General features: G+C 42.7%; 3 protein-coding genes and 1 long non-coding RNA gene across 16 annotated transcripts in view; 2 read left to right on the top strand and 2 right to left on the bottom strand.

Moving 5' to 3' along the window:
* Positions 1–94,462, top strand: part of IKZF1 (IKAROS family zinc finger 1) — a 116,315-nt gene extending 21,853 nt beyond the window's left edge. For 2 of the 7 annotated variants that reach the window (XM_069958528.1, XM_069958527.1), the window contains exons 3-9: positions 21,755–21,874; positions 63,160–63,219; positions 66,594–66,854; positions 78,017–78,184; positions 79,201–79,326; positions 81,440–81,574; positions 88,573–94,462. In XM_069958528.1, the coding sequence (XP_069814629.1) occupies positions 21,755–21,874; positions 63,160–63,219; positions 66,594–66,854; positions 78,017–78,184; positions 79,201–79,326; positions 81,440–81,574; positions 88,573–89,276 (1,574 nt within the window). In that variant the 3' untranslated portion in view covers positions 89,277–94,462. Of the gene's footprint in view, positions 1–21,754; positions 21,875–51,168; positions 51,406–63,159; positions 63,220–66,593; positions 66,855–78,016; positions 78,185–79,200; positions 79,327–81,439; positions 81,575–88,572 lie in introns of those variants that run through there. The other 5 variants (XM_069958530.1, XM_069958531.1, XM_069958529.1 and 2 more) reach the window with 5 other exon arrangements.
* Positions 94,463–145,443: 50,981 nt separating this feature from the next.
* FIGNL1 (fidgetin like 1) lies at positions 145,444–157,421 on the bottom strand. 3 transcript variants are annotated; one of them, XM_069958522.1, is made up of 2 exons: positions 157,064–157,421; positions 145,444–147,747 (listed from the first exon to the last, which is right to left on the bottom strand). In XM_069958522.1, the coding sequence occupies exon 2, from the start codon at positions 147,737–147,739 to the stop codon at positions 145,754–145,756; it is 1,986 nt and encodes a 661-aa protein (XP_069814623.1). In that variant the 5' UTR covers positions 147,740–147,747; positions 157,064–157,421; the 3' UTR covers positions 145,444–145,753. The 3 variants fall into 3 exon arrangements, with proteins under 3 accessions (XP_069814623.1, XP_069814622.1, XP_069814621.1); XM_069958521.1 differs by having other exon boundaries at positions 157,205–157,421; XM_069958520.1 differs by lacking the exon at positions 157,064–157,421 and adding an exon at positions 156,748–157,010.
* On the top strand, positions 157,297–186,835 carry LOC138783614 (uncharacterized). Of its 2 annotated transcripts, none has more exons than XR_011361723.1 (3): positions 157,297–157,574; positions 184,967–185,133; positions 186,617–186,835. It is a non-coding gene; the product is annotated as an uncharacterized lncRNA (long non-coding RNA). The 2 variants fall into 2 exon arrangements; XR_011361722.1 differs by lacking the exon at positions 157,297–157,574 and adding an exon at positions 172,203–172,324.
* On the bottom strand, positions 184,253–285,788 carry DDC (dopa decarboxylase). 4 transcript variants are annotated; one of them, XM_069958524.1, is made up of 15 exons: positions 285,721–285,788; positions 267,360–267,594; positions 265,030–265,143; positions 264,152–264,271; positions 254,139–254,273; positions 243,294–243,437; positions 240,454–240,520; positions 236,832–236,926; positions 234,646–234,713; positions 232,954–233,030; positions 213,446–213,465; positions 210,911–211,009; positions 200,331–200,432; positions 186,592–186,809; positions 184,253–184,400 (listed from the first exon to the last, which is right to left on the bottom strand). In XM_069958524.1, exons 2-14 carry the CDS (start codon positions 267,558–267,560, stop codon positions 186,603–186,605), a joined length of 1,449 nt encoding a protein of 482 aa, XP_069814625.1. In that variant the 5' UTR covers positions 267,561–267,594; positions 285,721–285,788; the 3' UTR covers positions 184,253–184,400; positions 186,592–186,602. The 4 variants fall into 4 exon arrangements, with proteins under 4 accessions (XP_069814625.1, XP_069814624.1, XP_069814626.1 ...); XM_069958523.1 differs by lacking the exon at positions 285,721–285,788 and adding an exon at positions 276,765–276,869; XM_069958525.1 differs by lacking the exons at positions 200,331–200,432; positions 285,721–285,788 and adding an exon at positions 276,765–276,869.
* Positions 285,789–288,358: the final 2,570 nt, after the last annotated feature.

The following is a 288,358-nucleotide window of genomic DNA, read 5'->3' as shown; positions in this document are numbered from 1 at the left end:
TTAGATTAAAGTTTCTCATTTTCAAAAGGAACATGAGAAAAAAAGCATGCCAAAATTTATAACGAAGGTTCTCCTGAATACAACGGTACCCCATATGTGGGCGTAAACCACTGTATGGGCACACAGCTGGGCTCAGAAGGGAAGGAGCGCCAATTAGCTTTTTTAATGCAGATTTTGCTGAAGAAGTTTCTGAGCGCCAGGTGCGTTTGCAGAGCCCCTGTAGTGTCCGGAGAATAGAATCAACCCCATTTTCAAAAGTACACCCCTCAAAGAATTCATCTTTGGGTAGGATGAGCATTTTGACCCCACATGCATTAGAGGAAAGTATTCAAAATTAGACAGTAAAAATGAAAAACACGAATTTTTCCAAAAATATGTTTGTTTAGTTTGAAATTTCTCAATTTCACGAGGAACAAGAGAAAAAAGTACCGCTAAATTTGTAATGCAGGTTCTCCTAAATACAACGGTACCCCATATGTGGGCATAAACCACTGTATAGGCACACAGCCGGGCTCAGAAGGAAAGGAGCGCCAATTAGCTTTTTCAATGCAGATTTTGCTGAAGAAGTTTCTGAGCGCCAGGTGCGTTTGCAGCGCCCCTGTAGTGTCCGCAGAAGAGAAACCCCCATAAAGTCACCCCATTTTGGAAAGTACACCCCTCAAAGAATTCATCTTGGGGTATGGTGACCATTTTGACCCCACAGGCATTAGAGGAAAGTATTTAAAATTAGACAGTAAAAATGAAAAACTAGAATTTTTCCAATGTTTGTTTTAGTTCTCAATTTCACAAGGAACATGAGAGAATCCGCACGCAAAATTTGTAACGCAGGTTCTCCTGAGTACAACGGTACCCCATATGTGGGCATAAACCACTGTATGGCCACACAGGAGGGCTCAGAAGGAAGGGAGCGCCAATTAGCATTTTCAGTGCAGATTTTTCCGAAGAAGTTTCTGAGCGCCAGGTGTGTTTGCAGCGCCAATGTAGTGTCAGCAGAATAGAACCCCACCAAAAGTCACCCCATTTAGGAAAGTACACCCCTCAAAGAACTCATCTTGGGGTGCAGTGAGCAGTTTTACCCCACAGGTATTAAAGGAAAGTATTCAAAATAAGACAGTAAAAATGAAAAACTCGAATTTTTCCAATAATATGTTCGTTTAGTTTAAAATTTCTTAATTTCACGAGGAAAAGGAGAAAAAAAGTACCCCAAAATCTGTAACGCAGGTTCTCCTGAGTACAACGGTACCCCATATGTGGGCATAAACCACTGTATGGGTACACAGCAGGGCTCAGAAGGAAGGGAGCGCCAATTTGCTGGAGCAAAACCGCAGCTAGTAATAGTTATTAGAATAGCGCAGTTACTAAAATACAATAAAAAATGAGATTACAGGTAATGTGGGGTGGTCACGGGCAACCTGGGGTGGTCACGGGCAACCTGGTGTGGTTATGGGCAACCTGCGGTGGTTACAGACAATCTGGGGTGGTTACGGGCAACGTGGGGTGGTTACGGGCAACGTGGGGTGGTAACGGGCAACGTGGGGTGGTTACGGATAAACTGAAGTGCTTATAGGTAATCTGGGATGGGTACCTGTAATTTGGGGTCGTTACAGGCAATCTGGAGTGGTTACGGGCAATCTGGAGAGGGTCACTGGCAAGTTGGGGTGGTCAGAGGCAACGTGCGGTGGTCAGAGGCAACGTGCGGTGGTCAGAGGCAACGTGCGGTGGTCAGAGGCAACGTGCGGTGGTTACATGCAATCTGGGGGGTTACGGGCAATCGGGGCTGATTACGCACCATCTGGAGGGGGTCACTGGCAATTCGGGGTGGTTACGGTCAACATGTGGTGGTTACAGGCAACGTGCGGTGGTTATGGGCAACGTGCGGTGGTTATGGGTAATGTGTGGTGGTTATAGGCAATGTGCGGTGGTTATGGGCAACGTGCGGTGGTTATGGGCAACGCGCGGTGGTTATGGGCAACGTGCGGTGGTTAGAGGCAACGTGCGGTGGTCAGAGGCAACGTACGGTGGTCAGAGGCAACGTGCGAGGTTTACGTGCAATCTGGGGGGTTACGGGCAATCGGGGCTGATTACGCACCATCTGGAGGGGGTCACTGGCAATTCGGGGTGGTTACGGTCAACATGTGGTGGTTACAGGCAACGTGCGGTGGTTATGGGCAACGTGCGGTGGTTATGGGTAATGTGTGGTGGTTATAGGCAATGTGCGGTGGTTATGGGCAACGTGCGGTGGTTATGGGCAACGCGCGGTGGTTATGGGCAACGTGCGGTGGTTAGAGGCAACGTGCGGTGGTCAGAGGCAACGTACGGTGGTCAGAGGCAACGTGCGAGGTTTACGTGCAATCTGGGGGGTTACGGGCAATCGGGGCTGATTACGCACCATCTGGTGGGGGTCACTGACAATTCGGGGTGGTTACGGTCAACATGTGGTGGTTACAGGCAACGTGCGGTGGTTATGGGCAACGGCGGTGGTTATGGGTAATGTGCGGTGGTTATGGCCAACGTGCGGTGGTTATGGGCAACGTGCGGTGGTTATGGGCAACGTGCGGTGGTTAGAGGCAACGTGCGGTGGTTAGGGGCAACGTGCGGTGGTTAGGGGCAACGTGCGGTGGTTATGGGCAAAGTGCGGTGGTTAGAGGCAACGTGCGGTGGTTAGGGGCAACGTGCGGTGGTTAGGGGCAACATGCGGTGTTAGGGGCAACGTGCGGTTGTTATGGGCAAAGTGCGGTGGTTATGGGCAACGTGCAGTGATTACGTGCAATCTGGTGTGATTACGGGCAACCTGGGGCAGATACGGGCAACCTGGGGCAGATATGGGCAACCTGCGGTGGTTACGGGTAATCTGGGGGGGTTAGGGGTAATTTGGGAGTAAACTGCAATTATTACTAAAGTGTGTGTTTTTTGTTTTTTTTTTGTATGTTTTTCACTTTTTGTACTTTTACACATTCATTTTCACTGTATTACTATGATTACTGTGATATTTTCTATCACAGTAATCATAGTTCAGTGACAGAGACCAAACTGGTCTCTGTCACTTAAAATTTTCAGAGCTGGCTGGTTGTGGAGCGCATGCGCACTTTACAACCAGCCAGGACGCCGAGGAGGAAGGAGCTCCAGGATCAGGTAACGTATATGGGGAGAGGGGGTGACTGGGGGACGGGGGTGACAGGGGGGGTGGGGGGCGACTTGGGGGGCGACACACTGACACTTTTTATCCCCTGTCACCAATGATTTATGGTGACAGGGGATAAAAAGTGCTTCTTTGCACTGGGAACAGGCGATCAGCGGTATATAGTATATACCGCTGATCGCCTGTACCAGGACCACACGGGGGGGTCCCCGATTACTGCCACATGCTCACCGCTACCACCGGTGGCGGAGAGCATGGGGCTTTGATCATTTATTAACTTCCATCCCTGCGAACAAACATCGTTTGTTCGCAGGGATGGGGGCGGCCATCTTGGATGTGATGGCCGCCCGGGGAGGGAAGAGGGTTAGTGATCGGCCACTAGGGGGGCTGATCTGGGGTCTGAATTATACATTTTCATCTCCCCCCACTGTGGATTCACGGTGGGGGGAGATGAAAGCTGACGGCACCGGTAATACCCGATACGTTCTGCAGCCTCCTCCCGCCGCCCGATCGGCGGGAGGACACAAATCTCCCCCATAGACGCTGCGGTCGCATTGACCGCAGAGTTTATGGGGTTATTTGCCCGCGGGAAGCGCGGCTCCCCTCCGGGCAGAGGCAGCGGGAGGATGCTGTGTGACATAGCCTCCTCCCGCTGCCCGATCACCGTTAGGGACAGCGGGGGGAGGCAGGGAAAGCATGACGTTTGGGGAACGTCATGTTGCGGGAACTACTTGTTTTACATGATGTTCCCCAAACGTCATTTTGCGGCAATGGGTTAAAAGTTTTTTTCCTACATTCTAAAATCACAGACAGGTATATAAAGGTGCCATGTGTTTCCCTGATCTAACAGTGTCAGCAGTTTGGAATGTGAAGTGCAGCCGATTTACTTTAAATCACTATTAGGCTATGTTCACATATTTAAAAACACAGTTTTTGCCGCAATTTAATTGACTGCAATGGCAATGCATTGAAATCAAGGGGAAGACGGACGTCCAATGCACACAATGCATTGAATTACGGACGTTTTTACCGCGGACGTCAAAATAATGAACATGATCATTATTTTCAGATGTCTTTTTGCAAACAGGGGACGTTTTTTATTAGTTGTTCACACACAGATTTTCTTTTGTCACCGTTCTTTCTCAGCTTTTACTATTAAATTCAATAGACTTTTCAATTAAAGGGCAATTAGTAATCCCAAACTAAAATAATTTGCAAACACCAGTCATTGCTGTAAGGGGAAGCCTGACAGCTAAATGACGTCCGTTATTTTAGACTCAAAATAACGGACGTCATTTTAAACGGAGCTGAAAAAACGTTATGCAGCAGATTTAATGGCGCGGATTTGAAGCTGCAGATTCAAAGCAAATCAATTCTGGGCCATCAAATCTGCTGCGGATCTGCTGCAGATCCTGTACTTGTGAACGCACCCTAAAGGGAATCAGACAATGTTGTTTAAATCAAGTTTTTATGTAAAAATGTTGGCGATTTGTTTTCTAATTTTCCATTTAACTATATTATAAAAGTAATTTAATCTTGCAGTTTTTATTCTCGAAACTAGGCTAAAAACTAAGGCTTCCTGTTCTGCTTGTGATGATAAGTACTGGGCTGCTGGAAAGTGATCTGAACAGAATTACAGCAAAAGGTGTACAGCAGTAGATTGCAAAGACAATACCTAATGTTAGCTAAGTCTCCCCCTGACTGTTAAATAACCTTTTTACAGGTCAAAGAGGTTAAATAGCATGCTTACAGGATTGTCCCTAAAAAGAATAGGTAACATGGCTGGCCCCATAATATTGTACTATAAATATACTGTCATTTAAAAAAAAAAAAAAAAAAAAAAGATACAGTCAGAAAGTAGAAGCATAAGAAAAAATGAACATGTAACCAGTAAAACAAATCTAGGCAATGCATTCCCTTTAAATTCTGTTGGGGCAATAGTCAGATAAAGTTGATGGACGCATGCTACTGTAATATAATATGTTTATAATATGTTCATTATATTATATTATTTTTTTTTATAAAATGGGAAAGGGCAGTGATTTCGACTTTTCTAGGGGTGTTATTATTATTGGTAAATTACAGGAGCAGTCCCTGCGACTTACACTTAAACGCGCAATCGCTGCATTTAGTTGGTCAATGGCGGTTGGCTGCGTGATCGCGTCGGCCTGTCATTGACGTTGAGGACCCCACTGCTGATAGCAGCCAGTTCTCACTTGGTATGTATAAAGCGAGCTTAATTCCTAAGCTTGTTTTATATCACAGTACCCTGGCTGGGTGTACATTTACATTTACGGGAAAACCCAGCCTGCAGGGTCATTAAGGGGTTAATGTGTGATTGAAGGGATTGTTGGGCATAATAGCTTTTATGTGCCTTGGCTTGGGCTTGGTTAAAAATAAGAAAATGTATACTCACCCGATCTCCTGCAGCATCTATTTCAGCCAATCACTGGCCATAGCAGTAAGCTGTTTTGGCCAGCGATTGGCTGCTTCCTACACATTTTATTTTCCCAGACAGACCCTTTATCTCAGATATCTATGTGATAGACAAGATTTTTTTTAACGAGATCTGCCAACAATTTCATGACTGTAAGTAAGAACTTTAAGTAGTTGTCCCAAGAGGCGCGCTTATCACCTATCCATGAAATAGATTATGTTTTACAAGTGACACTTGCACCTGTGGAGATCCTGCCATTCATGAGAAATGGTGTCCCCTGTGCTTTCCCAATTAAATCGAGCAACAGTCAAGCATCCACTATATTCAGAATTGTGGGACTGATGAAGATTGCTGAATGCTGTACTTAGCTATCTCTTTTAGTTGCATAGACATTAAGTTAAGTGGCAGTCTGCATGCTTAGTCACCACTGCACTGAATCCGGGGATTTTGGCTGCTAAAGCAATGCTAAGAGAATACTACACTACATATTGGGGTTCCTGAACTTGATGAATATGTGTTTTCATTCAAGCACTGTGTAACTGTAATATGTGGGCTCACTGACTTACACCGACTGTGATTAGCACTCCCCATGGTGAGGCAGTGTGGCTGGAACTTTATATAGCCAGGACTATAGCCGGAAACATTCATACTGCCATTGTAAGCAGTGGGGCAAATTTATTATGCCAGAAATAACCTCCTTTTGCGCCAAGCATGGTTAAAAAAAATTTAAACTGTTAGTGGTTATTGCTTATTTGACTTTTCAACTTCCAAGTGTTGGAGTTTCTGTCGCCAATGTTTCATGCTGTTTCATGCATAGTGATGCATATAGGCACAGCGAGGTACATGTTGTGAAATGCCACGTTTATAAGAAAGCACACGCCAGATTGTTAAATCATATACAACAGCTTGTCAATAGAGAGGCAGGTGCAGACAAAACCACTTATCATAAATCTGCCCCAATGTTCTAGTCTGCAAAGTACAAGCGGAATAGTAAGGTGCGAAATTTGACAAACTAAAAATGTACTAAAAATAATTAAGGAGAAATTGGTTAACACTGGCGTTCCCTACTGTAATTAATAATTAGGGACTCTTAATGACTTCCTTATGACTTTTGGAAGAATGTTATTATGTATGTTGTTTGCTTAGCAGAGGCAGAATTTTGTTTTGCTCTGAGAAACATGAGCTACAATAGGCTGAGCAAAACTCTAATGGTATAACCAGTGCATAAAGAGAAACATGGTTACCTGTCCACAGCAGTGGAGTCATGTTAAATCGACTCTGTACCCACAATCTGACCCCCCAAACCGCTTGTACCTTCAGATAGCTGCTTTTAATCCAAGATCTGTCCTGGGGTCCGTTCGGCAGGTGATGCAGTTATTGTGCTAAAAATTTACTTTTAATCCTACAGCGCTGTGTCTAATGGCCGGGGCTTACATTTGTATATGCATTAGGCTGGCACACCCTCTCTGTCCTTCCTACCCACCCTCCTCATCATTAGGAATGCTCCAGGCAGATTGCTTCCTATTCCCCATCTGTGTGCATAATGAACATGGGCTGGATCGTTAAGACACCTGTGCAAAGCTCAAACAGCAGTAAATGTTCCTGGATCATTCTTAATGATGAGGAGGGCGGGTAGGAAGGTCGGAGAGGTGGTGCCAGCCTAATGCATATACAAATGTAAGCCCCGGCCGTTAGACACAGCGCTGCCGGATTAAAAGTTGTTTTTAGGAGAAAAACTGCATCACCTGCTGAACAGACCCCAGGACAGATCTTGGATTTAAAGCAGCTATCTGATGGTACAAGTGGTTTGGGGGGGACAGATTGTGGGCACAGAGTCGCTTTAAGTATAAACTTGTTTATGGTGAGCGAGAAAAGGACCTGGGAAGTAACAGGAAGTAACTACATAAAGAAACTAAGCTAGTATAGGTGATTCAGTTTAATAATGTGAAACATTAGCTGCATAAATTAATATAGAGGTTATCCAGGTAACAAAAACAATATGCTAAACAATGCCCCTTCCCAATACCACCCTCCGCATACTATACCATGTATAACCTATCGTGCGCCTTTCCCTGTTTTTTTCTCATACTTACCTGCTCCGGGCATCTAAAATCTTCTTCACTGTGTCCTCTCCAAAAACACGCTGCTACCTCCTCCCCCTTGCCTTCATAGACGCAGGACTCGTGATCTCCTCTCTGGGGGCCGGGTTAGCTGTCTGTTGACTTGGTAACCTTGCCTGGCCCTAGCTTGGTCTCGGGGAAGGCACAATACCTCCTCTGAAGCTTCTTGCTAAAATATGCCATCACTTTATACACAGTTGGAGTCCAATCTGTGGGACCCTCTCTGACACTGAGAAAGGAGAGACTGCAGCATTATGCCAGCATTGAGGCCACCCAGCTGTGCATGGAAAGGCTGCCAGTCCCATTCACCGCTACTATACATTTCTTCCGGGCTCTCAGCTTCAGCCTCCCTCCCCCGGGCTTACACCCACATCCTCCTCCACTCATTCCAGCAACCCCACAGGCTCACTCCCGCTCCCGCTCTGCTCACTCCTGCTCCCCCTCTGCTCAGCTCACTACTGCATCTTCCCCCCCCCCCCCCCTCATTCCTGCATCCCCCACACACACACATCCAGGCCCCTGATTACTCCTACACACCACCGGGCTCACTCCCACACCCCCTCTCAACTCACTCCCAGCTCTGCTACATCATGCGCACATTGGCTCTGTTAAATCATGCGCGCATCAGTTCTGCTGCATCATCAGCTAGTATAGAATAGGTACTGGGGTCATGTGATAACAAAATCAGTGAAAAAACAGCCCTGTGTTTACTGTGCAAAAGTAATTAAAGCAGTGGGCAGGAAAGAAAGCTAAGCGAGCAGATATGCAAATGGACCAGTCAGAGAGAAGCACTTCATGATGGGAAATGTAGTTTCCTGGCAGACGCTATCTTGGATATTGACTAGCTTTTAGAAAAAAGTGTCACTTGGGAACCGCAGCAGCTACAAACACCGGGACAGCTCATAATACTCATGACTTACAGGTAGAGTAAGACTAGCTAGGTTTGGCAGCATTTTTTAGCTCTTAGGTGGATAACCTCTATAATTTACATAACTACACAAAACATTCTTATATATCTTATTAGATAGCAGTAACCATCATATTTTACTTTCAAAAGTTCTATCTAGTGTAAAGATATGCTCATATGTACGGCATACACTGCAGGAAGATTTTATGTTTTAAGCAGTCATTCAGATTGATTTACACATCATAAAATCTGCACCATATAAACATACTGTGTAAATGTACTCTAAAACATATGCAAGTTCTTACTCAGATAGAGGGGGCAGTGGGGTAGAGACATTCACATCAGAGAGAAAGACGGTCTATTCAACCTGCATTTAAAGGGTCATACTTTATTAACTGCTGTCGGATGAATATTTTTTCAGTCTTCAGCTATCTCTCCAGTTTACCCCATACAAAAAAAACACTTGGCAATTTCTGTGCTCTGAATGGAAGAAGGGACATAAGCCACTACCAGACTCCTCTGGTGCTGATCTTCTAACATAGCAAAGAGGCAGTTGAAACAAACATGGCTGAACCTCCTCCCCTGACATCATTGTCATTTGGTCCTAACAAAATAATTATTTACGCCAACTTTTCTCTAATTTGCATGGGATCCTTTAGTTAGAAAATGTATATTTACAGACTGTCTTAAAGGAGAAAATTATTAAAACTACAGAAAATAGGGGAGTGGTTGCCTGTAGAAACCAATCAGATCCCTGCTGCTTCTCATTTGCTTTTACACTATCATGAGATATCTCTGAGCCTAGGATTTACACCAATTTGTAATAAAGTTCCTGCTCATGACTCAACAGATAGTAAAACCCCTATCTCAGGAACCATGGGGCGTAGGAAGAAAGTCCACTGCGGATCCTGGTAGTGTGAAGCTAAATGGGTCACATACACGCAACTGAATTTTTATTCCGCTGCCTGTATGTGACCTGGCCCAATTCATAAATATCATTTTAGTAAGCTGTAGAATCCTGGCAACTCCTGCCAGTGAGATGTTTTCCAGAGCTGTGGCATTAGTATGGGGGGGGGGGGGGGGGTCACACCAATTTTTTACTGATCACCTATTTTGAAAATAGGTCATCAATACATTTTGCTTGGAAAACCCCTGCAAAATCAGGGAAGTAATATTGTTAATGTTCTCCTCTAATTTTAGGTGACAGTGGTTTGTTGTTTTTCATCCCAGCCTTCCAGGAGCCATACTTTTTCATTTTTCCTTCAACATAACCATATAAGGGGTTGTTTTCCATAGGAGTTACAATTAGGTAGTTACAATTAATGTACCATACATTGTCTTGTTATACCCCCCCAAAAATTTGTCTGATGGAATGGAAAAAAAAATAATAATAATTGCGCAAATGTTTTTAGGGTTTCATTTCTGTAGAGTTTAATGTGCAGTATGACATGTTAAATGCGTTATTCGATTAGGTAATATTTGTTGAAGCATCCCCCCTCCTGGAAACTAACAATTCATTCTGTACATGTCATTATCTTTTCGGTCTCCTACCTCTAGTTCTGAGCATGCTGCTTTCTGTTAAAGATGCAGAAAACAGTGTGTGAGCTTTTCTCTCCCTCTCCCCCTTCTCCTCACTCCCTTCCGAGACGGCTGGTGTTAAAGGACAACTCAGCACTCGGGAGACCCTGATGTATGTATGTCCCGGTCCGTGTGTGGCCAAGGGAGGGAAGGGATAATTACAGGGTGTTGTATTGAGGTTAGTGGGACCTATCTACATCCTACAAGTCCGTTCCCTCACTCACCCTGCCCTAGGCAGAGTGATCGCACTAAAAAGTGCGGCCCCGCGCAGGAACCTATCCTTAGCTCCTATTCATACCCTGCGATAAAGAGGGGGAGCTAACTGTCTCACTAAAAGAGGCCCTGTCTAATTGTTTGTACTAGTGAGGCACGGGTCCTACACTAAATATATACACAGTTAAAGAATTATAGATTGGTATACAACAATTGTCATGTAAAGAGCCATTAAGTGAGACACGCAAAAAATAAAAAGCTCAATAGTACATGTCCATCCCCCCTAAGGTGCATAGGGATAGCCCAGGGTCATGGATATCAGACCCTGCGCCAGTATGTTATATGGTGCTTGTAGTGGTGTATATAACAGTGTGTCAATAGACACTATGACACAGCCCTCAATACAGTTAAATCTGCAACTGGTTATTATAAATATAGTTATATATAGAGATGTCTCGAAAGATGATGGATACAATCACCAGGTGCCGATAAGTTGATAATACCTAAAGTAACTATGTGTGCTGCGGTGAACAATTTTAAGCAGCAGATGTCAAAGATATCCAATCAACTACAACGCAGCCCAAAGTATCATACTGCACTTGTTTCAGCCAGATAATCAGGGGTTAATGCACTCAGCTCAATTTTTTAAAACATGGTCACAAAGCAGCCCGCAACATTGTTGTGACTACTCACTACACGGGGGTATGTAGTGTAACCGTTCCTGCGTAGTCGGCACTCGTCCGATATGGACACTACTATGTGTGCCTGTATACACAAAACACCAGCAATATAGGCTAAAGAACTTTAAGAGGGACAGATATAACAAAGATGTATACTCATCTGTCCCCCCACAAGAGTGGTCTCAACGCGTTTCATTTTCTTAATTCGTCAGGAGACCTGATGTAGGAAAGATAACTGCTGTCTATAGTCCTCATAGACGCTGTACCGCTATGGTGAATGCGGCTGGTATCGCCATGATGTCCATACCTTCTGAAATGTCCGCGCTGATTATTTAACCCGGATATTCATCCCCATGGGCTGGTCTCATTGGAGGAGAGTGCCCATGTGATTATGTCAGAGGGACGGCTCCTGACTTAGGGCAATAACCCCGTAGTCTAAGACACATGTCTGGCCTCTGAGGTAATCACCCGTATATACCACCAGAAAGATGGCGTCCTGCTTATCAGCGACCGGATCGGCGGCAGTCTGCTATTACCACGCATACAGCGCTGGGCTGGTCTCGTCCGCGAGACCTTCCACCCACCAAAAACATGGCGTCGCCTATATCGACGACTCAGTCAGGACATATCAACCAGTAAAAGATGGCGCACGTATTAAAGGAGCCTATACAAGATTGAGCAACAGAACATACTGTGATCCGTATGATATAGGTATGTACAGATAACTACACTATTAGGGTTCTTGCTGCAATTATGACAGTTATAGTGGACTGATATCCTCTGGGAATGATTCCAATGCAGCCATGCTCGGAGTGGGCCAATTTGATATATCCTAAATACTGCATACCCCCTCTGGATGATATAGCTGCACTGGGTAGGTATGGATCTCGGATCGTATGTACATCCTAGATCATAGTAAAGTGGAAGGGTTAAATAGATTCCCTAATATAAATATACAAAGATATGGGAAGGCGGGGTATGCATGCACACAGCATGCATATTCCCTAGATAAAATGAGTTACGCACATTCTCGTGCTGATAGCTCTTGCAGGACCAGGGGACTATAGATTACAGTCAACAATAGTAAATGATAGATCTATAAAACACCAGAGAAACCTCCTCAAATAAAACACGTAAACGAGAGGGCTTCATTTAGACCATCCGGTGCAGTACATTTACACCTAAAGATCCACTGGGTCTCCTTTTGTAGTAACTTCTTATTAAAATCCCCTTTTCTAATGGAGGGTCTAATCACTTCCAAAACCGCTGGTGTGTGGACCTTTCATCCCTGGCAATTTGGGGTTTTTTTTGTCTGTAAATATCCTGACGATAATTTTGGTATTTTTCTATATGTTTGTGTGTATTTGCCTAGACAAGGTATTTTAGACATTATCTAATAAAAGTTATATTTTAGTTTTATTCTGTGATTCCTTTATGGTATAAACTAGACTAGTATCATTTTCAGTGATTACATGTTAAAGGACAACTCCCATGAAAAACTTTTTTCCAGTAATTGAAGCACATTACAAAGTTATATAACACTGTAATATACTTCAATCACTTGTCTGTCATCCTTCCCTATCTTTTCCCCCCTCAACCCCCCACCAGGAAGGGTAAGAAACGCCTTCATACCTAATTACTGTCGTCACCAGGCTCCTCTATCAACTCCTTCTAGTGACGATGTGTTATCAGCAGGAGGGCTGGGCTAGCTCCTATTACACCATCCTCCCTCTCCCCTGCCTGGTCAGGTGACTCAGCTTGCTCAGCTCCCATTGGTTGAGCAACTGTAAGCCATCTGACATTCTGCAACTCAATAATGACTCCTGACTGACTCCCAGCACATAACCAGCTACAGGACCCCCTCCCCCATACTCCCTCCTGCTGCCGAGTGGACTCAGTGAGTGAGTGAGTCATGTCACTTGCTTATCTTTCTCCTCATTCCCAGCATGTCAGCTACACAGACCCCGTCTTATCTCTCCCCTGCTGCCCTGACCTAATCCTGCAGAATGTACACTACAGTGAAGTGAAAGTATGTGTGTGCAGCTTCAGTGTGTGTATATAGCAGCCTGACTGAAGAGAGCGAGAGAGGGGGTCATGTTTAGTGTATGATGGGAGTTGTAGTGAATGGAGGGGCAGGCACTTGCAGTGCCACAGCAGGGGGCTGGCTTGTCACAGCAGCCAAAGTGAAAGTGCATCATGGGAAGCTGAAACCAGGAAGCAAGGAAGAAATGAAGAACAAGACTAGAAATCAGAAGGTACACAGACAGTGGGAAATTCAAACAGTGACAGCTCAGGAGGGATGATAAGTATAAAAGCTATGTTTCTGATTGGTTTTTGTTTTTTTTCCTTAGCGCGGGAGTTGTCCTTTAACAAGTCCCTGGCAGGCTTTATCTGCAACTTTGTAGTAATTTTGGGAGGGTTAATCTGAAGTCCCATTGTCATGCAGCAGAGAATAGAACATACTGTATGTTGTAGATGTGTGTATACAGATATACTGTATATTTTGCGACACACGGTATTAAAGGCATCGAAAGGAGTATTGCAAGAAAGCTGAGTCACTTGCGCAGAAGTCAGAAGGAGAGCAAAGTCTGGGGTATGAGCTCTATGGAGCAAAGCTATCTCAAACTAGGAATTTCTCTGCTTAAAGGCTAAAGGAAAGAAGCCTAGCAACTTCTCGTAGCAGGCCAACAATATGTAGCATATTAGCCTTTCTATATATTAAAGCAAATGTACTACCAAGGTTAATTAATTATTATTTTTTTTTATATCACCTGGTTGGCTCTGGTGCGGAGTTCACGTGTCAAATCGTCGCCTGGTTTCCATCTGCGCCGGTATCTTTATATGCAAATAGTGCCGCTCTATGCACTGGAGACTGGTCCAGCGCCCCCTAGTAAAATGAAATTTGCTCCCCTTGGTGATGCAACCAGACTTTATTCTGAAGAAGGTGATATTCACCGAGGGGAGAGGATATCGGGCTCACCTCCAGTGTGAAAAAGCAGCCCTTTTTGCATAAGAAGATACTAGCGGAATGGCGGAAATGGGGAGGCGATTCGAAAAATGGACCGTGCCACCGCCACCTTAGTGGTACATTAGCTTTAATCTGAATATATATATATATATATATATATATATATATATATATATATATATTATATGTTTTTCACAGAGTTTCTACACTTCTTTTCATACATGTATGTGCATAAACATAGATGTTATCTGCTGCTGCAAGTAAATGATCATAGCTACAAGCCTATGCATATAGTTTCACCACTTTTGGGAAGGCGCGTACAAGCGACAATAAAGCAGCTCAGCCCACATTAACCTCATTTAGCTCACACATCTCTGCCTGTTATGAAACTAATATCTGATGGTAACTGTTAAAGTTGTGAAATGAAAAGAACAAAGTGAGATATATTTAACGGAACAATATCCGGCACTTCCAGGGAACCAGAGGCAGAGATGTTATCTGCAGTAACTAGTAGGCTTTTGCCTGCACTAAGCCTCAGCTTATTTGAGTTTTCACCAGATGTTTGTCTGAAAGAAAACATGTATGTTTGAAGTAAATTATGTCAAGAAATATATAAGTATATTACTGTAATCAATTTTACTCTTTCTCTCTATTTTTTTGCTTAGTTTGTATTGCTCTGTGTATACAATTCTTTGACTTTGTTACACTCATCTTCATCTAAGTACTTTACCATAGAGGTTCTATAAAGGGGAATCCTACTGCTAGGTGCCCCATTATTATCCTTTATTGGAAAACAGCTGGTATGTAACGTTTGTCACTTCAGTAAAAGGAAATTAAACAAAAAAATGAAACATTATACAGTTTTTATAGCGTTTATTGAAAATATATTCATATATTTCACAAACTTGGTATAATATAATTATTCAGGCTCCCACGGTGCATATCTTCTCCACCACCCAGCTACTGTTGTTTAGGACCAGTGATGTCACTGTGTGGAGGGTTGATTGACCAGTTAGCACATTTGGACGTGAGGTTAATCATAGCTTGAACTTGACATCCAATGCTGTCAGCGTTCCCCCCTCGCTGCCTGTTTTATTATGCGCACAGACGGTGGGAGGGAATACCCGTGTAACGCCTGGAGTAGTGGATCCACTGGACCGGCACTAGCGATGGCGCTAACCTCACCAGGGAGCGGAGTCTAAGGGGCCGCTGGTTTTCACCAGAGCCCGCCGCAAGGCGGGATGGACTTGCTGCAGCAGGCGACCCCCAGGTCGCTACCCCTGGCTTGGTTGCTAGTGACGGCAGGCGAGGCATGGCAGGAGCAGTAGGCAGGAGATGGTGCTGGCAGAGGTCTGTAGGCGTAACCGCAGGTGACAGGCTGAACACAGGAGCAATAGTGTAACAGAGGAGCAGGGACCAGGAACGGGGACTACATGGACCCCGGCAGCTGCATGGAGAGGTCGCAGCGGCAGTCCGGAGAACGGGACGCCGACGCGGCCGTGACAGTACCCCCCCCCCCCTTTGGCCTCCTCCTCTTTCTTGCCTGAAGATGGAGGCAAATCAGTGATGAAGTCCATCCCTATGTGGCGAGGGGATGTGGATTTGCGGATGAAACCCTTCTGTAAGTTCTCCCGGATGTAAGAGGACATGGCCTCAGTCTTGGGCACTGAGAGAGGGTACACCCGACCTTGTGGAGGAGAAGTTCCAGGAAGGAGGTCTATGGGATAATTGTACGCCCGATGAGGTGGTAGAGAGTCCGCCTCCGTGGCAGAGAAGGCATCAGGCAAGTCTTGGTATTCCGCCGGTAGGCTGGATAGAGGCTTGGCTGGGTCGGGTGACAACATAGAGTACTTGGGCTGAGGTGACCTCAGACACTGGTTGGAACAGTCCTGACCCCAACTAAGAATCTTCACGGTTCTCCAGTCCAGCTTAGGGGCATGTAATCGCAGCCAAGGGAGTCCCAGGAGGATGGTGGAAGAAGAATGGGGCAGGACGTAGAAGGAGATTTTTTCCTGATGTGAAGTGCCTACCTGGAGGACTAGAGGTGCGGTCTGGTAATGCACATGGTCGGTAAGAATCTCGCCCTTGACCGAGGAGATAGTCAGGGGTCTGGCTAGTTGGGTCACGGGTAGCTGCCATCTTTGGACCAATGTAGCTGCAATAAAACTGCCTGCTGAACCAGAATCGAGAAAGACAGTAGTCTGGTGAGTTTGTCCTGAGGGTGTCTGGATGGAGACTGGCACAGAAAACCTTGGAGAGGTGGCATTCACACTTAGGGAGACCTTTCCCACCGGACCTAGGTGCTGGCGTTTCCCGGACGCTTGAGGACGTTGGGGACATCTCAGCCGAAAGTGATCCGAACCACCGCAGTAGAGGCAGAGATTCAGCTCCAGACGACGGATTCTTTCATCAGGCGTCAGGTGAGCCCGTTCCACCTGCATAGGAATCTCAGGAGTCGACTGGGACACCGGAACGTCAGGATTCTGGAAGACCGGCGCCAGCTGGTGATGGCGACGGGACAGGCTTAGTCGCCGTTCATGCCAGACCTCCTCCTCTCTCTCAGAAAAATGGGTATCGACCCTGGAAGCCAGTAGGATGAGTTCGTTCAGGGAGGTAGGTAGGTCTCGGGAGGAAAGCACGTCTCTCACCCGACTGGACAGGCCCTTCTTGAAGGTGGCTATTAGAGCGGCCTCATTCCAGTCTAATTCTGCCGCCAGGGTGCGGAACTGGATGGCGTAGTCACCAACAGAGGAGCTCCCTTGAGAGAGGTTGAGGAGAGCAGTCTCAGCTGAAGAGGCACGGGCAGGTTCCTGAACTCTCTACCTGCTAATTCTGCATCCATGAGACTGCCTGGATATTTTACCTCTGGACTATGTCTGACCTCTGGCCAACCATGTATTGTTTACTTGTTTTGGTCTAAGATTGCCATTGAGCATCAGACCCCTAGTTCATTACACTGGTCAATTAACATACTGTATACCCTTTTAAATATGGATCAAATGCATGCTTTGGCAGACCAAATGCAGAAACTGACAGAGCTGGTCGAGGATATGGTAGATTGTCAAGAAATTATGCAGTATAAGACTATAGTTGTGGCTCCAGAGACACTTTCCATTCCAGCAGAAACAAAGTTGTAATTTCCTGATTTAGCACAATTTAGGAATTAGGGACACCAATCTTAAATTGGTCAATGTACTTGGCAACAGTCCCAACACTACAAAAAACCTTTCTAGTGAGGTCTATTCAGGGGAATCAGATTCTATGAAAATGCCCAGGTCTGATGGTTTCCTTAAAAAAAGGAAATCACAATTTGCTGTCCCAAAGAATGCTTCTAAAGAATTGGGCCTAAGCCAAAAATACAGTGGAACAATCTATAAGAACAGCTAAAGGACCTCCTGGTGAATTACTCACAACTAGCTTCATTAGAGGAGGCTAGGACTCCAGCTATTCATCTGAGTTCAGGAGACATTATAGAGAACACTCCACTACTCCCACTTTCCAATATAGCCCTGAGATGTCCACTGACCATCTTGAAGAGCTCTGCAACTAGGGTCTGTACTGGCTTCTCTAGGTATAAGGAATCTGTGCAGACACAAGGGTCTATGCTACTACTGCATGTAGGGGAAACCATGGCACTCTTTCACCAATTTCCACTGAGCACCTACTGTGGATAAGGTGTGCGGTTACAAATCATCCTTTCTACTATGCTACTACTGCAGTGCAGCTGACCGCATCTTAGAGAATTTCCCAAGACATCCCTTTCTGAATAGATTTCAATTCCCAGGTTTTTCAGGAAGACCAACTGGGTGGGCAGGTACAGTATTTCCCAAGTTTTCTCTGTTACCTGTTCCTATACCAAATCCATTTCTGATTATGCCTTTGTAGGCTGTGGTTCTGCTGCCACTTACTTTCATCATCAATTGATGCTATTGATTTTAATGTTGTGAAAATTTTATTAATCCTGTGTTAGTTACCAATAATCCAGGGAGTGTTACTATGGTAAAGAATAATTCTGTGTTTCAAGGGCAGATAAAATGTATCATTCTGGCAGTCAACCTGTTAGTTGGTTCCATTCAACCTTATCTTACTTTGTGATGGTAAAATAACCTACTGAAATAATTTACGGAATCCCATGGCTTCAGCGGAATTGGGTAAATGGGCGGCCTCAGTGATAAACTCTTCATTTATCCTAACTTTAGCTGGCCCTTTTCCATATTATAGTCTTCCTGATTATATTCAGCAAAAAGTTCAGAAAGGGCATATTAGACCTTTTGTTTCCCTCATGCAAAACGTTGGGGTCTAATTTCCCATTTCCTTTGGCTTCAATCTGCAGACCAATGATCAGATAGAAAGCTTTAATTATACACTAGGATAATATTTAAAGTGCTATGTGGTCGTTATCCAGACTGGTTTCCTCATCTACTGTTAGCTGAGTTTGTCAGAAATATTGACTATTATAGTTACATTGTTATCTTGGCCTTCTTTGGTAACTTTGGTTTTCATCCTCACTTTGGTTCTTTTCCTTCTTCTCTTCGGATGGAAATTTTAAAATACTCAAAAGAAAGACAATTCATTACGCCTTTGTTTTCTGTTGGGAAGAGGGTATAGTCACTAAAAACTTACATTTAAAGGTTCCTTTTGGCAACTTGGCTCTCAAATGTATTAGTACCTATAAGATAAGTGAGATAACCCAGTCACATTCTGCTTACCGCTTTCTCAGTATTTCAAAATGTATAAGGTCCTTCAAAGGTCACTTCTAAAGAAATATTTACCATCCAATGTCCCTCCCAGGAAATCTTTCTCCACTTCAAGTTGAGGGTGAATTAGGGTTTGAGGTTCAAAAGATTGTGGATTACATAGAGGGTCTGCAGATTTCTCCAATATTTAGTTTACGGGAAAGAATAAGATCCTTAGGGTCCAGTTGCCACTCTTAGAAAGGGTAGTACTGTAAAAGACGTATCCATCCGACCCCTTCACTGCCAGTCATTGTGATCTATACTGTCAGCCAACGTTCCAGTGTTTTTTTTTGTATTCCACCTTTTCATGTGGATGGCAGGTTGGCCAATCAAGGCATTGGGACATCAAGCTATGCAAAACATCCAATGCTGGCTTAGTTCAGGATATTCAAAACGGGATCCTGGGAATGTGAACAGAATTTTAAAAAGCTAAGTCTGGGTTCACACTGCTTTTTTGCGGTCCATTTAATCATTCGTTTTATGCAAAAAATTTATTTCTGTGCATCTATTTTATCTGTTTTTCATTGATTTCCATGATCAAAAACAGATCAAAACAAATTGATTTTTTTAGCATACACAAAAAAGTGGTCAACCAAAAGAAAATTATGCGTTTTTGGATTTTTTTTTATAAATTTTTTATGTTTTGCTAAAACAGATGAAAAATGGACTGCAAGAATGCAGTGTGAACCCAGCCTAAGCTTAAAAAAAGGAGGTGCATCCCCTGGATCACAGAGGTGTGCAGGCGTTCCTTCCCTGAGGAGAGAAGTCTAAGGAGCTTCCAGTTTTCACCAGTGCCCGCTGTAAGTGGGAAGCTCTCAGGTCGCTACCCTCAGAGAAGGACCTCGGTGACCACCGACTGAAGAACTGAAGAAGTTCTGGAGTCCCTTGCCTTGGAAGGAATGCCTTGGTAATGGGGTTAGCCGAGAACCAAGTTTGCATTCTGGCTGAGCTTAAAATCCTGTGTGCAGATGGGAGAAACATCCAGAAGGCCAGTCAGCACGACAGCATTTCACCAATCTGTCAGAGAGGCAAGAAAGAAGCCTATACTCAATAAAAGAGTTTGCAGTTAAAGGAATCTCAGACTGTGAAAAAAAGATTCTCTATTTTGAAACTTTGACCTACAGCACACTTAAAGACATTTTGCCTTGTTGACAGACTTTCAGAGTGGCGTATTATTGGACTATAAGAAGCAGGATAGTTGTTTCCATTATTTTTTTACTAATCAGAACCAGATACGGAAACACTTGGTTTCAATAAAAACTGCAAGCTTTCAGGATTATTTGATAATATAGACAGTAACATGGAAATTTAGAAAAAGAAATTGTTAAAAAATATTTTTAAAAATTTCTTTTAGGTCATTTTTTGATGACACATTCCCTTAAATTAACCTCTTAACGCCCCAGGGAGTACCTGTACATCCTGGGGCAGGTAGGGGAGTTCAGAGGGGGGGGGGTCGCTCCTTGATCCCGCTCTGAACTGCGCAGCTCCTGGCTGACCGGGTTTTAGCCAATTGCCATGCCCGGCTAATTATCCATTTAAATGCAGCTGTCAAAGCTGACAGCTAAACTTAAATGGCTCTTTTTCCCCCTATCGGTGGTGGTATAGTAAACATATCCCCCCTATATGATCACGGAGGGGTGATCTATGCTAGTTAACGGGCCAGGGTTCTGCGCTGTAATGCAGCCCAAAGCAATAGATCACTGATCTCATGGATCTATGCAGTACATATACTGTATACTGCATAGATCTCTATGAGAGACCAGTGTAGTTGAATTAGAAGTCCTCCAGGGAGACCTCAAATTCCAGTGTAATTTAAAAATAATTAATAATTCATTAATAAATGAAAAAAAAATAAGAGCTAATAAAAGTTCAAATCACCCTTATTTGATATTGCTGTGTCCGTAATTGCAAAAAGTATTAAATTATAACATTTGTGGAATTTCCAAAAAAAGGAAAAAATACACAATCCTGAAGAATTGAAATAAAAAGTGATCAAAAAGTTGCATATTAGCAGGCAAGGTACCAATAGAAAGTACAGATCATGGCGGAAAAAAATAACACCTCACACAGCCCCATAAACCAAAGGATAAAAGCGCTATGAGGAAGGTAATAAAGTAATTTTAGCAACATTTCGTTTTTAAAAAAAAGGTTTTAATTTTTTTTTTAAAGCTGTCAAATAAAATAAAAGTTATAGAACTTGCATATCATTGTAATCATACTGACTTGAGGAACATATATAATATGTCAGTTTTACCATAGGGCAAATGGCGTAAACATTTTTTTTACTTTCATTTACACCATGCAAATAATTTGTTTCTGGTTTTGCAGCATATTTTATGGAAGAATTGTACAATTGGTGTTGCAAAAAAATGCAAGCGCTATAGCCTTTCGAACATGAGAGAGAAAAAAACAAACGTGCAAAGATGAACATTGGCCTGGTCATCAAAGGGTTAATCTATTGTCCTTTCTGTGTACTGGAGTCACCTGTCATTGTAATTCTGTAATTCACATCACTCTTTTTTAGCAGCGCCTTATCACCAAAGACAGAAAAGGAAGGCTCAGTTTAGTTTTAGGTCTACTTACCAGATTTAAAACTGCAGGATTCCAGGATTAGTAATTTATATTAAAAAACACACCAGATTCTTTAAAAATATGTTTAACATAAAAGATTGATTTAAACAATAGGTCATTTTATGATGACACATTCCCTGATGATTTTTAGGATGGGAGAGATACTGCAAGAAGCCTGGTAAGTGGAGAAAGAGGTGCTTTCCTCTAATAAGGGTTGCAATGTTTATTAGATTCGATTCAATCATTAAATATGCAGTTTGTTGTCCTTGTATGAGCTGTTTATGTAGAGTGGGGTGTCGGGTGTCCCATCCTATGAGATCAGAAAAGCTTTTTCTAAAGTGCTCTGAAAGAATTGTATCTAATCCTGCGTCCGAAGTCTGATTTTCCTTGATTTTTGTTGTTTAGGAAATCAAAGTCCTACAGTAAGTGATGGTTTGGAAGACAATGATGAACCCATGCCTATGCCTGAGGATCTTTCCACCAATGCAGCGTCGCAACAGGCTGCCAAGACTGAAAAATCTATTGGTAATATATTAAATATATATGACTTTACTGTGATCATAAGTTAACTATGTCTTCAGGCTATAAACATGATTCACACTATTCTAAATATTATCCTTGTACAAGCGTCAACAAAGACATTTGCTTAATATGTCACCGTAGTTATTACTTTCAAAATTTAAATCAACAGTAGATGTGATAAAAAAAGTTTGCAATTTACATTCATTTTTTTGGTGAAACAAAGCTGAACCAAAAATCCAGGTCCAGTCTCCTGAAGGCAGCTTTCCTGACTTTTCCTATTTGAAAAAAACGGACTAAACACAGGAATTTCCGGCCAGTACAGAGAGTCACAGCTCAATATGTCCGTCATTCACATAACTGCTTTTTCTCTGTGAGTACTCAAGACACAATACAATACACAAGACTTCCTGTGTTTAGACTCTTTGGGAAAAAAATGAAAATAGTGCCGTGTTTTCCATAATAACTGAAAATAATGAATGTAAATTGCAAACTTGTTTTATATCACATCTACTGTTGATTTAGATTTTGAAAGTTATAATGACAGTGACACTTTGGGCGACATGTATCATCCGGCGTACGGATGATTTTCGGCGGAAAGTGGCGATTTGCGTATTTTTTTATTCGCAAATGGCCGATTTTTGACGAGTGCGCCGGGGGGCGGGGAGGGGGTGTGAAGGGGGTGGAACGGAGGGCGCAGACTCAGAGTCCGCGCGATTCACCATCCGTTCCGCCAAAAGATACGCGGAAAACCTACTCCAATCCTCAGCTGGTGTAGGTTTTCGGCTGTGCGCACCGACACGCACGGGATTTATGTAGAGGCAGGCCGCCTCTACATAAATCCCCGTAGCGCCGGAGATGCGGGGACATTTATAAGTCCGGCGTAAAAAACGCCGGACTTAATAAATGTCCCCTTAGAGTTTATAAAACTAAATGGGGCTATGTTCACACTACGTAAGTTTAGTAATATTCATAACCATTGTAACAACGGCAGTGATTACTACGGAACTTATGTAGTGCTGCCTTCTAAGGAATCCCGGCTGGAGTATATACACATGGTATACACTCCGGCCGGGATCCCTAGTGGCACCGCAAGAAACTGACATGTCAGCGCAACCTGTCAGTGAACATAATGGAGTGTGCGGCTCCGGCCTAATGCGCCCGCATCTGAATTCAGCAACAGTGAAGATCATCCGGCTGGTACTGCAGTACCGACTGGGATGATCTTCTCTGACACCGGCCGTTCCATGACCCCATGACTGCAGGACATTACTACATGGAGTTTATTTGCTGTTGCCTAAAGGAAATTTGGAGTCTTCATTGTTTACATTTGGTAGGCATTTGTTTTTTTTTTAAATCAGTACTTATACTGTAGCTAAGTTGCTTTATTTTCCTTTTATATGCATTGGGAGAATAACTAATTTTTTAGTAGGTGAACATAGCATTTAAAGTGATATTGTCACCGCACAAACTTCTGCACTTTCGATATAAAACTTTTTCTGCTCTAAAATTGCTTCATTTCATCAGTGGACAGTGTTACCTGGGGGGACTTTACAGCATTTGGGCCCAACTGCCATAAAGCCCTGTCTAGGTAACACTGTGTACCACACAGAACCGCAAACAGAGTGTGTGTGTGTGTGTGTGTGGAGGGGGGGGTATCACTTTAGAGGTCAGGTTTAGTTGCAGTTACAGTAGTTTCCTAATATATACTATATCCATTTACTAAATTGCTCCCTTTACAAGTGGAAGTGAGTTCACTAAGATTATGTGGAATTTAGTGTCCCTGTCGTTATAACTTTCAAAATCTAAATCAAAAGTAGATGTGGAATAAGGCATTTTTTTTTTTTTGTTTTTATCATGCTGTAACAAAGCTGAACTTACCAGAAATCCAGGTCCAGTCTCCAAAAGGCAGATTTTATGACTTGTGCTGGTTGAAAAGGAGAGACTAAACACAGGAATTCTGGCCAGTACAGAAAATCACAACTCTCTGTGAGAGCTCAGATGGCCCGGGATAGCACAGGACTTCCTGTTTTCTAACTGTTTCCTGTTTTTGAGAAAAAAAAAAGTCAGAAAACAGGAAGTGCCGTGTTTTGCTTTATATCACATCTATTGTTAACTTTTGAAAGTTATTACGACAGTGGCAGTTAAACAATTTTACATCTGTTTTGTTTGTAAATATTAAATGGGTACTCTGATATTATCTATATTAAAAACCTCACTAAAATAAACTACAGAATACTCACCTTACCTGGTCCAGCGCTTAGGTCATCTCCAGTCCACCCCAATCTCTGAGGCTGCAGTGGGATGGGAATGTCATCAGCAGAGCAGGGAGAGTAGGTCATCGGGGTACTGAGGGGTGTTGTTTGTTATTTTATAGCCTAGAAGGCTGAAGTGAGGTTTTTAAATGAATCATTAGTACCTCTTTAAGGCAGTAGTCTTATTCTCTTTAGTATTTTCCATTTGTGTTTCCTGGAATCACAAAAACAAGCTAGTACTGGATTTTCTCACATTTGCAATGTTTAAACATTTCACTCATTATAATCAGGTAGAAATCCCGTCCAACTAATAAGCCATGCCCACTTTCACTTTACAGTTACAGATTGGCATGCATGGTGCAATAGTTCTAAATTAATACCTGACACATCAGAGACTATGTTTAAGGAAAATTGATAAAAGGTGGGTCATACTGTCTGCATGTGCTGCTTTGACAAGCCCTATCCATACACTAAACAATTAAAACCAGGGTAAATTACATTAATTGATTTCCTAACTGCAGTATCTATTTCAGGGTATTATATAATAGGCAACAAGTAAACAATCAGTCCTAAGGAGGTTTTACGGGCAAAACGACACCCAGCACCTATACTGCTTAGTGAATGGAGTTCTTTCTCTGTTCACTGTGCAGTGGTGGTGACCTGTAGCTGCAGATTAGCTCCCGTTCAAGTGAATAGTCTATTTGTTTATTTTGCTTATTGTTAGCAAAGTAACAAAGCAAAATATATCGTAAAAAAGGGATAAAAATATTACCTGATCTGATAAAGTCTACTTATCTGATAATGTCTACTTTAAAGTCTAACTGCCTGCACAAACATTGTACAAGTAAGCAGCTCAGATGGCTGTTTGTCTATTCTTCACGTTTTCTCTTATCCATATTATGTCCATCTTTTTTGACGACCGTCATTGTGAAGCTAACACGAAATACAAATGTAAATTTGTAATATGGCCCAAAAAAAAAATTGTGTGAACAAAGCCTAGGATAAGAAAAACTGTCATATGTCAATACACTAGGGAGGTAGTGTCAGTACACTAGTGTGAACTTTCAAACAGTATCGGAGCTCCCAACATTATAATTAATCATGATGCTGGGAGCTCCCAGGTGTACTCTACAGGACACCGTCCATACACGGACAGGTTTTTGCGCATGTATGCATTAGCCCTTAGCCTCATTCAGCATAAAACCAGTAAGAAAACATTAGTTGATGTGCAAAAATGTGCAACTTTTGTAGGCTATAATGCATGAATACATGCGTTAATAAATGTCCCCCTACGTGCCAATGTCTTAGCCAGTCAAGGAGAAACACAGATTTAGATTGTAATAAATTTACTGGTGACCTAGCATCTTCATTTGCACAAGGCCAATTTTTGATTATTCTGCTACTGTATTTATAACCAGTGAATGGAAATGTGTAAATCCATGTTGACATGTTAAACTGATGACTGCTAGGGTTATGAGATTCCGCTCACCCTGTGTATTGTTTTTCTATTTATTGATAGTGGCATGCACTAACTTGTGAGACCATTGTGCATTTAATGAATTTTTACAAGCTATCTTTAACATTATTAAGAAATTATTGTTCATTCAATTCCTGTGTGTAAAAGAAAATACATGATTCACATGTGTATAATGTTTTATGTAACCCCTTCTTTTACTTTAAGGATGGCTTTCTCTGGTTACTTACAAGGGAGTTAGCTAGGCAAGTGTCCTTGGCTGCTTCAATAATTTTTATAGAAGTGAATAGAGAAAGATGAGGTAATTTGTGCAATTATATTCCCCACATTTTTTGATCCAGCCATTGATCTACTATTGGAGCGAATAGTGTGGTAGGCTCTATATGTGAGCGCTAATCTTCTTGATCAGCACTCACAGCAGCAGTCTGCTTTTGTAATACCCCCTAAGGCAGTGTGATCACAGGTGTGCCTGAAACCACACCTCATTTCTTCAGCAATATTCTGGCAACCTGGTAATCCTGGCAACATTACATGACCATTGGTGAAGACATATTTACATGGTCTCTGCCTAAGGCCTCCTCAGCCATTGATGGATGACCTCTGGTGATAGAAAAAGCTCTGTGAGCCCTGTGTGTTGTGAGACTGTACTCCATACACCATAGTTCATCTCTCCATTTTGTGACTGCATTAAACTAGTGTCATAACAGAATTGGGAGGAGCTCTGGTGGCAAATGGATTAAAATAATTTGATTAGTCACCCATTGCTTATGGCCAGATGGTAGACCTTAGCAAGTGAGAAATGATTTACAGGATGTCCTGGAGATGTGGTTTTCTACAGAAACAATGCTAGGAATGCTGTTTTTCTTAATAATACACGCCATACAATCGCTGCAAAAAATGCTTTAAACTTGCTCTATTCTTTTGGGGATTTTGAATTCACATATAATAAGAGACATTTATTAGCCCAATTCATATGTTTTTGAACAAACAACATGATAACTGCACAGTCCGAATGCAGAAAATGTGTCTCTATAGCATACATTATTTTTTATCCTCAGGATAGGCCATAAGTTCATGTCAATGGTAGCTGCACTACAGTAAGATGGTGCCACCAATACAATCAGCTATTGATGACATATAGATTTCAGCTGGAGGACTAACCCTTTAAATAAAGTTGTTTCTCTGTGCTTTTCAAAAAAAAAAGTTACCAGTGGCCAATTTTGTTTAACTGTAATAAAAAGTTACAGTCGTTTTAAGACTAAGAAATGTTTCTGATTATTACTGTGTAATGTAAATGTATTTCTTTACTGTGAAGTAATATTGAGCCATGCTGATTCAGCTAGTACAATAAAATAATAGAGAACATTCATTTGCAGGCTAATGCCACCCTATAAAATTGATTCTTTTCTAAAAAAAAAAACTTATATTCCTGTTACAAATGTTACTGGTTACCCTGAAGAGATCGGATGAGAAGTTCTTATATAGGGCCTTTAGACAATTCATATGGGGTTTTGATTGGGGTAACCTGATTAGTCTCTTTATATTGCAACAATTAAAATTTTAGGAGGGGTCAGTCTCCCGAATCATTGTGTTTATAGGATAAGTTGAAAACATGTATCAGCTCACCACCATGTATGATTGAGTATATCCAGGTGAAGTGAGGGTAGAAGCATAGAGAAGGAATATTGCCTGGATGCTAGAAGATAAAAAAAAATGATAGCAAAAAGATCTTCTCTATCTCCCAGAACTGAATAAAACTTAACTTTTATATTTAAAAAATTTGATGTGCTACCAAAATTAAAACAAAACTCTAACATGTCTCATTTGTATAGATCTTAATCATGGCACAACAATACAGCATTAGGAAAGAGGGGCAGTTTATATGGGAGAAGAACACTTGTCTTACTGCTTACATGAAGTTTCATAGACTGGAAGAGGCAGGAGAAAACACTAGACAGTGATAAACTACAGAGGAAGCTAATACTGTATATAGCAATACAATAATGTGTGTGTAACAAAGTGTTCATAACAATAAATGCAATATGCTAATGTAACATAGTAACATCGGTAATAAGGTTGAAAGAAGACAAGAGTTCATCAGGTTCAACCTAGAGAAACCCTACTTTGTAGATCCAGGGGAAGGCAAAACCCCCTATGAAGCAGTTGACAATTGCCCCATTACAGGGAGAAATTTCCTGGATCAACGTATCACCAGATATCTAATGCCCATAACTTGTAATATTATATTATATGAACTTATTTATTGAACCAGCCATGACAACATCATGTGACAGAGCGTTCGATAGTCTCACTTGCTCTTATAGTAAATAATCCACATCTGTGCTGATGGTAAAACCATCTTTCCTCTAGATGTACAAAGTTAAAAACATGACTTGATAAAAGTGAAGTTTTATTCCGTTTTGGGGGATGAAGAAGATCCTCTTGCACATTTCCTTGTGGAAATAATGTGACATGTCTATGACTGAATTGGTTATCGATGTCATTTTACCAAGACGCTTATTGACCAAGAATGTAACACTGCTTTGCATTTGGTAACCCTTTTACAGTTACAAGCCCAGGATATTCCACAAACATGTAAGAGTTGGCCTACTATTGGCTATCGGCTGCAGCGAGAGGGTGAATACAGGTTCATGTCGGCTGATATTTGTCGATAATCCGGCCAATAATCGCTCCGTGTAATAGGGCCTTTAGACTCCTATATAATAGTGTTAAGAGGAAATCCCCAGCTCCTAAAATGTAAACCACCCAAGATCTATAGAACCCTGGAGGCAGGTGGTTGTAAATTTGTCATTTAACCTTTCTCTGAATCAGTTCACACCACTCCCACATAAAGAAGCCTCCATCAAGTTTTCTTTACTAGCTGGAAATACAGGGTGAGTCAAAAGTCTCAGGGCACACTTTTATTTAAGAAACAAAAGGGAAAATGACATACCCCAGCAACCAGAAATGATTCAAAGTAAACTTGTTATCTCTTATCTAATGGACAGGGAAAGACAAGCTCAGATGGGTATAAACCTTTAAGTGTTTATACTAGCAGTCAATTTCTTTGACAATGCTGAAATTGGGCAATTTTGAAGTGTAACTAGTATTATAATCTGTCTTTTTGTATTTGTTCTAAATTCAATTAACTGATGGTTTGAAAAATGTTTTTAAAAGCATCGACCCAAGGGCAGAATATGGTGCAGTACAGGGGAACCCTTGAACAGTGCATGGAGGGCCTATGAGTCAATAATGTGGAACCGTAACAACTCTGTGTCCTGCTGTACCGGCTTCATGCACTTGGCTGAAGCAGTAGTAGTGTGCTTAGGACCTGCACCTATGTTGTACCAAAAAAGATGTTATAGTTAGAAATATATTTCTAATTATAACATAATATCAATAATATAATGTCTAGGCAAATTGTTTCCAATGCTTGGTAAATATTATGTTGCCTTTATCCCGGCAGTGCTTTATTTATCACATTTTTCATGGTAATATGTGTTGTATAGATTTGGAATGTTAGAACACTACAAAGCTTATCCTCTTACAAAGCATGAAATTTGCTTGTGATTCAGTCTTGTGTTTCCCTGAATTGTGCAGTCAAGGTATTCCAAACACAGAATTATCATGTTTTTTTTTTCCATTCAGTTCTTCCAGGAACATAGCTACCATGCTAGACCCGACACCATCTGAGGGATGAATGCCTTTAAATTATGCTAACTTCATGCTTCATCTCTAGAAGGATGATCTATGTAGCTAGAATTGAACCTCTGTCTCTCACTTTTGTCGTGTATATAATAGATGCTTTTTTAATGATATTGCTATACATATATATATATATATATATAAGCATTGAAACATTTTGAAGCATTTATATGTCAGTAACTCTCTATCAATAACAGTACTCAAATATAAAATATAAACAACAGTACATATAGAATGACATATTTGTGTATATAGTTATAAACTGCTGTATGCACCTAAAGAATAAAGTAAAATAGGGTAAAATAAATGTAAAGGAAAAAATGTAGAAGGAAATGATTTTTTATCATGTATTTATATCATGCTGGAAATTGGCAGTAGTAGACTTATGTGGGTTTTTGGTATGGACAGTGACTGTTAAAGGAAGTCATCCTTATCTGCTGGCAGCATCTTTTTTGGTGATAAACTCCAGAGTTTATCTAGAGTAATCTTGCTGTGACTGACAAACAAGAAGCATGCTAAGGAGAAGCATTTAGCTTGGAAAAGAATATAAACATACTAAAATCTCTTTATTCCTTTAAGAGATTAGCTCAGTTTGTTAAGTTACAGTGTGTCAAAGGTGCAACTATTATTGGTTGGTCAGAGCACAGGGGAATGGATATCCATACTAGTGATGAGCAAACATCCCGATGTTCAGTTTGCATCCCGAACACTAACATTTAAAAAAAAATTATTGTGATTGGTTCATGTTCGTGTTTGCAGAACATTCACTAGCAAATAACATACAGTAGAAGCGTACGTTTTGGTCTACACACATGCCTACAGATGATCAGGTGCAAAGTGTAAATTACGCAGTGGCACATGTTCACAAGTTCCAATATGTTCGAAAATGATCGCTATAACCATTCCGATCATCGAACTAATTGTTTGTGATTGGCGAAAGCGAACAATTAGCGACATGTTTGTATGAACATTTACGAACATGTTCGCTCATCACTAATCCATAGGAGAGTACATTATAGAAAACCTTACCTGGTTTAAGAAGAACACCAGTGTGATAATTTAAAAGAGCGTTCCAGAAAAAAAAATTCAAATCAGCAGCTGCAAATTTGCAGATTTGTAAATGACTTCTTTATTAAAATATAAAGTTTTTCAGTACTTATCAGCTGCTGTATGTCCTGCAGAAAGTTGTTCTCTACTTCCACCTCTGTCTGTGCCAGGAACTGTCTAGAGCAGGTGAAGTTTTCTAAGGGGATTTGCTTCTGCTCTAGACAGTTCCTGTCATGGACAGAGGTGGCAGCAGAGAGCACTGTGTCAGACTGGAAAAAATACACAACGTCACCCAGGACATACCCCTTTTAAGGTGTTCATACAAATTAAAGTAGATAAAGAAGTTTTAACCAAAACAAATTTTATTTGTTGGTTAAAATATAATAATGGACAGCCTTTTTTTTTTTTAACCGATGAAAGACCCTCCTCATCTGGGAAAAACTCAGCTGTCAAATTTTTAGGTAATATATGGATCCGGGATATTTACATAACATTCCCAGAAAGGTTTGTTCACCACCCTTTGTCACTGATCATACAGTATATGGCCAGTTTTAGGAACTAATATAACACCTACACTTCCAAAGGGAACATATATTTTTTACCAGTCATTATCAGTTGGTACAGATGATATTCTACCATAAACTCTTACACCTATAAGGAATACCTAGTACCCCAAAAAATCAATGAAAATTTGAAGATCTTTACTATACACCATCACAAAATAAAACATTAAAAACAAGACTTGGGGATGCAGAAGACCATGCTACTGGGACTTATCCTGTCAATATAAAGTGGTCGTGCATCAAAACAAGTAAAGCAAATTACTCCTATTGCATAATTGCATGTCATAAAGTGCTAATGCAACAAACCAACATGCTACTTGGGTGCGGAACAGGGTTCTATGATATACTATTACATGGATGTATAATAGCTAGTAACTGCAGGAGCACTTTGTATTAACAGGTAGCATAGCCTCCCGTCCTCCCCAAGTCTTGCTTTTAATGTTGAAATTTGAAATGGTGCATAGTAAAGATGTTCATACCTTCTAATTGTCATTATATTGATTGATTTTTGGGGGTATTACATTGGGGGTGTAACAATAAGTATAGAACTGTAATGGCCAATATGGTGCACATATACCGTAAAGTAAACCCACCAAATGTTTCAGCAGCTGTTTAAGGTGTATGTCAGCCTCCTAACTCTCTACGAAGAGATGAAGCTATTAAAAAACAAAGGGACTGGCACATTGGATTTTTAGCACCTGACCCTTTTGTTCTGGCAAAGACAAGCTGTTGCCAGTGGTTTCTTGTTCCAGCCTACCATAGAGCAAACAATAACATTTAATTATGAGGAATTTATGTGTATGGAGAAGCCAGGAGATATAATTGTCAGCAGACTTAAAGTTTCTGACACTGCTTTGCAGTAGACACCTACAGTTGGAATGTGACAAGACCATAGATATAAGTGCAAATTCACGTCATGTTTTGTGTCCCTACTACTAGTATATATAGAAATACTGTCAAAAAGTTATTCTGACCTACAGATGTGTCCTTCTTTACTTTCCTCCCAAAATGTTTGTCACAAGATGACTAGCTGATCCAAAAAACATGATTTTGCAATATTCTGTCAGAAGTTGTTAATGCTATAAATGCAGCCCTGGTCGTGATGTAATCTGCAGCTGGCTAGTATGTTAGGAGAATGTATTTCATTTGTATCATGAGAAATTCTTAATTAAATTAAAATAAAAGTCAGAATGAACGCATGTAAACTGCTGTGCAAGGGCTACATGGCAAAGCACTGGGACAGCGATTGTCAATGTTTACATATTGGGACACTACTGCCTGTGAAATCACAGTTGCCTGAAATCCGAAACTGATGGATTTTTGGTTGCAGGTCAGAAATTACACTCAACTATGGTAGCATTGACCCCAATGCAAGTTGTGCGTGAATGTGACCTGCTTGCCACTTCTTTTTGATTTAGCTATTTTTTTATCAGCCACATCTGTTATAAAGTGGTGCCGCGGCAAGTTGTATAAATATTTTAGTTATGGGAATTAGATTCTATTTGCTGTCAAATAAGTAAAGTTACTGTGTAGCCCTAGTTGTAGACTATAGGAGGCGCTTATGAAGCCAGTATGCCAGTTACAGGCATTAAAATGTGCTTACAAATGTGTGGCTTATTTTAACTATACGCTGCACTTACCAAGTTGGAGGGTTTAAAGTAAAGTTAAATGTAAAAGGGCATGACCTTCCAATGCCATATTTTAGACCAGTTTATGCTACAGAGCTAGTGAAATTGTAGCTGATATCTACATTGGCTCTGAGCTAGTGTGTATTTCAAGGTGACACCAAGTTGATGATAGTCCCTTCAGCATGGTTATACTACTTTATGACATTGAAATACCACTGACACTGCTGTACAGTTAGGACCCAACATTTGGTTTCCTCATTAAGAAAAGCATACAGCATCACTAAACGACACAATTCAGTGTACATTGCACTAATATGACATTGTAATATAAAAAGTCATTTTTTTTAATTTTTGGAAGATATGGAAAAGTAGCAAATGTTTAATGTTTGTCATTTAGAAAGTTACGCTTTCAGAGTTTTTTTTTAATTATTTTAACCCTTTCTGGACCGGGCTAATTTAGTTTTTTCCTCCTTGTACCTAAAAGGCCTTAGCACTTGCATTTTTTTCACCTACAGACCCACATGAGACCTTATTTTTTGCGTCACTAATTGTACTTTGCAATGACAGGATGAATTTTTGCATAACATATGCTGCGAAACTGAATATGCGGTGAAATTGAAAAAAAAAACGCAATTCTTTTTGCGAGGGATTTGTTTTTACGCCGTGTGTCCTAAGAAAAAACTGACATGTTATATATGTTCCTCAAGTCGGTAAGATTAAAACGATATGTAACATGTATTACTTTTATATTATGTTATGGCTTGTAAAAAATTCAAACCATTGTTAACAAATATATGTTCCTTAAAATCGCTCTATTCCCACTCTTATAGCGCTTTTATCCTTTGGTCTATGGGGCTGTTTGAGGTGTAATTTTTTTGCGCCATGATGTGTTCTTTCTATCGGTACCTTGATTGCGCATATTCAACTTTTTGATCGCTTTTTATTAAAATTTTTCTGGATTTGATGCGACCAAAAATGCGCAATTTTGCACTTTAGTATTTTTTTGCGCTTACGCCGCTTACCGTGCGAGATCAGGAATATGATAAATTAATAGTTCGGGCGGTTACGCATGTGGCGATAACAAACAAGTTTTTTTATTTATTTATTTATTTTTATTTATAACATGGGAAAAGGGGGGTGATTCAAACTTTTATTAGGAGAGGGGGCTTTTTACTAATAATAACACTTTCACACGTTCATCCCTCCCCCTTCCCTGTATCCATCCCCTCCTTGGTTGAACTTGATCGACATGTGTCTTTTTTCAACCGTATTAACTACTATTAACTATTAACAGTTTTTGTATATTTTTTTCCTGCATAGAATGCTTAAATGGAATATATAAACAGCAGAACGAAAATTTGTATTAGCTTTATGCAAAACCCATGCATATAAGCAGAGGAAAGCCTTTATTTGCCGTCTTTCCTTCATTCTCCAATCTCTAATGAATGTTTTTAGCATAAAGCTATTATATTTTTGTTCTAATTTTTGTATAATACATCCCTTGGATGTATAAAAAAAATATATACAAAAATTGAAAGTGAAAAAAAAATCACCAGCTGTGCAGGTATAAAGTCAGAAGCCGACAAAAATTATTTTATAGAGCATTATACTGTAAACTGTGCAATAGTGATATACAGTATTTTATGCTGCTAGAAATCTTATTATCTTGAGCTTTAGAACTGTAGGATTGTCACTATTACACAGTTTACAGTATAGGGCCAGGTTCAGACTATGTAAGTGTGCGGCTGTATTTGCGGCTGTAATTGTGCGGCAGTATTTTTGGTGGTTCATGCGTACGCTGGAAAGTATACGATATACGGCTGCACAGTGCACACTATGTATGAATCTACGGCCCTATCGTAAACGGACCCGTAGAAAATTAACAAGACCATTGTTTGCGGCTGGAAACGCGGCCGTGGATTGACAGGCGGTCCGTACGGAGTACTTCAAAAATAGCCGGCAATGATGCCGAATGCCGATGCCTCTAATAGTTAATATATTAAATTAATAAAACACATTTTCTTTGTAATAAAGTCCCTTTAAATCCCAATTAAATATACTGTTAAAATAAATATATATATAAATAAATGTATATTTATATATATATTTATTTTTTGACAGTATATTTAATTGCACAATGATGGATTCGTTAGAATTAAATTATTGAATAACGAAACTAAATTTATTTCAACGAAAATGTGTTTTATTCATTAAATATTAATTAGTACAGGAAGCTCCATAAGCCGTTAATTCATATTGCCGGCAATAGAGCTTTCTGTACTAATCATCACTTTACTTTACTAAAAACATCAAATGTTTCTTCTAATTATGTTATCACAATAGCATTATTAGAAGAAACATTTAGAATTATATGTGCGCTCAGCTGATTGGCTGATCGGCTGAGCGCACATATAATTAGCGGGTCAGCAGCACAGTGACTTCATTGTGCTGCGGACCAGCGAAGAGGACACATCGGGGTGAGTATAGAGCTCTCCCCACCCCCTCCCCAGCACTGCACCCCTCCCAACAAGGAAGGGGGGTCACTTAACCCCTTCCTTGCTGGGATGGGTGCAGTCTGACATCAGTCTGGCCCCCAAGGGGTTAAGGGGGATGCAATACATCCTCCCTTAACCCCTTGGGGGCCAGACTGTAAGCAGCGATCTGTAAAGATGCTGCATACTGTAAGGTGCACAACACCGCTCACAATGATGGGTGTTGTGCTCCTTTTTGTGTGTTTCTCCCTTTTTGTTTTTCAGATATCGGTATCCTGGGGATTACGTCAGATTCCGTGGACTACGTCGATGACCAGCGTTTTATTTTTATTTATTTTTTTTTAATAAAATGGTCAATGAGGGGTGTGGGGGTGTTTTTATTTGAATAAAAATTTTTTTTAACTTGTGTCTTCTCTTTCTTTCTTTACTTTATAGACTTAGTAGTGGAAGCCGTCTAATAGACGGAATCCATTACTAAGTTGGGGCCTAGTGTTAGCCGGTATAAAATGGCTAACACTAACCCCCCATTATTACCCCAGTACCCAATGCCACCAGGGGTACTGGGAAGAGCCGGGTGCCAGTGGTCCCGGAGCGTCAAAATTGGCGCTCCTGGACCGGGCGGCAGCAGGCTGGTAAGATTTAGGCTGGGGAGGGCCTAAACCAATGGCTCTTCCCACCCTGGTGTTACCAGGCTGCTGTCGTTTGGTTTTTAACCCGTCTGGTTATAAAAATAGGGGGGACCCTATGCGTTTTTTTTTAAAATAAATAATTTAAAAAAACCGCATAGGGTCCCCCCTATTTTTATAACCAGCCGGGTTAAAAACCAAACGACAGCAGCCTGGTAACACCAGGGTGGGAAGAGCCATTGGTTTAGGCCCTCCCCAGCCTAAATCTTACCAGCCTGCTGCCGCCCGGTCCAGGAGCGCCAATTTTGACGCTCCGGGACCACTGGCACCCGGCTCTTCCCAGTACCCCTGGTGGCATTGGGTACTGGGGTAATAATAGGGGGTTAGTGTTAGCCATTTTATACCGGCTAACACTAGGCCCCAACTTAGTAATGGATTCCGTCTATTAGACGGCTTCCACTACTAAGTCTATAAAGTAAAGAAATAAAGAGAAGACACAAGTTAAAAAAATTTTTTATTCAAATAAAAACACCCCCACACCCCTCATTGACCATTTTATTCAAAAAAAAAAAAAAAAAAACGCTGGTCATCGACGTAGTCCACGGAATCCGACGTAATCCCCAGGATACCGATATCTGAAAAACAAAAAGGGAGAAACACACAAAAAACACACAAACAGGAGCACAACACCCATCATTGTGAGCGGTGTTGTGCTCCTTACAGTATGCAGCATCTTTACAAATTGCTGCTTACAGTCTGGCCCCCAAGGGGTTAAGGGAGGATGTATTGCATCCCCCTTAACCCCTTGGGGGCCAGACTGATGTCAGACTGCACCCATCCCAGCAAGGAAGGGGTTAAGTGACCCCCCTTCCTTGCTGGGAGGGGTGCAGTGCTGGGGAGGGGGTGGGGAGAGCTCTATACTCACCCTGATGTTGTCTCTTCGCTGGTCCGCAGCACAATGAAGTCACTGTGCTGCGGACCCGCTAATTATATGTGCGCTCAGCCGATCAGCCAATCAGCTGAGCGCACATATAATTCTAAATGTTTCTTCTAATAATGCTATTGTGATAACATAATTAGAAGAAAGATTTGATGTTTTCATTAAAGTAAAGTGATGATTTGTACAGAATGCTCTTTTGCCGGCAATATGAATTAACGGCTTATGGAGCTTCCTGTACTAATTAATATTTAATTAATAGAACACATTTTCGTTTAAATAAATTCAGTTTCGTTATTCAATAATTTAATTCTAACGAATCCATCATTGTGCAATTAAATATACTGTCAAAAAATAATTATATATATAAATATATATTTATTTATATATATATTTATTTTAACAGTATATTTAATTGCAAAATGATAAATTAGTTTAAATTTAATTATTGAACAACGAAAGGGACTTTATTACAACGAAAATGTGTTTTATTATTTTAATATATTAACCATGAGAGACATCGGCATTACTGCAGAGGATCGCAAACCCCGGTAATAGCAATTCATGTAAACTGTTTCCCTGCTTTCCCAGATGCATTACAGAGGTGTTTGCATCACTTTCTTAAGATTTTATTTGTTATTTTTAGTTGAACCAGATTTCCAAGTAAATGACCGTATGTTTTGAGCCGCATGTCTATTTTTTCCCACGGCCGTAGTTTCATCCGCACATTTACAGCCGCATAAAAAATACAGCCGCACAGTTACATAGTGTGAACCTAGCCTAATACTGACTGATCCTTATTGTCGGCTCTTGGATGCTGCTGTGGTGTCAGAAGCTTCCAAGTCGGCAATAACAAGTTGATACATTCCTATCATCTGCAATAGTATCTATGCTTCTGTTGTAATAATTATTGTAAAAGCGAAGAAATAATTATTATTGTAGATAATGGTAATATATCACCTTGTTAATGTCCCCCCAGATGCCTCTGACAGGGATAGGAGCAGCAGTGAAAAGCCGGCAATGTCAATTAGCATTATACTGTGACCTTTTCCCTATCCCCCTCTCCCATGTAACACCCTCCCTAGCACTTTAGAAGCCCCCTCCCCATGTGCACACCTGATCCTCCCCCCAGTACAATATAAAGTCGCTGCCCAGAATTCCCTAAGGAGAAGGCAGTGCAGGTAACAACCTAAACACATGAATATATGAATACATGTCATAAAAGTTTTTGTTCAGGGCCAGGCAGAATGTAATGGAAAGGCTCAGTGAATACTTTTGGAGCAATATTAACGTTTTTTTTGTGAAAAGATGTACCCATATTCAGCTGATCATTGCAATTTCCAACCACTGAAATGATCCCCTGATAATGGGTACATCTGTTCACAAAAAACATCCTTAATTTTACTCCAAAAGTGTTCCCTGAGCCCTTCCATTACATTCTGTCTGGCACTGAACAAAAATAAAAATTGCAAACATTTTATACTTACTGCTGTTCCCTTCTCCTATGCGATCCTATGGCCCTGCTGTTACTTCCTATGCCGTTCTCTTTGCGATCCATTCAGTTCAGTAACTCTTAATTGCTTTATTCATACTTTTACAAACCACATATTACACATCAATTTACTGTGTTGATATTGATCATTAATTATGTTAATGATGATTGACAGTCAGGCTACACACAATAATGCCCTAATATCCACGAACTACCCTCTCATTCACTAATAAATGTCTTCTTTTCTATGAATGAACAATATTTATGTTTTTTCAATCTTTTTACTATAGTATAAACAAACAAATTTACTATAGAATAAACACACCAATTAAGTGGTAATTGAACTCCAGCTCTCACACATCATGAGCAATAGCATTACCACTACACTACAGGGCCATTCACAAATCCTCCCTGCATACAGTCATGGTATCCCTGCCTCTATACACAGAATGCCCATAGCAATTACCGCAAAGGGAAATAGCCAGTAACTTTATGAATGGAAATGTATCATTTTGTAGCAGATAGTGAACACAATGTAGCAGATATAATCTCTTGCTTATACTAAAACAGCTGCATTATTTGGGTCAGACTGTGGCCATTGGGATCTTCTGTTAGTCGCTTAGAACAATACAGATATATTATAGATGTAAACTGTAGCTTATTTGTAATAAATAGCTGTGAGATTTTAATTTACCAGTGATTTGTGAATAAAACAGCAACAAATAATGTACATGATAAAAAGTAGCAACAGAGTATATTACAACAAAATATACCACAGAGCCCTTGTGGCAGAATGAACTGTATGTTGATATCCACTATAAAATATAGCATCCAAATTAAGTCACTTAAAATCAATCAGTAATATAAAAGTAACATAATAAGTAACATAATATAAAAGTAATTACAAAGTAATATAAAATAGTGCAAACAGTCACTGGGAGCATTAATGCACAGAGACTATCGAGTCTTTTGTCCCAATCGATCAGATAGACTCCAGTGAGCAGCCAGGTTGTGTTGGTCAAAGGTACTGCCAAGTCTCAAAACAAGTAATGTACAGTAGCAGAGCTGGAATAGCCCTGATGTAGCAGAGCTGGGACAGCTTTATACTTTGTGGCAGTGTAGGCTGTAAAATCAACACAGCAAGAATGTAGCAATACAGTGGAGTAGTTTAGAGTATAATGGCAGAAGTTACAAAAATTAGGGAGGTGCAGCTCACAATGAAGAGGATCGCTCCTGGAGTCATTATCTAACTTGGAGTCATCTGGAGTCTAACTTGGCCATAATTCCTAAGACTCTACCACATGCAAGTGTGTGTCCACTGCCTGATTATTTTGTTACTAATAGACTGAATTTAAGGGACTTAGTTTGGATGTTATATTTTATAGTGGATATCCACATACAGTACAGTTTATTCTGCCACAAGGGCTCTGTGGTATATTTTGTTGTAATATACTCTGTTATGAATTTTCTACTTTTTATAATTATATTTGTTGCTGTTTTATTCCCAAATCACTGCTAAATTAAAAGTTCACAGCTATTTATTACAAATAAGCTACAGTTTGCATCTATGCATCTGTGGATGTTGCGTTTTGCAGGGAGCTGCACATCTCCATCGCTGTCGGAAAACCCTGTAGAAATTTCTGGCTGTCTCTTCAGCAGAGTTTGAGACCGAGGGATCAGTTCTTTCTGTTTTGTCATCTGACTCCTTATTTTCCGATTTTCCGAGTTTCTCACAGTCTTCCATTTTTATTACCACACAATCTTCATAGCCTTCATAGGTTTTGCAGGTTGGGGAGCTTTCAAATTTTCCTTCCTCGAATATGGTCTCAGCGGGAGAATTCTACAGTGCAGCCAGCCCCTCATAGCCACTATCTACAGAAGTGGCAGATTCAGAGTTCACCTTTTGCCTCCCCTGGATCTTTCTTGACCCAATACATTCTTCCTTCTGTTCCTTCTCTCCTCCACTGGTCGTACTGACATCTGCTCTTCATCATCTCAACCAGGGATATAAAAAGATCGGCTGCCAGAAAGTGCTTATTTTCTTTCTCCAAGCTCACACTTAATTCAAAGAGGTTTTCTCCAGAATTGTGCAGGGGCTTGAGGTCCCAGGTATTTTAAATAGATTTGCATAGGACCTTGATTGCAAATCTAAGGGCCCATGAAGTTATCTTAGTTACCAGCAACTTGAGTCTCCGTACACGGCTTTGAGTCCGGTGAGCGTTAAGGTTACGCCCCAGGATACGTTACTGCCTGTAATCTACCAGTTCAGCCAGCATCCCTACCGCTCAGCTCATGCGAATCTGCCTAACCAAGTTTCTGTGTTTTTTATTTATTTATTTATTTTTCCTTTTTTTTTTTTTGTGTTTACATTCTTGTAGAATTGAACGAAAAAATGTGATGGGTTTATTCAAGACACAATAAAAGTCAGCGGCTGGGAGAAGCAACCCCGTGCTGGCAGTAGCTTCTATGTGCTATATCAGGATAGTGAAGTGTACAATTGTTCCATGCGCCACCTGGTGGTGAAAGGTAGAAACTACATGTTAAAAAGCTATTTTACTCTGAACGAGTCAAGAGATATTTGACACGTTAAAGTTACCATGACGGGCTGACGCGTCAACCCGATCATGGTGACGATGGCTACATCTGTAGATGATAGATAGTCACAGTACTTGTACTACTCTAGTGTCCCATAGTACCTGCAAGCAAAACACAATGCAAAACAAGCGGAAATTCCTTGTGGAGTTCACGCCACTAACTCCGTTTGGAATCCCGCCTGCCTCACTGACTCAGTGTGATGTCTCACGTGCCTCCACTCAAAGAATTGACTTGTCAATTCTTTTAGCGGAGAGCAGAGCTGCGCAAGACATCACACAGCCGAGGCGCGTGAGTCATTGAGGAAGGCGGAATTCCAAGCGGAGGTCAGCCTGTTGTGTTTTCCTGGTTCTTCATTGGTGGGCCCCAAGGATGATTTTCTCTGGTGGGCCCCAGGTACCCCAGTCCGACACTGTTGTAGAGAGATGTAAAACTTTTCATCATTGGGATCTGTCTTTCTCTGTTGTCAACTGAAGATGGGCTCATAGAAAATAAGTGTGCCTTCAGCTAACAAGGAGAGAGAGTGCTCAACTGAGTGCACCTGCACCTGAACCCCCCTCTTATCAAAGCTTCTGACCATCTTAAACTATGCTAAACGTTTTCTAAAAATGCAGTTACACTTGCTCAACATTAGTTAAAAGCTTCTAAAAATATGGCATTCAAAGTAATATGATATTCAGCATAACTGCCTTTTTGTTATCTGAAAGTGTCTGTAAACACAAATATTTATTCATTTTACAAACTTCTGGCTATGGAAGTACTTTAAATTTCACATGAACCAGCTACACTTTTGTGCAATTTGAAGTGGAACAGACATAGAGGAAGTTGCTCCAGTGCCTCTGTGGCAGCTGCCTTCTTCTGGCCCCATAAAGCAGGAGATAAGGCTAGTTTCTCAAGGTTCTAACAGGAACTGAGTTTCATAAAAGACCACAGAATATGAGTATTATTCTCTCAGCCTATGTACACTTAAGGATTTCTTGGATGGCAGATGTTTCCAGCTAAAAGGATATAACACCAAGCATAGTCCCTACTTGATTAAAAAAAAAAAAAAGTGTTGAGTACTCTATAGAAGAAGATAATGGGGACATTTATCAAGGGATTTGCGCCTATTTTAGGTGAGTAATTGGATTTTTGGACCATTTTTGGTCTAAGTTCTATTTAAGAACCAGTAATAAACAGACAAATATTTTTTAGATTGATAAGAAAAGTATAAATAAGTAAATATGACCAATCCTCTAAGGTACGTAACTAAATGGATATAATTTAATAAAACACAAATAATTAAAATACATACAACACTATAGAGTATATATGGATGTATATACCATAGGGCCCAAATGGTAACTGAAAATGTTAAAAATATTAAAAATAGTTCATAGAACAGCTGCAAATGCGCTCACTAGTTCACAGTTATCTTGAAGATGTTATTGCAACGTCTTTTATCAATATTTCAATGTTTAAAATCTGTGAATAGCATAGTCTCGTTGTTTAAAAAATAATCATAATAAGCGGGATAAAGAAGCAAAAGAAGGTTTGTCTAATACACCTCTCACCAGACCTCGTAGTAGCCGTTGATGTTTGAATGGCGTTCAGTAGTCGAGGATACGCCGTAGAATAATCCTTGAATTCGGATATGTTGTCACTCTGAAAGCGACAATTGCTCTAAGCCAGCCCTCCGCGGCTCATGATACGTACCGTACGTACACGGTCTCCGGTGTAATTGCTGTGAAACAATGCCGCTTGTTGTAAATCAGAGTATGGAGTGGTCTGTACTCTTGCTGCTAGTGTTGTGATACCGGACTCAGGTCATGGAGCTCCAACGGCGAGCTTCATGCGCGGGATCTCTGCTGTCAATCAACACAGCACGGCAGTCCTTCTAAAGTATGATTCGGCCAAAATCTGAAAGTGGCTCGGGTCTGGGGGGGGGTGTACTATCAGTACCAGGTATCGGTGTGTATAGCTATACGCATTTCAAAGCAACCAGGGCTTCTTCGTCAGTAGCTTATGCAGACTCTGCGGTTATGTTCCGCTTTATGTCGTTGCAGGAGAGAGAGAAGGAGAATTAGAGTTCTAGGTAATCTCCAAACTAAGGAGTGTCCAATATGGGATAGGTACTTTGGTATGGACTCATCTGGTTTTGAAGCAGGGAAGGATACAAAGCGCATCTAAAACGTGTCATGTGTACAGACACCTAACCTAAATGTGTAATGTGTAACAAAACTTATTAAACCACAGAAACTGATACATAGAAAATAAATATCAATATAAATAATAATAAAAGAATAATAAAAGAAACACTGAAAATATATATGCAAGTCAATACACCAGTTTATCTCTTATTGCAATTGAAACCCATATCTGTATATAGGGTAAACATACAAATAAATGCATGAAATACATTTGTTGCCACTAATATGCCTGATTGAATATAAAAAGAAAGAAATGAAGAAAGAAAGAAAATAAAGAAAGAAAAATAAATAAATAAAAATAAAAATAAAGAAATAAAGAAAAAGAAAAATAAAAAATAGAAATAGAGATAAAAATAATAATGAATAATGAAAATGAAGGTAAAAATTAGAGAAAAAAATAAAAATGAAGATGAACATGAAAATAAATATAAAATAAAAATAAAAATATAAATATGGAAATATAAAGGGGAGGGAAGGCATGCACCCCAAGGTTCGTGGTCAGGCTGGTAATTAAACAGCCCGCTGGCCACCCCGTGGGGAACAGGTCCCCCCACCCTTGAAAAAGTATGATGGTGTCTCATATCTAGAGAAAGCCAAATATCTCTAGTTCGGAATTAAGTCCCTTGGGTTGTATAGATTCGAATTCATAAATTTTACGCGACTCAGCTCTGGACATTTGGGTGATGAAGTCCCCACCCCTCCAATTTTTCTTTACACTTAAAAGGGCCGTAAATGTTAGTTGTGTTGGATCTCCGGAATGATGTTCTGAAAAGTGTGCAGACAGAGGATGCGTCATATTGCGTTTACGGATGTTATACAGATGTTCAGCAATTCTGGTCTTCATTTGACGTTTGGTTCTACCTATATATTGTTTCTTACAACTGCATTCTATCAGGTAGATAACTCCCTTTGTAGCACACGTCAAGAGTTCTGTGATTTCCCATTTGAAATTATTTACTGTTGATGTTACAGCATGTGTCTTACCTCTTGAACGGGTGGTTTTACAGTTATTGCATGTACCACACCTATGAAAACCTTTTATGTTTAACCAATTGTTTGTGGATGTGTTCTTTTGGGGATTTCTGATTGTTGGGGCTATCTGTATACCTAAATTTGGGGCTCTCGTGTAAACTATTGGGGGCTTCATGGGTATAAGATGTCCTATGAGTTTATCTTCCTGAATGAGATGCCAATTTTTAGAAAAGATGGTTTCCACCTTCTTGTGTTCCTTGTTATAGGGTATGATGATTTTGGATACATTGGTGGTAGAGGTGTCCTTCACTGGAGGTTGAAAGAATTGCGTTCTATCCAACCGGCGTACCGTGTCCAAGGATTTGGACAGTAGGCCAGCTGGATAGTCCTTCTCCAGAAATTTGTTGGTTAATGTACGAGCTTCAACTTCAAATTGCTCTGAATGTGTGCAATTCCTCTGGAGAAGGACTATCCAGCTGGCCTACTGTCCAAATCCTTGGACACGGTACGCCAGTTGGATAGAACGCAATTCTTTCAACCTCCAGTGAAGGACACCTCTACCACCAATGTATCCAAAATCATTATACCCTATAACAAGGAACACAAGAAGGTAGAAACCATCTTTTCTAAAAATTGGCATCTCATTCAGGAAGATAAACTCATAGGACATCTTATACCCATGAAGCCCCCAATAGTTTACACGAGAGCCCCAAATTTAGGTATACAGATAGCCCCAACAATCAGAAATCCCCAAAAGAACACATCCACAAACAATTGGTTAAACATAAAAGGTTTTCATAGGTGTGGTACATGCAATAACTGTAAAACCACCCGTTCAAGAGGTAAGACACATGCTGTAACATCAACAGTAAATAATTTCAAATGGGAAATCACAGAACTCTTGACGTGTGCTACAAAGGGAGTTATCTACCTGATAGAATGCAGTTGTAAGAAACAATATATAGGTAGAACCAAACGTCAAATGAAGACCAGAATTGCTGAACATCTGTATAACATCCGTAAACGCAATATGACGCATCCTCTGTCTGCACACTTTTCAGAACATCATTCCGGAGATCCAACACAACTAACATTTACGGCCCTTTTAAGTGTAAAGAAAAATTGGAGGGGTGGGGACTTCATCACCCAAATGTCCAGAGCTGAGTCGCGTAAAATTTATGAATTCGAATCTATACAACCCAAGGGACTTAATTCCGAACTAGAGATATTTGGCTTTCTCTAGATATGAGACACCATCATACTTTTTCAAGGGTGGGGGGACCTGTTCCCCACGGGGTGGCCAGCGGGCTGTTTAATTACCAGCCTGACCACGAACCTTGGGGTGCATGCCTTCCCTCCCCTTTATATTTCCATATTTATATTTTTATTTTATATTTATTTTCATGTTCATCTTCATTTTTATTTTTTTCTCTAATTTTTACCTTCATTTTCATTATTCATTATTATTTTTATCTCTATTTCTATTTTTTATTTTTATTTTTATTCTATTTTTATTTTTATTTATTTCTTTATTTTTATTTTTATTTATTTATTTTTATTTATTTATTTTTCTTTCTTTATTTTCTTTCTTTCTTCATTTCTTTCTTTTTATATTCAATCAGGCATATTAGTGGCAACAAATGTATTTCATGCATCTATTTGTATGTTTACCCTATATACAGATATAGGTTTTAATTGCAATAAGAGATAAACTGGTGTATTGACTTGCATATATATTTTCAGTGTTTCTTTTATTATTCTTTTATTATTATTTATATTGATATTTATTTTCTATGTATCAGTTTCTGTGGTTTAATAAGTTTTGTTACACATTACACATTTAGGTTAGGTGTCTGTACACATGACACGTTTTAGATGCGCTTTGTATCCTTCCCTGCTTCAAAACCAGATGAGTCCATACCAAAGTACCTATCCCATATTGGACACTCCTTAGTTTGGAGATTACCTAGAACTCTAATTCTCCTTCTCTCTCTCCTGCAACGACATAAAGCGGAACATAACCGCAGAGTCTGCATAAGCTACTGACGAAGAAGCCCTGGTTGCTTTGAAACGCGTATAGCTATACACACCGATACCTGGTACTGATAGTACACCCCCCCCAGACCCGAGCCACTTTCAGATTTTGGCCGAATCATACTTTAGAAGGACTGCCGTGCTGTGTTGATTGACAGCAGAGATCCCGCGCATGAAGCTCGGCGTTGGAGCTCCATGACCTGAGTCCGGTATCACAACACGAGCAGCAAGAGTACGGACCACTCCATACTCTGATTTACAACAAGCGGCATTGTTTCACAGCAATTACACCGGAGACCGACCGTGTACGTACGGTACGTACCATGAGCCGCGGAGGGCTGGCTTAGAGCAATTGCCGCTTTCAGAGTGACAACATATCCGAATTCAAGGATTATTCTACGGCGTATCCTCGACTACTGAACGCCATTCAAACATCAACGGCTACTACGAGGTCTGGTGAGAGGTGTATTACACAAACCTTCTTTTGCTTCTTTATCCCGCTTATTATGATTATTTTTTAAACAACGAGACTATGCTATTCACAGATTTTAAACATTGAAATATTGATAAAAGACGTTGCAATAACATCTTCAAGATAACTGTGAACTAGTGAGCACATTTGCAGCTGTTCTATTTTTAACATTTTCAGTTACCATTTGGGCCCTATGGTATATACATCCATATATACTCTATTGTGTTGTATGTATTTTAATTATTTGTGTTTTATTAAATTATATCCATTTAGTTACGTACCTTAGAGGATTGGTCATATTTACTTATTTATACTTTTCTTATACTCCTCTACCCTAGGTACTGGGTTGACCATTGACCTCAGGTACTGTATTGTATAGTGAGCTCCACTACCTTTGTCCTTTTTTAGATTCATTTTTTAGATTGAACTTTCATTAATCTGCCAGTTTTGAGTATTCACCTAAAAATTTGCATAATCAGGGATTAGCACAAAATTTATCATTTGTGACTTTTTAAAAAGTCGCACAAACTGGTGCAGGCCTACATCTGGTCAGTAACAGGTACACATGTTTGTGCAATTTTTGAAAATATTCTATTCACAAATTTATGAATAGTGTGTTAAAGCAACTCTGTACCCATAATCTGAACCCCCAAACCGCTTGTACCTTTGGATAGCTGCTTTTAATCCAAGATCTGTCCTGAGCTCCGTTGATGCAGTTAGTGCCCTAAAAAACAACTTTTAAAATTGCAGCCCCGTGCCCAATGGCCGGGGCTTAGAATGTCTATGCATTAGGCTGGCACAACCTCTCTGTCCCTCCTCCCCCCCTCCTCATCATTAGGAATGCTCCAGGCAGATTGTCTCCTATTCATCAGCTGTGAGCTGTGTGCATACTGAACATGGGCTGGATCGTTAAGGCACCTGTGCCTTCGGATAGCTGCTTTTAATCCAAGGTCTGTCCTGGGGTCCGTTCAGCAGGCGATGCAGTTATTGTCTTAAAAAACAACTTTTAAACTGGCAGCCCCGTGCCCAATGGGCGTGGCCTAGATTGTGTATGCATTAGGTTGACACAACCTAATTTAACATTTGCTTCTCTTGTACTGCTTCTCTCTTATGCCTATATGTGTTAGTATTCAACCAATTTATCTAATCTTTTAGTGAACTGGTTGTATGTATTTGCTGAAAAGGGTTACCCAGGCTTAGAAAACATGGCTGCTTTTTCATCAACAGCATCACTTGAAGTAAGTAAGCCTAATTACAAAATCCCACCCAAACTAGAGACAAGAGTTGTACTGTTTCGGGAAGAAAGTAAAAGACAATGTTTTTTCTTATCCTGGATGCAATGTGTGGCCTACAGCTGATGATTGTAGCTTATAATTATAAAGTATTAACTTACCTTACTACGTTCCTTGGTTCTTGGGCCTTCCCCGGTGTCCTCTGGGGCCTTCCCTGGTCTCTGCAGCTCTGCCTTCTGCCTCTATCTGTTCCGGACTCTACACTGACAGGCCGCCACCGCTCAGTCAATCACTGTGAGCGGCTGAGCAGCTGGCGGCCTGTCAGTGTAGAGACCAGAACAGAGTTGAAAGCACACTGAGCGAATGAGTCAGAATATGAGGAGAAATCTCAATCCTTCTTTTATGACCTGTTCCCTGTTTATAGTCTGTTCCTGGCTTTGGCTTCAAAAATCTGTCAGATATCTGTGTGTGTAACGAGGGCCTTACCTTAGCTCTAAATTTGTGATTGTTTTCTAACTTTTGTATGCAGCATTCCTACCTTTGGACTAATCACTAGAGATAAGCAAACTTCAAACATGCTCGAGTCCATCCAAACCTGATCGTTCGGCATTTGATTAGCGGTTGCTGCTGAAGTTGGATAAAGCTCCAAGGTTGTCTGGAAAACATGGATACAGCCAATGACTATATCCATTTTCTACATAGCCTTAGGGCTTTATCCAACTTCAGCAGCCACCGCTAATCAAATGCCGAACGATCGGGTTTGGATGGATTGGAGCATGCTCGCGGTTTGCTCATCTCTACTAATCACCCATGTTAAGACTTTGCTCACGCACGTCCTGACTAGAGATGAGTGGAACTTTCGGACTTTCGTTCCAGTGCGATGCCTTCGATCCCGGGTGCATAGTTGCGCTCCCGGGAATCTGCGGCCGGGATCTTCCAGGGAATTCAAGATACATTCCCTGGAAATACAGACGCCCCATCTTCACTCACCAATTAGCATCATGATTTTCTAGTTTCTGAACATCATATTGATGCCATACCAGACCTGAAAAATTCCACCAAACTGTGACTGTATAACACCGCCATTGCAGATCTGACCAATACCGCCATAACATTTCCCCCCCTTTGAAAAGACACCAGATTTACTGGCAAGTCTGAATGGGAGGTGGGAGACTAAAAAAATAAAAAACAAAAAAAAAGTTGTTTCCTTCCCCCTGCTCCCTGGTGCTGCCCCAGGCACGGAACCACGGGTGCCTAGTGGTAAATATGGCCCTGTCTGTCATAATAAAAAAAAAATAAATTAAAAGCACACCATATAATGATGTAAAAAAGTTTGTGTTGCATAGATCTATGTTATTTAGCCAGAAACTGACCCATATGTGTGGTCCTCATTCTTCTGGCTGCATGTTCTGAGTGTGGTTACTGGCGGCTACTGTATCTGAGTGTCCTGGCAGCTCTATCTCTGCTGACCTCCTTTCCCTCTCTTTTAGGGTCATTTCAAACTGAGGAACCAGCGCTGACTCCTCACTGAAAATTCTGCCTGAAAATATAGTGCAGAGCCAAATTCAATGGAATCTGCGGTCTGCAGTTCACACAGCCGAATTTCCACGTTCATTTTCTGCTGCGGATCCGCTTTCCACCAGAAGAATTGACATGTCAATATTTCTGGCTGAGCCTGCTGGCAGAATCCCATTGAAATGAATAGAGCAGTGAGTTTCTGCTCTGAAACTTTTCAGCACAGATTCAGCGCGGATTCTGCATGGATTTTGCTCGGAATGCTCACGGAAATTCATTGTGGAATTGAAAAGAATGAATTTGATTAAATAAAATATGAATTTGTGCGGAATTCCACCAGAAGTGATTCTAGGCAGCAAACTTTCCTCGTGGATTTCGTGCAGAATTCCATGAGAATTCCGTGCATAATTCAGCAAGAACAATTTCCACCCAGAAGACTTTCCCCGCTGATTCAGCGCTGATTTTTCAGTGTGAACTGGCCCTTAGCCTGCATTGTTCGCATTCCTTGTTCAATAGGATCCCAACCTCAGTCAGAAAACCCTTCTCTCTGTTATTGCTTCCTACAGAAATTGGAGTACAAAGGTAGCCCAAATGTCTTCAAACACCTTATACTTTAGTCAGCCATACCCACTGCTCGCTGTTCATCAGTATATGGTGTATGGAGCTCTCACGAGAGGGATTGTGATGGAAAAGCACCTCCACACCCCTTTGTTCTTGGAGAGATAGGCAGTAGTCAGAGTTTTCTGGCTGCTGCTTAACTTTCCCATTCTCATAGAGAACACAGAACTACTCGTCCGTGCCAAAATATTCTGTATAATGGGAGGATGGGGGCCAGACGAGAGAGATAACTGATGGCTGAACGAGCTGTCAGTTATTGAAGGTGTATGGCCACCTTCAAATGAGCATAAGTTTGTAAAATAAATGTGATCATCACTTTCTTTATTTTTTTATTGTTAGGCAACCCTGGTTTCACAAAGGATTTGTTCTCTTTATTGGGGGAGTACACCAGATTTTACTAAATTTATTACATTTACATGTGCTCATGAGCTGAACAGTAGTTATTACTACTTTTATAAGTGCTTATTACACTTACACTGTTACAGAAAGCTGCAGTTGTTGTCATTCCTTACAGCAGCAACTATATATTTTCAAGCTGGTCACTAAGCACCGCCATATCTTTCCGCTATGTGTACACTTTAATAGTCAAACTCATTTGTTGGTATACACAATGAGCACACAATGATCAGGCCACTCCTGCACTATGGTAGAAACATTTAGTGGGATAAAAATAGTGTGCCATATCATATGGTAAGGCACTGCAGTTTTGGCAGAATAGTTGGAAATACAGTTAACAATGAACATCTATTCAGGTTTAGAGTCCATATTTTAATGCAAAATATTATTCAGTATCCTAAGTTCTCTTCCCCATTTTATGGTAGTGATAACAGTACTGTTTGTCAAAATTGAAGTAAAACAGTAATTTTAACTATGGAGAAGTAGTATTTTGCTGAACAGGATCTAATGGTAAGGAAGCGTTATTTTTGGATAGTTGAAGAAGTAATGAGATAATTAAGAAATTTATAAAAGTAGCCAGACCGTAATTGTTCATCTCTTCATAACGCTATGGATGATAAAACCAGCTGCAACATTATAAACGTTATAAATATAAAAATTTAGCACAAATTCTTCATAAATGGGTCTAACAAGTCAAAGACAGAAAAAATAGTGCAAAACAGGTGCAAAGAAGCTTTGTACATTCCCCATCAATTTTATCTTATAAGTTTGGATGGTAATAACACAATACGTGTCATTTACAAAAGAAAATAAGCTGCAGTTCTGTCATAAATTATGTATCTGTACACTAAGGGGACGATTTGTCAAACATGGTGTAAAGTGACACTGGCTTAGTTGCCCCTAGCAACCAGAGTCCACCTTTTATTCCTCAAAAATTCTTTTAAAAATGAAAGGTGGAATCTGATTGGTTGCTAAGGGCAACTGAGCCAGTTTCACTTTACACTATGTTTGATAAATCTCCCCCCCTTTAGCCCTACTTCTGTGTCCCATACCATATTTTTGAGAGGCTGCTGTGGAGCTGTGCTGCAGTTCCTGTGCACATTTATTGGCTGTCGCTAGGGCACAGGTACAGGGCAACTGCAGTACAGCTCTATGGAAGTGAATTAGGAAAACAGAGGTGTAAATAAGAACATGGCAAGATAGGGTCTGTCATCATGATTGTGGGGATACCCTTTTACCTCCATATTATCTGCACTGGTTATATCGGCACTGAAAAGGACAATGGAAATAAAAAAAAGGTATGCTCTGAATCCTAATGAAAAGCCTTATCTAGCTATCAGCTTATTTACATCCTTGTTTTATTGCTGACAAGTCTGCTTTTTATTTTTTAATGTTGGTGTCTAGGACTTTTCAACTCTAAAACATAGACTCAAAAAGACTAGGAAGAACAGAAAATTTTCACTTCATGAAGCCTACATTCTCAATGTCATATTTTCACTGTATGGCTTCATTTTGGGTAACAAAGGTTCAAGTATACTAAGATATATTTCCAAAGTTTGTGGATGTTCATGTGATATAATGCTGATTACTCATTGTTTAGTCTGTTGTCATGTAGTACCCTTTGGAAGGCTTGGATGGAAAAACTTCAGCTTTTTGTGTAAATTTGTTTCTGAATGCCTGGTATCTGTTATGCAAAAGGTGAGTTAGAAACTAAAATCCTTAATGACTGTCAGAATTTGCACAAAAGCCACATCCCAATACTTTCAAAGCCTATGCTTGCTATATTTCATATGGCATGGCTTATCTAATGCAAGTTTGAAATCCATATCAAACAAATGGTGCAGGTCACCTTCTGATGCAGATTGTACATAAAAAAAAAAGACCCAGGAAGCCACTTATAAGTTTAATTCATTGGTCAGTGACCAAATCTTCACCATAGCAAACTGCAGACAAAATCCAAAAATATGCATCTGATTTCTGCCCTGGAATCCTCAAAGGTCAGGAAATCCCATCAGTACCATCAGTAGTTAGATCCAAAGTCAATTAGTTCATTTGGTGCACTTGGTGTTCCTTGCCCCCTCCGGCTTGCAAATCCTCTGCTATTTATGCATATTCCTATTTGTATAAGTGGCCACGTCTCCCTCCTTGGAGAGAATAGATAGGGACATATAAGCCAGCGTGTGGGACAGTGCACTGAGGGGCTGGCGAAAGCCTCCAGTTCACTAAATGAAACTAATTTACAAATTGGCTTTGGATCTAACTGCTCAAAAACAGTACAATGGAGGGAAATAAGATTTGAGCTGGAATTAGCAGCTTTGCCCCTACAGCTACATAGCGGCAGGTTCATAGATACAAACATGCTTATATGGTGGGCATCATTCTTTTTTCCATTAACCATTAAGGCCGGACAGCAGAACGTTGCAAGCTGCATTCTGCCATCTGGTGTCTCAATTAAAGCACAGCATGCTTTGAACTGTCCCATTCAAATGAATGGGATCAGTTCAAAGATTTGTAGCCGCTGGAATCACGAATATATGTAAAGCATAGTTTCCCTGCATCTTGGTATATGACAAATTTGCTACCTGATTGCATCGCAGAAGGTATTAAAATGGTTTGCTTTTAATCTGAAGAATGTTTATTACTGAATTGCCATTCATTGTAATTCAATGAGTTAGATGAGTTCTTCCTCATGCCGGACTAATATTTATAGGAAAGAGAAACAGGCATGAAAAACTATTTTCATATTATATATAACATATGTATATTAGTTGTGAATATGATTATTACATACAGTACAGTTTTTGCCCATGGTTTTTCTGTTCAGCTATATTGATACAGATTAAGAACATATCTTTATAACAGAAAGCTCAAATGAAGAAAAAAAATGAAAGCAGACATGCTATAGAAAGCCACCAGAGCTATTCCTTGTGTGTGCTTCCTTTTATGTCACTTCTCCATAGCTCTGCATTTCAGTTAGACAGCCCAAGTGACTTTAGCTTCCTCTTTTTCCCATATCCTATATTTCATTATTTGTGCTTGTTCCTCTTCATCTGTTTATACAATAGGCCAGTGATGTGGAAACCCAGTTACAGGACAACATGCAAACCACAGCGTTCAAAAGTTTCTTTTTTTCTTGGCAGGGGAAGGGAAGCAATGCATGCTATGAGAGATAGGACTCTCATCTTTATTCCCAGTTGTGTGTGTGTGTGTTTTTCAGGTCATAATTTGTTTAACTGAATAAGAATGGATATTTGTTTGTTTCAATGTTGTTCAAGGAGATGTATCTGCTATATTTATCCAGTATGATCCAGTATATATTTCTAATTCAGAAAATAGAGTGCCCTATTTATTGTATGACACTTTAATGTGTATCTGTACTTACTAAATAGTTCCCTTGAATTCTTATTTCAATAAGATAGTGTCACTCAGTGTTTCTAAGGCTAGGTTTATACCATGTTTGGCTGTGTGCTGCAGGTATCTGTTGGGATACTATCAAAAAGATATACCAGTGTATCAGTGTATAATTTCACATTCCAACCACAGGTCCAATGACCACTGTTTGATCTATTTTCCAAACACGACATGCAGTTTACTATTCATGTGGTTAAGCGTACATTGTCGGGAAATATAGTGGATATAGTCAGCCTACCCTTTAGCCACTATCCAAGCTTATATCAGCAGCATACCGTATATCCAAAACATGCTTTGGATCCAGCCTAAGCTAAGCAGCACATAAATAAATTATGTCAAAGTATGCACATGACTATTATCAACCACTCTAATGCACATGAATAGCACAGTATAAGGACAATGTAAGTATCCTCTAGAGACATGAAGTATACACCCATTGGCAGGAGATTAACTTTATTGTCTTATATGTGAGCCATTAACAAAAGACCAGGTTGTCATATGGATAGAAGCAAATGGAAGACATTGCAGGTGTCACAGAAACAGTTTGTTAGGGACTGTTAAGTATGGCATTCAACTTTGCACCTTTACAACCATCAACCATATGAAAACCAGTAACCCATTTATCGCTGGTAGACAAATGTTTTTGACAAAGCCAGTTATATGTTTTAGGCTAAAGATAAATAGTAATAAATAAAAGTAATGGCAGAGGATGGTGCCAACTGCTTTAGGGCAATCAACCCCTTATAGTACTTAGGTATCATGCAGAGAGGCCTGAGAAGGATAAAGCAGCAACAGAGTAAATGTTCCCCATTCCCTGCATTTAACCAGAAACACATACTTCTCTTTTACAGTTCTTGTTCAGACAAAACTATTGTGAAAATAGGAATATCTTAGGACAGTGTGAGGAAGTGGAAACTATACAAACAAGGAGACTGCTGGATTTTGCAAGAATTGAGTAACTATGTATCATGCAAGTGCCCTTAGCTGCTGCTTATTTTCTCTGTGTATATCTAAATGATTGTTAATGCGGAATGATGTATTTAAATGCTACAAACTATCAAGGCAAATTAGTCTGTGTGTCTGTGTCGGTTCATGCAATGTGCTATGTTTTTCTGTTTTTGGAGGGAAAATAACTTGGGTACTCTGTAGAGGAAATATAATATTGTTACTTCGGGTCTGAGCGAATTAGAAACTCCTCACTAATGTTGTTGGTGAAAAAAAAAAAACACTTTAAAGGTACCTATACACATTAGATGTTCTCCAAATGTTTATTCAGCAAGCTGCTATCTCACCTAGTCCCTCCATACATGTGAATGTTTGGCTTGGCCAAGAGGAGAGGAGGGGCCAGCTGCTGACAGACTACCAGTGGCTTATCTGTCTGTGAGCAAAAGGATTAGACAGCAGACATCCAACTGGTCCAGTCTTTCTCTCCCCCAATGTTATCTGTCAGAAAAGAGTAGGGAAGTCCCCATACACGTTATTGCTAGTACAAGTGAAACATAAGGTTATTACATCAATTTTTCACCTGGATAATTTAGGTGGTAGATAACGTACTTCCTTAAATAAGTGCAGTCATATTATTATGTGCCTATTAATATTATTTGCGCCTATTTTTTGGTAAATAATTAGATTTTTTACTCATTTTTTAGATGCAACTTTTTTCTTAATCTGCCTGTTTTGATTATTCACCCAAAAGTTCGCATAATCCAGGATAGGCACCCAATTTATCATTTGCGACTTTTTAAAAAGTCGCACAGACAGGTGCTGGGTTACGTCTGGTCAGTACCAGGTGAATATGCTTGCACAATTTTTGCAATTTTTCGACTTTTTGTGTGACTTTTTACTAAGATACATGGCAATGCTTCCTTTTAATAAATGAGTCACAAGCTATTAGAACTATTAGAATTATTATTATTATTATTAGAAGCTATTAGACTGAACTGACCAAGAATCTTGGACTTCCAAATAAGCTTTAATTTACAAGTCCCTTTTATTGCCCTGGCTTATTTATGTGATTTATATACCCCCTCACCCCCCCTCCCTCCCCAATTCACAGAGGTCTCTCCCTTCTTGTTTGTAACATCCCTAAAATGTTGTGCTGTTTCTGTAAGTCATTCATTTGTGAACTTGTCTGACGAAGGGATCTTTTGAATCCCGAAAGCTCACAGCTCTAACAATTTTTTGTTGGCCAATAAAGGTATCACTCCTAAAATACTTTGATCACAAGTATTTACCACGATAAAGCTATTAGAACAAAATACACACCAATCCTCATTAGAATAGTTGCACACAATAAACTCCTTAGTAAATGTCACCCATTGTGTCAAACAAGTAGAAGTCGTTTATTGTGACTCAGTGTGACAAGTTTTCTACTTTTCTGACCGCACTAATGTTCTGTGGCATGATGAATTAATTTCTGGTCATGTTCCACATTTTGTTTGTAATCTCAGAATAACTGTCAAGTCTTTAGTTACACAAGTTTCATGTTTTTCAAGGAAATCTTGTTTCATCAGCTATCTGGGTGCGGTCATGGTGAATGTTTGTCCCATGGGAGATAGCTTATCATAACCCTACTTCGGTTCCCTGCCCAGCTAGGATCTTGCAGGATAAAAGTGTGGAAGGATCATCAATTTTCTATATCAGTCAGGGCAGTGCTCTGAAAACACAAGTTAAAGAATTTTTATTTTCTAGGGACATGATGCCTCAAAAGACTAGATAACGTGCATGAAAATAAATGATATGGACACCTTTGAGTATATATCTTTTTTTTGTGCACTGTATTGTAGTGTAAAAATGTATCATTTAGGATAGGAGAAGTGAGGGGGTGGAGACTGAGCTGACAGGCAACCCTGGTGATAGATATCACCCTAAACAGGACATAACCACATGCATTGTAAATGAAAACTGAGTATTTTGGGTTATATTTTATTAGACTTTTTATTACCTTCACAAGGGACTTATCAGGGACATAATACATTATAGTGATGCACGATGCACCAAAATATCGGTACTACTATTGATATTTCGGGCAAAAAAACGATTTGATACCAGGATTTCCTGGTATCGATAGTTTATGTTAAGTTGCGTAATAGAGCAGCTTAACATAAAGTATAGTGCAGAGAACACGTCCGGCGGCTACCTGATCGCCAGCCATGTTCTCTGTGCTGTCCCCTGCCCCCTAGTGTCACCACCTCGGCCCCGGGCACTGTCTAGTGTCTAGTGAATGCTAGTGCCAGCTATTTTACAGGGTAAATGCCGCTGTCACAGCTGACAGCGGCATTTAACCACTCCTGAGCCGCTCCATATGCAGCAGGAGTCCGCTGCATATGGAGCGGCCCCACTGTTAAAGACTGTAGCCTGCGATCCAGCGGGCGGCAGGTCATTTAACAATTGCTCCCCCATCCCAAGCCCCTCTGCCCCCAGGACCCGCCAGCACAGCAGTCCTCCAGCGTAAGCCCCCCTCCTCCTGGCGCAGCGGTCCTCCATCACAGCGGTCCTCCATCGCAGCGATCCTCCACCCCCCCCCTCTCCCGGGACCCACAGATGCTGCAGTCCTTCAAGTCTGCTGGTACAGTGGCAGTGGATCAGGTCTGGCACTTGGGGCCGGGGGTTGGTTCTGCAACTGCCAGTATATCTCCTTTTGCACTACAGCTCCCAGCATAACCTCTTGTGCTTAAGGAGGTATGCTGGGAGTTGTAGTGCAGAAGGAGGTAATCTGGGACTTGTAGTGCAGAAGGAGGTATGCTGGGAGTTGCTGTTGTGCAACAACAGCGTTCAAATAGAACTTACAGCATACCTTATTGTGCACTACAACTCCCAACATACCTTCTTGTGTACAAGGGGGTATGCTGGGAGTTGTAGTGCATACTTCCTCCATCTCCCCCCTTCCTCCATCTCCCCCCTTCACCTCCTCTCTTAAAAATTAAAAATAAAATGATCATGGTAATAAAGTGAAGCGGGAAGCTGGGGCCCTAGAATTTAAAAATAACCACATATATTGTGAACTACACCTCCCAGCATGCCCTGACAGCTATAGACCTTCAGGAACTGCTGGGAATTGTAGTTCTCCCTAGAAAAAAAAAATGTATTTTGTAGGGAGAACTATAACTCCCAGCAGTTCCTGAAGGTCTATAGCTGTCAGGGCATGCTGGGAGTTGTAGTTCACAATATATGTTGTTGGGTGTTACATTTACCGAACTATGTAACACTACAACTACAACTCCCATCATGCCCTGATAGCTATAGACCTTCAGGAACTGCTGGGAGTTATAGTTCTCCCAACATAATATATTTTTATTAAGATAACATGGATACCCCAGAATTATCTATTTTGTTTGGAGAACTACAACTCCCAGCAGTTCCTGAAGGTCTATAGCTGTCAGGGCATGATGGGAGTTGTAGTTCCCAAATCTATGGGGTTGGGTGTTACATAGTTCTGAGGTATTCATTTTACATGAATAAAAAATGTAACACCCACCCCATAGATTGTGAACTACAACTCCCAGCATGCCCTGACAGCTATAGACCTTCAGGAACTGATGGGAGTTGTAGTTCTCCCTACAAAATATATTTTTTAAATTAATGTAAAATGAATACCCCAGAATTATGTAATACCTAACACAATCAATCATGGACTACAACTCCCAGCATGCCCTGACAGCTATAGACCTTCAGGAACTGCTGAGAATTGTAGTTCCCAGTATGGTCAACAAGATTATATGGTATATAGTGTCTGTGCTGCAGTTACATTTTATCATATAATTTCCCCTGTACGGTAAGTGGGCCTGTGTGTGTTGAAATGCCAGGGACGATTTTCAGTCCCAGTCCAGCCCTGTGCTCAGCCAATCACTATCTGCAGGGCTGTGCTGCCTCAGTCAGTGATTGTCTGAGCAGCCTGAGTAGGGCTAAAAAAGTGGAAAGGGCGCCATAGGGTGATAACGTAAACAACAGATTATAGGTCGAACAAGCTGATAATAAAACTGCTCACCTGATGGTGTTGTGCTAAGAACACAACACCTGTATGCACTATCAGTGAAGAGAGAGGTAGTAGCCGTAACAGCCAGGCTCCAAGGGTAGATGCTGAGATCCCAAGCCAGGAGATCAGGGAATGGAGAATGGTAGATGAAGTGTCGGATCCTCGGGGTAGGCGGGGACCACAGGAGCCAGAATGACGGCGCTTCACGGCTTCAGGTTTAATGAAGTAAAACGATGAATTTTAATGGTCTCATAAACAACGCGTTTCGAGGCATAAATTGCCCCTTTGTCAAGTAGGAGAGACATCAACGATGTCAACGATCGATGTCTCTCCTACTTGACAAAGGGGGCAATTTATGCCTTGAAACGCGTTGTTTATGAGACCATTAAAATTCATCGTTTTACTTCATTAAACCTGAAGCCGTGAAGCGCCGTCATTCTGGCTCCTGTGGTCCCCGCCTACCCCGAGGATCCGACACTTCATCTACCTGTCTGAGCAGCCTGTCACTGAAGAGACAGAGACAGAAGTGTCAGTGGCAGCTGCTGTGAGTGGGCAACATGGGGAAAAGTCAGCAGGACACTGGGGGAGCATGGGTAAGTATATATCTTCATTATTTTCTATGTAAAACCAAGGACTGCACAGACTTTACAGACAATGATAAATGATTGCAAACGAGCACTTTTGGTAAAGATCTGAAATCATTTATATTAATTCATATTACGTGGAACAATAGTCATTAGTTACGATCGTTAATCAGGATGATTAGTATACTCTATAGGAACATTGGTTATTACGAACAAGCGATGGGTACATACACCAAAAGATTTGTAAACGATTGTATGGGCAGCTCAAAAGGTATGATCAACGATATACAATCAAATTTTCGTTAGTTGTTTGATCCTTACCTGTATACACACAGAAAGATTATTGCTTAAATTTGAACAATAAAATGATTTTTTGCACAATAATCTTTCTGTGTAATAGGGCCCCTACAGTGCTGTGTAGCTTCCTCATCCAACCTATTACCTGCCCTCCTTAATGTGCTTATCTCAGAACATATCACAACACCTCAGTGTAAGGTAATAGGGGAGACATAAGGAGCCATGCTAAGAAGAGTTATTACTGCAGACATAGGGTCCTATTATACGGCCCAATCATAAATTACACAGGCCGACTATCGGGCAGCAAGGGCTGCACGGACATGGTTAGCAATGTCCGTGCATCGCTTGCCTTTAGTGTAAAAAAATAAAGCATTTGCTTACCTTACCACGTTTCCCGCTGTCCTTGGGCCTTCCCCGGTCTCTGCAGCTCTGTCTTCTGTCCTCCCAATCATCAGCCATCATCCGCACATCACTATTACACGTAGCGATTCACACCCAACACCGATTGTGTTATCGGCTGATCATTCTCTCTATTATACAGAACGATTATCAGCCAAATTGCCCTGATTTGTCCGATTATCGCTCTGTGTAATAGAGCTCATTCTGGGAGTAAAGCCCCTATTACACGTGGCGACTAGAGGAGCAAACAAGTGCTGTCAGCCCTCGTTTGCTCCTTTTTCCCCGCTCCCTGCTGCTGCCACTACTACACGTGGCGGCAGCGAGCCAGTAAGTGCAGGGGTGGAGCTGGAAGGTGTGTGGGGGGGGGGCTGCCCGGGTGATCGCTAGATCGTCCGAGCAGCTCATAAAGCTCTGGTAAAGGATAGCAGCGGTCTGCCACTGCCGTTCCTATTCCACAGATCGACGGCAGCAGATCGCTGCTATAACAGTCGTTTGTCTTTGAACATGTTAAGAGAGAAACAACAGCAACCATCAGCCGACATCATTCATGTCGGCTAATCATTGCCTTCTATTACATGGGACGATTATCGCCTGTAACAGCCAAATACGGCCGATAATCGTTCTGTGTAATAGGGCCTTAAGCTGTTAGTGGGAGCAGTAAGCTGAGAGCAGGTGGCAAGGCCTCTCAAGTACACTCTATATAGTGCCGAGGTCACATGCAGGAGAAAGAGGCAGCCATAGCGGCCAGTGGCACAGTCTTCTCTTCCTTACTTGCCCTGCACATAAAAAGTGTTTTATGCTAGACTTCAGCAATTTATCCAGTATATCAGACAGCAACAAACCACACATGAGGAGCCTGCAAGCCACAAACCCTGCAAACTTTATGTGGCATGTGAGCTATGTTTTAGGGACCCTAGACGTAAATCATATAGAATAAACCTCTGTTATACCTAATATTTTATTACAGTAATGTCTCATAGTTGGCCATTGTACAGATGACTGCAAAGGGCTTCAGATGGTGACTGCTCATAGATCATTATAGATCCTTTGCAGATTTCATGGTGTTTAGACTGATATGCACATGCTATATTTGTATTATCTAAACTGAGAAATCAGTAAGCGTCATACAGGAGTTTATGCAGAATGTTATAAGGAGAAGTTATAAGAAGAAGAACAAACTGGAAACTCTAGTGTGACACTTCTCTACTAGAAATTAGAATGTTGAAGACAAGTAAACATAGGGAAGTATGTGGAAGATGTAAGTATGCCAGATCAAATGTAATTCTGGATTGTTCATGAAACAAACAGCTGTCTAGTACACTTTTATATAGCATAAAAGCCTAAAATTTGCACTTTTATTCCTAGGACAATACAACATATACATCTGAAACTATAGAGGCTCATAAATAGCATAGAATTGTACTTTCCTAATACAGTGAAATCCACTGATAGACTACCTCTTTGGATACCACTCCCTCATCGTCTAGATAACCTTTCAATCCCAGATATCTTATGTATTTAATCCTTCTTCTTCTACACAGCAGTTCTAAGTGATAATTTTGAAGAGGTTTTACTATATACTTTTATTATGCATAAAAGGAGTGATTTCTTGCTAAGGAGAATTAGGTAGAACTTCATAAACTATGAGCCCATATGTACATCAAAACTGTTATATACGTAAATGGGGTGAACTTAAAGGGAACCTGTCACCCCCCGTGCCGGGGTGACAGGCTCCCGACCCCCCGTTAGAGACCCCTATACTTACCTAATCCCGCCGGGTCCCGCTTCTGAAGATGGTCGGGTCCCGGAGATCTCAGCCGCCGCAGCCCGGTGCGCGCGCTGAGAGATGAGTCCAACGCTCATAGAGAATGACGGAGCGCTGGACTCTCCTGTCATTCTCTATGGGTGTTGGACTCATCTCTCAGCGCGCGCACCGGGCTGCGGCGGCTGAGATCTCCGGGACCCGACCATCTTCAGAAGCGGGACCCGGCGGGATTAGGTAAGTATAGGGGTCTCTAACGGGGGGTCGGGAGCCTGTCACCCCGGCACGGGGGGTGACAGGTTCCCTTTAAGATGATTTAGTTATAAATTAAAGTGGTTATCCAGGCTTAGAAGACCATTGCAACCTTCTACCAGAAACAGCACCTCTCTTGTCCTCAGTTTGGGGTTTGATCCTGCAGAACATTAAAGAAAATGGAGATACATTATAATACCAGAACAAAAGGACCCAGGGCCTAGAATGAAAACCCTGTTAACCCCTTATGAAGTTAAGACATTACTTTTAATCAATGCTTTAAAAACTGAAATTTATAGACATTTTGGACACATGATTAGAAAGTCATCAAACCCTGTTACCTGATGATACCCTGGGAGGGGTGAAACTAGTTGGTGGGGTAAAGCCAGTGCTTTTATAATTTATCCATGTACCACTGTTAGGTAGGCTGCAGCTACCAGAGATCCGGAACTTCAACTCATAAATTATTTTTTTTATTATAAGTACTTTTATTATAAGTACTTTACAATATCCTGCTAGACAGGGCACAACTTCTATACCATCCCATATATGCGGGTGCTGGATGCGGTTTTAATCATTTTCAAATCATGTGTTCACTTTTTCTTTACTTTCCTTCTTTTAAAGGATTGGTTAAAAGCCATGTCTTAACTTCATAAAAGGTTAATAGCAGTTTCATTCTGTGCTCTTGGCCCTTTGTGTTCTGCAATATATTCAATTAACCCCTTTCTCTTTATCCTTGATGTCTGTTAGTTTAAAAAGTGTAATACCGCACACAACCTGGGGACAGGGGTGGCACTGTTTGAAGCTGCACATTCTCTATTCCTGGATAACTCTGATAATATATATATATATATATATATATATATATATATATATATATATGATATGTGTGTTAAATGACTATCTTTATTATTGTTGCTTCATTGTATACATTCTTTCTTTGTGCATTCGTGTTAGTGCTTCTTTAGTATCGTTCTGCTATGTTGAATCTTCATAACAAGTCAACATCCTCTTAAAAATGTAGGAAAAATACAATTATGTGGCAATAAACAAAGGGTTCAACAAAGTTCCCTGTGTTTTAGGTGAAAGATAAAAAAGTGAGATGCATTTTTCCATGTTGTGACAAAAGACTGATGATATGTGTTTCCCTGGTTACCTAGCTGAGCTTTGTACCAATGGAAACGCATTGTAATTACTAATTCATGCTGTGATAACATACATATGCTAAATATCATGATATATTAGAAAAGACTTATGTCTCGCAAACCTCGATTTGAGGGCATTCTAACTGTGACAAACAGTATCACCACTTCAATGAAGTATTGCCGATGGCGTGTTCAACCCAGCATCCTGTTTGCCTTCTTTATTGCAGCTGTACGTGAGGCTGAGCGGTTTAGGGATTTACACGCTATCATTTTCAAAACATTTTCCCGTAAGTATCTTTTTCTTGTACCACGGCATGGTTAACGTTCTGTAAGCATGTAGCATTTCCTGCACAGTAAGTCTTTGTGGCACTTTGTGGTAGGGGTTTGCTTGCTCTGCCATACATTTGTCTCTTTTCAGTATAGCCTGGTGTGCATCTTTGTTACTATTCATGCATTACCATTTTCACTATGCTTTTTAGCCATTGCATCTGTCTCTTGCATGTAGTATATCTATTATACAAAGAAACCATTGTTTTCATGCTACTATAATCCAGAAAGCAATATTGTTGTCTCTCAGTGTAACAGCATCCATAGTAATGCCACATCTATGACTAGTGAAACAGATGCATACTATAGAACTCCACTTCCTGATAAAATGCTAGCCACAAAGATAACAAAAGGATTCAAACCCCATAGATGTATGTTTTATCAGTATGTACATGACCATGTCACATCAAGTATATTAGTGTTTTAGCTTTTGGGGTAATTTTCTTGCTACAAAAAAAAAACTAAAAACTTTTCTAAATAGAAGTCCACTCTATTCACTTATGTCCCCTACCTTTACAAATCTTTCAGGGACTGCTAAAGAGAAGTACTTCCATAGCTTGAAGTGGTATTCCGAGTTGTATGATTATTCTAAAATGTGCTCAACCTAGTGCACAGCAACTATACTTACCTTTCTTGCTCCCGCCATTGTCATTGTTCTTAGAGCTGGACCTTCCACAGCACTTATTCTGTTTTCAGTTTGTGTGCACTATCCAGTCAGCCAGTCAGCAGCTCAGACGAGAACAGCAGCAGTGTTGGAGCAAGAAAGGTCAGTATAGTTGTTATGCACCAGGCTGAGCATATTTTGAGAATAATAATACAACTCGGAATACCCTCCCTAATGCAGGGTGTACTTACACAAAAATTTTGGCTGGTACTTTTCAATATTCTCGTCCTACCTTATTTGTGTTTTGTTTTTTTGTTTTTACTATCATGACCCTCTATTGTTGCATGTGCATATTGAAGTATTTTACTTTGATGATTCCTTATCTAGGGAAATGCCCCCATGTACAACCTCATATAAAATGATGTGTTATTAAATACTTTTGTTACTGGTATTGAAACAAGGTTGTGTGTCATTTGCATTGTGTGCTCCTGCATTGTGTCTTGCAACACCCTTTTGGCTAAATCCTTTCATCGGGATATTCATTACACTAAACTACAATACCAAATACATTTAAAAAAAAATGTAACAACTGTATTATTAAGATGACAATATTGATTCATGGGAATTAGTTTTAAAGGGAACCAATCAGCACCAATCAGATTGTGCTGATATGGTTCCCATCAGCACAGTTTAGAGCTACTGTGCAACTCACAGAGTATACCAGTGGTGGATGCAGCAGTAGCTTTATAATGGTTAAAATGAAGTTATATTACGCTGCGTAAGGCTGGGAGAGACGTGGCGACTAGTCATCTGGGCGGGGAGCCACCCGTGACTGTCAGCACACAGTGCGGGGAGGATTGACAGGCAAAGAGGCAACTAAAAGGTCTCTCTGCCTGTCAATCATCCCCGCACTGTGCGCTGACAGCCATCACTAACTAGAATCCTACTCCACACTGATGAGGCACCCCCCCCCCCCAAAACAGCTGTCTGTTGATGGATACCTTGTTTGAGTGGTTTCCTTGACTGGAGGTATTCCTCAGTTTGGTCTTTCCTTCCCGGAGGAAGGTCTGGCTAGCTCACTGACATTGAAACATGTGATGGTGTCTCTGCAGTGTTTTATGCATATTTGACAGCCATGACTAGTCACAGGCGGCTCCCTGCCCAAATGACTATTTGCCACCCCTCTGCCTGCCTTGCATGGCATAATAAAAGATCTTTTTCCCCTTTGTAAAGCTCCTGCTGCAGCTGTGGCTGGTATGCTCCGCGAGCTGCACAGTAGCTCTATACTGTGCTGCAGGAAACCATATCAGCACAATTGTGCTGATTGGTTCTCTTTATTGTGAAGTCTGTGTTTCGTGTAGTTAAGTTAATTGATAAAAGAAATTAAGAATAGTAATGCTGCCATTACACGTAACGATAATGGTGCGTTTACACAGGCAGATTTATCTGACTGATTTTTTAAGCCAAAGCCAGGAACAGACTATAAACAGGGAACGGTCCGAAAGTAAAGACTGAGTTTTCCCCTCTTTTCAAATCCATTCCAGGCTTTGGCTTCCAAAATCTGTCAGATAAATCTGCCTGTGTAAACGCACCATTATTGGTCGAATTTTAGCGATAACGATTGCATTTGAGAGATAATCGGCTCATGTAAACACAGCGAACGATCAAGCGACGAGTGAGAAATCGTTCATTTTGATCTTTTAATATGTTCTTAAATCGTCGTTGGTCGTTTGCTAAAAATTGTCAGATAGATTCATGTAAACAGTCTTTCACTGATTTACCCTATGTGTAAGATAGGCTTAAGCGATCTTAAAACGATCGCAGTAACGATTCTTCCAAACGATATATTGTTCCGTCTAAACGCTGATCGTAATAAAAAACACATCATTACTTCGAAATCGTTAATCGTTTGATTGGTTGCATTATCGCTCCCTGTAAATGTAGCATTAATGTGAATGTTAAATTGGAAAGTGCTTCAGTTGCATTAAAAGGAACCAATCACTATATATATAGATATATAGACATATATATCTATATAGATATAATAGAGCAGCTTAAGCGTTGTCATACTATACTTAGTGTGCCGTCCTCCTAAGGGGGTGAATTGAAAAAAGCACTGTTTTATTCTGGCGCGTGATGCAGGGGGTGAGGCTGTAACTAGTCATCTGGGCGGTACCACCGCTCTCTGTCAGACAAAAAGGCTGTTAGAAGGATTTAACCTGCTGGTATGTCCCTATAGCGCACAGGGCACTGAGGATGAAGGTTAGTTTCTTACATTTCATCTGCAGCGCTGTTTTTGAGTATTTTGTAGTTTAATCCATATGCTAACAAGGCGGTTTAGTTCCCTTGGGGCTATCACCCTCAGTGCACCGATGCGGCATACCTCTCCTAAAGGATATTAATCCAGTGTTCTGCGTCACTGAGCATCAGAATGACATTAGTGCAGAGCTCCATCCCAGTATTCATTTTACGGGGCAGGCCGGCCTTGGGCAGATCGGTGCACAGGTGGCAAAGGTCGGCAGTCCTGTCCCAGTGTACCAAACCACCTTATTAGCATATGTATTAAAGTACACAACGAAACTAACCTTCATCCTTTAGAGCCTTGTGCATTTTAGGGACATATCGGAAGGTTGGATGCTTCTCTTGAGATGTTTTTCTTAAGCTGTTTCCCTTTAGATCATAGCCATTCTGTGGTACTGAGATTTTTGCACCCTTTTTTGTCTCTTTTAGCTGGCAATATAAAGGTAGAGACCCACAGTGATGAGGAGACTGGTCGTGCCTGTGACATGAATGGAGACGAGTGTGCAGAAGATTTACGAATGATTGATGCTGCTGGGGAGAAAATGAATGGCTCACTGAACGGACAAGGCACCAAAGCCTTAACAGGAGTTGGAGGTATTCGACTTCCTAACGGAAAACTAAAATGTGATATCTGTGGGATAATATGCATCGGCCCCAATGTGCTCATGGTACACAAAAGAAGCCACACTGGTAAGGCCTGGCATAATTCTTTCTTTAAAGGCCGAAAAAACGAATCCATCATAGCATGCTACAAGTGTAGTGAACATGTGGCTTCATAAAAGACATTTGGCCACTAACTCAATGTAAACTTTACATTCCCAAAACAGCTGTGACATCAGCACTGACAAGATATACACATATAGTAAAAGGAATTTTTTTGGTCTGTGAAATATTATAACAGAATTCCTACCTAATATTTACTGTGTATTTGCATTTTATGGAATGCTTATATTACCAAAACCCTTCATATAAAGCACACTTTAAAAAACAGGCACACCATGTGTCATAAAGCTACTGCAATTAGCATTAAGCCTTGTTTCAGCTTACCCGAGCTATCTTTAACTGGCATGGAATGGCTTGAGCCTATTAAAATAACATTTTCATTTTTGGTGATATGGCATATCTGGTGAAAAAAGAATAGATTAGATTAACCTCATAAGTCTTGCCTTACTTGCATCACTCCTGTGGCTCTCTCATGAAGCTGCCCATGGATCTTGGGAATTATGGTTTTAAAGTGAATGTACCACCAGTTCCATCTCTATGGGTTTTTTACATTTACAGAGTGGTGCTGGTGCAAGGATGCCGGTGGTGCACAGTTCCCGCGCATGGCGATGGTCTATTCCCAAGCACCGAGGACGGGCCCGTCAAACCCCACTATGTCGATCTCCCTTCTGTGAACCAGCTCCATTAATTCTAATGAGCTGCGTCAAAGGGAAGGTTTTGTCATACGGGAGGGTGGCGGGCCCGCCCCCAGTGCTTAATGCTGGGCCGGTGCTCAGGAATAGACCAACGCTGTTCTGTTCATGTAAAAAACCCATAGCTATGTACCTGGTGGTAGATTCAATTTAATAATATCTTTTAATGGGTATTATATCCAATAACAATTATTACTTGTCCTCACAATCAGTGAAAAATATTACGTTTGTGGGGGGTCTGATCGCTGAGGCCTCCCACCTGGAGAGTGGTATGATGTAGTGACCAAATATGACAACTTCCATGCTTTACAACTCTTCTGCTCTGGAAGGATTGGAAACAATTAATAACATTACTTATAATGTTAAAAATAACTACATTTAAAATAATTAGCATTATACAAAAAAAAAGCATTGATTTCCTTTGACACATTCCTTGGTAACACTGTCCATGCCACTGCTGTTTTGGAAATAAGTATACATTGTGTATCCATTGTTGGGCCTTACATATATTTCAGCACATACAAAATCACATTCATATGTAATAATCTCAACTCTGTTTTGTATTACTTTGGGAATAGCTGTGTAAATGATGCTCAGGGGGGTGCCTGTAATCCAGTAGAACAACTTGTTCAGATAGTATTTCATAATAAATTAAATGAATTAGTTAAACAACTGCCCATAGTTGGAGGACAAAGTAATAAAAATTATGTGTTCACCTGCTGCCGATTCGCTAATTTTGTTCCGTTAGTGGAACCCCCTTGGTTCTGAGCGTCCTGTCCTCACTCCCAACACTCCAATCACTGGCTAGTAGTAGTCACTAACTGGCTAAGGGGTCACTTCCTGCATGTTGGGATGGGGAACAGGAAGGCCCAAGCAATAGTAACAGCACCTTTGGAAGGGCATCAGTGGGGAAGCGGCAAGTGAGTGTGCTTTTTTTTTTTTTTTTTTTTAGTTAAAAAAAAAAAATAGTTTCAAAAAAGAAAAATTCATTAAGAGGGGGCAGGGGGTGGAGGGAAAAGTAGTACATACGAGTAATCCATATGAAATTAATAGTTATATTAAGTTAGTTCAGCAGTTCTGTGGAGGTCATGATGCTGTAGAGTTTTTGCATCAGGTTGTGTCTTAAAGTGTTTTGTTCTCCAATTGGAAAAAAGGGTTGCATTACAACAGGAAGGTCCTATTAGTCTGTATAATTAGTGGATTACCTGCCATCAACTGTTTAATATTACAGTTGTGTTTAACCCTTTGCCCTTTGTTTTTGACACATTTGTAATTCCTTAACTTTGTAAACTTGGTAAAGATATCCTTCATTTTACCTTAAAGTGAACCAGGCAGCACAATTTAGTATTATAAGTTAAAATATGTCCCAATAAAGGTTATGTATTTCTCCCTATATATTGTGAGTAGAGATGAGCAAATGTACAGTAGAAACAAAATGAAGCACTTCATTCCTACTGGCATTCTGCTCATCTGTCTGCGGGGCTTTGAAGTGTACTCCACAACGTGCTGCTCCTCCGCAGGTGCTGGCAAAAGAAGGATCCCGTCCTGGGAAACTTCTTCCAACTTCTCCCAGTTTCCCAGGACTGGATCCATCTTTTTTCCAGCACCTGCAGAGGAGCTGCATGGAGCGGAGCACACTTCAAAGCCCCGCAGCCCGATGAGCAGAATACACATAGGAACGAAGCACACTGCTTTGTTCCTACTGTAAAGTCGCTTATCCCTAATTGTGAGCATTTCCCGTTTCCGCCTTCTGCCCAAAAAGGCATGGTCTGTAATCACCCCTCTCTGGGATGTCAGCAGGTCTCTCAAGGATTCAGCAGGCTCCTAGACTGTCAGAGTTTTACTATAAGGCTAGGTTCACACTGAGCTGTAATTGGTTGCTGTGTGCAAAACCAGTTTTGGCTTTCAGTTTTTATTTATTTATTTTTTTAACATACTCATGGGAAATGGACAAAAGGCACTCAGATACCATGGATAGGATGGATAGGGCACGTAGTGTGCTGCAGTGTATAAACAAGATTCTTATGCTGCCAAAAAGCAAAAGGTTATTAGTTGAAGATTATATGAGCACTCCTCTAAAAAAACACTTAGGCTATGTTCACACTACGTATATTTTCATAAAACTATGGCCGAGTGCAACAACGGCCGCAGTTATTACTAAAATAAACGTAATATTGCCCCTATGGGATCCCGTCCGGAGTGTATACACATAGGGGGGCATTTATTAAGTCCGGCGTTTTCTGCGCCGGACTTAAAAATCTCTCACAACTCTGCCGGTACGGAGATTTATGTAGAGGCGGACAGCACGGCAGGAAACCTATGCCAGCTGTGGGCTGGAGTAGGTTTCCTGCGTATTTTTTAGCGAAACTAATGCTGAATAGAGCGGACTCTGAGTCAGCACCCCTCGTTCCGCCCCCTCCTCCCCGCCCTCCTGGCGTACCCGGTGGAAAGTGCCGATTTGCAAATATTTTATTCGCAAAACGGCCAATTGCAAATAAAATTATTCGCCAATCGCACTTTCCGCCGAAAAAACTGATTTCGCTGCTTGATACATGTCCCCCATAGTATACACTCCAATTGGGATCTCTCACGGCGCCGATTGCCGATTTGCTACCACGGCCATGATTACTACGGTACTTACGTAGTGCTGCCTTCTAAGGAATCCCGGCCGGAGTGTATACACATAGTATACTTTCCGGCCGGGATCCCTCCGACTGCATTCTGTCCAGCGGTAAATTCAGATCTGAGCACACACTGATGCGCCCGAATTCAGCGGCAGCAAAGATCATCCAGTCAGTACTGCAGTACCAGCCAGGATGATCTTCTCTGACACCGGCCCGGTCACGGAACGGTTAGTGTCTTACTACGTGTAAAAATAGCCTTAGTTGGCGTAATCTTCGGCTGGGAGCACTGTTAGGATAATCAATGGAGCGGGTGGGCCTGATGACGCTCTGGGGCGGGGGCAGTGCTGCTAACAGTGCTCCCACCTAAAGATTATGCCGACTAACAGCGCAGAACTGGCGCAGAGGAGGAAGGTAAGACACATACCTTCCACCTCAACGTCCCAGGTGCTATAGGGAGCTATCAGCAGGTTAGATTCGCCTAATCTGCGAATACTTCCCCTTTAAGTATTTCCTTATGTTAATTTATTGCACATATGATTAATGGTAGGACAGTACATCTGTTCATGAGCTTTTGAGAACCAAAGCTCCTATGTGACCCTAGCCTAAACAATAAAAAAAAAAACTTTTTTTCCAGTTTTAGGCTATGTTCACAAGCTGTCAAAATGACAGCTGCTCCTATTGGACATCTGTCATTTAATGACAATTATTATTTGTCATTAAATGACGGCCTTCTAATAAAATCACTTGTTAATTTCTGTTTTGAAAGCTAGGAAAAAGCTCCATGTATCTTGACATGGTTTTGTAGTTATTATAAGCACCCTCTTTTGTTCATGTGTCTTTTTGCTGCTTTTCAAAACAAAACTTATGAAAAGCACTGTGTGAAGGCAGCCCTCTGCAGGGAAAATATCGAGAAATCTTCTCCAGGAAATGGTGCATGTTTACACATAAACTCATCTGCATCCGTGTTGCATGCTTCTCTTTGTAGTATGGTTCTTGCTTTGTGTGAATATTTCTGTTTGCATGGTTGTAAACAAACTGTATACTGAATATCTGGTCAGTATAGCACTCATTATTCTAATCTATTTAATTATAGGAATGTATGCTTTCCTGATGTGTGACACTCTTTCTGGTTGAACTTTAGATACCAGTTCATTCTGCTGGCTACATGGATGTAGAAGGAAGAGCAGGACTAATTATGTCACTGCAAAATCTAATACTGATGGTTCCTTTACCTATTTGATTTGTTTTTATACATGGATCACAAGATTTTGTGTTTACCTCAAGCAATAAAAATTTAAATCACCTCCTTTCCCATTTTACAAATAAGAATATGTACAAAAATACATAAATAAACATATTTGGTATTGTAGCATGCGGACTTAAAATATTAAACGTAAAATATAAAAAAATTTGTTCCCAGGTGAACAACATAAATAAAAGAAAATGAAATGAGAGAGGGGGAAAAAACACCAGCATTTACACCAATATGGTACCAATAAAAATGATGGTTCTTAGAATGCCCTTATGACTCTTAGAATGTGAGGTGGAACACTGCTCTAGCTAAAATTAAGATGCATCACATCACACCATTGGTCTCTGGTGTATACCCCTTGGCACCATCATCATTCAGTTTCTGAGTGCTGCATTTGCTTTTCTAAATCTAAAATGAAGATGTAGAGAGATATTGGGGGGGATTTAGGAAGCGTACGCCAGGGAAAGGTTGCAGATTCGACTCTTCTCACTGGCGTACACCCCGCTTGCCCGATAGGCGGGCTGGCCGAGCCTGTGGGGGCGTGATGAGGCAGGGAGGAGGCGTGGCCTCCTCCTGCGCTTCATTTATCATGATTTACGCCTGTAGATTTTGAACGCTGGGCGCAGGTTTGGAACCTTGCAGTAATATTTAAATTAACAAGCCCTTCAAGTTTACATACATTATTTGAGATGGGAAGACCCCTTTAAGCCAGTTTTTAATCCATTTGTGAATGATATAGCTGAGAGGAAGTGGTGTGGAAGACGGCACTCCTGGACGTAGATACTAAAATTTAACTTTTATTCGTGCATATTAAAATATTTTGGTGAGCATAGCAGGACCTACGCGTTTCGCGCTACTGCGCTTAATCATGATTAAGCGCAGTAGCGCGAAACGCGTAGGTCCTGCTATGCTCACCAAAATATTTTAATATGCACGAATAAAAGTTAAATTTTAGTATCTACGTCCAGGAGTGCCGTCTTCCACACCACTTCCTCTCAGCTATACCTTGCATGCGGCGTCTGGCCAACGCCTTGAAGATCGAGCACCCTCCTTTGCTAAATCCTGCCTGCTGTCATCCCACCTGCTTCATGGTGAGCTGTATCTCCTCTTTTTATATTTTTCATGTTTGCTGCATTTGTGAATGAAACTTTCAAAATGCATAGACTTTAACCCCTTAGTTACGCCCATACGTATTTTCATGGCGGTCACTAAGGGGCCTTATTCCAATACATGCGCCTTTTCACAGCGGATGTATCAGAATGCTCTGCCGCCCCCCCCTGTGGCAGCAGAGCGGGAGATCAGCTGTCAGTGTGACAGCTGATCCCCCCCTATTTAACCCGTTAAATGCCGCAAATCATGACACCAGCATCTAACAGGTTTTGGTGGTTCCCGATCAGCACTGTCCGTTCCCCCGATGTCTCCATGGTAATCCCGGGGGCCTAATGAAGACCTCCGGGCTTACCATGGATATGCCATCCTGCTGACAGGCATGGCTGTGCCAATTGCCTGTCAGCAGGATGGTCACATAATACAATACACTGCACTACTGTAGTAGTGCAGTATATTGCATAAGTGATCAAAGTATTACACTAGTGTACAGTAATGTACACTAGTGTAAAAGTAAAAAAAAAAAGTGCACCAAAACACAATGCCCCAAAAATGCATTACATTCCCCATTTACAATAAACCGTTACATAAAACTGATCAAAAACACAAATAATATACATGTTTGATATAGCCACATCCGTAACGACCCAATCTAAAAAACTATATCAATTACTATATCACACGACACACGATGTAAAAAAAAATAAAAAAAAACAGCACCAGACATGCTGTATTTTATCAACCTGCTTTAGAAAATACGCCATAAAAAAGATCAAAAAGTCATATACATGTATAACTTGGTATCAATAGAAACTACAGATCTTCCCGCAAAAAATCAAATCCAAAACCAGCTATGGAGCTTGCAATGTGGCGACAGTTTTTTACAGATTTTTGCTAGGAAGTTTCTATTGCGCCAAAGTGGTAGTTAAAAAAAAAACTGACACAAATTTGGTATCGCCGTAACCGTAGTGACCCAGAGAATACAAGTATTATGTTATTAGTGATCGCCGATATGGATTTTTACGTTGGTCACTAATGGGCTCTATTCTGCTGCCATGAGCTCTTTATGGTGATGGCACGGAAAAGTGCAGCAGCGCCGGCAAGGCCCGCAGCCGAGGGGTTGGGGCAGAGTGGGGGGGGGTCAGTTCCGGCCGGTCCCCACACTGGCAATCGCTGTTATTAACTGTATAATGGCAGCCGCCGGAAAAGGGCATTGTCGGCACCGCTGCACGCTTTCATCTCCTCTCACCGGGAATCCACAGTGGGAGGAGATGAATACATGTCCCCCCCGGATTAACCCTAGTGTTCACAGTGATGGATTCTTAAAAAAAAAAAAGAGCAAAGCCCCATTCTCTCCTCCACTAGAGGTGGCGGAGAGCATGGGGAAATGATTGGGGACTACCTGATATGGTCGTGGTACAAGTGATCAGCGGTATATACTATATACCACTAATCACTTGTTCCAAATGTTGCCGGCACTTTTAATCCCCTGTCACCATAAATGATTGGTGACGGGATAAAAAGTCAATTGCCCCAGATTACCTGCAACCACCCCACATTACCTGTAACCACCCCACATTACCTGTAACCACCCCAGATTACCTGTAACCCCCCCGCATTACCTGTAACCACCCCTGATTACCTGTAATCATCCCAGTTTACCTGTAATGCGTCAGATTACTCGTAACCACTCCAGATTGCCACAGACTGCCCGTAACACTCCCCCCCCCGATTGTCCATCATCACCCCAGATAGCCAGTTAACACCTCCAGATTGCCTGTAACCACCCCAGATAGCCAGTAAACACCCCCAGATTGCCTGTAACCACCCCAGATTGCCACAGGCTGCCCATAACCACCCCAGATTGCCACAGACTGCCTGTGACCACCCCAAATTGGCGGTAACCAACCCAGATAGCTTGTAACCACCCCAAATTGCCACAGACTGCGCATAACCACCCCAGATTTCCACATAATAACCTACATTGCCTGTAAACACCCCAGATTGCCTGTCACTTCTCCCCCAGATTGCCCATCACCACACCAGATTGCCTGTGACCCCCCCTAGATTGCCCGTGACCACTCCAGATAGCTAGTAAACACCTCCAGATTGTCTATTACCACCCCAGATAGCCAGTAAACACACCCAGATTGCCATTAAACACTCCTAGATAGCCAGTAAACACCCCCAGATTGCCTGTAACCACCTCAGATAGCCAGTAAACACCCCAGATAGCCACAGAATGCTTTTACCACCCCAGATTTCCCGTCACCACCTCAGATAGCAAGTAAACACCCCCAGATTGCCAATCACCACCCCAGATTAACTGTAATCTCATTTTTTAAAAATTTTTTAGCAACTGTGCTATTCTAATAACTGATAATAGCTGCGGTTTTGCTCCAGCAAAATTACACTCCTTCCCTTCTAAGCCCTGCTGTTTGCCCATACAGTGGTTTATGCCCACATATATACTGTCTAATTTTGAATACTTTCCTCTAGGACCTGTAGGGTCAAATGCTCACCACAGCCCAAGATCTATTATTTGAGGGGTTTAATTTCCAAAATGGAAGGACTTTTGGGGGGGTTTCACTCCGCTGGCACTACAGGGGCGCTGCAAACGCCCCTGGCACCTGAAAACCTCTACAGCAAAATCTGCACTGGAAATGCTAAATAGCACTCCTTCCCTTCTGAGCCCTGCTGTGTGCCCATACTGTGGTTTACGCCCACATATGGAATACCGTTCTACTCAGGAGAACCTGTGTTACAAATTTTGAGGTGTTTTTTCTATCCTGTTGCTTGTGAAAATGAGATACTTAAATCTAAACAAATATATTAATTGAAAATTTTTATTTTCCATTTTTTATGGCCTAATGGTGAATACTTTCCTCAAGCACCTGTAGGGTTAAAATGCTCATTATACCCCTAGATTATTTCTTTAAGGTGTCTAGTTTCCAAAATGGGGTCACTTATGAAGGTTTCAAGTATACAAGCGTCCTAAACCCACTTTAAAAAAAGAACTGGTCCCTAAGAAAATCAGTTTTGGAAATTTCAAGAAATTTGATAATTTGCTGATACATTTCTAAGTCCCCTAACACCCTAAAAAAGTTAAATATGTTTATGAAATGAAGCCAGAATAAAGAGGACATATTGTTAATGTGACTTAGAAACTAATTTATGTGATATGACTTTCTTTTGTAGAAGCAGAGAATTTCAAAGTTCGTAAAATGCAGATTTTTTAAATTTTTCATATTTTCATGTTTTTCACAAAAAACACACAAGATAGTGACCAAATTTTGCCACTTACACAAAGTACCATATGTTATGAAAAAACTATCTCAGAATCGCTAGCATCATCAAGGTATAAGCGCATAAAGTGAGAGAGGTCAGAAAATGAGCCTGATCATTAAGGCCCAAATAGGCTTGGTCACTAAGGGGTTAATTTACGCATCGGGCATCTATGAGGGACAGTGTCAAATATTTCTGCAAGGTCCAGATACACTGAATATTATTTATCCATTCACACAAGTTGGGGCCCTTCTCACAAGATCTTAAAATCTGTGAGGAAATCGGAGTGGTACAAAAGATAAAGTTTTTGTGAGCCTAAATATCTTTTATAAATAGGGTAGCATGATCTAGTCACCCAGCGAGTGCCTATGTGTGTAGAGATATAAAGTCCATGTGAATGCACAGAAAATGGAGAATACTGATGAATAAAGGGTAGGGACAGTGAACGGAAGGGTGACTGATTAGGAAATGTGACAGGCCTGCCTAAAAAGATGTGTTTTTAGGGCAATGTCTGGGCATGTGATAGTTTTATCTTGGGGTAGCATGTTCATTCTTGCAGTGGGAGTGTGGGAGGTTTAGATTTTAAAGAAGTTTATAACCACGCAATATGTTAATACTGTATTTGAAAAAAGATGTCCATCAAGTTCAGTAGTGGGAAGGGAGGGGGTGTGAATAAAGAAAAAGGTCTGGGGTAAATACTAGAAATATGTGTTGCCCTAATGATCCAGGGGAAGACAAACTAAATTCTTTCTAATCCCCCTAGAGGCCAGCAGACTGGACCAATGTTCAAACAGAAATACTTTATGGCTTATCAGATTTTGTTCCAGGAAGTCATTCATGCTTTTTGGACACCATGGACTGTTTCTAGAAAAAAAAACTCCTGGGGTAACTATTCTACAGGTTTTTGGGGGTTTTTTTGCACTTTTCCTCCATATGAGTAAAGTTGAATTTTTTGTGCAAACTAAGTAGACCCCCTCTGCACCACTCAAAACATTTGTTTTATTGCAGTTTCAAAAGTTAAACCTCACTTCTTGTTGCACTGTGGGCAGTTCTAAAGCAAATACAGTAACATAATAATGAATTAGACCAGAAAAGGGATACATTTTTATAGTCAGCTCTCCAGTTTTCAGACCTTTTTTGGAAGGCTGTAAACTAAGACCAAGGAATGTACCTGAAGTTTTACAGTACACTGGAAGCTTACAATAAAGGAACTTGCGTCAGGAATGCAGTACTAGTGCTAATTCACTGCTGATGCTCCTTGGGAAGACTTTCACATTTCTAAACATACAGTCATGGGCTATGAGTTTTTTGAGCTCTTGAGACTATTAATTCAAAACCCCATGATAATATCCTGCAAGGATAATGGATAATGTCCCTCAGCGCAGTGTTGCCTGCTCATTTTTATTTCACCCTCTCATTCTCCTCCCTGATTTGGCCGCTTAGGGACAGACAGGTAATGGAGAAGAAATTGAAAGGGAAAATACATGGGAAAATGTAAATGAAAAGAAGTTATTATAACTGCTATAATGAAGTGCCTTTCATTTAAATATAAGAATGTAACGCTGAAATGAACTTGTGATCCTGAAATGCATTTTTAATGAGTTCCCTTTTTATTTTTGCTGCTTCAGTAGCATATTTTAAAGACCCTTTGAAAAAAAAAGCTACATTAAAAAAAAAAACTAAAAAAAAACACCAAATGCCACAACATACAAAATTGGATATTGGTTTATTCCAAAACTGCTGATCAGGAAGAGTGGCTCTTCAACACAAAAATGTTGCAGTCACTTTATTTAAATGAGGTTGAATTTGCATTGTGATGTGCCATTCTGATTTAGAAAAAAAAATTAGATTTTCAGATCAAATTGACCCAGCCAGTGAAGCGTTAAGGAACTGGCAGGTCTAGTCGAAAAGCCTCATGTTCTATCAAACCTGCAGACGACGGAAGTCATACAGTGCTAGTGAGAAAACAACTTTCTTGCTGAAATCTTCTTCTTGTAACTGTGTTACGTTTTTGTTCTCACATAAGTACATACAGTACATGATAGAAAGATAGATAGATATTGTAGATCTTCCTCTGTATTCTACTTATATGCAGAGTTTTTTTATCACTGTATAATTTTTCACTATATAATTTTAATTGTTGGGTTTTTTGCTCTTTTTTAATCCCAGGAGAGCGACCTTTTCAATGCAACCAATGTGGTGCCTCATTTACCCAGAAAGGCAATCTCCTCCGCCACATTAAATTACACTCTGGTGAAAAGCCCTTTAAGTGTCACTTGTGTAACTATGCATGCAGACGCAGAGATGCACTCACTGGTCATCTCAGGACACATTCTGGTAAGTGAGACTGTTGTTCAGAGGAGGGAGGAGACAACTGATGGCCATGTTTGTGTAGTTTTATCATGTTTGATGACCAGAAGACTCTGTTCCAAACTAAAATCTCAAGTATGTCTTACATGACGTGAAAAAGGTGTCCTGCGCATCCAGAAATACACTGGGGAGAATTTATTAACAGAACTGCTACAGTTTTCTGTGTTTGGCCCAAAAAATAGTGTTGTTTTTTTTTTTTTTTAAACTTTTTACAGTGAGCTAAAGACTTTAAGACTATTTGAACCAATGTTTTTTGAGGCAGAAATACAGCCATATTTTGCTAATTACGGGCATAATTAAAGAGCATGATCATTATTTACATCCATAAATGGTTAAAAAAAGGTGTGTAAACATAGCCTTAAACGAAAGTAGCCTGGGCTTAGAGAAAAGCCAATGTGGCCCCATAGCCACCACATTTACAAACACTCATGCTTGTGGCACAAGGGCAGCCCAGATGCAACAAAAGGTAGGTGCGTCTGTGGCATGAAAATGCCAGTCTTTAGTAAATTTCCCCATTGTCCTTGAGATTGTTGCTTTGTGCTCTAATAAATATCTTTGATATACCTAGTTACAGTAATATGTTATCAGAGAAGAGACGATGGGAGTTTTATAAATGTAGTTTTGGACTACGCAGACTGCAATGATAGAAGGAAAATGTTACCTGTAGTACTATGCACAGCCAAATGCTTAGTCTTGAATCTCAATCTTGAATGCCAAAATACATTACTTTAATATCATTAGCAATATGATCAGAATGGAGACAGGAAAATGAGATACATGACACACAAAAGTCATAAATGACAAGTTATTGCTTAGAATTATATTATATTATTTTTAAACTTTTAATCAGGTATCATCAAGATCTAAAATGGGCCAAACTATCAAACATTCTGATTTCTGATTTGTTGGGTTTTTAGAGTTTTTTATTAGAGGACTCTTAAACTGAATACAATATTTCACCTTGTTTTATGCTTTGTTTGCAGTAGGTAAGCCACATAAGTGTGGCTATTGTGGTCGCAGCTACAAGCAACGCAGCTCTTTGGAAGAACATAAAGAAAGATGTCATAACTACTTGCAAAGTATGGGCCTGCAGAATACCATTTACTCAGGTAATTTATTTAGAGAATGGACAGTTGCAGCAAATAAAGATAAATGGTTGATTTCATTACTGTACTAAGAAATGCTACAATGCTGTTCTTAAGACTCGGGACAAAACTATCAATATGTCACAGCTATAAAGCATGGTTTTGTGCAGTTTTGGGGGTATATACCTGTAAATACTGCTTTTGTATATTAAAAATGTGTAGAAAGGTTATTAAGGGGCCTATTGTTTGCCAAAAGAGTGCCTTTTTGGTTTGTATTAGGACTGTATTTTGTTTTTTTCTCACTGCACTGAAAAGTATGGTCAAAGCATTTCTAATAAAAGGGAATCCATTAATTAATACATTAATATTTGCGCAAGAATTTGGAAACCACAAATACCGTAGTAAAAAACAGCATGGGCTACCTGTATAATAAAACTACAGACTACTGTTAAGTATGTAGTATGTGACAACTTCCGGAATTATCGGCATAATCATGTTAGAGTGAATGATGATGAATTAACACAGGCTGCATTCTCATGTACCAAATAGCACTGGGGATGAGTGTGCAAATGTGGCCATTAGGCTTGTACAGTTCCTGCATGTCAACTCTCATCTGTACAAAACAGCTAGTTTGCTACTTAGTGATGCTTAATGTCAAGACTAACATTACCTGCCTGTAAATAATATTATGACCTTGCCAAATATATAAGAAGTGAACATGCTTCTACATTATTCAGCAATTGCCCATATACTATATAATTTCTTACAAAAGAACCATAGATGTCCTCAAATTGTGGATAAACAGAGCTACTAAACTATGCATGTCTCTTGCTGCCTATGCTTTGCTTGCTTTCTTGCATATTCCAATCTTCTTCAACCGAACAGAATTCAGCTAGGCTCATGTTTTGCCATGTCAGCAGTGGCCTTACACACAATTGTAATATGAGGTCACAGCATATGTGTATGTTTTCAGCTTAAAGGGGTACTCCAGAGCTGGGCAATTTCGCTAAAATATAAAGCTAATACAAAGTTATATAGTTTTGTAGTAACATTCTATTAGCTTTCTGGCTAATTGAATGATTTAGGCAAGGACTATAGGAATGAATGAGGGGAGGGGATTTGTAGTATCCGCGGTGAGATGGGCGAGTCTGTCAGAGAGCAGAACGGCACTAGGCATTACGGGAGGGGGAGGAAGTGGATAGCAAGATGACAGCTAGGTCTGCTGTCTGTGAAAAAGCACAATTTCGGCATGGGGATTATATGTGGGGGCCAGTAAGAGCATACAGAGATACTTTTTGTGCATTTTGTTTTGGTTCACTAGTGTCAGATAACCCCTTTAACAGTGTCATACAATTTACACTTCTGCTAGTATATGTAAAGACAATTCAAGGAAATACACTGTAGTTTATTACAGTTCATCAGCATTAATACAAGTGATAGGATCACATGACTATTTTTTTACACCCTCTAAGTACAAGTGAAGTGAATTCCACTGGAACTTGGCAGGACAGTTCAAGTGTGCAAATGCAGGTCTTAAAGTATCAGAGACTATTATATGTTATTTGAGTTATCCAGTTTCAGTGTTAGTATTTTACCTACTTTGAATAGTGTGGGTCTGAGTTCTCCAAATTTTTGTTCCTTTTAAGTAACACACAGCTTTAAGTAACGGCCAGGAGCCACAATAAACAGAAATAAAAAAGATAAAAGTTAAAAGTAAGGAAACAATAATTTATGAATTTGCAAACATTGGCTGATTGATATATGACACTAGGAATATACCATCCAAACTGTAATTGTTTGATGGAGGAGGCTGTGAGCTATTGCTTGGGGACTAAAGGAATAGATAATAAACCCTGGCATTTAATTTTAATATATGCTTCTAAAACACAGTCAAGTCTGTTTTGCTTCCATGTTTTCCATCACGTTTTCCAGTGAGTACTTTTGATGAAAAATGGAAAAGTGTGATCAAAGTTGCAACGCATTATGTCAATGCTGATAGTGTTTTTCAGATTATTGATAGATATAACCAGTCTCCAACTATTATTATGCAGCTCATTAAATATTTCACATGTCAATGACTTGTGTTCTACAAAAGAGCTGTCATCTTTACAACCTTTTTATTTTGTATTTATTATAGCAATAAAAGAAGAGACCAATCACACTGAAATGGCAGAAGACCTATCTAAGCTTGGGTCTGAAAGATCCCTTGTTTTGGACAGACTTGCAAGTAACGTTGCCAAACGTAAGAGCTGTATGCCTCAGAAATTTGTTGGTAAGAGTTTGTAGCCTTAATTTACCTCCGAGTTATAACCAAATGATTTGAAATATGGAAATGGTAAAAATCTCTAAATACTTAACTTAAACTTAAAAATAATAAGTAGATCACTAGCATGAGTCTTTGGTTTGATCCCCCAAAACGTTTTCTTAGGTTGAGTATCCAAACCTTCCCATGGTTAGATCACCAATACAACTTTGCACAGTGCTGCTTAAGCTCCTATTTAACCATTTGCAGAGAACAAATATAAATACAAAATACACTAAAAGGGATTGTCCAGTGAACATCTTTTTCTTTCAAATCAGCTGGTTTCAGAGAGTTATATAGATTTGTAATTTACTTCTATTTAAAAATCTCAAGTCTTCCCATACTTATCAGCTTCTCTATGTCCTGCAGGAAATGTTGTTTTCTTTTCAGGCTGACACAGCGCTCTCTGCTGTCACCTATGTCCATGTCAGGAACTGTCCAGAGCAGTTGCTAATCCGCATAGAAAACCTCTGCTGCTCTGGACAGTTCCTGTCTCGGCCAGAGGTGTCAGCAGAGAGCACTGTGTCAGACTAAAAAGAAAACATTTCCTGCAGGACATACAGCAGCTGATAAGTATGGGAAGACTTGAGATTTTTAAATAGAAGTAAATTACAAATCTATATAACTTTCTGAAACCAGTTGATTTGAAAGAAAAAGATTTTCCCTGGATAATCCCTTTAAAGTCTCCTTAACAGGTCCGCAAATTTTTTCTGTAATTGGGGATCCGCAGTTACGGACAAATTTATAGTCCATTGGTTTTTACGTGCCTATTCACAACAATACTGTAGATGCCCTACAGAGAATTTTTTTGCAAATTGCAGACAGAAAATTGTGGACACAAAATATGGTCCACAAAAATATAGTGACGTTTGAATGAGGCCTACATTCACTCATTCACTAGTTTCTCAGGACTGTATATTACATCCACAATTGTCATCAGCCATCCGCTAAAAATCCGTAATCCGTATTTTTTACAGATGTTTAGGTGAAGGTTAAATTAAGGTGATCCATATTTTTTGTGGACATTTTGCATGTTTCTTCCGTAAAATTTACAGCTCTGCAAAAAATATGGACATTCCCACAGGTAAATCTGTGGCGCAATCACAGCCTGTATTACAACATGTCTTGATTTTTGCTGCACAGATTGCAGATCTGTAAAACTAGAGACAATATGAATAGCCCAGTAGAAATCTATGTACCCTAAATTTGTCCGTAATTGTGAGAAATGCACACACCGTATAGAGTAACGGCTGTAATTGATTACGACTGTCCAAATAATGAACATGAGTATATATAATCAGTTACAGCCGTTACTCTATATGGTGTGTGCACTGCCGGCTAATTTCTTACAACCTGCTTCAGCGAAATACCATTTGAGTATGATAATAATAATCATGTCGTAATAATGTTAATTATGTCGTAATCTATTACAGCCCTTATTCTAATTGGTGTGTGCACTGCCAGCTAATTTCTACAACCTGCTTTTGCCAAATGCAATGTGTTATCTCAACTAATGTCTATGTGCTTTACTTTATAGAGCTTAGTCTATAGATACATATTAAGTATAAAAGACCAGATCAGATCCAGTCCTGTGAGATCAGTAAGGGCTTTCCAAAAGCCTTGTTTCGAAAAAGTCTTTTCTGATTTGTTGTCATTTCCTTTTAAAGCCACTGGGCAACCTTTGAAAATTAAAGGGGTTTGGGGGGCAAAAATTATTGATGGATGGATATATGAAAGGTACCGTGGATCTAAAAGTGTCAGCAGTTTGTAACTTAAATATCAGCTGACAGATTCCCTTTAAATCCAAAGCCCACAGTCAAGCTGCGGCCAGTAGGCACACAGTTTTGCCAGTTGACCAGTTTCCCCTGCATTGAGTTTAGTTTCGGTTACACGCTGCCAGCCACTTGTATGATTTCATTATGAGTCTTTAGAGTATTTAGAGCCAATGAAATCCTTTCCTGATCTAACAGCGCAGGATTTAATCCCATCCTTTCCTGTACTGGCTAGTGAATTAGTTAAAGGCGAGCAAGGCGTTTCCACACTGTACTGGCATCTTCTTCAGGCTCAAGTAACATGCATATATCCTTGGTTTAAATAGCATGATTAGATACGCAAGATTTGATATAATCAAAAACCAGGCATTGACTTACATGATTTCAAGTCCATGCCGGGTTTTTGATTATATCAGACCTTGTGTATCTAGTCTTGCTCTTAATTGCAGAGCTGTTTCTTGGATCCTGCGCCAAGGCCAAGTGAGTGATTGTTTTTCTGGTGGGTTGGAATCTATTGCTTCGAGCTATCGCAGTGTGACAAGGGCCGAGTGCTGGATCTCAGGCCAGGCTGCAGATATGTTACTCATGAAACTCTATGTACATAAAGCCTCACACAGCATTTTGTGGCAGCTTTTTTTTAGCTATTTGAGCCAAAGCAAGAAGTGGCTTCAAAAGTAAAAAAACTAAACAAAAACTTTTTATATCTCCTGCTGCTGGGTCCCTTTCCATTTCTTGCTCAATAGCCCTTAATAGATAGATGCTTTTGTAGGGGTACAGCACGTTTTTAAATGTGAAAAATAACACTTTTTTGACTGCCAACAAGGACACTTTCCTAGAAAAATGTATGCATGTGCTTTAAAAGAAAAAAGCCAAAACCAGAGAAGTGAAGAATTTACACAAACATACGTAAAGCAACTCCCAGCATTTGTAGCTCTGCTCAGTTAGCGGTTTATATTCAGCCTTGGTAACCACATAACCAGCCCAGTATTTTCCAGTACACAAGAACCCAAGAGTTTCCTGTCTTGTCTAATTTTACTGGTCTGGTTATATGCAGTTTAGCTCCTTCAGCTAACAAGCACATTTTAGGAAGCCACAAAAGTAATGAAGTGCAATGCATTTAAACACTTATATGTGTCATACTCACACTTCTGACACATTGGCTTTAATTTTATAGCACAAACTGGAAAAAAAACTATATTATGTGTTCTTATAATAGAACATGTAGCTAAGATGGGTGGCTCCCCACACTGGCGCTGTTGCAGTGGTGGTTTTTGCATGGGGTTGCGCCACTTTTAGTTGGGGACCAACATGTATCAGAAACCTTAAAGGGGTAGTGCGGCGGTAAACAATTATTCACAGAATAACACACATTACAAAGTTATACAACTTTGTAATGTATGTTATGTCTGTGAATGGCCCCCTTCCCCGTGTCCCACCTACCCCACCCGTGTACCCGGAAGTGTGGTGCGCTATACATACCTGTCACGTGCCGACTCGTCTTCGATCTTCAGTCAGCGATGTCGTCTTCAGCCGAATCCCTCGGAGCGTCCTGAGTGCCAGCCGCCCTCTGCCGCGTCATCAGCTGCTCAGCCGTGATTGGCTGAGCATAACTGTGCTCAGCCAATCGCGGCTGAGCAGCCGATGACGCGGCCGTGTCATCAGCTGCTCAGCCGCGATTGGCTGAGCATAACTGTGCTCAGCCAATTGCGGCTGAGCAGCCGATGACGCGGCCGCGTCATCAGCTGCTCAGTCGCGATTGGCTGAGCCAAACTGTGCTCAGCCAATCGCGGCTGAGCATCTGATGACGCTGAAGAGGGCGGCCGGCACTCAGGACGCTTGGAGGGATTCGACCGGGCCGTCCGAAGACGACATCGCAGACTGAAGATCGGAGACAAGTCGGCACGTGACAGGTATGTATAGTGCACCACACTTCCGGGTACACGGGTGGGGGTGGTGGGACACGGGGAAGGGGGCCATTCACAGACATAACATACATTACAAAGTTGTATAACCTTGTAATGTGTGTTATTCTGTGAATAATTGTTTACCGCCGCACTACCCCTTTAACATAGTGTGTGGGCTTTTGCACTTTGATCAAAATGTAGCTAACTCCTGATGTTAATAGTATATAGTGCTGAGAAGCAGAGTGATCAGTGATTAGTTTATGGATGTGCTGCCATGTCTGGCTAATATAATTAAAGTAAAATATGTTAAAGCGACTCTGTATCCACCACCCACCCCACTAAACCGCTAGTACCATCTGTTTGATGAGAGTAAATCCTTACCGGTCATGTCTTTTAAAATGTGCCTGATGCCTGGTTTGAGCAAAAAATGAACTTTTAACCAGTGCTGTTTACTGGCGTGGCCTAGAGTGTCTGTGCCTCAGGTCTGCGACGCCTCTCCTTCCTCTCTCCCCAACCTCCTCATCATTAGAAACACTCCCAGGCAGGATTTCTATTTATCGCCCATCTAAACTGCAATTGTATCGCTACAGCCCAGGTGCTGTTTAGACAAGTAATGAATAGGGTGTTCCTAATGATGAGGTAGGGGAGGAAGAAAGGAGAGGGGTTGCAGACCTATAAAAATGGGTGTTAAAGGCCTACATCAAGCTGCCAGAAGCTTCACTTTAAAAAAAGCTGCCGACAAGTTCCCCTTGAAGTCCTGGTTTACAAAAGATATCCAGCTTATATACAAAATACTGCTCTGCTGTATGTGAATCTGGCCTACTTTTTGTATGATTATCACACTTCCTAAAAATCACAGGCCTCAGTCTAAAAATGTTACTAGAAAGATCTCTGTGCTGTCCGCTTTTATATTTTTACATTGTGATTAGGTTGTACCCAAGTTGTCTTTTTCTTCTAAGTTTAATAACTAGAAGCTTGATAATCTGTCTGGCTACCTATTCCCTTATTAGCTAGGTTGCCCTGTTACACCCACTCCAGTTCAGTCATGTTCTCCTTATACACAGATACCCAAAACTGTACACAATATTCCACGTGTGATCTGACTACTAATTTGTATAAAAGCAACAATGAGTCCTGAGTATTAATGCCTCTTTTCATGCATCCTATGATTTTAATGATCTTTGTAACTGCTGCCTGGCACGGGTCACAAAGGTTGAGGTTACTGGCCACCTTTTCGGTAGCAGTTCTACCCAGTGTTTTACTATTTAGCATTTAATTGTACATTTGTTTCCATGGCCAAAGTGCATAATCTCACATGCTACATTCCACAGAAACCGCTCTTACTAAGGTGTCATCTGATCTCCTGACAGCTAAACCTCAAGACAGCTATTCTATGCTAATCCTCTTGGATTTTTTTGCAGCAGTTGACACTATAGATCACAGCTCTCCTCAATAGGCTTACCTCTATTGGCATCTAGGATTCTGATCTTTCCTAGTTTTCTTAATGCCCACTGCTTCAGTGCATCATTTGTGAACTATACTTTTTCTCCGCTTCCTCTTACTGTTGGGATCAGTCCTGGTCTTCTCCTGTTCTTTTTACACAGACCCTATTGGGGTTTTCATTACCATATCTACACTGATGACACCCAGCTATATACATCTTTTGTGACATTACCCCTGCACCCCTACAAAACACTAGTGACTGTTCACTGTCTCAAACATCATGTCTTCTTTAAATCTAAAATGGAATCTCTCTAAAATTGAACTCCTTGTGTGTCCACCATCTACTAACTGACCTAAACCTGACATTTCTACCTATGTTTGCGGCACTACCATAACCCCTTAGCAGCACACTCACCGTCTTGGGGTTATACTAGACGCAGAACTTCTCCAAAATCTGTTCTTTCCCTAATGACGAAACTAAAACTCATCATAGCTCTGATTTATTCTCATCTTGACTTATGCATCTCTTTAATAATTGGTCTCATCTTCTCTAAGCTCTCCCCTCTCCAGTCCATCCTAAAGGCAGCAGCCAGGTTCATCTTCCTCTACAGTCATTACACTGATGCTCCTTCCCTGTACCAGTCACTACACTGTTTATCCATCTAATTCAGGATGCAATACAACATTCTCATACTCACCCACAAAGCTCTCCTCAGTGCTGCACCTCCATACATCTCCTCCCTCATCACTGTCTACCATCCCACATGGCCTCAATGTTCTAGTGATCTAAAACTGCTTGCACTGCCCCAGTTCTCTGGAATGCCATACCCAACATGTAGACTCATTAATAACACCCACAGTTTAGGTGTGCCCTCATCTCTTTAGGCAGGCTTATAACATTTCCTAAATGGCCACCTGGTAACTCAGATGTGGGACAAAATGTGCAATTAGATGGTAGGGACACCCTAAGCAGTAGATCTGTAATGCATTCAAAAACTCAATGGTAAAGCCATGTGCCTGGAGGAAACCCAAAGGTGTCTGCATGTCTGGGACTGGGCATATACTAAACAAGATAAGATGAAACCCTTTATTCCTCTTTTTTACAGCCTGGCCCCTGATAGAAGTAAGAGGGAACCTTACTTGTGCCCAATTCTTGGACAACAATACAAATGAGACAAAAGGGGCCAAGACAACAACTTGCTGTGGAGGTCACAGCAAAAGGACTATCCTCTTAGTGATATCTAAGGAGAGACATTGGTCAAGGAAAGGATACATTTTGGGTTGATGACTTGTGCCAAAGGAGGGCCCAAGTTGTTTGTCGTGGGTTTAGTCTGTGGGCAGATTGAAGATACACCAGATATTTGTGGTCAGTGTAATTGGTTACTTGAAACTTGGCAACCTCCATGAGATGATACCACTCCTCTGAGGCAAGCTTCACTGTCAGATCACTAGTTTATAAATTAATTTTAATAGACTAGAGAGAATTCTTTTGAGAAGAAACTGCATGCTAGCCACAAGCCTTGCAACAAGAAAAGGCCTGAATGCAGATGTTGGCTACAGTCTTGGGTATTCATTCCCTTCCAGTTTGGAGCTGTGTGAGGTGGCACAACATGAGAGTAATTCTAGAAAAACTGTCAGTGGTAGCTTGACTTTATATATAAAATTCTGATATCACTGTTAATTAAACATTTTTTTTTACAGAAATCATACGTATGAGTTGGACGTATGTGAAAAAGACAACTAAAACTTGTATTGCACATTAAGTACAGACACCTTTTAATATTAGAAATTCTGTACGATCACACTAAATAATATACATACATAATTAATTCTGTCTTGTTTTTCTTAGGTGATAAACGTCTGTCAGACCTGCCATATGATGCAAACAGTAATTTTGAAAAAGAGAATGAAATGATGCAGACACATGTAATGGATCAGGCCATCAATAATGCAATTACATATTTAGGAGCAGAATCCTTGCGCCCACTTGTTCAGACACCACCAGGTGGCCCTGAAGTGGTTCCAGCTATTAACACAATGTATGCGTTACATAAACCCCATCCTGAAGTGGCATCTCACACCAACCAGGCAGCCCATGAAAGTGCAGTGGAAAATTTACTCTTACTTTCCCAGGTTAAATCCATTTCTTCAGAGAAAGAAGTTTCCCCTAGTAACAGCTGTCAAGATTCCACAGACACTGAAAGCAACAATGAAGAAAGGGGAGGACTTATATATCTGACCAGTCACATAGCACCGCACACCAGAAATGGGCTGTCTGTAAAAGAAAATAAGCCATTTGATGTGTATAGAGCTGCCAATGACAATTCTCAAGATGCTTTCAAAGTTATCAGTGGTAATGGGGAAGCAGTAAAAGTCCACAAGTGTGAGCACTGTCGAGTTCTCTTCCTGGATCATGTAATGTATACCATCCACATGGGCTGTCATGGTTTTCGTGATCCATTTGAGTGCAACATGTGTGGTTACCAGAGCCAAGATAGATATGAGTTTTCATCACATATTACCCGAGGTGAACACCGCTTCAACATGGGTTGAGATAATATCAGATGATTTTCATGTTCCACACAAAAAGCACAATCGTTTTGCAAGAGGAACATTTTCAAGAAACATCTATGAATCCGACAAGGCATACAAAGGCTTACCACTTACTACAGAAAACAATTTAACTACTTTTTCATTAAGACAGCATGCATTTTTTACAAGATTTTTATTGTTACTGTAACATGGTGCCTCATTTTTGAGAACCATGTTTTTGAAGATCTTTTGCAAAGCCTTTGTATTAGGAAATGTAGAACTTACATCATTGTTTATAGCTAGCACATGTCCATTGTACGCTTCTATAATAATATATATGGAACTGGGCATTCCCAAGAAGAATAAAGAGTTCTTATTAATATTTTTGGCAAATATTAGTCTCACATGAATCCTTGAAGTTTGTAATTCATGTCTAGCTTCATGCTATAGCATACAGGCAGAGAAATTGTTAATGGGAATGGTTCATGTGTTGATTTTTAGTTAATTGTTACAGAACATAAAAAAATATTTAAGGTAAATACAATACAGTGTATAATCACCATAAATGTAATGTTAGTGATAAATGCATTTCTTTATAAAACTGACAGTAGCATACTACATAATTGTATAATATGGGCTTATTTATAGGTTCCGGTGTAAACATTTCGAAAGGCTTTGTTGCTGTTCTGTATGCTTCTAAAATTCTGACTACCAGCAGTAGAGTGATTTAGTTACATTCTTGTACATACTCACCAACATTCCTAACAATGTATAGAGGCAAACAAGGGGATGTCATGTATATATTTCACCATTTTTCAAACTTACTCAGATAAAAGTTCATGAATAAGCACAGTAGCTTAGGTTTGAAATTGAAGACAATTAATTAAATAAACTCTGTTATTCATACATATTATTTATTTATGCATCATGGTTTCCATTATAAATAGAAAAATTACAGACACCAGCAGCACCCAACCAGCCCCACTGTATTATAATAGGATCTGACAATTTGGATAAACTACTGAACATAGCCCATCTGTGAAATTAGTATTGTCACACACTTACGTAGATCTTACTGTTTAATAAGTGTCCTGATGAACTTCTTTGTGCTGAATTGGGATGCGATCCCAAATAACCATAGCACACAGTGAGAAGTGCGTCCAGAGCCGCACTTTCCATTGTGTGCACTGACAGTTCTGTGCGGCCGCCATTCAATGATTAGTGGAGGCACAAAACTGACATATCAGTTTTTCCTGCGTCTGCTGGGGATCCCGGCTGGAGTGTATACTATGTGTATACACCCTGGCCGGGATTCCATTGACTGCAGTGCAACGTACTGTAAATTTCCTATTAATCACAGTCATTGTTGCAAATAAGCAACAATCGCCGTGATTAATATAAGATTTACGTTGTGTGAAGTTTGGAATCACATATTTAGACTCGAGGACGTGATATTTTATCCTGTGGGTTTAGAGAAGCCTGTCTTAATCTTACAGGATCCCATCCTATTTTTTCCACTAAATATGTAATTCCTGAACATGCTTGTTTGTTACACAGGCCTTAATGAAGAATCCAGTCATTACAGTATTTTACATTGGTAAAACCAACCGCCATAGAAAACACGTAATGATTAAACTTCCTAGGTTGACCAAAAAAAAACAGCAAGCTAATACAATGTACAAAAAAAAATACAACAGCAATCATAACAGTTAACACAGCACCTTGACAAACCACAAATGTTAAAAAGGTAACTAACCATTTTTTATGTAGAGGGGTACTTTCAGACATTGAAAAAAAGGAAAAATCTCAGGCTTTTCTTTTACCTGATCTCTGTTTATAGACTATTCCTGGCTTTGGCTTCAAATCTTTGGCAGATAATCTGTCAAATAACCTTTCTGTGTAAATGGACCCTGAGTTTAGAAATGAATGCACTTTACTTTTGGGACAGGTAAGACAGAATGCAGCCTGAACTGATGTTAAGATGCTGCATTCTCAAGAGCTGTGACTAATTATGGGGATGGGCAGCTCCAGAGAACTAGTCAGTGTCATGGCTGTAATCGCGTCTATTGAGGGGTGATTAACAGTTCATCTATGGAATGTCATCCACTGTCTTCCCAGCAACTTTTAGCATGGGAAATGAATGACGTTTTCTTGTCAGGTGCTGCGCAATAGGCATGATTACATCTACGACACTGTACTAGTTCTCCAGAGCTAGCTGCCCTTATCATTAGTATTAGTATTAGTATATTAGTATATAGCACACGCTTAAGAGTTGATTTCTTTACATATCAGGATCAGGCTGTGATCACACCACACAGTAGGGATTACATTATTATTACATTATTAGAGGGATTACACACATTATTAGAGGTGTTCCTCTAAGTAACTTTTATTAGCAAAAAAGGCAACTCACTGTTTAGAAAATCCTATACTAGCCTGATAAGACCTCGTCAATGATGGGGCGCATGAACTATCTTTTATATAGACATTAAAATAATTCAACTGCTAACACAGAAGACGTTTGAACAAATGATCATTGAAACCCCTCAAAATCGTAGAAAAGTAAAGATTAAAGCAAAGAAACATGGTTAACATGGTTAACAGGACACATAGTTAAAGCGACTCTGTACCCACAATCTGACCCCCCCCCCAAACCACTTGTACCTTCAGATAGCTGCTTTTAATCCAAGATCTGTCCTGCGGTCCGTTTGACAGGTGATGCAGTTATCGTCCTAAAAAACAACTTTTAAGCTGGCAGCCCTGTACCCAACGGGAGTGGCCTGGATTGTGTATGCATTAGGCTGGCACAACGGCTCCATCCCTCCACCCTGCCCCCTTCATCATTAGGAATGCTCCAGGCAGAGCAGCTGTGTCAGCCCGGCACATGGGCTGGATCATTAGGACACCTGTGCAAATGTTCAGCATGGAGAAAATGTTCCATTGGCATTCCTAATGATAAAGAGGGTGGGGAGGAGGGATGGAGGGGTAGTGCAAAGTTAGGGCACAGATACTCCCGTAGGGCACGGGGTTGTAAGTTTAAAAGTTGTTTTTTAGGACAATAACTGCATCACCTGCCAAATGGACCACAGGACAGATCTTGGATTAAAAGCAGCTATCCGAAGTGGTTTGGGGGGGTCAGATTGTGGGTACAGAGTCGCTTTAATGTTTTATTACACTTGATACACACCACATTACACCAATGTTCAGCCAGCAAGGTGAGCATCCAGTAGCCCAGGTTACCATTATGATTCCACATGGTAAACTTTTTAAGAGACTGTCAATGGCAAATATATGTGTATAAGCACTGGTCCTTTATTTTGTATAGTTGACAGGCACAGTGTGTTTCTGTTAAATTCTTACTTTATTACTGTTCCAAAAGGTTATGATTTTTAGTGTGCCACAGGTAATGAATGCTTGTTATACATTTGTTCTGTAGTCTATCCACTGAGACTACAGTATGACAGTGAGCTGTTAATGCTGTGCCACACAGTACTCTGCTGCAGAAAGTAACAATAAATTATACTCCACTTGTGTATTAGTCATAATATTACTAATTATTAAATACATACAGGATGCAGTCTAGTCTGTAACATAGTACACAGTACACATGTGAAAGTAAAGGTAAACCCTTATATTTACCCATGTGCATGTATACATCGTAACCAACCAGGTTTCTTTTACCCATTAGACAACATGAATTTGGACTGTAAGTGCAGGTGCTGCAGTATTTTCATGCATGTTAGATGTAGGCATGCATCGGCACCAGCAGCTAGGTCTATAAGGGCAACTGTCATATATTGTATGCGTACATAAGCACATGTGCTCTGCATTTCCTTTGTGACCACATATCGCTGTTATATGTTTATTTTATGCTCAAGTAAAATTAATATACAATATATGTTGGAATGTAACATTTGCAACTTTTTCACGCCTATTTTCAAGCATGTTGTCCAGTTTCAGTTGTTCAAAATGTATTGAACTGTCACATAATGATGGTTTGTATGCCATTGAGTGAAGTGGAGTCTTGCAAAAAAGTTGCATATAATAAATGTGTCTTAAAACTCACTGCACTTAAACCAAGCCCATCTTATGCTAAAGTTGCCCTCCTTTACCGGACGAGGCACACAAGTGTCAAAAACACAGTTAAGTTGCACAGTGAGGCTTGCACAAAAACATTTAACTTATACACCAGAAAACTGGAATTCAGGCCTTGATAAATTCCCACTATAATCCTTTAAGCTGTTATATGTTAAGTCTACAATCTTGAGTGTTATATTTCACAACTATCTATGTCAAAGCACATGTCTCTCCTGAAGGTGAACTTTTTAACGGAACAAAGCACACAACCAAAGTTTTATATGCCAGATACATTAGCTGATTTTTGTCGTTTTCTTACTATCACCTCCTGTAGTTATCCTCACATTTTGTGGAATGTTACTATCCTGACTAATGGAATAAATGCTGGGAATGAAAGATACTGGGTATAAAGGAACATGTTTGTAAAATATTATTTATTTGCTATCTGTCAGATGTTTGTATGACTTTTATAAATATTCTTTTTTATTTATGTGTATAGGTGAAATGTATTACAGTTTATTTTGCTTTTGATAATTTACAGGGAATGTCTGCAATGAGAACCCAAGGGTCTGTTTTCTACAACCAACACCTCTCTTGTCCGCGGACTATGTATAGTGTTGCAACTCAGCCTTTGCACCCTGCAATCTTCAGTCTTCACTGCATTCTGCGGACTTAACACATCCCCATGAATGGGAGTCGCTGCATTATAATGGATTATGGTGCAGTAAGCTCCCAACAGCCACTGTAATACCTGTGTAATAGTAATAGCAGTTCAGTAGGGAAGTACTTTTAGGAGCTCACTGCATCATTATTCCTTAGGAGATGTTCAGTTTGTAAACTGCAGCCAGCATACAGACCAAGCACAGACTGAATGTGGCGGTGTGCAGGGGGTCTTAGTGATATTGTTTTATGTAACGGGAAAAAAAAAACAAAGAAAAAACAGACCTTTACTTTCTGATTCCAAACAGCCCCTCTGAAGAAGTGGTTTGGATTGGGCACATTCACTGCTGGGTTGTATTTTGTTGCTGCATTAACGTGAAAAAAAACTATGTAGACTTTTTACACTCATGATCACCTTTCTATTTTATACCTTTCCAGTAACTGAATAAATTCTTTGTCTGATCCAGAAATTGTCTGTTTTACTATTGCAATCAGAGTTTAAGCTTTATATAAAAAAAAAATCACAAGCATTGATGTGTTGCTTCAAAATTCAGCACACTGCATCATCAGTCTGTATAATGCTACTGCTTTTAAATAGCTACAACATATTTTTCATTTGCTCGCGCTCTGGGGGAGGGGCAATGCTCCTAACGGTGCTCCAGACCGTTTACACTGCTAATAGCACGAGAACAACACAGAAAAGGAAAGTAAGAGGCATACCTTCCTCCTCTGTGAGCCAAGCACAATAGGGGGCTATCAGCAGGTTAGATATGTCTAACCTGCTTATAGTTCCTCTTCAAAGGGATTTTTCTAATTTTCCAAAGTCCAGTATAAGCTGAACATGACTATAAATGACAAATAATTGCTACTTACTGTATCTCTTAAATTCCCCACTTATAGTGTCTGTTGGCCTTGTATAACATATCATTTCTGAGGCCTAGTATATAAAGACTGTCTGGGGACCATAGAACCATTTCCTAGGAGCAGCTTATTTGACAGCGTGTGACTATTTTTTGCCATCTGCAGTTTATACTTTTTCAAAATGTTTATCCACTTTACTGGTAGAACCTTTAATGGCTTAGTCCAAGTGGAATTGTAGTCAAAGTGGAATAGTAAACTAGCTTGCAGTGTATGGCATGGATTCCTCTGACAAGCAGTAGTGCTATTTCTGGCCATTATATTACCTGTATATGACATTTTCCATCAGATTTTGCTCCACAGACTTTATGTCTAATGTTCAATTGTCCCTGAACTAGTGGGTGGAACTTACAGTAGCTTCTGTGATGGCTGCATACATTGCACACACACACAGAAAAGGAGATCCTACTCTTCTCTCTCTCTTTTTAACACTCTTTTAGGCCAGATTTACATGTCCAGTGTTTTTTAAGGACTGCAATCTTGTCCACTAGCTTTAATCCGTGATACCTGAAAAACAGTCTGTTGATTGCATTGTTTTTTGTCACTGATCACGTCAGATCTGAATGCGCAGATCTGTGACCATGGACAATTCTACGGGATGTGTGAATAAGGCCTTAAGCAGGATAAAACACATTATAGAACAGTACTGAGCAGTCTTAGGGCCAATTCGGACAATTACGGCTCCATGTAAGAGAGACAACAAGCAGTCATTGAGAAAAATCACCTGCTAATCGTTTGTTTAGGTCTAGACCTAAAATCATTAGAAAGCTGACTCGCATTGTTACATGCAAAAGCAATGCACGGCCAATGGCTGGTTCTGGGGATTAGCTGAGCCGTCTGTGACTTCACATAGTGCCAGGAGCGGGCTGAAGCTAGCAGGGAGCATGGAAAGGAATGTAGGAGTTTATTTTTTTAAAAGGGCTATGCAGGCCTTGCTGCCTGATTATCAGGCAATGTATGGGCTCTATAAGCGAGGGCTTATCTAAGAGATCAGGGCTCGCTTACAGAAAGTCATCGGGCCGTGTAATAGGGCCTTTAGTCATGAATTAAGCCCTGCAGTGAGATCTACTACAGTAAGCTCTCTCTTTGCCTCTAGCTCTTTGCACTCACTCTCCCTCTCCACTCTTCCCCTCTCTAAAGATGCTAATACAAGCGCAGATCTACTAGAGCTGCACTTACATCATTGTCAGCCACACAGGGAAATTTTTAGGGCACACAATCTCAGCTGATGAAAGAGTTTTTGCTTGTTCCTTGTTTTTTCACTGGATCATTTACACATGTCTATTATTGGCTAATTTAGCTGATAATTACCCTGCATAATAAACCCTTAAAAGGGTACTCCAGCGAAAATCTTTTTCTTTCAAATCAACTGGTTTTAGAAAGTTATATACATTTGTAGTTTACTTCTATTTAAAAATCTCAAGTTTTCCCATACTCATCAGCTGCTGTATCTCCTGCAGGAAGTGGTGTATTCTTTTCAGTCTGACACAGTACTCTCTGCTGAAGGAGGAGAGGTTTTCTATGGGGATTTGCTACTGCTTTGGACAGTTTCTGTCTCGGACAGAGATGTCAGCAAAGAGCATTGTGTCACACTGAAAAGAATTCCCCACTTCCTGCAGGACATACAGCAGCTGATCAGTACTGGAAGATTTTTAAATAGAAGTAATTTACAAATCAATCTAACTTTCTGAAACCAGTTAATTTAAAAGAAAAAAACATTTAGCTGGATAACCCCTTTAGGGTAGCTTCACACATACTGGATTCGCAGCAGATTTCACGCTGCGAGTTTGCAGTGAAATCCGCTGCGAATCCTGGTGCAGTGGTCACATACCCACTGTGGAATTTTCATTCCGCTGCCAGTAAGTGACCCGGCCCCTTTAAACACCCCCCCCCCCCCCCACACACACACACACAGCCTGCGCCCGGAGCATACGGCGGTGTGGCTGCATGTGAGGCTCCCGACTCCTGTCGGTCTCCATAAGGCAATCAGTGCACAGGCAGCACTGATTGGCTGATGGGGACCTGCGGGAGCTGGAAGCCTCACAGGCTGCGGGGAGTTAAAGGGGCTGGGTCACATACTGGCAGGGGAATGAAAATTCCGCTCAGGTATGTGATCCATTCAACTCCACTGTACCAGGATTCTCAGCGGATTTCGCTGCAAACTCGCAACATGAAATCCGTTGTGAATCCGGTACGTGTGAAGCTACCCTTAACCTGATCTCTTAGTCAGTGTTAGTTCATCATGCAGAGACAGGATATAATTGAGCTGTTTTTATATAGCGTATGAAAGTTAAAGGAGAATTCCGCGAAAATTTTTATTAAAGTATTGTACTGTGCATTGTATTGTATTGTATTGTGCATTTTCCATAATAAGTGTATATGGAAGATTTGTATAACTTTTAGGGGGCATTACAATACTTTAATAAAACATTTTGACAGACTTCTCCTTTAAGTAGTGTGTGTGTGTGGGGGGGCTTTGGGGGAGGTAGACTGATATAAGGAAAAAGGAGCATATACCACAAAGTTTCTTACATTCATATATATCATTGATATATGCAAAGTTTGTTGAAAATATAGTGATCATTTATGGTATGCCAGAGACACTAACAATAGTAAATGTCCACTTGTCTTTTTGTAATGCAAATAATGATGATGCACATGCATAAAATAGATTGTCTCATCCCTATAATATGAGTTTTTTCAAGGCACATAAAACATGTATGCACATTAAATGTCACAAATTAGAACATATAATAGTTCTGTATTGTCTTCTCCAAGAATGTAATAATACGTTCAATATATTAGTGGAATATCATGTTATACGGTACATGAACTATTTGAGTCACAGCATTATGCAGTGGGTTCTGCTGTAGAGCACTGGGGACAACGCCTTTCTGTCTCTTGGGAGTGAAATGAGTGTAAGTTTAGCAGTTATGAATGTGTCCCCAATCAGCCAACCAGCAGAGTGGGTGGATGTCTTAATGGCTGAGCAAGACAGCTTAATCAGTGAAAAGCAAGCTGCTTTGGATGAGGCCAAACAGATGGCAAAACGGGAAGCAGATGTGACTGCAGTTTCTCCCCATGCATAACTGGGAACCAGCCACTTGGTCAGGAAATTTGCATAGCAAGGGATAATTTTGAAACCTGTGAGTTCTGAAAGGATCTGACAATTTTCACTTCTTTTTATTTCCTCCTCTTTTAACCTTCAGGCTCAATACAGGCAGGAAAGTCCATAAAGACTAAGTTGTCTTCTGCAGTCATTTTAAGAAATCATGAATTTTAAAGATTTCCCCACTGCGACACATGACACTTTACACTTGTCTGCTGATCAGCTGAATATCTGCAAACTATCTGGAATTGAATTAAGTTTCTGTAAGTACACATCGGGGGAAAATTGCACTTAAAACTGCTGAAACATGGGGCAACACATGTCCATCACATAAGTAGAGTGGACAGTTACTCTGCTCTCTGGTTACCTTGAGTGTGAAGATTTTGCATGTTTGCTTAAAAAAAATTAATCTTTTTTTTTGGGGTGCAAAACTCGCACTTTATTTGCAATTGACTTGAGAAATTTGAAAATGGCCAAACAGAAAAAAATATTGCCTGATAAAGACATGGCCTCGTCAGTTATGTGATTGGCAGTGCAAAGTGTCAGGAGAAATTGTAGAGACTGTATATTAGTCCCCCCCATTATACTTAGGGGGACATGTATCATCGTCCGGTCCGGGGGTTTTCGGCGGAAATTGCCGTTTGCGTAATATTTTATTCGCAAATGGCCGATTTGCGGATATAATATTCGCAAATCGGCACTTTCCGACGGGTACATCGGAGGGCGAGGAGGGTGTGTGAAGGGGGTGGAACGGAGGGCGCGGACTCAGAGTCCGCGCAATTCACCATCCATTCTGCAAAAAGATACGTCGAAAACCTACGCCAGTTCTCAGCTGGCGTAGGTTTTCGGCGGTTCGCACCAGAGCGCACAGGATTTATGTAGAGGCAGTCCGCCTCTACATAAATCCCCATAGCAACGGAGATGCGGGGACATTTATAAGTCCGGCGTAAAAAACACTGGACTTAATAAATGTCCCCCTTAGAGTTTATTTGCAGTGCGTTTATCTAGATTCATCTGTGTCAGCTGCTGTCTTGTTATGGAAGCAAAAACAAAGGAGCTTTAGCATTTCTTAAATTAGCCATTGCACTCGAAACATACTTACCAATAAACCTATTCTGACAACTGACTTATTTACATCAAAAGTAATATGTAAAACAATGATAAATTCCCTCAATTGTGTTCTCAATGATGATACAGAGATGATACAGAAGAATCATAATGAATTGACATTAAGGCAAACCTTTCCCCAGTAGCAGATTATAAAAGGTCCATTAGCCGGGGGCGCTGAGCTCCTGGGGGCCCATAGCCACCCAAACAGACTCATACTTTCAGTGGTGTATTGTCTTCTGGCTATAATTTTGCCATGGTTTTTTAAAAAATTGCTGCTTTTTACAGTAATATTGCACAAATCAGGGCAAAACTGCAACCAGGAGACAATTATGTAACATTAGAGAACATACTGAAGGACCTCAACATGTGACTATGATTTCACCACAGGTCCTGTACAGTCTGCACTATGGAGGAGGAAAACTAAAGCTACACGTATGTGGAAAAGGGACAGGGAGGACAATCAGTGAAGAGAAGGATACAGGGCAACCAGTCTGGGGTGGGGGCAGAGGGATACAGGGTGACCAGTCTATGGGGGGGGGGGGGCGGAGGATACAGGGTTAACAGTTTAGGATGGGGGCGCAAAATATGACACCCCAACCAGCCCTGTAGGTGGAAAAATAAAAGCGCTATGGCTCTTAGAAGACGAGGAGGAATATTGCTTCAGTTTGACACAGGCATTTAGGAACCAATGACCTTGGTCATGAAGGAGTTTAAGAAGTTGCAATTCGCAGCAATATAGTCAGAAAATGTGAAAATGAATACAACTTTTTTTTACTAAGAATATGAGTGATTAGTTAAGCTTTCTAATGGTAAGATTCTCTTTGTTGCCCATAGCAACCAATCACAGCTCAGCTTTTTATGTTCCCAGAGCAATGTGAGAAATGAAAGCTGAGCTGTGATTGGTTGTTATGGGTCTCTTACTATAAGGTTACAAACCCACTTGGCGGGTCTGCAGCGAGTCTCCATGCTGCGTTTTTGCAGCGAGACTCGCTGCAGATCCCGGCCCTATGCTTTTAATGGCAGACAAACACGCAGCAGGGATGTACATCCCTGCTGCGAGTTTGTCTGCAGCCCGCCCCATTAACCCCCCGGCCGCCGGAGCTGATACTTCACCTGATCCCGGCTCCGGCGGTTCCCGATGTCTTCAGCAAGCCGGAGCGGGGACCAGGTGAAGTATATGCTTCAGCCAGCCGCCCGCAGCCCCGGCCGCCCGATCGCCCCCCCCCCCGCAGCCCTGGCCGCCCGATCGCCCCCCCCCCCCGCAGCCCCGGCCGCCCGATCGCCCCCCCGCAGCCCCGGCCGCCCGATCGACCCACCCCGCAGCACCGACCGCCCGATTGCCCCCCCCCCGCAGCACCGATCGCACACCCCCCCGCAGCACCGATGCGGCCGGGGCTGCAGGGGGGCGCAAAGCGATCGGTGCTGCGGGGGGGCGTTCGATTGGTGCTGCGGGGGGGCGATCGGGTGGCAGGGGCTGCGGGGGGGCGATCGGGCGGCCGGGGCATGCGATTGGTGCTGCGGGGGGGGGGGCGATCGGGCGGCCGGGGCTGCGGGGGGGCGATCGGGCGGCCGGGGCTGCGGGGGGGCGATCGGCCGGCCAGGCTGCGGGGGGGCGATAGGGCGGCCGGGGCTGCGGGGGGGCGTGCGATCGGTGCTGCGGGGGGGGGGGGGCGATCGGGCGGCCGGGGCTGCGGGGGGGCGATCGGGCGGCCGGCTGGCTGAAGCATGTACCTCACCTGGTCCCCGCTCCGGCTTGCTGAAGACATCGGGAACTGCTGGAGCCGGGATCAGGTGAAGTATCAGCTCCGGCGGCCGGGGGGTTAATGGGGCGGGCTGCAGACAAACTCTGCTGCGTGTTTGTCTGCCATTAAAAGCATAAGGCCGGGATCTGCAGCGAGTCTCGCTGCAAAAACGCAGCATGGAGACTCGCTGCAGACCCGCCAAGTGGGTTTGTAACCTAACACAGAACAATAAATTACCTTTCGTAGCCCACAGCAACCAATCCGAGCTTCCCTTTCACTTTACCAAAGCAAATAATATGTGAAAGCTAAGCTGTGATTGGTTATTACCTTACTCCAGTGACATATACAATTCTGGTCTATAATAAATTCCCTGTGTCTATTTTCTTATAACAAGAAGTACACATTTTGACAAATAAAACATTTGTTTAACTTTTTAAATAATTTGCTGTTGGTGGTAGGGATGCCCCTCGGAACGTGGTGTGGTGGTGGGGGCGGGGAAGCCATTGAGCACTTCCTTGGAGATGGTAGAGAAGCATCTTCTCAGCTCCTTGGTGCTGGTGAAGCATCTTAGAAGTAGTCTGATGGTGGTCTTGATGTAGGTCATTTTCTCATTCCCAGTTATCAGCCAAAGGCACCTGTTGCAGAGGCTGGTCACCCAGGTAAGTAGCTGAATGGTTGTGGCAATCCATACCAGCTTCTCACTGATACTACACATCATGGCTAGCAGATCGCTGGTGATGGTGGAAATTCATGTTAGCAGCTCACCAGTGGTAGTGGTGGTGACCCATCTGGTAGTGGTTATCCAGATCTGCAGGAGGCTGGTGAGGGTGGTGCTTCAGATGATCATGTGCTGCAGATCCAGGTAATTAAATTACTGGTGGTGATGATAAAACTTAGCAGCGGCTGGTGGTAGACATCCAGCTAATAGCACTAATAGTGCTGAGACAGCAAAGCAGGCCAGTGAATGCAGTTGCCACCATATGGCTGGTGATGGAGATTAGGCTGATCTGGTCACCGGTGGTCATATTCCAGTTGAGCAGGTCTCCAAAGGTGGTGTTAGGACTCCGCATTTTGAAGGTCCTGGAGTAGCGACACTGCAGTTTACTGGCGGTGGAATTGGGGCTGGTCTCTGATGGTAGTGTCCGACCTCTGAAGTCCCTTAGTAATGTTGTCCTGACAGGTTGACAAAGTATTCTGGAAGTTGTTGTTTCAGGTTGGGGCACATTGCACTGCAGTCTTAGCCATGTCACTCACTATACAATATCAAGATGTGAAATAGGCTTTTATGGCCTCTCAGAATGATGTAGGGTGAATTCAGACGTGGAGGATATGTTGAGGATTCTTACAGCCCAATACATGTTAATAGCGGTTGCACAGTCGAGTCCAGGGGCTGATGGGCCCCTGGTGCAAAATGTTAGCTTGGGCCCCCCCATCCCATCCGATGAGGCGCAGTCAGAGGCCAAAAAAAGTTATACCAAATTACTCTAAGGTAATGCTCCCTGATGTGCCACCCAGTGGCATCTCTGGTAGACAACCCCGCCCCCTTTTAACCTGGGATGGCAGAGAGCAACTGTTCTGTCTCAGCAGTTACTAACTCTCCCCAACCCCCTTTGAACCTCAGCGTGTGAAGACAGGATGATATCTTAAAGAGTAACTATAATTTCAGTAGCCAAAAAATGAAATTCCTCAAATCAAAAGCCCATGTGTTACCCTTTAAAAAGAGCCCTAAACTGTGTTGATAGCTTGTACGCTCGCTGAGATATCTCCAGTTGTTTGGCTCAGAGGAATAAATGAATTTTTCTTCTGACTAAGAGAAAGTGGGCGTGGCCTATCCCTCATCTCCCTGGCTGGGTCCTTCTTTCCACTGAGCAGCACCTCAGCAGATGTATCACACATAACAGGATTAGATACAGCCCCAACATACAGTATCACAATGTAAGATTAGATACAGAGCTCCAGCAGATGGTATCACACACAGTGGGATTAGATGCAGTCATCCGCTCTCATTACACTGTAGGATAATGTCAGCCATGGAGGTGGGGGCACCTGCTGCAGACATCTGATAGTGAATGTTATATGTACTATGGAAGGACTACAGCTGTGTTGTGCTGGGACTTGTAGTCCTCCCCTCAATGACTCACCCACTCTCCCTCATGCAGTAGTCATGGTGGCACTGGATACACTTGTCCCTCCATCCAGCTCTTCCCCTGCGCTGCTCCTCACACACAACACCCTCAGCTCTGCTTAGTCACCTCTGTGAGGGGAGGGGGGAGAGCATGCTGCTAGGAGTGGGGGAGGAGGTTTTGTTTATGTCTGTGTCAGGGCTGTTATCTGATCCTCCTGTCAGAGTCTGTACACTCAGGACAGATCTGCAGGGAGGGGGCGTGTCAAGCAGGAATGCAGAAATAAGTCAGAGCCAGACAGAGCTGTAAGGGCATAATCAGCCTTATGTATTTAAAAAACTGTTAATTTTAGGTTATTAATGTATATTGCAAAAATTATTATCATGACCTAAGCTAACTAATACTGAAAGGTCAAAATATTTTATAATTACGCTTTAAGTGGTACCTCCTTGCATCTGCCTCCAGTAGAGTCCGAGGCTGTTATTTCTGTGGCACACAAACGGAGGAGAGGTGCTGGGCCATGAATGTTGGCCACTTTCTTGTCATCTATGGCACCAGCGCAGGGATTTGGAGGAGAACAGAGAATCAAGGCCAGTGAGCATTACTCATCTAAAGAGGGGCGGAGGAGACAAACCAGGAGGTGTAGCAGGCCTAGAGCACAGGAGCCTTAAAATGCTTAAGAAAAGCTCTATTTGACAAGTGAGCTGAAATGTCTTGTATTTTTTAAATAAACTTTTTTTTTTTATAATTATCAAAATCTCCCATTGTCATGGTACTAAGGTCCGACACTGGTGAATTAAGGATAACGGCTGCATTCGAGAGAAATTTTCTATGTGGGCTGGTCCTTGCTGACTTTTGCATTCACCTATCTACTTTGGTTGATTTTTACCTGAACCCTTTGGTGAGCCGCTGTATTTCTGTATTAAAAAAAAACTTTCTATAGAGTTATGCTAAGTGAGTGCACATAAAAAGCAATACTGAGAGGAACTCAAAAGCATTATTGTAATATATTACACCAGAAGGGGCCAGTTCACGTGGAGCAGTTCAACTCTCCGCCGCGGAATTTTTTATCTCTTTTATGATGTTTTTTTCTGAGGCAGATTGACAAAATACAGCAATTCTGGTGCAGTTTGTTTTTTAAAGAAGATTTTTACAGTGTACACTGTGCAATATAAATAATTATATAGTTTTATAGCTTGGGTCATTACAGATGTGGTAATACTAAACATGTATAGTTTTTTTGCGTTTTTTATTACTTTTACACTAGTGTACATTAATCAGTGATCCCTGTTACAATACAACGCACTACCACTGTAGTTTAGTGTATTGTATATGTCATCATCATGCTGACAAGCAATCTAAAGAGCCATGCCTCCGGCTGTGTAGAGACATGTCCATTGCAGGCCTGAGGTCCTTCAAAAGGCCCCGGGATTGCCATGGAGATGATTGGAAGCCGGGACCTTGCCACAGGACGTCTGATTGGTAAGTATAAATACTTATGCTGCGTTTACACGGAACGATAATTCGCCGATCGTCGATTAACGATTTCGAAGTAACAATTTTTTTTATAACGATCAGCGTTGAGACATAACGAAATATTGTACGGAAAAAACATTTTGCGATCGCTTAAGTCTATCTCGCACACATGTTAAATCAGTGAACGACTGTTTACACGGAACGATCTGCGAATTTTTTGTGCACGACGAACTACGATTTAAGAACATGTTGTAAGATCAAAATGAATGATTTCTCGCTCATCGTTTAATCATTCGCTGCGTTTACGATTATCGTTCGAAATCGATCGTTATCGTGCAAATTCGAACAATAATCGTGCAAATTCGAACAATAATCGTTCCCTGTAAACGCAGCATTACACAATCAGAAACCGGTACATGCTTCTGTCATGATTAAAGTGGTTAAACTACTGCTGCGTTAACACGGAACGATTATCATTAGAATTTTCGCATAAACGATCACATTTGAGCGATAATTGTACCGTGTGAACACAGCAAACGATCAAACGACGAGCGAGAAATCGTTCATTTTGATCGTTCAACATGTTCTTAAATCGTCGTTCGCTGAAAATTCGCAGATTGCTCCGTGTAAACAGTCTTTCACCGATTTCCCCTGTGTAAAAGATGGGCTTAAGCGATCTTAAAAACAATCGCAATAACGATTTTTCTTACGAATTTTCAAACGATTTTTCTAACGATTTATTTGTCTAAACACTGATCATTATAAAAACCAAATCGTTGCTTCAAAATCGTTAAACGATCGATTAGGCGAATTATCGCTCCGTGTAAACGTAGCATACCAGAAAGTTATTAATATTTTTGGTACAAATTTTTGTATATTCCATTTAAAAAAATATCCTCTGAAGCAACAAAATATACATAAAATATAACAAAAAAAAAAAAAATAGGCTTGTCGGGTTTCTGCAAGAGCTATAAGGGTATGTCCACACTGAGAAAAACACATGAGGACTTGCATCGGATTCCCCCGCCCGCCCCTGCGCACTTCTGCTTCACTCTCCGTCTGTGCCATAGACTTCACTCTATGGTCAGGCAGATTCCGCCAGCCGCCCGAAGAACAAACGGGTTCATTCTTCGGGCGGATGGTGGAATCTGCCTGACCATAGAATGGAGTCTATGGCACGGGCAGAGATGTGCATGGCCGCAAGCCGGGGTGAGCTGCTGAATCCATGGTGGGTGATCTGCCCAGGTTCCATGGTGTGCACATACCCTAACTGACGGCAGTAGTGTAGGGCAACAAAGTCCTGAGGTGTCATTAACCCCTTGGAGGACCAGGACAATTTAAATTTTTCGCTTTTTCCTCCTTGTGCTTAAAAGGCCATAGCACTTGCATTTTTTCACCTAGCGATCCACATGAGCCCTTATTTTTTGTGCCCTACTAATTGTACTTTGCAATGACAGGCTGAATTTTTGCATAAAGTACACTCTATGTAAAGAAAAAAATTAAATGGGTGGTGAAATTGGAAAAAAAAACGCATTTGTTTTATTTGGGGGGTTTTTGTTTTTATGCCGTTCGCCCTGGGGTAAAACTGTCCTGTTAAATATATTCCTCAAGTCGTTATGATTACAACAATATGTAACTTGTATAACTTTTATTTTATTTGATGGCTTTTAAAAAATTCTAACCATTTAAAAAAAATATATGTTCCTAAAAATCACTCTATTCCCAGGCTTATAGCGCTTTTATCCTTTGGTCTATGGGGCTGTGTGAGGTTTCATTTTTTGATCTGTACTTTCTATCGGTACCTTGATTGCGAATATGTGACTTTTTGATCGCTTTTTATTACAATTTTTCTGGATTTAATGCGACCAAAAATGCGCAATTTTGCACCTTGGAATTGTTTTGCGCTTACGCCTCCTACCGTGCAAGATCAGGAATGAAATAAATTAATAGTTTGGGCGATTACACACATGGCGATACAAAACGTGTTTATTTATTTTTTATTTATAAAATGGGAAAAGGGGGCATTCTATTGCTTTTGGCTGCTGCAGCCGAAAACAATAGAATGCCGAGCCGGGATCAGCGCCATTACAGCGCAGAACCCAGCCAGCTCCAGATGCGGGGATCACTCCTTGACAGCTGCATTTAAAAAGCTAATTAGCGGGAATGGCGATTTGACCGTGCCTGCTAATAGCCGCGGTCCCGGGCTGCATAAAGTGTGAACTTTCCTAGCTGCCTGGAAAACATGGACACAGCCATAGGCTGTAATCAAATGCTTCACTCATCTCTAGTAAATTATTCCTAATCCAGTGCTGAGTCCCAGTCACATGCTTATTCTCCCAGCCAACTCACAACACTTCCTTACCATGTCTTCCATAGTAACATTGTATGGTGAAACTGCTTTTAGGCCTATTATGAGCCTCTTTTCTTGTCAATCACCCCTGCAGTGTGCGCTGACAGGCAGAGAGCTGTGACTAGTTGTGGACTGGTCTCTGCTCTGATGACTAGTTCCCGACTCTCTCTGTGCTTCACTTACCAGAATAGAAGACTGAGTTTTAGGGTACAAACCCACACACCCTATACGCAGCAGATACGCAGCAGATTTGATGCTGTGTTCAGTTATCTAATCTGCTGCGTATTTGCTGCGTATCGCAGCAGTAAATACGCTGCATATATGGTGTGTGGGTTTATACCCTTAGCAGATAAAGTTACAGAAGACAAGGGTAATCAAGGGTAAGGGAATGTTTTAGCACATATATTGTCCCCTGCTGGTAGCTTTAGCAGCAAAATCGCTGTGACTGTCTTCCTGTTTTGCAAGTATTCTAAAGTATAGAGTACAGTACATTAGGTTCAAAAGAACTGTTTAGTAGGCAAGATCCTATAGCGTAGTTTATCTTTATTGAGACATTTAATATATTGAACAGGTTCTATACATTTTTAAATAAATTTAGTGCACCATGTACAGAAATATCTGTATACATCAATGTTCCTTTAAAAGTAGTGCTTATTTGAAGTTTCCAGAAAGATTTACTGAACTATAGGAAACTATAAGCAAGGCCCCACCTTTACAAATGCTGAGGCTGTGTTACTCAACATCTCAACCGTTGGGAACAGAGTTAAGGAAACCAAAAGTTTCCTAATAAGAATTCTACCGGCAATTGCAAAACAGTTTCAATTTCCCAAAGTAGATATAAACTTACTCCCTGATAAATGTACAGCCTTCTCAAATATATATACACATAGGAAAATAATCTAATCCAGAAATAAAAGCTCTGACCCTTTAGCAGCTGAGCCAATTTGAACTAAAGTTGGCCCCACATGCAGCAGTGAGCAGTCAAGGTTTGTGTTCACGCTTCTATTAGGGGCTCCCTAAGTTTATGATGGAACTGAGCCTTGTGTGGTTTTGACTGCTCTGAATTTTTCCGAGCTGGGAGACACCAATCTCAGGATGGAGGCTCTAAGGATGAGATTCATCAAAGGGGGTAAAATATACACTGGTATACTGCCCATAGCAACCAATCACAGCTCAGCTTTTAGCTCTGGTAAAATGGAAGAGGAGCTGTGATTGGTTGCTGTGGACAGTATATTTTACACCCTTTGATAAATCTGGGCCAATATACATCATGAACACAATGAACATTTCTGCTGCTCTCTGCTGCAAATTGGTGGATGATGTTATACTAGCAGCCACATAGGCGGCGGCAGCAGCAGCAATATAATGGAGCATTGCTTGTTAAGCTATTTGAATACATTGTTATTGGTCGCACATCTCCAGTTTAGACAGAGAGATGTGCGGCCAATAACAATGATTTTTTACAGCCGCACAAAGGATTAAATCAGCCCGTTTGCTCATTCGTTTGCTATTCTCTGGCCATTTATCAAATTAATAAGCTTTCCTAGGAAAACTGTTTAAAGATAATAGGCCCATGTTAAAAGGGTAGTGCAGCGCTAAAAAATTATTCACAGAATAGCACACATTACAAAGTTATACAACTTTGTAATGTATGTTATGTCTGTGAATCGCCCCCTTCCCGTGTCCCACCACCCCCGCCCGTGTACCCGGAAGTGTGTGGTGCATTATACATTACCTGATCTGTGTCGAGGGCCGTCTGCCATTTTGTGCCAAACGCCATCTTCGGACTGACGGACGAATCCCTGCCGCCGTCCCCCCTCCACCACGTCACAACTGTGCTTAGCCGCGATTGGCTGAGCACAGTTATGCTCAGCCAATCGTGGCAGAGCAGCTGAGCAACTTGTGTATGCATTAGGCTGGCACACCCTCTCTGTCCCCCCTCCCCGCCCTCCTCATCATTAGGAATGCTCCAGGCAGGTTGTCTCCTATTCCTCACCTGTGTCAGCCTGGCACATGGCCTGGATCATTAAGACACCTGTGCAATGTTCAGACAGGAGAAAATGTTTCAGTGGCATTCCTAATGATGGAGAGGGTGGGGAGGAGGGACGGAGAGGTGGTGCAAAGTTAGGGCACAGATACTCCCGTTGGGCACGGGGCTGCAAGTTTAAAAGTTGTTTTTAGGACAATAACTGAATCACCTGCCGAACGGACCCCAGGACAGATCATGGATTAAAAGCAGCTATCCGAAGGTGCAAGTGGTTTGGGGGGGGGGGGGGGGGGGGGGGGAGATTGTGGGTACAGAGTTGCTTTAATGTAATTTATATTATTATGTAAAACTACACAGATTGGGTATCGCCATAATAGTACTGACTCGTTATCGTATGAAGGTTTGGGAATTCAACTTTTTAAACAAGATCTCCTTGGGTTAGAAGTGACATCTTTTCTCAAGAGGGAATTTCATAAATATATACATAACAAACACTTTTGCTTAGAAAAACGTGAGAAAAGTACCAAACTCTACAATACATTCATATCCATATTATAATAAAAAAAATATATATATCATTAGCCCCAACACTATATTCATATTTTCGCATACATCCTTCCCAATTCTGTATTCATGGTACGACAGGGGATAACCCTTTCCTTGCCAACACTAACTTAATATAGAACATCCATCTTAAAAAATTTTTAATAGAGCGCCTTGGGGCATCAATACCACTAGTATCTCCTAAAATATCTCATTGAGGACTCCTTGGAAGCGTTAACTTCAGTCTCTGGTCGATTACATCAAAAACTTGATTCCAAAGCACTGTCAGCTTAGCACACAGCCAGGTCATATGCATAAGCCCTGTTTCACTTTCTTCACACTGAGGGCAACTATCATCTTGCCGCTTCCTTATTTTAAACAGAAAGGATGGAGTATAGTATATCCTATGGATGATACTGAACTAAATAATGTGGTGATTGCCCCAAATTGACACATGCTTAAAGGGGTAGTGCGGATGTAAACAATTATTCACAGAATAACACACATTACAAAGTTATACAATTTTGTAATGTATGTTATGTCTGTGAATCGCCCCCTTCCCGTGTCCCACCACCCTCGCACGTGTACCCGGAAGTGTGGTGCATTATACATACCTGCTCAGGCAATCGCGGCTGAGCATCTGATGATGCTGCAGAAGGCAGCCAGCACTAGGGATGGTCGGAGCGGTTCGGCCGTCCGTCTGAAGATGACGTCCTGGCACAAGATGCGCGACACGGATCAGGTATGTATAATGCACCACACTTCCGGGTACACGTGCGGGGGTGGTGGGACATGGGAAGGGGGCGATTCACAGACATAACATACATTACAAAGTTGTGTAACGTTATAATGTGTGTTATTCTGTGAATAATTGTTTACCGCCGCACTACCCCTTTAATATTTTTATAGATTAATTCCCAACAAGAGTTTGTAGCTGGCCTAGATAGTCAGACCAGGCATCTTGACTCTTAAACTTTATATCAATCTTACTAATCAGGGAATTATATACAGCAGAGACACATTTTTTATCTAGAGATGACTTATGATTAATGTGATGGAAGACTCTCTTGTCTGCTCTTTGTTTCTGCAGGAATAATGGCACAGGCCACCCATGAGTGGTGTAGGACAATGAATTATATGTCGCTTACTAAGGAGGTAGAAGAGGAAAGTTATGGTGTGTTCGCAAGTACAGATTTTTAAAGAAAAGCAAAATCAGTCTTTCCCTTATGACCTGATCTTTATTTATACTCTGTTCCTGGCTTTGGCTGCAATAATTGCATTGGAAATTCTGTCTAAACTCGCCCAGTTTCACACCTACTGCATTGCAGTGGATTTCCTGCTGCGAGTTGGACTAATTAACAACTGTGAGGGGGATAATCTACAGGAGGAACAGCCACATTAAAGGGGTTGGCCACTTTATAGTAAAATAGTTCAGTGTACAGTATTAGTAAGTGTGCTCACTGTATATACTGGCAGCAGTTCCCTGTGTACCTTATAGAGCTAAAATCAGACTCCCCTCCTCCAGGCTGCACTGCCCTGCTCTGTGGTGAGTCTGTACATGAGATGGCCGACAAGGAGGAGCATGTGGGGCAGGGCATGGTCACATGCTCCTCCATGTCGGCCATCTTATGGACAGACTCCCCACAGAGGAGGAGGGGAGTCTGAATTTACCTCTATGAGGTACACAGGGAGCTGTTGTCAGTATTTAGTGAATACACAGTAGAAAACCATAGAAAACCTCTCCTGCTCTGGACAGTTCCTGTCCCTGCCAGAGATGTCAGCAGAGAGTACTGTGTAAGACTGAAAATAAAACACAATTTCTTGCAGGATATACAGCAGCTTATAAGTATGGCAAGACTTGAGATTTTTTAATAGAAGTTAATTACAAATCTACATAACTTTCTGACACTAGTTGATTTGAAAGAAAAAGATTTTCACTGGATAACCCCTTTAAGTAAGACAGAAGAGGTTTTGCTGCAGCTTATACATAACAGTTTATAGCTCTTCCGTTATAGATCCACTTTTATCCTACTAAAACCAAAATGTTAGCACTAGCATATTAGCAATAATTCTATTTTTTTAAACACCTGCTCATGATCACAAGCATATTACTGGTTTGCCAAGCTTGGAGGAAGTTGCAACATCATGTGTTGTTTGCTTTCCTAAGAAATTTTACTTTGAATATGATATTTTTCCCCTTTAAAGCAGATGTGCAAAGATTTGTTCATGTAATGACATTACATATTTGACAGGGCTTAAAGGTTTCATCCACCTTTACAATAAAAGTTAAATTATGTTCAATGACTATATTCACATATATATATATATATATATATATATATATATATATATATATATATACATACACACACACACTACCGTTCAAAAGTTTGGGGTCACATTGAAATGTCCTTATTTTTGAAGGAAAAGCACTGTACTTTTTAATGAAGATAACTTTAAACTAGTCCTAACTTTAAAATACAAATACACTCTATACATTGCTAATGTGGTAAATGACTATTCTAGCTGCAAATGTCTGGTTTTTGGCGCAATATCTACATAGGTGTACAGAGGCCCATTTCCAGCAACTATCACTCCAGTGTTCTAATGGTACAATGTGTTTGCTCATTGGCTCAGAAGGCTTATTGATGATTAGAAAACCCTTGTGCAATCGTGTTCACACATCTGAAAACAGATAGAAATTATAGGCTATATAGATAGATTAGAAATGAAGGCTATTCCATGTGAGAAATTGCTAAGAAATTGAAGATTTCCTACAACGGTGTGTACTACTTCTTTCAGGGGACAGCACAAACAGGCTCTAACCAGAGTAGAAAAAGAAGTGGGAGGCCGCGTTGCACAACTAAGCAAGAAGATAAGCACATTAGAATCTCTAGTTTGAGAAACAGATGCCTCACAGGTCCCCAACTGGCATCTTCATTAAATAGTACCCGCAAAACACCAGTGTCAACATCTACAGTGAAGAGGCGGCTACGGGATTTTGGGCTTCAGGGCAGAGTGGCAAAGAAAAAGCCATATCTGAGACTGGCCAATAAAAGAAAAAGATTAAGAAAAGAACACAGACATTGGACAGAGGAAGACTAGAAAAAAGTGTTGTGGATGGATGAATCCAAGTTTGAGGTGTTTGGATCACAAAGAAGAACGTTTGTGAGATGCAGAACAAATGAAAAGATGCTGGAAGAATGACGCCATCTGTTAAGCATGGTGGAGGTAATGTGATGGTCTGGGGTTGCTTGGGTGCTGGTAAGGTGGGAGATTTGTACAGGGTAAAAGGGATTCTGAATAAGGAAGGCTATCACTCAATTTTGTAACGCCATGCCATACCCAGTGGACAGTGCTAGATTGGAGCCAATTTCATCCTACAACAGGACAATGACCCTAAACACACCTCCAAATTGTGCAAGAACTATTTACAGCAGAAGCAGGCAGCTGGTATTCTATCGGTAATGGAGTGGCCAGCGCAGTCACCAGATCTGAACCCCATTGAGCTGTTGTGGGAGCAGCTTGACCGTATGGTACGCCAGAAGTGCCCATCCAACCAATCCAACTTGTGGGAGCTGCTTCTAGAAGCGTGGGGTGCAATTTCTCCAGCTTACCTCAACAGATTAATAGCTAGAATGCCAAAGGTGTGCAATGCTGTAATTGCTGCAAAAGGAGGATTCTTAGACGAAAGCAAAGTTTAATGTAAAAACAATGTTATTTTAAATACAAATCATTATTTCTAACCTTGTCAATGTCTTGACTCTATTTTCTATTCATTTCACAACGTATGGTGGTGAATAAGTGTGACTTTTCATGGAAAACACAAAATTGTTTGGGTGACTGGGGGACAAGCAGGAGCATACAAGAAGGGGGGGGGGAGGGAAGGGACGAGAATGAGGGAAATGCATGTAAGAGACAGCTTAACTGTAGTAAAACAATTCTGAGTGAGAGTAACTAAGAAACGACATTATATCAGTAGCAATGAGGCATCCATATCTAGGCGCAAAACTAGTAGCTAACAGGTAGCCTTAGGCGTAAACATAAGCAACATAGTATGCATACAAATGTCCTGAAACAAACGAAATGGGTACGTCAGAAATCGCATAACGTCCTCTCAAAAGCAGTAAAGTATGCCAAATGTCGACAAGGTAAAAGAGGGCAGAGATGCAAACGCAGACGGGTCCACTCGAAGCAGGAGTCGCCATTGTGGGGCGTAGTAGACCGCAGGATGCTAACCAATAAACATAGAAGGGGAACACGAGACTCACATAAAACCACGAAAACACAGACTAAACACTGACACACAAGACATATAAACCGCAGATGTACATAAGTCAATAATAAATTTACCCATGTTTGCGGTCTGGGAGTAGGGCACACAGTTCAGTTCAGTTCAGCTGAGGAGGAGGAAAATGTGCAGCTGGCAAGTTTATTATACAGCAGCGTATTGGCTTCCTAGAACACGGAGACCCGCACCGTGAAGTCGCTAAAACAGGAGCTGAGCACGAGGAGGGTGATGGAGACGTTGAGGGTCGCCGTGGAGCGCGACTCATTGGAAGGTGGGGGAGGTCCCAGGACTGCAGTTGCTGTATGCCCTCCTCTGGATCTCGGATCATCACACAGTCAGAGCCCTTAGTGGCAACGAGGCCAGAGGAGCCTCTCCAGCGGTATGGGATTCCGTATGCCTGTAGTGTAGCTGTCACCGGTGCGAATGTCTTTCGAAAACGCAAAGTGGCCGCTGATAAATCCGGAAAGACAGCCACTTTCGTGTAAGGAGCAGGCATCGAGGTACGCTGTCTGGTTGCAGCAAGGAAAGCTGATTTAACGTGAAGATGCCCGATGCGTACCAAAGCATCCCTTGGGGTGTCTGGAGGAAGATGGGCCGGTCGCAGTAAGCGGCGTGTCCAATCCACACCAAGATCGTTCAGGTGGCAATCAGGAAGCGTCGCTTTCATGAACTCTCGGGTATAGGTGGCCAATTCAGCATTAGGAATGGATTCAGGGACACCCCTTAATTTCAAATTATGGGCACGAGACCTATCATCAACTGCGGTCAAAGTCTCACGTAGCTGAGCCACCTCCTCGTTCAGTTGCCAATGGGAGTCAATAAAGGTGTTATATTCCTGTACGATTTCTACGATCTTGTCCTCCACATGTTGTACTCGCTGCTCAATCTTTAATACAGAGTCACGGAGGGCATCAATTGTACTGTCCAGTCTGATTTGAATAGAGTCTCGGAAGGCCAGCAGCATCTCTCTTAGCAAGGTGGTAGTGAGGCTGTCAAGGAATGCATTGGCTGTCAAAGGGGGACTCCGGCCCTATGTTGCTTAGCTCGCGTGGAGGGGAGAGAGGCCTCCAGCTTCCTCCTTGCCGCAGCCGCCGTTCGTCTGGATGTTTGTCTCATCCCGTTCAGTAGCTGACAGTCCAAGGGAGTACCGGGACCAAAATAAAGGGTATCCGTGCAGTATAGCCGCTGTAATCGTAGTTTATAACGGGAGCTCAGCCAGCACACAGCCGCTCTCCTCAGTAGCAAAACCACGCCCCCCTTAAATTCTTCATTAAAGGGGTAGTGCGGCGCTCAGAAATTATTCACAGAATAACACACATTACAAAGTTATAAAACTTTGTAATGTATGTTATGTCTGTCAATCGCCCCGTTCCCCGTGTCCCAGCACCCCCACCCGTGTACCCGGAAGTGTTGGTGCATTATACATTATCTGATCCGTGTCGAGGGCCGTCCGCCATCTTGTGCCAAACGTCATCTTCAGACGGACGGCCGAGTCGCTGCCGCCTGTCCCCCCTCCGCCGCGTCACAACTGTGCTCAGCCGCGATTGGCTGAGCACAGTTATGCTCAGCCAGTCGCGGCTGAGCATCGGATGACGCTGTAGAGGGCGGCCGGCATTCGGGACAGTCGGAGCTGTTTGCCGTCCGCCCGAAGAAGACGTCACTCACTGAAGATCGGAGACGGGTGTCGGCACGTGACAGGTGAGTATAGCGCACCACACTTCCGGGTACACGGCTGGGGGTGGTGGGACACGGGGAAGGGGGCCATTCACAGACATAACATACATTACAAAGTTGTATAACTTTGTAATGTGTGTTAGTCTGTGAATAATTCTTTACCGCCGCACTACCCCTTTAACTGGGCCAACTTTTAATTTTTACATGTTCATTTTTAAATCCTCACCTTCTAAGAGCCTCAGCGCTATTATTTTTCCATCTTCAAAGCTTTGTAATGACATCCTTTATTTAAACAGAAAAAATATTAATTGGGGGTGCAGTGTTTTTACATTACTCACTATGTGATAAGACTGATATGTTAACTTTATTCTGTAGGTAAATTCATATAGTTTTTGTTATATTTTACTGTTAAACCTTTATTAAAAATGTGATATTACAGGCATCCTAATGACAAGGTGGGTTATTATTTGACCCCCCCATAACCCTTCAGTTACAGAGAGGCATCTGTGTTTATCAAGGTACACATTTTTTGAGATGCCTCCTCTCCTGTTAATAGTTGTTTGGCACAGAGATATTGTTCACACTTAGCGACACAGATTTACACCTCTGATCTCTGGATTGCTTAAACTATAACAAAGATAAAAAAAAAACCTGTAATAATTGATATTTGGAGAGACCCAACTCGGTGTTTATGATCGGGGGAAATCTACCTACATGAAAATCATAGTTATAGGCCCATAGGAACCATGCGATATTAGATATTGGCTGATAACGTGGACCTAACACAGTCATGTTTGATATCAAATGGCGCTTGGGATATGCCCAGATGACTGACAGTTATATCATATTTCCAGGAGGTCCCTATCCCAATAACGGGATTTATACACAACAGGGTCAATCCATAGAAAGAGCAGTGTCCCTCCTTACCAGTGACCAGCATCTTTCTCAGTGACATTGCCAGCCAAAAGTTTAGAGGGAAAAAATGGGGTATCCATACATCCTTGTAGTCTTATTGAAATTATGCACAAGCCAAAAAGACAGAAATGGCTGCACATCGCACCCATGGCTGACACGAAAGCTTATTCAGCTACATTTAAAACCAACATCAGAAGTTAGTATATAATTTGGCCAAACCATATTGCGTCATGTACCACATGCAGGTCCTCTGATACACATGAGTCCCTAACCAAAAAACATTACTGTGCCGGTCAGCGACCACAATCCCCGCAAAACGTGCGCAAGCAGAGAAGGGGGGCCTTGGAATTATTGAAATTATACTTGTGAAGGGAAAGAATGTTACCATTGTGTTATAGTAAGAATAATTGGTGTTGGGATATAGTGAGATATCCATAATAGGCCCCTGTTGCCTAATAAGTATGCGTGGTGGCAGTGTGTAGTTGTATGGATATTGGGGTGCGGGGAACCTATGTGAGTGATCTAGCATAATTCTGTCATCCAGAGAGGAATGTGCTTGAAGTTGGTATTTTCTCTCCATTCATACCATTTGCTATGTGAAATCAATAATGTTATATTTCACAGAGCCAGCATTGGAGTTCACTCTGTACCTGCTATTGAAAGCAGACAACATTAATTATGGAGTTGGGCCCTCTACATAGCTCCTAAACACTATCATGACTTACAGGAACAGGTAGGTTAAGAGGTTAAAATACTAGCTATTAGTTTACAAAATAAAAAGTAATTGTGGATTTAACACATTCTAATAAAGTATTACTGAGACTCTACCCCAGATAATTTACTTAGATTATTTAGAAATTTATATAGTCGTAATCTGATAATCAAGGGAAAAGGGTGGTTCTCTCGAGAGCTTCATGCAGCATGGCCTTTGATATGATCAAATGGAGTTTCTTATGGGAGATGCTGAGATATATTGGCTTTAGCACAAAATGTTAGAGATGAATTAATAATTATGGTTATTTCTGACTTTATTAAGGCTGGGTTCACACACAGTATATTTCAGTCAGTATTGTGGTCCTCATATTGCAACCAAAACCAGGAGTGGATTAAAAACAGAAAGGATCTGTTCACACAATGTTGAAATTGAGTGGATGGCCGCCATTTAATGGCAAATATTTGCTGTTATTTTAGAACAACGGCTGTTATATTGAAATAATGGCCGTTATTTACTGTTATATGGCGGCCATCCACTCAATTTCAACATTGTGTGAACAGATCCTTTCTGTGTTTTTAATCTACTCCTGGTTTTGGTTGCAATATGAGGACCACAATACTGACTGAAATATACGTAGTGTGAACCCAGCCTAAATATAGATACTATTTCTTTCCTATTAAAGGTGTGCAGGACAAGGTTATCCCTTTTCTCGGTTCATGTTTGGACTGGTGATAAAACCTTTAGCAAACATAAAGCCCAGTAACAGAGGTTCAAGATTGGCCATAAATGGGGAAAGAATTCTATGATGATCACAGCTTTCTATTCCTGGGTTCCTATAGCTAAGTTAATATAGTAGCCAAGATTGTACTAGCTTATTGGGAGTTTCAGCTTAAAGAGGAACTCCAGGGAAAAAAATTATTAAAAAAGCTTTATAATTTACCAGTGTCATTTAAGTTATATGTTTTTTAAATTACTTTGAAAAATTACTTATCAGCTGCAGTATGTCCTACATTAAGTGGTGTACTCTTTCCAGTCTGACAAAGTGCTCTCTGCTGCCACCTCTGTTCTTGTCAGGAACTTTCCAAAGCTGTAGAGGTTTTATATAAGGGTTTTGCTCCTGCTCTGGACAGTTCCTGACACAGACAGAGATGACAGCAGGAAGCACGGTTTCAGACTAGAAAGAATACATCACTTTCTGCAGGACATACAGCAACTGATAAGTACTTAATAACTACTGATTTACAAATATGTATAACGCTCTGACACTAGTTGACCTAAAAACTATTTTTCTTACTCCGGAGTATCCCTTTAAAGGCAATGTGTCATCAGCCATCCCCTCTCAGTCAGTCATTGTCTGGCTGTCACTCCCGAGATGAGTTTGTCTCAGAAGTGGAGGCTCTGCAGTCAGCGAGGAACACTGGCAACACAACAACAGGACACCAGGGGAATGCAGACATGTATGCATAACATGTTTGTTTTATTTGCACCAGCAGGAATATATTTAAAAAATACTTAATGCCATAATGCCAGACAACCCTTTAGAGCTTCAATTTCACTATATATATATGTTATAAAATAATTCCTGTAATCTTGCAGTTGTCATTTAGGTCACTAGGCTTAAAACTAAGCTTAGACTTCCTGTTTTGTACACATCATTTCCCAGCAATGTCCTTCTTATCACCCCAGACATGAGTACAGTAAAAGGTGACATCAGTATACAGTAAGCAGAGGTACAAACAATAGCTACTGCTCACAACTTAGCCCCCCTCTCCTGTGGAATAAGCCCACAGAGCATGCTTACAAATGTGTCTCATATAAAGAATAGGCTTTGGGGATGTTTAGGGTCTGGCCATAAGGGTTGCTGTAAAGCATGACATACATGCTGTAAAAAACAACCTAGGCAAGAAGGCAGTCCCCAAAATGATGTACTATAAAAAAAAAAAAAAAAAAAAAAAAATGTTCAATTGGAAATTGGAAAAATACTAGAAGAGTATCTGGCTCTGATCATTAAAGCGACTCTGTACCCACAATCTGCCCCCTTTTAACTGCTTGTACCTTTGGATAGCTGCTTTAAATCCAAGATCTGTCCGGAGGTCCGTTTGGCAGGTGAAGCAGTTATTGTCCTAAAAAAAATCTTTTAAACTTGCAGCTATGTGTCAAATTGCCATGGCCTAGAGTGTTTGTGCCCTGGCTTGCACCGCCTCTCCATCCCTCCTCCCATCCTCTTCACCATTTAGAATGCCCCTGGGCAGGTTTTTTTTCCTATTCATTAAAGATCCAACACATGTGCAGTGTTCAAACAGCTGATGTATAGGAGAATACCTGCCTGGGGCATTCCTAATGATGAAGAGGGTGTGGAGGAGGGACGGAGGGCTGGTGCAAGTCTAATGCACAGACACTTTAGGCCACGCCAATTTGACACAGGGCTGCAAGTTTAAGGGTGCCTTCACACGTACTGGATCCACAGCAGATTTCACGCTGCCAGTTTGCAGCGAAATCCGGTGCGGATCCTGGTATAATGAAGACCTATGGGGTCACATACCCGCAGCAGAATTTTCATTTCGCTGCAGATATGTGACCCGGCCCCTTTAACCCCCTGCTGCCCGCCGTCCACAGCCCCGGTCCGAAGCATTACCTGCTCAACGCCAGGTCACATATCTGCAGTGGAATCTCCGCCCTCTACACATATGGGCAGACAAACTTGCAGCAGGATGCCCGCTCCGAGCGTTAACCCCCCCCCCCCCCCCGCCGGCTGGAGCGTATACATCATCTGCTCTCCGCTCTAGCTTGCTTCAGGGCTGCCGGTGTCTTCACGTCCCGCTCAGCCTATCAGTGCGCTGTGGTGGGGCAGCGCACTGACTGGCTGAGCGGGACGTGCCGGGAACCCCCGAAGCAAGCTAGATGTATACGCTCCAGCCGGCAGAATAGAAGTGTTATTAACCTAGAGTTACTGTCAAAAGCTGTTCACTTCACCGAGGCCAGGCACCTCAGTGACACGTATCTGTCATCTACTATGACAACTTGTATCTTCTCACAAGGCCCTTGAGGTGCACCCTTGAAAAATTAGCTTGAGGCCCATGAGGTAAGCCCTCGAAAAATTAGCTTGAGGCCCATGAGGTAAGCCCTCGAAAAATTAGCTTGAGGCCCATGAGGTGAGCCGTGGAAAAATTTGCTTGAGGCCCATAAGGTGAGCTCTCTAAAAATTATATCAAGGCCCATGAGGTTAGCACTCTAAAAAATTAAATGGAGGCCCATGAGGTTATCCCTCAAAAATTATATGGAGGCCCATTAGGTTAGCCCCTTAAAAAAATTATATTGAGGCCCATGAGGTTAGCCCTCAAAAATATTATATTGAGGCCCATGAGGTTAGCCCTCAAAATAATTATATGGAGGCCCATGAGGTTAGCCCTCAAAAAATTATATGGAGGCCCATGAGGTTAGCCCTCTAAAAAATTTAATGGAGGCCCATGAGGTTAGCCCTTATAAAAATTATATGGAGGCCCATTAGGTTAGCCCCTTAAAAAATATATTGAGGCCCATGAGGTTAACCCTCAAAAAAATTATATGGAGGCCCATGAGGTGAGCCCTCTAAAAAATTGTAAACATGACCCTTCGGGTGAGCCTTTATTTTTTTATTTTATTTAAAAATTGCCCATTTCTACGGTAGTGGAGGAGGAAGAAATGACCTAGAGCTGAAACATGTGAGTTCACTTTTCAATGCTTTCAACTGGTGGAGAAGCAAAGTCTAAGTCTATCCACTGGGCATTTATTTTGATGAGCGTCAACTGGTCAGCACTGTCAGTTGAACACCCAATACATGTAGCACTCCGATGGACTGGGGAGGACAGGGTTGCAGTCGGCCAGGTACTCCCACAACATTTGCCGATACTTGTCCCTCCTGTTCGTACTAGGCCCCGCAATGATGGAACTTTGGCGAGGGAGTGCCAAGAACCTGACACTTTGGAGAATGTTCCCCTGGCGGCTGTGGACCTGATGGATGTTGTCAGGCTTTGGGAGTAACTCTCCTCTGCCGCCAGCGATGGAAGGTGGGAATATCTCCATCATATTCTGATGCAGTTCTCTTTGGTATTCAAGGAATCTGGTGGTCCTCTCATACTGGAATGTGGACAACACGTTTGTCCTTGAAAAGCAACCCAACATTGATTCAACTATGTGTGCCAGGCTGTGAATTGGCATCTTTTCGCTGCCCCCACTAGAAGGATCTCTTTCTATTTCCTCCTCCGCCTCCTCTTCGGTGGACCAATGGGATGCTCCAAACTGCACCGCTGCCTCGCCGACAGTGTGGCCGACACTGTGGGTTTTGAAACTGGTACTCCATGAGAGCTCTCTGCTGCTCACACACCCTGAACAACATATGATACGTAGAATTACAGCGAGTGGTGATGTTGCACAAAAGCCGGTGTTTGGGCAAATGCAGGTGTTGCTGGAGTTTTTTAAGGCTAGCAGCGGCCATGGTGGACTTCCAAAAGTGGGCGGACAGGCGCCGCACTTTCACTAGTAGCTCGGGCAGGTCGGGGTAGGTCTTTAAAAAACGCTGCACCACCAAATTAAAAATGTGGGCGACGCATGAAACATGTTGGAGTTCGCCAAGCACCAGAGCAGCCACCAGGTTACAGCCGTTATCGCACATGACCATGCCTAGTCCTAGCTGCAGCAGCGACAGACAAATTTCTGCCTGCTGCAAGATGTCCTCCTTTACCTCTGGGGCGCTGTGCCTTTTTTTACCCAAGCTGATAAGCTTCAGCATGGCCTGCTGGCGTCTCCCCATGCCAATGCTGCAGCGTTTCCAGCTCGCCACTGAGGTTGATGTTACGGGGGAGGAGGGGTTGTCAGAGCCTGTGCTGGCAATCATGGGCGGAGGGAGGCTGTCCCTGGTTGAGACCCGGTACCTGCCTCCACAACATTCACCCAGTGTGCCGTCAGGGATATATAGCGCCCCTGGCCGCAGGCACTTGTCCACGCATCGGTGGTCACCGGATGTTACGGGAAACATGTTGGTACAAGGTGGGGACGGCACACTGGGAAAAGTAGTGACAGCTAGGGACAGAACACTGAGGTGCGGCAGCCGCCATTAGGTCACAGAAAGCCTGCGTCTCCACAAGCCTAAACTGCAACATCTCCAGGGCCAGCAATTTGGAGATGTGCCAGTTTAAGGCTTGGGCATAGGGGTGAGTAGAGGCTTACTTACGCCTGCGATCAAACGCCTGGGAGATGGACAACTGATGTGAAGAGGCGCATAACGGTGCAGGTTAAGGAGCGGACGCAGGTGAAGGGGAGGCTGAATAAGACCTCAGAGTGGCGGAAGCACAGGCAGATGGAGAGGTGTCCTGGCTGGTGGTCTGGACTGTAGCGCCAGCAGACAAAACAGGGGAAGAGTCAGCAGCGGCAAAGCTATTTCCTACTGAGCCAAGGACTTTGCTTCCAGGTGACGCCGCATATCCATGGTGGTCAAGTTGCTCTTTTCCAAGCCTCTATTCAGTTTTAAGTGGCATAGCGCGCATACCACGCTGAGCTTGTCATCTGCGCAAAGATTAAAAAACCTCCACACCAAAGAACAGCAGGACCTCAATGGGGGAGGTTTGCCTGACTGGCTGCTTCGGGGAACATGTCACTTCTTTCGGCGGATAGCGGAATACGCCGGCCCATAGAATGGTGTCTATGGAGCCGACGGAAAAGCGCGCGGACAGCTGACGGAATTTGCCGTTTGAGTTTTTCTTTTTAAAAACACATCCGCAATTATCGCTTTCCAATTGACCTCAATAAATTGTAATAAAGTTAATGGAATGATAGACGCCCAATGCACACAGTGTATTAAATAACGGATGTTGTTTGCATGGATGTCAAAATAACGATCAGGACACTTATTCACAGACGTGTTTTGCAAACAACAAATGTTATTTTTTTAGTTGTTCACACAGTCTTTCTTTTTCACTGTCCTTTTATCATAAGATCTGTCCACGGGTCTGTTTGATGCAGTTATTTTCCTAAAAAGACACTTTAAAATTTGCAGCCCTGTGTCACATTGGTGTGGCCTAGAGTGTCTGTGCCCTAGGCCTGCCCCACCTCTCCGTCTGTCCTCCCCACCCTCCTCATCATTAGTAATGCCCCAGGGAGGATTTCTTCTATTCATCACTTGTCTGAACACTGCACATGTATTAGTTTGTTAACCAATGAGCCTGTGGCTGGAAGCACTGCCCCACCCCAAAGTGTCATCCGGCCGCCCACTCCATTGATAATCAATAGAGCGAGCAAGCCGGATGATGCTGCGGGGGTGGGGCAGTGCTTCTGGACATAGATTACATCTACTAACAGCACAGGACAGGCGCCAAGGAGAAAGGAGAAGGCACATAACTTCCTCCTAAGCGTCCCGGGGGCTATCAGCAGGTTAGATTCATCTAATCTGCTGATAGGGGTTATCCAGTAATATAAAAACATGACCACTTTCTTCTACAGACAACACAACTCATCTCCAGTTGAGGTGTGGTTTCCATTAAAAAAAAAAAAGACAAGACAGAATTGCTAAAAATGTTTTTTTTTTGTTTTTTCTTAACCCCTTAGGGACCAAGCCTATTTGGACCTTAATGACCAGGATCCTTTTTCAAAATCTGACCTGTCTCACTTTATGCACTTATAGCTCAGTGATGCTTTAACGTATGCTAGCGATTCTGAGATTGTTTTTTCTAACATATGGTACTTTATGTTAGTGGCAAAATTTGGTCACTGTCTTGGGTGTTTTTTGTGAAAAACATCAAAATATCATGAAAAATTAAAAAAATTAGCATTTTACAAACTTTGAAATTCTTTGCTTCTAAAATAAGAAAGTCATATCACATAAATTAGTTAGTAAGTCACATTATCAATATGTCCTCTTTATTCTGGCTTCATTTCGTAAACATATTTCACTTTTTTAGGGTGTTACGGGGCTAAGAAATGTATCAGCAAATTATGAAATTTTTTTATACTTGTAATAACGGCGATCGCCGGTGAGGGGACTGGTCGGGACTGAGCCCACACTCTGCACCAACCCCTCAGCTACCTCCGATAGCTGAGAGGAGGGGGCTGCGGGCATTACCGGCGCCGCTGCACTATTCTGCACCATCGCCATAACGAGCTGATGGCAGCAGAATAGAGCCCATTAGTGATCGCCTTAAAAATCTGTATCGGCGGTCACTAATAACATAATACATGTATTCTCTGGGTCGCTACGGTTACGGCGATACCACATTTGTATAGTTTTTTTTAACTATTATCACTTTGGCGCAATAGAAACTATCTTCCTAGCAAAAACCCACAAAAACTGTCACCGCATTGCAAGATCCATAGCGTTCTTATCTTTTGCGCGACAGAGCTGGTTTGGGGCTTATTTTTTGCGGGAAGATCTGTAGTTTCTATTGATACCAAGTTTTATATGTATATGACTTTTTGATCTCTTTTATGACGTATTTTCTAAAGTGGTTTGATAAAATACAGCTATTCTGGTGTTTTTTTTTTACAGTGTGTGTCGTGCGATATAATTATTGATATAGTTTTATAGATTGGGCCGTTACGGACGTAACAATACCAAATATGTATAGGATTTGTGTTTTTGATCACTTTGATGTCACGTTTTATTGGGTATAGGGAATGTAATGCATCTTTATTATTGGGGGGGCTGGGGGGTCTGTGTTGTGTTTGGTGCACTTTTTTTTCACTTTTTTTTTACTTTTACACTAGTGTACATTACTGTACACTAGTGTAAAATACTTAGATCACTGATACAATACATTGCAGTACCTGATGTACTACAATGTATTGTATCATGCCTCATGCTGACAGGCAATAGCCACAGCCACCCCTGTCAGCATGAGGCATCCCCATGGTTCATTAGGACCCCGGGATCACCATGGAGACATCGGATGACCGGACGGCGCCGCGGGACATCGCACTCACGTAAGTGACCCACGGCGCCGTCCGGGATCCACCGAGACCCGTTAGATGCCACTGTCATGGTTCGACAGCGGCATTTAACGGGTTAAACTGCTCGGAGCGGAGAATCCTCTGCTCCGGGCAGTTACAGGAGGGTGTCAGCGGTCACGCTGACCACTGATCCCCCGTCCTGCAGCCGCCCCCGGCGGTAATTTATTCCAATGCGCCCGCCGTGAAAAGGCGTACGCATCGGAATAAAGCCCATTAGTGGCCGCCATGAAAAGGCAGCATGGCAGTCACTAAGGGGTTAAAATAAAAATAAATAAATAAATAAACACCCCAGCACCCCTCTTTCACAATTTTATTGAAAAAAAACCCCATAAGAACGCTGGTCATCAACATAGTCCAAAAAAAAAAGACAGATGTTCTGCACCTTACATTGTGCAGCATCTTGGAAGATGCTGCTTACAGTCTGGCACACAAGGAATTAAGTGAGGATGCATCAGATATAAAGTCCATGTTCGGGTCAAAACGCTGACCAAAAAAAGTCAAAAACATGCAACACAATATTCACACACAAGACCAAAGAATGCCAGAATAAACAAAGAAAGACCGATATATGCCGCATTGGCCTTTTTTCTGTCGTTTTCTTTTGGCCCTGAAAAATGCTAGACGAAAAGTGTGATGGCACCCATTAGTTATCCTGAGCTCGCTTCATAGTTCTATATGAAAAGAGAGCATACACTTATGGCCATTTGTGCTAAAGCACAGGTAACAGAGCCATAAATGTACGCTCCTGGTTGTGAAGGAGTTAACCCCTTAACGACATCGGGGTTAAGCCTGGTACTTAACGCACCAGGGCGTAAATTTACGCCCGATGTGTACCCGAACGCTGAGTGTAAACACGCGGCGATCGGGTAAGGATGGCTGCTGTTACTAACAGCAGACTACCATAGGTTGTCGGCACGGGGGGGGGGGGGAGGGTGATTAACACCCCCCCCCCTGTGCCGACGATCGCTGTAATTGGCTGATTTATTCAAATCAGCCAACTACAGTGATTTTCCGGTTTCCGGGTCATCGGTGACCCGGAATTTAATGATAATTGGTGCTGTCCGAGACGGCACCAATCATCATTAGTGTTTAGAGTGGGGGTGGCCACGGTGCCAGCCCCCCGATCGCCGCTATTGGCCGTCAAAGCACGGCCGGCCAATAGCGGCGATCAAAGTAAAACTAAATATTTTTACTTTGATCTGCACACCTCAGTCGGTTAGCTGAGGTGTGCAGAGCAGGTGTGTGTGGTGTGTAGTGCACCATACTCACCTGATCGCGGTGTCCGGTGCAGCGAATCGGCGATCCCGTGGCGTCCGCTTCTCTCGGCGTCTCCGTTCGGCTCTTCGGGTACGTTCGTTTTTTCCGGAAATCTTCGGCTATTTCTGTCAGGTACGTAGTACTGCCCCCTAGCGGCTGGTTAGTGTATATAATACACTAATCAGTGGCTTTGGGGTGAAGAAATAGGCTTTTGCGCCCTTTCGCCGCTGAGTGCTGATCAGCATCGCACGTAAGTGCGCTGCTGATCAACAACTCCGCTTTTTTGGCTGGTGGATGGTGAATGCCATGTCGCATTTACAAAGGCCCTGTGTTGCCAAGACAGTGGAAACCCCCCAAAAGTGACCCCATTCTGGAAACTACACCCCTGAAGGAATCTAACAAGGGGTGCAGTGAGGATATTGACCCCTTGATGACTGGCCCATTTGTGCCGTGAAAGTGAAAAAATGAAAATTTTCACTTTCACGTCACATTGTTCCACATTTGTGCCCGTCACCAGTAGTCCATATGCTCTTTGCACCCCTTGTTAGATTCCTTGAGGGGTGTAGTTTCCAGAATGGGGTCACTTGTGGGGGTTTACCACTGTCTTGGCAGCATAGGGTCTTTGTAAATGAAACATGGCCCTTAAAATCCATTCCATCGCTTTATGGCGCTTTATATCCACATGTGGGGTGTTTCCGTACTCGAAACAAACTGCTCTACACGCTTTGAGCTTTTTTTCTCTTTTAAACCCTTGTGAAAAGGGAAAAAAATCAAGTATAGACCAACATGTAGTGTAAAATTTTTTTTTATTTTTACACTAAATCATTGATCTAGACTTGTTTTTTTCATTTTTACAAGGGGTTAAAAGAGAAGAAACAAAACAAAACGCGTAGAGACATTTCCCCCGAGTACAGAAATACCCCACATGTGGACTTATGGCACTAAGCGGCCGCAAGATGAGCCTCCAATGGGAAGGAGCGCCATTTAGCTTTTTGGGGCTGGATTTCGGTAGAATAGATTTCGAGGGCCATGTTGCATTTAAAAAGTCCCTGTTCTGCCAAGCCAGTGAAAACCCCCCACAAGTGACCCCATTATGGAAACTACACCCCTCAGGGAATGTAACAATATCCTCATTGCACCCCTTGTTAGATTCCTTGAGGGGTGTAGTTTCCAGAATGGGGTCACTTGTGGGGGGTTTCCAGTGTCTTGGCAGCACGAGGGCTCTGTATATGCGACATGGCCTTTGAAATCCATTCCAGTGAAATTCAGCGTCCAAAGGCCAATTGGCGCTCCTTCCCTTTGGAGGCTCACCCTGCAGCCAAATTGCGCTTTATGTCCACATGTTGGGTATTTCCGTACTCGGGAGAAACTGCCCTACACATTTTATGTCTTTTTTTTCCTCTTATCCCTTTAAGAAAATGAAAAATTGAAGGCTAGAATAACATTTTAGTGTAAAAAATAATTTTTTCTTTTTTTACGCCATATTGTTAGGAAAATCTGTGAAGCACCTGTGGGGTCCAAATGCTCACCACACCCCTTGTTATATTCCTTGAGGGGTCTAGTTTTCTAAATGGTGTCCCTTTAGGGGTGTTTTTTACGTTTTGGCACCCCAGAGCCTCTGCCAACCTGAAGTGGTACAGTCAAAAAATGACCAAATATAACGGAGCCATTGAAATTCACTAGGCGCTCCCTTATATCTGAGGCTTGTGGTTGTGTCAAATAGCGCAATAGGGCCACATATGGGGTATTTCTATAAACTGCAGAAACTGGGCAATCAATATTGGGGTGAATTTCTCTGGTAATAAGTTTATAAATATGAAAAATATTGGATTACAATAATCTCTAAATCTCTGCACAGAAAATTAAAATCTTCTAATTTCTTACACACTTAGGGAGGCATTTATTAAGTCCGGCGTTTTTTACGCCGGACTTAAAATTGCCCCCGCAGCCTGGGGATTTATGTAGAGGCGGACTGCCTGTACATAAATCCTGTGCGCGCCGGTGCGCACCGCCGAAAACCTACGCCAGCTGAGGACTGGAGTAGGTTTTCGGCGTACATTTGGGCGGAACGGATGATAAATCGCGCAGACTCTGAGTCCACGCCCTCCGTTCCGCCCACTTCCTGCCCCCTGGCGTACTCGGCGGAAAGTGCCGATTTGCGTATAAAAAAATACGCAAAACGGCACTTTCCGCCAAAAATCATCCGTTCGCCGGATGATACATGTGGCCCTTAGCTTTTATTTCTGTGACTCTCCTAAAGGGTTTAAACACTTTCTGGATGTGCTTTTGCAGAGTGTGGTGGGGGCAGTTTCTGAAATGTTGCTTTCTAACATACAGGCCCCTCAAATACACTTAAAACCTGAACAGGTCCCTAAAAATATCTGATTTTGAAATTTTACTCAAAATTTGGAAATTTGCTGCTTATGTTTTAAGCTTTCTATTGTCTAAAAAAAATGAAAGATTGTTTAATAAATGCCACCATCATAAAGTAGACATGTTGCTAATGCTATTTAATATATAATTTATGTGGTATAACCACTTACTGTATAAGCAAAAAAGTTTCAAAGTTGGAAAAATGCATTTTTTCACAATTTTTCACATTATTTGGTGTTTTTCATAAATATTCGTTATAAATATCGACTCCAATTTACCAGAAATGTAAAGTACAATATGTCACGAGAAAACAATCTCAGAATCAGCCGGATAGGTAAAAGCATCCCCAAGTTAATAATGACTAAAGTGACACAGGTCATTTTCATAAAATTTGTCTCTGTCATTAGCCATTTCAGGCTCTGTCCTGAAGGGGTTAAAGGTGTTATTCAAGGTTAGAAAAGGCACAGCTACTTTCTTAAAAAAACAGTTCTACCCCCGCTTCCAGGCCATGTGCAGTATTAAAATTCAGCTCCCTTAACTACAATAGAACTAAGTTGCAAAAAACTGAGGACAGGAGAGAAAGCAGCCATGTTTTTCTAAGCCTGAATATTACCTTAAATATTATTCTATATTATGGAGTTAAAAACCCTTTTGACAAAGCGTGGCCAAGTTTTTGTCTATGCTATAGCTGCTTGAGTTCTGATGTGTGTCTTTGTATGACATCAATGTGACGCTGCATTTTAATTTTTAACCACAGACAATTCTATGTAATAACCAACTGAAAAGCGTACAAAATGTATGTTTCTACAGGATGCAATAGCATTGTTCACACTAGTGTATATTGTCTCCAAATGATCCAAATTGCAATCTTTATTGTAATCCAAAATACTCCACCCACAAACAGCATAAAAACATGAAGCATAATAAAATGCATAATTGATCATTTACATAAATATTAAAAGCATATCTACAATGAAACAAAGAAGCCAGTAAGATTTCAAAGAAAAATGTGAATGTGTTCCATTGAAGCGACACATTTGTAACTCCTAGTTATTTGTGTATTATCAATTGTTGTAATAAATTATAATTATAGTGCTTGAAAAACCCCTATATTGTAATCTGTATTCTTCTTCTTTCGCTTTTTCGAAGCTATCTTGCTACCCTTGCTATCTATTTCTAGTTTTAATCAGATATGCCGTTTTTAAGAAATTTACGTTTAAAGACCCCTAATTTCCTATTGGAAATAATAGTCACACTGTAAATGCTAACAGCCAATCACAGCACATATGCAAATAGCTGATATATAGCAGCCAATAGAAATTCTAAGGTCTTGTCAGTCAATGCCTCACAACATCCACGCAGTCACATGTCCACTATTGGCCAATAGAAGATGTAGAAGATGGAAGGTCCTTAACGATTTTGTCTTACTGACATGAGTAACATTGTCATGGTAACTAAGCAATGATCTTTAGCATTATAAGTATCAGAGTTCAGTAAGTAAAGAAGCAGAGCTGCGGCAGCCATGTACCAGGGACGATATCCGCACTACGTAGCAGAGCCAGCCGTGAAGCAAAGCCAATATCCGCACTACGTAGCAGAGCTGAGCCAGCTGTGTAGCAAAGCCAATACCTGCATTACGTAGCAAAGCTGAGCCAGCCGCGTACCAGAGCCAATACCCACACTAAGTAGCAGAGCTGAGCCAGCCGCGTACCAGAGCCGATACCCGCACTAAGTAGCAGAGCTGAGCCAGCCGTGTACCAAAGCCGATACCCGCACTAAGTAGCAGAGCCGAGACAGCCGTGTAGCAGAGCCGATAACCGCAGTACATAGCAGAGTTAAGTCAGTGATGTAGCAGAGGCGATGCCTTCATGATACAGCACAGCTGAGTCAGTGAAATAGCAGAGGTACTAAATTCGTTCTTAAACCTTAGGCGACCCTGGACGTACCTGTACTTCCAGGGCCACGCACAGGTGTTCAGAGCGGGGCCGTGCTCTAAACCGCAGCGGTCCCGGGTGCCGCATGTAGCCCAGGGCCGTGGCTATTAGCGGGCACGGTCAGATCGCTGTTCCCGCTAATAAGGTAATCGGATGCAGCTGTGAAAGATTACCCGATGCAGCCGTTCCCTGGTGTCCAATGGCTGCGATCCCCCCCCGGGATGTTTTCCCGGAGGAGCGATTCCCGTGTCTTCACCCGGCATAGATCAGAATGAGAGATCAGTGTACCTTTACTAGAAATCCCCCATGGGGGCTTCTAGTATAAGTGTAAAAGTAAAAAAAAAAAGTTTCACCACCCCCCTTTTCCCATGTTATAAATAAAAATAATTAAATAAACATGTCTGGTATCGCTGCGTGTGTAATCGCCCGAACTATTAATCACATTCCTGATTTCACACGGTAAACGGTGCAAGCGCAAAAAGAAAACCAAAGTGCAAAATTGCACATTTTTAGTCGCAACAAATCCAGAAAAATTGTAGCAAAAAGCAGTCAAAAAGTCGCATATGCGCAATCAAGGTACCAATAGAAAGTACACATCATGGCGCAAAAAATGACACCTGACACAGCCCCATAGACCAAAGGATAAAAGCGCTATAAGCCTGGGAATGGAGCGATTTTAAGGAACATATATTTGTTAACCATGGTTTGAATTTCTTACAAGCCATCACATAAAATAAAAGTTATACATGTTATATATCGTTGTAATCGTAATTACTTGAGGAACATATGTAACAAGTCAGTTTTACCCCAGGGCGAATGATGTAAAAAAATACCCTCCAAATAAAAGAAATGTGTATTTTTTTTCAATTTCACCACACATTGAATTTTTTTCTGGTTTCACAGTGTATTTTATGAAAAAATTCAGCCTGTCATTGCAAAGTACAATTAGTGACGCAAAAAATAACAGCTCATTTGGGTTTCTAGGTGGAAAAATGCAAGTGATATGGCCTTTAAAGCACAAGGGGGAAAAAACAAAACCGCAAAAATTGAAATTGACCCGGTCCTCTAAGGGTTAAAGGGGAACTGCGGATAAGAAAAACTTGTTTTTCTATTAAAACTACATTAAAAGTTAAATATGTGTCTATACAATGTATTACCGTACGTGTACAGTTCTGCCACACTGGTAGCTGATAGAAATCCAGGAAGTGAAAAAAAATGGCTCCTGTGCAAATCCACATTGTCTCCTGCTCCTTCTGCTACCCCCGGCTTAGGAGACAAATCTTTCATGCCTCGGTCTCACATTGTGTGTGTTTGCTGAGATCAAGCTGATGCTGCAGAGAGGGGGCAGGGCGTGATGTCCCAGGAGGCTTGGCTGGATTCCCCAATCCCACGAGTGATTCACCATCTCTGACCAGCCTGAAGCAGGTGTTGCACTGATTTCTCTGATTGTGCAGTAGTGTGCAGGTAAATTAGGGCTGTGTTCACACATGTTGGAGTGTCATTGCAGTACTGCTGCGTATTTGCAAAAATGATTCAGTAACACAAGTAACTGATGCTAAACTGCAGAGAGGATCAGAGCCTTATTGTGGGGCTAAACTTCAAAGATAAAAGATGCTTGATTATAATTAGGGATGGTCCGAATCTGCCGAGGTTCGGGTTTGTACAAACCTGAACTCTCGGCAATGATTCCCGCTGTCTTCCACCTCTTTGCAGCAGGTGGATACAGCCGGAGGACCGCCTGGAAAACTGGGATACAGCCATAGCCATAGGCTGTATCCCAGTTTTCCAGGCGGTCCTCCGGCTGTATCCACCCCCTCCACGGAGGTGGAAGACAACGGGAATCATTGCCGAGAGTTCAGGTTCATACGAACCCGAACCTCGCAGGTTCGGACCATCCCTATTCATAATATGTGCGTGGAAATGAAAAGAAAAAAAAAATTCAAAAACTTCTTTACTTTATTCCAATATAAGCGTTACAGGTAGAGAAAACAGCGTGCTGCGTGGTGTTACAGGTAGAGAATACAGTGTGCTGTGTGGTGTTACAGGTACTGTAGATAATACAGCGTGGTGTGGTGTTACAGGTAGAGAATACAGCACGCTGTGTGGTGTTACAGGTAGAGAATACAGCGTACTGTGTGGTGTTACAGGTAGAGAATACAGCGTGCTGTGTGGTGTTACAGGTAGAGAATACAGCGTGCTGTGTGGTGTTACAGGTAGGGAATACAGCGCGCTGTGTGGTGTTACAGGTAGAGAATACAGTGTGCTGTGTGGTGTTACAGGTAGAGAATACAGCGTGCTGTGTAGTGTTACAGGTAGAGAATTACAGCGTACTGTGTGGTGTTACAGGTAGAGAATACAGCGTGCTGTGTGGTGTTACAGGTAGAGAATACAGCGCGCTGTGTTGTGTTACAGGTAGAGAATACAGTGTACTGTGTGCTGTTACAGGTAGAGAATACAGCGTACTGTGTGGTGTTTCAGGTAGAGAATACAGGGTGCTGTGTGGTGTTACAGGTAGTAACTGTGTGCTGTGTGGTGTTACAGGTAGAGAATACAGTGTGCTGTGTGGTGTTACAGGGAGAGAACACAGCATGCTGTGTGGTGTTACAGGTAGAGAATACAGCACTGTGTGGCGTTACAAGTAGAGAATACAGTGTGCTGTGTGGTGTTACAGATAGAGAATACAGTGTGCTGTGTGGTGTTACAGGTAGAGAATACAGCGTGCTGTGTGGTGTTACAGGTAGATAATACAGCGTGCTGTGTGATGGTACAGGTAGAGAATACAGCATGCTGTGTGGTGTTACAGGTAGAGAATACAGCGTGGTGTGTGGTGTTACAGGTAGAGAATACAGTGTGCTGTGTGGTGTTACAGGTAGAGAATACAGTGTGCTGTGTGGTGTTACAGGTAGAGAATACAGTGTGCTGTGTGGTGTTACAAGTAGAGAATACAGTGTGCTGTGTGGTGTTACAGGTAGAGAATACAGTGTGCTGTATGGTGTTACAGGTAGAGAATACAGTGTGCTGTGTGGTGTTACAGGTAGAGAATACAGTGTGCTGTATGGTGTTACAGGTAGAGAATACAGTGTGCTGTGTGGTGTTACAGGTAGAGAATACAGTGTGCTGTATGGTGTTACAGGTAGAGAATACAATGTGCTGTGTGGTGTTACAGGTAGAGAATACAGCATACTGTGTGGTGTTTCAGGTAGAGAATACAGTATCCTGTGTGGTGTTACAGGTAGAGAATACAGCGTGCTGTGTGATGGTACAGGTAGAGAATACAGTGTGCTGTGTGGTGTTACAGATAGAGAATATAGGGTGCTGTTTGGGTGGGACAACAATGAAATGATAAGGTACTGCAAATAATTCAGTAACACAATGAGAATGCAGTGTGTGAACACAGCCTAGATGTTCTGCAATAGATTTGGACTGTGGAGGACTGTGTGGAGGGTGGAGGACTGTGATGAACAGCTGAGGGAAAGCATTGCATTCTGGAACCTGTAGTACTGTGTACAACTGATAAACCAGGAAGTGCAGAAACACAAAACAGAACAAACCCCAACCCCCCCAAAACAAATGGATTTTTGGTAGTTTAAAAAATGCAATAGATAAGTAATGCTTTATGCTTCTGCAGAAATTTCATTTTTTTAACCCCTCAATGACCAGACCAATTTCCATTTTTGCGCTCTCGCTTTTTCCACCTTGTGCTTAAAAGGCCATAGCACTGTCATTTTTCACCTAGAAACCCACATGAGTCCTTTTTTTTTTGCGCCACTATTTGTACTTTGCAATGACAGGCTGAATTTTTGCATAAAGTACACTGCAAAACCAGAAAAAAATAAATAAATGTGTGGTGAAATTGAAAAAAACACAACACTTTTTTTTTTTATATGGGGGGGGGGTTGTTTTTACAGCGTTTACCCTGGGGTAAAACAGTCTCGTTATATATGTTCCTCAAGTCGGCAAGATTACAACGGGGGGGGGGGGGGTTGATTCCCCCCACTAGACACCAGGGAAGTGAAAACCCTGCATTTTAAATGCAGCTGTCAACTTTGACAGCTGAATTTAAAAAGCTAATTAGCAGGCACGACGATCTGACCGTGCCTGCTTAAAGCTGCTGCGCAAAGCACCCGGGATTGCGGTGGTTCAGATCGGGGTCGCTGCGCAGCCCCCCCTCTGAGCACCCTTAAGGACCTTAAGGCATAAGGTGTTAAAGGGATGGTACCCAAGTTGCTCTTCAAGGGGCCTTACAAAAGTCGCTCTTAAAGGGACGGTACCCAAGCCGCTCTTAAAGGGATGGTACCCAAGTCGCTCTTAAAGGGTCAGTACTGAAGCTGGTCTTAACCCCTTAACGACATAGGGCGTATATTTACGCCCTGATGCCGTTAGGGACTTTCAGAGCGGGGCCGCGCGGCGGCCGCGCTCTGAACCGCGGCGATCCCGGGTGCCGCTCGTGGCCCGGGACCGCAGGTATTAGCGGGCACGGTCCGATTACCAGACGCAGCATCATCCCTGGTGTCTAGTGGGGAGATCGCTCCTCCGGGATGTTATCCCGGAGGAGCAATCTCCGTAACTGAAGCCGGCCGGGGACTGCTCCAAGATGGCGCCGTCCCCGGCTTGGCACTCGTTTACTTCCGGCTGCAGCAGTTCTATCTCATGGATCTCTGCAGCATATCTATGCTGCAGAGATCTCTATGAGAGATCAAAGTGTATATACTAGAAGTCCCCTAGGGGGGCTTCTAGTATAAGTGTAAAAGAAAAAAAAAAAGTGTTGTTCATAGTAAAAAGCCCCCTCCCCTAATAAAAGTCTGAGTCACCCCCCTTTTCCCAGGTTATTAATAAAAGTAAACAAATAAATAAACATGTTTGCTATCGCCGCGTGCGTAATCGCCCGATCTATTAATCACATTCCTGATCTCAGCGCAAAAAAATCCCAAAGTGCAAAATTGCGCATTTTTGGTCGCATCAAATCCAGAAAAATTGTAATAAAAAGCGATCAAAAAGTCGTATATGCGCAATCAAGGTACCGATAGAAAGAACACATCATGGCGCAAAAAATTACACCTGACTCAGCCCCATAGACCAAAGGATAAAAGCGCTATAAGCCTGGGAATGGAGCAATTTTAAGTGACGTATATTTGTTGACAATGGTTTGAATTTTTTACAGGCCATCAGATACAATATAAGTTATACATGTTACATCTCGTTTTAATCGTAACGACTTGAGGAACATGCATAACAAGTCAGTTTTACCCCAGGGCGAATGGCGTAAAAACACATTTCCCCCAAATAAACAAAATGCGGGGTTTTTTTTCAATTTCACCACACTTTTAATTTTTTTCTGGTTTCGCAGTGAACTTTATGCAAAAATTCAGCCTGTCATTGCAAAGTACAATTAGTGACGCAAAAAATAAGGGCTCATGCGGGTTTCTAGGTGGAAAAATGCAAGTGCTATGGCCTTTTAAGCACAAGGAGGAAAAAACTAATACGCAAAAATCGAAATTTGCTCTGTCCTTAAGGGGTTAAAGGGACAGTATATAGGTCACTCAAAGCGTCACCAAAGTCGCTCTTAAAGGGAGGGTATCAAGGGTTAAAGTTTCTCTTAAAGGGAAGTCACTGTTAAAGGAGCACTCTTTTCAAGCACTATGGGAGAGATTTATCAAAGGGTGTAAAATTTAGACTGGTGCAAACTTGCCACAGCAACCAATCACAGCTCCTTTTCTTTCACCAGAACTGGAAGCTGAGCTGTGATTGGTTGCTGTGGGCAGTTTGCACCAGTCTAAATTTTACACCCTTTGATAAATCTCCCCCTATGTATTTCCCTGGAAATGCTAATTTTGTTCATTATTATTTTTTCTCGTTATCATTGAAAACACAGCAGTTCCCCGGTTTCTCAGGTCACCCGTGTGCTTACAGAGAAGACAGTCATGTGATGGACGGATTAAGCCGTGACTCTCTGTATTGGACGGGACTTTATGTATTTAATCTCTTTTTTGTCAGCCAATTTTTTTGGCTTAGCCAATCAGTCTGTTGCTCAGCTGCAGCCACTGATTGGCTGGGCGGGAGAGTAGGAAGCCGGAAGTCTGTGCAACAAGCCAGATTGAAGAAGGGTGATGTATGTGCCGGTAGCGTGAGGGTTAAGGGGGCAGTGATTTACATACTTGCAGAGGTCTGAAAGATCCACTGCAAGTATGTATTCACATAAGAACTGATAGGACCTTGGATCGTAACGGATCTCTGCAAAACTCGCGAGATTTCCGCTGCGATCTGTTTCGTGTGAAGCTGCCCAAAGACTGTTTTTTCATGACATGTACTTAAAGTTAGTGGAAAATTTTGGGTGATACATTCAGCATATATTAGCAATATTAGCATTTTAATATGTTTGGAATTCACTGTTTTTAAGAAAGATGGTCATGCCTCAGAAATTATTTCATAATTCTTATTTACAATATGTCTACTTTATGTTGGCATCATTTGGCAAGTGCTCTTTTTTTAAGACAATAGAAGACTTAGAAGTCTAGCAGCAAATGTTTACATTTTCATTAAAGTTCCCAAAGCAAAGCAAATTTAAGAGGCGTGTATGCTACGAACCTGCAAAAATTACCTCAGTTTAAAAACTGCAACCCTAAAAGAATTCACAACAGGTGCTATAACCTTTGTTAACCCTTTAAATGATTCACAGGAATTAAAGCAAAGTGGAGGGAAAAAAGTGGCCAAGAACTTTTTTTCCAAATTTTCATTTTTAATCATTTTATTCCCTGTAACACAGCACAGCAGGTGTCTACAGAAAAATTCAACAAATATCTATTATACCGAATCAGAAGTTTTTAGAAATATCCCCTGGTGTGATGCTGGGCATGTATACAAGGACCACCTCGTGGTTTTTGTGGCCTTCTTTTCTATTAAGATGTTTTACAGGCACCATATTGGATTTGCATAGCATTTAAGCTGCCAGAACGATCCCCCACCCCCATAGGTAAACCTATTATAAAACTGAACCCCCTAAATTAATCATTTAGGGCAGCAGAGAGCGATATGAGCTGTTACTGTGAGACTGGTATTATTGCAAAATCAGATAAAAAAAAAATTTAAATTCACTTTTTTCACAAATGCATTGTTTGTGGAACATATTTTTTCTTATTAGCTTGTAAAATTAGAGAAAAGAACCCCAACATTTATCACGCTGTTTGCCCTGTATCAGGCAGTATCCCAACTTAGGCCATATCTCGTTGCTTGGTCTCATGGCAGGACTCAGAAGGAAAGGAGCACCCACTGGCTTTAAAGCACATAATTTTAGGCGTTGTAACCTGTAGGTTCCACTCTTGAAACGATTGGAGCTGCCAGAATACCCCACCCCTATAAGTGACCCCATTATGAAAACTGCACCCCCTAAAGTAATCTTTTAGACCAGCAGTGACCATGCTAGCCCTAAAATCTAACACTAAGGGTATGTTTTAAAGCTAAGGGTACACTGAGTAATAGGCGAGGAATTGAAGAGAAAAGTTTTCTGCTTGAAATTTCCTCTTCTTCAGCTCTGGTGGAATAAGTGCAGAATTCCAGCGAAATTTTTGAGCGGAATGCGAGCACCTAACACTAATGTCCTAGCCTTCAACACGTGTGTATATAGTTATATTTATTTTATTTAGTGCTTGCTTTATTATAGTGCTTGAAAAGCACTATATTGTAATCCGTATTCTTCTTCTTCTTCCAGCCATTTTTCTGCGCGTAATACAGCCTGAACTGCTTTGCGCACACACTCCGTTTAAACTGCGTTTCGAAGCTCTCGGCAGTCTGAGGTGTGCTATCTATTTTTCGTTTCGATCGGATTTGTCGTTTTTAGGAAATTTACGTTTAAAGACCCTGAATTTCCCATAGAAAATAATGGCCCATTGCAAATAATGGCCACACTCTAACCGCTAACAGCCAATCACAGCACATATGCAAATAGCTGAAATATAGCAGCCAATAGGAACTCTAAGGTTTTGTCAGGGAATGTATCACAACATCCACAGTCACATGTCCACTATTGGCCAATAGAAGATGTAATATATGGAAGGTCCTTAACGATTTTGTCTCCCTGACATGAGTAAGGCTGCATTCCACGTCCGTGATCCGTCAGGATCACGGAACGTGGGAATGCCGCCTAAGATTGTCATGGTAACCTAGCAATGACCTTTACCATTAAAAGTACCTAAGTCGCTCTTAAAGGGAATCACGTCACCCTTAAAGGAACGCAAGTCGCCCTTATAGGAACGCAAATCGCTCTTAAAGGGACCCAAGTCGCTCTTAAAGGGTCCCATGTAGCACTTAAAGGGACCCAAGTCGCTCCTAAAGGGTCCCATGTAGCTCTTAAAGGGATCCAAGTCGCTCTTAAAGAGACGGGACCCAAGTTGCTCTTAAACGGACGGGACGCATGTTGCTCTTAAAGGGACCCAAGTCATTCTTAAAGGGTCCCATGTAGCTCTTAAAGGGACCCAAGTTGCTCTTAAAGGGACGGGACCCAAGTTGCTCTTAAACGGACGGGACACATGTTGCTCTTAAAGGGACGGGACCCAAGTTGCTCTTAAACGGACGGGACGCATGTTGCTCTTAAAGGGATCCAAGTTGCTCTTAAACGGACGGGACGCATGTTGCTCTTAAAGGGACCCAAGTTGCTCTTAAAGGGACGGGACCCAAGTCGCTCTTAAAGGGATCCAAGTTGCTCTTAAACGGACGGGACAAATGTTGCTCTTAAAGGGACCCAAGTCACTCCAAAAGCAACCTGGGTCCCTTTAAGAGAGAATTATGTCCCTTTAAGAGCAAAATAGGTCCCTTTAAGAGCGAATTATGTCATTTAAGAGCAAAATGGGTCCCTTTAAGAGCGACCTGGGTCCCTTTAAGAGCGACCTGGGTCCCTTTAAGAGCAACCTGGGTCCCTTTAAGAGCAACCTGGGTCCCTTTAAGAGCAACCTGGGTCCCTTTAAGAGCAACCTGGGTCCCTTTAAGAGCGAAAGGACCCACGTCGCTCTTAAAGCGACCCAGGTCGCTCCTAAAGAAATCATGTCGATCATAAAGGGACAAGGGCCAAGTTGCTCTTAAAGGGATGGGACCCAAGTAGCTCTTAAAGGGACGGCACCCAGGTTTAAAGTTAAAAGGAAGTCACTGGTAAAGGGGTACTCTTTTAAAGCACTATGTATTTCCCTGGAAATGCAAATCTAGTTTTATTTATATCTTTTTTTTATTTTTACAGAGAGTGGGAAAAGGGATTGTGGTGTTTGGGGGCACAGTAATAGTAAAGTCTTCAAAGCCTCTGTAACATTGATTGCTCTGATTGATCAGTAATGTCACTGACCAATCACTGTCAAAAAGAATGGGTCTGATGTATCTGATGAGCTGATAAAAAAACTAAAAGTGCAACAGCAACCTACTGGTTCTAGTGCTTATAGTCCATACTCCCCCCCCCCCCCCCCACACACACACACACAGCGTACAAAGGATAAAAATGTGCCCTATAGATATTATATTATTAAAGTAAGGATCTTAGAAAACCATTTGATGAAAAAGTGTACCATGTCACCAAGTTAAGGTGTCCCCAGAGACACGGTCATACTCTAGCATTCTCACACTAGCAATGGCCCCTCCTGGGATAACAATAAGCCTACAACTGGGCAGATAGGACAGCAATAGTTACTGTGCTATCACCATTTTCTTAGCAACAGTGGCAGTTACAGCTGATGATGGGTATACCTGTCATGATGTGTGATTGTTCACCGGCTCATGACAGGTATATCTACCATCAGTCGTTAAGAGGTTAAGACATTGCAGACTAATGGTGTGTTTACACAGATTTATATGAAAGATTAAAGCCAAAGCCAGGAATGGATTTAAAAAAAGAAAGGAGAAATCTCAATCTTTCCTTTATGACACATTCTCTGTTAATAGGCTGTTCCTGGCTTTGCCTTCAATAATCAGGCAGATAAATCTGTATAAACACACTCTAAGGACCCCCTTCACACATCTGTGTCAGTTTTTACTGTCAGGCTCATCTTTACAGCCCTTCATTCAAGTTGTGCCCACACTTAAGTGACATTTTTACCCATTCCAAGATGGCAGAGTATGTCTCAGTGACTTATGCGCATGCCCAGTGCCGGCTCGTACTGGCGCGCTCAGGATGTTATGCCTCTCCTTGCCCAATGGCCTTGTGGTGGCACGTCCTCGTGCGCTCCTGTGGCGTGTGACGTCACCTGCGGCCGACATCGTTGCACAAGTTCAGACACAGAAGGTCCTGACAGAGTATGAACCAGGGGTGGGCTCATTGGTATGTGTATTCTCACTTATGTTTAGCACCTGCTTGGTTGATATTTAAGTACAGTCACCTATTGAATAACTCCAGGTCTTACACAGGTATGCCCTTTTCTTTGCTCACTGTAATATGAATTTTTTCACTGTATTGAATTTTTTACACGTCTGCATATTTGATTATAATGTGTGATCACAGATTTTGTTTTTGCTTAATATGATAATGAATTAATGACTATCACTTATTACACTCCATGTCAACACTTGTGTATATTTATATGGCTGAATTCATTGACATTGTATCACTGCTTGAGAAAGGCTGCTATTGTTGAGCCGAAACATCGCACTCCGGTGAATAAACACTTCTTTGATTTGAAGTGCTGTCTGTTGCTGCATTTTCTTTTTTGTTAGCAACTGATTAATACTTGTATTGATTTTTATTTATATTGTTTACACATCAGTTGCCTATAATCATGTTCTTATATCCTAATGTCACTTCCTATCACTGCTGATTCTTCTTCTTTGTTTAAATATATTTTTAAACCTAATAGAGATCACTAGTTTAATATAGCTTGTAGTAGTGATAGGTGTTATATGTCATATTGGCCTTTAGCTACACAGGAATACATATATAATCCGTTCTTCACCCAGCAGTATTACATCTATTACTTTTTTGGCGTAGCGGGTGTGCCTCTCCAGATGATATTTTTTTTGGCCAACGTACAGGTCTTGCTTTAGTGATTTTCATTCCTATGGCTATCTTTCCACTTCGGGAACATATCAGGCAAAGGCGGCCATCTTGTTATATAGACAGCCGCTAATAATGATCATGATCACTAATAGCATCAGTCTAGGTAAAGAAACGTCCGTATTTGCCAGATATGTTCCTGAAGTGGGAACATAGCCTTAAAGTGTTATCTTTACATTAGGTACTAAAGAAATTTTTCATAGCATTACCTTAATGGTGCGTTCACACCTACAGGATCTGCAGCTGATTTTCTGCAGCAGATTTCATTTAAAAAACTGAACACAGCATCAAATCTGCTGCAGATCCTGTAGGTGTGAACGCACCCTTAAGGGGATCAATCAGCAGGTTAGATTACTTTTACCTGCCAATAGCCCCCAGCAAGACCATTAGGAGTACTGGGGCACCATTAGGAGCACTGGCACTTCACATAGCGCCAATCTATTCCCTTTTAATTATTAATGGAGCGGGCCACTGCTCCTAACTGCTTCTTAACAGACCGTGGAGTAAATGACTTAAGTGCACAGGAATGGCGCAGAGAATAAGGGTAAGAGACATATCTTCCTCCTAAGTACCTCCTGAGCAATAGGGGGCTGTCAGCAGGTTAGATTTGTCTAACCTGGTGATAGTTCATCTTTAATACTTTTAAATGTTAATTCTTTAAAACCTTCCATTAGATATGTATGCTTTTTAAGCTGTTCTGAAGAATTTCCCATACATAATAAGCTGCATTATATTATCATGTCCAGAGAAATGAGGCTATATATTCTTGATGCTGTTTACAGAGTAAAAGCTGTACTGAATTTTTACTGTGAGCAGCTCCGTAAAATCATTCCCAAAAGGAAACCTTTAAAAAACATTAACAGGTTTAAACACCAAATACAAAGCTTACACAGAACCATAATATGTGGTAGAATAAACGTTAATTCTGCAGAGGCCAAAAGTTTAACTTGTAGTGAAAAGAATATATGTTGCTAAACAGGCCTTTAATAAACTTTGTAAATAACTTAATAGCACCACCTTGTGGGCACTTTCCAACTGTACAGCAATGACTTTTCTGGATATAAACAATACACGTTCAGTAAAAAGATCAACAAGGGGGTAAATTTTCTTGTAAATGCCACAAACTAAATTAGCAGCACTTTTAAAATATTAAGACTAAAGCTAGAGATGAAGTTTAACCTGACTTTATGCAGCATGATACTGCACTGCTGCATTATATCACATCATAAGACAACAAAAGCCATTAAAAACCTACTTAAAGGAAACCTGTCACCTCCCGACCGCTACAGCCCCCTATACTCACCTGATTCCGCCGGGTCCCGCTTCTGGATCCGGTCGGATCACGGAGATATCAGCCGCTGCAGCCCGGCGCACGCGCTGAGAGATGAGTTCAACACTCAGAGAGAATGACGGAGCGCTGGACTCTCCGTCATTCTCTATGAGCGTTGGACTCATCTCTCAGCGCGCGCCGGGCTGCAGCGGCTGATATCTCCGTGACCCGACCGGATCCAGAAGCGGGACCCGGCGGGATCAGGTGAGTATAGGGGGCTGTAGCGGGGGGTCGGGAGCCTGTCACCCCGGCACGGGGGGGGGGGGGTGAGAGGTTCCCTTTAAAGAATAAAGGTAACACTTTGTGCCAAACTGTTGTAATGTGTTATGGATCAAACTAGCTTTGCTACATCTGTAAATATCTATATTGGCAGAAGGTTTATTTCCTGGCATTTCAGAAACTGCAAGCACTGAATAACAATTTATTTTATATCACATTAAGGCTATGTTCACATGATGGGATATTAGCATGAATTGACGGCTGCAAATAATCTTCACAATCATTATTTGTGGCCGTCATTATGAAAAAACAGCCATCTTTTGCTGCTAAATGGCGGCCTGTTCCCATAGGGGGGACGTAGCCCAAAGCTATGTTTACATAAAGTCTTTTTTAAGCAAAAAAAAAAACAAAAACCCATAACCTGTGTATCAGCAAAATTATCAATGTATATTTATTTGAATGAACAATATTTAGGTTAAATAGGCACTGTCATTACCAATAAATAATTAAAGGTAATATACTACATCTCTGCATTTTCCTTCATTTATTTTTTGCTTGTCTTTTGTATGAAATAAAATGCTATGAATGTTATTTATAACCTAGGCATACCCCACGGATAAGAATGATATGCAGTATCATAAGCAGCACAATGGGGCACTAATCAGACTGCTGGAGCAGCGATAAAAATCAAACCAAAAGCATACATAAAGCAAGAATTAACTATATATTTGCCAGGGATTTTTTAAAATATATATATATTATGACAGGTAAACTTTGAGAATACCCTTTTGAGAGTGAATAATATGTCAGAAAAAAAAAAAGTTACAATAAGGGTCCATTCACACATACAGATATCTGCATGTTTTTAAAAATATGATATAGCTCTTCTTCCAATAAAAGTTAAAATCACCCCTCCCCCTTTTTACCATTTTAGGCCCCATTCACACGTCCGTGTCAGTTTTTACTGTCAGGAAATCCTGATCAGGAGACCTCAAATGTCATCAGGATAGTATCAGGATTTCCTGACAGTAATCCGTTTTTACCATCAGGAAAAACCTTCAGGATTTCCTGATGAGATAATATGGTCTAGTATGCCAACATAAATCACAGGTACCCGTGTACCTGGATGGCCACAGGCTGCAGAACTACAACTCCCATCATGGCCTGTCAGCAAGGCATGATGGGAGTTGTACGTCTGCAACCTGGATGGCCACAGACTGCAGAACTACAACTCCCATCATGGCCTGTCAGCAAGGCATGATGGGAGTTGTACGTCTGCAACCTGGATGGCCACAGACTGCAGAACTACAACTCCCATCATGGCCTGTCAGCAAGCCATGATGGGAGTTGTACTTCTGCAACCTGGATGGCCACAGGCTGCAGAAGTACAAGTCCCATCATGACCTGTCAGCAAGATATGGTGGGAGTTGTAGTTCTGCAACCTGGATGGCCACAGGCTGCAGAACTACAACTCCCATCATGGCCTGCCAGCACAGCATGGTGGGAGTAGTAGTCCTAAGGGGTAATCTCACCTGTCCTGGATCCTGCTCTGTCGGGGCCGCGAGGTTGGGGTCCGGGTCAGAGTGCAGTGCTGAGGTCCGGGCGGGGGCGGCGGTCGGAGGTGCGGAGCATCCGGCGGGCGGCCCGGTGGTGAGTTCCCGGGGGGGAGAGGGTCAGATGCAAGAGAGCCGGTGCTCCAGTGGTGAGCGGCGCCGGCGGCGGCGGGGGGCGGCGGCGGCGGCGGGGGGGGGGGGGGACTAGCGGGTACTGGGGGTTAGGCGGCGGGGGGCGGGGATCTGCACCGCACTCTGGCCGGCCAGCCCTGTAGTGCCGGGCAGAGTGTGCGGTGCGGGGGGGGGGGGATGGGGGTGTGCGGGTGATCGACGGCGCCCGGGGCTGGCTCTCTACCAGTCCGGAATCACGGGCGCTTTCCTGATATACAGGCGCTCCCATAGACTTCTATGGGGGCGTCCGTGACGGATTTCCGGACGAAAATAGGACAGGATCTAAAAAATCCGGTCCTATTTTCCGGAACGGACACCCTTCCGGAAAAATCCGGAAGGGTGTCCGTGTCTAATGTTAGTCTATGAGTCCGGAAATCCGGACAGATTTTCCGGACGTGTGAAGGGGGCCTTATATATAAAACAAATAAAAAATTTATATATTATTTGTCCGATCTATTAACCTATAAGAATACTATTCCTGTATTTGTGAACAGCGTAAACGAAAAGAAAAAAGGAAAACCAGGATTGTGGAATTTTGTCAAATTTATAATTTATTTATATATATATATATATATATATATATATATATATATATATATATATATATATATATATATATATATGATACTAATAGAAACTAGAGATAATGGAGCAAAAAAATGACACATCAGCCCTGTAGATGATAAAATCAAAGCACTATTGCTCTTAGAAGGCAAGGAGGAAAAAGCAAAAACCAAAAAATGTAAAATAGCTCCATCATTAGGGCCAAAATCCAGGGGTTAAAATATGTTGAAAAAAAATAATGCAAAACTGTACAATATGTTTTATTTTGACAATCTGAATATGGAATTAAACTGAAAAACATATAATCATACTTAAGTATCATAACAAGTCATTTTTAACCACTTTGTTCCTTACAACGTGTTAAGGAAACTGATAAAAGTGAAAAGTATGGAATTTAATTATTTTTTTAACTATCTCCCACAACCAAAAGTTTTATTCCATTGTTCGTACAATTCTAAATCCTGCTGTGAAACACTGGGCCTCACTGTTTGGAAAGCGTTTTGAAAATCAATGTAAGCAATAGCCCTGACTTGATCAGGTGATATGGTTGAAATATCCATAGTTTGAAGGCTGCGAATTGGACCGAGGGCTGCTTCTCGACACAACTGAGTCATGTCTGCACCAGAAAACCCTTCAGCCTGTGAAACTATAGCCGCTATTTCTTTCTCAGACAGGCTGCAATTCTCTCGAGACATCAAGCTAACGACAATTTGCTTTCTAGCTGAGGCTTCAGGAAGAGGAATGTACAGTCTCTTAACAAGTCTCCTTCTAGCGGCCTCATCTATCTCTTGAGGTCTGTTAGTGGCACCAACCACAAGTATACGGTCTTCTGAGGAAGTTGTGGCACCATCTAGCTGCACTAAAAATTCAGTTTTAATTCTCCTTGAGGATTCATGCTCTCCATCACCACGCTGTGATAAAAGAGAATCTATCTCATCTATGAAGATTACAGCAGGCTGGTGGCACTTTGCTACTGTAAAGAGAGCACGAACCATCTTTTCACCTTCTCCGACCCATTTGGAAGTCAATGATGAAGCACTGATGCTAAAAAATGTAGCCCCTGACTGACATGCAATACACTTTCCAATCAGTGTTTTTCCCGTCCCTGGAGGTCCAAAGAGAAGAATGCCTTTTGGTGGTCCTCGAAGTCCCGTAAATATGTCTGGCCTCAGCATAGGCCACACCACTATTTCCTTTATGGTAGTTTTGGCAAACTCCAAACCAGCAATATCATCCCAAGTCAGCGGTGGGCCATGGTCCATAATCTCACTCATGATGAGTTCAATCATTTTTGGTTCTGTGTTTTTTAGACGCTCATCAGAAGGCAAACTTGACTCACTGTTGCTAGCTGTATAGGCTTTCCTATGAGCAGCACAGTTGTCGCCATCATCTTGCTTAGCAATTGGAGGAACAAACTTCCCATGCAGACCACGTGAGCGTGCAGCCCCCAGTGATTTTTTACCAGTACCATATGTCCCTGGACCAGTGTTCTGGGACTGGTTATTGTGTTTTTTTTGTTGTTCAACCCACAGTTGTTGTTTTGCAGTTTTAAAGCTACTTTCTTCAACTAGACCACACATGGCTGGATTTTGTTTGCTTGCCATTTGTTGCTGATATTCATCTTCATCTGCCATTGTATAAAAGGTCTTCCTTTTTCCTGCATTTCCAAAGGTCCCTGTGGAAAGTGTACTTTGAACAGGAGCAATATATATATTTGCTGAATTAGCTGCATCATTCTTTCCAAACATTGGAGTTGAGACCATCTGCTTTCTGGCATGTGGAGCGGCTGCTGGAATATTTGTTTCTGTACATGTCTTATCTGCTGCTGTTGGCTGTTTTGCATTTTGACATAAGTTACCGTTCTTCTTAGTAGTCTCTTCTAAGGAGTAACATTCAGTCCTTTTATGTTCTAAATTGCTTAAGTCTTTACTTTTAACCAATGAATTTCCAAAGGTGCTAACCCCCCAAAAATTATCAAAATTAAGTGATGCATCTGCAGAACTCATCTGGGATTGCAGGTCTGATCTAGCAGAGTCCAACATTTCCTGTACACAGTCTAATTTAAAAACATTACTGGTGGTCAAAGTTGACTTCCACTTGTCATTGTCATTGCGTGGACATCTGGCTAAAGACATAACGCTGTCCGCATAGTTATTTAGGCCATTCCCCTCCTTGTCACAATCCATAATGGCAGCATACCTCTCTGCATACTTCTTGAACAGGTGGGCTGCCGATGCCTGGGAGATCTCAGAGTTTGCCCATGCATACTGAATCTGAGAAATATGTGCACGATATAAATCAGCCTTCTGCACAGGGGAGCAGGTGGAAGAATTTAAAGCAAACCCATTTTTTTGCCATTCACTTATGTGAACAAAGCTGGGTTCTGGCGCCTGCATTATGTGGCCTAGAAATCAAAACAAAAGAATTTACATGAAAAAAAATATTACAAATTTCAAACATTTTGACATTTGCATAGGTTTGAGTAACTAAAAGCAAAACAAAACAAAAACGATCAATTAGCACATAGAAAAGGGAATCTGACACTGAAACACTATCATTAGGTCAATCCACATAATAAGCCATTGTGTGTATACTGATCTGATATCAAGCAATTTTCTGTTCTGTTTCAGTTCTCAACCAAGTGTTTAGTGCCCAGTCTTGCAGTCTTATGTAAAGCCGAGCTTTGTTGAAATCCCTGATCATTGTGTTAAAGGAGTACTCCGGCATGCAGCAATATACATCCATTCTAACGCTATTACAATGATACATATATTTGTAATAGCTTTGTGTTATTGTGGCAGATGCTATCCCCAGGTCTGGACCTGCTGTAGGTCCCACCAGAACTTCTTTCCTAGTATGGAAATTCAAGTACCTTTCTAATCACTGTCAGTCCTCAGTAGTCTCCGGCCCAGCCTGGGCAGACATCCTCCCCTTCCCTACCTGGTCTCCAGCCCAGCCCCATTTTGTGGCAATACGTCACCTAATTATTTAGGACGGGAAGCCTTTTCTTCTTTACCTTGTCTCCGGCCCAGCCCCATCTTGTGCCAATACGTCACTTAATTTTAGTCATTTAGATGCTGCGCATCATCAGTAATCCCACTCAGTAATCCCACTAGACTGAAGACAATACTCTACTTCCTGCAGGACATACAGCAGCTGATAAGTACTGGAAGACAAGATTTTATTAATAAAAGTAAATTACACACCTCTGGCACCAGTTTATTTGAAAGAAATTTTCTTTTACGGTAGCTTCACATGTACCGTACCACAGCAGATTTTTTGCTTCGGATCTGCAGCAGAATTGACTAAATGAATGAACACAGCATCAAATCTGCACCATCAAATCTGACAGTGCAGATTTAATGCTGTGTTCATTCATTTTGTCAGATATGCTGTGGATCCGCAGCAGAAAATCTGCTGCGATATGGTACGTGTGAAGCTACCCTTAAAGAAACATGTCACCATGAAAATACCTGATTTATCTGCATCATGTTATTAACCATAAGACTTAAAGAGGATGTTCCACCAGGTACATCCTCTTTAATCTGAACCCTTGGATCGAACGGCGCCGTCACGGGGAAGCCCATGCCGCGGTCCGCTTTTCGAATCGCGGCCCGGTTCCCGTGCACGGCGCCGTTCTATGCACTGGAACCGGACGGTGCTCAAGCACTGGAGGTAGGCCGGCCAGCCCCCAGTGGGAGGGAATTCCCTCCCCTGTATGACGTGGATCAGTTAGAATGAAGGGGGGGGGGGTCACTGTAGTGTCTATAAAATACAGGTAGAGTAGTAGCTATAGGTGGATGCAGGGAACTATTTACATTTTTGTGGCTTCTTGCGCTGTGAATATGTAACCGCATAGACCTTCACATTAGCAGGATCCGCAGTGGATTTCCTGCAAACTTGCAGCGTGAAATCCGCTGCAGATCTGGTACGTGTGAAACTACCCTTAAGGAGAGTTCACACTATGATACGGCCTTCCGTTGCACATACACATCAGCAACTTGGCAAAATAGGGGGCCGGTATACCCAAAGCCACGGGCCAATTTATTGCTCAAATGTAAACAGCTAGCAACTACGTTCAGGTTACATGCATGCATGCATGCATGCATGTTTTTACAGGGACACAATTTCCAAAACATAATCCAACACAGTCATTAGCTGACTACGCTCGGGCCATTAAAGGGAACCTGTCACCAAGTCAATGCTATGTAATCTATCACCATCATGTAATAGAGCAGCAAGAGCTGAGCAGATTTATTTATTATATAGATAGATAGATAGATAGATAGATAGATAGATAGATAGATAGATAGATAGATAACCAAAAATATAACTGCAGCACTCCAGTCTTGTGGTAAACAAACGGTGAAAATTTATTCCATAAAAAGAAAAACTTGGAACAGCAGTAGCGACGTTTCAGTCCTTCAATGTGGACCTTTTTCAAGCTCAGTGAAAATACACACACAGGTGAGTTATATAGCATACGTGATTTGAATAATTAGTGACGTAGATCACTAAAACATGTGAGGCATAATAAACATGAATTACGTGAACGGTGTTATAGAGTTACAGGAACAACATTTGTTCCAGAGAATATACAGTGCAAATGTGTAAAAAAGTTTACAAAAAGTTACAATGTTCAATAAATGAATCAAACAATACGGATCGGATCTGGTTCACCCACATAGTAGTATGACCTTTCTTCATGATGTTGGACCGCACGCTGCCGTGGAACGCACGGCCATATTATGGAAAGCATGCATAGAGGTATTGGCGTCCTAGGTTGCTGAGCAACCTAATCACATGGAAAGCATGTTTTGTGACGAATCTCGGACACAGTAATCAAGCAGGATGTATTAGGGATGTAACGCCGCTTGTATCGCTGAGAGTCCAACCTATTAACACAGTATCCCCGAGTTGTCACAACTCGGGGATACTGTGTTAATAGGTTGGACTCTCAGCGATACAAGCGGCGTTACATCCCTAATACATCCTGCTTGATTACTGTGTCCGAGATTCGTCACAAAACATGCTTTCCATGTGATTAGGTTGCTCAGCAACCTAGGACGCCAATACCTCTATGCATGCTTTCCATAATATGGCCGTGCGTTCCACGGCAGCGTGCGGTCCAACATCATGAAGAAAGGTCATACTACTATGTGGGTGAACCAGATCCGATCCGTATTGTTTGATTCATTTATTGAACATTGTAACTTTTTGTAAACTTTTTTACACATTTGCACTGTATATTCTCTGGAACAAATGTTGTTCCTGTAACTCTATAACACCGTTCACGTAATTCATGTTTATTATGCCTCACATGTTTTAGTGATCTACGTCACTAATTATTCAAATCACGTATGCTATATAACTCACCTGTGTGTGTATTTTCACTGAGCTTGAAAAAGGTCCACATTGAAGGACTGAAACGTCGCTACTGCTGTTCCAAGTTTTTCTTTTTATGGAATAAATTTTCACCGTTTGTTTACCACAAGACTGGAGTGCTGCAGTTATATTTTTGGTTGTCTACGTAAACACACCCGTGGGTCAGGGTGCAACCGCTGGCACCCAGCAATCACTTATCATTCGAGTGCCGCACCACTTTAAAGCATCTAGATAGATAGATAGATAGATAGATAGATAGATAGATAGATATAGATATCATTGTGGTATAAATCTCAATGTAACTTGTTGACTGAAATCTGATAGTTCTGTGTAAGGGTGCCTTTACACAGAGAGATTTATGTGACATTTTTGAAGCCAAAGCCAGAAACAGACTATAAACAGGGAGCAGTTCATAACAAAGACTGAGATTTCTCCTTTTTTCAAATACATTTCTGGTTTTGGTTTCAAAAATCTGTTTGATAAATCTGTCTGTGTAAAGGCACCCTTAACCTCTTAACACCTTAACGGCCGCGGGCAGTAAGGGAGTTCAGAGGGGGGCCGCGCTCTGAACCGCCACGGTCCCGGGTGCCACATGTAGCCCGGGACCGCGGCTATAAGCGGACACGGTCCGATCGCAGTGCCCGCTAATAAAGTAATCAGATGCAGCTGTAAAAGTTGACAGCTGCATCCGATTACTTGCTGCAGCCGATCCCTGGTGTCTAGTGGCGGAGATCACCCCTCTGGGACGTTATCCTGGAGGAGCGATCTCCGTGTCTTTTACCTGCCGGGGTCTCCGCCAAAATGGCGCTGATCCCGGCTCGGCACTTGGATGCTTTCGACAGCAGCAGCCGAAAGCAAATGAGTGCCGATCTCATTAATCTGTGCTGTATAAGTATACAGCAAAGATCTCAATTTAAGATCAGTGTGCTTAAACTAGAAGTCCCCCAGGGGGTTGCTAGTATAAGTGTAAAAAAAAAAAGAAGTGTCATTATTAATAAAAAGCCCCCTCCCCTAAATAAAAGTTTGAATCACTCCCCTTTTCCGATGTAATAAATAAAAGTAAAAAAATAAATAAAGTTTGCTATCGCCGCGTGCGTAATCATCCATACTATTACATTATCACATTCCTGATCTCGGTAAACGGCGTAAGCGCAAAAAAATCCCAAAGTGCTAAATTTCGCATTTTGGGTCGCATCAAATCCAGAAAAATTTTAATAAAAAGCGATCAAAAAGTCACATATGTGCAATCAAGGTACCTATAGAAAGAACACATCATGGCGCAAAAAATAACACCTCACACAGCCCCAGAGACCAAAGGATAAAAGCGCTATAAGCCTGGGAATAGAGCGATTTTAAGGAACATATATTTGTTAACAAGGGTTTGAATTTTTTTACAGGTCATCAGATAAAATAAAAGTTATACATGTTATATATCGTTGTAATCGTAACGACTTGAGGAACATATATAACAAATCAGTTTTACCCCAGGGCGAATGGCGTAAAAACAAATACCCCCCAAATAAACAAAATGCGTTTTATTTTTTCAATTTCACCATACGTTTATTTTTTTTCTGGTTTCACAGTGTACTGTATGAAAAAATTCAGCCTGTCATTGCAAAGTACAATTAGTGGCGCAAAAAGTAAGGGCTCATGTGGGTTTCTAGGTGGAAAAATGCAAGTGCTATGGCCTTTTAAGCACAAGGAGGGAAAAACAAAAACGCAAAAATTGAAATTGGCCGGTCCTTCAGGGGTTAAAGCGTAACTGTCATTTCAGGGTCATTTTTCTGAAAACATTAAATATCAACAGTACAAGCGATTTTAAGAAACTCTGTAATAGGTTTTATGTACTAAAAGAGTTTCCTTCTGTACTAAAAAAGCCTCCCAGCCTCCCAGCCTCCCCCCTCACATCAAATGAAGCAGGATTTCTGTCTCCATTATGTGGCTATGGAGAAGGGAGGGGCTGTTAGGAGTGACTGAGCACGGAGGATTTCTGCAAAGCACAACACCCTGCAATCTTCTCTCAGTAAGTTCATAGATAAGCACTGACCTTTCTGACACCTGAATTTAGCGTTTTAGGTGCCCAGAGAGTCTACAAACAGCTGACCTTCATGTCACCTCTTCCTGCTCCCTCATCTCCCTCAGCCCCTCCCCCCTTCATAGGCTTACAATGGAGAGGGCAGAAGCCGTCTTCACTGGCTTCTCTGTAATGAAGACGTGTTTGCCTGATAATGCACAGATAAGAAGTCAGGGGGGGAGGCTGGGAGATTGCTTCTTGAGTACAGAAGGAGGCTTTTTTGGCTGATGAAACCTATTACAGAGTTTCTTAAAATCGCTTATACTACTGATTTCTGCAATAAAAAAAACATGAAAGTCACGCTTTAACCCCTAGACGACCCAGGGCGTATAGTTACGCCATGTAAGTCTGTCCCCAGACGACCTAGGGCGTAACTGTACGCCCTGGGTGTTTCTCCCGCTATGAAGCGTGCTCCGGAGCGGAGCGCTCTCCATAGCAAATGGGGGACGGCTGCAATCAGTGTGACTGCGGGGATCCCGATCGGTAAAACGGGCCGCCGGAGGTCTCTCACCTGCCTCCGTGCAGTCCGATCGGCGATCTGCTACACTGAGCCTGCACAGGCAGGCTCAATGAGCAGATCGCCGATAACACTGATCAATGCTATGCCTATGGCATAGCATTCATCAGTGTAGAAATCAAACTAATCTATGTAAAAGTCCCCCAAAGGGACTTCAAATGTGTAAAAAAAAAAAAAAAAAAAGTTAAAAACACTAACACACTACCCCAAAACCCCTCCCCCAATAAAAGTTGAAATCACCCCCCTTTCCCATTATATAAATAAAACATATAAAAATAAACAAATAAACATATAATATACCGTAGCGTGCGTAATTGTCTGATCTATTAAAATATAACAAGCGTCATTGCGAACGGTAAACGGCGTAGACGAAAAGAGGGAAAAAAGTGCGCAGATTACCGATTTTATGTTACATTATATATAAAAAAAATTAATAAAAAGTGATCAAAACGTCCGATCTTCACAAATATGGTATTAATAAAAACTAGAGATCATGGCGGAAAAAATGACACCCCATACAGCCCCGTAGGTGAAAAAATAAAACCGTTATAAGCGTCACAATAGTCCCATTTTATTTATAATTAATTGGCAAAAAAAAGGATTTCATTTAAAAAAATATATATAACATTAGAGAATCTGTGTAACCTGCATATGGTTGTGTTCGGGCTGACCTATAGAGTAATAGTATCATGTCACTGTTACCATATAGTGCATTACGTAGACACAGGAACCCCCCAAACGTTACCATATTGCATTCTTTTTTGCGATTTCACCAATTTATATCTTCATAAATAATATATTTGGGATTCCATCATACATGTTATGGTAAAATGAATGACGCCATTACAAAGTACAACTATTCCTGTAAAAAACAAGACCTTACATGGCCTGTAGATAGAAAACTGAAAGTGCTGGAGCTCTTAGAAGGGGAGGAGGGAAAAACGGAAACACTAAGATCAAAATTTGCGCGGTCCACTGGGTCATTTTGGGCCTGGTCCTCAAAGGGTTAACGTATGCTAGCGATTCTGAGATTGTTTTTTCGTGACATATGGCACTTTATGTTAGTGGCAAAATTTGGTCAGTACTTTGCATTTTATGAACTTTGAAATTCTCTGCTTCTAAAAAAAGAAAGTCGTACAACATAAATTAGTTACTAAGTCACATTACCAATATGTCTTCTTTATTCTGGCATAATTTGGTAAACATATTTTACTTTTTTAGGGTGTTATGGGGCTTAGAAATTTATCAGCAAATTATCACATTTTCGTGAAACTGATTTTTTTAGGGACCAGTTCTTTTTTTAACCCTTTGAGGACCAGGCCCAAAATGACCCAGTGGACCGCGCAAATTTTGATCTTAGTGTTTCCGTTTTCCCCTCCCCCCCTTCTAAGAGCTCTAGCACTGTCAGTTTTCCATCTACAAGGCCATGTAAGTGCTTGTTTTTTACAGGAATAGTTGTACTTTGTAATGGCGTCATTCATTTTACCATAACATGTATGATGGAATCCCAAATATATTATTTATGAAGATATAAATAGGTGAAATCGCAAAAAAGAATGCAATATGGTAACGTTTGGGGGGTTCCTGTGTCTACGTAATACACTATATGGTAACAGCGACATGACACTATTATTCTATAGGTCAGTCCGAACACAACCATATGCAGGTTACACAGATTCTCTAATGTTATATATATTTTTTTTTATGAAATCCTTTTTTTTGCCAATTAAATATTAATAAAATGGGCCTATTGTGACGCTTATAACAGTTTTATTTTTTCACCTACGGGGCTGTATGTGGTGTCATTTTTTCCGCCATGATCTCTAGTTTTTATTAATACCATATTTGTGAAGATCGGACGTTTTGATCACTTTTTATTGATTTTTTTTAATATATAATGTAACATAAAATCGGTAATCCGCGCACTTTTTTCCCTCTTTTCGTGTACGCCGTTTACCGGTCACAATGACGCTTGTTATATTTTAATAGATCGGACAATTCCGCACGCTACGGTATATTATATGTTTATCTATTTATTCATTTTTATATGTTTTATTTATATAATGGGAAAGGGGGGTGATTTAGACTTTTATTGGGGGAGGGGTTTTGGGGTTGTGTGTTAGTGTTTTGAACTTTTTTTTTTTACACTTTTGAAGTCCCTTTGGGGGACTTGTACATACAATACTTAGATTTCTACACTGATGAATGCTATGCCATAGACATAGCATTGATCAGTGTTATCGGCGCTCTGCTCATTGAGCCTGCCTGTGCAGGCTCAGTGTAGCAGATCGCCGATCGGACCGCACGGAGGCAGGTGAGAGACCTCCGGCAGTCCGTTTCAACGATCGGGACCCCCGCAGTCACACAACGATCGGTAAGTGACAGGGGACTCCCCCTGTCACTTACACTTAAACGCCGCGGTCGCGCCGTGATCGCGGCGTTTAAGGGGTTAATGACACGCGGCAGCGCGATCGCTGCAGCGTGTCATTGCCGGTGAGGTCCCGGCTGCTGATTGCAGCCGGCCCCACCTGCTATGAAGCGCGCTCCGCTCCGGAGCGCGCTTCATAGCGGGAAAAACACCCAGGACGTAAGGTTACGTCATGGGTCGTCTGGGGACAGACTTCCATGACGTAACCCTACGTCCAGGGTCGTCTAAGGGTTAAAGCATCACTGAGCTATAAGAGCATAAAGTGAGACAGGTCAGATTTTGAAAAATTTGCCTGGTCATTAAGGCCCAAACTAGCTGCAGCACGAAGGGGTTAAGAAGAATCACATGACTGAAGAAAAAAAATATGCACGGGATGAAACGCTTATAGTAATTTTAATTTTTTTTTTTAAATTTAAAAAAATTGCTGGTAGCCATGTGATTCCAGGGTTTCTTTTGAATAACTTTGGGGGAAAAAAGCACCAATATACATACAGACATGATGCTCCCCTATAGAAGTCTATGGGGAGAAACAATGCCAACGTTTCTATGGAAATATTTCGACTGCAGGCCTTGATATGATTTAAAAAAAAAAACTGAAAAAACACCAGAGAAGAAAACGTCCTGTGGGTGCTGCGATTTATTTTTCCCCATTAACTTTCAGCTAACCTCACATTTACCATTTTTGGTGCTTTTTTGTGGTGGTGAGGGAAATGGTCTACTGCAACTTCAAGCTGTCAAAGTGTTTTTAGAATTTTTTTTTTTTTTATTTCTAACATGCATTTTTGGTGGTATTTTTTAATTCGTATAGAAAAATTAAGGAGATATACCAGATAAATATATGGCTGTGTTCTGGAAACTGTGCCATGAGCTAAAAAAAAAAAAAAAATTAAAAAAATGCACCAAAAAATAAAAAGGTCACAAACAAAAAAGTATTGTTTGTAGTTGATGTGATCTTATACTACTGGCTTCTGATTAAACATGGGCTACGCTGGTTACTGACCATAAGAAAACATTCTCTATCACAGTGGTCTTCAGCCCACAGCTCCCAGCAAGCCCAGACAGACAGCTGCAGGTCATGCAGGTCATGCAGGCAGGCGGGCGGGCCCCATGTGTGGACAGCCGCAGGAGGGCGCTCACCGCTGTCTGTACCTCCATAGGGGTGTAGCTGCGAAATTGCTCATGTCGTGGGCGGGGCAGACGACTCAGGGGCGGGGCTAGCATCTACGAGATATTATGACGCATGTAAACGTGAATAGGTCCACATATCATTGTCTAATACAGTAGTGATCCAAAACTTCACATTGAATAATGCTCACACGTGTGATCCTAATGTTTGGCGCCAGGACACAGCGTAAGTTACCACGTCGCCCCTTACCGCCTCACGTAAACTTCCTTTCCTGCAGCGGGTTTCATAAGTAAAATCATGTTTTCAGGACTTTATCATAAGCGCAAATCACCTCTGTATCCCACACGCTGTACTATCCCGGGCGGCCGCTTCTGCTAGCAGTCAGGAGTCCATCTCATGAGGTAGATGCTAGAATGGAGACATACTCAATCACGCTTCCTTAGCTCTTCCACCCACAGCCGAGTTGATGGGGGAAAATAGAAAAGTCACTTGGGTACAAAAAATGTCCGTTAGTGTAGTATGCCGGAAGACATTTTGCTGTAGACCGCGTCCTGATTGGTGGAGACCTCGCACTGATGAGCCGCCCTACAATTCCCGCGCTTTTTAAGAGCCTGTCATTAGGAAAGCGCGCAGAACAAGCAGAGAGTTTATAGCCGAGTATCGGGAGTGCATGGAGATTAAAGTGACCATACTGAGAGCAGGTAAATAATAAATAAAGTGAAACATGTATGACGTGGGTAGTTTATAAAAAAAAAAATATTAAAATGAAAATCTGCAACATACAACAGTAACAATTTTTCTGTTGTGTTTTGTGAAAAAAAAAAAAAATCTCAATGGAGAAATTAACTTAAAGGGGTATTCCCCCCAAAAAATATTTTTGCATTAATACGTTTTCCACCCGTAGCGTTCCATCTTTCCAATATAACGTTATTATGGATTCTGCAGTTTTGCTGTTATCTAGAGGCATTCATCCCCAACCCAATGCATAGAATCATCACCTCTCAGTCCACTCAGACACCGCTCCCTGCTCCTGGCCCGCACCCTTCAAGACTGCATCACGTGTATCACTCCCCCACACACGCACGCACGCGCACACACACACACTCGCCCGCTGCTGTAGTTTCCTGGCCAGCGCCATCTTGTATACATATATCGGCTTTTAGAAAACTTTTTCTCGGGAACGGCAGCAGCTAGAAAGACGGGTGACGGCTCAAAATACTCAGAGGGACTTGGTTAGTAAGACCAGCTAGGTTTGGGAGCATTTCATTTTTTGGCTCTTGGGAGGAATACCCCTTTAATTTAACTTTCTGTTGTGCATTCAGCATGGATTTGTAGCAGATTTCCTCTACAGTCTGTAAGGGGTACTCCTGTCCTTTAAAATGTTTTATATATTGCAGCTATATAAAACATAATAAAAAATTTCTGATTTAAAAATACTTGTCTACTATCCACAGTATAGTGAGCAAGTATGATATTGTGAGGGTTCCAAACTCTGGGGATCTCTGTATCATTGGCCGACCCTAGGGGCGTAGCAAGAAATTGTACAGGCCCCCCTCAGATGCACATACTTACCTGACCAAGCGTATTTCCGAGGCATTTTTCAACCAGATCTCCGGCACATGAATGACGTTACTCATGCACCAGGGAGCTGGGAGAACGAATGCTGATGGACTGTTCTGGGAAAGGTATGTGCATGGGTGGTGAGGCCTCTTGTGGCTTGAAGTGCAATGCAGCCTGCAAACACAAGAGAGACTGACAAGGCAGGAAGCCCTGTCAGCAGGGGTGATTCTAGCCTCTCTGCTGCCCGAGGCGAACTATAGAATGACGCCCCCCCCCCCCCCCCGTCAAACCGCCCACATTATAATCCACTACTGCCCCCCCCCCCCCCACTGCTGTCCCCAATAAACATAATGTTTGGTCCCTTGCTGCACAGAGGATGTCAGGAGAGGAGGAGGCTAATCCTATAGGAGAGGTCCCAGCAGCACAGAGGATGTCAGGAGATGAGGGTGCTAATCCTATAGGAGAGGTCCCAGCAGCACAGAGGATGTCAGGAGAGGAGGGTGCTAATCCTATAGGAGAAGTCCCAGCAGCACAGAGGATGTCAGGAGAGGAGGGTGCTGATCTTTTAGGAGATGGTCCCCCTCTTCCCCCCTTATAGATGGTCCCCCTCTTCTTCCCTTATAGATGGTCCCCCTCTTCCCCCCCTTATAGATGGTCCCCTCTCCCTTATAGATGGTCCCCCTCTCCCCCCCTTATAGATGGTCCCCCTCTCCCCCCTCCCTTATAGATGGTCCCCCTCTCCCCCCTCCCTTATAGATGGTCCCCCTCTTTCCCCTCCCTTATAGATGGTCCCCCTCTTCCCCCCTTATAGATGGTCCCCCTCTTCCCCCCCCCTTATAGTTGGTCCCCCTCTTCCCTCTCTCCCCCCCCTTATAGATGGTCCCCCTCTCCCCCCCCTTATAGATGGTCCCTCTTTCCCCCCCCTTATAGATGGTCCCCCTCTTCCCTCTCTCCCCCTCCCTTATAGATGGTCCCCTTTCCCTTATAGATGGTCCCCCTCCCCCCCTTATACATGGTCCCCCTCTCCCCCCTCCCTTATAGATGCCCCCTTATAGATGGTCCCCCTCTTTCCCCCTCCCTTATAGATGGTCCCCCTCTCCCCCTTATACATGGTCCCACCTCTTCCCCCCCCTTATAGACGGTCCCCCTCCCGCCCCTCCCTTATAGATGGTCCCCCCCTTATAGATGGTCCCCCTCTTTCCCCCTCCCTTATAGATGGTCCCCCTCTCCCCCTTATACATGGTCCCCCTCTTCCCCCCCCCTTATAGACGGTCCCCCTCCCGCCCCTCCCTTATAGATGGTCCCCCCCTTATAGATGGTCCCCCTCTTTCCCCCCTCCCTTATAGATGGCCCCCCCCTTATAGATGGTCCCCCTCTTTCCCCCCTCCCTTATAGATGGCCCCCCCTATAGATGGTCCCCCTCTTCCCTCTCCCCCTCCCTTATAGATGGTCCCCCCCCTTATAGATCGTCCCCCTCTTTCCCCCCTCCCTTATAGATCGTCCCCCTCTTTCCCCCCTCCCTTATAGATGGCCCCCTTCCCCCCCCTACCTTATAGATGGTCCCCCTCTCCCCCCCCCCCCCCCCCCTGCACAGCAGATAAAACAAAAACAAAAAACAGCACACAACTCACCTGCCCTCCGTTCCCCCGTCGAGCCTCTCTGGTCTGGTCCCGGCTGATGTGCGGCTGCCCGGGGTGTCCCGTCCTGTCCCCGGCAGCGCGCGCATCACAGAGCTCCCCGTGCGCCTGTGCCTGTCACGGGGAGCTCTCTGATGCGCGCGCTGCCGGGGACAGGACGGGACACCCCGGGCAGCCGCACATCAGCCGGGGGACTAAGGCTGCATTCCCACGTTCCGTGATCCTGACGGATCACGGACGTGGAATGCATGTACTGGAGCCCCCCCGCCCCCGGGAAGTATCTGTAATGAGATGCTGTGAGCGGGGGAGACTGTATTCATAAGCGCCGCGCTGTAGTAACAGCACCGCGCGGCTGATTTAGTACAGCGCGGCGCTTATGAATACAGTCTCCCCCGCTCACAGCATCTCATTACAGATACTGCCCGGGGGGCGGGGGGGCTCCAGTACATGGTACAGTCAGGGCCGTTTTAATACATTGGTGGGCCCAGTGCACAGCCCTCAAGAGTGGGCCCCCCCTTACCTTTCTGCACATTGTATAATGTACTGAATTTGCCCCCACACTGTATCAAGAGCCCCAATACATACAGTAGTTACCTTATAACACTATTTCCACCATTCAGTGATTACATATTACATAAAAATTGCACTAAACAAAACAGAAAGATATCACCATTGATACCATTACATAATACCGCCACACCATGACCCCTATCAGTACAAGCCTATAACAGAGTGAAGTTACATCCAGTGACTCACCGGGGGCGTCTTCTCCGATCAGAGTCTGTCACCTTTTCTTTTTCTCTCCATCCAGCCTGGGCCACCTTGAAGTCTTCTCCTGGCTGTGAATCTTCTCTCCAGAATCTGCCAGACAAATATTTTAGGCTCCAACACATACAGTAGTTAGGTCCCTTGAACCCCTATACAGTAGTTACACCCCTCTGTACTCCTACATAGTTACACCCCTCTGTGCCTCCCTAGTTTTAAGGTGTCCCTGTAGTATATAGACCCTCATGTGCTCCTCCAGTTATATACAGCCCTCCTGTGCGCTCCCCCATTAGTATATAGCCCCCCTGTGCACTCTCCCCAGTAGTATATAGCCCCCTGTGCTCACCCACAATAGTATATAGCCCCCCTGTGCTCTCCCCCAATAGTATATAGCCCCCCTATGCTCTCCCACAATAGTATATAGCCCCCCTGTGCTCTCCCACAATAGTATATAGCCCCCCTGTGCTCTCCCACAATAGTATATAGCCCCCTGTGCTCTCCCCCAATAGTATATAGCCCCCCTGTGCTCTCCCACAATAGTATATAGCCCCCCTGTGCTCTCCCCCAATAGTATATAGCCCCCCTGTGCTCCCCCTCAATAGTATATAGCCCCCCTGTGCTCTCCATAATATATAGCCCCCTGTGCTCTCCCCCATAGTATATAGACCCCTGTGCTCCCCAATAGTATATAGCGCCCCTGTGCTCCCCAATAGTATATAGCCCCTGTGCTCCCCAATAGTATATAGCTAACCTGTGCTCCCCAATAGTATATAACCCCCTGTGCTCCCCCATAGTATATAGCCCCCTGTGCTCCCCCATAGTATATAGCCCCCTGTGCTCCCCAGTAGTATATAGCCCCCTGTGCTCCCCATAGTATATAGCTCCCCTGTGCTCCCCCATAGTATATAGCTCCCCTGTGCTCCCCCATAGTATATAGCCCCCTGTGCTCCCCCAAAGTATATAGCTCCCCTGTGCTCCCCCATAGTATATAGCTCCCCTGTGCTCCCCAATAGTATATAGCCCCCTGTGCTTCCCAATAGTATATAGCTCCCCTGTGCTCCCCAATAGTATATAGCTCCCCTGTGCTCCCCCATAGTGTATAGCCCCCTGTGCTCCCCCATAGTATATAGCTCCCCTGTGCTCCCCCATAGTATATAGCCCCCTGTGCTCCCCAATAGTATATAGCCCCCGTTCTCCCCCATAGTGTATAGCCCCCTGTGCTCCCCCATAGTATATAGCTCCCCTGTGCTCCCCCATAGTATATAGCCCCCTGTGCTCCCCCATAGTATATAGCCCCCTGTGCTCCCCCATAGTATATAGCCCCCTGTGCTCCCCCATAGTATATAGCCCCCTGTGCTCCCCCAAAGTATATAGCTCCCCTGTGCTCCCCCATAGTATATAGCTCCCCTGTGCTCCCCAATAGTATATAGCCCCCTGTGCTTCCCAATAGTATATAGCTCCCCTGTGCTCCCCAATAGTATATAGCTCCCCTGTGCTCCCCCATAGTGTATAGCCCCCTGTGCTCCCCCATAGTATATAGCTCCCCTGTGCTCCCCCATAGTATATAGCCCCCTGTGCTCCCCCATAGTATATAGCCCCCTGTGCTCCCCAATAGTATATAGCCCCCGTTCTCCCCCATAGTATATAGCCCCCTGTGCTCCCCAATAGTATATAGCCCCCGTTCTCCCCCATAGTATATAGCCCCCGTTCTCCCCCATAGTATATAGCCCCCCTGTGCTCCCCAATAGTATATAGCCCCCGTTCTCCCCCATAGTATATAGCCCCCTGTTCTCCCCCATAGTATATAGCTCCCCTGTGCTCCCCCATAGTATATAGCTCCCTGTGCTCCCCCATAGTATATAGCCCCCTGTGCTCCCCAATAGTATATAGCTCCCCTGTGCTCCCCAATAGTATATAGCCCCCGTTCTCCCCCATAGTATATAGCCCCCTGTTCTCCCCCATAGTATATAGCCCCCTGTGCTCCCCAATAGTATATAGCCCCCTGTGCTCCCCCATAGTATATAGCTCCCCCTCCCATATAACATTGAAAAAAACAAACACTGTTACTCACCTAGGTCCACGCGTTCCTCTTCTCTTCCCTCTTGAGGCCGCACTTCCTGCGGTCACAAGAGGCTGCACTCCCCTTACCCTCGCGCCGACGCTCCAGTGACGTCGGGCACTAGAGGGAGAGCGCGGCCTCTTGTGACCGCAGGAAGTGCGGCCACAAGAGTGACTGACAGGGAGGGAGCCAATGGCTCTCTCTCTGTCAGTGTCGCTGCTGCTGCAGCGCTGAAGCGCCGCAGCAGCAGCGGACGGGGGCAGCGGCGGACGGGGGGGCCCTGCAGGGGGCGCCATGGAGGGGTAAGTAGATTACCCATCCATGGCGCTCCCCCCTGACAGGCTGGTGGCCGGAGCCCTGTGCGACCGCACTGGTCGCACATAGCAACGGCCGGCCTGCTCGGGGGGGCCCCTTTAACCAGTGGGCCCGGTGCATGTGCACCATGTGCCCTCTGGTTAAAGCGGCCCTGGGTACAGTCAGTGGCGGATTATAATGTGGGCGGCCGCCCGAACCGCTCATATTATAATCTGCCACTGAATGCCGCCCCCATGAAGATAGCTGGTGGCGCCGCCTGAGGCAGACGATTCAGGTCGCCTCATCATTGCGGCGCCCCTGCCTGTCAGTGGTGGCAGATATGGGCAGTGTTGGACTGAAGTATATGGGGAAGAAAGAATAGAAGAAAGTCAAGATTTCCTGAAAATTGGGACACTAAGAATGAAGGTAAGAAAATGCACTTTATCCTCAGCATCCCGGCTCCATGGGAACATAACAGCAGGTTAGAAGACTAGAGTTTCCCTTAACCCCTAGACGACCCAGGACGTAGAGTTAGGTCATCTAAGTCTGTCACCAGACGACCCTGGACGTAACTCTACGTCCTGGGTGTTCCTCCGGCTATGAAGCACGCTCCGGAGCGGAGCGTGCTTCACAGCAGGTGGGGGCCGGCTGCAATCAGCAGCCAGCCCCCACCTGCTGTGAAGCACGCTCCTCACCGGTAATGACACGCTGCAGCGATCACGCTGCCGCGTGTCATTAACCCCTTAAACGCTGCGGCGTTTAAGTGTAAGTGACAGGGGGAGTCTTCGTCACTTACCGATTGGGGGTGTGACTGCGGGGGTACCGATCGGTAAAACGGACCACCGGAGGTCTCTCACCTGCCTCCGTGCGGTCCTGCACAGGCAGGCTCAATGAGCAGAGCGCCGATAACACTGATCAATGCTATGCCTATGGCATAGCAATCATCAGTGTAGAAATCCAAGTACTGTATGTACAAGTCCCCCAAAGGGACTTCAAATGTGTAAAAAAAAAAAAAAAGTTAAAAACACCAATACACTACCCCAAAGCCCCTCCCCCAATAAAAGTTGAAATCACCCCCCTTTCCCATTATATAAATAAAACATATAAAAATAAATAAATAAACATATAATACCGTAGCGTGCGTAATTGTCCGATCTATTAAAGTATAACAAGTGTCATTGAGAACGGTAAACGGCGTAGAAGAAAAGAGGGGAAAAAAGTGCGCGGATTACCAATTTTATGTTATATTATATATATAAAAAAATTCATAAAAAGTTATCAAAACGTCTGATCTTCACAAATATGGTATTAATAAAAACTAGAGATCATGGCGGAAAAAATGACACCCCATACAGCCTCATAGGTGAAAAAATAAAAACGTTATAAGCGTCACAATAGGGCCATTATATTATGGCCCAATTATAACTAATTGCCAAAAAAAAAGGATTTCATAAAAAAAAAAATATATAACATTAGAGAATCTGTGTAACCTGCATATGGTTGTGTTCGGACTGACCTATAGAATAATGGTATCATGTCGCTTTTACCATATAGTGCATTACGTAGACACAGGAACCCCCCAAACGTTACCATATTGCATTCTTTTTTACGATTTCACCTATTTATATCTTCATAAATAATATATTTGGAATTCCATCATACATGTTATGGTAAAATGAAAGACGCCATTACAAAGTACAACTATTCCTGTAAAAAACAATCACTTACATGGCTACATGGCTTGTAGATAGAAAACTGAAAGTGCTAGAGCTCTTAGAAGGGGAGGAGGGAAAAACGAAAGCGCAATGATCAAAATTTGCGCGGTCCACTGGGTCATTTTGGGCCTGGTCATCAAAGGGTTAAAGGGGTAGTGCAGCGTTATTCACTAAATAACACACATTACAAAGTTATACAGCTTTGTAATGTATGTTATGTTAGTAAATGCCCCCCCCCCCCTAGACCCGGAAGTGTGATACATTATACTCACCAGATTCGTGTCGACCTCCATCCGCTAACTTGGGACAATGATGTCATCTTCGGGAGGCCGGCCGAACCGCTCCATCCGTCCCTCATGCCGGCCCCCCTATGCCGCGCCATTAGCTACTCAGCCGCGATTGGCTGAGCATAACTGTGCTTAGCCAATCGCGGCTGAGCAGCTGATGACGCTGCAGAGGGGGGACGGATGGAGCGGTTCGGACGCCAGAGAGAGTAGTACAGCACTTGGCTCTTTCTGGCGACTCCATAGAAAATGAATAGAACCGCGGGTCAAGACCGACCAAAAGCATATACAGAGCAATACTACACCCAGCTAGCGCTGTGCAACATAACACCAGTTGCCACCACTCAGTCACCACAGATACAACCCCTGGGCGGGTATCATGCTATTCTGTTCCATTTATGTACAAACCCTTTAAGCCTCATTGACATAACGCTGCTTAGTCAGCCCTGCACCCACCCTTTCACCAGTGCAGTGTCATCAGGCAACAGTCACAATTATCACAGGATTGATCTGTGAAGCAGCCTGTACAAGGGGAAGGGAATATGTGCATTAGGCTCCTGTGCTGTGGGATATCTTTATCAAGACTAGCAGTCCTTTCTCTAGTCCTGAAAAGCAGCAGACTGCATTAAAGGGGTACCTTTTTTTTAACTTGCCAGGGAGGGGGTGGATAAAGCCTCAGCGCTGGAGCTGGGGAGGTATGTCGACTTAAAATGGTTTTTGTTTGACCCCAAATTTGGCACACAGATACATTGGGTGCCCGGGAAGGTTAGAGCGAAGGTCCCGTCCCCGCCAGATGTACAGGAGAGGAGGGGGAGGGGGAAGAGCGCCCCATAGAAATAAATGGGAAAATCTCCACACTGCACACACAGGTGATATAATTAGCGCTGCAGGTCTCAAGCAGAAACGGCAGTTGGGGGCCTCCCATAGACTCCCATTATGAGCGGGAGGCTAACGGCATTCCGCGGCGGACAATTCCATCGCGGAATTCCGCTACCTTTGCTCAGTGGGAACGGGGCCTAAGGGTGCCTTCACACCTACCGGATCCGCAGCAGATTTCAGGCTGCGAATTTGCTGCGAAATCCACTGCGGATCCAGTGTCATTCAACCCTATGACACTACATACTCGCAGTTCAGTAACTGCGAGTATGTAAATTAACCCCCTCGGCGTCCGGAGCGTAACTTACACTTACAGAGGCACTTATTATCCTGCCCGCACAGGCCGCTGTTAGATCATGGAGGCTCCCCTCCAGTGTGTACAGCGCTGTGCTGCTGCTGCCGCCGGGCACGGCTTTCTCCTCACGGTTCTGTACACTGCACACACCGCTCCAGCTTGCTTCGGGGGGCGGGGGGGGGGAGTGCAGCATGCACTGTCCAGAGCCATGAGGAGAGAGCTGGCAGCAGCAGCGCTCACGGCAGCAGCACGCTGAACACACTGGAGGGGAGCCTACACGATCTAACAGCGGTCTGTGCAGGCGGGATGATGGGTGCCTCTGTCAGTTTAAGTTACACTCCGGCCGCCAAGGGGGTTAATTTACATACATACTGTGTTTGTACCCTAACAGTGTACTGTGTATATACAGTGTATACAGTAAGTGGCTTACCTGCCGGGTAGTGGTGTTGGGGAATGTATACAGTAAGGGGGTGTTTTTGTGTGTTTGCAACTTCAGCCATAGCAACGTGCTCCTGCCTAGTGTGAATGGTGTTCTAGGAGAGCTGACCAAATTTGTCTTTTTTTTTTTTCTGTGTTACAGTAAGGGGGCGTTAGGCAGTGTATACAGCATGGGGGCTACCTGAATGGGGGAGTGTATACAGCATGGCGGGCTACTTGAAGGGGGAAGTGTATACAGCATGGGGGCTACATGCAGAGGGGAGTTTGTACAGCATGGGGACTACCTGAAGGGGGGAGTGTATACAGTATGGGGGCTACCTGCAAGGGGGAGTGTATACAGTATGGGGGCTACCTGCAAGGGGGAGTATATACAGTATGGGGGCTACCTGCAAGGGGGGAGTGTATATAACAGTATGGGGGCTACCTGCAAGGGGGGAGTGTATACAGTATGGGGGCTACCTGCAGGGGGGAGTGTATACAGTATGGGGGCTACCTGCGAGGGGGGAGTGTATACAGTATGGGGGCTACCTGCGGGGGGTGGAGTGTATACAGTATGGGGCAACCTGCAAGAAGGTGGAGAACCTGCGGGGGTGGAGTGTATACATTATGGGGGCAACCTTAAAGAAGGGGGGGCGTGTATAGAGTATGAAAGGTACTTGCGGGGGTTGAGTGTATATAGTAAAGGGACTACCTGCAAGGTAGTGTATACAGTATAGGAGTACCTGCAAGGGGGGGGGGGGAGTGTATACAGTACTGGGGCTGCCTGGAAGTGGGGTTACAGTATTAGAAACTTTGAAACCTCTTCTGTGTTGCCCTCACCAAGGATGAAAGGTAGTGCCTAAGATAGTCAGATTATGATGATGCAGAATTGTGTATTCACTTATGGGGGGAGACCCCCAAACTGTACATTACTGGTATACAGGACCCCCAAACTATACACTACAGGTATACATGACCTCCTCCAGCCACAGGTATACCGGACCTCCACTAACACTGTTAATGTATATAGCCAGGCTTAGCAAAACACTACCAATGTTGTACATAACCAGGCTGTATATAACACTGCCAATGTTGTACATAACCAGGCTGTATATAACACTGCCAATGTTGTACATAACCAGGCTGTATATAACACTACCAATGTTGTATATAACCAAGCTTTATATAACACTGCCAATGTTGTATATAACCAGGCTCTGTATATAAAACTGCCAATGTTGTATATAACCAAGCTGTATATAACACTGCCAATGTTGTATATAACTAAGCTCTGTATATAACACTGCCAATGTTGAATATAACCAGGCACTGTATATAAAACTGCCAATGTTGTATATAACCGGGCTCTGTATACAGTCTGATCACATGACATCTCAGTTTGTCTATTAGGTATTTAGGATGTTTAAAAGGGTTGTACACAAAAAAAAAAAAATTTCTTTCAAATCAACTGCTGCCATAAAGTGCCAGAGATTTGTAATTCACTTCTATTAAAAAATCCAGTACTTATCAGCTGCTGTGTGTCTGCAGGAAGTGGTGTTTTTTTCCTGTCTGACACAGTGCTCTCTGTTGCCTCCTCTGTCCATGTCAGGAACTGTCCAGAGCAGCAGCAAATCCGCATAGAAAACCTCTCCTGCTCCCCAGACTGGAAATAATACAACTTCCTGCTGGGCATACAGAAGCTGATAAGTACTGGAAGGCTTGAGATTTTTTAATAGAAGTAAATTACAAATTTCTGGCACTTTATGGCAGCAGTTGATTTAAAAGAAAATTTTTTTTGTGTACAACCCCTTTAACGTTTTTAGCTTATTTCTAATGTGCATAAGCTACAATTTACATAAACAGTGCAGAACTATCGGGGTACATAGTGTATAAAGGGGTATATAGGGCTCCTGGTGATTTCCCCTTAAACAAAAAAAAACAAGGACAAAGATTTGCCTCCTGGGCGACCTAGGAACAAATCAATTTAACACACTGACACTTTATGGCTATGTTCACACTACGTAAGTTTCCGGCCGTAGCGCGCTCCGTGAATAAGCGGCCAGAGATTTACCTGGTTTGCGTACAATGGAAAGTATACGATCTACGGCTGCACAGTTCACACTACGTACGAACTTACGCCCGGATCGTATGCTGCGCCGTAAAAAATGAACCAGACCATTGTTTCGGGACGGAAATGCTGTAACTTACGCCCGTAGCGTAACATGCGGTCCAGTACGGAGTGGTGATATCTTCATTTTTGCACTTTGATTTGCAGATCCAAAAGGTTCTGTGGGGTGTCCGGGGCTAGCCGAAGATATCCAAGTAAAAGACCGCTGTCAGATCGCTACGTACGCCGCTCGGGAAGCGTACGTAGCTTACGGGCGTACTTGCGTAAATCCCGGCCGGAGTTTTACACGTATATGTCCGGCCGGACATATACGTAGTGTAAACATAGCCTATACCCGGGCAGCGCCGGGTACATTTTCTAGTTGCTCATATTTATTCCCTTGGAGTCCTAAGGAGTCTCTTTACGCTATCCTTACAATGGTGGGACTAATTTAAATAAGATGGAAGTGCTAACTGCAACTTAAGTTTCTTTATTTTTTCCATAGATTTGAACATCCTCTTTAATTGTTTTTATCCACCCTTTCCTCGGACATAGCTAAAAAATGTTTCCCGCTCAGAGCTAGAGTAGAAATTCTTGTATCACTTCATTTTCTGGTGTAAATTATAGTAAATCTACTGGCCACACCCTTTTACTAAGTCATACCCACTATTCCCATAAGTCAGGGGCGGGGAACCTCGCAGCTCCCCTGTGATGCTCGCCGCTCTGCTGGGGAAGAAGCCGGCATACACCGCATCCTCCGGTGTCTGTGACAGCTGGCGGACACCGGAGGATGCTGTCTGTGCCGGCTTCTTCCCCAGCAGAGCGGCGCGTGTCTTTAGTCTCTTGCGGGCCGCGCGCGATGACGTCATTTCATCGCGCGCCGCCTGCAGGAGAAGACCGGCACAGAGGACCTGGGAGAGAAGAGGACCTGGACTGCGTGGGAGCGGAGGTAAGGTGAGTGGGATGTTTATTTTTTTATTTGGGGGTTAACTAGGATCCCAGGGACATGATTGATGGGGGGGGGACAACTAGGCTACCAGGGACATGACTGATGGGGGGGACAACTAGGCTACCAGGGACATGACTGATGGGGGGGACAACTAGGCTACCAGGGACATGACTGATGGGGGGGACAACTAGGCTACCAGGGACATGACTGATGGGGGGGGGACAACTAGGCTACCAGGGACATGACTGATGGGGGGGGGGACAACTAGGCTACCAGGGACATGACTGATGGGGGGGGACAACTAGGCTACCAGGGACATGACTGATGGGGGGGACAACTAGGCTACCAGGGACATGCTTGATGGGGGGGGGGAATAACTAGGCTACCAGAGACATGACTGATGGGGGGGGGGGGGAATAACTAGGCTACCAGGGACATGCCTGATGGGGGGGGGAATAACTAGGCTACCAGAGACATGACTGATGGGGGGGGGGGGGGGGAAATAACTAGGCTACCAGGGACATAACTGATGGGGGGGGGGGGGGACAACTAGGCTACCAGGGACATGCCTGATGGGGGTTAACTAGGCTACCAGGGACATGCCTGATGGGGGGGGGGGGGGAATAACTAGGCTACCAGGGACATGCCTGATGGGGGGGGGGGGGGACAACTAGGCCACCAGGGACATGACTGATGGGGGGGACAACTAGGCTACCAGGGACATGACTGATGGGGGGGGACAACTAGGCAACCAGGGACATGACTGATGGGGGGGGGACAACTAGGCTACCAGGGACATGACTGATGGGGGGATAACTAGGCCACCAGGGACATGACTGATGGGGGAGACAACTAGGCTACCAGAGACATGACTGATGGGGGGGGAATAACTAGGCTACCAGGGACATGACTGATGGGGGGGGAATAACTAGGCTACCAGGGACATGACTGATGGGGGGGGACAACTAGGCTACCAGGGACATGACTGATGGGGGGGGAATAACTAGGCTACCAGGGACATGCCTGATGGGGGTTAACTAGGCTACCAGGGACATGACTTGGGGGTTAACTAGACTACAAGGGGCATCACTGGGGGTTAACTACAATACAAGGGGCATCACTGGGGGTTAACTACAATAGCAGGGGCACTAGGGGAACAATACTATGCCTTGTCCTGGGTGCTGCAAACCCCCACTACTAACTGCCGCGCACGGTATGCGGCCCTCGAATGATTTTATTAATGCCCGACCGGCCCTCGACATGGAAAAGGTTCCCCACCCCTGCCATAAGTGTTTAGAGTGGGACAGCAATAAAAGTCGCTGGTTTGGATTCCTGTGGATTATGACGTCATGAAATAGTAATGACAGAAGAAACAAATATAATTAAAGGGGTAGTGCGGTGTAAAACATTTTTCTCCCATTCTGACCCTTTGCTAAAGTTATACATACCCCCCATATGCTTCCTGTACCAGAATGGTCGTTTTCCCTGACTTTGAGCCCCCTCTCCAGCTGCACAGGAAGTCCTGTAGTTCTGAAAATCTCTCTGACTGTCGTCACATAGATTACCCTGTCCTCCATGTTGTGCCAAACGTCAGAGAAGGTGGAATGTGACTAGGCGGTGCTGGCAGTGAGACAGTCTCTTCTTATTGGTCCCCTTCAGGGCTAATTTAAATATGTGGGCGTATGAATTCTTATTGGTGTAGTAATAGTGAGCAGCAGCCAGATTCTAACCCACGTAGAATAGCTGACTGCTAATGTCTCTAATGTGATCTCCCTGTATGTACATACAAGCTCTTCTGGATTACAGCGTCCTCCTGGTGTAGTAGAGATGAGTTTAAGTATAGTGCTGCCATGGTCCTGGAGGTAATTTTGCTCCAGGAGCATGGCAGCACCCCTGGATGCCTGGATGGGGGGGCAGAGTGATGGATGTCCCAGCCAGCGGGGGCTCTTGAGGGGGGGGTGTGGCATCCAGGGGAAGTTCGGCAGGGGGCAGAGTGATGTCCCTGAATGCACATATAAGCTCTGGATTACAGCATCTCCCTGATGATGTAGCAGAGCTGAGTTTCACTACGGTGCTGCCATGCTCCTGGAGCAAAATTACCTCCAGGACCATGGCAGCACTATACTTAAACTCATCTCTACTACACCAGGAGGACGCTGTAATCCAGCAGAGCTTGTATGTACATACAGGGAGATCACATTAGAGACATTAGCAGTCAGCTATTCTACGTGGGTTAGAATCTGGCTGCTGCTCACTACTACTACACCAATAAGAATTCATACGCCCACATATTTAAATTAGCCCTGAAGGGGACTGCCAGCACCGCCCAGTCACATTCCACCTTCTCTGACGTTTGGCACAAGATGGAGGACAGGGAAATCTATGCGATGACAGTCAGAGAGATTTTCAGAACTACAGGACTTCCTGTGCAGCTGGAGAGGTGGCTCAAAGTGAGGGAAAACGACCATTCTGGTACAGGAAGCATATGGGGGGGTATGTATAACTTTGGCAAAGGGTCAGAATGGGAGAAAAATGTTTTAAACTGTACAACCCCTTTAAATGAAAACACACAGGTTTATTAACCCCCTTGTGGTGTCCCTTCACGGGTGTTTCTATCGGTTACACCCTTCGTAAAAGCCTGTACTTATTGTAAGCCATTGGTGATGAAGTAAGTGATAAAGTTTTGCCACTGGATGCCGCTATTACAGATGTGTGTATTTAGATGCTGCACAGCTGAAGTATGAAAAGGGTTTTTGTTTATTTGTGTGTCACATGGATCTGTGAACCTATAGGAGTCTCTTCTGTCCTATCATCTCTCACTTTACTTCTTCTTACACAATCTTCACCCACTCACAGTGCCCTTTAGATACGCTGGAGATAGGAAGTCACATGGGTAGAGGAAGTGTGAAGTTCTTTTGTGTTGGATGTTGTAGGGGAAGGATGCAAGCTAGAAAGCTTCCCACAGTGGTCCCTTTGGGCCCTGGCCCTCTGCCAGGTCACATGACCCTACTGGGTCAGTCTTAGTCACTTCCCCATATGGGTAGGAAGCAAGACAAGACACAGTTAACAGTTTCTGCTCAGTTTGCTCTTCAAAACACTATGCAGTGTTAAACTCCTACAGGAAAAGGATAAGTCAGAGATCTCAACCTACGCCGTGGACTAGGAGAGCCACAGTGCAGAACAGTATCCACATAAAAGCTAAAGAAGCTAGGTACTGATCCGGATAGAGCAAAGTTGCTAAGAGCCTAGGAACTCTATCTCGCAGCTAGTTGTCAACAGGGAACCCTCAGCATTCCGCTCATCCCAGGTTACAGGATCTGGGGCTTGTGTCACCCTAGGAGGACGGTTCAGCTGACACTGTAGGGCATAAGGCGGTGCGAAGACCCAAAGGTCAAAACACAGACACAAGTATTCTCTTCTTCTAAAGTATTCTTCTACCTCATCCTCCAACATCCCGGCAGAGCACAGTACTACTTGGGTTAGGACTCTCACAACATCGTCCTCTGTGCTCCTTTGATTTGTTGTATCTCTTAACATGCAACTCAACACGACTATACTCTTCACTATTCTATCACAGCAACTGGATCCTGTATTACTAAGTGTCCTACTGAGTATTATCAAGAATTTTATCAAGAGAAACGTATCCTGTCTATGCACTGCTGTATATTCTGCTGCACTTTGGTACTTCTAAAGTAAATAAGAAATTATTTATGATAAAGAGACTCTGTGATTCTTTGCCCCACACCGACACAGTGTACACTACATCCTTGGGACATTTCCTATTTCTGTGGGTGGCGGTACTGATAGTCCGGGAGGGTCACGACACCACTCCGGCCCACTGTGATAACATCTCAAGGGACCCTGTAGCAACCCGGCAGGTCACTGACCACAGGGGAACAAGGTGTAACCGGAACTTTAAATTAAAAGCAGGTGTGCCACCATAGCTGTGTGCCCAACCGGCACTGGAGTCACGACACAACATCTCAAGGTCCGGCTACATCTCAGCCAACCAACACAGAAGTAGCATCACACCTCATCGTCTAGCAAGTGACCAGCCGTTCCTCCGACATAACACCTCAGGGGGAATACCACACCTTCATGTCAGCAATACGTAGAAATATGTTCCTGCTGCACATACAAAGTGCAGTGAGAGTGGCCCCGCACACATCAGTGGCCCGGGAGCTTAGAATAATGAGAGGCAGCGGTGTGGTCTCCCACCACGGGTGTTACTGTTATATACATCCTTCGTAAAAGTCTGTACTTGTTGTACTTGTGTGGGGATGAAAGTAGTACTAAAGTTTCGCCACTAGATGTCGCTCTATTAATTATGTGTATTTGGAAGCTGCACAGCTGAAGTGTCTAAAGGGTTATTGTTTTTCTATGTGTTACACAAATCTGCAGACCAATAGGAATCCGTTCTTCTTCTCTTCTATCAGCTCTGTCTTTGCTTCTTCTGTTACACTCTTCACCCACTCATAACGCATGTTAGTTACGCTAGGGAAGGAAGTCACATGGGTGGAGGACGTACATGGGTCTTTCGTATTGGACATTTTGGAGGAAGGACGCAAGCTAGATAACTCTCCACAGTGGTCCTATCTGGGCCCTGGCCCTCTGCTAGGTCCCCTACCAAGTCAGTCTTTGCTAGAACCTCATGTGGGTAGGAAGCAAGACAAGACAGCAAACAGTTTTCTTACCAGTAACACTACATAGCACTATGCACTGTTAAACCCCTTCTAAGAGAGGACAAGTCAGAGACAACCTCAACCCACGCCATGGACAAGGAGTGTCACAGAGCAGGACAATATCCACAACAAAAGCCAAAGAGCCAAGAACTGATCTAGATAGAGCAAAGTTGCGCAAAGCTTAGGAACTCTATCTCGCAGTGTGGGTGTCAGCAGGGAACCCTAAGCATTCCGCTCATTCCAGGTAACAAGGTCTGGGGCCTGTGTCACCCTCTAGAAACGTTCAGCCGAGTCTAGTGGGCATAATGTGTTGTGAAGACTAATCAAAGGTCAATACACGGGCACAGGTGTTCTCTTCGTCGTCTTCTTCCAAGTATTCTTCCTCATCCTCCAACATCCCGGCAGAGTACAGTATTTCTTGGGTTGAGACTCTCACGACCTCCTCCTCTCTGCCACTCTTTGTATAACTCAGCACACTACTCAGTCGGCACGATTGTATCCTACACAGCATTCCTATTACAGATTTGTTTGCTGTATTGTCAAGTATTTGTCTGGAACTACTGTCAAGTGTAATATCAAGTGCTTTATCAAAAGAAACATTGTGATCGTGTAACCTTGCCTCAAACATGTATCTTCTTAGTAAAACAAGCTTATTTTAGTAAAAGAGACTCTGATCTTTTTCTTTCCATCGACACAGTATACCACACAGCCTTGGGACACTTCCCCTTTCTGTGGGTGGCGGTTACGATAGTCCGGGAGGGTCACTACACCACTCTGGCCATTTGTGATCACATTAACCCAAGGGCAGTCCAGCAGGACACCGACCACAGGAGAAAAAGGTACAACCGGCCTTGTAAAATAAAAACAGCCATGCCGTCTCAAAGTAACACCCCAAGGTCCAGTTGTATCTCGGCCAACAACCTCCCGTGTGGAGTCACACTTCACCATCTGGCAAGTGACCGGCGCTCCTCCAATATCACATCACCCCGGGGGTACACAACAGCTGCGTCTCATTAATCCCTTAACGCTGCGATCTATATCGATCAAGGCAATAAAGGGACTCAGTGACATCGCATGTACTGACGGGCGGGGGTAGCCTCTTACCTCCGACCTGTTGGTTCAGCGTTCTATGCATAGAGTCTGCTCTCAGGCTCTCACTGATCTATGCTATGCTATGGCATGTTTAACTGTGAAAAAAGGGTAAAAAAAAAAAAAAAAAGTTTTTAAAAGTATTTAAAAAACCCTTATACCCCGCCCCCAATAAAAGTTTAATATACCCCCTTGCCTATTATAAAAATAAAAATATATATAAAAAAAAAAAAAAATATATATATATATATATATATATATATATATATATATATATATATATATACGTATTCTGTAGCATGCGGAATTGTCCGATCTATTAAGATATTACATTATTCTTCCCGCCTGGTGAACGGCGTAAGCAAAAAAAACACACCAGGATTGCAGATTTTTTAAAATTATTAAAGGGGAACTTCGGATAAGAAAAATTAGTTTTCTATTAAAAGTACATTAAAAGTTATATAGATGTGTCTATACAATGTATTACTGTATCTGTACAGTTCTGCCACACTGGTAGCTGATAGAGATCCAGGAAGTGAAAAAAAATAGCCCCTGTACCAACTCATATTGTCAAAATCTTACATGCCTCTGTCTCACATTGTGTGTGTTTGCTGATGATGCATACAGGGGGCAGGGCGTGATGTCACAGGTGGCTTGGCTGGATAACCCAATCCCCTGACTGGTTCACCATCTCTAACCAGCTAGAAGCAGCTGCTGCACTAATTTTATTGATTGTAATGGGTGGGGACTGTGATGATCACTTCACAGAAAGCATTGCATTCTGGGAAATGCCAAATCAGGAAGAACAGAAACACAAAACAGAGCAACCCCCCCCCCCCCCCCCCCCCCCCCCCCCCCAAACAAATGGGATAGACAGGTAAGTAATTCTTTATGCTTCTGAAGAAGTTTAATTTTTTAACCTCTACCTGGAGTTCCCCTTTAATAAAAAGCGATCAAAATTTGTTACACCAATATGATATTAACCCTTAGAGGATCGGACCAATTTAAATTTTTACATTTTCGTTTTTTCCTCCTTGTGCCTAAAAGGCCATAGCACTTGCATTTTGTCACCTAGAAACCCACATGAGCCCTTATTTTTGGGCCACTAATTGTACTTTGCAATGACAGGCTGGAGTTTTTCATAAAGTACACTGCGAAAGCAGAAAAAAATTTAATGTGTGGTGGAATTGGAAAAATAAAAACACATTTTTTTATTTGGAGGGTTTTGTTTTTACGCCGTTCGCCCTGGGATAAAACTGACTTGTTATATATGTTCCTCAAGTCGTTACGATTACAACGATATGTAACGTATAATTAGGGGTGGGCGATATTGGCCTAAATGAATATCGCGGTTTATCGCATATGTAGCTGCGGTAACGATAATTGGATGATAACTATGACATGCCTCTTTGTAAGCCACACCCCTTTTACAAACCACACCCACTCGGCCGTGCCAAACTGGTGATAGTTTGTTTCAATAAAGTTTAAAAAAGTACAGTAACTCAATGAGCAGCAACCCAAGCTAGGTACACACTACAGGACATGTATATACAGGTATACAGCATACAGCTATGTGCACACTACAGGACCTGTATATACAGCATACAGCTATGTGCACACTACAGGACGTGTATATACAGGTATACAGCATACAGCTATGTGCACACTACAGGACGTGTATATACAGGTATACAGCATACAGCTATGTGCACACTACAGGACGTGTATATAAAGGTATACAGCATACAGCTAGGTACACTACAGGACATGTACATACAGATATACAGCATACAGCTATGTGTATATACAGGTATACAGCATACAGCTATGTGCACACTACAGGAAGTGTATATACAGGTATACAGCATACAGCTATGTGCACACTACAGGACGTGTATATACAGGTATACAGCATACAGCTATGTGCACACTACAGGACGTGTATATACAGGTATACAGCATACAGCTATGTGCACACTACAGGACGAGTATATACAGCATACAGCTATGTGCACACTACAGGACGTGTATATACAGGTATACAACATACAGCTATGTGCACACTACAGGACGTGTATATACAGGTATATAGCTATGTACTATAGGTACCCAGAGTATATATGATGGGTATATAGTATATACAGGTGACAGTACAGGGACGTACATTATAGGGGGCTGTAGATGGCACTGCACTGAAGATATCTATCTGTCTCTATCTACCTACCTACCTGCCTATCTATCTACCTACCTGCCTATCTATCTACTTATCTATCTCCTATCTATCTATCTACTTATTTATCTATCTACTTATCTATCTATTCTATCTATCTATTCTATCTATCTATCTATCTATCTATCTATCTATCTATCTATCTATCTATCTCTATCTATCTATCTATCTCCTATCTATCTATCTATCTCCTATCTATCTCCTATCTATCTATCTCCTCTACTATACGGGGAGGCGGGCAGGGGTGTATGGGTTTACGGGGAGGCGGGCAGGGGTGTATGGGTGCACGGGGAGGCGGGCAGGGGTGTATGGGTATACGGGGAGGCGGGCAGGGGTGTATGGGTATACGGGGGAGGCGGGCAGGGGTGTATGGGTATACGGGGGTGCGGGCAGGGGTGTATGGGTATATGGGGGGGGTGGGCAGGGGTCTATGAGTATACAGCGAGCTGCATGCTGGGACCTGTAGTTTCCTCAGTCACAGTACAGGGCTGTAACATAGGAGGAATGGATGGGCTGCAGCAGCCAATTATTCCTCCTATGTTACAATCCTGCACTGTTACTGAGGGGACTACATGAGAGCCTCCCCCACATGCTGCTCCTCCACCTGCAGCTCTGACCTGCCTCCCTGCACACACAGGACATTAACATGTGCAGCGCTCGCCGAGGGGGGGGGGGGGTTTGGGGGACCGGCACCAGTCCTGTCCGAGCGCCCTTCTCCTCCGGCCGGCGAGCGCTGCACATGTTAATGTCCTGTGTGTGCAGGGACGCCGGACGGGACGGGGGAAGGGCTGTGCACTCAGGAATATTCTCCCCTGGACCCTGCTGCTCCTCCACTTCCCGCGCGCACACCGGCGTCCCTGCACAAACCGCTTGCGGGACGTCGAGCGCTGCACGTTAATGTCCTGTGTGTGCAGGGACGCCGGACGGGACAAATACTGCGGGACGGGCCTCGGACGGGACAGGGGGAGGGCGGGCGCTCAGACTGGACCGGTGCGGGGGGGAGGGCTGTGCACTCCGCCATTCTCACCTGGGCCCTGCTGTTCCTCCACCTCCCGCTCTGATTCCGGCGTACCTGCACATAACGTGCAGCGCTCACGTTGGGCCGCGAGTTTGCGTGCAGGAGCTCTCTGGGAAATGCAAAATTACCGCAGATACCGTCCTGGCTAAGTTGAGGTCGGTTAACCGACGCCAGTGACGGTATCGGTATTTTTGCGGTATACCGCCCAGCCCTACGTATAATTATTTTATCTGATGGCTTTTTAAAACTTCAAACCATTGTTAACAAATATACTGTATGTTCCTTAAAATCGCTCTATTACCATGCTTATAGCGCTTTTATTAGTGATGAGCGAACATGCTCGTCCGAGCTTGGTACTTGTTCGAGTATTAGGGTACTCGTTACTAGGACGAGCATCTTGCGATACTTGAGAAAATCTCATCATCCGTTTCTTGTAAGTTTGGGCGCAATTTCTCAGCCAATAAACATGCAGTAGACTCCAGATCAGATGACCCGCCATATAAAAAATTGCGGTCGCCAGTGCGCACTTCAGACGGATGCTGGAAGAGATTAGGGACAGAGCTGCTGCTTGTGAGGAAGAGCGTTAGGAAGGGAATAAGTGTTCCAGTAGGCAGGGAATACTAGCGAAACAACCAAACAGCCTTTGTAAGGGCTTCAAATCGTTTTTTAATTTGTATTACTACAGACTGCTGGCTGGGACTTGCAGTGCAGCTACCACGATTTCAGCAGCACATTTTGGTGATTGCCTGCTGGCATAAAGGGGACATTAGGTGTGGCATACAGACCCCTAAGAAGTGCTCAGTACTCTTTTATGATTTTGTGGCTGGTGGTGCTGCTGGCGTAGAATGTATTGCTGTGATTTGTAGTACACCTGCATAGAACTTAACTGCTCATTGTCCTATGTAACAGGTGCCATAGACCACTGCCCACCACTTACACACAGACTCTATGTACTCCAAATACTAGTGTGACACTGACCACCAGTATATTTGCCGATTTCTGTATTTCTTACTCTAAGGAATATCAAAGCTCGCTACTGATTGCCCAGTGTAAGGGGGTGTCACACAGTAGTGTATAGCTGCAGGCACCACCAGATTGTATACCAAAGCGTTCCAAAAACTAGTGGGACCACTAGTATATTTGCTGAATTCTGTATTTACTACTCAAGGCATATCTAAGCTCAGTAGTGATTCCCACCGCCATGCTGTGTCAGGCTAAATTTTGGGCTGCTTCATATGCTACCTCTGTTTTAATGGTTCACTATGTTCTCACCGTCATGCTGTGTCAGGCTAAATTTCGGGGTGCTTCATATGCTACATCTGTTTTAATGGTTCCCTGTGTTCTCACTGCCATGCTGTGACAGGCTAAGTTTTTGGGTGGTTCATATGCCTACCTCTGTTTTAACCAGGCTGTTGCCCAGAATTTGGCATAATGGTGCGATTAGGCAGCTTCAGAGGCATCCATGCATGCTGCCCCTGCTGTTTCTTGTCCATTTCCGTGGTGTTTCCATCATTTTCTGAGGTTGACAGGTTTTCACACGACCTTCCCTCTACCGAACTTGGGTCCCCTGCAAAAATGCTCGAGTTTCCCATTGACTTCAATTGGACTTCAATCGTTACTCGAGTATCGGGAAATATTCGTCTCGAGTAATAAGCACCCGAGCATTTTAGTACTCGTTCATTAATAGCTTTTATCCTTTGGTCCATGGGGCTGTGTGAGGTGTCGTTTTTTGCGCCATGATTTGTACTTTCTATCAGTACCTTGATTGCGCATATGCAACTTTTTGATAGCTTTTTAATACAATTTTTCTGGATTTGATGCAACCAAAAATGTGCAATTTTGCACTTTGGGATTTTTTTGTACTTACGCCGTTTACCGTGCGAGATCAGGAATGTGATAAATTAATATTTTTAACATGATAATTGATATAATAACATGATACAAAACATGTTTATTTATTTTTATTTATAACATGCAAAAAGGGGAGTGATTCAAACTTTTGTTAGGGGAGGAGGGGGACTTCTAATATAAGTACACTGATCTCTCATTGAGATCTATGCAATATAGTTATACTGCATAGAGCAATGAGATCGGCACTCTATTGCTTTCGGCTGCTGTAGCCAAGGAATAGGCTGAAAGAAGTATTTAGATGCAGCTGTCAACTTTGACAGCTGCATCTGAATACTTAATTAGTGGGCACGGCGATCGGACCGTGCCTGCTAATAGCCGCAGTCCTGGGCTACAAGCGTCACCCTGGACCGCAGAGGTTCAGAGCTGAAGTCCTCTAGGCGACCCAGGACGTACGGGTATGCCCAGAGTCTTCTAGGGGTTAATATAAACTAGAGATCATGGCACAAGAAATGACACCCCAACCAGCTCTGTAAGTGGAAAAATAAAAGCGCTATGGCTCTTAGAAGGAGGAGAGGAACATTGCATTAATTTGACCTGGACTTTTGTGCATCAAAAGGCTCAGTCTTGAAGGGGTAAAGAACTTTATTAGAACAGAGTTTAGGTTTTTTTTCAAGGAGCATTTACAAAGATGTTAGCTGCATTGCACCTGGACCTGCACGATGTAGCAGACTCGGCCTGCTAATATCGACAAACTGCAACCACTAAGGGTTGTGTCCACTACCGCCCTTTCAGGAGCCCCCTGGATAATAGGCATAGGTTCTGTATTTTATTAAATGATAGAGCCCTTGGCTCTTCTGGCCCCAGCGGAGAGTAAATTTCTGATTTAACCCCTTCCTGCATAAGGAAGTATCCATACATCCTGCAACAGGTGGGGGAGTTCAGAGAGGGGTAACGCCATGACCCCGCGCTAAAGCGTGTGGCTCCTGGCTGCTATTAGCAGCCAAGGACCCCAGGCATTAGCCGTCATGCCGGATAGCCGCACCCAACTAATAAACCATTTACATGCAGCTGTCAAAGCTGAAAGCGGCATTTAAATGGCTATAAACCAGCCATCCCTGGTGTCTACTAGCTCTGTGAATAGGCCGGCCCAATGATTCAGTTAACCCGCCACTGGCATCCACATCACTATCGTAGGTGCCGACCATGATGCTGGATGCTTCCTGCCATAGAGGAGCCAGCATACTAGGCTGCAACCCAGCCATCCCCCTAGGACGCTGGTATGTAAGTCATGGACGGCACATGCAGCTGTAATGTGGACGCTTCTCTCCCTAAACTTTTGACAGGCTGCTGCCTGCATTCCACTGCAACGTTTGTGGGTTCTTCTGGGGTTTGAGATGTGACGTGGCAGGCCCACTTAGCCATTCACATCTGTGGTGCCCCACATCTGTCACTAAATGGATACGTGCGCTTGCTATGTCGCTTCTCAAACACTGGGAACCAGACGCACTCCGGGGACTGGAATAGCGGAAAGCAGTAAGCAGTTTGGGGAGATAAGTAGATTTGTGGGTTTTTTCCCCTTCCCGGGCATTCTGAAAAAGGGGCCAGACAACCTCTCTAACTTCTTGTCTGTTCAGGGAGACCGCAGCATCTATAGTTAACTGCTGGGACCTGCTGTGGATGGCACGGGCACAACTGTGCCTGTTTCATCCGAGGATGTACCAGCATGAACGCTCCGCAAAAATGGCTGTGGTTGTCCTGTGGAAGGGGGTTAAGGTTATGTTCACACATTGTATGAACATACGCTAAGGGTGTATTTGAGTTACTCTGGGAAAACTGAATACATGAGTTACCCCCAATGTGTTTGGAGTCTCAATTTCAGCACCATGGGGGGGGGGGAATAAACCAAAAAAGAGAATTACTGGGTCTAAAAGTTTTAAAAATAATTTTTGAAAGTTCTTATTTCCTTTCCTTTCACCGACCTAAACTATTACCCCACTTTTCCCCGTTTATTTCTTTTTTTTTCCAAAGGGAGATGAATAGCAGTCCCCTGCGTAGGTGGAGCAGTCGTGTGTCTGTGTGACCAACACATCATTAAATAAATGTGAGGGGGAAACCCCTTTTAAGACTTGATCTAACCATTTAGTTTTTTTCTGCCTCACAGTCTAAAGGCCCTATTCCACCAACAGATCTGACGACAGATTATCTGCCAAAGATTTGAAGCCAAACCCAGGAGTGGATTTGAAAAGAGGAGAAATCCAGTCTTTCCTTTATGACCTGTTTTCTGTTTATAGTCTGTTCCTGGGTTTGGCTTCAAATCTTTGGCAGATCATCTGTCGTCAGATCTGTTGGTGGAATAGGGCCTTAAGAACCATAACGCTTATATTTTTTTTTTCATCAGCAGGGCTTTTTTTTGCAGGACCAACTGTACTTTGTAACAAAGCCAATTTTGGCCTTAAAGAGTAACCTTCATAAAACGTCAAATAACTTTTGACATGTCATATGCTTCAAAAATATAGTGCTTTACAGTATAGATGAAGATTTTTAATGCCAAAACTTGCATCAATAGCCAAGTCATTCATCTCAACTCCTGACAAAGTATGTGTTTCACTTGCTTGAGACAAAACTAAACAGCAAAAGCATCTCAGGGAATGAAAATCAACATCTGCAGAAGTCCATGGGATCCAGACGAGACAGACATTGCTGAAAAAGTATTTTCATCCAATATTAAAATAATCATTATATTTATAATTCTGTTGGTTTGACTATTTACTTTAAAGCCTGTGAAAATAGAGGGATTAGACAAAACCCTATAAGTAAACCTAAAAATTCAATGACCTCATGAAAACTTTGCTTCAAATCCATTGTGGTGATGTACAGAGGTTAAAGTGTCACTGTCGTTATAACTTTCAAAATCAACAGTAAATGTGATCTAAAGCAAGTTTACAAGCAATTTACATTCATTATTTTATTTTCTTGCTATCATGGGAAACACGGCACTTCCTTTTTTCTGCCTTTTTTTTTTTTTTTTCTCAAAAAATAGGAAGCAGTCAGAAAACAGGAAGTCCAGTGTTTCCCAGGCCATCTGAGCGCTCACAGAGAAGGCAGTCATGTGACTGACGGACACTTTGAGCCGTGACACTCTGTACTGGCCGGAATTCCTGTGTTTAGTCTCTTTTTTTTCTCAACCAGCACAAGTCAGAAAATCTACCTTTAGGAGACTGGACCTGGATTTTTGGTAAGTTCGGCTTTGTTTTACAACATGATACCAAAGAAAATAGTGAATGTATATTGTAAACTTGCTTTATTTCACATCTACTGTTGGTTTAGATTTTGAAAGTAACACTTTGAACTATACAAACTGCATGACTGTTCACAAACTTCTTTACCCAACTGTATAATAACTGTGCCATGTGTTGAATATAGCTGAATATTTGTAGGAATTTCTCCCAAAACAAGGGAAACCAAGGAAGTGAAAACTAAAATGGTTATAATGTACATAGACTAATATTTTCTCTGCAGTGTGTTAGGCATTGATGTACAGTAAATCATGATTATAAATCAGTAATGTATGCCACATCTTCACATTTATTCCACATGATTGATTAACATTTCAGTCAACAAGTAAATAAATACTTTTAGGAAAATACAGGATGCCCAAACTCAACATATGTTTCTTATTCCTCAAAGCATTGTCTTGGCCTAAAAAATAGAAATTAATGGTTAGAAAATTTGTCACTTGCACATGCTAAAATGTGTCACTTGTACATGCTTTTGATGTGTAGAAGAAGGTAGTCATGGTCACAAGGTATTCTGAAACCAACTAACTAAAGCTCCAACCTTTTAGGGAAATTTATTTAAAAATCATTCAAAATTAATTATTCTGTACAAAAGTGACAATTTTATAGCTTAAGGTACATTAAGCATGCAAGAGCAGGGCAGAATGACGTAGCAAGACCACTTGACCAAACAAGTAATCATAATTGTAGATGATATGGTGGGAAAATGACAGCAATTATCATTATGTCTTTGTGACTAAAATGATCAGAAATTTGTTCATAAATATATAATAGTACAGAAAAAAATATGCTGTGATGCTGGTCTAGGAGGCAGCTGCTCGGTCTAATAAGATGCAGCCCAAGCCAAAGGTTATGTTCACCCACCATTTTCAAACCTTATTTTCAGCCCTTTTCTGTTCGCACTTAGTTTTTTCAGCTTTTTTTTTTTTTTGTCTCAGAGATTTAACTATATCTGAGTGTTTCTTTCAGACATAAACTGTGTACAGAGGACTGATCTGCAATCAGAGATACTGGCTGACAGCTTAGCGAGCAGGAGGCTGGGCAGCATTGATTATTCATGAAGAAGAGGGAGGAGGAAGGAGTGGTGAGGTGTGACACAAACAACTCCTCTTCGACACTTCATTACAGTAGGAGAGGTGAGATAAATTATCAAAAAGAACCATGTTCACTAGGGGACTGCGAGCTACAACACACTGTAAGCACTTTAGGTAGGGCCCAGGAGCTGACATTCCCTTTAACCAGTGCCATGAACTGGTTAAAAGAGAAGTCTGGTGAAAATTTTTATTAAAGTATTGTATTGCCCCCCAAAAGTTATATAAATTACCAATATACACTTATTGTGGGAAATGCCCAAAGTATAAAGTGCCTTTTTCCCTGCACTTACTACTGCATCAAGGCTTCACTTCCTGGATAAAATGGTGATGTCACGACCCGACTCCCAGAGCTGTGCGGGCTGTGGCTGCTGGAGAGGATGATGGCAGGGGGACACAGGGCACTGAAGGGACACTGAGCATCTCCCTGCCATCATCCTCTCCAGCAGCCACAGCCCGCACAGCTCTGGGAGTCGGGTCGTGACATCACCATGTTATCCAGGGAGTGAAGCCTTGATGCAGTAGTAAGTGCAGGGAAGAGGCACTTTATAAGCATTTCCCATAAAAAGTGTATATTGTAAATTTATATAACTTTTGGGGGGGCAATACAATACTTTAATAAAAAATTTCACCGGACTTCTACTTTAAGCTAAAACTAAAATAAGGTGTGTGTATGGAAGAACTGCTGTTTGTGACTGCACAATCTGCCTCACTAACACTACACTATCTGCTGCCGGAAATACTAATGTGACCAATAAACCATAGGAGAAACAGACCGCTGATCTCAGGAAGACCAGCCAAACGATAACACTGCCGGCTGCTAGTGAAAGCGCTCAATGCAGGGAAATCCTAGGTGCATTGCCCCCGAAACAGCTGTATGTGGATGGATACCTGGCCTTGGTTTTTCCCTTGTCATTACATTGACTTATAGGGCCACTTAATATGGTGGTTTTGGTAGTTTCCTTACTGGAGCGACCCCTTGGCTGGGTCCTTCCCGGAGGGATATCTGGCTAGTCCTGTGTTTCGAGACTCTTCAATGAGGCTCCACAGGTGGTTCTTCTGCATATTCAATAAACCATAGCGCATGCAGGGCCGGCCTTACTAACAACTAACTAGAAATAGAAGTTAGATGTGCTGCCTGTCTGCCGTAACGCCCCAGCCCACCCTCCTTCCCTGGTGGTTCCTTCCGGCAGACACACAGGTGGTATTTGTGTAGGGGGCTGTAGTTGTGTGGGTGTCTGGGGGTGATAGTTTTGTGTATGACTGGGGGTTGGTAGTTGGTTTTTCGAGGGCGCTGGATAACCCCTTTAATACCCATGGTTTTAAAATGGAATGTTTAGCAGGCTTATAGATGTGCTGAACCACATAATTTTGGCCCTACAGTGTTTAATTTAATTTCATTTATGAATTAATTTATATGACCTGATCTTAAAAAAAACTGAATTTGGAAATAATCTTAGACAAAAATCATAAAAAACATGTTGAGAAAGACCAGACTCCTACCAAGTGTCTTGTTATTTTTTTTCAGCTTCTTCCATTAGGAGTCCAGTGGCCAGTGCTTCAATATGCTTCCAGGCAAATACAACGTGATTGGATTCAACAGTTCGAGCACACACAGCAAAACGTAAAATAAACTTGTCTCCTAAGCAGCATGGCACTAAATGTATTTTCTTTAAATCATTTATCTTTTGAAGAAGAGCCTTGTTCAGTGTGTTGGATCCCTAAATAAAGAAAATAGTGCAAAAGATTTTAAAAGCTTGTGCTTTCTGATATACCCAATTTATTCAGTCAATTAATCAACCAAATATGATTAGGTTTAATGAAATGTTATACTGTATATATTTGGAATTCATGCTCTCTCTATAAAAAAACTGTTTATATTATATATATTTTTTCATTTTATATTGTGATCCACAATTTCATAAACAATCTCACATATAATATAGAAAACTACAGTAAACAGTAAGACTGAGTCTACCGACGTGGCCTATTAGAAAATGTGGCAAGGGAAAGGGGGAGGAGAAGAGAGATGCATGTTTAAAGAGGATGTACCACCCGGTAAATCCTCTTTAACCTGAACCCACTGATCGAACGGCGCCGGCACGGGGAAGCCGCTGCCGCGGTCCGTTTTACAGACCGAGGCCTGGTTCCCGTGCACGGTGCCGTTCTATGCACTGGAACCGGCCGGTGCTCAAGCACTGGAGGTAGGCCGGGCCACCCCCAGTGGGAGGGAATTCCCTCTCCTGTATGACGCGGCTCCATTCATTCTAAGGGAGCAGCGTTATACAGGGGAGGTAATTCCCTCCCACTGGGGGCGGCCCGGCCAGCCTCCAGTGCTTGAGCACCGGCCGGTTCTGGTGCATAGAACGGCGCCGTGCACGGGAACCGGGCCTCGGTCCGAAAAACATACCGCGGCACCGGCATACCGCGGTGACGGCGCCGTACGATCAGTGGGGTTCAGGTTAAAGAGGATGTACCTGGTGGTACATCCTTTTTAAGTGACAGGGACTGCGCCTGCAGAATGATGTGTGATATGACGAGGAGGAAAGACAGACTGACCAGCTATACCAGTGGGTATGGAAACAATTCTAGATTCAGCTAGGCATTCCTCCATTGGAGAAATATGTAAGACCTCCTGGAGCCAGTTAGTGACAGTAGGAGATGTGGTTATTTTCCATTTCCGCGGTATAATCCTGGATATTCTATTGGTAATTTTAAGTGATGCCGTTATTAGGTAATTGAATGTCAGAGGCATGTCATGGTAAGAAAAGTACTGTGAGGCCACATCATTAGACAGGGAAAAACAGAAATATAAAAAAACTAAATAGTCAACCAAAAAAGCATTACCTAACTCTAGGCAGCTAAGGGAACTCAATGTCAAGCACCTAAACAAGCATGAAAAACATATATTCCTGAAATGAGGGGAGGTATAAACCTAGCATATGTAGCTGTACTAACTGGAAGAACCCAATGGGCCAAAAACAGTGTAAAAGCTAGCAGAAATATACAGCAAAGAATAAGTATTTTATATCTCATTTTTATATACTTAGCTGCAGGGAGACTGCACAACCCACCAGGGTGCTGCCTAGGGAAAACCTAACGCACAGCCACAACTTCAAAGAACAGAAAAGGAGTAAGCCCATAACAATGCAGGCGCACACCCGGATAATAAAAAAATCAGCAAATCTCTATTAGAATTACATGATAGACATACACAACAACAATTGGACTAGAATCCCTATACATGATTAAAAACAATTAAAATCAGAAACAACATGGGAGAACCAGACAATACAAGGAAACCCCCAGGTCTACATCCCAATTAAATGTATATAACAACCTTCCCTAGTAGATAGACACCCATGTACACAAAATAATCCCAATAAATATAAAGTGCTATGTCTGAAAATGCCAATAAAAAAATCCTAATACCATTTACAAAAAATACAGATCCAAATACTACATGATGTGAAAAATCAAATGCACAAAAATTGAATATCTAAACTAAATACACAAGCAAGTCATATCACCATGTGTATGGGAAGCAAAGGAGAATTGGAGTAACCCATGATGCCCTACGCGTTATGTCCACCAGGAACTTCGTCAGAGGTCTAATTTTTCTCATTTTTATTATCTCATTTTCATATCCTATTTTTATTATCTCATTTTCATATCTCATTTTTATTATTATTATTATTATTTATTTATAAAGCGCCCTTAATTCCAGCGATGGGGGTATCAAACAGGAACAATACAATATCAAAACACATTACATGAAGGCAAGTGGCAGACTAGTACATGGGGGAAGAGGACCCTGCCCACGAGGTAATGGGAGAGAAACAGGAGGCAAAGTGCATCCAGTCAAGTGTGATGCAGAATTGTTATAGATTGTGGTCTACTTTGAAGAGATGGATTTTCAGGTTACTTTTGAAGCAAAGTCTTGGAGGCGGTTGTGCGAGGTACAAACAAGGGGGGAGTGCAGACGGAGGTCACTCGAGGATCGAAGGTTGCGTGAGGGATGGTAGCAGGATATCAGGTCAGAGATGTACGGAGATGACAGGTTGTGGATGACCTTGTACGTCATGGTCAACAATTTAAAGTGAATACGTTGGGCAATGGGGAGCCAGTAAAGGGATTGGCAGAGGCAAAGCAAGGGGAAAGGTGGATTAGTCGGGCAGCAGAGTTAAGGATAGACTGGAGAAGAGCAAGGGAGTTAGATGGAAGGCCAGAAAGGAGAATGTTGCAGTAGTCCCTACGGGAGATAATGAGAGCATGTACCAGCAGTTTTGTGGCGTGAGGGATGAGAAAAGAGCGGATTCTGGAAATGTTTTTGAGGTGAAGGCGGCAGGACGTGGTCAGGGCCAGAGTATGTGGTTTAAAAGACAGGGCAGAATAAAAGGTGACCCCAAGGCAGCGGACTTGGGGGACAGGGGACAGAGTGCAGCCATTGAGAGTGATGGACAGATTAGGCGGCGGGGTGGAGAGAGGCGGGGAAAAGATGATTAGTTCTGTTTTGTTCATGTTGAGCTTTAGAAAGCAAGAGGAGAAGAAGGAAGATATGGCCTATAGACACTCTGGAATCCTAGATAGCAAAGAGGTGACATCCGGACCAGAGAGGTAGATCGGAGTGTCATTGGCAAGGAGGTGGTACCTGACGGGATACTATGATATGTCCCAGGCCAGAGGTATAGATGGAGAAGAGGCCCAAGGACAGAGCCTTGGGGAACATCAACAGTGAGGGAACGAGGAGAGGAGGTGGTGTGAGAGTGGAAGACACTAAAAGTGCAGTTGGAGACGTAAGAAGAGAACAGGAGAGGTCTGAGCAAGTGACACCAAGGGATGAAAGAATTTGGAAGAGAAGAGGATCTTCAACTGTGTCAAAGGCAGAAGATAGGTCAAGGAGAAGTAGCACAGTGCATTGGCGTGAGGCTTTGGCAGTTAGCAGGTTGTTCCAGGAGTTTTAAGGCAAAGGGGAGAAGTGAGATGGGGCAGTAGCTAGATTAGGAAGTAGGGTCAAGGGATGGCTTTTTAAGGATGGGTGTGATGGTTGCGTGTTTGTATGGAGATGGGAAGATACTAGAAGTTAGTGATAGATTAAAGAGATAAGTTAGTGCTGGGACAAGTGCTGAGGAGTGGTTAGGAATAAGGTAAGATGGGATTGGGTCAAGTGTGCAGGTGGTGAGGTGTGATGTGGAGAGTAGTTTGGAGAGATGTTCTTCAGTGATGATGGAGAGGTAAGTTAGTGGGAAAGAGCACTGGACAGGCATGAGGGGGGGCTGAGGGGACTGTAAGGAGGAGCTTAGCCTTTACTCTGATGTCATTGATTTTCTGCTTGAAGAATGCGGCAAGGTCCTCAGCAGAGATAAGAGATGTGGGGGGTGGCGGAGAAGGGATTTGAAGGTGTTAAATAGTTGCCTAGGGTTGTAGATATGAGGGAAGTAAAGTCCTGTTTAGCTGAGGTGAGGGCAGATTTGAAGTCTAGGATTGCTCGCTTGTATGTCTGGAAGTCTTTCTTGGAGTGGGTCTTCTTCCAGCGCCGCTTGGCAGCTCTGGACGCTTGCCTTAGTTGTTTGGTTAGGTGGGTGTGCCAGGGCTGTCTGTTGATGCGTCGTGTTCTCTTTTTTTGTGAGAGGGGCGACAGAGTCAAGAGCTGAGGTAATTGTGGAATTGTAGAAGGTTGCAGCTGTGTCAGTGTCGTTCAGACAGTGTATGGTGGAGAGTGGCACAATGGAGTCAGAGAGTGTTTGAATGTTAAGGTGTCTAAGATTTCTTCGAGGGTGGGCAAGGTTCTGGACTGATGGGAGAAGAGAATGTTAGGAGGTTGTGGTCAGAGATGTTGAGAAGTGTGCTGGCGAGGTTAGATATGGGGCAGAGTCGAGAAAAGATAAGGTCCAGTGTGTGACCTCTTTTGTTAGTGAAGGACCACTGTGTGAGGCCGAAGGAGGAGGCTAGTGATAGGAGTTTAGAGGCGGCTGGTTTGGATGTGTCAGTGGGGATGGTAAAGTCGCCCATGATGATGGTGGGAAAATCTGTTGAGAAGAAGTGCAGTAGCCAAGTGTTGAATTGGTCAAGGAAGATGGTTGCAGAGCCTGATGGTCGGTACAGTGTACTTCAAAGGAGAAGAGGGTGAGGGGAGGGAGAGCAGGGGTTAGTGGTAAAGGAGCAGTTGTCCATTAGCAGCAGGCCAACCCCACCACCCTGTTTATTGCCAGGGCAAGGGGTGTAAGTAAACTGGAGCCCACCGTAGGAAAGTGCAGTGGGGGAAGCAGCGTCAGTAGGGGACAGCCATGTTTCTGTTAGGCCTAATAAAGAAAAGGTTGTGGTAAAAAAAGAGATCATGTATAAATGTAAGTTTATTGCAGACAGAGCATGAAAATATGAAAGAGGGTGCGGATCGCAGATTGGCATCGCCAGCATGTGCTCCGGACAATTTCTTATAATTATTCTTTTTTGGTGTTTAGTGCTTGGGTTCACCTTTATTTAGAAACATCAAAGCAGCACAAGAAACATCAGGCTTTAAACAAAATATCATGATTAACGGGGTAATGCCATCTGAGCTTGTTATAGCTTATCCATAGGACAGGACACTTGGTTCATCTAGTCTGCCCTCTTAGTACTTACTTATTTTTATTACCTTAGGATTAGGGATGGTCCGAAACTGCCGAGGTTCGGGTTCGTACGAGCCCGAACGCTCGGCATCATATTCCCACTGTCTGCCCGCTCCGTGCAGCGGGTAAATACAGCGGGAGGACCGCCTGGAAAACTGGGATACAGCCTATGGCTGTATCCCAGTTTTCCAGGCGGTCCTCCCGCTGTATCCACCCTCTCCACGAAGCAGGCAGACAGCGGGAATCATTGCCGAGAGTTCGGGTTTGTACGAACCCGAGCCGAACTCGGTTCGGACCATCCCTACTTAGAATATACAGTGGTGCCTTGGATTACGAGCATAATTCGTTCTGGGACTGTGCTTGTAATCCAAATCCACTCTTAAACCAAAACAAATTTTCCCATAAGAAATCATTGAACAGATGAAACAAACAATGAGAAACAGCTGAATATGTGATATTATAAGTTACTGTACAGTATAGCAATCAGCATGTGGAGTATAATGTATAGTAAGTGCATAAACCTGATAATACAGCAGCAGTTTGTAGATACAGGAAGGAGCTGCAGATCCCCATAATGCAGTAGTGTAGTAGAACAGGCTAGAATAGCAGGGCTGCTGTCAGAGGTCTGTGTGGTCACATGACAGCAATGGAGAAGCGGTGTGTGTTCAGCCTGGACCAATCAGGACTGACAGAGACTGATGGGAGTATAAAGGAATGAGCAGGACATATATAGGCACATACATGCAGCGTCTGTCCGGGGAGAGAGGGGTTACAGCTATGAAGAGATTACCTGCACTGTCCTGTCCCCTGATGTAAGCCCCAGGCTGAAGTGGACCTGCTATGATTTGGAAGGTGAGGGAGACTTCCTGGGTCAGAGTACAAGGCTGTAGACCCCGCTATGCAGACCATACCCCTCCTCCACTCCCCTCCCACTTAGTACAGGGAGCTCTTAAACTAAAACAATGCTCTTAAACCAAGTCACAATTTTGAAAAACTGTGAGCTCTTAAACCAAAACGCTCTTAAACCAAGGTACCACTTGTATATATTTTTTTCAAGGCATATTTAAAGCGGATCTGTACCCACGATACGTACCTCCCCCAAACTGCTTGTACCGTCAGATAGCTACCTTTTATCCAAGAGGGGTCTGTTTGGCAGGTGATGGAGTTATTCTGCTAAAAAACCTCTTTAAATCTAGCAGCACTGTATCAAAGAAGGGTTGCCCAGAGCACCTGTGACTGCTCCTTGTTCTTCCTCTCCACCCTCCTCGTTATTAGGAATGCCCCCTGGCTGCGGGAATGTAGCCACTGCCCACTTCATCCACCACTGCCCAGCTAATACATTACATGCCTGCGCTCCCACCTGCTTCCCACTGAGCCAATTAGTGCGTTGTCCTGCTGCAACCAGTTATTGGTTGAGGGGGACTTTAGGCAGCCTAAGGAGCAGGCGGAAGCACGGGCAGGTAATGTATTAGCCCAGCTGCGGTGGGTTCACTGAGCGGGGGCTACATTCTCCCAAAGGAATTTAAAAAAAGAACACTGGGTGAATGTAGCACCATAGGCAATCACACTACAGGGTATCGCAGTGGATTTTGCTGCTGAACTCACAGCATGGAATCTGCTGTGATGCGATATGTGTGAAACTGGCCTAAAGTAATATTTTGTTTCTGACCTTTGACCCAACCAACCTCACAGTCTCAGCATTGGTGAGGGGTCTGGTGGTTGAACCCCCACTAATCAGCTCATTAACAAGCTCAAACAGGAATACCCCTTTAAGAATCCCTAGAGGTAGGGTTCTATACTTTTTTTTTGAGTTCTCTTAATATTTTTTTATAACATTTGTATGTGCCTCTTTATGTTAAACTATGAAGAAAAAACATTTTTAAGGTTTACCACAAAGCAGATGTTAAAAAAGCGCCCCTATGTATGAAGCCCCCTCCTCCACACACTAAATACATAATATCAGTGGGAGCCACATAGGGCTGGGCGATATGGCAAAAAAATAAAATCTCAATTTTTATTTTTATTTTTTTTTACATTTTTTTTCTCGATTTAAATCTTGATTTTTTTTTTATGTATTTATTTTATGCAGGGTGTAGTAGAAGAGGCATAGTGGATAAGGGGTGTAGAAGCATAGAAGATGAGGGGTGTAGTAATAGATAAGGGGAGTAGCTGTAGTGGGCATAGTAGTAGTAGTATCAGGAGTGGGGGTAGTAGTAACAGCAATGGTAGTTAGTGCAAGCAGTAGAGCAGTATTGTGGGTAGTAGTAGAGCAGTATTAGGAGCAGTATTGGGGTAGTAGTAGCAGCAATGGTAGTGCAAGCAGTAGAGCAGTACTGGGAGAAGTATTTGGGGTAGTAGTAGAGCAGTATTAGGAGCAGTATTCGGGTAGTAGCAGCAATGGTAATGCAAGCAGTAGAGCAGTATTGGGGGTAGTTTTAGAGCAGTATTAGGAGCAGTATTGAGGGTAGTAGTAGCAGCAATGGTAGTGCAAGCAGTAGAGCAGTACTGGGAGAAGTATTGGGGTAGTAGTAGAGCAGTATTAGGAGCAGTATTGGGGGTAGTTGTAGAGCAGTATTAGGAGCAGTATTGAGGGTAATAGTAGCAGCAATGGTAATGCAAGCAGTAGAGCAGTATTGGGAAAAGTATTGGGGGTAGTAGAGCAGTATTACCGGTAGTAGTAGAGCAGTATTGGGGGTAGTAGTAGAGCAGTATGGGGAGATAGTATTGGGGTAGTAGTAGAGTAGTCGTGCAGTACTGACTAGCATTACACAGTACAGTATGAAGGCTGTAATACATGAAAATATGACAGGTCTTCCAGAAAGATCACCCCACTGGACGCACACAGTGACAGGCACACTACTCGAAGCGGGCACCAGCTCCATGTCTCTGGTGCTCTAAGGAGCCGATGCGGTGCTCTGGGTGCGGGCGGCGGCTGCGGTGCTCCGGGTGCGGGTGGGCAGCGATTATGTAGGTAGGTGTGTGTTTGGTAGGGCGGCTATTGCGGTTCTCTGGGTGCGGGCACACGGTCCTGCTCTGACCGGCAGGAGGAGCAGCTTGCCCGCAATGTCACTGCTCCCCCTGCAAGTCGGAGCGCATTTTTTTTCTTTTCTTTGAAAATCAAATTTACGATTTTCAACTAAATTAATAGCAATTCTCAAAATCTAGGCACATTGATCTAATTAATTTGATTAATCGACGAGCCCTAGAGCCACATTATTTTTTTGTACCATATTTACTTTTGGCTTCAGTTGGCGCCACACAGGCTGCCACCAATGTTTGTGTCACTACTTGGTGTTTCTCTCTTCTGAAGGTCTAATGGTCTTTCTTGAGTTTTTTTCTCCAATCACTGGCTTGGTTGCCTCATATTTCTCTATCCAACACTTACACCTCTTTCTTTCAAGCACTTTCCCCACCAATAGGAGGTTAGTCCCGGGCACCCCTATTTAAGGGCCCTATTCTATGGGACGATTATTGTTAAGTCGTTAGAATCTAAGCGATAATCGTTCGGTTGAATAGCAGTTAACGATTAACGACCAAACGAAAAATCGTTAATTGTTTAATAAGAACCGGACCTATTTTTATCGTTGCTCGTTCGCATTGAATAAGACGATGTTCGCAGTAGTGACTAACGCAATAGCGAAAACAAGACGACCGCAAGAATGATCATAAGTAACGATTATCGTTCCATGTAAATGGGTGAACGATTTCAGGTCTTTCGCAATATCGGTCATTTGGAGCGTTTATCGTTAACAATTATGCGAACAATAATCGTCCCGTGGAATAGGGCCCTATGTCTTTAAGTGCCTGGTGGGAAGGTCGGTCTTCTTCTAGTATGTTATTACATAGAGCGATTTTTAACGATTAACGACTAAAGATAAACGATCGCAAATGAGATTGTTTATCGTTAACCTGAAATCGCTCACCATATTACACAGAACGGTGGTCGTTAGTTAAGATCGTTACTACGATCTTTATTGCGATCGTTACTATAATCGTTTACGCCTTCTAAACCCAGCAAACTTAAGCGAACAAATGTAAAATCACAGCGAACGGTTAACAATAGTTTCAGGTTCAGATCTAAATCAACGATCGACATATGAGCGATTTTTTTTGATCGTTGCCTGCAATAACACAGAACGATTATCGTTTAAATTCGAACGATATAACGATTTTTCGCACGATAATTGTCCTGTGTAATAGGGCCCTTAGTTGGAGAGCGACAAAAAATAGGTTATTGGAGTTGTGTGAGAAAAAGCTTGCCTACACACAAAAACACAAAAGAATGCAACAGCTCACTGCTAATGGCAAGATACAGACCCAATACAGATACGAAAATCACTAAAAGCCCCCCAACTGTTAAAAAAATCTCCATAAAAATATTTAGGCTCTTGGTTACAAATATATTTGTAATATATGGAAACCATCCCACCATGTTGCCTACGCCTGAGGTAACTTATTCTATAGTTATTCAGGACAATCCATGTATCCAGGATTTTTCTGCGGTGGAGAAAAGTGCCTAAGCCGATGAACTCCATTGACTCCTGTTCTCTTAACCTACTTGGGGAACCTTGAGGGGTTAGCTACACCCAGTCGTTCAACCCCAGGACTCGTACTGCCAGACCTGACACTTTGTGGGCTCTTCTGGCATAAAGCAGTCTTTCTTCTTCTTTACAGTTCTAACCATGAGTATGAGCTTCTTCACCAAGTCACACACAGTGCAAGTTGCCCCAGCAGAGTTGTGTACTTATTAGGCAAGGCCCCAAGTAACACCTATTACCTAAACCACAAGCACCCAAGTTAAAGGGAATCTGTCAGCTCCTGGGCCCTACCTAAGGTGCTGACAGTCAGGGGCGGTCTTGGCATTTCTGGGGCCCCAAGCGAAGTTATGTCTGCCCCCCCCCCTCCTCGACACACGTTCCAAAACAATAGACCGGTGTGTGTTGCCCCCAGTAGTATATACCCCTTGTGCGCTACCGCCAGTAATATATAGACCCCTGTGTGTTCCCCCAGTTATATATAGCCCCCCGTGTGCTCCCCCAGAAGTATATAGACCTCCTGTGTGCTGCCCCAGTTGTATATAGACCCCCTGTGTGCTGCCCCCAGTTGTATATACCCCCTGTGTGCTCCCCCACTAGTATATATGCCCCCTGTGTGCTCCCTCAGGGGTATTTAGCCCCCCTGTGTGCTCCCCCACTTGGATATAGACCTCCTGTGTGCTTCCCCACTTGGATATAGACCCCTGTGTGCTCCTCCAGTAGTATATAAACCCCTGTGTGGTTCCCCCAGTAGTATATAGACCCCCTTTGTGCCCCACCAGTATTATATAGACCCCTTGTGTGCTGCCCCAGTAGTATACAGACCCCTGTATGTTCCCCCAGTAGTATATAGACCCCCTGTGTGCCCCACCAGTAGTATATAGATCCCTGTGTGCTCCCCCAGTAGTATATAGCCCCCCCTGTGTGCTCCCCCACTTGGATATAGACCTCCTGTGTGCTCTCCAAGTTGTATATAGACCTCATTCTGCTGCCCCAAGTAGTATATAGACCCCCTGTGTGCTGCCCCCAGTAGTATATAGACCCCTCTGTGAAGCCCCACTAGTCTATAGCCCCCCTGTGTGCTCCCCCTGTTATATAGCCCCCCTGTGTGCTCCCCCCATTTATATAGACCCCCGATGTGCGCTCTCCCAGTTAAACAGACCCCTGTGTGCTCCCTCTCCCATATAGTATATAACACAATAAAACAAACACTTATACTCATCTGGGTCCCGGCGTCTCCTCTTCTGTTTACTCTTGTGGCCGCAGGAAGGGTTTTCCCTGCGATCACAAGAGGCCGCACTCCCCTTGTCCTGGCGCCGATACTCCAGTGTTGTCACTGGAGCACCGCCACCACAAGGACAAAGCTGCCGCTTGTGACCGCAGGGAAAACCCTTCCTGCGGCCACAAGAGTGACTGACAGAAAGGGGGCCAATGTCTCCCGCCCTGTCAGTGCTGCATGTAACTATGAGCGCTCATTACGATTGCTCATAGTTACAGTTCAGATGGCAGCAGCGAGCGGGGCAGCGGCCCTGTCCAGCGGTCTTGAGCACAAGATCGGGGAGTGGAGGCCCCCCTGGATGTTGGGGGCCCCAAGCAATCGCTTGGGGTGCTTGGTGCCAAAGACCGCCACTGCTGACAGTGTACTGTAGCTGGCAACCCCCAGTGAGCATGGTGCCTTTTTGGTTATTTTCCGTGCAGCAGATTATGTACAATCTTATGTCTCTTACTGTACTAAATAGTCACAGATCAGTGGTTCGTGCCACACTCTGGCATGCATCCTCCTCCCTCTTCATGAATAATCTATGCTGCTCCTCCTCCTGCTCGCTCAGCTGTCAGATTGCAGATCAGTCCTCTGTAGGCAGTTTATGTCTGAAAGAAACACTTAGAAATAATTGAATCTCTTCTCCCTAATGTGTTTAACTTGTGGTCTAGGGGTAACTCACCTGTCTAGAGACCTAGAGAGAGACACACAGTATTTTTGCTTACTATTTTGGTCAGTATTTTGCAACCAAAACCAGGAGTGGATTGAGAACACAGAAAGGCTATGTTCTCACACTGTTGAAATTGAGCGGATAACCGTCATTTAATGGCAAATATTGGACATTGTTTTAAAATAACAGTAATTATTTGCTATTAAATGACAGCCATCCACTCAATTTCAACAGTATGTGAACACAGCCTTAAAAATGATTAGAGATGAGCAAACCGGGTTCGAGTCGATCCGAACCCGAATGTTCGGTATTCGATTAGTTGTGGCTGCTGAACTTGGATAAAGCTCTAAAGTTGTCTGGAAAACATGGATACAGCCAATGACTATATTCATGATTTCCACATAGCCTTAGGGCTTTATCCAAGTTCAGCAGCCACCGCTAATCAAATGCCGAAAGTTCGGGTTCGGATCCACTCGAGCATGCTCTTAAAATGATACAATATTGAGAAGAAAAAAAAAAAAGACATCTATTTAATTTCCATCAGGGGATTCAAACCAGGAATGGACTGCTGGCAGGTCTCTAGACAGGTGAGTTACCCCTAGACCACAGCTCCAACTCTTTAGGGAGAGGAGATTCAATTATTCCTGAGTGTTTCTTTAAGACATAAACTGCCTACAGAGGACTGATCTGCAATCTGACAGCTGAGCGAGCTGGAATCCTGGGCAGCATTGATTATTCATGAAGAGGAAGGAGGATGCATGCCAGAGTGTGGCACGAACAACTGCTCTGTAACTCTTTAGTACAATAGGAGACATAAGATTGTACACAATCAGCTGACAGATTCCCTTTAAGTTCTCTGTGTTGTCTATCAGCAGAAAGGACATTGATTGTTCTACCTATTTTTGTGATGATCTTTTGCACACTTTCACCGTTAAAATCTACAACTGTATTGCACTGAAGATTTCTTAAGCAAAGCGTTATTCTGGTTAGGTGTTGGACTAATTTCTTGGCTAATTTGTGCTCTGCACCTGAACCCACAAACACCCAGTGCTACCGTTTACAAAGCCTAGTGTTAATATACTTGGGGGTGGGCATACCACTCCTGGCTACTGTGCCTAGTTGGTACCACTACACCTAGCCCACTGCTAACAGCACAGTGCTGCGGGGGTCCCTTACCTCCGTCCTGTCGGATCGGCGATCTATGTGTAGAGTCTACTCTCAGGCAGGCTCTATAAATAGATTGCCGATAACACTGATCTATGCTATGCTATTGCATAGTATAGATCAGTATTTGCAATCTAATGATTGCATATTTTACAGTGAATTAAAGTGTAAAAAAGTAATAAAAAAAAAGTTTTTAACCTTTAGAGCACCAGGCCAATTTAAATTTTTGCATTTTAGTTTTTTCCTCTTTGTGGCTAAAAGGCCATAGCAGTTGGATTTCTTCACCTAGGAACCCACATGAGCCCTTATTTTTTGCGCCACTAATTGTACCTTGCAATGTCAGGCTTAACTTTTGCATAAAGTACACTGCAAAAGAAGAAAAAAATTTAATGTGTGGTGTAATTGGGAAAAAAAACAACGCTTTTTTTATTTGTTTTTTTTTTTTTTTATTACGCCATTATCCCTGGGGTAAAACTGTCTTGTTATATATGTTCCTCAAGTCGTTACGATTACAACAATATGTAACATGTATAACTTTTATTTTATTTGATGGTTTTTAGGGGTTAAAAGTATTAAAATAAAACCCATATAATCCCCCAATAGAAGTTTAAAAGACCCCCTTGCCCATTATAAAAATATAAATAAATAAACATATTACATAACGTAGCACGCGGAATTGTCCGATCTATTAAAATATAACATTATTGTTCCCGCACAGTGAACGGCGTAAATGGGGGGAAAAAACGCCACCAGGATTGCTGATTTTATTAAATTATATATCACAAAAAAATTTATAAAAAGCAATCAAAAAATTTTTGTCACACCAGTTTGATAATAATAAAAACTAGAGATCATGGCGCAAAAAATGACACCCCAACCAGCCCTGTAGGTGGAAAAATAAAAGCGCTACGGCTCTTAGAAGGCGGGAAGGAACATTGTATTTATCTGACCCGGACTTTTGTGCATCAAAGGGCTCTGTCTTAAAAAGAAAAAAAAAAACTTACCTTTAAACGGAAGCATACAAGACCCAAAATAACCGGTGCACATATTTCAAATCGATCATCCTTTTTTACAAATTCCATAAATTCCTGTGCTAATCGTACATGCTGTGGTATATAAAAAAATAGAGTGATATATTAGAATATAATTTTCAAATGACACGTTTTAGGTCATGCTTAAAGGGGTGCTGTCACGAAGAAAACTAGGTCTATAGTGATGCATACCCCAAATAATATAAATGGAAGTACTTTATTGGTACATGATGCTCATAAAAGTTATAAAAAATCACATGGGGGAGAAACACCACAAATGAAGAAAGCATGAGAGGGATGAACATTGGTTTGGTACACTGGTTTGATATGTAGTGACCCCTACTCTGACTTTATGTATGGCAAAAAAAATTTTGCAACTATTAAGCACCAAGGCTGAATACTATGTTTGTCTTTACCCTGTCTCTAAAGGGGTACTCCAGTGAAATTTTATTTCTTTCAAATCAACTCGTGTCAGAAAGTGCTAGAGAGTTGCAATCAGCGTCGGACTGGGGTATCCGGGGCCCACCAGAGAGAATGATCCTGGGGGCCCACCAATGAAGAATCAGTGAGAAACGACATGTCAGTCAGTGTTAGTGCAGGTTCTTAAGCTGGGGGCCCACCGGAGGATCCTCTGGTACTCTGGTGGGCCAGTCCATCAATGGTTGCAATTTACTTCTGTTTAAAAGTCTCCAGTCTTCCAGGACTTCTCAGCTGTTGTATGTCCTGTAGGTGGTAGTGTAGTCTGACACAGTGCTCTCTGCTGCCACCTCTGTCCATAACAGGAACTGCCCAGAGCAGTAGCAGATCCCCATAGAAAAAAAAAATTTGACACAGGGCTGCAAGTTTAAAAGTTGTTTCTTTATGACAATAATTGCATCACCTGCAGAACGGACCTCAGGACAGATCTTGGATTAAAGTATCACTGTCGTTAATTTTTTTGGCAGAAATCAATACTACACGCGATTTTAAGAAACTTTGTAATTGGGTTTATTAGCCGAAAAATGCATTTTTATCATGAAAAAGCAGTTTGAAGCTCTCCCCTCTGTCTTCATTGTTCTCTATGAAGAGGGGAGGGGTGGAGGGAGATGAGGCACCAAAACAGGAAAACAAAGAGTTAATTTACAGCTACATCATCAGGCTCTCTCCTCTGACGTCAGCACAGACCTCTCTGACCTCTGAATAGGGTCTTTCAGCGGCTCCCTGCTGTGTAATCCTTTGTTCTCTGCTCCCAACTAATCTCCCTCCTTCCTCCACCCCCCTCCCTTCTCCATAGAACAGACAGGGTCCGACTGATGTAAAACTGTCGAGATTTCCTGATAATGAGCAGTGGATGACAGAAAGGAGAGGAGGGGGTACCTGGGAAAAGTCTTTTTAAATGCAGATAATGGCATATTTACCTAATAAACCCAATTACAAAGTTTTAACGACAGTGACACTTTAAAAGCGGCTATCTGACGATACAAGCAGTTTGGGGGGGGGGGGGGGCGCAGATTGTATGTACAGAGTCGCTTTAAGATTTAACCCTGTTCAACCCCCGCCTATAATCTAAACTTGTTTGTAATAGGCTTCTATTACATGAATTGGGCCATTTGCAGAACATCCTGACTTACACCCTAAAGCCATGTTCACATGCTGTATGAACATTGCATTGTCAAACAACGGCAGATGTCGCAGATGATCACCCGGCCGATACAGCAGTATCGACCAGGTGAACATCTATTTATTTAAATTGGAATATGGCACATTCGGGTTCACCCAAACTCCAATTAGCCATAGAACACAATGTAAAGTATGGCCGGGAGCCAGTGGCGTAGCCACCGTGGTCGCGGGTGTCACCGCCGCGACCGGGCCCGCCACAAGGGGGGCCCGCGGGGCCCCCCGATCAGTCACTCTTGTGACCGCAAGCATTGTTTTGCTTGCGGTCACAAGAGTCTGGCTCCGTCTTTCCCACGGCTGCTGCGCGGCTGCCGGGGGTATCGCGTCTTACCCCCGGCAGCGCGCGCATCCCAGAACTCCCTGCGCGCCTTGGGCCCTGACTTCCGGTTTCCGGCGCGCAGGGAGTTCTGGGATGCGCGCGCTGCCGGGGATAAGACGCGACACCCCCGGCAGCCGCGCAGCAGCCGGGGGACAGACCAGGAGGAGTGAGGATCAACGTGGGAGCGCGATGTCAGGTGAGTTAAGTTTTGTTTTTTTATCAGCTTGTACGGGTGGGGGGAAAGAGGGGGCCATCTATGAGGGTGGGGGGAAAGGAGGGGGGGAACTATGAGGGTGGGGGGAAAGGAGGGGGGCATCTATGAGGGTAGGGGGAAAGGAGGGGGGCATCTATGAGGGTGGGGGGAAAGGAGGGGGGCATCTATGAGGGTGGGGGGAAAGGAGGGGGCCATCTATGAGGGTGGGGGGAAAGGAGCGGGGCATCTATGAGGGTGGGGGGAAAGAGGGGGGCATCTATGAGGGTGGGGGGAAAGAGGGGGCCATCTATGAGGGTAGGGGGAAAGGAGGGGGCATCTATGAGGGTGGGGGGAAAGAGGGGGCCATCTATGAGGGTGGGGGGAAAGGAGGGGGGCATCTATGAGGATGGGGGGGAAGGAGGGGGGCATCTATGAGGGTGGGGGGGAAGGAGGGGGGCATCTATGAGGGAGGGGGCCATCTATGAGGGTGGGGGGAAAGAGGGGGCCATCTATGAGGGTGGGGGGAAAGGAGGGGGGCATCTATGAGGGTGGGGGGAAGGAGGGGGCATCTATGAGGGTAGGGGGGAAGAGGGGGGCATTTATGAGGGTGGGGGGAAAGAGGGGGGCCATCTATGAGGGTGGGGGGAAGGAGGGGGCCATCTATGAGGGTGGGGGAAAGAGGAGCCATCTATGAGGGTGGGGGAAAGAGGGGCCATCTATGAGGGTGGGGGGAAAGAGGAGCCATCTATGAGGGTGGGGGGGGGAAGGGGACCATCTATAAGGGAGGGGGGGTGAAGGGGACCATCTATAAGGAAGGGGGGAAAGGGGACCATCTATAAGGGAGGGGGGGAAAGGGGACCATCTATAAGGGAGGGGGGGGGGAAAGGGGACCATCTATAAGGGAGGGGGGGGAAAGGGGACCATCTATAAGGGAGGGGGGGGGAAGGGGACCATCTATAAGGGAGGGGGGAAAGGGGACAATCTATAAGGGAGGGGGGGAAAGGGGACAATCTATAAGGGAGGGGGGGAAAGGGGACCATCTATAAGGGAGGGGGGGAAAGGGGACCATCTATAAGGGAGGGGGGGGGAAGGGGACCATCTTTAAGGGAGGGGGGGGGGAAGGGGACCATCTATAAGGGAGGGGGGGGAGGGGACCATCTATAAGGGAGGGGGGGGAGGGGACAATCTATAAGGGAGGGGGGGAAAGGGGACAATCTATAAGGGAGGGGGGGAAAGGGGACCATCTATAAGGGAGGGGGGGAAAGGGGACCATCTATAAGGGAGGGGGGGGGGAAGGGGACCATCTTTAAGGGAGGGGGGGGGGAAGGGGACCATCTATAAGGGAGGGGGGGGAGGGGACCATCTATAAGGGAGGGTGGGGGGAGAGGGGGCCATCTATAAGGGAGGGTGGGGGGAGAGGGGACCATCCATAAGGGAGGGTGAGGAGAGAGGGGGCCATCTATAAGGGAGGGGGTAGAGGGGGCCATCTATAAGGGAGGGGGTAGAGGGGCCATCTATAAGGGAGGGGGTAGAGGGGGCCATCTATTTGGGGGGGCAACATAGGGGGAGAGGGAATACACAGAGGGGGGCATATATTATTAGGAGGTCACATAGAGTCAGGGCTACCCACTAAATGAGGGTGTAAAGGGGACAGTACAGATGTGCAGTGTGTAGAGAGATGGAGATGGTGTCAGAGTGTGGAGCCTAATATGTCTGTCTGGCAGATTCTGTGGATTCGTGGCTCGGAGAAGTTCTCATAACGGCCCAGGACGGATGGAGAAGATGATGAAAAGGAAAGAACTCCGATCAGAAAAGACGTCCCCTGTGAGTCACCTGATATAACTGCACTGTAATGTATATGGTGTATAGAGCCTGTGTAGAGCTGGGGCCACCTCTATATGACTGGATGAGGTGATTTAGTATACTGGATTTGGTCAGTAACAATATGGTGGTGATGGTAGTGGTTGTGGTGTGGCGGTAATGTTTCCTCCCTATATACTGGTATTACTGGTAATATTGGTCTCAGTATACAGGATTTGGTCGGTAACAGTATGGCGGTAATAGGTAATATCTGTCTTGGTGTGTGTGTGTATATATATATATATATATATATATATATATATACACATACAGTGGTACCTTGGTTTAAGAGTAACTTCGTTTAAGAGCGTTTTGGTTTAAGAGCTCACAGTTTTTCAAAATTGTGACTTGGTTTAAGAGCATTGCTTTGGTTTAAGAACTTCCTGTATTGGGTGGGAGCGCGAGTGGAGAAGGGGCATGGCCTGCATAGCGGGGTCTACAGCACTGTACTCTAAACACCTTCCAAATCATAGCAGATCCCCTTCAGGCTGGGGCTTACATCAGGGGACAGGACTGTGGGGGAGGGGGTAATCTCTCCATAGCTGTAACCCCTCTCTCCTCGGACACAGAGCACTGCATGTATGTGCCCACATCTGTCCTGCTCATTCCTTCATGCTCCCTGCAGTCTCTGTCAGCCCTTGTGTTTCCCATCCTCTCCATTACTGTACAGTACAGAATAATAAATATATTTGGGGTGTGGAACCAATTGTCTGCATTGACATGATTTCTTATAGGAAAATTTGCTTTGGTTTAAGAGTGGATTTGGATTACAAGCACGGTCCTGGAACGAATTATGCTCATAATCCAAGGCACCACTGTGTATATGTATATATATATATATATATATATATATATATATATATATATATATATAGATACACACACACACACAACAATAGCATCACTTGGTCGTGAAAGGAGGGGGGGGGCCCAAGTTGGCCTCTCGCACCAGGGCCCAGGAGACATTAGCTACGCCCCTGCCGGGAGCCGTACTTTAGATTGTGTGCACAGGCTATTTTGTATGGCCGTTTTTAACTGGCCGCACAAAATAGACCTGTCAATTACTTTGTGAGGCCCCATGGAACACCAGCTGTAGAGTATACAGTGTGTATACACTACAGCCGTTGTTTTATGCACACTAGTGTGATATCACACTGTCAATAAACAGTGGCTGTTGTAGTAACCTGCAATAGTGGCGGTTGTTTATAGCAAAAATGCGTAGTGTGAACGTAGCATAAGGCTGCTAAAAATCCTGACTTCCTGGTCCACTCTTCTCCACTCCTCTGTGCTCCCCCTCCCTTATGAGACCAAAGTCACATCATGTAGTTGATGAAGTCAAATGTAATTCCTCGTCCAGCACCATTTTGGATACAGACTGACTTTTAGAAAAACTCAGGAACGGTAGGGGCTAGAAAGATGAGAGATGGCTCAAATTACTAAGAATTGGTAAGCAAGCTTTTGGAACATTTATTTTTTTTAGCTTTTGGGTGAAACACCACGTTAAGTAAAAGGCATATTTAAAGAGTGGGGATTGAGCAAGTTTAAACCTTAAGCGGAGTAACCCTTTAAATGTATGTTTACAAAATATAATTACAATCATGGTAAAAAAGGTACACTTAGAGTTTTGGTATTCACAGATGAACTAGTTGCTAGAAATGTACTGCCTGAAAACTGCACTGAAAAGACTAGCTGTAAGGCATTGTTCAACTAACAGTAGCCATAAAGAGAGTAACATAGGCAGTCAGAAAGACTGTATCGACAATTGGATATACTAACAGGGTAAGAATTAAAAGACCTGCCAGGAGCTGTCATCACTTCATGATGACAGCCCTTTCTTACCTCACAATGCTCCCCTGGTGTTCTGCAGTGTTTTTGGGCCCCCCAGGTAAATGTGCCTGCCACTACCTCCGAGACTGACTCGTCACTGCAGTGACTGCTCACTGACGGGACAGTGCCAAGGCCAGTGACTGGCTGAGCAGGCTGTAACTGCCGAGACAAGTCAGTTTTGGAAGTAGTGCAAGGAGCTTTCAGCGGGGAAGACTCTGCAGGAGGACCCCAGGGGACAGTGGTGAGGTAAGGAATAGGCTGTATATAAGGGCAGCAATATGTGTAAAAATTAAAAAAAAATAAAGGGCTGGAGTAACCTTTTAATGATCCTTGTGTCTGGCTAACGGGTGCAGAGTAGAAGGATTCTGCTGAAGCCAGCTGTCTTACAGACAGATAGGAGAAGGGGACATGACTGATCTGCTGGGACATATGAAGAAAAAAAATTTGTGCGTTTGTGAAGAAATTAGGAATAAGAGGAGTATTGCTGAGATTTTTATTTACTTAATTTTTTTTAAATTTACTGATTGATTTATTTATTTTAATTTTCCATATTAAGTGTTCATTTTACTCCCTTGCTTATTCAAATTATCACAATAAACCTAGACCTCTAGTACTGTAAATAATCATGAACAACATTTATTAAATTTATTATATAATGTATTATATTAAAATACATTACAAAATACAGTAGTGAATATTTTAGGGGCTGTGTGACCCCTTACTGCTAATACCGAGTGTAAAAATATGAAAAAAGCTATATAACTTGCAACTCAAGAATGGCAGGCTATATTCACACTGCGCATGAGTCCGGCCGTAGTTCGTATGTCTCCGTACATGTGCGGCTGAAACTACGGGCGTGGGAATAAGCGACATGCGGCCGGATGCGTACGAACCGCGAACATAGTACAGTTATGCTTCCCTAGCTTTTTTCGTAGCGATCTGAAACATGTCATTTACTTGGAAATCTTCGCCCAGCCCAATAAAACTCACAGAGTTTCAATTTGGCTCACAAGTTCAATTTGGCTGGAATAAGTACTTCGTACGGGACCGCACTGAAATCCACGGCCGTGAGTTTCAACATTTCCGCCCTCAAACAATGGTCTTGTTCATTTTTCACAGCGCCGTATACGATCCGGCCGTAAGCTCATACGTAGTGTGCATTGTGCGGGCGTATATCGTATACTTCCCAGCGAACGCATCGACCTGACAACTATGTGCGTATATTCGCGGTTCGCACTACGGACGGAAACATACGCAGTGTGAACGTAGCCTTACACTGGAAAAACTTGCCCTTGACCCAACATGGTGGCTTTTAATACAGTGGCCATATTCCAGTCACAGCCTAAAAAATAGGCCCCTTTGCGATGCCCTGACCCCTGGGGGCCACCTCCGCAGTGCTGGTGTTATGAGCGGGCAATGACCGGGGCAGCTGCAGGGGTTATACTTGTCACGGTATAAGCCTGAGGGCGGCACAGCTGTAGGGCCGGTCTGTGGAATCTGCGGGTGATGATGGGCATGTGATTCCTCGCTGCACTTAGTCAGGGCACCAGTTAGTGGACACCAATGCCAGGGTTCAGTAACAGCGGTTTTATTATAGATGAGGTAACTAGTAGCAACAGTTCTGTCCGGATGCAACCGGGTATATAGCAGGCTTTGACAACTAAAGCAGGAGTGGTGCTGCATAGGCTGTGAGAATACGTGCCGGATGATGGGAGTAGGAGTATGAGAGAAATAGCGTTGCTGGGTGGATTAGCTTGAGAATAATACTTGCTGTGAATCCTTGTAGCGATGATGAGAGATAACGGAATGACACCCAGATGAGAGAGAAGACTCCGGACACTTGAGCAGGCAGGTACAGCCGAAGACTTGAACACAGCAGAGCACTCGATCCACACTTCTAGTGGTGAAGTGGGAGCTGCAAAGAAGAAGTCCAACTCCTCTGAGGTAGGAGAGAGACGACACACACCCTCCTTGCTTAGAAGCAGGGGGAAGACTAACTTGTCAGGAGGAAGTGGGAGGTCACATGGTTGCTCCTGGCCAGAGCTAGTCAGCCATTGGAGGAACCATGGTTACAGGGCACTGGCACGGTCACGTGATCAACAGCCTTGCATACCACTGTACAATGTAATACTACACAGGAGTACATGAGAATACACATGAGAATGCACATTACCAGAGAATACTAGGGGAAAACCAGCAGCAGTTGCAGTGCAAACACTCACCAGAACAGGCATGGACACAGCAATAGAAATGGCCATAATAGGAGTAGTAGTCCTTGCGTGTTCTGGGACACTGCACCTTCACCAATCAGTTGCTGGGGTATTCAGATATGTCATTCTCCCTTTCATTTCTGAAATAAAAGGGTGTACTGAGACTTCTAAATCACCCAAAAATGGTGCTCAGGAGCGAGAGAACAGATATATCTGTATTACTATTTTTCTCTCTCTTTAATCAGGCTTAAAGAATTTAAAGTTACCAAAATACTTGTATATGTAGACATGTTTTCATTAAGTTATGAAGTAGTCTGCCAGTACTAAACAGGCAGCTAATAAATGACTGCTACTGACTGGCTATAGGTACTGACAATTTTATTACAATTTTTTTTAGATAAAAACTGTGTTATATATGTGCATACAAAAATTCCATTAAGGAATTGCTATCAAAGCAATAGTTTACATATGTGAACTGTGACATGCTAATTGTAAATACTAAGCATTTTCTTTCACATCAAAATTGTTTCATGCATGCAAAGTAAACTGTTATTACCATAATGTACACTAGAGGGAGTCAAAGATAAGTTATAAAGCGAGTTTAATGTTTTACTGTTTAATGCCATATAGCTCTCTTGTACGTGAAATATTCACCACTGTATTTTGCCATGTATTTTAATATAATACATTATGTAATAAATGTTGTTCATGATTATTTACAGTACTAGAGGTCTAGGTTAGGAAGGGAGTAAAATGAATAGTTAATATGGAAAATGCAAATAAATAAAAAAAATCTCAGCAATACTCCTCTTATTCCTAATTTCTTAACACACTCAAATTCTTCTTCATATGTCCCAGCAGAACAGTCATGTCCCCCTTCTCCTATCTGGCTGTAAGACAGCTGGCTTCAGCAGAAGCTTTCTACTCTGTACTGTCTTTAGCCGAACACAAGGATCATTAAAGACTACCCCGCTAAAAGCTCCTTCCACTACTTCCAAGACTGACTTGTCTCGGCAGTGACAGCCTGCTCAGCCAATCACTGGCCACGGTACTGTCCCTTCAGTGAGCAGTCACCGCAATGACGAGTCAGTATCTTGGGTGGTGGCAGATACGTTTAGCGGGGGGGCCAAAAACACTGCAGAACCCTGGGGGAGCATCATGAGGCAAGAAAGGGCTGTTTACATCCGGGCCACCAGAGTGTGGGCCCCCAAGCCCAGCACATGCAGGTACCCACACACTGACTTTCATTATCCCAAGCTCCCGTACAATAGGAGGCACGGTGTGCCGCCGGTTACCATTAAGGCCACGCCCCCACTTTTAAAGCCCCCCCCTATGGCAGCAGATGTTCCTCACGTGGCAAGTTTGTTACCAATATCAGGGCTTTTAAACATGTCTCTGATGAGAAGTGAAAGCAGGCGCCTCCACCGCACTGGAGCAGAAACTTTTGGCAGCTGTGAATCAGCCTGTCAGGACAGAAAGTTAGCTGAATTAAACTGTTGACTTGGGATCCAGGGAAGAGATGCTGCTGGGGAATGTTGTCATAGATGACTATATATTACCCACACACACATGGGGGCCTATACTATATGGGGGGGGGGTTTATACTACATTGGGCTGCTGCACAGATAGATCGGGGCTATACTACATGGGGCTGCTGCACAGATAGAGAAGTCTATACTTACTACATGGGGCTGCTGCACAGAAAGGGGGGGGGGCAATACTACATGGGGCTGCTGCACACAGGGAGGGGGGTCTACACTACATGGGGCTGCACATGGAGATGGAGTTTTATACTTCATGGTGCTGCATTGGGGGGGGGGTGTTACCTCATGCTTCCGCAAAGGAAGGGTGGCTATACTGCATGGGACTACTGTATAGGGAGTGAACGCTATATTACATGAAGCTGCCCAAAGAAAATGGGGTCTATACTACATGGGGCTGCTGCACAAGGAGGGGGGTCTACACTACATAGGGCTACTGAACAGGGAGAAGGGGTCTATACTACGTTGGAGCAGCTGCATTTAAATGGTCAATGAGCCTGGGGGCTTATGTTGTGAGCTCTCTCTGTATCTCCTTAGGGATGCCATGGCGTACCATGACATATGTGGTATGGGTCCTTAACAGGTTAATTTCAACCCTTTGCTAAGCCCTGCCCCCTCAGTCATTTACTTGCAGAACAATCAACAGATGAATTGAAAATCAACAAGATTTCTACGGGACATTGTATCAGAAATCGTTTCAAAATTTTTATACACTAACAAACATTATGGCCAAGTTTAACATCTGCTCACCCTTATCATTTCTAAGTTTAGTATCTCTTAAAAACTCTGGCAGTCTCATTTCATGCTTACTTGCATAATGGCTGAGGCCAGTATGCTAGTATGTCATTGTTCCTAAGACAAAGACCACCAAAATAATTTAACTCTGGCATTTATTTTCTGTTAATGGTGGCCTTAACCAGCCATTTCCGAATTTTGTATCTCTTTACCTTTCGTATGTAATCCTGAAGTCCTTTTACACCATACATTCTTAAGACAAACCACAGTTTCAGAGAGCGAAACCTTCTTCCCAATGGGATCTGCCAGTGCTTTTCAATAAAAAAAGGGAAAAAAAAGACTCTATAATCGGTAAACAAAACAATCTCACAGTAAACATGTACAGTATTTCAGTTTCCAGTGTTTAACCCTGATTTTGCAAACACCCTGAAATGTCTTAGAGACATGTCAAATGTTTCTATTGAACTTCCATAAATGTCATTAGTGATGTTAAAAAGGCACAAGGACTGAACTGATCGTGTGCTGGTTGCCCAGCTGTCTCTAGCTGCCATTACTTCTGAGACAAGCTTGTTTCAGGATTACCAAGCCAGCTCAGCCCATCACTGGCCATGGTGCTGCCCCATTTCAGCCAGTGATGGGCTGAGCAGGCTGTCACTCCTGAGATGAGTTTGTCTCATCTTGATGGCAGTTGATTCACATAACAATGCGGATCAACAACATTACAAGGTGTGGAGACAGTGGTTAGATTTTGTCGAAACCCCGAGTTTAGGTCCAGAGGTTTGGACTGATCTATCTAACCCCCCTTTTTTCTCTCCTGGGAAAATCTTTCCAACTCTGTATGTGGAATGAGAGTCTGCTCTGTCTATTTCATTTTGCTTAGTTATAAAACTGTTTTGTTGGGTCCATGTTGGACTGGCTTACCATACTTGTCAATGGACATTGCGAGACCTCATCGACTTTTATTTAGTAACCTTATGTAGAAGATTATTGCATTGTTCACATGTCGCAATATTGTATGATTGTGATTTGTTAATGCATTTACATGTAATCAGAACTTCATGCTTTTCAAGATCAACACCAAACTGGTAAAAATGTTTTATTGTTTATATTTACCCCCTTTTGTGTAGCCATCCCTTACTTTTGTTTATTTTGAAAATAAACTTGCATTTGATTGCTCAAAAAAAAAAAAAAAAAAAAAAGGGTGAGTGCCGAATAACCCCTTTTAAGACTGATAAATTGGTGGAAACAATGGTGAAGGAAGTTCAGTAAATTAGATCCCATAGCACTATTTATTGGTGAGATCTTTGTTGCTGTGAATGAAGGACTACTTTGTATACAGGTCTGTGGAGGGAGACTGGAAAAGTGAGCTTTGGTAAATAGGGTCCTTTTACACGGGCCTTTTACACAGCTAATTACTGACAGGCAGCACCACTCACTGCCGATAATCAACCTGTGTAAAAGGCCAGCAATCAGCTGACGAATGAGAAATCTCTCATTTGTCAGTTGATTACATCTTTGGTGTTGGTATTAAATTAAATTATCTGTAGTCACTCGCACATCAAAGAAACAGAATGTGCAGGCTCCTATGGTTAAAGGAGAAGTCCGGCCAAAATTTATTTTTTATATGTTATTACTGATGGAAAGTTATACAATTTTCTAATGTACATTAATTATCGGAAATGCTCATATACTGCTATTTCCCTTAATTTAGTGTATCAGGAAGTGTTAGAATTATCTCTGAAGCAGTGACGTCACGACGAAAGGTGTAATTCCTATGGAGTGTCCAGCAGGGGGCGCACTATATATAGAAGTCAATGAGTACCATTGACTTCTATATATAATGCGCCCCTGCTGGACACTCCATTGGAATTACAATGGATGTGTATGTAAATGTAGTATACAGTGTTTTTGATTGAATACATTTATGAAATACTTTGGGGAGCAAGTGTCCTTGCTCCCCAAAGTATTCCATAAATGTAAGCAATCAGTACATAACAGTAAGCCCGCCGAACCGCCGCTACCAAACGCCCGCCGCTCTGGACTACTGAACTACTACTCTCCCCACCTGCTCATAGCATGCGCAGGTGATGGGAGAGTAGTAGCCGGGTTATATCTCCGAGATCGCCGCTGATGCCGCGCAGGGGTGCCGATCATCACTGCAGCCATCATCCCCCTCCTGCTGCTTCCTTACTCTCTCAGATATCTAATCCGGCTACTACTCTCCCATCACCTGCGCATGCTATGAGCAGGTGGGGAGAGTAGTAGTTCGCCGCTGCCGCTGATGCCGCGCAGGGGAGCCGCTCATCACTGCAGCCATCATCCCCCTCCGCTCCCCCCTCCTGCTGCTTCCTTACTCTATCTGATGGATGACTCCCCGCCCGGCCGCCGGCACGTGTGATCGGAACTCTAGCAAATTATATTCAAGAGAATGGTTTAACAGGGATGTTCCAAACCATGGGGAATGGAAAAGCTTGGTGGGGAAAATCAGGATTTATGAGGAATGTACAGTGAAGAAGATATCAGCAAGGACCTGTAGTAGGTTTATTAAAATATGGTCCGCAGTGAAATAGGGGGAAAATAAGTTGGGGCCATTTTGTGCTTTGGGAAGGGTACTGGGGGGGGGGGGGGGTAATATTTAATGCTTTAATGATGTTGTGATTCCTATGTGGGGATTTCTGTGTCTTTTTTGAGATTGAACTTTATATGAAATAAAAATAAATGGGAAAAAAACTGTTTTAACTGCTTACCCTGTAGTCTGTCACTAGTCCTGAAAGAGACAATTAAAAATAAAATTAATACAAATAAAAATTAGTCATTTTATATGTGTGCGCCAAACTAACACGGTAATCTATGCTCAGGTCTTAGGTAGAGATGAGTGAACCGATTCACCCCGTATGGGATCCGGGTCCGATTTTCTAAAAAGTCTGAGTCCGATCGGATTCGGATTTATGGAAGTCAGCTCCGATTTTTTTTTTCTTGCTTTCTAAAATGGCAGCCGCCATTGTAGAAACCAGGAAGTGTCCCGGGCAGGAAAAGTGCTTTCCCATGATGCACAGAACACATCCAATCAGTAGGGATGTTGCACTAGCCCACCCCCTGTGACGTCGGTATAGCTTTTGAGCTGCTGAGAGAGAGGAAGGAGAGTATTACTACTTCTCACAGCTCCTCAGTGACAAAACGCTGGCAATTGCTTGTGCTGCTGTTCTCAGAAGATATTCAACTAATGCAAAGACAAAAAGATTATTAGGAAAGTGGAGAGGAGAAACATATAGTGATTGAGAGGGAAAAATAGAGAGGGCGATAGATAGATAGATAGATAGATAGATTAGGCATAGGAGAGCAAAGGGTGCACAGAACAAAAACGCCAGAAAGAAAATAGAAGCCAGAAAACAGTTTTCTCAACCTTAGTGTCAAATATACCTCTAGTGCATGTCTGTATAATAGTAAAAAAAAAACTGCTATACAGATATCCAAATACTATAGTGGCACCCTTGCGAGAGTGTATATTACATTTGTTGTTTCCTGAGACACAAATATATATCTCTTGTGCATGTCTGTAGAATAAAACTACCAAAAAACTGCTATACAGATATCCAAGTACTATAGTGGCACTCTTGCTAGAGTGTATATGACATACGTGGTTTCCTGAGACACAAACATATATATATATATATATATATATATATATATCTTGTGCATGTCTGTAGAATAAAACTACTATACAGATATACAAGTACTAAAGTGGCATGTCTGCTAGACTGTATTACAGAAAATACTGTTCTCATCTACCAAATGTAGAAATCATAATTGGAATATAAATTCATGGCACAGTGGTAGCAGGACACCTCACAAAGGGTTTTAGGCAGAGGGCAGAGAGTCTGGTTCAAGGGGCAGAAGAGGAAGTAGCACAGGAAGAGGGTCCAGTGGCAGGCCTTTGATGACGATGAGACAGGGGACAATCAACTGGAGGGCATAGCTGTGTCGGCGGCGATATCAGGCCCATGATAGGCCTGGCAGGAGAGCAGTAGGCAGTAGACGAGAGAGGGCTGGGCAGCTGAGTTAGCTTATTCGACGGATTTGTCAACCATCCGTCCGCCAGCAGGCCCGCCACAACTAAGAAGCAGACAGGCAGCCGTAGTCAAATAACAAGTCTGAAGAGTAGCCGGGACAAGCAGATGACCACTGGGGAATCCTCCTCCACTGCAGGTCCTAGTATCGGCAGCGCCCCGCCCATCCTCACAGCCTGTCAGCACTAGACTCTACACCTCGCCTGTATGGCAGTTTTTTAAAAAGTGCCAGGAGGATACCTATGTGATCATCTGTCGCCTGTGCGACAGACACATTAAAAGAGGCAAGAGTTGCCATCCTGGCACCAGCACCATGGCTGCCCATATGAAGTGCCACCACCTTTACGCCTGGGAAAAACAGGGTGATAGTGGGTCACAGCAGGCCCAGGCAGACCCGCGGTCAACAGCAGCAGGAAGCAGCAGTAGTCAGCGGGGCCTTTCACACAGTCAGACCTCCTTTGTGGAAGGGAGTGTGGCTTCACTCCCTTCTTCAGCTGGTGGCCCCTGTGTTGCTAGCAGTAGGCAGCCTGTCATTATGGAGTCCCTATACCAGAGGCAGACATATGCACCCAGCAATCCCGCAGCAGTCAAGCTGAACGCCCACCTGGCTAAGTTGCTGGTGCTCCAGGCTCTGCCGTTTAAAGTGATTAACACAGCACCTTTCCTTGAAGTGATGTTTTGTGCGGAGCCACGGTGGAAGGTGCTGAGTCAACACTACTTTACCAACACAGCTATGCCGGCCATGTATAGGTATGTTCGCGAAAAGGTTGTTCACTCACTGAGCCATTCAGTGAGCAGACATGTACATTTAACCACAGACATCTGGAGCTGTAATTACGGGCAAGGGCAGTATATGTCCATTACTGCTCAGTGGCTAAATGTAATATGGCCGGCGGAACCCCAGCAACTTGGCCAGGGAAGGGCGATGACACCACCCCGTTATCACAGCAGGGTTCCTGTGTCGTGGTCCTCCTCCAGTAGGTCCAAAGCCTCCTCAACCGCCAGTGGTCCTCCCTTGTACCACTTGGGTGTAGCACCGAGGTGTCACGCTGTGCTGCACCTAGCCTGCCTGGGGGAAAGGAGACGCACAGGGGAAGAGCTGCACTGCCTGCTCGAGACGGAAATCCTCTGGTGGCTGACTCCACACCATCTGAAAGTTGGGGCGGTGATGAGTGACAATGGGAGCAACATTCTCTCCGCGCTGCATCGAAGAGGTATGAGGCACGCCCCGTGTATGGCACATGTTTTAAACCTAATAGTTACACATTTTCTTAAGTCTACATCTGAGTTACAGACTGTGCTGTCAATGGCTCGAGAGCTGTGTAACCATTTCAGCCATTCAAGTCGCTCTTACAACATCCTCCTCGACCTGCAGCGGAGGAATGGTTTTCCCAACCATCGTTTCATTTGCGATGTAGCCACATGGTGGAACTCCACCCTCCACGTGCTGGATCGGCTCTATGAGCAGAGGAAGGCCTTGATGGATTTCCTCTTGATGCATGCGGACATGGCGACTCCCCTGTGTAACCTGAAGCTCAGGCAGTGGCAGCTCATGCGTGACACCTGCCGCTTGCTACGACCCTTTGAAGAGGCCACCTTGCTGGTCAGTGGGCAAGACACAGGACTGAGCGCCATCATACCCATGCTTAATGTACTGGAGCTGATGCTCATGCAACTCAGTGGCGAAGGAGAACAGGTCTTGCCACTGTCGCAGCCTGGGTCGCTGGAGGAAGGCTTGGTGGAGGAGGAGGGAGAGGAAGTTGAGGAGGAGGAGGACCTGAATGCACAGGAACTCTTAGGGCAGACGGGTGGAGGAGAAGGAGATAAGCCTTCCTGCCAGACCAGAGGGGGCCAGAGGAGGATATGCAGGGCTATGAGTAGGATGGAGGCAGTACCCATTGGCAGTATGCTGTGGAGACGGTGGCGGGGACTACTTACCACTCTCTGGTGGAAATGGCTAAGCGCATGTTGATATGCTTTCGGTCTGACCCACGCTTGCAAAGGATTCGTCAACGCGGCGACTTCTGGCTGACCACACCCACAGTATAGCAACAAGCTGTGTAAATTCATTCACCTTTCCCAACGGGAGGAAAAAATGAATTATTATAGAGAGGAGCTGGGTGCACAGTTAGTGGCAGCCTTTGGAACACGGCGCTCTCATTCACGCCATTCCCACCAGGGCCACACCAGCAGCGCTCCTCCTCCACATCCTCCTCTAGTACCTTGGGTGGCATGAGCAGCAGCACCAGTCTGAGCCTGATGTTCATGATGAACGCTTTCATGCAGCCACAGGTCGGGGTAACAGGAGCACCGGCATAGCAGCAGGACATGGCGGCACACCTCAAACCAGGGGGTTTTGGACTCTACGTTGCCACCTAACATGCCGGAACCCCTGGACTACTCGGTGGGAAAATTAGATGTATGGCCACAACTCGCTGAATTTGCTTTGGACATACTCTCCTGTCCGGCCAGCAGTGTGTCATCCGAGTGAGTTTTCAGCGCAGCAGGTCATATTGTCAGTCCCAGGGGAACCAGATTGTCCTGTGATAGTGTGGAACGTCTGACTTTCATCAAAATGAACGCCACATGGATAGATAAGGACTTTGTGACACCTGCTCCTGATACCACAGAGTAGGATTTGGTCATGTTGTCACCAAGATGTAGGACCTTTTCTGCATCTATTATGGCCTATATGTGAACTAGACCTTACTGGTCATCCCACCATTCCTGCTGAGGCAGCTGCTGCCCTGCTACCTCTTACCTGTCCATGGACCTCATTACTCTGCTTCCGCTGCTCATGTCACCCCATTACAACTGCTACTCCTGCCCTGGTCTCAATGTTGACTACTGCCGCTCCTGACCTGGCCTCCATGTTGGCTACTGCTGGGCCTTCACTGGCCTCCATGTTGACTACTGCCGCCCCTGCCCTGGCCTCCATGTTGGCTACTGCTGGGCCTTCACTGGCCTCCATGTTGACTACTGCCGCTCCTGCCCTGGCCTCCATGTTAGCTACTGCTGGGCCTTCACTGGCCTCCATGTTGACTACTGCCACCCCTGCCCTGGCCTCCATGTTGGCTACTGCTGGGCCTTCACTGGCCTCCATGTTGACTACTGCCACCCCTGCCCTGGCCTCCATGTTGGCTACTGCTGGGCCTTCACTGGCCTCCATGTTGACTACTGCCGCTCCTGCCCTGGACTCCATGTTGGCTACTGCTGGGCCTTCACTGGCCCCCATGTTGACTACTGTTGCTCCTGTACTTGACTCCATGTTGGTTACTGTCGCTCCTGCCCTGGCCTCCATGTTGGCTACTGTTGGTTCTTCACTGGCCTCCATGTCGACTAATGTGGCTCCTGCCCTGGCCTCCGTGTTGGCTATTGCTGACCCTTCACTGGCCTCCATGTTGGCTACTGCTAAGCCTTCACTGGCCTCCATGTTGACTACTGTTGCTCCTGCCTTTCCTCCATGTTGACTACTGTTGCTCCTGTACTGACCTCCATGTTGACTACTGTTGCTCCTGCCCTGGCCTCCATGTTGACTACTTTTGCTCCTGCCTGGCCTCCAAGTTGACACTGTTGCTCCTGCCTGGCCTCCATGTTGACTACTGTTGCTCCTGCCTGGCCTCCATGTTGACTACTGTTGCTCCTGCCCTGGCCTCCATGTTGACTACTGTTGCTCCTGTACTGGCCTCCATGTTGACTACTGTTGCTGCTGTACTGGCCTCCATGTTGACTACTGTTGCTCCTGTACTGGACTCCATGTTGACTACTGTTGCTCCTGCCTGGCCTCCATGTTGACTACTGCTGCTCCTGTACTGGCCTTAAATGACTATTGGTGGACCTCCACTGGCCTCCAATGACTACTGCTGCTCCTTCACTGCATTTGTGACCTTTTTCCTGCACAGACCCTGTAATGGTGAATATTGAAGTCTAAAAAAAAAAAAATTGACTTTGAGATATTGAAAAGATAATGATGTTACTGACATGTAGAGCCCTAAATTCAACAAAATATATCATCATATCATATAGAAGCTTTAAACTATGAAATCCGAAGAAATCCGGTCGGAACAAACTTTTAGGAAGTTCGCTCATCTCTAGTCTTAGGGACAGCATAAAAACATATATACCAGCTAGTACTGAGTCCAAAACCACATGTTCCAATCACATGTTCAGGTTCTGCTGCATATTTGATGTTGTAGATATCCACGTGGCTGTGTCAGTACACTAGCGCAAACTTTTAAACTATTTAGGTGCTTCCGAAATCATATTAAATTATTATACTGGTAGCTTTGAGGTCCAGTGTGCAGATCACCATCCGTGTACAGACAGAATTCTGCGGACGCGTGAATGACCCTTTTTTTCTAGAAATCAATAGTACAGGCGATTTTAAGAAACTTTGTGTTTGGGGGGTTTATTAGCCTAAAAATGCCTTTTTATGATGAAAAAGCAGTTTGAAACTCTCCCCCCGTCTTCATTGTTCTCTTATGGAGAGGGGAGGGGTGGAGGGAGACGAGGCACCAAAAAAGGGCAACAAAGAGTTAATTTCCAGCTACATCACCGGGCTATCTACTCTGAAGTCAGCACTGACCTCTGAATACGGGCTTTCACACAGGTCTTGCTGTGTAATCCTTTGTTCTCTGCTCTCTGCTGCCGACTAACCTCCCTCCTCCCCCCTCCATAGGTTACACAGGGCTCAAGTGATGTAAAAGAGTTGAGATTTCCTGATAATGAGCAGTGGATGAGAGAGAGGAGGGAGGGGTGACCTGGGAAAAGTATTTTTAAATGCAGATAATGGCATATTTGCCTAGTGAACCAAATTACAAAGTTTCTTAAAATCGCCTAAACTATCGATTTTTGCAAAAAATAAAAAATACGACAGTGACACTTTAAGATGTTATAATATTCCTGATAGTATCCCAATTAAGATATATTTTAACCCCTTAACGACCACGGGCGTATATTTACGCCCTGTGGTCGTTAAGGACGTTCAGAACGGGGCCGCGTGGCGGCCACACTCTGAACTGCGGCGGTCCCGGGTGCCGCTTGTAGCCCGGGAACGCAGGTATTAGTGGGCACGGTCCGATCGCCGTGCCCGCTAATACAGTAATCGAATGCAGCTGTCAAAGTTGACAGCTGCATCCGATTACCGTTTGCAGCGTCATCCCTGGTGTCTAGTGGGGAGATCGCTCCTCCGGGACGTTGTCCCGGAGGAGCGATCTCCGTTACTGAAGCCGGCCGGGGACCGCTCCAAGATGGCACCGTCCCCGGCTCAGCACTTGTTTACTTCCGGCTCCAGCAGCCGAAAGCAAACGAGTGCCTATCTCATGGATCTCTGCAGCATATCTATGCTGCAGAGATCTCTATGAGAGATCAAAGCACTTATACTAGAAGTCCCCCAGGGGGGCTTCTAGTATAAGTGTAAAAGTAAAAAAAAAAAGTGTTGTTATTAATAAAAAGCCCCCTCCCCTAATAAAAGTCAGAATCACCCCCCTTTTCCCAGGTTATTAATAAAAGAAAATAAATAAATAAATAAACAAAAGTAATCGCCCAATCTATTAATTAATCACATTCCTGATCTTGCACATTTAACGACGTAAGAGCAAAAAAATCCCAAACTGCAAAATTGCGCATTTTTGGTTGCATCAAATCCAGAAAAATGTTAATAAAAAGCGATCAAAAAGTCGTATATGCGCAATCAAGGTACCGATAGAAAGAACACATCATGGCGCAAAAAATGACACCTCATAGAGCCCCATAGACCAAAGGATAAAAGCGCTATAAGCCTGGGAATGGAGCAATTTTAAGGAACGTATATTTGTAAACAATGGTTTTAATTTTTTACAGGCCATCAGATACAAGAAAAGTTATACATGTTATATATCGTTTTAATCGTAACGACTTGTGGAACATATATAACAAGTCAGTTTTACCCCAGGGCGAACGGCGTAAAAACACATATCCACTAAAAACACAAAATGTGTTGGTTTTTTTTCAATTTCACCACACATTGAATTTTTTCCTGCTTTTGCAGTGTACTTTATGCATAAATTCAGCTTGTCATTGCAAAGTACAACTAGTGACGCAAAAAATAAGGGCTCATGTGGGTTTCTAAGTGAAAAAATGCAACTGCTATGGCCTTTTATGCACAAGGAGGAAAAAACAAAAACGCAAAAATCTAAATTGCCCCGGTCCTTAAGGGGTTAAGACTATTATGTGGCAGGGTTAGTGCAGGTAGCCACGAAGGAACAGAGTTCCTGTCTCGGCCAGAGATGTCAGCAGACAGCACTGTGTCAGACTGAAAATTAAACAACATTTCCTGCATGATATACAGCACATAATAAGTATGGGAAGACTTGAGATTTTTTAATGGAAGTAAATTACAAATCTATATAACTTACAGATATCAGTTGATTGAAAGAAAAAGATTTTTGCTGGATAACCCCTTTAACCCTCTGACAGTATTGGCCATAACACGTAAGTGCATTTATAGACTTTAAGAATTTTATGGGGTGCCAAAGCGCTGCCATGGCAGCTGGGCCTATCAAGGGCCCCCAGCTCTGCCATGTACTAGAGCCTATTTTAAGTGTTGCCTAAGGCAAGGCCTAACAGGCTTCCTGTTTACGTAGCACTTACAGACATGGTACACTGACTACACAAAATCATGTCCCACAGTGATACAAAAAATAAAGAAACAAAAAAAAATTACACAAGGTTTTAGAAAGTTGAAAAAAAAAACACCACAAACTCTAATTCTCCCCTGCATAATGTTTTATTATGGAACAAAACAGAATAAAAAGTTTACTTAACCCTTAGGCGACCCTGTGCAGCATGTAGTCCGGGACTGCGGCTATTAGCGGGCACGGTCCGATCGCCGTGCCCGCTAATAAAGTAATCGGATGCAAGGATGTTGTCCCGGAGGAGCGATTCACACATCCTCCTCTGTCCGGGCTCAGCGCTGTAATGGTGCTAATCCCGGCTCAGCACTCGATTGCTTCCGGCTGCAGTAACCAGAAACAATCAAAGTGCCTATCTCATCGATCTATCCTGTATTAGTATCAATGAGAGATCAGAGTACTTATACTAGAAGTCCCCTAGGGCGGCTTCTAGTATAAGTGTAAGAGTATAAAAAAAAAAAGTGTTGTTATCAAAAAAAGTTTGAATCACCCCCCTTTTTCCATGTTGTGACTAAAAATAAATAAATAAACATGTTTGTTATCGCCGCGTGCGTAATTCCTGATCTTGCACGGTAAATGGCGTAAGCGTAAAAAAAATCCCAAAGTGCAATATTGCGCATTTTTGGTCGCATCAAATCCAGAAAAATTGTAATAAACATACGCAATCAATGGGAATAGAGCGATTTTAATGAACATATATTTGTTACCAATGGTTTGAATTTTTACAGGCCATCACATAAAATAAAAGTTATACATGTTACATATCGTTGTAATCGTAACGCCTTGAGGAACATTTATAACATCTCAGTTTTACCCCAGGGCGAGCGGCGTAAAAACTAAAAAAAAAACAAATAAAAGAAATGCGTTTTTTTTTTTTTTTTTAAATTTTACCACACATTTAATTTTTTTCTGGTTTCGCAGTGTACTTTATGCAAAAATTCCACCTGTCTTTGCAAAGTACAATTAGTGGCGCAAATAATAAGGGCTCATGTGGGTTTCTAGGTGAAAAAATGCAAGTCCTATGGCCTTAAAAGGGAGGAAAAGGAGGAAAAAACGAAAATGCAAAAATTTTAATTCGCCCGTTTCTGTAAGGGTTAAAGTGTAACTATAATTTAAGTTGCCAAAAAAATGAAATTCCTTAAATAAAAAGACCACGTGTTACCCTTTAAAAAGAGCCCTAAACTGAGTTGGTAGTGTGTGCTCTTGTTGAGATATCCCCATTTGTTTGGCTCAGAAGAATGTGGGCGTTGCCTCCTCCCTCATCTCCCTCATCTCCCTGGCTGGGACCCTCCATTCACTGACCAGCACCTTAGCAGATGGTATCACACACAGTGGGATCAGAAAGAGCCCCATCATACAGTATGACTCAGTAAGATTAGATACAGAGCCACAGCAGATGGTATCACACACAGTGGGATTAGATACAGTCATCTGCTCTCATAACACTGTAGGATAATGTTAGCCATGGAGGTGGGGGCACCTGCTACAGACATCTGATTGTTATATGTAGTTAGTGTTATATGTACTATGGAAGGACTACAGCTGTGTTGTGCTGGGACTTGTAGTCCTCCCCTCAGTGACTCACCCACTCTCCCTCATGCAGTACATTGGAGTCATGGCTGGCATGTCCCCTCTGGTTGAAGCACTGGGTACTTGTCCCTCCATCCAGCTCCTCCCCTGTGAGGGGAGGGGGGGAGAACGTGCTGCTAGGAAGTGTGGGAGGAGGTTTTGTTTCTCTCTGTGTCAGGGCTGTTATCTGATGCTGCTGTCAGAGTTGGTACACTCAGCAAGGATTCCCAGGGAGGGGCGTGTTCAGAAGGAATGCAGAAATAACACAGGCAGACAGAGAGCTGACAGGACATTCAGCTTCATGTATTTAAAAAACTGTTCATTTTTAGCTTATTAATGTATATTGCAAAAATTCTTATCATGACTAAAGATGAGCGGAACTTTCGGACTTTTGGTCCGACGGCATCTTCGCTCAATTACTATGCCTGCGATCCCGGGTGCATAGTTGTGCTACTGGGAATCTGCGGCCGGGATCTTCCAGGGAGTTCAAGATACATTCCCTGGAAATCCAGGGAATGTATCTTGAATTCCCTGAAGATCCTGCCCGCAAATTCCCGGGATCGCAACTGTGCACCCGGGAATTGCATAGTAATTGAGCGAAGATGCCGTCGGACCAAAAGTCTGACAGTTCACTCATCCCTAATCATGACCTAAGCTAACTAAAACTAAATGGTCAAAATATTTTATAGTTTACGCTTTATTGGTGTTTTTGCATCCCTAATCATCCATACTAAAAAATTAACCCTGTATTCAAAGAGGACCTGTCACCCCCTGTGCCGGGGTGACAGGTTCCCAACCCCCTGTTAGATCCCCCTATACTTACCCCATTGCGCCGGGTCTCCCTTCCTGAGCCGGTCGGGTGACTTCGGGAGATTTCATCGCCCAAAGCCCAGCGTGCGCGCTTACAGGAGAGTCAGATGCTCATAGAGAATGAATGGGGAGTCCGATGCTCCGTCATTCTCTATGGGCATCGGACTCTCCTGTGAGCGATTGCGCCGGGCTTCGGGCGCCGAAATCTCAGTCACCCGACCGGCTCAGGAAGCGGGACCTGGCGCAATGGGGTAAGTATAGGGGGATCTAACAGGGGGTTGGAAGCCTGTCACCCCGGCACGGGAGGTGACAGGTTTCCTTTAAGCCATTTGTTGAACAGTGTAAAACAACGCCAAAGGACAGTTCCAAAATAGCTATTTTTGTTCAACCTATGTACTTAAAACAAAGAATAAAAAGATATTAACCCTGTGGTGTATAGTGATGTGCAGTGTCTTAAAGCACTAGGTTTGTCATGACCAGTGATGGCGCCAGTCTCGGCAGTCAGATGCCGCAAGACAGTACTCACCATAGTATCTAAAGGGGAAGGGGGGAGTGGACAAATCATGGCTGGGTCTCACAGTTTAACTTTCAGTGTAACACTGACATTGTATAGTATATAGCAGTAGAATAAAACAATCAAAAGGTATCACAGGTAATAATAATAAGTACAGCTTGTTCTGCAAAAAAAAAAAACCTTTAAACAACAATTATAGCTGCCAGAATATGGTGGCAAAAAAAAGTTTAGTTTTTATTTTTAAAGTTGTACTAAGAAAAGGAAAAAAAAAAACAATTAAAAAATATACTGTTTACAGACTAAGTATTACCATAATCGCACTTACATTCAGAATAAAGTTAAAATTTATTCGATATATAAGAACAATGATCGGCGCTGCACTGACACAAAGTATCAGTGTCCTATACATGGAATAAATTGTACTCAATTATATAGGTATTTGGCTCATGTTTTGGATTACTGCGCCAGACATGTGAGGTTTCCTGGTTGTTCTAGTCTGATTAATCCATACACTGTAGACGAGTGGTGGTAGTGGTCTGGGCCATGGTCTGGCAGTGGATCATATGTTGTTCCCTCATACAAGTTATATGTAGAGTTGTACCTACATAGGAGAACTATGAAGAAAAAGCATTTGCACAAAAAGGTAGCACATCAAGAAAAAAAATCTTTATTTGAATAGCCAAACAATACACAAAATATATACAAAACACATTCCTGAGGAAGCTGGGTACGGCGGAATGCGTGGGGTGTTTTCGCTGCTCCCACCGGACCAATCCTTTCATCTACTGGACTGCACATGGTGATATTGTTTTCAGTACACTTTTTATTTTCATTATTAGTCACTGCATTACCCATTATTTTTGTAATAGTTTGGGGGATTTTTTTCTTGCATTTTACTCATGTGCTGTGTCCAGGGTCAGGTAGGGTGTTGAGTCCGGGCTGGGACGCCAGCCGGACCATGAATGACATTTTAGTGTTTTTAATGTTGAGTGGCATTTAGGACTTGTCTCCCTAGGTTTATTGCTCCTTTGTATATATATTTTGTGTATTGTTTTTTTTTTCTTGATGTGCTACCTTTTTGTGCATATGCTTTTTCTTCATAGTCCTTCTGTGTTTCTTATATGCATTGGTTTAGCACTCAGGTTATAGGGTGATGCCCACTATACTCTCTGGTTTGGCGTACCTACATAGAAGCACAACTATATAAGGTTTGTGCTTCGCTGGTCGGATGTTTGATATAGATTTTGTTGATCCATAGACTATGTTAAACTAGATTGAGCCTTTTGTTTTTGTGTTTTGTGTTCCTCTTCTATCATAGGATACACAAGTGATTAGTGAGTAACAGCAACTAATCATGAAAATGGGGGTCCTGAATGCTTCTTTTGGGAAAGGAACCAGTAAGTACACTGGACAGGGGCTTTATTAACATACTATGGGACTGGTCAAGACAGTCAGGAACTGTATTCTAGAATCTTATCTGGTATCCTTGTCAGACCCCTTGAATGGACTGCTGCTTTACTCATACAAGGGTACTCAGGACCCCCATACTTGTTATTGGTGGGGATACAGCAGTAGAATCCCCATCGATCACTTATTGCCTATCATGTAGATGGGTGGTAATTGTAGTCTTGGGATAGACCCTCTGAGCAAAACAGTAAAAAGTGGTAAAAATTTAGAAAGCAACACAATATTGCTATCTCACTAATAGGCCTGAACAAAACAAATTGCAGTGATCTGAATATTTGGATTAAAATCAGAAGTTGGTCTCTGTGTTGTTCGTTTCCATCCCTGGCTTTGGCTAAAAATACTGACCAAAATACCATGTAGGAATCTCATCTAAATCTATGCATGCCATACTTTACTTTCCCTGTATGTGTGTCGGGGCACAATAAGCCACTAAAACAAAGAATCACTGCTGGCTTAATAAAAATGGGCAGTAATAAATTTAGTATGATATTGCCCATATTGGAGAGTTTTATAAACAGAACAGGTGGCATTTCTGAGCCTCATTTTTAACCCCTTCCCCCAATATGACGTCCAGGGACGTCATGAAAAGCAGTGGCAGAATGCATCATGACGTCCCTGGACGTCATGCTTTCCCTGCCTCCCCCCTCTGTCCCTGGGTGAGATCGGGCAGCAGGAGGAGGCTGTGTCACACAGCATCCTCCTGCTGCCACTGCCCGGAGGGGAGCCGCGCTCCCCCCCGGGCAGTTAACCCCATAAACGCCGCGGTCAATGCGACCGCAGCGTCTATGGGGAGATTCAGTGTCCCCCGCCGATCGGGCGGCGGGGGGAGGCTGCAGAACGCTGCCTCCCCCCACCGCCACTAACAGTGTGTCCCCCGGCCCACCTCCCCTCGTCCTCCGATACCGGCGGATCGCCGCTACTACCTCTTTAGCGGCGATCCGCCGGTACCGGGCATTACCGGCGCCACCGATAGCTTTCATCTCCCCCCACCGTGAATCCACGGTGGGGGGAGATGAAAAATGTCCCCTCAGACCCCAGATCAGCCCCCCGATCAGACCCCAGATCCCCGTACCCGGGCGGCCATCAGATCCAAGATGGCCGCCCCCATCCCTGCGATGTTTGTTCGCAGGGATGGATATAAAATAATGATCAAAGCCCCATGCTCTCCGCCACCGGAGGTAGCGGAGAGCATGGGGCAGTGATCGGGGACCCCCCCGTGTGGTCCCGGAGCAGGCGATCGGCGGTATATACTATATACCGCCGATCGCCTGTTCCCAGTGCTGCCGGCACTTTTTATCCCCTGTCACCATAAATCATTGGTGACAGGAGATAAAAAGTGTCACCGTGCCCCCCCCCAAGTCGCCCCCCACCCCCCCAGTCACCCCCGTCCCCCAGTCACCCCCCCTTCCCCACATACGTTACCTGATCCACGGAGCTCCGTCCTCCTCGACGTCCAGGCTGATTCTGAAGTGCGCATGCGCTCCAGAAGCAGTTAGCTCTGAAAATTTAAAGTGACAGAGACCAATTTGGTCTCTGTCACTGAACTATGATTACTGTGATAGAAAATATCACAGTAACCATAGTAATACAGTGATAATTAATGTATAAAGTACAAAAAGTGAAAAACATACAAAAAAATAAAACACACACTTTTTATTATAGTAATAATTGCAGTTTACTCCCAGATTACCCCTAACCACCGCACGTTGCCCATAACCACCGCACATTGCCCATAACCACCGCACGTTGCCCATAACCACCGCACGTTGCCACTAACCACCGCACGTTGCCACTAACCACCGCACGTTGCCACTAACCACCGCACGTTGCCACTAACCACCGCACGTTGCCACTAACCACCGCACGTTGCCCATAACCACCGCACGTTGCCACTAACCACCGCACGTTGCCACTAACCACCGCACGTTGCCCATAACCACCGCACGTTGCCACTAACCACCGCACGTTGCCACTAACCACCGCACGTTGCCCATAACCACCGCACGTTGCCCGTAACCACCGCACGTTGCCTGTAACCACTGCACGTTGCCTCTAACTCACACACGTTGCCAGTGACCCCCTCCAGATTGCCGTAACCACCCAAAATTACATGTACCCACCCCTGATTACCTATAAGCACTTCCGTTTATCCGTAACCACCGCAGATTGTCTGTAACCCCCCCAGGTTGCCCCTAATCACATGTAATTCCCCCCAGATTGCCTCTGACCACCGCACGTTGCCTCTGACCACCGCACGTTGCCCCCGACCACCATACGTTGCCTCTGACCACCGCACGTTGCCCCCGACCACCACACGTTGCCCCCGACCACCACACGTTGCCCCCGACCACCACACGTTGCCCCCGACCATCACACGTTGCCCCCGACCACCACACGTTGCTTCCGACCACCACACGTTGCCTCCGACCACCGCACGTTGCCCCCGACCACCGCACGTTGCCCCCGACCACCACACGTTGCCCCCGACCACCGCACGTTGCCCCCGACCACCGCACGTTGCCCCCGACCACCGCACGTTGCCCCCGACCACCACACGTTGCCCCCGACCACCGCACGTTGCCCCCGACCACCGCACGTTACAGGTTCCCATCCCAGATTACCTATAAGCACTTCAGTTTATCCGTAACCACCCCACGTTGCCCGTAACCACCCCACGTTGTCTGTAACCACCCCAGATTACCTGTAACCACCTCAGGTTGCCCGTAACCACCGCAGATTATCCGTAACCACCCCACATTACCTGTAGTCTCATTTTTTTTTTGTATTTTAGTAACTGCGCTATTCTAATAACCATTACTAGCTGCGGTTTTGCTCCAGCAAATTGGCGCTCCCTTCCTTCTGAGCCCCGCTGTGTGCCCATACAGTGGTTTATGCCCCCATATGGGGTACCGTTGTACTCAGGAGAACCTGCGTTACAGATTTTGGGGTACATTTTTTCTCCCATTCCTCGTGAAATTGAGAAATTTTAAACTAAACGAACATATATTGGAAAAAATTCGAGTTTTTCATTTTTACTGTCTTATGTTGAATACTTTCCTCTAATACCTGTGCGGTCAAACCGCTCACTGCACCCCAAGATGAATTCTTTGAGGGGTGTACTTTCCTAAATGGGGTGACTTTTGGGGGGGTTCTCTTCTGCGGACACTACAGGGGCTCAGCAAACGCACCTGGGGCTCAGAAACTTCTTCGGAAAAATCTGCACTGAAAATGCTAATTGGCGCTCCTTCCCTTCTGAGCCCGGCTGGGTGCCCATACAGTGGTTTATGCCCACATATGGGGTACCGTTCTACTCAGGGGAACCTGCGTTACAGATTTGGGCATGCAGCTTCTCCCCTGTTCCTAGTGAAATTGAGAAATTTCAAACTAAACAAACATATTATTGGAAAAATTCAAGTTTTTCAATTTTACTGTCTTATTTTGAATACTTTCCTCTAATACCTGTGGGGTCAAAATGGTCAACACACCCCAAGATGAATTCTTTGAGGGGTGCACTTTCCAAAATGGGGTGACTTATGGGGGGGTTTCTCTCTGCTGACACTACAGGGGCACTACAAACGCACCTGGCGCTCAGAAACTTCTTCAGCAAAATCTGAACTGAAAATGCTAATTGGCGCTCCCTTCCTTCTGAGCCCTCCTGTGTGCCCATACAGTGGTTTATGCCCCCATATGGGGTACCGTTGTACTCAGGAGAACCTGCGTTACAAATTTTGGGGTGCGGATTCTCTCATGTTCCTTGTGAAATTGAGAAATTTTAAACTAAACGAACATATTATTGGAAAAATTCGAGTTTTTCATTTTTACTGTCTAATTTTAAATACTTTCCTCTAATACCTGTGGGGTCAAAATGGTCACCACACCCCAAGATGAATTCTTTGAGGGGTGCACTTTCCAAAATGAGGTGACTTATGGGGGGGTTCTCTTCTGCGGACACTACAGGGGCACTACAAACGCACCTGGCGCTCAGAAACTTCTTCAGCAAAATCTGAACTGAAAATGCTAATTGGCGCTCCTTCCCTTCTGAGCCCCGCTGTGTGCCCATACAGTGGTTTACGCCCACATATGAGGTACCGTTGTACTCAAGAGAACCTGTGTTACAAATTGTGGGGTGCAGATTCTCTCATGTTCCTTTTGGAAAGGAGAAACTTTAATCTAAACATATATATTATTGGAAAATTAAAATTTTCGATTTCTTTAAGGCCTAATTGTGAATACTTTCCTCCAGCCCCTGTAGGGTTAAAATGCTCATTATACCCCTAGATTAATTCTTTAAGGTGTCTAGTTTCCAAAATGGGGTCACTTATGGGGTTTTACAGCATACAAGCCTCCTAAATCAACTTAAAAAAAGAACTGGTCCCTAAAAAAAAATCAGTTTTGGAAACTTTCACAAAATGTGATTTGCTAATAAATTTCTAAGCCCCATAACAGCCTAAAAAAGTAAAATATGTTTCCCAAATTATGCCAGAATAAAGAGGACATATTGGTAATGTGATTTAGTAACTAATTTATGTGCTATGACTTCCTTTTTTAGAAGCAGAGAATTTCAGAAGTTCATAAAATGCAAAATTTTAAAATTTTTCATGATATTTTGATGTTTTTCACAAAAAACACACAAAGTAGTGACCAAATTTTGCCACTAATATAAAGTGCCATATGTGACAAAAAAAAACAATCTCAGAATCGCTAGCATACGTTAAAGCATCACTGAGCTATAAGAGCATAAAGTGAGACAGGTCAGATTTTAAAAAATGAGCCTGGTCATTAAGGCCAAAACAGGCTGCGGAGGCAAGGGGTTAAAACCGAAGAATAATATGAAAAAAAAATAAAAATACAGAACTGAACACATCCTCATCATAAACAACCAAGGTTTGTTGGAGAGAATATTACATATTACTCATTGACCTACAATTATCTTAATCATATGGTAGATCCAGGTTAGTTTAGCTGAGAGAGCATTTAATGAGCTTTAATTGAATGCTGCATTGAATAGTCAGTCTCTAATGACCCTTTTGTTCTAACACTTTTTCTGCCAGTGAGGCATAATGTAGGCTTGGTGAGGGTTTGGATGGCATTAAATTATAGCCTTTGTGTCTGCAGCTGTGCTTGACCAATGGAAATTTGGTGTGATTTTCTATCATGTATACTGAATTCTTCACTTTAAATTATAACATTAAGCCTAGTTTCTTGTTCTCAATTATCTTGGTTTCAACTATAAAGGGTCATAAAGACACTGACCAGGCAAATCCTACAGAATTTCTGCTTGTTTTACAGCAATAAAATAATTGCATTACTGTCTTATAAGTTTTTCTCATGATTGAGTTATTATGTGCTTTATATTAAACATAGGTTATAGTACACAGTAATGGAATACACTGGTATACAATAATCTGAGGTGAGTGTATTTTTAACTCACACATCTTAGGCCCTAGGTCTCTTCCTGTCCCATGCCCCATGAAGCAAATAATTGTATTTTTGCTCTCCTGAAGCATCTGACTGAATTCCTGATGAAACATATCCATATCTATTTATACCATGTTTGCTTTCCTTTGCTGCCTTAGAGGGAGAGCAATGAGTATGTAAGAACATAATGATGATTTGGAGATTCTGAATATACTGATATGTTAAATGTAAATTGACATGTGCGTTCATCAAAAGAATATGTGGCTGTTTCAGGAGTTGTACTGAAAAATAGGAGACATAAAAATTGTAGTCAAGAATATCATACAAAAACAACAAATCTGTTGTTATAACAAGACCTTAAATAGCGTCTAAAAAGTTCTATAATGAAATTGATTCAAGACTGCACTTTTTGTGGGTCAGAGAAGAAGAGGTAGTTGAAGTAATTTCTATAAGATTTAGGCTAGGTTCACACCAGCTTTTAGCCCTCCACAACAATTCAGTGTCAAACTAGCAGATCAGTCAAACTCCCCATTTATTTCAATGGGTTTTTATTGTGCTCTTCAAAATGTAAAAAACATCAGCTCACTGTTCACATTTGTCCAGTAAATATGGTACACCCGAGCAGGAGCAACGCGGATATATAATGTGGGCCGCCACCCGGAAAGTCCAAAGTAAAAATGTTCAGTTCACAGCTCCGTAAAAAAATTGGATTTTTATTTAGATATCATGTTAAAAATACTGGTAACAAAAAATGGTAAAACCACGCTATGTTCACACAACATCAAAAATAGAGAAAAGGCGGCCGATTTTGATATTTAAAAAAAATCTGTTATTGCTGTGATTTAACTGACTGCAGGGCAATGCATTGAAGTCAATAGGAATACGGACGTCCTATGCACACAATGTATTGAATAACAGACGTTTTTACCATGAATGACAAAATAATGAACATGATCATTATTTTCGGACGTCTTTTGCAAACAGCTGACGCTTTTTATTAGTTGGAATATTTAATTAAAACACCTAAAATCCAGCCCCCAGTCATATATTAAAATGTTGTCCCTGTACAACTGCTGTATTATTAAGCGTAAGAGTAAATACGTACGCCTTAGGGTCCATTTACACAGAAAGATTATCTGACAGACAAAGATTTGAAGCCAAAGCCAGGAATGGATTTATAGTCTGTTTCTGTAACCCCTAAACAGTGCATTTATGGGTAGTATCAAAACAGTGTGTCAAATTTAACATTATCATATCTCCAAGTATTTGTATTCTTGTGATTTCTTTTTTCCTCAGGTTTAATGTCTTGCCTCTATTTAATTCAGCTGAATGTGGCTCTTGACTACTATTCCTTTATTGTGGCTCACAAGGAGCATATCTGCTTTATAACAAGCTGGCCGATAATGGTTTAGTGTAATAGCACCTGTTGGCTGATGTCTGATCATGGTCTAACATGTTGAAAGAGTACAATTTGTGAAGCGACGGACTGCATTGCGTTGCTCTGTGTTATGCTGCTGACTTCAATAGGGTGCACGGACGATCTAAGGATCAGGTCAGCTCTAGCTTTCCCCTCAATTTTGTGTCGTGTAATATGACCTTTAAAATAGCCGTCTGCAGAAGCAAAAAATGCCACACCTATATATCCAAGAGCACACTTTAGAATTAATATATGCAGCTATGCATATATGCAGAAAGTGTCAATATTTGTTAATTAATAATTTATTAATAGATTTACTCACCTGATTCTTGTTGATCGTATTGAAGATAAACAGGATCGATTTTGAAGGCACCGATTAAATCAGATCTTTTTTTTACCCTGATTTATAAAGTGAGATTAGATAGTAAGGAATCATGCTGTGATCTAAATCCACTACAAAGTGCGTTGTTGCAGAAATACAATAAAAAAGCCCTAAATGCTTTCATGTGAAATTCCACATTCCCTTGAATACCATTTTGTTTTTAAATTTAAATGGCCTAAAGCATTTGTTAATTTTTTCTTATATCTTTAGAGTGGTGAGTTATTTTTTTTTTACTGATGTGCAGCTTTATATTCCCTGCAGAGGTACAAATGTAACCCTTCCCGACATCTGACATATACATATGGCATTTTAAGAAATCCGTCCCTCAAACAGTGTGAAGCAATGATGATGCAGTCTCAGGAGCAGAACCCTCACCTAACACTGCTGCAATGGCTTGGATAACTAAATTCTGTCTGTTCAACCTGTCATGCCCATTATTAATCACAACATCTAGGTGGTTAGACTGAGGGAGGAGGCTTACAATTAGGCCCCGTTCACACAGAGCAAGAGGGGGGGAATGCCATTAACCTCCGTGTCATAATGACATTCTATGGGAGGCGCGCGCCACGCATCGCTCAGCGTCTCTGAGCGCTGAAGAATAAACATGTTCATTCTTCAGCTCCGAGAGATGCAGTGCACGCCTTCCATAGAGTGTCATTATGACACGGAGGCTAACGGCATTCCCCCCCTCTTGCTCTGTGTGAAGTCTTATGTATCCCAGGCCATCTCAGCGCTCACAGAGAGAAGACAGTCATGTGATTCATAGACACATTGAGGTATGACTCTCTGAACTGGCTGGCATTCCTGTGTTTAGTCTGTTTGTTACAAATAGCCAAAGTCAGAAAATCTGCTTTCAGGAGACTGGACCTGGATTTCTGGTAAGTTCAGTTTATGTTTGTTCAGTTTATGTTTTGTTATGTTACAGCATAACAAAAAAATAATAAATGTTTATTGCAAACTTGCTTTATATCACATCTACTCTTGACTTTGAAAGTTATAACGGCACTGACACTTTAAAGAAGCAGTTAACAAAAAAACTTTTATTGCCCCCCCGGGTAGCAGCTGGCATATATGCTCACCACAGCAGATCGGTGTCCTGCGGCGCAGCTTCGTTCCGGTCCCGCGGCGCCATTCAAATCCGGCGCGCGCTCACATCTGTTTTTTCTGCGACTTCTCTTCTCTGTCCTGTCATTATACGCCGGATCTCACATGCTTCCATGCATTCTCTATGGAAGTGCGTGATTTCTGGCGTTCAATTACAAAGCAGAGAAGAGGAGTCACTGCAGAGGCAGATGTGAGCGGGACCGGATTGAAGCCGCGCCACTGGACATCAATCAGCTGTGGTGAGTATACGCGCCAGCGGCTACCCGGGGGGGGGGGGGCAATAAAAGTTTTTTGTGAACTGCTTCTTTAAGCCCCAGTGGTGAAAATGGTGAAAAGATTTTAGGAATATTTTATTATATAGATAAAAAAAAATAGAAAATTTGAAAAAGTCACCAAAAATTCTTGCAAATATGTTTACTTATTTCAATTATCATAAAAATAAGATATGTTTTTTAGGTGTACTGACTATTTTTAAATGATCTTTGTCAGAGATGTGTTATATTTGTCTGTTACCCTATTGTTACTTACCAGAATGCAGAACAGTCAAAGTTGACCAGAAGCCACTTATGAGGATTAAAGTTAAAGGAGTCTGCAAACTAAATTGATGAGAACATTTGTTAGCTATAGTTAAAAGAACTTCGCAACTTAACTTAGGCTGGGTTCACACTATGTATATTTCAGTCAGTATTGTGGTCCTCATATTGCAACCAAAACCAGGAGTGGATTAAAAACACAGAAAGAATCTGTTCACACAAAGTTGAAATTGAGTGGATGGCCGCCATATAACAGTAAATAACTGCCATTATTTCAATATAACAGCCGTTGTTTTACAATAACAGCAAATATTTGCCATTAAATGGCGGCCATCCACTTAATTTCAACATTGTGTGAACAGAGCCTTTCTGTGTTTTTAATCCACTCCTGGTTTTGGTTGCAATATGAGGGCCACAATACTGACTGAAATTTACGTAGTGTGAACCCAGCATTAGTAAAGTAGTAGTGACTGGAAAGCTACTGAATTGACAGATAATCTGGATTCATTATCTGCCATAGATGCATCAATTTCCTTCAGTAACCAATACATTTAATTAAAAATGATCAGGAAATTGCAGCTGTCTATTTCATCAGAATATAATGTTCTTTTTATATCGTCACCATGAGAGTTATCTGTTTTATTGCCTCGGGTCTTTTCATTGCCGCATTTGCTTTTACCATGACAAAACATCTATGCTTATCAGACAATCTAACGCTTACTCAGGATATTAAAGTTTTATATTACCAAACACACAATGTGGTACTGCAAGATAAACCAAACAGGATTTATATTGATTGCTATGGAAGACTGCATTATTTGTGCTGGGTACTGCCACATGGGCAAAGCCATATTTGATTTAAAAAAAAAAAAAAAGGGTTCCAATAAATGAAATGTAATAGACAGATCAATTACTAATGTACATTATGTCTAGTATCTGCACTTTCTCCTCACTTTTTAGCTGCTCTAGAAGAGCATATTATGTACATCTCATCTCCATTTTTCATCTTTTCTTTCTATGTTTGCATTTTTACATTTTGCCTCAAAATGGCGATATTGGGTCTGGGGTTTTTATAGGAGTTGTATATGAATATTGATTCATGAAAAATACTATAACACTGTTCTTTTGTTTTTCTTTCTGCTACATGTACAATAGAGACTGACAGAAATAATAGCACTGTAGGCCCAGGGAATTGGTTACGGGAACCAGCTATCATTCACAGCTTTTTTTTTTACAGTGTAATGCTAAAAACACTTAAACACCAGTCTAAATGCACTTCACAACCAAAAATGATTTCTGCAAAATTTCACCTGAGGGTGGGTTCACACATCCGCTGCAATTCCCTTACTGTCAGTTTCAATAGGATTACATACGGCGGCTGCCCGGTGAATACTTTACTGGTCCACGCAACGGTTTGCTTCTGGGGCTCCCGGCATCCTGACATCCCACTCAACCAATCAGTGGCTGCAGCAGGAAAATGCAGGAGCCCCAGAAGCAGGAGCGTGGACCGGTAATGTATTCACCGGGCCGCTGCGGGTTAAGGGCAGAAAATCCTGCTGCGATCTCGAAGCGTTAAATCCACTGGGATTCTGCTATGTGAGAACCCACCCTAAAAATGGAGCTTATCCCCTTCTGAGCCTTCTGTATTCTCAAATCTGGAGTTTATGGTCACATATGGGGTACATCTTTACTTATGAGAAACAATGTAACATATTTTGGGGTATTTATATCCATGTACTCTTTGTGCAAATTTGAAATTTTGGGGCAAAAATTTATTTTTATTGGAGAAAATGTAAATTCCCCCAGAGAATGTCAAAACTTAAAAAAAATACACATTTTTGCAAAATTTGAGTGATCGCTAGAGGTATCAACCTAGAAAAACCATGGGGAAGATTTATCAAAGCATGTAAAATTTAGACTGATGCAAACTGCCCGCAGCAACCAATCACTGCTCAGCTTCCAGCTCTGGTGAAAGAAAAGAGGAGCTGTGGGCAGTTTGCACCAATCAAAATTTTACACCCTTTGATAAATAAAAAAAAAAATCTCAGAATTACTTGGATGAATGAAAGAATCATAAAGTTATTAACACAAAATAAGACATGTCAGAATTTAAAAAAATGGGCCTTGATTATTAAAGCAAAAATGTGCATGGTTGCTAAGGGGTTAACAGAATGTACTCACCTCCACACCTTTCATAAGATACCTGAATTCTGGACAAATAAAGGCACTTCCTGCATATGCAGCATCAACATGAAGCCATATATTTTCTGTGTTACCTGTAGGTGAAAAACTGCTGATACATAACCACATACTAAATATTGGATATGTCTAACTGGGTAACTTGTATACATAAAGGTATTTTTTTCACAGGCTATAAACACCTCATGATACTTCTGTTGTTTTGAAGCACAAATCACAAGCAAAAAACAACAGCTTTAGAATATGTTCACACACAGGTGTTTATATTGGACAGCTGTCATTTAACAGCAAATAACAGACACAGTTATAAAATAATAACATCCGTTATTTTCCATTAAAGGAAAAGTCCGGCGGGGGAGGCGGGCTGGAGGAATAATTTTGGTCTGGGGGGGGGGGGGAAACACAATAAAGAAGTTATATTTACTGTCCCGTGACTGCACGTCATTCGCTGCAGTCACTGATTGGTTGAATATGCTAAATCCCACCCTTCAGTGATGTTGCAGCTGGTTTGTGACGTATCTCGCAGCCGGGAGAAAGTGACATCCGGTGGGGTACAGGAGCCCGACGATGCAGCACAGGCACGAGATCCGGTAAGCATGTTCTTTGTTATTTTTCCCCCACCCCCTGACCAATATAAATTTTCACTCCCCCCAGCGGACCTCTTCTTTAAATGATGGGTGTCCAATTAAACATGCTGTAATTTTGTCAGTGTGGGAACATAGCTTTGTTGTGATTTTCCGAAACTGTAATAAAAATATTATTCTGCAGCCTGTGAACAATGCTTACCTAAAGTAAACACGGCAAGCAACATTCATGTAATCTTAATTACTATTTTAAAGACTGAGGCCAATAATACTAATATTTATTTGTATAGCGCCAACAGATTCCGAAGGCCAAATGACATCCATCAAAAAAAGAGTGCATGTGGGCAGAATTAGAAGTACTGTGGATTTAAGGCTGGGTTGACACTGCGTTTTTGCAATCCGTTTTTTCATCCGTTTTTTGCAAAAAAAAAACGGATGAAAAAAACGGATGCATTTGTGTGCAGCCGTTTTGATCCATTTTTCCATTGACTTCCATTGTAAAAAAAAAAAGTGGTGTCGGCTACCTTTTTTTGTCCGTTTTGATCCGTTTTTTTTTTATAATGGAAGTTAATGGAAAAACGGATCAAAACGGATGCACACAAATGCATCCCTTTTTTTCATCCGTTTTTTGCAAAAAACGGATGAAAAAAGCGTATTGCAAAAACGCAGTGAGAACCCAGCCTAAGCAATAGATTTGCACAGGTAATATCTACAAATCAGTAGCTTTACAACTTTACAAATGTCATTTACATGCTGGAGAATTTTTCTACATGGAAATTGAAGAGTGAAATTTTACATTTGCAGCACATTAATATGTCACATAATGGATGCATAATTGTGCTCAATGGAAGTCATTGGGATCTGCAGCAAAATCCACAGGGAGTGAAAATTGTGTTTATTGTTGGGATTTCCCTTTGTGAACCCAAACAGCTGATCATGAAAAATTAAAAATCTATATACTCAAACCTGCTGCTACTGGACCAAAGCTTGCCTTGTTCCCTTGCAGTTTCTGTTTATTGGATTCCAGGGAAGACGTTGCTTCTCCATACACCACAGCTGCAGCAATCACAGGTGTCAATGTGTCTTCACTGTAGCCAGATGTAAAGACAGGTGAAGGACCAGGGTAGTGTCCACACTGGCGAGTATATGGCTTTTTTCTATTTTTTTTTTTTTTTAGAAATTGCTATTAGAAATATGCACCAAAATGCTCCAGATTTAGGCTGGGTTCACACTACGTATATTTTAGTCAGTATTCTGGTCCTCATATTGCAACCAAAACCAGGAGTGGGTTAAAAACACAGAAAGGATCTGTTCACACAATGTTGAAATTGAGTGGATGGCCGCCATATAACAGTAAATAACGGCCATTATTTCAATATAACAGCCGTTGTTTTAAAATAACAGCAAATATTTGCCATTAAATGGCGGCCATCCACTCAATTTCAACATTGTGTGAACAGATCCTTTCTGTGTTTTTAATCCACTCCTGGTTTTGGTTGCAATATGAGGACCACAATACTAACTGAAATATACGTAGTGTGAACCCAGCCTTATGGTGCGTTTACACAGACAGATTTATCTGACAGATCTTTGAAGCCAAAACCAGGAACAGACTATAAACAGGGATCAGGTCATAAAGGAAAGACTGGAATCTATCCTCTTTTCAAATCCATTCCTGGCTTTGGCTTCCAAAATCTGTCAGATAAATCTTTCTGTGTAAACGCACCATTACTGTGGAGTTGTCTGTGAATTCCCTGTAGTTCCTGAGTCAGGTGTGCTTTGAAATTTTCCCTCAGGTTAGTTTCAGATGCGTGTGATATGTCCTGTGCTGACAGCAAATCTACTGACCTGAACTGACAGCATCACAGCAATTTACGATGCAGTAAATTTAAGTCCAGCCCTACAAAAACATGGCCACTTTCTTTCAGATACAGCACTACTCTTGTCTGCTTGTCAGGTGTGGTATGTAATTAAGCTTTATTCACTAAGTTACAAAACCTACACCCAAACTGGAGACAAGTTTGGGTGAAGGAAGAAAGCGGTCATGATTTTGTAGCACCGAATAATGGTGCGTTTACACGAAACGATAATTGGCCCGATCGTACGATTAACGATGACGGAGTAACGATTTTTTTTTCATAACGATCAGCGTTTAGACAGTACAATATATCATACGGAAAATCGTTTTGCGATCGCTTAAGCCTATCTCGCACATTGGTTAAATCGGCGAACGACTGTTCACACGGAACGATCTGCAAATTTTTTGCGAACGACTATTTGATAACATGTTGTATGATCAAAATGAACGATTTCTCATTCGTCGTTTGATCGTTCGCTGCGTTTACACATACGATTATCGTTGGAATTCGATAATTATCGCGCTGATTCGCACTATAATCGTTATGTGTAAACGCACCTTAACCCCTTTATAGAGTGCATTCAGTGTAGCTGTATGAAAGGTTTTAGGGTACAAATACACACGGCATATACGCTCCGTATTTACTGCTGCGATATGCAGCAGATACGCAGCAGATTAGATCTAAATAACTGAACACAGTATCAAATCTGCTGCGTATCTGCTGCGTATCTGCTGTGTGTGTTTGTACCCATACTTTCAGCTTTTCTGCAGATACACTATTGGATTTTTAAAGTTATAGAATTATCCAAACAGTGCATGTGGGAGGGCAATTTTTTGTTCTAATTGTTCTAATTATTGAGCTAGTTAGTTAACACTTGCTATTAGGAAGGGCTTTTTTCCATTTTAGGGTAGGCCGGTGTTTTTACTCTCATCTAGACCAGTATAGGGAAAGAAACTTCATGTATTTATCCCTTCCTTTCATCCACATCCTTTCCTATCCCCTGGTTGAACTTGGGTTATTCGTGTGGTTCTGTCTACAGAATAGGCTTTAGTAGAACTTCATGATCCAGGTATATAGTAACAGTTTGTCCAATTTTAATAGAAGTGATTTACTCATTAATAAAAACATAATGTATAATAATATAATTGAACTGATGCTTACAAATAGGCCCCAGTTCCATTAAGTTGTCAAAAGAACATGATGGTGTTGTCCCCAAGGTGGCACATACCTGCAATAATACCAAATTACATATATATTAAAGTGTATCGGTCATTTCAAAAGATTAAAAAAAAAAAACTTTAGAAGATTGTCAACAGAAAAATACCAATGGGTCCATCTAGTCTGCCCTTAGTATTTCCCTTCTTATTATATTAGGATAGATATATGTTTATCCCAGGCAGGTTTAAATTCTGTTATTGTAGATTTACCAACCACATCTGCTGGAAGTCTGTTCCAAGCATCTACTCCTCTTTTGGTAAAGTAATATCTTCTCACATTGCTTCTGACCTTCACTGTTTTGTCACATTCAGAGTGGGGACAATGTGATTTTAATGCGCTCACTGCTGTTATTGAACTACATAGATTCCCCTCAATAGTGCATAGCTATTTGTTATTCTCTCCAATACAGGGGGAGGGAACAAAGCTGGGCTGTTTGCCATTAGTACTCGCACAAGGTCTAGCCAGCACAGCATATACTCCTTTCTTCTTTCACATGAAAGTTCTGGTGAAATGGACTAAATCTGCAACACCATCTGGGCTGATGCCTTACACAGTACACTATTAGGCAAGGTACTAGGCAAGATGCCATGTGAGCAGAAATGAAAAAAAAAAAAAGTAGCATCACTGCAACAAAGGTGAAAACACTGAACTGCTGCAGAGAAGCAAACAGGGAAGATTACATTGCAGCACTGTGGACGCTATCTACTATCTTCAGATTGCAGGCACACATCTCAGACTCTCCTGCACATAGCACATGCAATGACCAAACTTCTTTGTCTGCTCTAGACACCTAGCAGCCAATACTTTAGAGACATATTTTAGTTTGGGGATGCAACCATCTTGATAAAGTTAGGTGAACCTGATATCAAAGAATTAATTTATTTCTTGTCTGAGTGATTATTTTTACTGGCCTGTGTGTGCTTTGCTTCCAACAATATTGGAAAATGCGCCATGTAAACAAAGTAGCGCACCCATGTTAAAGTTACCACAGGCTACATCTGTATGACTGTATGGCTTCAACAACCACCCTGGTGGTCAAGATCCACACTTTAGCAACTTGTGGTGTAGAGCATAGATATGAATAAAATATACATATACAGTGTTCACCAACGTTGTGCAATGGGAAGCACAACACTCTGAAAGCTAGTAGCAATTATAGGTATCTATTCAGGGCTTAAATAACAATCCAATCCAAATATTTCTATTTTAATTGGTACAGTATGTCTACCCTCACCCACCCCTTTATTGTTCACCATCAGACCAACAACCCCTTAGTGATCAAGACAATTTTCATTTTTACACAGCATTTTTGTTATACTAATTGTACTACTTTGTAATGTTCCTCTCCACTTTCACATAAAATTTGAAACTGAAAAAAAAAAATTAAAAATTGTGAGGTGATTTTTTTTTTTGTGGTGGTGGTGGTGGTGGTGGGGGGGTGTGGATGGGAGTGAGTGGGTGGTTTTATCTTTACACCGTTCGCCATGTGGTAAAACTTACGTGTTATGTATATCTATTCTATTCCTCTCTGAACTGTGACCCTGCTGTTGCCATGAAACTGTGCAGAAACTTTCCCACAATCCCCCTTTCTACATGTGCACCTATGCCATTTACCGTGTAAGATCAGGAATGTGATAATTTTATTAGTTCTGGTGATTCCAAATATGGTTATTTTTTGTTTACATTTTTTATTTACAAATAGGAAAAGGGGTGTGATTTTAAACTTTTATTATGGGATGAATTCATTTCTAATTTAAAAAACTTTTTTTTATTTATTTTATACACTTTTGTTGTCCCCCTGGGGACTTCTATAAGCAATACCTTGATTGCTCATAGGGATGAATGTGGGACATACTGTATGTACTGCATTGATCCATTATACCAGGGCTTGATTGCTTAAGCCTGCTGCCGTAAAGCTGAAGCAATCACCGATGTTAGGCAGCCTGGGAGGTCTTGCGCTGCACCAACATTGGATCAGCTCCCTGCAATCTCCCTGCGAGGAGCTAATCTGGTCACCAGACTACCAATGAAGGTATGTGAGGGACATTTAAATGCAGCATCTTAAATGGTTAAATAGATGGCAGCCCCCAGCTCCTGATAGCAGCCAGAAGCTGCCAGGTATAGAGAGGTCTCTCATCCTGAACCATCTGTATACGCCCTTACTGGCCCTGTGACATACCTGTATGGGATGGTGCCATAAGAGGTTAAACACCTTTATTTCAAATGTACAATGGGGGAGATTTATCAAACTGGTGTAACGTAGAATTGTCTTTGTTGCCCATAGCAACCAATCAGATTCCACCTTTCATTCCTCACAGATTCTTTGAGAAATGAAAGGTAGAATCTGATTGGTTGCTAGGGGCAACTAAAACATTTCTACTTTACACCAGTTTGATAAATCTGCCCCAATGTGTTTCTGACACCTTTTAGTTAATACATAATTTTAAAAAGGCTTATATCTTGGGGCTGGTGAGGACTACGGAACTTACAATGAGAAACACTATCCTGCCATGGGCTTTTTATACCCCTGCTTATGGTGCGTTTACATAGATTTATCTGACAGATTTTTGAAGCCAAAGCCAGGAACAAACAATAAACAGAGAACAGGTCATAAACGAAAGACTGAGATTTATCCTCTTTTCAAATCCATTCCTGGCTTTGGCTTCAAAAATCTGTCAGATAAATCTCTCTGTGTAAAGGCACCATTAGCTGCTAACAGGTCCTCTTTAAAGTGGTTGTAATGGTTGAGATAAAATAATTTCAATAATTTGTAATTTACTTACAAACACTGGAATAAGGCCTTCTGCCCTGTCTTTTTCCAAAGCCTTCTTGACAGCCTCTCCACAAAGTACAAAGTTCTCATCTGACGGAATCTTCTTCATTCTCACCCCACTGATCAGACCAGCCCTTTCCACAGAAGAGTGAGCCTGCGGTTAAAAATACAGATTTTAGTTTCAGAAGTATGGGTTGTTTGGGAATAATCCTTCTTTTTAATGAGAAACTTTAACCTTGCTAAATAGAAATGGCATAGCAATGACTATGAATTACTAATTGGTGGTCTGGATCCCTAATCTATAGAACTTACACAAGTGTACTGAAATAGAATGCAAGGCACTGCTGTATTACTGGTATGGCTGTTCCTTCTGCTGAGGTCAGAGAGGTCTTAATTAAAAGCTGGAAAAAAGTTACATAAAACCTAAAACACCTAAAAGGTATGTTCACACACTGTCCAAACAACCAGGGCTGTGGAGTCGGAGCTGGCTGGAGTTAAAGAAAATATACTGACTCCACCTTTAAAAAATTCTTTCAAAATTTTAAAATTGAAATTTCATATGAATTTTAATGAATGTTCCTCAGTAAGAAATCCTGTGTAATATAGAGAAGATATATTCTGGGTATTTTGGCCAACAGTGATAAATCAATGGGGGGGGAGTGGTGGGTTTGTAATAAAGGAGTCCTATTTTCCTGTCCCCATGCCCCTGCAGTGCATTGTCAGGGCTCAAGGTTCCCCTGACGTGCTCCCAATCCTGTAATGTCATGGCCCCACTCAGAAATACACACTCAACCAATCAGTGAGTGAGACGGGACAAGGCTCCAGTCAGTGACTGGCTGAGTGGGTAGTTTCTGTGGAGCCGGGATGATTCAGGAGCATGGACGCTGACAGAGAGCTGATAAATCTGCTTACATCACCTGCCCTGCGATCGGTCTGCTTGGGAGGTTCCCGGTGTAACAGGCCAGAGTATACCCCCGTTATAATGGCCTAGGCTAGATTATACCCCGGGTATATTTTGGCCTAGGCTATTTTATACCCCGGGGTATATTTCGGCCTAGGCCAATTCATACCCCCCCAGGCCATTTTATACCCCCATGAAATCATCAGCACTGAGTGATAGACACAAGAATTACTTTTTCACCATTTTATTGGGGATTCGGCTTTGTCTGCTGAGATAAGTGACAAGCTGCTGATGGAAATCTTATAAGTCTAAATACATTGGGGCAGATTTATCATTGTGTTTGCACTATTGTTTTAGTTTCAGTTTTTGCTAATAAGATGATTTGTGCAAAATCTGTGCAAGATTTATTAAGGGTTTTGCACTATTTTCCATCAGTTTCCTCCACCTGCACCTTTCTTCAATGTTTGCACTGGGAGGGGGCGGGGTTTTCTAGTAACTACTTTTATCATTAGATTTATCATGTGCAAATTTTCATTTTTTGCGCAAAATCCTCCCCTAGCGTAGCTTCTGTAGCAAAACTGTGTTACGCTGGGTTTACACTGCATTTTTGCAGTCTGTTTTTTTTCCATCCACTATTTGCAAAAAAACAGATGAAAAATGGATGAAGAATACGGATGCATTTGTGTGCCTCCGTTTTGATCCGTTTTTTCCATTGACTTCCATAATTAAAAAAGGGATCAAAATGCATCAGTTTTTTTAGTGTACACAAAAATATGGTCCACCACGTTTTTATGTACGCTAAAAAAAGATATGTTTTGATTAGTTTTAAATCCGTTTTTTTTTTTACAAAAATGTATAAAAACAAACGGACAGCAAAAAATGCTGTGTGAATCCAGCCTTAGACATAAAAGATGTATCAAGGCACTTGCGTCTAATAACGAATAACAACCGTAAAATTTTGCGCAGCCCATACAAAGCACCGCTTGCTCAAAAAAAAATGTGTAGATGATAAATGCTCCGCATAGACTTTTATTACCTTCAACCAGAAAAACTTGGCTGTTCATAATATAAGGAAATCATAACATCCTGAAACTTAAACTTTACATTGGCCAATTATCGGGTGAAAATGAATCAGTCATCTAATCAGCACATGACGTGTCATACATGGATCAGTACATGATGTGTAATACACCGATCAGCACGTGACGTGTCATACATGGATCAGTACATGATGTGTAATACACCGATCAGCACGTGACGTGTCATACATGGATCAGTACATGATGTGTAATACACCGATCAGCACGTGACGTGTCATACATGGATCAGTACATGATGTGTAATACACCGATCAGCACATGACGTGTCATACATGGATCAGTACATGATGTGTAATACACCGATCAGCACATGACGTGTCATACATGGATCAGTACATGATGTGTAATACACCGATCAGCACATGACGTGTCATACATGGATCAGTACATGATGTGTAATACACCGATCAGCACATGACGTGTCATACATGGATCAGTACATGATGTGTAATACACCGATCAGCACATGACGTGTCATACATGGATCAGTACATGATGTGTAATACACCGATCAGCACATGACGTGTCATACATGGATCAGTACATGATGTGTAATACACCGATCAGCACATGACGTGTAATACACTGATTAGCACATGACATATACTACACCGATCAGCACATGACGTGTGCTGCACCGATCAGCACATGACATATGCCGCACCGATCAGCACATGACGTATCCTACACCGATCAGCACATGACGTGTCCTACACCGATCAGCACATGACGTGTCCTACACCGATCAGCACATGACTTGTCATACAACGATCAGCACATGACATCATACACGGATCAGCGCATGACATGTAATACAGCGATCAGCACATGATGTGTAATACATGGATCAGCATATCATGTGACCTGGAAGCCCTGCAGAGATAGGAGACACCGCACTTTTTAACAAAGTAGAGACAGTGTGAGAAAACCAGTGAAGTGATAACATTGTGACCTGGAGAGATATAGTCTATTTTAAGATATTTTACACCCCCCGGGGTATACTCTGGCCTAGGCTATTTTATACAGCGGGGTATAGTCTGGCCTACACTATTTTAGATCCCGGAGTATAGTTTGGACTAGGCTATTTTCTACTCTGGCCTAGGCTTTTTTATACCCCTGGGTATACTCTGGCCTAGGCTTTTTTATACCCCGGGGTATACTCTGGCCTAGGCTGTTTTATACCCCGGGGTATACTCTGGCCTAGGCTTTTTTATACTCCGGGGTATACTCTGGCCTAGGCTGTTTTATACCCCGGGGTATACTCTGGCCTAGGCTATTTTATACCCCGGGGTATATTCTGGCCTGGAGGGGTATAGTTTGGCCTAAGCTATTTAATACCCCGGGGTATATTCTGGCCTAGGCCATTTTATACCCGGGTATAATCTGGACGGGGGTTAATCTGGTCTGCTACACCGGTGTCTGCTCGTCCCGCTCAGCCAATCAGTGCGCTGCCCCGCCGCAGCCACTGATTGGTTAAGCAGGACGTCCAGCCGAGAACCCCCGAAGCAAGCCAAATCGCGGAGCAGGTAATGTTTGCTCCGGCCGGCAGGGGGTTATTTACATTCGTGCATTGGGATGTCATTCCCGCTGTGAGTATGTATTGTCATGGGGATGAATGGGCACTGGATCCGCAGTGGAAATCCGCTGCAGATCTAGTGTGTGTGAAGGCAGCCTTACAGTATATCTTTGCCTTACTCACTCATAAGTCGCCCCAGCATATGTAGGATATTAGGAAGAAGTTTGATAAATAAGTCCCCTGGTGTCTGACTGGCAATTTATGAAGGAGCTGGAGTCGGACTCGGATAAAATTCAGGAGTCTGAGTCGAAGCTACGGCTTACAAACTCCCCAGCCCTGCAAACCATGGCCGCTCCTCTGTGAATGACTGTTCAATGCTACCAACGGACAGATTTATTGATCATGATCATTATTTCTGGCCATAGGTAGCGCTTAACAATGGCCGTTCACGGTAGAATGGCCGTTGTTTTTATTTCATTTTATTTTAAAAAAATTTTGTTGTTTTTATAGTATGTGAATATAGCCTTAAAGCAAATCTGTAACCCCCCCCCCCCCCCCCAAACCATTGGAAGAACTCATTTGGTGACATCAAGTGCTCTACTGTTATCTGTTTCAAATTGCTCCTGGTGCCGTCTTTAGGGTTAAAAGAGCTCATTTATTCAGGTGGAGCTGTGTCAAAGAGGCAGGGCCTACAGCTTCCGTACCGTAGGCCTTGTACACCTCTCAGGTCTTCCTTCTCTACCCTCCTAGTCTTTAGCAATGCCCCTGGGTGGGATTTATGCTCCCCAGCAATGTTTAAGCTCTTTGCATGCGTTGTGGTGATCCAAAGAGGTGGATCATCCTTCGGTCCTCCGATGGCCCAGTCCAACACTGCATGAACACTGACACAGCCGGGCTTGTTCTAAACTACTGTGACATTGCACAGTCTTCTTCACTTGCGTTGTGCCGCACAAATGACAGATCCCGAACACTGGTGAAGAAGACAGCGCAGGCACAATGACACAGTAGCTAAAACAAGAAGCCCCACCACATCAGTGCCCCTGCTCCGCTACAGTGCTTGCAAATAGTTTAAACAGCGCTAAATAGGAAAACTAAAATCTAGACTGTGATTGGTAACTGTGAACAAAAACAGTTATTCTTTTAGAAAAATCTTTCCAACCCCCCAGCTCATTCCCAGACTGGGGGAAATATAGGAAAACTGTATTTCTTTGCACTAGCTTACTTTTAGACAGGCTGCCTTGTTTGTGCATGGATTTACTATTGTGGTGGATTCTTATAATTTTTGCCCATTTTACACATGTGCTTGTTTTTTGGGGGCATTTTGCACATGCACCAACATTTTAGGGAATGTAGCTTATGAGCCAAAAGGGTTTTTAAATTTTTACACCAATTCTATCTTGGCTTATATTACTCCACTTTTAAGGACCAAAAAAGTGTCTAGTTGACTTTGTAAATGTGGATTGAACATACGCAGTTCTTAGCCATCCTTTAGGTGTGTGAAAATGAAAACTGTAGAACATGTGCTGCCTTTTGTTGTATGTGAAACCAGCCTAACACTGTGTATAGCGCATTATACAGCCAATTTAGATGGATCGCAGATAATTACTTGCAAACATTCAGACATACAAAGTTAATAGAACTTTTTTCAGTTTTGTTATATTTTTCTTTTTTTTCTTATATTCCTAAGAACTGAAAACTATTCTGCTTATGTGTCACTGGTACAGGGGTTAAGGTACCCTAAAAAGTATCTTATTTCTGATGTAAGCCAGTATTCCCTGACATTCTGCAGAGCTGTCATATCCCATCTCTTATCAGAGTGTCTGTACAAAGAACAATTCCCTCAGCAGGTGCCTGCAGCTAGACAGAGGAAGAATGGGGCAGCTGCCCTTTTAGGAAATAAAACCAAAGTGATCTCTCATGCCTCTTATAGCCTAAAGCAATGTAAATACACCCAGCTTAATCCTGTTATTACACAGGAAGTCTGCAGGACCTCATGTACTCTACTTCATCCCTACATCATAGCTTTTCTATTTGACCAGTGTCAGTGGAATAGACTTTAATAAGCTGCTGACATTTTGGAAGCACATTTATTTTTATTTGAAGAAACATTACAAAACAGTAACCGAAAAGCTGAGATCTACATGAAAAGGAAGTGCATGTGTCAGATATGAAATGCCACTGTGTAATATGCTGTGGATAGTTTTATATTATTTGTGTATAAGCTTATTTTCCTTTGATTAAAATTAAGGAAACTTACATAAAAACAGGACAAGAAACTCAAAAATATACAAGAGAATAGAATATATTTTTGCATTCATGTCCATTTCCTTTTGTGGTTTTATTTGCAAAATGATGTAATAAAATTGTTTGATTATAAAATGTATTGAATACAGCACATCCAGAGTATAGGCTGCAGCAATGATGTCAGTGAGGTTGGCATGTCACAGTCACAGAAAATGATCTGCTAAAAAACTATTAAGCCATGTTCACACACAGTATTTTAAAGTCTCACTGTTATAACTTTTAAAACCTAAATCATTAGTAGATGTGATATAAAGCAAGTTTGCAATATACATTCATTAATTAATTTTTTTTTAGTAATCATGGAAAACACGGCACTTTCTGTTTTCTGATTTTTTTTTTATTTTTATAGAGTCTAAATACAGGAAGTCCTGTGTTTCCCAGGTCATCTGCGCTCACAGAGAAGGCAGTCATGTGATTGATGGACTCACTGAGCTGTGACTCTCTATAGGTCAGACTTCATGTGTTTAGTCTCTTTTTTTTCAGCCAGCACAAGTCTAAAAATCTGCCTTCAGGAGACTGGACCTGGATTTTTGATAAGTATAGCTTTGTTTTGCAGCAAGATAACTAAATATAAAAAATAATGAATGTAAACTGCAAACTTGCTTTATATCACCTCTACTGCTGACTTAAAGTTATAACGTCAGTGACACTTTAAGCCATAAAATGCAATTTTGACACAATTAAAAATGGAATGATTACTTGTAATAATGTTTTTATTTTATTCAACAGGAAATCATCCAATAGGGCAAACATGGGATTTTTTATGTGAATGGTAAATTAATAAACATGTGACCTATTTATGTACTACTTCCAGCAATTTAAAAAAAAGGTGATGTTTATAGAAAAAAGGCAATATTATGCAAAGTGCTTAAGAAAATCTACCAGCTTTTTGCCTGATTTTGAATGGTTTACCTTTTTTTTTTTGTATTTCTGATGATTTTTTTTGTTTGTTTTTTTTGCCTTAAAAGTTTGGAAATAAAGAACATGCTTATTTAATGGCAGCTTGCTCAGCCAATCAGTGACCAGGGTGGGACACTGCCCCAGACACTGACTGCTGAGTGGGCAATCACTTATCCAGGTTACCTCTGACCTGCACTTTTTCCCTGTTTGAAGAATTACATTACAACTCCACCCACCCAGATGGTCTCTCTAATATACAATTACTGAATATAAGTTCCGAGGGTGCACCTTGCCATGTGAGAGGCTGAGAGAGGAAGATTTGGTTGCACCTTCCAGATGGCAGCTTGGAGCAAATCCTTTGTGCTATGTCAGAAATGAACTTTTTTCAATAGTGCACAAGAAATCAATTTCTAGTGGGGGCGTAGAAAACTTCAGTCTTTCTGGAAGGGGTGCATCTGGTTAACAACCTAGGCCCCCTTCTACTATCCATAATACCGCACAGACTGAAGGTTTTGTCTAAAGGTCTTCTGCACTTTTTGCTCCAAGCAGCCCAGTCTGTCACCCCCGGTTTATGGAAATCTGATTGAGTACCCATTATAACAGATCGATTTAAAGAAAACATCTGCTTGTGCCACATGGAGAGTTAGTTGTCGATTCAAATGAGAAAGTAGACCATCACTATGAGGTTTGGAGACCATGGCTAGAATTTGTTGAGACAACCTAATTACAAGTCCAGGTCCCTGACTTATTTCTACTCCCTCCTCTCCCCTGTAGATGCACGCACTCAAGTCCCACCAGGGAAGTTGGAACCTGCTCTGTGTGTTCATCTAATTTTAATTACAGTTTAATCTGGTCCCTGTTGGACCACTATGCTAGCCACCGACATAGACATTGCTCACCAACAAAAAAGTTATTGCTTATCTTATGTGAGCCGCCATATCACATGCCTGTATCTTGCTCTTATTGGTGACTGTAATCAGTTCCAAATGTTATCCATAATCTGTGCCATGTTAATAGTTTTCGACCCTTCTCCCCGTTTTGCTCTTTTTTAACCCTTCCCTATCCCATGATTATTTTTAAAATAAACTTTGCTTTGAAAGATGAAAAAATTACAGTATTTTTTAAAATGTAACATGCATTTTTTGAGGTAATTACAGATAAGGGAATTTACAGTACTGGCAAAGCCAGGCTCAGCAATCGGCTTGTCAGCTGGCTGCCTTTGAACTCTGTGCCTCTCCACTCCAGGTGCCTGGAAAAGCTGGATCCAGTCCTGGAAAACAGGGAGAAGTTTACGAGAACTGGATACAACTTTTCTAGGCACCTGGAGTGGAGCGATACTGGGTACAGCTGACAAGCCAAAGGCCAAGCCTAGCGAGGCACTTTGCTTTGCTTGCACTGTAAACTTGCCCATCCCTAGTGGTAACTCTTATTTTGTGCCTGAGTTTTTTTACCTATAGATTTTTTTCCTCATAGATTGTAAGCCTTCTCGGGCAGGGTACTCTCTCCATCTATGTTAGTCTGCATTAAGTTCATTGTGCACAAGCCAAAAAGACAGAAATGGCTGCACATCGCACCCATGGCTGACACGAAAGCTTATTCAGCTACATTTAAAACCAACATCAGAAGTTAGTATATAATTTGGCCAAACCATATTTCCTCATGTACCACGTGCAGGTCTTCTGATACACATGAGTCCCTAACCAAAAAACATCACTGTTCCGGTCAGCGACCGCAATCCCCGCAAAACGTGCGCAAGCAGAGAAGGGGGGCCACGGACTGGCCCTGCAACCCCATTGTCACAGGACCAGACCCAAAAGGGCCCCCCCTGAACCCCGCAGGCGCCACCGGCGGAAAAAGTGGACGCCAAGCAACACAAGTGTGAACAAGCTCTTACCTCTCTCCATTCCTCTGCAGGTAGAATGGGAGAATACTAGGAGATCCTCCCCTTATGTACACAGGTGCTTCCTGCTAATTTGGATCACATGGGTCTTACACAGCACGAGTGCTAGCCACAATGAAAAAAGGGACAGAATACATAAAATATGCACAAGCCAAAAAGACAGAAATGGCTGCACATCGCACCCATGGCTGACACGAAAGCTTATTCAGCTACATTTACAGCACATGGTGCACATGGTTTTAATCCCTCCTGTCTTTTCCCATTCTGTCTGCAGAAGCTATGGTGAGCGCAATACCTCATCCAGACTTGTGCTGTTTGGGGGCGACCTTCTCCGCCGGCGGTGCTGGCCGGGGTCTGGTGTGGTGTTTTTGGGTCTGGTCCTGTGGCATGGGGGTCGCAGGGCCGTCCCATGGCCCCCGTTCCCTGACTGTGCACGCCTGCGGGGTTGGTAACCACTGACTGGCACGGTGTGGACTTAGTGTAGGGACCCATGTGTATCAGATACCTGCACGATGGTACATGGGGCAGTGTGGCTTGATCAATTCATACACAAAATTCTGATGTGTTTTTTATTTAGCCTAGGGGCACTAGTATCAGCCATAGGTGTGAGGTGCAGCGCTCTTTTTCTTCCCTGAACCGCATTAAGTTCATTGTACTTGAGGTTTTTTTTATAATATGTATTTTATTCCCTTATTAATGTACCGGAAGAAGCAAAGTTACCATGAAATGGCAGATGCTCTCGACTGTTTGTTTCAAACTATAGTGTTTGCTGAATAGTTGCATTCATTGGTGAGTGCCATTTTTCCCATTTTCTATTTTAAGAAGCTATGAAAAAAATACCATACCCAGAAGCATGATAGATTTTGCGTGGGGAAAAAGGATAATTGACAAAAAAAAACACCATAAAACCAGCGCAATGATACAGTGCAGACTGCTGTCACTGAAGCCAGTTCCAATAAAACTGCAGAATAAATAATTGCAGAGGAAACTAATAATTAAATAAAAATTCTAGTGGCTACACCTGTTCTAATTAAATATAACAATATGCCCTGAGCTAGTAAGGGAACAGATTGGATTTTGTGGTAACACAATGATCTAGATATGACTTAATAACATTTACAATGATTGTAGTAAAGCTAATTTATACTAATATGCTAAAGGTGGCTTCTAATAGATGTCTCAAAAAGATGCCTGGATCAAAACTGCAATGAATAGATTCAAAATGAATGCAAAGTTATAGTAATATATTAACAAAAAAGGTCAATTTCTTGTTCTGCACATAGCTCTTGTTTCTCGAAGAGGCTGTCCATTTTTAGATTTCCCAGTGAAGTATCCTCTTGGATTATTTTCCAGTCAGTTTTTAATCACCAGAAAAAAATGAAATATTTTTCTGCAGGGAAATGAAGCATCTCACAGCATTAACTGATTGATTTTACAGTGTCCCACTGCATAACCTGTAGTGTCTGTGGGTAAGTTGTCCAACACTGGTGTCTTATACTGTTTGTGGCCAGGTTCACACTTTGTAAAAACAACAGCTGTATTTCAAAACAACGACCAGACTTGTGCAAACAGCGCCGTTATTTGTGAAAAACGGCCATTCTTTGCACAACTATGGCCGTTGTTATGAAATATAGCCATTGTTTTTACATAGTGTGAACCTGACCTGTATGTGTATTTGTGCATGTCACAAGCATTGGGTGCAGGCAAAGCCACAATGTCCAATAGCTGCCCAATGTTGCCGCAAAATCTGTAACATATAGCAGCAACTGGACATTGTACACAATGCTAGCCACATGCACCCCAGACAACCCATTTAATCCAATTTTTGGGGTAGTCAAAAGAAGTTTCATGGTAAATCCTAAGGCTAGTTGTTGTTTTTTTTTTCTCCACAGCCAGAAGTGGATCCAACATGAAGTAATAGTGTATAGCCTTCCTTTATATTTCTCTTTTCTTTTGAAACCATTTCTGGCTGTGGCATAGAAATGGTAGTATTAGTTAAAAAAAAATTACCATATTTGACGTCAGCCTTATTATTATCTTGAAGATTCAAAGTCCGCATGGGCAGGGTCTTGTCTACTTTTTTTTTTTTTTTACCAGTCTGTTACTTTATTGTACTTGTGTCTTTTCTTATATGTTCACCTACTTACCTTCTTCATATGTATAGTGCACTGAGATTAAAAGTGCTTTAAAAAATATTTACTTATATTATTTTACTTGATAATCTCATAACAAACCTGATCTGAAGAATAAGCTACCATACGACTGACGATTTCTGCTTCACTCAACTCAGGATTTTCAGCTTGGAGTCGCCTTGTAACTTTGGTCCTGGCAGCTAGTAGAGCCATTAATGTTGCTTCACTTGCAGTACCCTAAGAAAGAAAGGACATCATTTATTGTTTTGTCCCTCCCATCCCATAGATTGTGGGTTCATGTAGATTTCTACAATGAGAATGTACAGCATTTTTGCATCAGAGTGAGTGCTGTAAGATTTGAAACCTGAATGCTCATTTTCCTTATGAAAGAAGTCTGCAGCATGTGATAGAGAGCTCGGAAATCTCATCCACTTTCCTTGAATAACAATTCACTACAGATTTTGCCTGCGAAAACAGTTGATTTCACCTTTTAATTGGGAGCTTGATGTTGCTGATGTAATTTCTCTAGGCCTTAGAGAAGCCATGTCTGACCATATAGAAATGTAGCCTTGCATGGCAGCTATTCAAACAAATAACATCCAGTGACTGCCCATAAAGTACATGAATATGCTTGGTCCACTAGACCTAGATGGGATAAAGGAACATCCTTAGTGGAGGAAACTCCCTGCCTCTGTGACATCTAAATCCCCATATAATATGGATATGGATAGTTTGGATCTACATTAGAAGTTGAAGTTTATTGCCTTTCATTACACTTTCTTAATTTACAGTGGATGCGGTGTACACACTTTGACATTATTAATCTGAATGCATGGGATTAAGCTGACTGCTTAGGATTTAGAGAAATAACCCAACTCCAAAGCGGGATAAGATAGAAGCCATTCAGACATTGTTCACATTTGCTGGTTTTTCTGCATTTTCCCCTACCTCGGTAAGGTTAGGTTCACACTATGTAAAAACAACGGCCGTTGTTATGAAATATGGCCGTTGTTTTTACATAGTGTGAACCTAGCCTAAAACTGCAAGAAAACAAGCACATACAATGTAAATATAGACTGAAATCTATTTTTTGGGTGGAAGGGGGAAGGGGGAGTGGGGCAGGGGAATGGTCTGCATAGCAGGGTCTACAGCCTTGTACTCTGACCCAGAAAGTCTCCCTCACCTTCCAAATCATAGCAGATCCATTTCAGGCTGGGGCTTGCATCGGGGACAGGACTGTGGAGGTAATCTCTTCATAGCTGTAACCCCATCTCTCCCCGTACAGAGAATGCTGCTATACTGTGCCCACATATGTCCTGCTCATTTCTCCATGCCCCCTGCAGTCTTTGTCAGCTCTTGTGTTTTCCATCCACTCCATTCCTGCTATAATGTGCCTGCACTTACACTCACACTAGTTGTTCATAATAAAAAAAAATATTTTTGGGGTGTGGAACCAATTGTCTGCATTTCAATGATTTCTAATGGGAGTTGATTTTTTATAAGATTTCTTATAAGAGTTACAATATAATTTTACAAGCATGGTCCCAGAACGAATTATGCTCGTAATCCAAGGCACCACTGTAGTTCAATATGGTATAAACATAAATTTATATGATATAATGGATACACGTTTATACCATATCAAGCTACTTTATTATTACTTGCACTGTGACACCTTATTAATATATATATATATATATATATATATATATATATATATATACATATATATATTTATTTTTTTAATTAGATTTTTTTAGGATACAATTTGGTGTATGTGGTTTTATGTTACATTATTGTGCAGGACCTTGCCAGCTGCAGTATGTATTATAACATTGATTGTACATGCATGGATGTGTGTCTCTGGCTCTGGCTGTAAACTTTCTGTAAACAGAATGTTTTTAGTCTACATTTAAATATAAATTATCTTTTACCTTTTGCATGTACATACTTTATATCGCTCTCAGACTTTTTTCTTGCCTTGTGGTTCTCTATATTTTCTGAGATAGTGTGCTGCATTCCATCTACATTTATTTATCAGTGTGTATCTCCACTTTTTGGTGTCAAATTCAGAGGAAAGGGACAGAGCGGAAGTCTGAACCAACGTAAGAGGAGGTGTGTTCCAGACTACCCCAGAACCCCTGTGGATAAAATGGTACAGCTCTGCCCTAAAGAAGAGGAGTTAAGAAAAGTAACAAGCAATGAGGAAGCAGCACTGATGTACCCTTCTTATCTTTTTTTTGGATTTCCACACTGAAGCAGAAGACCAATTCTAATTTGATTTTACCTCTAAATCGGTCCATGTTTACCAAGATGCTTAATATGTTCATTTATTTGTGCATACAATATTACCAAAAGCAGACATGTCCTGTATGGTAAGTGTGATATCATCATACTGATAACCGAAAAAGTCCTTTTCCCCCATATTTACTGCTAATAATAAATCCTATGCTCCAGTGGGAACAGACAATGGCGAGCAATGTCTCTGTGGATATTAGTATCGGGTTTATCAGGCAGTGACATCAGCTCCATGATGATCTAATGTCTTCTGACGACAGCCTGAGAGGATTGGAGATATTTAATGAAAGACTATTATCATGAATCCTGACTAAGATCTTCTAGGAGTGTTATTTAATATATTACTGCAAGCAAGCCATTCACATATCCCTGAAAAAGCCCAGCGTAGCCTTTGTGTGTTTGTGTATCCTTGTGTTTGCTAAGTATACACTGCTTTGAGAGATAACCCAGACAGTATAAAAAGGAGGAAATTAGCTCTGTCAATAAGATAGCCGACAGAGGTTAGGAAAACTGTAAAATCGCAAAACAAATGGTAACTGTTTGAAAAGCAGCATCTTGTGTGGGTGTCTATAATTGGGTCTGTGCACATAGCATTAAGCCCTCTGTAGACACATACAGTGCTGTAATACATAATACAGCACCCTTAGAGGTGTATGGCCCCTTACTGTACCTTCTTATGGCCCTGATCTTATATAAAATCCAACATTCTGTTTTATCAGCGGCTGATTCCTATATTTTGTAACACAGTGCTGTAAGGTTATACAGGTTATGTACAGTATCTGCACAGCTCTGTGCTCACAGCTTTGGTACATTAGGCCATATTGTTATGTAATGTGTCATCTTATTTTTGTTACACCTTATACTTTAGTCAGCCGTACCCGCCACTTGCTGGTTTGGCAGTCAATATAATGTGTATGGAGCTCTCCCGACCACCGACTGATGATGTCAGTGGATATAGGGATCGGTCGTCATGGGAAATCACTGCCTGGCCCCTTTGTCCTAGGAGAGAGCTCTCTGGCTGCAGTTTAACCCTTCCCTCCCTACAGAGAACACAGGAGCGACTAGCTGTGCCAAAAGTTCCTGTGTATGATGAGGACAGAGGCCAAATGGGAGAGATAACTGACAGCTTAATGATCATGCAGCCATCAGTTATTGAAGGTGTATGGCCAGCTTCCTTTTATTTAGAATATTTGGTAGGCATCATTCATTTTGCAGAGGCCTTAAGCTACCATTTTTGTATTGAAACAGAATTAAAAAAAAAACAACAGCCGAACAGTGTTTTTAAAAAACATCAATCTGTATGCGGTAAAACAAAATGATGAATACGTTTTTTGTTACATTTTTACAATTAAAATTATTATTTTTATTTATTATTTTAGAAAAAAATCACGCTTACATGTCAACATAAACAACAGAGCTTTTTTGAGGGCTTGTGTTTTGCAACATAAATTTATTTTCTTTGTACCATTTCTGGATACAGGACATCTTGATATCTATTTTTTTTACTCCAGTGCTACAAAAACATGGCCGCTTTCTTCTAGAGACAGCACCACTCTTGTCTCCAGTTTGGGTGAGATTTTGCAATTCAGTTCCATTGAAGTGAATGGAGCTTAATTGCAGCACTTGAACTGGAGACAAGAGTCTTGTTGTCTCTGGAAGTAAGTGGCCATGTTTTTGTAGTACTGGATAACCCCTTTAACATAAATTATTTAGTTTTAAACAGGATTCACCATGCAAGTTAAATAGTATTATTATTTTTTTATCCCAGGTCATTACGGATGCAGCACTCACCTCTAATGACTGATATCAACTATTACAATGATATCAGTTATGTAACCACCTAAATGCTGAGATTAATAGTGATTACAATATTTAAATTCCTCACTTACCTATCACTTGTCTTTCTGGTACCCAATCGACATCTCTGTAATGTGATTGCAGTGTACTGATCAATTACTATAGTATCCTAAGGCCTTTACTAGGCCTCTGTCGCTAGTAACTGCTTTTGGCAGGCTCTACAAGGATAGCACCATCTAACTGATCAATGCTATACAAAGATTGATTACAATAGTATCTCCTAGGATAGGGGAAAAGTAGGAAATTGTGGGGGGTCTGACCCCTGAACCCCCCGGCGATCTCCATATCGGACCCCACGGCTCTGTTATGAATGAAGCCATGGGTTGGCTCTATTAATTCCTAGGGAGCGACGGAAAGAGCAGAATACTGCGCTCTTCTGGCATACTCGGCTCTCTCTGTCAAAAATAGGAATGAATAGAGCTGCTGCTCGCATGCTGACCCGGGGCTCTATTTATAACAGAGCCGTGGGGTCCAAGGGGTCCGTTACGGAGATCGCCGGGGGGTTCAGGGGTCGGACACCCTGTGATCTCCCACTTTTCCCCTATTCTGTATCCCTTTCCTAGAATACCCCTGTAATCTTATTAAAAAGTCCCATTTAAACCAAGATTGTCTGCATGAAGACTCATTTTCTGCATATGGAGTTTTTATTTGTACCATAGATGGAAAAATAAAGATGTTTGAAAGGGAAACTAACAGGAGGGAAGATACATCTAACCTGCTAATAAGCCCCTATAGAGCACAGAACACTGAGGATGAAGGTAATTTCCATACCCTGATTCTCAGTGCCATTTTCTGTAAATTTGAATTTTATTCACTAGGCAAGTTAGGGGGTTTGATGCACTCGTGCAACGATCTGCCCCCGGCCAGCTCACTCTTCCTAATGAATTTGGGTGGTGTTTTGTAGTGATGTCACTCTGGCACTCATCACTGTAGAGCACTGGATGAATATTCATTAGAAGAGGCGGGCTGGCCAGGGTGAAATGGTGCACAGAGGGTGGTAGCCCTGCTCACAGTGCACCAAGCCACCTCATTTGCATACAGAATAAACTGAATACAGAAATATACCCTATACGTCACTGAGGATCAAGGTCAGCAAACTACCATCATCCTCAGCTCTTGTGGTCTATAGGAACATATCAGCAGGTTAGATGTTTCCCTTTAAGATAATGTATTTTTTCAAAAGTAGTAAAAAAAATTAAAAAAAGTTGTGTAAATTGGGTATCATTGTAATTGTACTGATCCAAAGAATACAGATAGCATGTCATTTACCATAAAGTATACTGCATAAAAATGAAAGCTCCCAAAATGTGCAAAATTTCCTTTTTTTCCCCATTTCACATCACAATTAATTTACTAAACACACGCTACTCCTTTTATGCCAATTTAGTAAAAAAACAAAAAAAGAATTTGTGTTCATTAAAAACAACAAACTGTACAATTCATCCAAATGACATTCACTATTACTACAACTGTTTTACTAAATTTATAGCAGATTAAAAAAATGTTGCATTTAAAATTGTGTTGCATTTTTACATTCTAATTTTTGTATATTTTTTGTATATGTTTCATCTCTTGATGTGTATTCGAAATATAACAAAATTAGACATAAAAAATCCAATACGTTGGTTCAAAGCATAGCAACAAAGTGTGTTTAAAGTGCTAGTATACACAAAAGACAACTGCTCAGCTGACAACTACCTCAATCTAAAGGCAGAGTGTAATGGTGCATTTACACAGAGAGATTTATCTGACAGATTTTAGAAGCCAAAGCCAGGAATGGATTTGCAGAGGGGAAATCTGTCTTTCCTTTATGACCTGTTCCCTCTTTATAGTCTGTCCTTAATAGTCTGTCAGATAAATCTCGCTGTGAAAACGCACCCTAAGGCCATGTTCACATGTTGTTAGACACTGACCGCTCCGTGACCCGACCAGTACTGCAGTACCGCCCAGATAATCTTTACCGCCGCGGAATTCGGATGCAGGTGCATCTGTGCGCGCCCGCATCTACATTCCCCACTGCACACAATGGAGCGTGAGGCTGGAGCCACACGCTCTATTGTGTGAACTGACAGGGCTTTCTGCAGCCGCTATTCAATGAATAGCGGCCGCAGAAAACTGACATGTGAGTTTCTTGCGGCGCCGCTAGTGATCCCGGCCAGGGCGTATACTATGTGTATACACTCAGGTCAGTATTCCTTCAGATGCAGTACTACGTAAGTACCGTAGAAATCACGGCCGTTGTTGCAACGGCCATGATTACTTCAGTACTTACGTAGTGTGAACATAGCCTATAACTATGCCTATAGCATAGTTATTAAGCAAGTGTATTTAACTGGCCGTAGGCTAATATACACAAGACAATTAATGTCATACCGCCACGTTCTAATGTGCCTTGCACTAACGTATTGCTTTTTTTGTTCTATTTTTTTTTGTATTGTGTCCCTTTAAGGTATGTGTAAATTAAATATATAGAAATTTGAATGAATTAGAAAATGCACATTAGTGCAAGTAGGGCCATCTCCAGGTTTTTGTGGGTCTGAGTCTCAGTGGGCCCCTCATCCATTCACAATGAACCCATCATCCACACACTTTGCACAATCACTTGAGACACCACTAACATACACGAACAAAAATTACTAACACAGACACTGACTATGACTGACACACTCAGACACTGACACACAGCACTTACAGCTCAGTCTTCTTCCTCTTCCTTTCTGTCTGGCTGCTCTCCACACTAAGGTTGAGGACCTTCAGGTCATGTGATCAGGTCCTTCAACATTTTCTCTCTCAGTGCAGGTCCTGCTCCGTCTCCTGTGTCTTCTGATGTTAAGCCTGCTCATCCTGTACTACAGTGACCAGGCTGAGCATTAGAGCACCGGGCCCCTCTCCCTGAGTGCAAGACATATTAGAACTCCGGCACTATACCATTGATTCATGACATACCGCCAGAGTTCTAATGTATCTTGTACTAATGTATTGCATTTTGTATATACTACACATCCTGAACACCACAAGGTGCTCAGTTGACCATCAAACTGTAGCATTGGGCTCAAAACTAATCTGTACTTAAAGGCCGTTAAATTGTAAAAAAAAAATTTAAAAAAAATTGTACTACCAGTAAACATGTGTTTCACAATATGAAAGAGTTAATTGCTGTTGCTATGGCTTTGACATCAGCTGTAAAACACTCGCTTCCATTGAGTGCTTTCTTTCATCTCTCATTTCAAGTGCTGCCTCAGACACAGCAGCTGATAATGATGCCTCGGAAAGATGCAGGTTTTCAAATGCAATTACATGGCAATTTTCACAGGCAATAGTTTACCAACAGTGCAATTACAGCTCGGCTCAGTAATATGCTTTTAGCCTTTTCCAGTCACACAGTGTTTAGGATTTGTGCCCTCTTGTAAGCTCGAGGGTGATAGAAAATCAATAATATGAAATGTCTTACAACACATAGCACAATGTTGAAGACAGGCTTCCTAAATGTCAATTATTTTGTTGTTACAGTGTTTAGTGTTAATCAATGTCCCCTGGTAGGGCAAGAAATGTTTGTTTTATTGGAAACGTGACTATGTTCCAATCCTGCAGGTAATATTAATATTAACAATTGCACAGAAATGATTGTGTACTCTAGTATAATTGTCAAGTCTATATGGAACCATGTACTTGAACCCTTACATTTTTCCAATGATGTTTTTGCATACTTTAGAGGCCAAATTTACCACTGAAACATAATACAAAAGGCAACAAAATATGTTTTGATCCTGTTTCCTGTAAAAATAGGCATTCCGTTTTAAGAATCCCTTTTTTCTAAACCAATAAGGGTATTCCCATCTCAACTACTATAGTTAATCTTGTAGGCCTCGTCAAGGTTTATATTTCTGCAAATATATTCCTCTAACAAACTTACCTCCTTATGATATGCTGCTCTTGTCCTTGCATCATTATCTAAGTTAAGGAGGATGTACCATCAGGTACATCCTCTTTAATCTGACCCAGGGATAGAACGGCGCCGTCACAGGGAAGCCGGTGCCACAGTCTGATTTTTGAACCGAGGCGCCGTTCTATCCAAGGGTACCGGGCCGGGGGATGAAACACAGGAGGCGGGCTGGCCCGCCTCCAATGGGAGGGAATTCCCTCCCCTTTATGATGCGGCTTCATTAGAATCAATAGAGCCGCGTCATAGAGGGGCGGGGGTTTCCGCCCACTGGGGGAGGCCCGGCCCGCCCCCAGTGCTTCAGTCCTGGCCCCCTACCCATGCATAGAATGGCGCCGTACATGGGAATCGGGCCGCGGTTCAAACAACGGACGGCAGCACCCGCTTCCCCGTGACTGCGCCATTCTATCTCTGGGTAAGATTAAATGAACATCCCTCCGCTCTAAAAGCAGTCATATATATATGTATATATGTATATATTTATATATTTAATATTTATTACAAAGTATATGTACACTTTTCTACACAATATCTATATTTAGGCCAAGTCAACTATATCTATTATATACCAACCAGACCACTGTTTTTAGAGCTGAGTGATGGTTGGTAACCTAGATGACAAGCTGTCAACAATGGGGAAAAAAGACGGCCATATCAGAATAAGGAGGCAAGTTTGTAAAATTGCCTCCTTCTGCATTTGTAAACATATTTCACTTAAAGTCTTCCTGTCATTGTGTGTCTTTAACAAAAACCATGCAGACTTGGGCATTGTCTAGACCCTTTTGCTTTGGTAGCACTTATCCCCATTCCTCTGCTCCCCTTCTTATCCTTATGACCACACCACTACTGTCCATGTCTTCACTGCTTAGCAAATGGAAAAAATACCACAAGGGAAATGTTATCCTGAAATCATCACCACTGGTTACTGAAAAATGGTATAAGTAAATTTGTATTGCATCCAGATATTAAACTGAACAGGAGAACAAAAGCATTTTTCTGTGTTATGGAAGTGTCAATGAGGATTTCCCAAGCCCCTGAATTGCTGCAAGCTGTGATGCCTTCTCACCCCCTATCCCCTGATCCTTCCTGATTGACAGCCAGCAGATATGGATAGGAGGGGGAGAGAGGAGTTAATGCAGCTTGCAGCGGTTCAGGAGCTTGAAAAGCCTCTTTGACACTTTGCACAGAAAAATAAAAGGATCTTTCTACGTTATTGAAACACAGACAGATATATGAGAGGTATCGCGTGTCTCCATGACCTAAATGAAATGTCATTAGTTTGGAATGTGAATTGCAGCTGACAGATTTACTTTAAGGGTGTGTTCACACGTATCGCAATCACAGCAGATTTTATGCTGTAAGTTTTGCAGTGAAATCCGCTGGTATGCTCAGTACAATTACAGTCTATGGCCCTAAAAATCCACTGTGATAATTCAGGGCCATAGACTGTAATTGCACCACGCATACTAGCAGATTTTGCTGTAAAATCCGCTGTGAATGCGGTATGTGTGAACGCACCCTAAGGGCTATGTTCCCACACAGTACTTTTGCGCAGTATTTTGGTCAGTATTTTTCCTACCAAAACCAGGAGTAGATTGAAAACACTAAAAGGCTATGTTCACACACACTGTTTAAATTGAGTGGATGGCCATCATAAAAATGGCAAATAATGGCTGTTGGTTTAAAATAAATGCCGTTATTTTCCATTAAATGGCAGCCATTTACTCAATTTCAACAGTGTGTGAACATTGCCTTTCTGTGTTTTCAATCCACTTCTGGTACAAAGTTCTGAAGTACTGATGTTCAGACATACCTTATGTGATGTAACAGTATCTGCAGATGAGGGAGAACTTGCAGGGGGCAAGAATGTAGCTATTGTGCAACTGGTTGGCGAATACTACTTTGGGGTAATGTGTCTTGGTTCTCTTTAATACATTTAATAAGCTGGCTTTCAGGATCCCAGTTGTATTTCTCCATATTTTTGTAAAATAAAAAATAGGTCAGGTCAAAAAGGTCTTACCTGAATTACTCCTCCACCTTCACCTTTACTGCCAGCTAAAAACTGCTCAGGCAAACCAATCAACTTCCCCAGCCAGTCGAGCATTACTGTTTCTAGCTCTGTGCATGCTGGACTTGAAGCCTTGAATTAATTATATAGGTACATAAGAGAATAAACATGAAAATAGTAGAATATCCCAGATATTATAACTCTTAGAAATATCTTTTTTTTTTTTTTGCACCACTGCCTCCTCTAAATTTTCTTTACATAGAGATCTACGTAGTTGCTTACTATCTAACATCACATAGCCTGTGACCATTTTTGTTTAAACCGGACCTGTCAACAAAAAAAAACGGGGTGTAAATGTTTTATTTTATTTCAGTAGTTCTCTTCATTAGCGAAATTTTTTCGTTAAAATGCAAATGAGGCTCAATTGCCCAGAGGGAATTCCCCAGCATGGCAGGAGCCCAGATAAGTCCAGCACATTTCTATCTAGTGTCTAGGTAGATGCAAACAGGCCATGGAGTAGTGCTAAAGAGGGCATACCTCACCCATCAGCAGCTGGTGGGTGAAGGTCTCTGCTTCTCATGAATATTGAGGACTACTGGGCTCATGCACATAATGGTGAGGACTACTTATAGTCCATGTTATTCATGTTATATTACCAAAAAGGCTTTTATATATCTCTGCCTTGTCTGCTTTGATTAATAGATATCTCCAAATACTCAACAGGGAGGGAGAGCTCAATCAATCAAGGTTGGTGGGGCAAGAAAAAGCTTCTAGGTACTGCCCCAGTGACTTGTGGTTCAGGCAGCATGAAAGTAACAACAGGTTCTCTTTTAGTACCTACAGTATCGACAAAAAACATTTCTGTCAAGCAAAGCAGTCAGCAAACTTACCCAAGTAAAGCCAATGCATCCTATAGCCCCACATAGCATATCAGCAAGCATTGCTGGGTATGAGCTCGCAGTGGGAAAATAGGCAAAAAAATATGGGCTGTGCCAGTGAGTAACCTGAAAGAAAAAAATAAGGAACAATCCATGAGCCACATTTTTGTTCTTTCCGCTAAACATTTACAGATGCCAGGCCAGGACCTGCATGGTGATTGTCACAGATAGCCATAACACTGCAGGGATCATGCTGCAAAATCACATACAAAACAATGTAGCTCTGGACAGAGGTAACATGAATCACTAATATAATTACATATTAGCAGGAGGACCCACATATTGGGCAAGGAGGAATCCAGAATATATAAAGATGTTTCATTATCAGTTAGACAGTGCTGTAACTATTTATAGCGAATGTGTCATCAGGTACAATCGCTTTAACATGACCCATGGATAGATCGGTGCCGGTGCTGCAGTCCATTTTTTGAACCGCAGCCCGGTTCCCGTGTACGGCGCCATTCTATCCACGGATAGCGGGCCGGGGCTTAAGCACTGGAGGCAGGCTGGGCTTCATTGATTCTAACTGAGCCATGCATAGAGGGGCAGGGGATTCTTCCCACTGGGGGTGGACCAGCCCGCCTCTAGTTCTTCAGCCCGGGCCGGTACCCGTGGATAGAACGGCACCGTACATGGGAACCAGGCCGCGGTTCAAAAATTGGATCTATCCGTGGGTCATGTTAAAGCGAATGTACCGGATGGTACATTCGCTTTATTCACTGTGGATAAGACTTGAGCATAGTGGTGCTCTAACTTTACTTTCTGTCGAACCATGCATTGTTCTGCTTGCGTCTCTGAAGAAAGCCATTCTTATCTGCAGGGACACAGCTTAGCACTGCTGGCTATTTGTTTCAGTAATACATTGAGTTCACCGACACATCAGTAACAAAGAAATGTTTTTTTTTATTTGTTACCCTTTTCTACACATATTTGTATCTAGTAGTTATAGTGATGCCCAGAGTTTCTTGCAGCAAGTGTATTTGTTGATGTCTCTCATAATACTATTCACTACAGTACATGTTCTTACTCCCTGCCTTCCAACTAGTGATTAAGGGTGTGTAACTTTTAAAGCTACTCTTCTTATGATGATCATGGCCATCATTAAAAAAACAGATGCTTTGTTACAATTTTCATCAACATCGCCCCCCCCCCGCACACACCACTTAAGTATGCTTCAGCATGTTTTTGCTTGACAGGAAGTTGTGTAGTTCTTTCATTTTTCAATGTCTCTGGTGACAATGCATAATCCTCTGCTCCCTCAGGAAGCCTGTCTGGATCTGGTCTTAGAGTTCAAGCCCCACCACTGTCCTCACCTCTCACCGGCCCCTACACAGCTTACATCACCATACCTTGGTCATATACAGATATTTCTTTATTGGGACATTTAGGGAACAATGCCCCAAACAGGGGAGCAGGCAGGGAATACAGCATTTTGCAGAATTGCTGTGTTGAGAGCTAATTTTTAATGCAGAGCAATATTTGGGAAAGGAACTGTCAGGAGTCCTGTGGGAGAGAAGTGAGCTAGGTAGGAGGGTTGTGATCAGCTGTAGGAAATAAATGCATTCTGGGAATTTTAGTACTGAGCAACTGCTCAACCCGGAGACACATTGGTTATCCGATGTTGTTTCGTAAATGGGGGAGACATATAAGTGACACTATATGGTTCTTGAAGTATTTTATTTTTTGAGGTAGCCTAACACAAGACTGTTGTCAGTTGGGTGCTCCTTCAGTCAGCAGCTTGCTTTTCCCAAACTCCCTATAAACATGCTTAGGCTATGAGCACACTTAGTATGAGACCGGCCATTCCGTGACCTGGGCGGTTCACGGAACGGCCGGTCTCAGAAAAGATCATCCAGGCCAGTACTGCAGTACCGGCCGGATGATCTTTTGCGCTGCAGAAATCTGATGCGGGTGCATCCGTGCGCACCCGCATCAGAACTCACACAGCACACAGTGGAGCGAAGCCGCTCGCTCCTAAGTGTGCACTGACTGACAAGTCAGTTTTCTACCGCGCCGCTAGGGATGGCAGTGTATACGGGACAGGATTCCCTCAGGATATAGCACTATGTAAGTACCGCAGGAATCACGGCTGTTGTAGAGGTGATAGGCAAAAATATTCAGTCATTTAGTAAAATCTCTAGATATACTGTGGAACTTTGGTTAATGTGTTTTATCAACTTATACTTTTAGCTATTAAAATAAAGGCTAAAAAAACAATCTTCTTATTCTTTGAATAGCCCACTCAGTGGAGTATTAATGACCTTTTTATTGGTATTTCTTACCCCAGGCATGATAACTCTCTCAACATCTTTCATGATATCTTCATATGTCTCTCCTTCTTCTGGAGCAGAATCTGGGATCATGGGTCTTAGGTATCCAGGTTCCACATCAGGAAAAACTTGCCGTGATTCAATCTGCTCTAGGTAATTTGCAATATAGTCCACCATATCCCTTCCTTTCTTCCTGAATTCTGCAGAGTTCATGGTAGTGTATTCTTTTTGTAGGTAAATATATGGTCTGAAGAGAAAATCATATTGTATATTATTTGTAGTTATTGCATTTTAGAAAAGTTTTTTTTTTACAAAAAAATCAAAACTTATAATATGAATAGACATGAAATATTTAATTAATGTCCAAATCCATGTTGATAATTTAATTTTTTAAAGGTGCTCAATCTTACAAGTTACACATGGGCTTTCATGCTCCCTTAATGGACTATAAGGTTAAGTGAGAGACTGCTCAGTAATATATTTAAATAAAAAGAAGATGATTATTGTCAATGTAGGAGAATGCATATGATTCATATTTGGTGCCAATTGGAGCAGTTGTTGGCCTATGATATATTCAGGCCTGGAACCTGTCCACCTGAAAATAGCAGTGATATGGGGGCTGAAGGAAGCTTGTCTATTGCAGGAGAAGCAGTAGAGCTAAAGGTGGTAGAAGGTTGCTCATCAGGAGAAGTGGTGATGGATTAGAGCGCTGTAGAGGTTCATATGATGCATGTGACTAAAGACCACTTTACACACAGACAGCGTGTGGGGATCAGCAGGAGGGGGAGCCCGGACAATCCTTAGATTGTTCAAGCTGCCCATCGAAGTCAGCAAACTTATAAGGCAATCAGAGTAATATGATATTACATATACCAAAGTATAACCTAATGGACACAAAGCAAGAAGTGACAAAACGGTGTATCAAATAAAATAAAAACCAAAATAAGATAAATATTACCAATAGAAGGGGTCTATGTCCGTGTGTATGCACTCCGGCCAGGATTAACACAAAAGCGTTACCTTTGTGTTAATCGCAAGTGTTGCTGCAAATTGGCAACAACGGCCGGGATTAATACAAAAGTTACTTTGTGAGAACATAGCCTTATTTTGCACTAATAACTTGTCTAGGCTGTTTGAAAGCCATCCACTGTTTTACTGTGACCAGATCCTGGGATAGACTGTTACACAGGTTCACAGATTTCATTGAAAAGAAGGCTTGTCGCCTCCAGAGACTGAAGCTTTTGGGATTTTACCAGAAATAGATTGTCACTATATTTTTGAACCAGCCATTTATATACTTATATACACTGGTTGGACACAGCAGCTCAGCTTTTATCTGAAAATGAAATAAAGTTTCCTTGTTTAAACATTTTTCCTCCTTTGGAGTGCTGGAACTATCACCATTTTTTCATGAATAATTTCTGCTGCCCAGCCTCCTGCTCACTCATGCTGACATAAACTGCCTACAGAGGACTGATCTGCAATCAGATATAGTTGAATCTACTAGCCTAGCTATGTTGTAGCTGTGGTCTTGTGGTAAATCACCTGTCACCTTAATTCGCCTGATGAAAATGAAATATAAATAAATATAAGTAAAAGTGCAAAGAATTCCCATTGAGGTCTAAATTAGTTTTAAAATTCAATTATTTATACAATGATGAGAAAAAGATAAAAATATAAATAACTATATTCCAGTTCCATCTGGGGAATCAAATCCAGGAAAAAACTGTTGTTCATCTCTAGACAGGTGATTTACTGGACCACAGCTTCTACACAGCTAGGATTAGAAATTCAACTATATCTGATTGCAGATCAATCCTTTGTAGGCATGGGCGTAACTAGAAAAGGCTGGGCCCCATAGCAAACCTTTGATTGGGCCCCCCTCGACCGACCACTACGCCATCAACACACCCAGCTCTACACAGGTTCTGTACTCCATATACATTACAGTGCAGTTATATTAAGTGACTCACAGGGGGCGTCTTCTCTGATCAAAGTTCTTCCCTTTTCATTTTCTTCTCCATCCACCCTGGGCCATCATAAGAACTTCTTCAAGCCATGAATCCACAGAATCTGCCAGACAGACATATAAGGCTCCTCACTGTGGCATCATCCTCATCTCTCTACAAACTGCACATTTGTATTTTCCCCTTTACACCCTCATTTAGTGGGTAGCCCTGATCACTGATTTGATCCCCCTTATAGTATATGCCTCCCTCTGTGTAGCCACCTTATAGATGGCCCCTTGTTAAGTCTTCCATATAGATGGCCCCATGTGCATCTCCTAGAGAGCCCCCCTCTGTGTAGTCCCCCTATAGTAGATGATATCCTCTGTGCATTCTCTATAGTATATGGCCCCCCTCTCTGTAGTGTTGTCCTCCTCTGTCCGCTGTGTTGTCCCCCTTACAGATGCCCTCTCATGTTGTCCTTCTATAGATGCGACCCTTTATGTTGTCCCCCTGTAAATGCCCCCTCATATTTCCCCCCTATAAATGCCCCCATGTTGTCCCCTATAGATTCCCCTTTATGTTGTCCCCCTATAGATGCCCCTTATGTTGTCCCCCTATAGATGGCCCCCTTATGTTGTCCCCCTATAGATGCCCCCTTTATGTTGTCCCCCTATAGATGCCCCCTTTATGTTGTCCCCCGTAGATTCCCCTTATGTGATCCCCTATAGATGCCCCCTTATGTTGTCCACCTATAGATGGCCCCCTTATGTGGTCCCCCTATAGACGCCCCATTATGTTGTCCCCTATAAATGCCCCCTATATGTTGTCCCCCTATAGATGGCCCCCTTATGTTGTCTCCCTATAAATGATCCCTTATGTTGTCCCCCTATAAATGCCCCCTTATGTTGTCCCCATAGATGGCCCCCTTATGTTGTCCCCCAATAAATGCCCCCCTTTGCAAAGCAGAAAAAAACAAAACAAACACAACTCACCTTACAGCACACTCCTCCATCGGCTGTCTTCTCCTCTTCTTCCCCGGCAGCTCTGCAGCTCCAGAGCTCTGTGACCCCCGGGGCTAGTACTTCCGGCACAGGGAGCATCTCTAACACGCACTTCCTGTGCTGGAAATACAGGCCGTGGACACACACTGAGCTCACTGGTACCTGTGCTGCCCGCAGCCTGTACTTACGGTACAGGGAGCGCGTGTTAGAGACGCTCCCTGTGCTGGAATTACTAGCCCCGGCAGACACAGAGCTCGGGGCTTGCGGAATCCCCTGGACACCCCCAGACCCCAAACTTCTGCAGCACCCTGGAGGCCTACCCATCCGCTGGATGCTGGCTATGCCACCCCCGTGGGCCCGGACCACGGGCCCCCTGATGCGGCGTGGCCCTGTAGCGGCCACTATGGCTGGTAGTTCCGCCACTGTTTGTGGGCAGTTATGTATGATATAAATATTCAGAGACATTGTCTGACAGCACAAGCGAGCAGAAGGTCAGGCAGCAGAGATTATTCATGAAGAGGAGGTTGGAGAAAGAAATGGTGAGGCAGAGTGTACATTACTGTACACTAACCAGTGATCTTTTGATCACTGTTACAATACACTGCACTACTACTGTAGTGCAGTGTATTGCCTGTGTCATACTGAGCTGACAGGCAATCTACAAAGCCATGCCTCTGGCATGGCTGTCTAGCGGATTCACAATGGAAGGCCCCCAGGATTGCTATGACAACTTTCAGAGGCCCGGGCCTCATTGCCGGATGTCCAATCAGGTAAGTACCGGGCCGCACGCTAACAGAACCCATTACATGCCACTGTCATGACTTGACAGCAAAATATAACGGGTTAAAACTACCTGGGGCAGTAAATTACTGCTGACAGCTGATCACCTGCGGTACCGACGCTCCTGCATTGGTAGCATTTATTCTGTCCCCACTGTAAAAAGCCAACTAGGACAGAGTAAAGTAAAGTAGTGACCGACGTAAAAAGCCGATATGGCGTTCACTAAGGGGTTAACAAAAGGATCCACATCTTCTAGGGCAAACGGAGGTTTCCCAGAACTATCCTCATTAGAAAGGTCTAAATCTGAGCCTTCAATGTAATAACCCCCGCATCTGAATCACATTGACATAACCAAGGATATATGTGCATTATCAGAAAATTACCTATTGTTTAAATTAACTTTTTTTTATGTTGGGTTGTCCGATAAAGAAGTATTTTAAAATAATGTTGCTGGGGCCGCAAAAAATATTACAAAGATGTATACTTACCCAGCCTGTTCCCACACCACTGCTTGTTTCCTTAGAAGCTAATCTCCACTGCAGTCCTCATCTTTACTAGCTCCACTGAGATTTCTTGTGAACAAGACATGCCCACTCAATGGCTGATCAATTCTCATTAGCCACTAAGTGGGCATTTTCTGTCCACAAGGAATTCCACCAGTGCAATTGATACGGAGGAGGATTGGGCGCTCTGGAATTTCATAGTGGTGGGGGAGCAGGCCGGGTACATGTGGTATACCCCCGGAGGTGTTATATCGGAGGGACAACCGGTCACTTACTAGGTGTTGTAGTGTGACACCACTCCGGTGGTGGGTGGCCGAGATACAGCTGGACCTTATTATGTTGTCACGTGACGCCAGTGCCTTTTGGGTGTAAGGCCGGATGTACCCTTTTCCCCTGTGGTCAGTGTCCTGCCGGGCTGCTACCGGGTCCCTTGGGATAGTGTCACAGATGATGTAGTCACGGATGGCCAGAGCGGTGTAATGACCCTCCCGGATAGTAGGACCTGCCACCCACAGAATGGGGAAGTGTTCCAAGGTTGAGGTGTATAAGCTGTGCAGGTGGTAATGAATGATCACAGACTCTTAAGATAACGTTGAGTTGGTTTACTAGTAAATCTGCAGCAGGTAATACAGAAGACCTTTGATATACACTTGACAAAGTTCCAATAAAAGACTTGAACATAGGACAGCCAGATCTGTAGGATAAGTGCAGTGTAGGGGGTAGTTGTATCGATAAAGTTGTGCTGAGGTAGAGTAGCAGAGAGGAGGATGGTGTGAGAGTCTTAACCCATGTAGTACTGTGCTCTGCCGGGATGTTGGAGGATACAATAGAATACTTGTAGAAAAAGAAGAACACCTGTGCCTGTGTATTGACATTTACTCTAGTCTTCAAAGGAAAAGAAAATGTCTAATATAGGAGCACACCCACAATCAAATACGTCAAAAAACACAATAAAGTTTATTGGACGTAAATCAAAAATACAAAGAAACAGCATACAAAAATGGCAAAGAAAAGCAGATCCCTGCACACTAAAAGCACTTAAAATTCCCAAGAAGGGAAAACATGGTGGGACCCACACTGTAGTGGGGGACCCCCGGGCCAGCCAACGGTCATACAATACAGCTCAAATAACCCTCATAAATGATAAAAAACAAAACAAAAAAAACAAATTGTATGTGAGCCACAAAAGAAGTTCCGGTGGAACGTAACGCGTAGGGGCATCATGGGCCGCCACGAGTCGCTCTTCTCCCTCTCTGTTTGGTGACATGATTTTTGACTGTTTCACTGTTTGTTATCCCATATTGTAGTCACTATACACTTGACACATTGTATTTGCTTTGTTGCCTTATATTTGCATACTTTATATTTATTAAGAGTTTTTTTGTGGCTCACATACAATTTTTTTTTAATCATTTATGAGGGTTATTTGAGCTGTATTGTATGACCGTTGGCTGGCCCGGGGGTCCCCCACTACAGTGTGGGTCCCACCATGTTTTCCCTTCTTGGGAATTTTAAGTGTTTTTAGTGTGCAGGGATCTGCTTTTCTTTGCCATTTTTGTATGCTGTTTCTTTGTATTTTTTGATTTATGTCCAATAAACTTTATTGTGTTTTTTGACGTATTTGATTGTGGGTGTGCTCCTATATTAGACATTTTATTTTCCTTGGGGGGTTATCTTGTGTGTTTGAGTGTCTTAGGAAGCACCCCTTCTTTCTGTTTATTATTTGGTAGTGCAGGCCCCATTTGCGATGCTTTACTCTAGTCTTCACACCACCTTATGCCCACTAGCATTGGCCGAACCATACTAATGGGTGACACAGGTCCCAGACCTTGTTACCTGGGTTGAGCGGAATGCTGAGGGTTCCCTGCTGACACTCGTGCTGCGAGATGGAGTTCATAGGCTTACTGCAACTTTGCTCTACCCGGATCAGTTTCTTGCTCTTTGGCTCTATAGTGGATACTGTCCTGCTCTGTGACTTCTCCTAATCCCAGGCGTTGGTTGAGGTTGTCTGTAGGCTCCTAAGAGGTTTAACACTGCATAGTGCTTTGTGTGGGTACTTGTAAGAAGGTTGGTAACAGTGTGCTGTCTGGCGTCCTAGCCATGCGGGGCAAGGGCTAAGACTGAACTACACTTCCTCTTTCCCGCGTGACTCACTTCCTCCACAGCTGGTATGGGGCGCTGTGATTGGTTGAACAGAGTGCAATAGAAGAAGAGAGAGGAGAGGTGGTAGGAAAGAAGAAAGCAGAAATCCTACTGGTCTACAGACCACACACACAAACACAATAACCCTTTGCGATCCTTCAGCTGTGCAGCTTCCATATACCAATACATAATACAACGACATCTAGTGGTCAACTTTTAGTACTACTTTCACCATAATAAGACCACAAAAAGTACAGACTATTGCGAAGGGTGTATGCAATAGTAACACTTCTAGTGGGATTCCCATTGACATATTGTACAACCAAGCCCTGACAACTCTTTAACATAAAAAGTCAATTTAAACAGACAGTTTTTTTTTTTACAATTACACATTCTACTTCATTACTTGCCTTGTAATACAAGCCATGAGCTCTTTGGCAACAGTATGCAGTCAGTAAACACCTTTGTGCTGAAGAAACTTTTTTTTTTGGCAGTAGGCAAGGTATTTATTGTGCACAACATAGTTCATGGTTGCATAAAGATTTATTGCTAACATTAATAATATAAATGCTGGGTGAGGTCCCCCCCATCATAGCGGGGGGATCTATCCTGCTGCCAAAAAGTCCCACAGCCTTCAAATGAGCAGTACTAGTGAGGTCATGACAGATATAAGCAACACAATGCAGGAACATGCTTCAGGCATGATGGCTATATCTTTCATGAGTTGTTAGGCTATGTTCACGCTACATAAGTTTCGTAAAAATAATCACGGCCGTTGTAACATCTGCCGTGATTACTACGGAACTTACGTAGTGCTGCCTTCTAAGGAATCCCAGCTGGAGTGTATACACATGGTATACACTCCGGCCAGGATCCATAGCGCCGCAAGAAATTGACATGTCAGTTTTCTGTTGCCGCTATTCAGTGAATAGCGGCCACAGAAAACCTGTCAGGGCACACAATGGAGGGTGTGGCTTCGGCCTCATGCTCCATTGTAAGCAGCAGTAGTAGACTATAATAAGTCCTTTTTGGGCGGTAGCTGGGGGCCTGAGCTTCTGGGGGGCCCATGGCCACCCAAAAAGACTTATACTTTCAGTGGTGTATTGTCTCCTAACTACAGTTCTGCTGTGATTTGCAAACAGTTTCTGCTTTTTACCTCAATTTTGCACAAATGTACTATGATTACCCCGATAGTGTTGCCATAGTTAAAGTGGGGTGGGTGGCCCAGGCTTGGTGAACAGCCAGGGGACTATAGTGAAATTAATCCGCCCCTGGTGAGCAGTGGGGAATCCGAATTCAGCGGCAGTGAAGATCAGGGATGATCTTCTCTGACACCGGCCGTTCCGTGACCCACCCGTGTCTATATATATATATATATATATATATATAAACACCCAGATACAGTATATTAATGCACACACTTGATACACCTACACACCTACATGCAAAGACATATATTTACACATGTACACAAGGACATACACAGTACAGATGCACAATTACTATCCTAAGGGACTCTGGTATCAGGGTTTGCCCTATAACCATTTTTAAGGGAACAGTGAGGGGGCTAGGGGTCTCTGGGTACAGGACAGGAGTACAGAGTTTTCTGCCTGGGTGCTCCCACACAGACTGTAACAGAGTACAAAGTGATCTTCCCCCATCCTCTCTTCTCCTTACTTGACCTCTGCAGCAAACACAGGACTGATGTTATGGAGGCCAGAGCTACATATGACAGGAGAGGTGAGGGGAGAAGAGATGAGGGCAGAGTAACCTCAGGGGAGAACAGAAGAGGGGAGCAGCTGTATAACACTTCTTACAGCTGCCCTGCACTCCTGCTCCATCTCACAGTACAGTAACACAGATATGACATAATACACTCACCTGCCTTCTCTGTCCCTGCTGACTCCCAAGCTTCAGAGGAAATCCTCAGCCTGCGCCCCCTGCAAGCTGTGAGGAGCCCCCTCTGAGACAAAACTGTCAGTTCCCCTAATGTGTGGTGCGTCCCTGGGCACACACATCCTCCTATTACATAACACTACAACCTGGGGAAGGGGCCTGGGCCCTGCAGAGCGGTCTGGCAGAGGGGAGATCAAGTGGTTGGGAACTGGGCAGACCTCGGAGAGAAACACAGTAAGGCCATGTTCCCACTGGGTAAGTTTCGAAATAATCACGGCCGTTGTAACAACGGCTGTGATTACTACAGAACTTACGTAGTGGTACCTTCTAAGGAATCTCGGCCAGAGTGTATGCCCATAGTATACACTCCGGCCAGGATCCCTAGCGGCATCACAAGAAACTGCCATGTCAATTTTCTGCAGCCACTATTCAATGAATAGCGGCCACAGAAAACCCTGTCAGTTCACAAAATGGAGCGTGCGGCCACAGACTCCATTGTGTTTTACGTGTTTGTGTTTAGCCTGAGGTGGTAAGGGGACCCTGCCTGCTGCGACAGCAAAGTGCATTTTTTATCACATGAAATAAAAAATATTAAAAAGTGATCAAATAGTTGCATATACGCATGCAAGGTACAGATAAAAAGTACAGATCATGGGGCAAAAAATGATACCTCACACAGCCCCATTGACCAAAAAATAAAAGCGTTATACGGATGGTAATAGAGCAATTTGAGGAACATTTAGTTTAAAAAAAAAAAAAGGCTTTGATTTTTTAAAAGCAGTCAGATAAAATAAAAATCATACAAGTTGCCAATTGTTGTAATCGTACTTATTTAAAAAAATAAATAAATAACATGACAGTTTTACCATAGGGAGAATGGTGTTAACACAAAACCCTCCAAATGGAAAAAAAAGGCTTTTTACCCTTTTCACCACGTAAATAGTTTTTTCCCGGGTTTTACAGCATATTTTATAGCACAAAAAATAAGGGCTCATTTCAGTCTGTAGGTGAAAAAAATGCAAGCACTATGACCTTTCAAACATAAGGAGGACAAAACGAAAGCGCAAAAGTGAAAATTGGCTGAGCCCTTAAAGGGTTAAAGATCCACACATCTTCCATACATTATATGAATTGGAGATCACATACCTTTTTAACACACACGGAGCTTTGTCAGTCCAAATGTCTAAAAAATTAAACGTCAAGTCTTTCTTTATCTCTTAACTAAAGTGAACTTTGTTTTCTCAGATGGAGTTTGCTCACTGGCAACTGCAGTTCGCAAGCTTAGCATTTTATTAGATCAGTATTCCAGAGAGCATTTTCCTTAGTTTGCAGGATTACTTCCTTTACTACAAACTTCAACAAACAGGAAAACTCCTAGCAATACAGCATGTACAGTATAAACTATGTTCCCACAATGTAAAAATAAGGGCAAATAATGGCTGTTAATGATCACGAACATTAACCCCTTCATGACCCGGCCCGAAATGACCACACTATATTTCATTTTTCCATTTAGTTTTTTTTCCTCCTCGTCTTCTAAGAGCTATAGCGTTGTTATTTCTGCATCTACAGGGCCATGTAAGCGCTTGTTTTTTTTCCAGGAAAAAGTGTACTATAAAATTAAATGTTTTCGTAACTTCGTAACTGTCTACGTAATACACTTTACGGTACAAAGTACATGATATCTTTATTCTATATGTCAGGCTGAATACAGCCATATGCATGTTTAGGTAGCTTTTCTAATTTTTTTTTTTTACAAAGCTTTTTTTTGTGTGCAAATAATGGCCCTATTGTGACACTTATATTGGTTTCATTTGTTCACCTATGAGGCTGTTTGGGACGGCATTTTTTGCACTATGATCTATAGTTTTTATTAGAACAATAGTTTTGTAAATTAGACATTTTGATCATTTTATATATACAGTATAAGGCTATGTTCATATTACGTAAAAGACCGGCTGTTCGGAGAACGTCCGGTCTCTGAAAAGATCATCCCGGACTGTACTGCAGTACCAGCCGGATGATCTTTAGCCCTGCAGAGTTCTGATGCGGGCGCATCCTTGCGCGCCCACATCAGAACTCCCCATTGCACACTATGGATCGTGTGGCCGGAGCCAGTGTGCACTGACATGTCAGTTGTTTGAGGTGCTGCTTGGGATCCCGGCCGGATCGTATACTATGTGTCTGTTGGGCCAACTCTAGCCTTAAAGGGGAACTATTAGCAGGTATGTATATAAATGGATAAACTCCACAGACTCTTCAGTTTTTTAATAAAAACGTTTTAAATTTTCCGACGCATTTCGGACCTCAAAGGTCTTTAATCATGGCTCTTAATATTCATTAGCTGCAAATCAGGCTATTTGATGTGAATGTTTAAAGCGTAACTGTCATTTCAGGGCCATTTTTCTGAAAACATTAAATATCAACAGTTCAAGCGATTTTAAGAAACTCTGTAATAGGTTTTATAAACCAAAAGAGTTTCCTTCTGTACTGAAAAAGCAATCTCCCAGCCTCCCCCCTCACATCAAATGAAGCACGATTTCTGTCTCCATTATGTGGCTATGGAGAGGGGAGGGGCTGAGAGGAGTGACTGAGCACGGAGCAGTCCTGCACAGCACAACACCCTGCAATCTTCTCTCAGTAAGTTCATAGATAAGCACTGACCTTTCTGACACCTGAATTTAGCGTTTTAGGTGCCCAGAGAGTCTACAAACAGCTGACCTTCCTGTCACCTCTTCCTGCTCCCTCATCTCCCTCAGCCCCTCCCCCCTTCATAGGCTTACAATGGGAGAGCAGAAGCCGTCTTCACTGGCTTCTCTGTAATGAAGACGTGTTTGCCTGATAATGCACAGATAAGAAGTCGGGGGGGAGGCTGGGAGATTGCATCTTGAGTACAGAAGGAGGCTTTTTTGGCTGATGAAACCTATTACAGAGTTTCTTAAAATCGCTTATACTACTGATTTCTGCAATTAAAAAAAACATGACAGTTACGCTTTAAGGACTCAATCCGGCATTTCATATGTTACCGTTGTCCTATGTATGGCTTGGGAGGAACACACATGGTCTGCTGCTCTCAGCATTACACATTCCATTTACACAGAAAGATTATCTGACAGATTATCTGCCAAAGATCTGAAGCCAAAGCCAGGAATGGATTTGAAAAGAGGAAAAATCTCAGGCTTTCCTTTATGACCTGATCTGTGTTTATAGTCTGTTTCTGGCTTTGGCTTCAAATCTTTGGCAGATAATCTGTCAGATAATCTTTCTGTGTAAATGGACCCTAAACCCTGGTTTACTAACAAGCTGTTTTGGTTTACCGACATTGTCGACCTCCACAGTAAATCAATTTTACCCTTCAATACCCTATCCTCAGATCAACTCCATGCATCCACTCAATAGCATTATCTACAAATACACAATTTTATGTCCTTCTTGTTTCAATTCACCACTGTCTAACCAAGTCTTTGAAAGACTACACGGAGCAGGGGTTTCAAGGGCTAATTAAAGATATATGATGCTTATGCATCCCAACCATAATAGCCAATACAGCGGTGCCTTGGATTACAAGTATAATTCGTTCTGGAACTGTGCTTGTAATCCAAATCAACTCTTAAACCAAAGCAAATTTTCCCATAACAAGTCATAGAAATGCAGACAATTGGTTCCACACCCCAAAAATAATTATTTATTATTCTGAATAACATGTAAAACAGATGAAATAAACATTCAGAAACAGCAGAATATGTGATATTATAAGTTACTGTACAGTAATAGGGAGGATGGGAAACCCAAGGGCTGACAGAGACTGCAGGGAGCATGAAGGATTCAGCAGGGCAGATGTGGGCACATACATGCAGCACTCTCTATTCGGGGAGAGAGGGGTTACAGCTATGGAGAGATTACCTCCACCGTCCTGTCCCCTGATGTAAGCCCCAGCCTGAAGTGGATCTGCTATGATTTGGAAGGTGAGGGAGACTTCCTGGGTCAGAGTACTGGGCTCTAGACCCCACTATGCAGACCATGCCCCTCCCCCACTCGCGCTCCCACCCAGTTAAGGGAGCTTTTAAACCAAAGCAATTCTCTTAAGTCACATTTTTGAAAAACTGTGAGCTCTTAAACCAAAATGCTCTTAAACCAAGGTACCACTGTACTTCTATATACATCACAATAAGGCTAGGTTCACACTGCATTTTTGCAGTTAGTTTTTTTCATCCATTTTTTGCAAAAAACGGATGCATTTGTGTGCATCCGTTTTTCCATTGACTTCCATTGTAAAAAAAAAACGGATCAAAACGGATCCGTTTTTTTTAACGGACACAAAAGTAGTGTCAGCTACGTTTTTGTGTCCGCCCCAAAAAATGGATCCGTTTTGATATGGGTTTTTTTACAATGGAAGTCAATGGAAAAACGGATGTACACAAATGCATCCGTTTTTTTCATCCGTTTTTTTGCAAAAAACGGATGAAAATAACGGAATGCAAAAACGCAGTGTGAACGCAGCCTAAGAAAATCAATACAAGCTACTAATGTTGTGGTATTATATGCCAGATGTCCAGCATGCAATTAATCCAATCATTTCTAGCATGTGATGGAGGTGCCAGTCTAATATTGCCTCCCTCATCCACATCTATTGGTCCCGTCCTCCTATTGCTCTATACTGATACATTGTACAAACACTAAAGAGAAATCAAAGAGATTTCGGGCTTGCATATCTCTTTGGACCCTGTGTTTTATATTTTCAATATTTCTTCCCATGTAACACACTTAAACTTCTACTAAATCTTCTCATGGCAACTCTAGAGCAGTGATACAGCCTGTGCACAGTTCGCAGTTATTGCTATCAGTTCTCACTGTGCTAGAAGCAGAGCGAGCAGTGACAGCAACCACCACTCCCTCTGCAGAAGCTGCCAAAAACACACCAATCATAGACTATACAATACAGGGACCATACAGGACAATAGTTCTGTTCGGCAGCGCTTGAGCAGAGCAGGGGGTCAGGAATTGCAGAGCTTAGATAGCACTGCAGTTATCTACACAGTCGTTGGTGGTAGCAGAGGGGTCGTGTCACCCCTTACTGCTGCCAGTAAACAGAAGTATATGTGTAAATAAAAAAATCTTTTTTTAAAATAAAGTTATAGTAAGGCCCCCTTCACACGTCCGGAAAATCTGTCCGGATTTCCTATCAGGAAATCCGGACGGATTTCCGGACTCATAGACTAACATTAGACACGGACACCCTTCCGGATTTTTCCGGAAGGGTGTCCGTTCCGGAAAATAGGACCGGATTTTTTAGATCCTGTCCTATTTTCGTCCGGAAATCCGGCACGGACGCCCCCATAGAAGTCTATGGGAGCGCCGGAATCACGGGCATTTTCCTGATGTATGTCAGGAAAGTGCCCGCGATTCCGGACTGGTAGAGAGCCAGCCCCGGCCGCCGTACGATCACCCGCACACCCCCATCCCCTTCGCACCGCACCGCACACTCTGCCCGGCACTACAGGGCTGGCCGGCCAGAGTGCGGTGCAGATCCACCCACCCCCCCCCGCCGCCGCCGCCTAACCCCCAGTACCCGCTAGCCCCCGACAACCACCCCGCGCCCCCATACCCGCCGCCGCCGCCGCTCACCACCGGAACACCGGCTCTCTTGCATCCCCCCCCCCCCCCCCCCCCCGGGAACTCACCATCGGGCCGCCCGCCGGATGCTCCACACCTCCGACCGCCGCCGCTGCCCGGACCTCAGCACTGCACTCTGACCCGGACCCCAACCTCGCGGCCCCGACAGAGCAGGATCCGGGACAGGTGAGATTACCCCTTAGGACTACTACTCCCACCATGCTCTGCTGGCAGGCCATGATGGGAGTTGTAGTTCTGCAGCCTGTGGCCATCCAGGTTGCAGAAGTACAACTCCCATCATGGCTCTGCTGGCAGGCCATGATGGTAGTTGTAGTTCTGCAGTCTGTGGCCATCCAGGTTGCAGACGTACAACTCCCATCATGCCTTGCTGACAGGCCATGATGGGAATTGTAGTTCTGCAGTCTGTGGCCATCCAGGTTGCAGACGTACAACTCCCATCATGCCTTGCTGACAGGCCATGATGGGAGTTGTAGTTCTGCAGTCTGTGGCCATCCAGGTTGCAGACGTACAACTCCCATCATGCCTTGCTGACAGGCCATGATGGGAGTTGTAGTTCTGCAGCCTGTGGCCATCCAGGTACACGGGTACCTGTGATTTATGTTGGCATACTAGACAATATTATCTCATCAGGAAATCCTGAAGGTTTTTCCTGATGGTTTCCTGATGGTAAAAACGGATTACTGTCAGGAAATCCTGATACTTTCCTGATGACATTTGAGGTCTCCTGATCAGGATTTCCTGACAGTAAAAACTGACACGGACGTGTGAATGGGGCCTAAGGGTGCGTTCACACATACAGGATCCGCAGCAGATCCGCAGCAGATTTGATGGTGCAGATTTGATGCTGTGTTCAGTTATTTAAATGAAATCTGCTGCGGATTCGGTAAGTGTGAACGTACCCTAAAAAGTAATTTTAGTCATTACAAGTATAATAATCTCTACTATTTTATTTATTTTGGACTGTGACATGATCATCATTTCAGTTTATTAAAAGGTGCAACTTAATTTCCAGAAAATAAAATTTCTTTAATCCAGCATTTAAATCCTGGCACAGAAACCTGCATAATAATTTTATAATACCAGTTTTATTTTATTTTGGGCTGTTTTATTCAATGACCCTTCAACAAATGAATCGTACTGTATTTACATATAAAGGCAAAATGTGTAAGCTGTTCCCACAAATGATTCCTAAACTGAATATAGCAAAATTAAACAAATGTCCTGCAGTTAAGCTAGAAAAGCAGAAAAGGGGTTAAACTGTAACCAAAGCAACAAACAAAGCTTCATTTCACACTTTGTAAGGAAGGGCAAAAACAAACAAGAGAAATACAAAGTCAAAAGGCATAACAAATGAACAGACATAAAAGGAAAAACTTTTAGATACTTTACATATATGGATTTACAAGGGAATATGCCATACCTAATGTCAGTGAAAATAGAGTTGACAAATATATGTCATTGGTTCGGTCATAGAACACTGACTAATAGTTAGACTGAAAGATACTGATGTGACTGTTGACAACAATTGTCATCAGTTACATTCGTATTCCACCTGTTAATTCATTAACTTTAACATATGAAAATGCCCACTGAGTAAAACAAAAACTTTGGGGTCACATTTATCAGCTGTGCGCTTCTTTTTGCTTCTGTGCATTTTTTCTGTGCTGCATACTCACAGACCTTGCTAAAAATGTATCACTAGGCGCACAGGCCTTGATGAATCTTGCTTTTTGCTCAATTTTCTGGCTAACAAATAAAAAAATTGCACATAATAAATCTGGCAAATAAAGTAGCTAACATGAACCCCCCCCCCCCATTCCCCTTCTAAGCACCCCGCTAAACTGCAAAGATTGTTTAGTAATGGTGCATATTGGAGCATATGACAAAGAAAAGAATTCTAGGTGTTGCGTCACCCTAAAAAATCCCCAGAACTCAGTCAGACTGAGCATCTGTAGTACTGGCTGGAAAATATTTCTGATCTATGAAGGCCTTACTTGACAACTGTTGGGATACTCAGGATTTAAAAATGAATGGCCTATTCTCAGGACACCGTCAGAGGTATTTCAAGGCTCAAAAAGTCAAAGCAGGTGTGATGGCACAAAACGGATCTGCACAATATTTGTCAGATGATTTTAATAATATAACTGATTTGTGTATATTGAGTGTTAACATTTTTATAAGTTACACATTTTTTAGGCTGGGTTCACACTACGTATATTTCAGTCAGTATTGTGGTCCTCATATTGCAACCAAAACCAGGAGTGGATTAAAAACACAGAAAGACTCTGTTCACACAATGGTGAAATTGAGTGGATGTCCGCCATATAACAGTAAATAACTGCCATTATTTCAATATAACAGCCATTGTTTTACAATAACAGCAAATATTTGCCATTAAATGGCGGCCATCCACTCAATTTCAACATTGTGTGAACAGATCCTTTCTGTGTATTCAATCCACTCCTGGTTTTGGTTGCAATATGAGGACCACAATACTGACTGAAATATACGTATGTGAACCTAGCCTCAATGTGTTGTTCTGACTATTGTTCTGACTAGCTGCAAACTGCACAATGTTGGTAAAACAGCACCATTTTTTGCCACGATTTCTACAAAGAGGGAGCTATTTTACTGCAATGCAATGTAAAATAGGAAAATCGCAGCAAAAGACAACAAAGATGCCATGCGTGACCATCAGTGGAAAGTGAGAGTGGGTCCATGAGGAACAATACTATTAAATCAGTCAGAATAGACTGAGACTTTGAGATTTAGTGCATGCTAGTCTCATGCTAGCATCTGTAGAAAGCTCAGAGTTCTAATAAATGACCATGTGTTCTGTTTGCACTTTTAAAAGCATATAAGTCATGCCTATTCTAAAAACATAAAAATCATGCCATGTATTCAGGGCTGTATTAACAGCTGCTGCTGCCCTAGGCACTAAACCTGAAGGCGCCCCATCTACACGCACCTATTGGCGATACCAGACCTGACCAATACCACCATACCCCCCAACCCCCTGGAAAAGACACCAGATTTACTGGCAAGTCTGAATGGGAGAAGGGAAACTAAAAAAAATAAAAACAAAAAAATTAGTTTTTTCTGTCCCCCTGCTCCCTGGTGCTGCCCCCCTGCAAGGTGCTGCCCTAGGCACCGGACCACGGGTGCCTAGTGGTAAATACGGCCCTGCATGTATTATGCAACCCACTCAAATGAACAGTGCATTTTTATAACAGGAATTTAACATTTTGTATTTTTTAAAAGTAGAATCTGCCTAGAAATAGATGTGATATATACAAATTAGTCCTTTAATGCAAGAGTTTTATTGCATTAAGTGCTTCAAGGTTTGATCCAATAGATTTTTACATAGGTACTATTGTTTGCCCATGTGGACATGGTAATAGAGAGGTAAAAATGTGGCATCGCTTTATTAGACATGTGATGGTAATTATTATTATTATTGCAACATCATCCGGTTCTGAAAAGGAAGAATTTGTAGTCATTATGCCTACTAGAAATAGATGTATAGCTATCATCTGAAAATTGGAACTATTTGCTATAGGGTAAAGCTGAGGAAAAAATATAGTTCTTCTTGTAGTAAGGAACGTTAATAATTAATCTTTGTGTTTATCAGCTGTTTCTGCTACTGTTGTTAAACTAGATAGAGATAAGCTATAAGTAGTTAAAAGGATTGTCTCGGCATCTCATTTTTTTTTAGGTTTAGGTTTGGGTTTGCTAAAACTATTCCAAATGCACTAGAATTCTTTCATACATTGCACCACAAAAACCTTACATGACTTACTGTACATTACATACTGGGGAGAAGCCGCACTGACTTCAAAGGCAGTTGGCTGATAAGCCAAGTGCTGAACTAACAAAGTTCACTTTGTTTTTACTGTAAATTTTGTGATTATAAAGCAGTGTGGAATATCTTGTAGCATGGACATGAACAGAATAATCACAGGTGTTTTTTTAAGTAGTTCGCATCCACTATTTTTACAAATGAAGACCTAAGCATTATACTGAAGACTGCATGTCTGCATAAATACATGTATGATCCCTGAGATTGAAGGTAGGGCGACACAAACAACTAGATGAGTATTTGTAATGCCATTTCATACTAACTCCAGACCAAAAATAAAATGTAATCTGCTGCTACTGCAGGTAAATCCTTATAATAGACCCAAGCTATAAGTAAATAACTTTGACCACAAGTAAAGTGATTTAAGTAAGGCATCAACATTAATATAAATACAGACACATCTAATAGAAACCACATGTAAAAACAAATGTAGAAAGAATCTCAACATATAAATTCAAATGAAAACCAGATAAAATATGGTAAACATTGAGCATAATTAGGGATAGTAGCTGTTCAAATGAACAATAAGGCTCACAGCTACAGTAATCCACTTATGTTTCTTCTCTGGATTAGGTAGACACAAAGCCTCTAGAGGAGAATGGTACTTACAGTTTACAGTGTAAATCCCCTGGATCTTCAGTAGCTGCACTCTCACATATGATACACTGGATAAGCTGTTCACTCTATATAGGCAGCATATCCACCTCCCCCTGACCAATCACAGACACTTGCATGTCATTCAACAATCAGCTGCATCTCTCAAAAGACAGGAGAAGTCTATTTGCATCCCCTATTACAGGGCTGAATCCAAAAGTCATCATTAGAAGAGCACACTATTGTTGGAGTATAAAAGACAAATTCATAAACACAGTGGCAAACATCTGTCAGGAGAAATGCTCCAAAAAACATGATGTGCCATATTAGTACCCTCAGTATCCCCAATGCTGGAATAGTTGTGGGTTCCATGAAAAAAATTGTGTTACCTGTGAAAATACATGCCCTTGCACAGCTTCAGTGCAAAAAAATAAATAAAATTAAATAAAAAATGAAAATGCTGCCAAAATGTGCTATGTCCAGAAGAGGTTATATACTAGAACATAGCATATTGTATTACATTTATATAGTCATCTAAGTCTTTTTTATATAATATTGTTAGCCAGAGTTAGGCTATGTTCATACACAGCTTTTCCCCCGGCCATTTGACAGCTGTCTTTTAGGATAACCGTTATTTTAAGACCAGATACCATTATTTCATAATGACAGACGTTATTTGCACAATCATGGCTGTTATCTGGCCATGAAATGATATCAGATGGCCAAAAAACAAAAAGGTGCGTGCGAACATAGCCTAACTCACTCCACAGACTAGCAATAGGTAGGAAGATGCCTACATAGATGTGCCCTACTGCCAGTCAGGTAGTCCAGACCTTGCTTTACTAATGTAGCACTACTCCGCTTCTACTTCTTATGCTACATGTATACAAACCCTGATAACATGGTCATCATTTATATTCTCCAATAACACTAACCCTTGACAAAGGAGATGGCGAGAAAGCCAAACTTCGTCTACCATGGGGTCCCCAAATGGTAGATCTGGTAGTCAGAGTGGAAAACCAAAACTGGCACCATGTGAAATATACACAGATCAAATGAAATTCTAACATAGTAACATAGTAAATAAGGCTGAAAAAAGAAAAGAGTCCATCAGGTTCAACCTAGGGAAACCCTACTGCGATAATCCAGGGGAAGGCAAAAACCCCCATGAGGCAGACAACAGCCGCCCCACCACAGGGCGAAAACTCCCTCCTGAATCCAATGGCGACCAGAACAATCCCTGGATCAACGTATCACCGGAAATCTAATGCGCATAACTTGTAATATTATATTTTTCAAGAAAAGCATCAAGGTCTCCCTTAAACTTATTTAATGAATCGGCCATGACAACATCATGTGGCAGAGAGTTCCACAGTCTTACCGCTTGTACAGTTAAGAACCCATATTGATGCTGATGGTGAAATCTTCTTTCCTCTAGACGTAGAGGATGCCCCCCATGGTTACAGACCTAGTAGTAAACAGATCACTACAAAGATCTCTGTACTGTCTTGTCATATATTTGTACATTGTGATCAGATCGCAAAACAAAGAACCATCTCTAAAACGAAGGTCAAGGCTTCAGTTGGATATCATAATCGAATATAGATCAGATAAAAGACCCTCACAGGAATACATACGTTGTCTTATAAATGTGCCTGATGTTATATGACATGTTACAAACATTTATTCCTAAAGCCAGATTACACTATTAGTTCAGTCACTTCATTAAGCCCTGAAGGTTGTAAAGTCTGCAGTCTGTAGATCCAATACATTTCTCGTTTTATAAATTGATCGAAGCGACTGCTAGCTCCAGCACTGATCTGATTAATAGGACAGATCTTCAAAAATGTTGGATCTGAATTGTGCTGTTCAAAGTAATGCCTGGATACCCCGTGTTTCAGGAAACCCTTTTTGATGTTCAGTCTGTGGCCATTGAGACGACAGTGCAATGGTTGTGTTGTTCGGCCTACATACTGGAGGCCACAAGGGCACTCCAGCACGTAGATCACATAGCATGACTTACAGTTCAATTTTTGTTTGATGGAAAAGACCTGCCCTGTTTTCTTACTCTGGAATACTGTAGTGCCCGTCTCAATGGAACAACAACATAGGCATCTCGGATGACCACATTTTGAAACCCCTGCCTCGATTTTGTTGGACGTCTCTTCTTTCTTATGTCTTCGTAGGCAGCTAGGGGCAATGAGATTTTTAATGGTTGATGCCTTCCTGTACGTGATCAGTGGTTCCTTGGGCAATGTTGGACCTATATATGGATCTAATTTCAGTAGATACCAGTGCTTGTGGACGATCTTCTTGATATCTCTATGTGACTTGTTGTAACGAGTAATGAAATTAATTCTAGTCTTCTGTTGGTTATCAGGTACTTGCTCTTTTTTCCTTAAACATTCCTGTTTAGCAGATGGGAAGTGATGTCGTGATGACACCTGGGAACAGGGAAATCCTTCCGGGTCAATCATTTTAGTTTATGTATAAATACTAGTGTGTAATGTACCTAATTATGCCTGATGAAGAGGGTGGTTAACCCTTGAAACGCATAGCAATAAAGAACACATCTTGTTGGCAAGAACACTGGAAAGCCTCTTGATTGAAGTGGAGTGACTGTGCCTGGAGGGTTGAGCGCCAAGGAATCCAC

The sequence above is a fragment of the Dendropsophus ebraccatus genome, chromosome 2, assembly GCF_027789765.1.
Source record: "Dendropsophus ebraccatus isolate aDenEbr1 chromosome 2, aDenEbr1.pat, whole genome shotgun sequence".
Taxonomy (NCBI): domain Eukaryota; kingdom Metazoa; phylum Chordata; class Amphibia; order Anura; family Hylidae; genus Dendropsophus; species Dendropsophus ebraccatus.
The sequence above is the reverse complement of the archived record's forward strand: the minus strand, read 5'-3'. Positions and strand labels throughout refer to the sequence as shown.

Bases quoted from the DNA above. Each gene is read 5' to 3' on its own strand.
- DDC (XM_069958524.1), bottom strand. From the start codon at position 267,560: ATGAACTCTGCAGAATTCAGGAAGAAAGGAAGGGATATGGTGGACTAT. The intron at 243,438-254,138 runs GTTTGTTATGAG...TTTTAACCGCAG, and splicing joins TAGCTTATTCTTCAGATCAG to GCTCACTCTTCTGTGGAAAG. The intron at 186,810-200,330 runs GTAAGTTTTTTT...TTCTTTATTTAG, and splicing joins TTGTATGCTTCCGTTTAAAG to GGATCCAACACACTGAACAA.